The sequence below is a fragment of the Xyrauchen texanus genome, chromosome 22 (genome assembly GCF_025860055.1).
Source record: "Xyrauchen texanus isolate HMW12.3.18 chromosome 22, RBS_HiC_50CHRs, whole genome shotgun sequence".
NCBI lineage: Eukaryota > Metazoa > Chordata > Actinopteri > Cypriniformes > Catostomidae > Xyrauchen > Xyrauchen texanus.
Window position 1 is genome coordinate 10111063 of NC_068297.1, and position 288358 is coordinate 10399420.

At 38.8% G+C, this 288358-nt stretch overlaps 5 protein-coding genes and 1 non-coding gene across 12 annotated transcripts; 4 read left to right on the forward strand and 2 right to left on the reverse strand.

Annotated features, from left to right (window-relative positions):
- The first annotated feature begins 1714 nt into the window (after positions 1-1714).
- LOC127662882 (uncharacterized) lies at positions 1715-13055 on the forward strand. Of its 2 annotated transcripts, none has more exons than XM_052154271.1 (3): positions 1715-1817; positions 11088-11167; positions 11986-13055. In XM_052154271.1, exons 2-3 carry the CDS (start codon positions 11115-11117, stop codon positions 12524-12526), a joined length of 594 nt encoding a protein of 197 aa, XP_052010231.1. In that variant the 5' UTR covers positions 1715-1817; positions 11088-11114; the 3' UTR covers positions 12527-13055. The 2 variants fall into 2 exon arrangements, with proteins under 2 accessions (XP_052010231.1, XP_052010230.1); XM_052154270.1 differs by lacking the exon at positions 1715-1817 and adding an exon at positions 10803-11004.
- trnat-ugu (transfer RNA threonine (anticodon UGU)) lies at positions 9064-9136 on the reverse strand. The gene has a single exon. It is a non-coding gene; the product is annotated as a tRNA-Thr (tRNA).
- Positions 13056-19741: 6686 nt separating the features above from the next.
- Positions 19742-30172, reverse strand: LOC127662090 (HHIP-like protein 1). 2 transcript variants are annotated; one of them, XM_052153060.1, is made up of 9 exons: positions 29633-30172; positions 28442-29088; positions 27524-27667; positions 26886-27214; positions 25635-25761; positions 25240-25385; positions 24905-24986; positions 20799-20881; positions 19742-20562 (listed from the first exon to the last, which is right to left on the reverse strand). In XM_052153060.1, exons 1-9 carry the CDS (start codon positions 29912-29914, stop codon positions 20021-20023), a joined length of 2382 nt encoding a protein of 793 aa, XP_052009020.1. In that variant the 5' UTR covers positions 29915-30172; the 3' UTR covers positions 19742-20020. The 2 variants fall into 2 exon arrangements, with proteins under 2 accessions (XP_052009020.1, XP_052009021.1); XM_052153061.1 differs by lacking the exon at positions 20799-20881 and having other exon boundaries at positions 20406-20562.
- Positions 30173-33526: 3354 nt separating this feature from the next.
- Positions 33527-88717, forward strand: LOC127662573 (coiled-coil domain-containing protein 85C-A-like). 3 transcript variants are annotated; one of them, XM_052153818.1, is made up of 6 exons: positions 33527-34559; positions 63688-63767; positions 77208-77312; positions 84090-84188; positions 85004-85102; positions 85633-88717. In XM_052153818.1, the coding sequence occupies exons 1-6, from the start codon at positions 33860-33862 to the stop codon at positions 85720-85722; spliced, it is 1173 nt and encodes a 390-aa protein (XP_052009778.1). In that variant the 5' UTR covers positions 33527-33859; the 3' UTR covers positions 85723-88717. The 3 variants fall into 3 exon arrangements, with proteins under 3 accessions (XP_052009778.1, XP_052009779.1, XP_052009780.1); XM_052153819.1 differs by having other exon boundaries at positions 84093-84188; XM_052153820.1 differs by lacking the exon at positions 77208-77312.
- A 3060-nt stretch (positions 88718-91777) lies between these two features.
- On the forward strand, positions 91778-131789 carry LOC127662674 (actin-histidine N-methyltransferase). Its single transcript, XM_052153972.1, has 13 exons — positions 91778-91845; positions 96407-96532; positions 98677-98769; positions 101859-102007; positions 102808-102880; positions 104632-104888; positions 110617-110675; positions 113621-113735; positions 114736-114810; positions 115937-116103; positions 118397-118482; positions 120806-120966; positions 122705-131789. Exons 2-13 carry the CDS (start codon positions 96430-96432, stop codon positions 123188-123190), a joined length of 1824 nt encoding a protein of 607 aa, XP_052009932.1. The 5' UTR covers positions 91778-91845; positions 96407-96429; the 3' UTR covers positions 123191-131789.
- Positions 131790-178070: 46281 nt separating this feature from the next.
- LOC127662829 (B-cell lymphoma/leukemia 11B-like) lies at positions 178071-237973 on the forward strand. 3 transcript variants are annotated; one of them, XM_052154191.1, is made up of 4 exons: positions 178071-179075; positions 192879-193262; positions 232863-234722; positions 236799-237973. In XM_052154191.1, exons 1-4 carry the CDS (start codon positions 179018-179020, stop codon positions 236819-236821), a joined length of 2325 nt encoding a protein of 774 aa, XP_052010151.1. In that variant the 5' UTR covers positions 178071-179017; the 3' UTR covers positions 236822-237973. The 3 variants fall into 3 exon arrangements, with proteins under 3 accessions (XP_052010151.1, XP_052010150.1, XP_052010149.1); XM_052154190.1 differs by lacking the exon at positions 236799-237973 and having other exon boundaries at positions 178071-178504; positions 178586-179075; positions 232863-235054; XM_052154189.1 differs by lacking the exon at positions 236799-237973 and having other exon boundaries at positions 232863-235054.
- Positions 237974-288358: the final 50385 nt, after the last annotated feature.

Consider the following 288358-nt stretch of genomic DNA (forward strand, 5'->3'; position numbering starts at 1 on the left):
GTTTTGTTTGTGATGTATGCACAGTAAAATGATGGTTGTGGTTTTGGTTTTATGATGACGTTCATTCTCCTAAAAACTGAAGTTAATCATGCTGAATGGCAGGGCAAAAGTAAGCATCACTCCATCACTGAGTGCATTGGTGAAGGAGAACAACATTTGAGAGGGACTTGTTTTACAACCTCTCTTGGGGCTATAAATAAGGGAGAGAGAGATCCAGAACAGACCTGAGAAAAGTGAATCCATATGGGCGCTGGTGGAACGACCCATGATGAGCCAAGATCAAAGCCTACAGGCTCTGATGGGGTAAAGCTCCCAGCACAAACACTGTGTGTTCTGCACTATTCTCCTTTTACAATGAGTCTTCATAACACTAGATTCTAGCAAACAGCAGTTTCTGTGTTCTGGTGTTACTTGATTCTCTCTCGTTTCATTTTAAGGAATCAGTTTTCTGAATATTTCCAGCAGGTTATGAGACAAGATTTCTGCACAGGTGAACAGAAATTGGAAAAAACTTGACATATATTTTCATTATTGCACAAGAATGAGTATTTTTATGTTACATCAATTTGTATACCTAAGTAATCATTACTATTTATATTGCTCAAACTTATGCTTTCCAAAACCCCTAAACTTAAATGTAAACTTTGGAGTATTACTCTTTTGTCAATGATACCTCAATTCATGCAGCTTTTAAAAATATCCTGGACGAGCCCCCATTAATGTTACGACAATCCACTGTTTATCGTTGTCTAGGGAGTAGGGAGAGCGACATTGTCCCATCCAAAGCACAAAACACACCATTTATACACTGGGAGAGGGTGAATGAGGCAGATGGAAACAGTGTAGTAAAGTATATACACAGATTTATTTACAATACCAACCGTGTACCGTTTACAATACGAAACAATCAAAAAGGTATTTTACTAATATTTACACTATGGACATCAAATACTGCAGACGGGGAGGAAAAGGAACTGGACAATGCCAAATCAAAGAAATGAAAAAAAAACAAAAACGTCCAATCTTCCTATTCTTTTGATTTAGTAAGCCTACCTAAAGCAAAAAATAAAATGTATTTTGTAGTAAGGCATTAATCTTGTGTCAATGATACATGCAGCTTGTAGGAGCAAATTTTATGATGATATTAGCATAATAAGGAACATCCTTATAATGTTACTACTATTAGTATATTCAAATTTAGTTTTCAAGAATTAAACTGTATGACAAACTTTAACAAACATTCAACTGATGTTAAGAAAACTGGACATTTTCAAGTTCCCACAAAAACAATGTAATATTTGCAACCAACCAGAACACCCCTAACAACTCCATAGCAACACCACTGCAACCACCCCCAACAACACCCTATATCATAGTAGCAGAGTGATTACACAGACAAATAGCTCTCACATTTTCTCCAGAGAATGTAAAAAATTTGTTCAAATATATAATCTGATACAAAACACACATACACATCTGTCTGGCAGAAAATTACCAGCCACTGTTAATCAAGGCTCACGCAGTCTTGTTCACTAGACCGGTTTGCTGGGTGTGAAATGTTCCAGCCATTAGCACATTGCTGTTTGTTTGTATTACAGTCATTTCCCAGAACTGATATAATTTATTCCTTGCCATGCTGGGAAGCTTCCAGATGCAGTCAAACTGCAGATAAATGACTGACATGTGCACATTACTAATTTAGAGGGGACTAGGGCTAAATGGACAAGGAAACAGGCCTAAACATAGACAGACCACATTGAAGTCCTTGGAAAATATGAGGAATCATCATCAACAGATGTGAAGACCATCCAGAGAAAGTGAGTAAAGGGAAATCATCTGCTAAACAGTAGGGTTAATTACATCAAGTTCCTGTGTGTCTCATAGTATGTACAGATGAACATCCAATGCAAGCTGGAAACCCATAATGTTTATTGATGAACCAGTTCTGAGATTAGTGGTTCTCATCAGATTTTGCATTAGAAATCAAGTGGCAACTTAACACAGTACCAAAATTGTTCTTTGTGCAAAAGTTAACAAAAATGTAGTAATATTACAATTAACTGGACAGGCTCAACAATATGCAGAATTATTAACTTGACATGAAATGAATAGGAAAATTGACATTTTTTTAATTTTTTAACAACAGGGGTGTGACTCAGCAGTCAAACGAGTGAAACTGTATTTAATGTAGTCTAGGTTGTGTTGTATTTTACTTTACTTTTACTTTACTTTAAGAAGTTTTGTTTATGGTTTTTGAGAATGAGGGTATATCGTGCAACCTGTCCATGTTGGCAAGTTCCAACCAAGTGACATATGATTTTACATGAACACCGTTAACAACGTATAGACAGCACAGGCACAGGTCCATTGCCAGTGCCTGGGGATTAAATCCATGACCACTTCTAGACCAACAGGAATCCCAGATTTCCTTAGGGCTTCCTGCAGGGTAGCCACAAATGCCTGGGAGTGCTATCTATGAGTGGTCTGTACTGCCCACCAGGTCTCTGTCCCTTACAAAAAGAGCAGTGTGAGTTTGTATCAGTGCACATGTGTCCAAAAATCTGCACACAACCAGGCTTAATTGGCCAGTATGTGCATATGTAAAACTCACACGTTCCCAAAGAAACATTGGTTGATTAATACAAGACCGGAAACTAAGTGTAAAATAAGGTTCAGGTATATGGAGAAGTTTTAGCACAAGTAAAGATGCAGAAAAAAGCCAGCAGTTATGAAAAAATATAAGTTGGTCTAGTTGGTTTCCTAATTTGGTCAAACTGGTTTTCAGCTGGTTTAGCTGGTCGGTCAGCTGGTCTCCCAGCCTGAAACGCCTCTAAAACCAGCTAAACAAACTGGCTAAGAACAACAAATCAGCTTTGGCTGGTTTAAGCCTTTTTTTCAGCAAGAAAGTTTGAGAGAGTGAGAGACACGGGGCCGTTGTGTGTATGCGCTGTATGTGTTTTATGTTATGTTGCAGTTCTTTTATGTCATTAAAGTTATGTTGATTGTTCCCACCTATTCCTTGCCCATTCTGAACCTGTTACAAACTTGTATTCAAAGTCCCTTTCAAGGCCAATCAGTCCACTTGGTGGCCATCTTTGGAACTTCCCGGGCAGCTATTTTCTCTAGATAAGAGCAGCATAAATGTACAGCTCCTATTTACTTGAATGGGGAAAGACTGAAATCTCCAAAGCAGTTGGTCAAACTTGCAATCAAAGGACATTTGTATATTAATAAAATCTGACAACGATGGTATAAAAAATGTTGCTTCTTTCATGCTAAAAATATAAAATTTTTAAGAATGGTTCAGCTAATGCGCGTTCTGGAGTAAACTGACAGGTGCTGTCTGTATCTGACAGGCTCTTTTAATTGTAAGGCGGGACTTCCTTGTCTACTCTGCCATATTGGGCGTTTTAATTTCTCCCATTAATTTTAATAGAGTTGCTCTGTCTTGGGCTAAATAGTCTTTGAATTAATTAACTCATACAAAAATGACTACGTATTGGGTATGAAACTCTATGTGGCACAAGCTGATTGGCTCTCTCAACTTGTTATCTGTTTGCCAATTAGCTAGTTCATATGTGATACGTATGTCAAGCCAGTCGGCTCACATGGTGTAAGCTGATCGTCTCTTTGATATTTAATTGTGTGGCTAATAAAATGCATACTCTCTCTTTGCCTAAATTTTAAATATGCACAGTTTGCAAGTACGCCAGTTTCACTGCGGTGTGCTGCAATAGTTTTCTCTGAAACCCTCCTCCGCCCTGGCTTTACTTGTTTAAATCTGCTACATGGGGGTTGTATTTATGTCTAATTGTGCAGCAGCATGTCATACATGCTTGATGCAGCATGCTTTGTGTATGTCTAATTATCTCAACATGCTTAACTCAGTATGTCTGTGTCTGTTCTAGCAGTAGCATATCTCCGTACTTTCTGTGCAGAAGCAGCAGCAGCATAGCAGGTCTAGTCTGTCATGCCCACAATAATATGCTAAATCCTCCCAAGAGTTGTCATGACTGAAATGTGGGTTATTTGAGTTGTAGTTGTCTAAATTGTCTTTTTAGCTGTGGTTCTACTACTGTTCTATGCAGATGAACTTCTAGTTAATGCACAACCAAAATAATTCCCGTAGGTGGTTTTAATGTGAACAGTAGCTTACTATTTGGATAAATACATCATGGTATGTCACATATGCTGTCAATAGAGTTTAGGTTATATTAAACATGGAAAATTCCTTTAAAAGATCTAATCATCAGGGATTAGAGTCAGAAGATGTTCTTTTGAAAAATGTATTTTGACCCAGAGATTTCACCACTCAACAACTAACCTCAATTACAGATACATTTCTACATTCAGAAAACAACCGTAAATTACAGGGCTTTCTATTCTAAACCCATAATAACTGCTGGCCACCCAGACTTTTGTAAGAACCTGTCATTTTCAGCTCAGAGTCTGCGGTTTTAGAGAGAATGCTCAAAAAACCTGGAGTGACTGTCAGATTGCCTGAAACTCAACCTCTTTGGGTCAGTCCATTGTCTGCTGCAGATTTCGGCCTTAATAAAACCTATACTCAAGAGATGTTATCACCAACCTGGGGAGGGGATCTCAGCAATTCCCATTCAAAGAGCACAATAGCAGAATATTCTCACCTGGCCATGTAAACAAAGGTATAGTACGATTTATGTGGAAAGCTGTAAAGCCAGATCTTTCATTGTTCCATTAGAGAGTTATCTAAATGTTTGCTACGAGCTTTCTACGCCACCACATCTGCTGTGCTCCAGGGTCCAGTGGAGTGTTTATTTTCTTTATGGATAGTTTCTATTCTTGTGTTTAGAGAGCTTTTACAGCCTCCAAAGGGCGACCCTTCATCCATGTCACTTCAGAAATTTAGCTGGCCACTCAAGTTAATGTGTGAGGTCCTTGAAAACTGGCAAGAGGGCTTTTTCAGTCAACCAGAATGGATTACATTGCATTTTCCAAAGAAATATGCATGGCGTTCGCCTATGTGAAATATGCTGCCACAATGCCAGTGCGTCGATATGAAGGTGTTTTGAATGGTTTGTAGCACATTGCTACAGTATGCAGTTGCTAGGGTGTTCTAGATGGTTTCTAAGGAGTTGCCAGGTTGCTGCTAGGGTGTTGTGGTGGTTGCTAGGTGGTTGCTTACTGGCCCAAGTCAAAAGAGCCGATCCCCATGTTTCTAGATATACTGATCTCTAAATATGGCTCTAGTCCCTCCTTTAATGTAAGTCTAATGAATTTTCTCCATAGAACTATAAATCTGACTACTTAGAAAATTTACAGCATACCTATCTTCATTTAACCACATTAATTAAGGTATAATTTATGTCTGTAGCACAAACAGTGTGGGACAAGTTACATGCCAAATTGTAATACTTAAGGTTAGGGGTTTGTTCATACCCCTTACCCTAAGTATGAGTTATAATTATGCTTGCTTTCATGTTTGAACACAACATCACAGGATATGCCAGACATATTATTAAATGCCCAGACAATAAAAAAGAGCTGCAAGCATTTATCCAACAAATTGATATATGAGCAGCATGATTCTTTTGCCAATATGCAACATTGACCTTCTGTTAACTCTAAAGGGGGGAAGGGAATAAGGCTGAGCCCCAGATTGTATGTGTGAGTGTGAGTGGGGGTGGAGCTGCATTGCGCTCGGGACCTCTGGAGGGGTGCAGGTCCACAGGAAGGCCCCAAGCTGTGAGTAAACAGCTGTATGTAGTCTGGAGCCACTCGCTGAACCTTTTGTGTCTGTCACCCCACTCCTATTAATAGACAACACTTGCAGACATACACACACTTCTGAATGCAATAATGGCATGGCAACAATGGACCTGCATCTGATCTGTGTTTCATGGTCTGCTAAACCACTGATTGCATGTAGATAATGAGAACAGCAACTATGACAAAAAACTGAAGATAACTTTAGTTAAGAGCATACAGTGGCCCCGAAAAATGTAACTGGACAGTTAAGCCACACTTAAAGGTATAGTTCACCCAAAAATGAAAATTGTCTCATTATTTACTCACCCTTATGCCATCCCAGATGTGTATGACTTTCTTTCATCTGCTGAACTCAAATAAAGATTTTTAGAAGAATGTCTCAGCTCAAAAATCTGTGGGATCTGTAATCAAATAATACAGTACTAGACCTTTTCCCACAAGTTTTTTTTTTTTTTTATGCAATTCTTGCAATTACATTTAACCAACTGATCATAGTTCACACACAATAAAAAAATAATAATAATAATACTATATATATATATATATATATATATATATATATATATATATATATATATATATATATATATATATATATATATATATATATATATATATATACATTTCAATTTCATAACACATTTCAATCAAATTGAGTAATCCTCAATCCCATGAATTAATAAGGACCACTGTAAGCCTATATCTTGGAAAACAGTAGGCTATTTCTTGTGAGTGGCCACAAATCCTTTTAGGTTTTCATAAATGTAATAACCTTTTTGTTTCTTAATTTTATAAGTTCATGCAGTGCAAAATATGATTTTTAAAAATAAAAATGCTCCATGCAGTCACTCAATTAATATGAAATTATAAAAACAGAATACATAATTCTAAACGAATCAGCAAAATGCAGTTTAAAATATATTTAGATGTGTTTTATGTCAACTACCCAAATATTAACTTTTTGGTTTTATAATTTTAAACCTAACAAACTAGTTTTTGTGAAATGTTTCAATTGAAAGTTGGGTTTGCACTTACTTTCTTTTAAATAAATGTAATTTAGTTTGATATTTGTATCTAATGCAGTGACATTATTAATTTTTTAACTGTCCAAATACATTTAAGGGCTTCTGCACAATCTATATTGTGTATAATATACCTATATTTTCAATGTCAGCCTGCATATGTATGGCATTTAAGATTTTATAGTGAGCATTACATCCTGCATTGCCATTATCTTTAAAACAAATCTCATGGTACTCATCTCCATACTGTTCAGACACAACTAGAATGTTTTTATTTTTTATTTTTTTTACATATTATTTTTATGTTGCCTGGTAAATGTACATATATTGTGATGATGTGTCTGTCCACTGTGATGAGCTGTGGCATATGAAAATGAAAAATGCTCCAACATCTCTCCGCAGGACATTGGTCTGTGGGGATACAAACGCTTTTGATAGGAGGAGCGGGAGACATGACAGGAAAAGGGATTTGTTCAGGTTCAGTGCTCCACTTAAAGCTTGCTAGAGAAGAGTGATCACTAGTTTCCCATTAATTGACCATAATTACCAGGAAAACAGAGGGAATTATTTGAGATATAAAATGGGTTCATGTTGAGGTGACATGGCTGTTCTGATTGGAAATAGCTTGAAAGAACCCACATCCTCCATCCAAGCTAGCTGTAAAACTTTTCAACATTTGCTGATTTGCAGTCATATGCAATAACCATTGTGTTTGGAAGCTTATCCTCTGGAAAATGTATTTCACACACAAGGTGACTCAGTTTTCACTCATAGAGTTTTCCATTGCAGATCCGATGTGATTCAGAAAGAAAAATACCCTTTTAAAATGTGATGGTATGATAAGTGAAACGCACACTCTTAATACTCTTGACAATGGCAAGGGCAGAATCACCATATGGGTGGCAGACATTTATACATATTTTATTCCCATGACCATTAATGGCAGATTCCTGTAATATACATTTGCCAATAAAGATGCCCAAACTGCTTCTTTAGAGTTTAATATTAATATAAAGTATAAATCACAATAAAAGTTCATTATTGGACTGTTCATATTCATTTATTAAAACAACAGCAGTTCATTAATGCTTCTTCCAGTTTCCTGATTGTTTAACGTGATCAATGTAGTGCAGCACTGCCCTCTGATGGCAAGAAAAAGCCATCCACTCACTAGACAAATGTTATTGCAAGTTCATTTCACTAGGTGTCTCTCTAACCCCACTTTTAATTCATTTTCAAACAAGCACATTCCTCTCAGCCCACTAGTTGTAATTAAATACTTTTGGTATATTTATTACTATCGGCTAAACTGCAAGATATTTCATTGAAAAACATCCAGCATACCTAATGATCACCAAAAAAAATATTATATGAATAATTATTTGAAATATGTGCTGACTTTGAACTATATACACTCAAAATAAGGTATCATTTTCTGTGCATTTTTGGTTTTGTCCTATGACAAAAGCTTAATTTCTATTTAAAAAGCGTGAAATCCCCCACAACTTTTAAGTCCCACACTTGCACTCAAACTTCACTATGTGACATGAATACCAATTCCGGACAGGTAATGGCTGTTGCTGGAAGCTGAAGTGTAATGAATACAAAATAAAAGAATTGTGATTGTGACATTAAAGCTACAGGGGGAAAACGTTCAGAGCTATCTGCTTAAAATGATATTCATCTCTCCATTGCTTCTCTTTTCTTACAGGGGGACCTTCATTGCTTGATAAATTATGAGCTGCTGTAGGCATAGAGCTAAATTGCTATTCAGAGGGATGCCAACATTTGAAGTGAAGCTGGCAGAGTCAGTCTGGCACTCAAGGGCGTAGATTTGGCTTGAACATTGAATTTATATGTTTCCATTGATCGTGGTACAAATATTGGGGGGTTGTAATAGCTTGTTTTGAGTTACCCGTAATCTACGTGATTGAATGTTCAGCGTATCAATGACCTTGTTCAAAGCAGAGCTGGAATTCAGCACACAGAGACATCATTATTGAAATGAGAACAATGGCAACTGAGATAGCTTTAGGTGAATGTACACACACTAATGCAAAACCTGTGCAAGACACACACACACAAAAGACTTAAATAACAAAACTGAATGAAGAAACACATTTTACACGTTTATAATGTATAAAATAGCTTTAGAGTACAACTTTATAATGCTCTCAAATACGCTGCTGCTGCCATTCCGATAAATACAATTTCATCATTTGTTAACATAAAAGGGTGAAATACAGGCATCGCAAAACATTGAAATGTGACGTTGAAAACAAAACAAAACCTGAGGCCCCAGCGAGGATCGAACTCGCGACCCCTGGTTTACAAGACCAGTGCTCTAACCACTGAGCTATGGAGCCGGGTTACAACGCATCGACAGGTTAATGACTAATAAAGTGAATGTATTTAATAATATATTATTTTACTTCGTAAAAACAAATAAGTTCGTATGGTAAACGTGAATCTGTCCGATATGAAGTTTCTAGCAACAACCAGTGAGCGTTAGCATTAACTATTAAAGATGACATAGATGTAAAACAATAGACACTTAGTTATTGCCTACAGTTGTTGCTCTTCAAACAGACACAGCGCCCACACAAAGATGAGCTACTGTACCTAGATCGATCACAAAGTATCGAAACTTTCGACTACTGATGTTGTATCAAAAATATCGATCCTCACACAAAAATATAAATTCTAAAAATAGGGATATTATTATTTGTTTACCGTGAACAATAATCATAAGCTTAACTGTGAAATAACAAGGATTAGGCTATGTTAGCAAATACTGGTGCAGGATGGGAACTATTTCTTCTTCCACTTATCTGAACATGCATGCTGAAAGACACAATCTCAATATGTGGATTTGTGAAACGTCGTCAGTCGCAGACCAAGTAGCCTTCTGTTCCAATTCAAAGGCAGTCTCATTTCGAAGACTGCGTGCTAGGTTAGACACGTCCTTTTGAAGGCTGCTGTATACCGATTGTCCTCCTTTAAACAAGCCTCGTTTAAACGAGACAGCTTTTGAAGGACATGGTTGTTATGACAGCACGCCACTCTAACAAGCGGGAGCGCTTTAAGTGAGAAGGGAACAAAGTCCCTCTTGAAGGGAATGTATGAGATACATTTTGGAAGAGTGATGTTACAGAAATTATTTTAGTCTAATAATTTATTTCAATTATATATTATTATATCATACAAATTGTGTTAAATACATTCTATTATTAATCCCTCATAACATCTACAATTAAAAATATTTTCATTTTTAAACCTAATAGCAGTTACAATTGCAGGACGTGTTTTGTCCCAAGTCTCAGTGATTAATCAATCCAAGGATGAGCGCTTCCATTTTCCCTAATGAATTGGCAGTTTCTGAATGGGCTGTAAAATCTTGATGCACGGAAACCTCGTCCTCTCGGCCAGCCTCCACGCAAGAACCGGTGCGTAGTCCTGAAACCTGGAATATTCGTCCTTTTTGGCAATACCTTAATGACACGGCCTCTCTAAAGTGTTTCATCTAAAGTCATTGCGGTCCATTACATACTCTGCACCCACCCAGCCGGCACACGACCGACCTTCAACGTTGAAATATGGTTGAAATAATGTTTAATGCTAAATGGTTGAAAAAGGGTAAAAAAAAAAACCCACTTATAAATCAACTTTGATTTTTTTTTACAAGATCTATATGTTGAATCAATGAATGTATGTACAGAATAAATCATTTCTGCCTTTTAAATTATTATTAAGATCATTATTATTATTTTATTATCATTTTACATAAAGTTAAAAGTTACTTTTATAGATGTCGATTGAGGCCTAACGTTACTCGTGCCGATTCAGTGTCGTTTTGTGCTTTTGCGGTTGCTACGTCGATTTTCAGGGAGAAGACATTATACGTGTGCACACAGGTAAAACATTTCAGGAAACAAAAGTGTAACGTTCGATAAGCTAATTTTTCCGTTCAACAGTCGTCGTCATTACTGTCCATTCACGGTAATATCGCGAGATTCGAAGCGAGACTGGCCAAGGGAAAGAGCATGAAAGAGATGGGCGATATGGAAAACAATATCCAATCGAGTTTATTTTATTTTTTAAATATGATTCACAATATTATCACGATTCTCTACTGTACTAGACGGCGCACTACTCCCAGCTGAGGCTTATATCAGTTCCCCCAGTGTTCAGCTGCACAGAAACTGAACAAAAGTGGCACAAACCAAGGACCATGGTAGCAAGCCTTTTAATGACTCTGTCATTTTATGTATGGATATCTCTTGGATGTTTCTCAAACATGTTTTTATTTCGTTGCAGGGTATTAAACCTGGTCCAGTTAATGACATGGTCATTATATCAGCCAGACCAAAAGAAAGGAGACTTGCAGAAGGAATCAGGTATGTTGTTATCTATACTAAACACACACAACAAATCCATTTGCACACATACATTTACGCACCCTCAGAAGTACTTACTTGCTCAACCCTTGTGCATCAATTAAAAAAGTTACACATAGGTCCATGGTGGACAAAAATGTCTGTCAAAAAAATAAAATAAAGCTTGAGACTTAAGTGTGGTCTCATTTAAAAGTAGAAAAAAAAAGTTTAAAAAGTGAAACCAAAAAAAGGTTAGAGGTTTAAGTTTAGGAAATTGATTTATGAACATTATTTTATATAAACTATATATTTATACATCGATATTCGATATGTGATACGATAATGCTTAAAGTGTGTAAAATAAACGTAACTTATCTTAAAAATATATTAAAAATTAATTATATAACCTACATACTTGTTTCACGTTATTTTTGTGACAAGAAAACATCCCTACAACTACTGAAAGTGAACATCAGTGTTTTACAGTAGCATAAGAAGTGTTATTTTAACATCAGTGTAAACCACAGGGTTTAGGTTATCCTACGTTAAGTTTATTTAACAACAGAAACTAAATAATCAAATGAAAAAATAAAACACTGCTTAGTTTTCACTGTATGAATTAAATATATACTGATTCTTATTAAAGCTACAAAAATTATTCAGCCCAGAGCAGTGAGTGATTTTCTCTTTGTCTTTTGTTCATGACTGCAGTTATTGCAAGCCGTTGCCATATGCATATTGCAATATATATACATTTGCGATCTGTCACACGCACAAAACTCATTGCTTTGCACATGTACTTCTTAATTCTAACACATTTGTTTGTCTTTTTTCCACAGAAGCAACTTGTATAAAGGAGTTAGCTGCCCTCTGCCAGACATCTCCACTCTGAAAGTTCAGGAGGCGTACCATGGACTTAGTGCAGACGAAGCTCCCATGATCACAGCAATGGCTATCTCGAGTGATGTACCTCTGATTGAGTCCATGTTCGGTCCGGTGCAGGAGGGAAGTGTGCTTTCCTATCAGCTACCAGTAATGGCAGTCCCCAGTACCCGTCCACACACAGATGCCCCTTCTCCCCCACAGCTGCCACTTTCGGATTACAGACTGGGACCCCCTACCTGTGCATTTGTGTTTTCTGAACATCAGCACCATCATCTGGCATCCCTTGCGACATCTTTTGAGACGGCACACAAAGTTGAAAAAAGCACGCGAGAGCAGAGTACCTGCGCTGAGTGGCACCAACTAAGGAGGTGCCGCATCACCTCTACTAAATTTAGAGAAGTTTGCCACACCAGGGGGGAAAGCTGGCAAAAAGTCTTCTGGGATCTTGCCATCAGACTGCTGACATGCGGCAGGGTCTTGCCCTGGAGCCTGTAGCAGTAGAGGAGTACTGCAAGGTGAGGGAAGTCAACCACTACCCATGTGGGTTCCTGATCCACCCTGACTCACCATGGATGGGGGTCAACACCTGATGGGCTTGTGTACGATCCTGAGGGGCAGCCAGTGTTTGGCCTGTTAGAAATTAAATGCCCAAATGTAACTAGCTATGTGGACTGCCCTTATGTTATGATAAAGGAGGGTACACATACACTGAGGCGAACCCATCCTTATTACTGGCAAGTCCAGGGACAAATGTTGATTTCTGGCTGTGACTGGTGTGACTTTGTCATTTACACAGAAGATGACATGTTCATTCAGAGAATTCCCCGTGACATGCAAGTCATACAAACCATTAAAGAAAAAGTTGACTATTTCTTTTTTTATTTCTACCTCAATGCCTTCTTGGCCAATTAATGACTTGATTGCAGTGTAAATATATTTGACAGTGAAATGTTTTTGATTGTGATGTAATGTTTTTAATTGTGATGTAATGTTTTTGATTGTGATGTAATGCTTAGGGTAAGTAATAAATGACTTGATAAATCTGAGAATTTTGGTGTTTTGTACGGCTTAAATTTAGTTTTAAAAGGTAAGAGACAGGAATTAAAAATGAGAGACCAAACAAAAGCAGATTACTAACAATTATTTTTAATATCACAAAGCTTTCATAAATCTTTCATAAAGGCACTGCATAATCAAGCTTTTACTCAGACGTCCCTTATCAGTGCACTGCACGTATAATACATAGTTTTTATGTATGTTATGTGCAATGGCTTGTTGAAGGTCGTCTGGCTGAAAGCCTGATATGCAGTGCCTTTATGAAAGTGTATAAATATACAGTGTGGTTGCACATTGGAAATCCTCAGGTCTCAGGCTTCTTTGCCCAGGCCTTTACCAGTGGCCCATTTTCATAGTTTGTAAGGAGACAAGCCACCGTGTACAGTTGGTTGATGCTCCCAAAAACCCTTAGGGGAATCACAGAATCGAAAAACTTGTGCTCATTGACCCAGCGAATGAAGCGCTCCACATGCACCCTTAGACGTGCTATGGCCTGGGTCTCCCTAACCTCAGATGCAGACATTTGAGGCCTGCCAGAGAGGAAGGCTGGCCTGTAAACCTTGCAGGGCACAATGTCATTAATGAGGAAACCTCTGTCTACCATGACAGCCATCCCAGGTTTGAGCAGACTGAGGAGACCAGATTCACGGGTAATCTGTTTGTCACTGATAGACCCAGCAAACAGCGCAGACACAAATGTCACTGGCCCATGTGGCGCGATCCCAATGAGCCCCTTCAGAGTGCAGTGGGACTTGTAGGAGGAAAATACCTCACATTGGAGGAGAGGGGAAGATGGGCATTGACACCTCAGCTCAGTGCAGTCAAGGATGACTGTGGTGTCGGGGTAGTGCTTGAAGTCTGCAGGCAGTTTTCTCTGTATCTCCTCTTCAGGTATCCAGATCCTCACTGAGCCGAGTACAGTGAACAGGAAGTTGCTCCATGTTGTAATGATTCTGCTGACCGTGGACTGATGAATACCATACCGGTCAGCAAGGTCCCGTTGCTTAGACCCGAGGGCAAGGTAATTCAAAAATAGGAAAAACTCGTCAATGGGCTGCAGGGAATGGGTTGTAGCATTTGACTCTGTGAGAGCTTCTCTTTGTGCTTGTCGAACACTGACCATGGATGGTAGTGAGTTCGCAATCAAGCCCCAGAAACGCATCAGTAGATCATATGATGCAAACCTAAAGAAATGGAATACAGATACACTATTAATAACGGTTCATAATTAACACAAAATGTACACACATAACTTTAAATGTATTTGTGCAAATTGAAAACACTAAGGCACATTGTTTATCAGGCATTTTGGGAGACAGAACTATAAATAGGAAAATAAGTTACATATCAACATTCCTAATAATTATTTAATATTATTATGAAAATGTTGCCAATCAATACTCCCATTTTTACACTTTTTTGGGATGGAAAATCATATATCAATCAATTCCATTATGTCTTTCATAACATAGTTGAGAATTATCTTTAAACAAAGTTTGGTTAAAAAAAAATCCTGAAACTTAGAAATTGATTGGTGAATAAACAAAAAAAACATTGTTTTTACCTATGCATGTAATTTCATGTAATTTTATTTTTAAAACAACCTGGTGTTTTCTACAGAGGACATAGCATAAAATATGAATAAAATATATTTTTTTATTTGTTTCTTATGCTCTAAACGGTGTAATGCCGTAAAAAAAAATACTAAATTAAAAAAAATAATCTGGGATATGCTCCTGACTCGATGCTTAAATAAAAAAAAATAAATAAATAAATAAATTCTCTCTCTTTCACACACACACACACGTTAGCCTAAGCCTACCTGTCTAGACGTAAGTTACCTTGTAAAGAACCTGATATCCTTGTCCGAGGCAGCGAAACGATGAATGCTGAACCGCTGCCTCAGTGTAAGCCCCTCGATCTGTTGGCGTAACAGGCGATTTTCCTCCCGGAGAGACTCATTTTCCTCCAACACCAAATCGACGACTGCAGCTTCAGGTTTCGTCGCGTAGTCGTGTTGCATGGGGACGCCGAATGTTCTGTGGTCCGGTGTATCCTCCCAGTCATCCTCTGGCGGCGGTGGTCTTTCCCTTCTCTCCCAAACCCCCGGTCTTGTAAGTGGAAGGGAGAAGTTGTTCCACTCAAATAAAACCAGAACAACACCCTTTTTTAACAGCCGACGCCCTGTTTCTGATGCTGGTTCACGGATGTCTTCCGTTCTGAAGTGCCGGCTACACACCCGGGTGTGAGGCGTCACGGTGAATTTGTCCCTGCGAATATTGACGATCCACTTACGCCTCAGCTCCTCATCAGCAGGAAAAGTAAAAAATCTAAGTACAGATTTGTACTTTCCGGATGCCTGGCACTGTGGCACACAGCAGTGTTCGGCAGTAGTACCAGACACTCTCTGGTATTTAAACTTTGATGACTTCATATCAACTCATAGACTGTAAAAAAACTAGAAGCAGCTACTAAAACAAGTCGACGCTTAGGCTAACCGGAAGTATTCGTGGTGGCTGACATTTCAGCGGAAGTACGTCACAACAGCCGTTGGCATTTAGCCTATTTGCAAAATCGAAAGGTGATTCAACGTCGACAGAAGACCATAACCCGAAAGGTAAGAGTGAAACGATGTCGCGATTTCAACGGTGAATCAACGTTGTTTCTTCCGCGGTGAAACGACGTCACAATATCAACGTTGATCCGTTTTGCAAAATCGAAAGGTAATTCACCGTTGATTCAACCATGGTACCTGACGTTGTTTCAACGGTGAATCAACGTTGAAATGCTGGCTGGGAATCTACAGAGGTACTTCAACTTGGGAATTAACATAACATTTCGTTTGTACATCATATTTATGGTCAAATTGCCGTAATTTCTTTTAGACATTTCCATTGAAGCAAAGAATTGTGGGTTGTGAGTGCCCACTAAGGATATGCATGTGCATCCTCCAAATTCCTTTTTGAAAAATGGTCACATTCTGAGGCTGCATTCAAAGTGTCCTACTCGCTTTTCTGAAATGATACAGAAAACCTATGCGGTCGACAAATGCGACCTCCGGAGGACCCAGCATTCCAAACGAGACACAAGTTGTATAGCCAAGTACAAATGCACGGATGTGTTCTTGCTCCACACGTTTTATAGAGGATGCATCGGGAGGTGACTTGTAGGGGAGTAAATGGGATGTTTCATCACGATACGTTCTTGAATCGATTCTCTTGGCCAGCAATCCGTTATACACGTGCGCACCCCACATGGGTAGCTGAGCAAATTTGGCTTCAAAGTGCACATCCATATTCCACATGAAAAGAATATTTAGCGCTTATAAAGTCAAACTAATGTAATATGGTTGCTTCATCGCCTGACGGAAATGTGTATGGACTTGGCTGACATGAGAGTATTAAAATAAAGTTACATCTTAAAATAATGTCTATATCGATATTTACGCTTTGTATCGATAACATTGGATCGATGCATTGATCCAGATCGATGTATCGTTACACGCATAGTGACTTGTGGGTTAGACAAGGTAGTTGACGGAAGTTGAAAGAGAGCGGCATCCAGCGGGAGCGATAAACAAATAAAGAGCACGTTTATTGATCTAAACCCAAGATACATAGGATGATGGCAATGATATGGACATGGATTATAAGGAAGTGAGACACAATAAAAGGAAAAAAGGAGCTAATATGGCTGATGAGTCTGAATATGAACAAACATATTTATGTTTTAAATGTCAGTGTATGGGGCATACAGCAGCTGTGTGCAAATGAAATATGCATTGTGTGGGGGCGAGCATGAGTATGGTAAGTGTGAGGACGGAGCAAGAATTAAATGCTGTAATTGCGGGGGAGGGCATAGTGCTGCATGCAGGATGTCCAGTAATGCAGCAAGTATGAGTAGTCCAAAAAGTTAAAACATCTCAGAATCTAACATAAGCAGAAGCAGCTCATAGGGTCAGGGGTACCCCTGAAATGATGACAATGAGTTAACGGATGTGGCACAAACACATGGAAATTGAGAAGTTCAATCAAGAGTAGAACCAGCAGAAATTCGGACAGTGAAGATAATTTATTTTGTTGCCTTTATCTGTGCAGTGATAAATGGAACAGCGCAAGTTGAAAGGAAGTCAGATTAGCTGTGAAAAGTAGTTGGTTGTGCAAATAAGTTCCAAATAAGTTCCAGAACAGGTTCATGAAATCTTGATATCTAAAGAGAATGATGCCAAAATATAAAATGGAATTATAAGAAGGGGATGTTGGAGGAAACTATAGTAAAGTAATAAGTGGGATAACTTTGGCAGCAAAGGAATTTATAGAGATGAAAAAAGGAATGAGGAATTGGATTATGGTTGTATCAGCTCGGCATCTGAAAAATTAATTGGATGTAATACAGACCAAAGCTCTACAAATCTGCTGTGGAGCAATTAAAACCTCTACAGTGAACGAGATTAAGAGTGTTAATGGATGAAATGCCATTGGATTTAAGAAGGGAAAATTTGGCTATGACATATTGGGCCAGCCTACAAGGAGCAGGGGATAAACAACAGTTTGATCCCTCGAGGACTATGAACAGAACTATGCTGGAAGTATAAATGTAATGGAAGAAGTAGTTTTGGGTGGAATTGTGGGCAGTGGGACAGAAAGCTAGGACGAGAGAATATACCAATTTGTTCTGCAATGCTCTTTTAAATGTTAATCCACCTTGGAGGACCCCAGAACCAATGGTTGGTATGAGTCTATTAGAAGATTTAGGGGAAATGAAAGGGAGAAGTAATTATGGAAATTTGGTAAGTGCATTCTTGACCGAGAGCTATCAGTCATGCTTGCAGATCTTTACAGATGGATATAAAGATCTGATAAGTCAAGAGGTAAGGATGGGAGTATTTGTTCCAAAACATAAGATAAAGATGAGTCAGAAATTAAGCAAAACATATCAGTATATACTGCTGAGCTGACTGCTATAATAGTAGGACTGCAATGGATAGAGGAAAATAGAACAGACCAAGTGGTAATATGCTCTGATTCTTCTTCGGTGCAAAATTGTATTTTATCTGCAAGGTCAGAAAGAGAAGACTTGCTAACAGAAGTGTATTCATTGTTGCACAGGGTGAAAATAACTGGAGTGATAATATACATTTGTTGGGTTCCTGCACATGTTGGGGTGGTAAGGAATGAGGGAGCAGATAAATTAGCCAAAAAAGCACTCGATAAAAGAGAAACTAATGTTCAGGTACCGTCAGGGAAAAATGAGGTTAAAGATATAATTCATAATAATTTAAACAATGAGTGGCAAGAAAGGTGGGACAGTGGCACAGAACTTTTACTCATTTATCGAAATTACTTAAAAAAAGTGAAAGTTTATCAATTACTTGTGCCGACGTGCTTGTGTGATGTCACGCACCTGCATCTCGGAGAAATCACAGTTGAAAATTTCCCTACGAGTTACCCAGTTGGAATTCTGTCTTCAAGCGGATTTCCATTACACTTTTCCTACTAGGAAGTTGGACAATCAGACTTTAAGAGTTGAATGTAATGCAGCATGAAGTCGCCCAGCTCTGGAGCCACCCATGGGCAAAAATGTTCCTGATCCATGAGGTCATCTTGTGCAATGACCAAAGGTTGATTTTGTGGACATTTGATCTTACATTTCATAGCTATTTTTGTTTATCCCCTTTTCTCCCAATTTGGAATGCCCAATTCCCACTACTTAGTAGGTCCTTGTGGTGGCACAGTTACTCACCTCAATCCAGGTGGTGGAGGACAAGTCTTAATTACCTCCACTTCTGAGACTTCAATCCTTGCATCTTATTACATGGCTCGTTGTGCATGACACAGCAAAGACTTTGCATGTGGAGGCTCATGCTTCTCTCCGTAGAGGTTTACCCCATGTGACTCTACACTCCCTAGCAACTGGGACAATTTGTTTGCTTAGGAGACTTGGCTGGAGATTAGAACCCGTGACTCCAGGGGTGGTGGTCAGCGACAATATTGCTGAGCTACCTAGGCCCCCTACATTTCATAACTTTTTACATGTTGTAAATGTATGGTGCTAATTAGAATCCCTGAAATAATTTATTTTGACCCAAAACACATACGTTTCAGTTTTGTTCAAGGCGATTTTTTTATTTTATTTTTTAGTTAATGGGGGACCTGTGCCACAGTACTGATAAAAGGCTACAAACACCCCTGCCCATGACTGAATTAATTTCTTATGATCTTAAAAACCTGATGAGTTGGACCTGAAAGGGAAAAGCAGTCAAAAATAGAATATAAGAAGCATCCTGTCATAAGAATACATGCCCAGACAGACTGAGAGAATAAGTCCCAGACCCCAGAGTTTGCAGAGTTGTAATCTATGCAAAGGGTGGCTTTGATTTGTTCACACTATCATCTTTTGAGCACTACATAATTTCTATACCTCTATTTGTGTCATTTCATAGTTTTGATAACCATTATTCCACAATGTGAAAATGGTAATGATAAAGAATGAGAAGGCTTGTCCAAAGCTTGACTGTTAAGAGTGCACGTGTGGATACAATTCAACTTAATGTACTGATTGTTTCACTCACTACAGTGTATCAAAAATATTCCTCTTTGTTTCTGACGCATTGTTTCGTGTCTGTGGGAAATAATCACAAACTCACTATCTTTTCAAATTTATTTGTGATTGTTGCTATAAATGAACTGTTACAAAAGTGGCATTTTATGGGCAAATGTAATGTTTTAGACAAAAGTAAAACATCCACATAGGTCTATGAATTTCAGCAACAAACCAGGATGAACATGAATGTTTAGCCACACTTTAGTTCAATTGAACTAAGAGATCACTTATTATTATTGTCCCTATGTCTTCTGCATTTCAGATTGGAAAAGATGAGGTAGACCTATGTGTTAAAACTTACAACAAAAAGCTTGTTTCAAAATGTTCTGATTATTTCATGCCTGAAACTGAATTTCCACATATTACACCTGCATCTTCATAATGTGCACAGTTGTGGATGCCAACTCCAGCATGCTGACAGTCCAGAAGGGTTTCCTCTGTCCCCTCACACTGCACATCATCCAAAATAATATTCAGGTCCTTCCCCTCCCCAAACTCGGCATGCTTGGCAGCCTTAAGTGCATGGCGGAACCCGAGCTGCTGGCAGACCACCACGGCGTTCTTTGTGTTCCAGAGATCATCACAAACAGTCCCCCATTTCCCATTAGCATATATCTCCACCCTTCCCCGATCCTTCTGACCCTCTTTATCCCCAACCAGCCTCACAGCTCCATTCTTTTGCTTGCCCTTTCTGCGTCTACCCTTCCTTTGCCTGGATGTTAGAAGAGGCTTGGCTGTAGTTGGGGTGACTGGAGTGGGGGTGAGTTGTCCATCCTGCTCCCTTAAGATGTGCAACAGCTCTTGAAGCCAGTTTTCTGAGGCAGCATCAGGAGGCTGCTCTGCATTTGTTGGAATATCAACTCCTATTAAAGCTGTGAAAAGAACATTCAAACAAAAATTATTTACTAAATCATCCTGTTATTTTATTTTTAATTATATAAAAATTTGATTCTTGTAACTACACATGACTTGGATGTTTTTTATATAACTTTAAGAATCCTTTTAATGGTCAAGATGAGGTGGAGCTTACATAGTACAGTACATTAGCCAAAAACACCTTTTTTGACCTACAGATTTGCTAAAGCCTTTAGAGAGGATACAAACTTACTTTCCTTTGGCTTGAATGGTATAAGGTTGCTCTTAACACGGACTGAAAGTGGGTCATAATGACATTTTCCTGGAGGTGCACGTCTGTAATAATGTAAAGAAAACATTTAAAATATTTTCTTTGAAAGAGGTGACTTTAAGGGATACAGAAAGCCTTTAAAAAGTGGAATATTTTGTGCAGGGCCATTTCTAGCAATATGCAATATAAGTGGCCGCTTAATGCCCCCGAGCCACCAGGGGTCCCCACAAAGCAAGGTGTTTCTCTTTCCTACATACTAAAAGCTGTGACTATAATGGCTCAATTAGACAGGTATGGGGGCCCCCTTGTGGCCTGAGAGGGAAGGGAAAATTTAATGATGGGGGCCCTCAGAAACGGTCTATTCTGAAAAGGAAAATCTAAGGCGTTGCTTTCACAAGCACAAACTGTAAGAGAGAGAAGCAATCAGGGGCGGATCTATGGGGGGGCAAGGGGGGGCAGGTGCCCCCACTCTAGAGCCTTGCCCCCCCAGCTGCCCCCCTAACTTTGATGATCCAAAATCTGTACTTGTAAAAACAACCCGCTATTATGTCCACAAGCTTCTCAAAACAGTGAACTAAACAATACATTTACCAAAAGTGAACAATTAAATTTTTAATTTTAAATGTATCGTCAGCCCCTCCCCCTGCCTCTCACTGATTCAAACGTACAGAGCGCGACAAGCGCATTCGCTCGCAGTCTGGCTCACTCACACAGCGAGTCTGCTCTGCTGCGGTGTCCCTGCAACCCGACTGGACTGGAGAGACTGAGCTGCTGCCCCACTCAGAGCCTCTGAACAGGTGAAGTGAGTTTCCAAAGGCGTAGTTTAAACACACGTTTAACTTGAACTTGAAGTTACATTTGTAATGAATGTATTCTGTATTGTAAATAGGATACATCATCATCAAAACAGCGAGTCTATTACGTTAGCCATTATCAGCGGTCAAATCGCTCCCTCGTGATTTATAAGCACACTCTTCCCTTTGATTAGCCTAATTTTGATTTTAGTAAAGACAATAACAGCTTAATAAAGAATATAAATTGTTTGTATTCATAACGTTTACTGATGGTCGCCAGTTACGTCCACACAACAGCACACAATACAGTTAGGAGATCGATCAGTTGATTAGCTAAGCAGTCCTATAGTATAAATCATATAAATCCAATTCCTTCTCAGATATCACAGCAATGAAACCAGGTTACAACTGGGTTGGGAAATAACAAATATACAAGTAATCTAAACATAACGTGTGTGCATCATAGACTGTAAAAAATAGGTGTGCATGTGATAAATCTTTCTGATTTTATATTTGTGATAGGCTAATGTTACTTATTAATAGCTAACATGGCCCAACAGTGTAATGTAATACAAGGATAAACAGAGGTTTTCACATATTGACTTTTGCAGGTAAGAGTAGTTGAAGAAAGGAGCTAGAGCCATGAAAAGGAAGGCAAAAAGCGGGGATATTGCCAGCTTTTTTGCAAAACAAATTCAAGGTAGGCCTACACAGGAGGAAGAGCGTGAGGGAAGTGAAGAAGGCAGTAAACTGGAGAGACGAGGGTCAGAGCAGGAGAAGACAGAAGAAGGAGACGTGGAAATAAGTGAAGGAGACGAGGAAATAAGTGAAGGAGACGAGGAAATAAGTGAAGGAGACGAGGAAAAAGAAGAATCAGTGAGGGATGAAGAGGAAGCTCCAGATTCAGAGAGAGGGACAGAGGCAGGGAGTGATCAGGAGAAGGAAGATGACAGAGAGGAAGAGGGTAGAACTGCAATTCCCCTGGACCACATGGTATGTTTTTTTCTTCTTCGATATAAATTGCCGTACAGTAGGAGGATAACATATAATGCCACTTCCCTTACGAAAAGAAGTATACTTAAAGTTAATTTTATTAAGTATACTTAAGTAATGTTCAAGTGTATTTTTAAGTTTACTCTATGTAGTAAGTATACTAATATAAATGTGTACTTGTAGTAAACTTGTAAGTGTACTATTTCAATACTGCTTGAGAGTAAATTGGCCCACTTTTAGTATATAAAAGTAGGCTATACATTTAAGTGTACTATAAAGTGTAACAGTATACACAACTACTAGGTTTCTCATTTGTTATGCTGCAACTTTACTACAAATAAACTTAAGTAAACTAGTAGTTATTTTAAAGAATAAAAAAGTAACTATTTTTATACAAGTAGTACATTTTTTAGGTAATGAAAGTATACACTGAAGTGTACTCTGAGTAAACTACTAGAGTACACAGGTGCTCTGGGGTCCAAACAAGGGTCAAGGAAGTTGCCAAATATGCATTTTATGTTCACTGCAGGGCACACTGTTTGAATCTTGTCATTGTGGACAGTGTAAAAAATGTCCCAGAAGCTGCATGTTTTTTCACTTTGCTGGAAAGACTGTACACATTCATGTCAGGCTCATATGTCCACATTAAGTGGATGGATGTTCAAAAAGAAATGTTCAGTGGTGGGGCACCACGAGAACTTCCAAGGCTAAGTGACACTAGATGGGCCTGTCGCTATGCTGCATGTAGAAACCTTATGGACAGCCTGCCTGCAGTAATAAGAGTGCTGGATGAAATTTCAGATGAGGCCAATCCACAGAGAGCTGTAGACGCAAGAGGACTACGTTCTCAAATTGATTTTAATTTCATAGGGCTCCTTGCAGTCTTCAGAAAAGTGCTAGGTGAAACCAAGTTTTTATCTGAGATGCTCCAGTCAACTAATGTGGACCTTACCAAAGCAGTTGACCTTACTGAAACCCTCAGACAGACACTGGAAGATTATCGCAAAGAGGAGAGCTTTAATGACCTGTGGAGTCTAGCAATTGACACATGCAATGGTTGCAACATTTCTACCATTGTCAAATCAAAAAGAACCAAACACACTTCTAGGAGACTACATGATACTCTTGTAACATCTACACTTGGACAGCAAACACATGTTGACAGCAAAGATGCCTTTAGAATAGGTATATTCATTCCCATTATAGACTCAATGATCAGTGAAGTGGACAGGCGCTTTTCAAACTCTAGCAGCAAGATAATGAGGGGTATACAAGCTTTAAACCCATCAAACAATGACTTCTTAAAGGAAGAATTGGTTTTGTTAGTGGCTGAGGAATATGGCTCTGACTTGCAAGACTTGAAAACTGAGATACACCAGGCAAAAAGACTTCTTGAAAGAAACAGAGCAAATGGCAAAGTAAACCCGTCCAGTTTGACTGAGTTTGTGACGTTCTTGGTGCCTTTTAAAGAGGTTTTCTTTGAGCTTTTTCGCCTGTGCAAGATCGCTATTGTTTTGCCAGTGAGTACTGCTGGGTGTGAGCGAAGCTTTTCAGCTTTAAAGCTTGTAAAACTCACCTGCGCTCAACCATGGCAGATGACCGTCTGAGAAATCTGGCTGTTCTCAGTATCGAGAAACAGCGTGCAAAAGCACTAGATTTAGATTTGTTTGTGAAACGTTTTGCTGCAAAGCACAACAACCGTCGCCTTAAGCTTTACTAAAAAAGATAGGTGATCATGGGTCATTTGTGGACTATAATTATACGTTTTTAATTATAATTATAACTTTAGTATTGCCCACTGTTCTTTACTTGTAGTCCACTGCATCTTGTACTTTTCTTTTTATATTTTAATTTTTCTTGTTATACTTTTAATTTTTAAAAGATGCATTGTTGTTGTGTTTGAACACTGCACTGGGCTTATTCATGTTGTGTTAAAAACCTTTGTAGTGTGTACGGTCATGATTAAACTATAACTACTGTGTTTTTGTGTTTGTTTTGCTAAAGCAATTCACACATAGTGATTCCCATGTACCGTCTTTGCCACCCTGCCAAGACCTCATGCCACCCCTTTGCCCCCCCCATGTAAAATTTTCTAGATCCGCCATTGGAAGCAATGCAATGATCACTTTAAAACTACTGGAGTACTTCGCAAGTATTGATTTAAATTTCCTCAGAGAGAAAGAGTCTACATAAGAATGTACTTATGCCAACACAACCATTTCATAACTATTCCTAAAGGCAACGCAAGCTGATCTTTGCATGCCATTAGACTACTTTATGAGTGATAAAAAAAAGTCATACCTCGAGGGATCAACAATCTTGTACACAACACCTGTAGGGGATGTTGCACTGGGTATTTTGGTAGACATGAAATAGAGTTCACCTGGTCATTCAGAGAACATATTAAGTGACATGAAATTATAATACCCTTAATTGAGTTGTCCACAAAGTGGTGCTAGTTAGCAATTTATACAGCAGCATAAAGGACATAAAAAGGAGGTTAAGCTCACTGATATAAGGAAAGTTGGCATTATTTTTTTGATTTACCTGTTGCTATTTTTCTTATGTCTAAACAAGGCTAGGTATTTATAAAATGTTTAAAAGGAACTTTTCCACCTGCATTTTTGAGTACATACCTGCTACATCCTCTGCGAATGAAATTATGTATGGGTAGTAATTGTTGATGAGCCCTGGAAATGAACATGTCAGACCCATGCCCATGCAAATCTCATTGTACTCCCAACTGCCAGTGTTTCTGTTTTCTTTTAAACTCATCATGCGTCTGTGAAAATTCATAAGTTCACATTTAAAAGCATGTTTGCACGACCACAACAAATACCTACACGTACAATGCACATTCCTTTAATGTCTTTATTAACCTATTTGATTGTTTAATGTTCAAAATACCTGTGAATTTCACTATATTTTGGTCATGTAGAGTATAGCTCTATTGATGCATTTTATAATTTGCTTTAACCCTTTATCAACTTTAAGTTAATATAGAAACATTAAGACTATTCTCATTACTTACCCACTCATAAAGTCTCCGAATATGTACATGCCATTTAAATTAGGATTTTCACAGCCTCTGTAAACATATCCACCTGTGACAGATTTGCCCATTTTGTGTGGATATGCATAAATGGGAAGGTCATCATCTATAAATCAAAAGAGAAATATACAGACTCTGTGGGTTCATTGAGAAAAAAGACAGCAATAATTTACTTGTCAATGATTTCTTATATACCAACTGTCTCATTGCAACATTTTAAAGGGATAGTTCTGCCCAAAATGTAAATGCAATTCCAGATGTGATTGACTCTGCAGAACACAAATTACGATTTTTAGAAGAATTTCTCAGCTTTGTAGGTCCATACGAGTGCCAAAATCTCCAAAATCCACATAAAGGGAGCTTAAAAGTAATCCATAGGTCTCCAGTGGTAAAGTCTATGTGTTCAGACACAATATGATAGGTGTGGGGGAGAAACGTCATTTTGAGTCATACATTTTCTTCCCAGCTCAATAGAGGGCAATATGCATGAAGAATATGAATCACCAAAAAAAAGAAGGAGATAGTGAAGGAAAAATTACTTAAATATTGATCTTTTTCTCACCCACACCTATCATATCACTTCAGAAGATATGGATTTAACCATCAGAATTGTCTGGAGTACATTTATGTTGCCCTTATTTGGATTGTGGAGCTTCAAAATGTTGGCATTGTATGGACCAATAGAGCTGAAATATTCTTCTGGAAATCTTCTTGTGTTCAGCAGAAGAAAGTCATACACATCTGGGATGGCATGAGGGTGAGTAAATGATGAGAGAATTTGTATTTTTGGGTGAACTATCACTTTAAGAAAGGAATATCTGTGAACAAATTTGGTTTCTCATTCCATTTTTATCTATGCAACACAAATGACTGATGTGTCAATAACCTGAAATATGCTTCCCTCGTCTAATTCCAAACCCCAATGTTTTCATTATTCCGTGGTACACAAAAGTTATTTTGCTATTAAAACATGCTTATGTTTATGGTTCGGTAAAGGGTAATACTTTGTGTTTAGGTTTAGGTTTGGGTTAGGAGCTAAACTTAAGAAAAATCCTAAAAACATTGTTCATTGGTTCATTTTGTTTTCTCTCAAAGTCTAGGTATAAGTTTCTTTCCTATTTTTCTCTATTTGTAATCTCTGTTTTTCCCCCACATAAAAATGCATCTAAATTTTACTTCTAAAGTTTGGGAGCTGCATTTATTTTTTTATTGTATACACAGCAAACCCACCTAAGGAGCTGTTGGCACAGAGTTTCTTGTCATAACAAGAGAAACCTTCTTTTGCTCTCCAGCCATAATTCCGGCCCTTCTCCACAATGTCTATTTCCTCAAACTTATTCTGGCCCACATCCCCACAGAAGATTCGTCCTTTTCCTTCCTTTGTGTATGGATCTCCTCTGTCCACTGAGCATCTCCACATATTTCGGACCCCATAGGCATACACCTCTGGCCGAGCGTTGGGTTCATGCACAAATGGATTGTCTGGTGGAATTCTATACAGTGGCCCCTTTTCATTGGCATCTACGTCAATGCGAAGAACCTTTCCCAAAAGGGCAGATCTAGAAGTAATGTCCAAGAGAGAAGATAAGAAAAATGAATCTGTCAAAAATGATAAAGATGGGAAAGACATGTAATTCTGTTTAACACTCTTTTACATTCTTGTCCAAATGTATTAAAATAATAATATGTTGAGACCTCCCAGCTTGCATTTATGCATTTGGCATATACTTTTATACAAAGTTACTTACAGTGCATTCAAGGTAAACATTTATCAATATGTTTTCCCTAGGAATCAAAATGGTGACCATGACATTGTTAGCATCATGTCCTACTAGTTGAGCAACAAGAACTTAGCCTACTCAACTTACTTGTTCTGTGCATTTCCAAATTTCCCAAATGGATCTCCTGCCATTCCACCATCCCCAGTAAAGATGTATAAGTATCCATCATTGGCAAACAGCAGCTGACCGCCATTGTGATTAGAGGCAGGTTCATCAATCTCTAAAATGATTCTGAGAAGACATGAAGGCACATTTTGGAGTCACCTGTGTACCATATAGTACGCCAGATCTAAAATATATGAAGTCTACATTTTTCCTTCAGTGTATCCCCACCAAATAATTAGCTCAGTCCAAATTATTTTAATATTCAGGGTTCAATACAAGTTAAGCTCAATCAATAGCATTTATGGCATAATGTGGATTACCACAAATAATTATTAAAAAAAAAAATTAAAAAAGAGGTTACACTCAGGAAGTAAAAGGGTCTAATCCAAAAACACTAAAATACTTTCAGTTTCAAAAGTAGATAATAGCCATAACAAGCTGCAAACAATAAGTGTATGGCATAATGCCAATTTAAACAGCTTTACAGCTTCTGTTACAAAGTTTTAACATAAGAATGAATATAAGTGCAGTAGTGCAGTAGTGCATTTTGAAAGGTTTAAAGGCAGAAATGTGAAGCTAGTGGTTTTATAAAAGCACTTTTCTAATTCTTCTGTTAATACTTTCCGGTATGTTTTATTTGAGCTGGAAAGTTGTTTTAATCACCATTTTCATTGTCATTTTATAGGGTTTATATTGGCCCTATTCACCTTCATTGTAAGTGCCTCACTCTAATCCAGATTTTCTTCTTTTTTTAAATAAATGAGGAACATAACATTAAATAGTAATCAACATTATGCCACGAATGCTGTCGATTGAGCTAAACTTGTATTGCACCTGGAATATCCCTTTAAAGCCTATGATCAGTGCAACACATCTGAAGTGGATTACACAGTTGCTCACCTCTCTGAGCCGTGGTCAACCACATTCATATCCGCAGAGGAGATCCGGAATTCACTGATTCTGATTCTCTCATCAAATCCCACTTCCACAGAGTAGTACACAAACAGCTTCCCATTGTATTTAAAGTTGGGGTGAAAGGTGAGTCCCAGAAAGCCTCTTTCATCACCTTCCCATGGAGAAGTCAACACAGCCTTGGTGATGTTTAGAAATGGTTTCTCAAGCTTTGAGCGGTCTGGAAGGTATACCCAGACTACGCCGACTTGTTCGGCAATGAAAAACCTGTGCGTGCCATCATTGACGTAAACCATGGCAAGAGGGTTTCTGAGACCATTGGCAACCTCCTCCAAGCACAGCTGCAAGCAGCCTTCAGAGTCAGCTGAAGTGCGGCCCAGGTTTTTGGTTAACCGTTCATTGCTTAGGAGATGAGGATAACAGTAGTCTGGGTCATCCAACTCCAGGTACTGACAAAGCTTGCGCTGATCATGTTTAAGTTCTTCAAGATGTGGATCATCTGACAACAAGGTCAGAAAAGGACTGCACTTGGAATGGAATTGAGAACAGTAGTCTGGGCACAGTCCAGGTATGGTGCGTATGGCTGTGATGGGGTCCTCGGCATCAAAAAGGTGAGCAGCATATGGAGAGCATTCCTGAAGAAGAGAAACAAGAAAAGAGGGGCTGTAACTGGATCTTGCTAAACTTGTGCAATATATTTGCTAGTCCTTTCTGCTCATCCACATTCAACAGTTAATTGTATTATTTCCCTTGATAATATGTTGGATGATGCATCATCATCCTGTATATGCTAAAAGTTTATCTATATATGCTGCAATTTAAAAGTCAATGAACATTGATCTTATGGGGGGCTTCTAATCCCATTTTACCCTACTACTTCATATGGACACTTACCAAGCATCCTGCGTTGTAAGGGGCCGTTCACACTAAACACGCATGGGTCTCTCGAGACACGTTTAACACAGTTGAACGTCAGTTTAACGCCTCATTGCATAAGAAAACATTCGAAAAAGGGCGCGGACGGACCCAAAAACGCGTTCGGTGTGAATGGCCCCGGTACGTGTCCAGAGGCTCAAATCTAATGGTTCTAGTAGGCCTACATTCAAGCAACACAAAGCTGAACAAAATATAAATTATCTCAACATATTGTTTGTAATTTCTGCACTCAGGCAAGCTTACCTGACAGAGCAGATCTTGCACGTACGCGGCACAGTTCGAATATACGTAATAATCGAAGTTATCCGTTATTCGATAATATTTTGCCATCAGCTCTTGGTCCCTGGCATAACCGCAGCAGCCGAGGTATTTATACATTTGACAGAACTGAAGCTCTTGTTCAGGCTGAAAAGGAGGCTTAAAATCCAAGCATTGTGGATGCAAGAACACAGGTGCTATCCAAAACTCTAACAAATAAAACAAAATAAACAGCGATTGACCGAGAACACCGCAAAAGCACCACATAGCGCTCAAATCCTGGTGCCCAACATAAGTTACATGAAGTTATGCAATGGCGAGGATACTCGTCCTCATTGACTTGCGCTGTAATGCACTTTGTCCTTGTTTTAACTATCAAACATTCCCAAACAAATGTACGTATTATTTGCTATATAACATTACAGAAAAATCGCAAATCGGTTGCTGGATCTGTGACACATATCCCATCTCCAACACGTTTGAGTTATGGGACGTGTCTTATATCCAGATGTGAGACACACAGGTCCAAACCGCAACTCTCTCTGACTGTAATTCATGTCTACCAGCAGACGAAAGTTATTCCGTTACCCAGGTTACCCAAAGAAACACCGAAACAAGACTCAAGTTTTTACAGGTTGTTTGGTTGGGTTAACCCTTAGATTCTGTTTGGGAGCGGAGAGATCAGAAGAATCACTTTCATCGCTACACTAATAATAATAATAATAATAATAATAATAATAATAATAATAAATATTTGCATATTTTTAAGATTTACGCATTTCAATTTCTTGACAAAATTCCATCAAATTCAAAAAAAGTCTTTAACTAAATTAAATTAATAAATATATTCAAGTTTTAGCCTATTATGTTGATTTTTATTTTACTTTTGTTAAAGATTATGCTATTTAATTTAATGGATTTTTTTTTTTTTTTATTAAATTGAAAATCTTAAATAGGCCTATATGCTAAAATATTTTTTAGTGTGTCTGGGTAGCTATATCTGTTTAATAATCTTTATAGCTAAACAGTATCTGGGTGACTGATCATTAATGACTTTCCATAAATACAACTGTGTTTTTAAACAAAATTTCATCTTAACAGCAGTAGTCCTTCATGATGAACATGAGTAAATAGTCTCACAATATACAATATATTATATTATAATATATAATATTTTATAAAAATATACAATATATTTATTTGATAATAATATGCATAACTATATACCATTTAAATTGTACAACAACTGTTTTCAACGTTGATAATAATCAGAAATGTTTCTTGAGCATCAAATCAGATTTCTGAAGGATCATGTGACACTGAAACTGGAGTAACGATGCTGAAAATTCAGCTTTGATCACAGGAATAAATTACATTTTACTATTGCATTATTATTATTTTAAATTTTAATAATATTTCACAATATTACAGTTTTTACTGTATTTTGTATCAAATCAATGCAGGCTTGGTGAGCAGAAGAGACTTTTGAACAGTATAATTCTAGCATTATTTACCAATTTATCACTTTGTGATAATAATGGTTGTTCCAAAAGACTTGTTTAAATGCATGAAACTAGTTTATTATATTTAAAATATAAATTGTGACAAGACAGTCTGTCAGTTAGTGTGTTAGTGTTGGTGGGGATTTTTCATCGATTTCAGTGCAATTACATTTTTACGTCAGTAGGTGGCGACAATGTACTAACAATAAGTTAGTCAGCAGACTATTCAACAATTTCAGTCAAAAGGGCTGTTTTATTCAGGAACAAACAATGCTATGGGTATCAATATGTCAGTCGTTACTATTTCAAGAGTGAATCCCGGATTTATGTGCGGATTTAATTCTCGAAACTTTGCAGCGTATACGTGGCCATTGGTCCTCCTCTTAGCAGCATGAAAAACAAGTTTTATACACATTTTGAATGCATTATATCAAAGAAAGCGCACAACGAGCGCTCCCTTTATAATCAATATAATATAATATTCATCGCGATCTCTAGCACCCCCATAGAACCAGGCCTATTCATAATGAAAAATTTGTAGGCCTAAATGTTTCTAATTATGCAAAGAATACAAAAGCCCCTATATGGAGTGGATAGATATAGTAGATAGATGAGAGAGAGAGAGAGAGAGAGAGAGAGAGAGAGAGAGAGAGAGAGAGAGAGAGAGAGAGAGAGAGAGAGAGAATTAGGCCTACTCCTCAAAAAAGTCAGTATGAAGCTTTCTCTTCCTGCCAGTGGAGGTTTATTATTCTCCGTTTTTTAAAGACTTATCAGTTTTAGATGTGGGGCGGGGCGTTTATTTTAAAGGGACATGGCAACAAGCCTATAAACAAACATAATATCAATTATTTAAAATAATTAATTCACGAAATTTACTTTCAACTGCATTAATTTTATCATATGTGTCTATTATTTTTACTAAAATATAAATATATTGGGGACACCCCAAAGTGTATTTTTTTTGGGGGGCTAATGCCTTATAGGTGCATTTATTATAGGATTACTTTGTCAATGGACAATACTAATTTAGCAAAGAGTAAAGCTTTTCAATGCCAACCCGCTGCCAGTCTTGCCCTGACCTCATGGGCGTCTCAGTAAAACTATTGTGTAAACAGATTAAGGGGGTCATCTTTAAAATCTGCCGAGATCATCTGACAGATTAGCACATTAACCCCGTTAAATTGGTTTATATATTCTAATCACAGCATTTACGTATTAACATATGAACGAGCAATTCACTAGTGTGTTTCTAGTCTCTTTTCTAAAGGAATGTTTCTGAAACAATGCTTCATAGGTCAAAAACTTCAGCAGAGCACTAATATTAGCCTAACGCTCATTAAACCTCATCTGAATTATCACAGACACGTTATGGCTATTATTAGAGCCACACTGACTTAAAAATTATAGACTGCTGTTCCTGTAAGGGGGAAGAAACTCTCAAAATTTGCCTAAATGCTTGTCCACCCCATCACTTTTCTTTTGCACAAAATCCTCTGGGACATCAAGGGATACAACTGAGCACTTGGTAACGTTATACATATCGCTGCTTGATTTTGCTTTCGCCATACTTCGTCGTAGACATCGGCAGTTAATATTTGTGTTTGTTTCTTTAAACTTTTCAAATAAGTTTTTTTTTTTTTTGTCTCATCTAAACGATTTGATTTAACTAAATAGACGGATAATGAAGTGAATTTAGATTAGATTTACATCACTGCAACTGCAAGTGCAACCTGCTGTGGATCCTGTCCCCTTCGTGTGCATTAGAAATCAGATATAATGTAGAATGAAAAATGGCATGAACTAGCAAGTTCCTAATGGACGGGGAACAGCTGCCCGTACGTTGTCTCTGATAGGTCAGCCTTGTACACTGGGATAAAAGCAATACAACTGAACTCGTAATAATTTACCTATTTACATTTTTAATTTAAAGGATTTTAATATGTCTCAGTCTCGTTGTTCGAGTATGCATTATTGTCCAGATTAGTGCTGAACCGGTACGAAAGGCGTTATCACATGGTACGTGTTACTTTTATCAGCGCTGACAGTGATGGACCAATCATAGTCGTTTTTGTGAACGCTGGCTTGTGCCCTGTGGAAATTATTATATTGAGATTAATTATGAAGGTTTACCATTTTATGTGAGTGAAAATGTATTTTAAACAATATAATTAAGAATATTTCTTTAAAGTGTGAACATTTCTCCAATAGGATGTCTTGACAGTTGAATTATTTCAAATGTGGATTCGGCATTCTGAGCCGCCACGCGCCCTCTGGGGGAAAAAAAGAGAACTACAATTGGTAACCCAATGCTGTGAACGTGTTCTGCTCTTCTTCGGACGTCACTGACATCACCAAACGCTACGATGAAGCGCAACTACTGACTTCACGGCGCATTTTTCTTAACATTCATCTGCCTTTGCGTTTGAATGCGCTGCCAGATCTTCTCATCACTAAGCACTGGGTTAAAAAAAGGATGCTCCCGGACAGAAAATGAATTGTGGACGATCAGAAACGGCTTCGTATTTTCTTATCTGGGTCATTTGCGAGAGTTTTTCATAAACCTTATTGCGGATTTTTACTTTTACCCTTCCGAACAACTGGGTTAATTGTTAATGATGATCTTGATATTATTTTAATAACGTTTTCACCAGGAACGAATAGAAAGTCGTGAACAGATATTTCCCGTCAGACTACGTTTAACGAAAGGAATATGGCAAAACATATTATAGATGTCCCAAGGGATGATTTAAGTAAGATTTCGGAGGAAGAACTCCTTAGATGCAGCAAAGAGGAGCTGCTTTGGAGACTCCGAAAAGTGGATAACGAAAAGATTAACTTAATGGTGGAACATGGGAACATGATGAAGGACGTCAACCGGAGATTACAAGTGCATCTCCACGAGATACGGAGCTTGAAGGAGGTGAACCAGAAACTGCAAGAAGACAACCAGGAGCTTAGAGAACTGTGCTGTTTCTTGGATGATGATCGGCAGAAAGGGAAGAAACTGTCTCGGGAATGGCAGAGATTTGGCAGGTACACTGCCAATGTTGTTTGGAAGGAGGTTGGAATATTTCAGCAAAAACTGAAAGATCTAGAGGCCACACAAGAGATTGTGCTGAGAGAGAATGTGGAGTTAAAGGAAATCATTGTGATGTTGGATGAGGAGAGGAATGGAGCTGGATCCAGGAGCTCCATAGACAGTCAGTCCAGCCTGACCAATATGAACGGTGGTTCTAATAATGTTAGAGATGTTGGAGATGGAAGTAGTACCTCCAGTACAGGTAGTGCTGCGAGCCCAGATCACCATCGCAGCCATACGCACAAACCTTCAGAGGGCAAAATAGGGCCCGCCAGAAGGTCTATGGATGATCTGTCCTCCAACCATCTGCACAGAAGCAATGGCCTCAATGGTAAGTTTGGACATTCAGGAGGAAGTCAGTTTGGGAGTTTAGTGGAGCAAATCCCATATGTATCCCATATTTTGGTGGTTTACATGCCCATGTACATGAGGTCCATGCAGAGGGTCCTCTAATGTGTATCCAATGATTTCTGTGCTGATGCAACACCTCAAGTCCAGTAACAAGGACAGAATATTAATATTATGAGTCGTAAAGGGTCTCTTTGATATTATGGAAGTTATAAACATGTATTTGGAAGTGCTATTGTAAAAAAAAAAATGTGTGTGCACTGGCATCCAAGTATAGCATAGGATGCCCACCATATTATGCAGGTGAGTAACATGCAGTCATTGAGACTTTCATAGGTTTCCAGGAAACACAGATTACATAAGGCTTGTGGACTCAGGTTTACTTGGTATACGAGATGGCATTTGCACATGGCCAACATAGACACTACTTATCCATACAGTCTGGCTCCACAGATGCTATTGCATTAATTGCCTCAGCCCTCTGCCTGTGAAGTCAGGTATAATGGGGATTTAATTCTCGCTTAGCCTTGTGACTTTGGTACACATGGTGAAATCTGTCAACAGGCCATCAATCACTTAATTTTTAGAACAGACATTTCATTTTCACACATATACAATGAGACACTTTGTATGTATAAATCAGATATTAGTTAAGAAAGCATCCTCAAGGATTGTTAATGAATTATGCAGCGTTGAGTACAACTCCAGACATAATGCTGTTAGGGATTACAGTAGACATACATTGTTTATTTTGTTGATGACCTTCATTTTACTGTAAATAAGCATATGAGAAATAATTTGCAGCATCGCTTTTCATCGCAGCTGTCATGTTATAATACAATTACATAATTATAATGAACAACAGCTACTTAATGTGTGATAATTTTTGGTGGAAATGCTTAAAATTAGACATGTTTGTTTTGAATATTTCAATGAATTATATAAAGATGCATTACTGTCTGTGAGACTTAATAAGTTTTATGTGTTACTGTATTGGATTTGTGAGCAAAAATGTTTTCAAATGTACTTAATTACATTGAAGTATATGATTGTTGTTTTAGTCATAGGGAATTACAGAGGCATGTTCTCTATTTGTGTTTTTAGTAGCTCTAACCTGTGATCCTAGTGTGGGCATATGACTGCCACTAATGCCTAAAGGTGCTTTTCTGATGTGTACTTTATGTGTGTTTACTTAAAGTCAGCACACACAGATACCAAATTTTATCATGCCATTTAAATATAGCTATCAATTGTGGCTGTTATAAAATACAGCAGCTTATAATAGTGATAGCATAGTGATGCTGTGTATTCATATCTGTAGATGCACATGTTCCATTGCAACTTTAATTCACAGTAATGTTTTAGTTTATTGGCTCCCCATTGAGTGAGATATTAGCTCAAGAATCTCAGAAGTGGTACACTGGTGCAATGTGAATTTTTGTATAACTTGCCTGTAGACTCTTGCTGTAGAACAGTGCAACAGTGCACACTCTTGGAAGTACATCTAGGAAAAAGCATCTTTCAAGAACTCATGCGTTGTCATAAAATATCCATAACTCAGATTCTCTCATTCAGGTAGTCTTGCCTATTAGCCTACATCTGCGGTATTCACTCAAGATTAACAGTTGTATTCCCACCACATGGGAGGTGATTGATGACAACAGGTCCTCACCTCTAGAGCAGCACAGCTCCTGTGGCAGAACAAAATTGTTATTTACTGCTAATGGTTGCAGCTGGAAGCTCCAGTCATCATTGAGAATTTTGCTTTTGTGCTAATTGGTGTGTTAAAAATAGAGCTGTTGGCAAAAATCGTTCAGCGATGCATTGCGATTCATACTCAAACGATTCTGAATTGATTCTCAAAAGAATCAGAATTGATTCTGAGTTTAGTTTAAATTTAATCAGTTGAAGTTCAGTTTGCTTTTGATGGAGAACCAATATTTTTTTTGTGCTTTTAAGAGATGTTTTATAAGGTTCTAAAGAAAGAAACTGAAAACTGAGATACTCTTTTAAACTATAGAAACATTTATTTAATCTTGTGGATGTTCCATATTTGTTCATGGTTCTTACTGAATGTAAAAGGCCAGTGTATGTAATGTGACTCGTTCTGATTTTTAAAACAGCTGTTAAATAATAAGCTGAAAGGGAAGAAATCGAGTAAAAAATGAATTTTGAAGAAACTGAAAAAGAACGATATTGAAGGACAAGATGCATTGTGATGCATCGAGAAGTGTTTTATAATCTAATCATTATTCTTTGAATCGTAATCGAATCGTGAGGCCAGTGAAGATTCGCACCTCTAGTTAAAAAACTAATTTTCAAAGGATGGTGCTTTTGATCTTGACTAGATGTTCATTTTGGATCCAAGATATGATTCTCTCACTTTTGCCAAGATTTTAGTTACCTTTTTGGACTGGACCTACACATGTCTACATGCTACTGAACAGGAAGCATCACTTGCCCTAGCAATCTAGTGGAATTTGACCAATAACTGCCTGGTACCTTTCGTCTGATTGTTGTTCAGTGATCCTTAGTTTGTCTGCCCAACCACAATTTCACCCATAACCTTCCTCCTATCATGACATGCTGTTTGTTTGTGATGGAAGAAAATGCTGTTCCAGTGTGGATGAGAGGCGTTAAGGAAGCAAAATCAATGCATTTTCAAACGAAAACAGATTAGTGTGAACGTGGCCAATGGTAGGTTGCATGAAACTGGATAGAAGGATCTATTGTTTCTTTTTTTTTTAAACAATACTATTTTAGACATCCTGCCCTGTGTCTCATGATGAGTATTCATAATATCGCTTAATTACAGTATATTGCCAGTGGGAAACTGCAATGAATTCTCAGAAACTTTGTTTGACACCCCAATTAGTTAATATAAGCCACAGGTTGCATCTCTTCTTGTTTACAATACTCAAAACAACCAACTTGGACTGCCAACCAATCAAGAGAAAATTTCTGCTCCCTACCACATTGACTGAACATGAATAGATTTTTGAATAGAAAATATTCTACCCATAGGGCCTACAAAAAAGCCAAACAGTAGAATAGTTTTTACTGTGTATTATGAAGTCAGCAGCTGATTGCAGTTTAGGGCAGAATACATTTTATCAAAATGCCCTGAACTTGGAATTGTGTATGCAGTTTTTCCCCTTTTCAATGCAATATCTTTCTTATTCGTCATATTAATTCACCATATTACTTTTTCTTTATTTAAATTCAGCCATCTCGGAACCTGAATTTGATGTCATGTATCTGTCCCTTTGAAGGGTAAAAGTGTTTCTGTCCTACATTGAAAAGCCTCTGGCCCCCATCAAACCACCAATGGACTGAAGGTTTAGTGTCTGGGGTCGAGATTCTGTCACAGAGTTCAGATAGTGCTTCTCCTTGCCCCTTCCCATTGCTGGAGTGATAAGGGCTTCAGTTGTCCCCCATTTAAGACCCTCCGTTGGGTCTTTAGAGCCCTTCTGCTCCAGTCAAAGGTAGAGAAACAAGTCATAAAATAGATCTCAATTTATAAGCACAGCTTTCACCGCTCTGAAAGAGATTTCCTCGAAAACATGGCTCTGTTGTTAAATCATCCGGACCAGCCTTACACAGCAGGGCGAGACTAGTCTGTTTGTTTAGCCAATGGCAGATGGGGAGAAGAGTTCGGGAAACTTTGTGTTTATGCCAATATGCGAATAACTGCCAAAAACATTGTATTAAAAAACAAAACAATACAAGAAACATGCATTAACTTGCTTTTGATGTCAAAGCCACTCAGAACGGCGGTAAAGGTGTTCACAAGCAACATGAAATCAGGATAATAGGCAAAAATCTATTTGTGTTGGTCAGTTTATGTCAGGGGTCGGCAACCTTTTTGACATGGAGTACCATTTTTTATTTTCCTGGTCAATGTCTGTGCCGAACCATTCTCTGTTGACCTCTCTCATCAACAAGGCATTTCCATCTGCAGAACTGCCGCTTACTGGATGTTTTTTTGTTTTTGGCACCATTCTGAGTAAATTCTAGAGACTGTTGTTCGTGAAAATCCCTGAGATCAGCAGTTACAGAAATACTTAAACTAGCCCACATGGCACCAACAATCATGCCATGGTCCATATAATTGAGATTACATCTTTCCCCATTCTGATGATTAAACTGAAGCTCCTGAACCTATCTGCGTGATTTTATGCACTGCACTGCTGCCACACGATTGGCTGATTAGATAATCGCATGGATGATTGTTGGTGCCAGGCAGGCTGGTTTGGGGATTTCTGTAACTTCTGATCTCCTGGGATTTTCACGCACAACAGTCTCTTGAATTTACCAGACTGGTTTGAACTGACAAAGTCTACGATAACTCAGATAACCGCTGTGTACAATTGTGGTGAGAAGAATAGGATCTCAGAATGCTATACTACACAATATTAGGCAGTTGGTTTTAATATTGTAGCTGATCGGTGTATATAAATAAAATAGTCTACTCCTCTCTCGCCATTGCTGGTGTGCCAGTAATTACCCCTCTGCGTGCCAGCATTACCATGGTTTGCCGACCCCTTTAACCTGTATATTACCTTAACATAATAAAGGAAAACCATTTAAGTTGTTAACATGACCACACATGTTTCCGGCTTATTAAGCCTTGTGTAAAATTGTGCATGCAAATTAGGGATGGGCATTCATCAATAATTTGTTATTTCAATATTTAAGCTCATAAAAAACTAATATTCTGTTATTTAAATGAAGGTAATTAATGAGAACTCTCTCATTAATTACCTTCATTTAAATAATAGAATATTCGAATATTCGTTTTTTGTAAAAGCATTTTTTTAATCATAAAGTTTGCGTCACCATTAAAAAAACAAGCTTCTATTTATAATCAAAACAAGCATATTTCATGACGACATACATCAATCACTGTCAGTGTGTGTTACTGCATTATAATACACTTTTTGTGGTCTCGTGACATTATAATAATCTCCTCATAGTCTCTTTGCTGAATCTGAAGTTTACTATGTGTTTGCTTGGCCCCTGCTGCTTGTCTTTGCCTCATAAAAAATTATAATCTCACAAAGCATGTGAGTCACAGTGAAGCAGTTTTGCCAGAACAAGCTTTAAATGGCCCTTTAATTGGGCTGTCCTACTTCAATCATCTGACATTAACAAAAAAGTCTCCTGGGACTGGCAACTCAGAAGTGCTAGTGAAGATTATGGCTGAGAGAAAAATTAGTTACACTTTACAATAAGGTTCCATTTGTTAACAAATAACAACATTAGTTCACTTGAACTAACAATTCAAAGAATTTATTAATTTTGGTTAAATTCAATGTATGCTAATTCATTTTTAAAATCAAAAGTTGTGTTTGTTAACATTAGTTAATGTGATATGAACATGAACTAACAATGAACAATTGTATATGTATTAACTAACACTAACTAAGATTAATAACTGCTGTATAAAATACCTTCATTTTTTGTTCATGATATGCATTTGCTAATGTTTACTATGGAACCTTATTTTGGAATGTTATCGAAAAATCTTTAGTGGTTAGAGAATGAGGTTTAGTGGTGTGTTCTGAAGAACATTATGGGGAATTTCTTACATTACCTTGGATGATTTTTTTTTGTTCTACGGAGCTAGCTCACACAAAAATTATAATTCTGGAATAACCTACTCACAGTCATGTTGTTCTAAATACATTTTTAGCAGCATTTCACCCTGTAGCTCAAGACTGGTTGCCTACTGAAGCTAAGGAGGGCTGATCGTGGTCAGTTCCTGGATGGGAGAGGTATTAGGGAGTCCAGCATGTGGCGCTCACCCTGCGGACTGTGTAGGTCCTAATGCCCATTATAGTGATGGGGCTGTAAAAAGGCACCGTCTTTCAGATGTGGTGTTAAACCAAGGTCCTGACTCTCTGTGGTCATTAAAAATCCCATGACACTTCTCGAAAAGTGTTGGGGTGTAACCCCGGTGTCCTGGCCAAATTACCCAATCCCCATCCATTAATTGGCTCTATCACTCCACTCTCTCCTCTCCACTAATAGCTGGTGTGTGGTGAGTGTATTGGCGCACTATGGCTGCCGTCACATCATCCAGATGGATGCTGCACACTGGTGATGGTTGAGGAGAGTCCCCTGTTCACTGTGTAAAGTGCTTTGAGTTTAGTGGCAGAAAACGCTAAATAAACGTAACGTTCATTTGATTTTCTTTCTTCCGTGGAACAATAAAAGAGATGTTTTGAAGAAGATTCACTCTACTGCTTTTCATGCAATGGAAGCATAGAGTGTCAGAGGCTGTAAAGCTACAAAAAGGACCAGAAAGTATGTAAAACATTTTGTGGTTTTGTGGTCTCTGCTCTGGTGTGATTTGTAGTCAGCATTTCTTGATGGGCTTTATAGCTCGAGGTGAGCACAAAATAGTTTTTGTTATGATAATGCTTAGAAAGCATTGACAACATCCAAGTTTGGGTCTGGAGAAAAAAAGATGGAAAAGAGCCTTCTGAGGTGATGTGGTGTACTTGTGGAGAACCATTTCAATCAATTCTTTAATCAGATTCTCAAGTTAATGAATGTAATCATCACACCTATCTTCCTGTGCCACACTCCAGTTATTAAAACAATGTTATTCAATGATTAAAGTGTCTTTAAACAGCGTATTTGAATGTACACAAATGTATTCCACTACAATGGACGATTATCAGTGAATATATATTGTCTGTTCCTCACAAAAAGCAGCAGTAATGCAACAAAAAACTAAATATATGGACATTGAACAATTACAGTACAAAAGCCATATGAACCACTTTTATTAGTCTTTTATGGTGTTTTTTTTTCTTCAAATTTTTGGTGCATTACAGTAAAAGTCCCCACACTGTAAAATCGAATTAGTAGATTGTGTTGTGAAAGGCGCTATACATATAAAATTGACTTGACTTGACTTAATTAGTTAACCTTAGATTTTTCTAGGCAATTGGTTTGCATGCTTTTTTAGTAAATAAAGTTACTTATTTGTCTTAAGTAAACTGAACGTAATTTTTTAAGTAACGTAACTAGTTACAAGTAAGCTTAACTCAACTATGAATAAAGATCGTTGTTTTGATTTAATTATTTAAAATGGGTTATGACATTTCTTATACAGTATATGAGAAATTATGACTAGACTCTAATTTAGCCATATGGCACACTGGACTGTGCTCAGTAATTCTTAGTGCGCATAAATCTGCCCTTGTAAAGTACAATTGAGTAATGAAGAATGGCTTAAACTTAACAGGCTCCAAGTTCACCAGAGTGAACACTAATCACCCTCATGGTGACTTAACAAAAATCGCAATTATCAACCAGCTACAACAAAACAACAACAATAGTCATAAATATTCAAACTAAATACATTTTTAAATAAAAAAAACTATTATTTTACTACATAAGTTCCGTTGTTTTGACCAAAAAAACATAATTTATTCAAGCACAAGTGTTTATGGGTATTCCACACAGCCGCAGTTTTGTACTTGGTAATTTTAAGTTAGTAGTACTCGAAGCCATGTTTAAAGAACTTAGGCCTATGTATTTGAGGTATGATTCCAAAATGTGACATTTCAAGTAATGTTTAATTAGGACCACTTAAATGTTTGTATTAATAACAACTTTAGGATTTAGAGAGTAATGATAATTTAATTAAAACTAGTAAGAATAGTAAAAACGTAAGATTAAATTGAGTAAACTATTTTTATATTTTGAGATTAATGTGGTCTCTGCTCTGGTGTGATTTGTGGTCAGCATTTCTTGATGGGCTTTATAGCTCGAGGTGAGCACAAAAGAGTTTTTGTTATGATAATTTTTGTTTGATTATTGATATTTACAGTGCAATCATATTCATTGAATGAAAAAGAGCAGCCAGGACATTCTACAAAATAATGCCTTTTGTTTTCTATAAAGGAAAGACAGCCAATCATGTTTGGAATGACATGTACATAATGAAAGAATTTCCATTTTTGGGGGGAGAACTAATTCTTTTACATTGAGCCTTGTTTGATTCTCATAATGCTTTGCTTTTGATCTGACAAGGTGTGTCTATATTGTTACATTGTATTTGTCAAAATGAAAGATCCCTGGTTAGTTTACCTTTCTGAGATCCCCCCACCTGTGTATTTAAAATAAGTTGGCTGTCAGGAGTTTCTACATTCCGTAACAACAATAGCAGAAGTTTCACATTGTTACTGAATGAATACAGCTAAAGGGGGTTAGGACTTTAACTGTTGAGTTCTGACATACTCTGGATGTGCAGAAACAAGCAATTTCCTCAGCTGTGGTCAGTAAACTTGTCAACCCTGTCAGAGGGCTGAACAGATGTACTGTAGAGTGCAATAAAGTCACCAATGAATTAATGAAGTTTACACATGCCTACGCAAGCTTTGTCTCAATTTCACTGACACTGACTTTTTTTTCTTCTTCTTTTTAAATATTTTACCAACATCATGATTTTAAGTTAAAATGTTTATGACTGTATAATGGAAAGTGTATATTTAAGGTTCTTTGACAGATTTTTCACAGTTGTAATCAACTTTTCGTTTGTAAATAGTCAGTGTCAGATTAATTTTTCTACAATAAATATTCCATGTTGTCTCAATTAATATGCGGTAGTATAAGCTGCATGCATAATCATTTTAAAAGAATTAGCAAAATGCTGTTTAAAAAAGTTTTAGATCGAGTTACGCATGTCACACCACAGGATATCAACTTCCCAAAAGTATTTAATGTCATCTACTAATCTGTATCATTTCTTGTTATCATTTACTTCTTTCTCTTTCTTTCACCCTATTGTTTGTGTTTTCTCTCTCTCTCTCTCTTTCCTCTTCCCTCCTCTCTTTTACCTTATGAAATATATGAAAGCAGTGGATGGAAAGGGGGTCATGGGATGGTTGGCCGCATTAGCTGTATTCAGAGCTTTAGGGTGAGTGTAGAGTGCCAGCAACAGTAATTATTAGATGGTTGATTGATCCTACAGAGCTGGAGGGGGCTGGCATTGTTTTTATTCAGAGATAATGGGTCAGGAAATCAGAGGGGACCTGGGGTGAAATAGCTGTGAGGAACCAGGTTTCTGGACCATAGATAGGGAATGCAGACAGCATGTGGCATTTGCAGAGATTTTGTGAAATATTTTCATGTATAGGATTTAAAGGGCAAGTTTATCCCAAAATGAAAATCATTTACTAACCCTTGTGTCACTCGAAACATGTATGATGTTATTTTTTCCATGGAACACAAAAGGGCCCTGCTGAAAAAACAATGTAGTATGTTGTGTTTTGGATGCTGGTCTCCATTATGGGATGCAGTTGTCTTCTGCAGGCTTCTTAGCTATAGCTAAACCAACAAGACTTCATTGGTCAGTCAGCTTCACCAGCTAAGTTTGTTTGTAAACAGCATGGCTGTGCTGGTCCACCAGGTAGACCAGTACCAAACCAGCATAGACCAGTCTGGATGATTTGGTCTTTTCAGCAGGGGAGTTAGGGGCTGATAACACAGTATGTTTTTTTTTTGTAAACATGCACTAGGCGGACATCTTTGACCATTGCATCACATCTTGCTGTTTTTTCAGTGTCTCAAGCAGTATGACCATGTTTTTGATGCTGTCAAGTTAAAAAGAATTTAAATTTGGAGAAAGTGTTTTGAAACACCATTCTGCATTCTGCTATACGTTGCGCTGCATTTAGCTTTTTTTATCGCAGGAATGTGTTTTTTTTTTTTGACAGCCCCTTAGCTAGCAGAATATCCAGGCTACTCTTTTTTCGATTCAACAAAAGTGGATGGTGACTGGTGGCTGTCACCCAAAGTGCCAAAAAGTAAACCTTACAACACTTGCGTTGTGGGAGGAAAAGACTGAAACGGTCAAACCTGGTAAATTTGTGATCATGCAGCCATACTTCAAAGAAGGATGTGGAAAAGAAATGCCACACAAACATCTTTGGTTCCTTGGTTGGGTAAACTATTCCTTTAAGGAATCAGTAGTTGTCATCAGGGAATGTCCCTCTTATTAATAGCATTGAAGGCATATGTGAATTGATGTTGCTCTAATGGTGCCACTTTGCCATGAAAGCCCTGACATTGGTTCTCCGTTCTGTCCAGAGAGCAGCCTAGGCTCTAAATTACTCATTGATATCAATGGAAAAGTCATATTTTAGCTCTGTTGCACTGATGACGTTCTTTGTATTTGCACACTACCTCTGGAAGAAACTAGCCAAGCATGAACGATTCCGCTCTGATTAGTCGTTTATCACTGAATTATTTTTCATAGGATAATCGTCTGTCAACTACAATACACGGTGGTTGTGGCGTTTTCTTCCAGCACAAACATATATTGTATGTCTCATATGAAGGCCAATTAAGATAAGTTGTTTTATTGTAGCGAATTCAGACATACCATAGTGCATACCAAGAGAAGTTATGCGCACTATAATCATATGTATACTGTATACAGTATATCATATGCATTTTATATAATACTAATTGAGCTGCTTAATAATGGGATTTTAGTGCAAGTCACCAGTTTAAAACTGCTCCGGTGGGGTCTGGGATATTTCTTAGCCTTATCCCTCTGTGCTGTCCCTCTATTCAAGACGTGTGGGGGAGTGGGGCTAACGGATCCCTGCCACTGTCTGGAGGGGGTGTGAGCTTGTGTGTCATGGGTTCGCCTGAGCCATCTGTCTGACAGTATTGTTCATAGCACAAAGGGTAAAGAGTCCTTCAAAGACCACTGATTGAATAGAGCCATAACGTCACTCTGCTCAGGCCAGAGAGCTTCTTAAGGTCACAAAACATAGAGCATCTCTATTTCCTGTCCTCTATTTACTGTCCCATCAATTGATTTTTTGTTCCATTGGTGTACTTGTTTTCCACTATCTGAACTGTTTCTCAGCTTGGTCTGATGGAAAACTTAGAGGTAGTTTATCTGCATCAACTTTAAGTATCTGTGTTTGTCTTCCATATCTAAGAGAATCTCTTATCATGCCTTCCGTTCTTCTGTAAAGATGAGCTTGTGGGAACATGAAATTGGGTGACGTTACTGGTATCAGTGTATTTAGTTACAATAAGAGCATTGATGGAGTTCAGTGATATGTTAATGAGTTAACTAATGGGTTCAAACAAAGAGTTTGGACTGATACTGATAAAATGCATAATTTCATCATAGAAACAATTTCTCTGGTATTCTGTCATGTACTGTATTTCCTTTTACTAGACCTGCATTCCCAGTTTGCCACATAAAAACTCTCAGTAATCACTTTTTGGTCAACAGCCTAGAAACAGCCCTGAGTCTACTAAACCCACTGCCACAGTTGCTTAGGGTAAGCCTTATACTTTGTGAAATACTAGGTATTTTTGGTGCCTTTAAACGGTCAGGTTTGTTTTAAGAGATATCTTTGTAATTTGCCAGGTTTACTGTTATTGGCAAGCACTCTGTCAATTGGCATCGGCACACCTTTCTCTGAGGAACATTTTGATTCCCTGATTGAACACAATTCAGCACAATGAGTTAAAACAGCGTGAGTTTTGAAGTATTAATCCAGTGGTGTATCAATTGAAATTTTTCACATGCCAGTTTGAATTACAGATCATAACCTTAGTGCACATATTCTAAACACAGCATTCTTTGACAGATGTTTCCCTTTAGTGCCTCAATACGTCATGGTTAACTTTGAAAACAAATGTCAATGACGCAGAAGCTGTCATTGGCATCCTGTCTCATATGTACCAATCAGATTACTCTTAAAAGACAATTTGAGCTCCATTTCAAGGTGCATCACACTAATGGGGCTTTTCCACTGCACGGTACAACTCGACTCAACTTGACTCTGCTCACTTTTTGGGGGTTTTCCACTGTGGATAGTACCTGGTACTTGTTTTTAGAACCACCTCGATCGAGGTTCAAAACAAGCCGAGCTGATACTAAATGTGAGGTCAAAATCCTGCAGATCACTGATTGGTCAGGGAGAATCGTCACTACCAGCGTCACTGGATTTCCGACACGCGACATCAACCTGCTAGTTTCAAAGTTAGCAACAGCGATCATTTGTTCACGCGACTTTCGAATTGTGAAAAAAGAAATGGCTGTGCGCAAAACCACGCCATGGTCAATAAACGAGGTGTAGATGGTCCACTTGTTAGTGATGAGCGAAACGAAAAAGTCTCTCAGGAAGTGTCTCAGCTGTTGGCTGCACACGGCTACCATCGGACCTACCAACAGTGTAGGGAAAAGTAAAAAAAAATTTAACTGACTACAGAACCATCAAGGAAAAGTGGAAGTGGTTCGACCAAATGGACGCTATCTAAACCAGCAAGCAATGGGAGGGAGAGTGTCCTGGACTCAGCCACAATGGAGGATGGTACATTTTGTTACGTTAACTCTATACTCTGCTTGAAAGCTTCACTCTATTTAGTTGACCAGCTACTGGAAGCTTGCTTCTAAAACAACCAGGCCAATTTAACTGTTACACTTGTGTAAAATCACCATGCAACAACTGCTTTATGCAGCACAATGAGCTAGTAGCTAACAGCTAGCGGTTGTGTTATTGTTCTGGTCAGTTTGTGACGTGTTTAAGATGATGTCACGGCAGGAGAGGTGGCGCAACTATGATGATCAGCCTGTAATCACACCAATGTTGAGATGGCACTAAACTGCAGTGGAAATGCAAGCTCAGAAACTTAAAGCGAGTAGAGTTGAGGCGAGTCAAACCATAATTTGCAGTGGAAAAGTGCCATAAGCTTCCGTTGGAGTTAAAGGAACTAAACGTCACAGATTGACCTCTGTTACCAATACAAAGAAAATAAACTTCAAAGCTTCATGGTATGCATTGTTGTGTGTCCAGAGTAATTTTGAATGCTCAAAGCTTAGTGTGACCTCAGCTTTGTTCTTACATCTGTGCATGTGAAAATGTACTTGTACTTGTTAAAAATTGGTACAGAGGTTCATTGAAAAGCAAATGCCCTCAGCTATGACATTAAGTTACACCTTTGGAGATGCATTCGACATCTTCTCTCAGAGTATGGAGGGGAAAATGCATAAATGTTCTTTCTGGAAGAGGAATAAAATCATATTTTTCTGATTGTGTTATCTGTAATATTGTTTTATGCCATATCACCTTCCATATAGGTGTGTGACATGTTTGCACAATAATCATGTGATTATTCTGGATAACATGGAGTGTAATCAAACCGTGACTCATGTATACTGTATATAGCCTAGATCATGCACAAAGTTGCATACTATAATTTTGGCTGTTAAAGAATATCAGAATAAGCATATATTGTTGTTTTTTCTTGTAGTACAAGTTGGACTTCAGTCTTTGCCTGCTAAACTATGTGTGTGTACGCCTCCTAGGCATGTGTGTAAGAGACTTTGAAAGAAAAACAGAAAGAGAGTGAGTGAAAGAGAAAGCTCATTTGGCAGAGACTGGTTGTGTAATAACTAAAGCTCTGGCAGGCCCTTTAGTCAAACACTGGGGCTTGTTGCTAAGATACATTCTTATCAATACCCTGGTATGCAGTCTGTCTAACCCACACGTTTTTCGGAGCTGCGCTGTGTCACCCGTTTATTCACTGCTCTATTTTTGAATCAAGCCAAGTTTCATCTGAATCAAGCTGGGAGACCCTGAAATCTTTGCGTTGACTTATAATTTTGAAGAGATGCATTATGTTTTGCAAATAAATAGAAGCATATCTGTTTGAAAGACGGAATTGTGGCCTTGTCCTTGAGTAGCTATTTAGGGGTGTCCAGTTAAGTCTAACATGTTGTATTTTGTAGCACTTTTTTAAATCACAAAGTAGATCTCTTCATTATCTCAATTGTTTCTCCTAGACAACAGTCAGATTAAATAAGGAGCAAATGCAGACGTTTGCTTAAGGCTCTTGATTCTCAGATATTAAGAGATATCAGCAATGCCTCAAAGTGCATGTGCTCAAGTTTGCCAGGACACCAACGTCTGCAATCACAAGTCAGAGATTTCAGTATGACACAAGCATTTCTCATTAGATTCCTCCTATAGACTAGATCTGAGTTTTGCTATATTCACATTTATTTTATAGCTGTATACTCTAACTGTCTGGTTTGTGTGAATGCATTTATCCCTATAAAAAAGGGATTTTAGGAGAAACATCTGAGACGGTTGATGCTTCAATGAACTGGATAAAACCAGTGAAATGACCAATGAAATAGCAAACTTTGAACAATACAATTTTCTGTAGGGTTGTTTACAAGATTTTGTGTTTCTTCCTATTTGTTTTTCTTTTATACTTTGCAATGCAAAACAGAATGAGAACAGAGATACTCAGAAATTGAAACATCTAACTTTGCTCATGTCTGCCTAATCCTCTGAAGGATGTGTTCAGTTCGTGATTGCACTTTGTGTACAGACAGTTAATTTATCACATGTAGTATGTCCAGACACAGTTTTATATGTAGTGGAACACGAATGAGGGATTTTAGTCATTAAGGAAACATAACAACTGCATAGTAGCTCAAAAGCCAAGATTCCATATTAAATTGTACACATAATCTACGGCACATTCCTTTGCATTTAGTTTCTTCCTCTGTTTGATGATAGAATAGACAAAGGAGTACAATACTTTAGTTAATGTCTGCAGTTAATGTAGCAGAAAGAATGTAGTATGCAGTATATTCTGTATATGCACTATGGGTTTAAAAAGTATCGTATTGTGTCATACAAGAATGCAGCTCGAAGATCGATGGCAAACGCAACGTAGATTGTAGCGTTACAGCTTGTCAAATTTAGCAAACAATGGTGTCACATCCCGGTGCTACCATACATCAAAGACATCAACAGATATCACAGCACAAATCAGCGGATTTGCGATGCCGAAACAGCAGCAGCAAGTTGTAATTACGAGCCAGTCTCTCCCAGCCAACGCAACTATCAATTTTGATAACTATCAAAAACCAGCTTATTAAAAAAACGTACAATGTAAGAAACCCACAATTACATGAGACTTATTTTTCTCTGCTTTTGACTTAGAAATGTAAACACGTGAGCACAAAACTTGCATACTTTGCATAAGCCAATAAGATTGCCAGTACAGTATATGCAAAGTGAAACTGGGGAAGAGGGCTAAACAATTATTTGTGCTGATATTTTTTTTTTTTGTTCCAACCACTAAATAATATTGGATTAAGTTTGAAAGGAGTTTTTGTTTTCTTTGTAACAGTCACCTTTAGATTATTCATTGGATGCTTTAAGAATTTAAGACTCGGTTTTATCTAAAGCTGCTTTGAAACAGCATGTATTGTGAAAAGTGCTATTCAAAAGAAAATGTCTTGATTGTAGACAAACAAATTTTTCAAAAATAAAAAAAACTAAGAAAATTGTGAGATCAATTGGGTTTTTCTCATAACAATACAATAACAAAATAAATGCAGTGCTATTTTGTTTATTATAGAGCTCTGCTTTCAGGCACAGCTTTGTCATTTAATATTTCAAATACATTTTGTCGAATTCTTCAGTAAGTTTAAGTGAAACAATTTTGTGGGTGCCATGTTTTCATATTGTGAGGCTTCAGCTTCATATCATATTGTGAAATTTGTGTATTGCTACATGCCTAATATGCACAGTAAGCAAATTTTCTATATGCAGAATACTTGGATGACTTATTATGTTTGATAAATTGTGCATTATAAAACAAGTGCACACTGCTTGTGCTTGACTTGACCTTTCCATTTTGAGAGTTACAAATAAAAAGCATTACTATTATACATAATATAAATATAAATAATACATACAGTACATTCTATTATATACAAAATATACTAATGCAAAATGACATATATATTAAATACATTCTATTATATAGTACATAATTTTAAGTATAAAAATAACAAATTCTATTTTAATTAGATATTTTATACAGTTATGTACATTTCATGAATTTTATAAAATTATATAATAAAAAAAAAAAAAAATTTAAACATATTTATATCCGAGATGATAACTGAATGTCACTGATGTAAAAATGCAATATAGCATGCTATTTGTTAAAACATTTTGCATACTGCATAATTTTCTACATACTGTTTGTTTGTTTTTTGTTTAGTTTTTTTAATCAAAAGTAGCAGGCAATATATAGAATAGTAAATACTGTGCAGTGGGTAGTGCGTGAGTATCCCATTCTGAAGCAGTTGTGATCTCCTCCATTCACAGTCATTGGAAGTGTCAGCAGCCCCTCCCCACAGTGCTGTCTGGAGACTTGGTCTGCTTTCCTTCATCTGCCTTAAGTGATTTACTCCCATGTGTCACTTTAAAGCCTGTAGATAAGAGATAAAGTGACCACAGGACTAGATAAGCCCATACTATGCCAAAACCATAGGCACATTTACTGTTTTGTATTTTCAGTCACAAAACTCGTGGTGACAATTAACAGGCAGTAAACACACACTGTGCAATCAGTATTCAATGAGAAAGCACACAGCATGATTCACTCTTATGAGTTAAGTAAACCAAACAGATGACCCCTGGGCAATTTACACCTCTTTACAAAGACAAACATAGAGCTTGAGATGGAGAGAGGGCAATAGAGCAAGACGGGTGAGGAATAGAGACTGACAGCAAGATATTTAGCAGGAGAGAAAGAACGTATGCCCTTCTGATAATCTACAGATTTCAGTAGTAAAATGATTACAGCTTTCAGAGCTTTCCAGAAAAAACACAGTGGGGAAAATGGCTGTAGTCTGTCTAAAATCTGTAGTCTGTATGAAATAGCTGCTCCAGTGGTTATGTATTGTTTCTGGCTTTAATTGTGTTGCTTGCTGTTTTATAGCTGCTTTCTAATGATTTTTTTCATTTGGATTTTAGAGTTTTACCAGTGGGGCTTTTCATAAGAGAAAGAGATAATGATATTCTTAAGAAGAATCTCTTTATGAAGTCATTCTACATTATGAAGACACTAAAAATAGGGCCACTGTCTTTAAAACTGGGGAATTAGTGTGTGTGTGCTTGAAGATGTGATACTGTGGGTCGTATATAAAGGCCTTAATACTGTATCATTTTGATAAAAAAAAAAATCATATACACAATATGAAAACTAGACTTTTATATGTGAGTGTTGCTTGTCCATGTAAAATTTGCCGCCACAATGTTAGGGTGTTGTGGGTTGTTTCCGTGGTTACTAAGGTGTTCAGGGATGTTGCTAGGGCATTGCTGCATTGTTTCTAGGGTGTTCTGGGTGGTTGCTAGCAGAGGTGGGTAGTAACACGCTACATTTACTCCATTACATTTACTTGAGGACATTTTTGGGAAAATGTACTTTTAAGAGTAGGTTTAATAGTGATTACTTTTTACTCTAACTAAAGAATAGTACATTTCTAATATTTATTTTTACTTTTACTTTGTTACAACGAGCAACAGTCCTTTTGTTACATTACTGGTTTTAATTAAATTATTTTGTAATAAATGCACAATTTATTGAGAGATGTTTGAATGGGACTTTTATGACAGCCGAACTTTACAGTTGAGCTTTGTCACTCTAGTCCAGTCCACCACTGCAGCAGTAGCAAACTTTCGTCAAGCAATGCCTTCATTTTACACCAAGACAAGCTTATTTTTCAAGATTAGAATTGCAGCTCCAACTTAAGAAAACTTGTTGCGGTGAGTTTTGGCGATTGTGATATCGTGAGCTTGTCTGTGTTGTGGTGATGGTCATTTTCAGGGTGATTCTGTAATTATGGACTCTTATGACTTCAGTTTCTATATATACATTTTTATATCAGTGCTGAAATATATCAGTGCCTACTGTATAAATCCATGTAAACATCCGCTTTTAGTGTAAATGCCTTTTGCTCTGCCTATTGTGTGCATGCATGTTTACTGGAGCATGTCTCGGTGCTAGCACACTGCACAGAATATTTGTGTTTGACACATGCAACATGTTTTTCTCATATACAACAGAGAACAAGCTCTGAACTAAAATAAGCCTAACACACTTCCAAATACAGAGATAAGATGCAATTTACACTTTCTGTACAGAATACATTTTCTAAATTATTTCTACACTGAAATACTGTAACTGAACTAAGAATCCTTCCAGGATTTTAAAACATTGTGAAATAGAGTAGCCATTGATAAAAGCGTGATCTTGCTTCTTTTTATTCAGCATTATATGATTAGACTTGTGGAACATTGTTCACATTTTTCCTCGTAATAATTACTAGATACTGGTTTCCAAAGTTCTCTTCTAATTGACAGATTCGTCCAAATCTGACAAGCATCCTTTAAGTGATAGTTCAGCCATAAATTAATGTTTTGTCATCATTTCCTCGTCCTCATGTTATTATTATTATTATTATTATTATTATTATTATTATTATTCTGTAACACATGTTAAATGTGTAATATGTAATGGAATATTTGGGATTAAACATCCATTATGTTACATATGAACGTAACTAGTTATTCTCTACTAGTGTTGTCATGGTACCAACATTTCAGTAGTCGGTACCGATACCAGTGAAATTTCACGATTCTCGATATCAATTTTGATACCACAGCAAAAATATGCTAATTTTATAATGTGCTATTGACACCAGTTTGGTTATTTTTAATTATTTAATGCTTAATTTAGTAATAATATTTGAACATTTATTACTATTTTCCAGAATTTTTATTTTTATTTAATTTAATTTCATCATCAAAATAGTGTCTAATCAATAAATTTAAACTTTTAACAAGTGAACGTAGAACTTTTCATCATGTCAATGCATTTTATTTGATTTTTTTGCCAAACTTATATTCAACAGCTGTCCTGCTTGTGATATTTTGATTAATTATTATTATTATTATTATTATTATTATTATTATTATGACATTTATGAGCGCCTGCAGGATTTCATCTGAGGTATGCACAGAAAAATACTCCCCCCGGAGATTTTGTTTTGTAAAAACAAAACCAAAGCATTCAATTCTGGTGACTTTGAGAAAGCATTTTTTTTCTCAAGTATAAGTAGCGTTCATGTAACTATTGGCTTCCAGAAACCGTTCAGAACAGGCGTGTTCATGTGCTAAAAAAGCTAAACGCAACACAACGAATACAGGTGTCTCGAGACGCGTTTTTATTAGTTGAAGTTCTTTTTTAACTTAAAGCAGCTTAAAATGCAGCACTCCATGAGTTATCCTAAAAACACATGCAGTTGCAGTTACAGATGCAGTTGTCAAAAGACATCCATCTAGCGAATGTTTACATAGAGAATGATTGAAAAACAGCATGAGGACGCAAAAACACGTTCAGTCCCTTGTTCACATGACACAGAACTAACTAAAGTTATACCTCTCATAGTTTGTTCTCTGTATTCGTAAATATCCCAATGCTGTTTTACTGTGCGAGAAACTGCTCCAAATGATTCCGTGAGAGTGGTCCGAACAAATTGTACTGAATCACGAATCAATTCAGACAGTTTTGTAAGCCCGTTTGGCCAATTCACTGAAAAAAATTACTCAAAATAATTATTCATTCGCAAATTGTCATCGCTAGATCTTTTCAAATAGCCATGGGACACACTTCATGATTAATGAAACATTCTGAAAGTAAATATTTCTCATGTCAGTCGGAGCGCTCATGGTACGCACAGTGCGTACGGCCGTACAGCTGCAGGCACCACTGATTATGTTGAATATTACTTTTTATTATACAGTTGTAATATATTTGTATTCAGTTTCTTCAATTTCAGGCATCTAGCTTTTATTTTGAATCATGCTTTTATTAGGACATGTTTAATCTTCACTTTTCCAGATAAACAATTGGTGCTCGGTACTACCGGTACTGCAGAAACACTGGTATTGTTACTTTTTTATTTTAGTACCGACTTGGAACTGAAGTACCGGTACTTTTCGCTACTTGAGTATTCTTTTAATTGGATTTTTTTTCCTCTTACTCGAGTAATTATTATCATCATTACTATTACTTCTACTTGAGTAATAATTTTTTTCAAGTAATTGTACTTTTACAATTTACATTGTACACATTTTGGCTACTCTACCTGCCTCTGGTTGCTAGGTGGTTGCTTACTAGGCCAAATCAAAATAGCTCTTTAAGTCTCTAAAATATTCTGGTCCCTTGATTTTCCTCAGTTCCTTTTTTCAAAGTAAGTCTATTGGATTTTGATCATCCACTAATCGTAACTCTTATAATTAAAAAATGTAATAGTACACCTCTCCTCAACAAGCTGCACCATTTTAGTTAATATTCAATTCCGTAACACAAATTGTCCAGGATAAGTTACATGGCAAAGTATAATTCTTTGAAGTACAGGTTTGTTCAACTCTCTAACCATTAAGTATGATCAATAGTGAATTTTTATTAAAAAAGACATCTAAATGCACGCCATGGGGAAACATTCTACCACTTACATATCTTCCATGTAAAGAACATTTTCGATTACCTCTGTGATCATTAAGACTGCGTGGGTCATCATGTAGAATTGCTGCATTCTGGGTCTCAACCGAGCATCCGTGGAGGTGTCTTGTTCACGAGGGTCGTGGTGTGGTTGCCAAGGCAGTTGCGGGGGGCACGGTTGACTCAAGTCCTTTCTGCGTTATTACACCCCTGCTCTTAGTGCCGCAAACCGAGATTGATAGTGAAAGTCACATTTCTGCACGAGGCTTCATGTACAAGGACACATGCCTGTTTCCTCTTTCTCCCTCCCTGTTCATCTGTATTAGTATTCCTCTAATTTCTTAGTGTTTTTCTTACTCTTTTCCTTTTACCACTCTCATACCCCATTTTCTGGCTGTTTAGGCTGTAGACCTCATTGAGGATACAGGAAAAGCATTTGTTGAAATTCAAATGCACCCATGAGCCATAGATGTATGCGACCACATCACATGAAACTTTCTGGTGTTTCCTCGAACACGATCTTAGCTAGAATGATATGTCATATTTCAGGATCAACGTGTTGCAGAGCTATTGTTTTGAGGACCTGTTTGTGTGAATGAAGAAAATGTGAATGAATTATGAGGGTTTTAAATAGAGATGCACCTGGATTGTATTTCCTCCAATACTGAAGCTTTTAGATGGATCAGGTATCAGTCAGACGAGCCTGATCCAAATCCAATATTGTGTGTTAGTCATGTTCGTTACTGTCAAGCTCCAAAAATGACATAAAAGAACCATAAAAACACCATTAAAGCAGTTCATATGACTCGTGCATTTTACTCAAAGCCACTTGAAGACGTGCGATAGCTCTGTGAATCACAAAAAGCTGTGTTTAATAAGTAAATATATAGCGCCTCAGCGTGTTAGTAAATGGTGCTGCTCTGTTGTCACAAACTTACACAGGCTAGTGATGAACTCGTGGCTATTTTTAGCATTTACAGCGGTGCGCAATATTTGAACGCTACTCAAGAACATCTCAGATGTAGATGCTCAATAGTTCAGTTCACTTATAATATGCATTTAGAATGGCAGCTGACGTGCATTTTTCCAGAATTTGAATAAGCGAATTAAACTACTGGGAACTTGCCTACAAACAGACACATAGAGGACTTCCTGGAGAGTTTAGGATGTCAAAATAAAAGTGTGAGGGTTTAAAAAGTGCACGATTTAAATATATTACTGTTGTATTTAAAATTGCAATTATAAGTCAATAATAATAATATTAATAACAATTTATTATTATTATTATTATTGTCATCATTAGAATTTGTTTACAATTTATAAAAGTTGAATGGGTGTTGAATGGGTGCCACTGTGTGAATGAAAAGTGGACTGATGTCTTACAACTAAATTTAACAAAAAAGAGATCTAAATCCTTTAAAGTCCAGATAACAAAAATAAAACACTGTTTTCTTTTCTATTGAAGACATGAAGACTGGAGTTACTGTTAATTATCCAGTAATTATCCATTATCAGTATACTAGTTCATAATAAATTGTTTCTTAATAAGCTATACATTTACATTGAAATAATGTGTAGTTAGAGGTTTGTATTTCTTTACATATTAAAGAGTACTCCCAATTAGTTCCACATAAAATAATGTAAAGATATTCTAAACTGATTATGTAAAAAACAACACTGCTATCGGCTTGGGATTGGTATCGGTAAATACTGAAATCTCCAATATCGGAATTGGATCTGAAGAGAAAAAGTGGAATGAAGTATTTAGGTATATCTCTCAAAAGACAGGTTCAGGTCACAGTTCACCCCAAAATCAAAAAAAGAAATGAGAAAATTGATTTTTAAATATGAAGTCTATTATTTTGACAAATAGGCAAATTTTTTCCACCAGTTCCCATTAATGTAAAGCAAAAAAATTATAAATAATTAAAATCAAATAATAATAATAACAAACTTAGAAGAAGAATATTTTATTTTTATTTTTAACATACTTATTATTATTAATTATAATTAGATTAGATCAGATGTACCCAATCATTTAAAGAGAAAGTCTAATCTTTCCCTTCCCTCTTCCAAGAATGGTCTCTGCCATGTCATTTTTAGTGACATGGCAAGTTTAATATTCAAATTCTCCTCTTTGGGAATTTACTCTACAAGAAAGAACAACAAACAGTACACCATATATCACTCCCCTGCATGAAAACTTGTCGGCGAGTGAGTGAGTGACACAATGTACTTTGACAGGCCCCACTGTTCATTTAATGCCCTTAAGTTTTATTACTGTCATTATAGCTCACATCGGGAGGATTCATGTGATATGCCCTGACAGCAAGGCTGCAGATGTATACCCGCTGGCCCAGGACAGGAACCTGTTTCGTAAAACTGTTAATGAGTGAAATCAGCACATCTCATAATGGTTAATGTGTGAGCTCCACTCCCTGCTGAGCTTTGCAATCTGAATTTGATACCTGCTCCAAAGCTTCCTGCCTCTGGTTCTCAGTGCAAAGGTTGTTTTACAGGAAGCAGACATTTTAATGCTATACTTGTTATTATTGATCTCTCTGTAGAGGAGCCTACCTTGACTTTGCTGTAATTTGGTCGGCCTCATTGACAAGAGGAAGTCTATGTTTTTTATTCAAAGCACTTTGACCAGAGATGGGCAGTATTTTCTTATCTTGTCTCATTTATGGTTGGAAAGCTGACAGTCGTGCCATTTGTTGTTTATTCGATCTACAAAACACTGTATTGCTGAGTTATGATGAGGAAAAAAGTAATATAGAGGTTAGGTTGTCATTGATTCTCAGATGTCTACAAATGGCTAGATTGTCCAATTTTGGGAACACTTGTAGAGGCCTCAAAAAAGATTTGGGGACTGAAGCCACACTTAAAAATGTACGAATGTCATTGCATTAGATAACTAAATATCAATCCAAGTGTCATTTATTTTAAACATAGCACAAGCACACCATTTTACAAAAAGATGTTAGTTTGTTTTTATGAAAATTGATAATAAAACAATAAATATTGTGTACAAAATGAAGACAAAAATTGTTTGTTCACTTTCCAGATGTCAAAGTTAGTGGAACATGTCTGTAGTTACTGTAATGAACTACACCTGTGGTTAATCTGCTAGGACACCTGTGTGAACTTAATGGGAACTGATTTCATACATCCACTAAAGAATGACCTCAGGATCATTTGGTTAGAAATAATTGCAAAAATCACATAGAAAAGTTCGTTCTGAGAAAAAATTATATGTTTGCAGTTTGCACATGGTTTAAAATTATGCGATTTAATATAAAAGAAAAGTATAATATGTTTAAGAGTAGTTTATTGGTCAGTTTTGTGTGAACTATCCTGTCAACATTATAATGGCTGAACTTACCCATTAACTATAACCAACATACCTGAGTAAAATATTCGGTTTCTGATAACTCTTGCTAGAGGGGATCATTGTTCTAGTTTTAGTGATGACTGTATCCAGGCCCCTTATATCAACCTACCTCAGGTTTCACAGGGAAATGCTTAATACCAGCGAGACAGATCACAGCATTGTGGAACAATGCTGCACTGTTTGGCTAGCCCTGCTTCCACATATTGCAGTAATTGAAATCATTCCTGGGCCCCTGTCCTACCAAAGCTTATTTCCCTGTGCTGCTCAGGGACTTGTACACCCATAGAAGGTGGAAGGGTGTGGATTTGTTTTTGTTGAGCATTACTTTATGTATGAATCTAATTTAGGGTCAACTGGAAAAGCTAATGAGCTTTTTATTGATTCCAGAAGTCTGGCTATGTTAAAATAAAGGATTGCAATTGCAAAGCTGGAACTGAAAATACCTCATCCGCACCCATTGGAGTTACTGTAATATCTTTACTGTTACTAGCATCACAAGACTAAGATTTATGTAACTTATGTACCAGTGTTCACCAGAGATCATAGTCCAAGAGCAGAGTTTCTACTCTCTGCGTTGTCTCGGTCATTGTACGCTAATGTTTGTACAACTTTAGAAAAAGTTCCTATGCTAGTCTTGCTTCTTTTTGTTGCTTTCTTTGTTTGGCCTTTTTTTTTTTTATCACTGCTGTATCTCAAACTTAAGTTGGTTTGCTGGTCTTAGCTGGTTTAAGCTGTTCTAGCCAGTCTCAGAGCCTGTACAAACTGGTCTTCAACTGATTTAGCTGGTCTCCCTGCTATATCACCTGACAAGTGCCCAAAGACCCACTAAAACCAGCAAACAAATAAGCCTGACAAGGCTGAGAGTTAATACCAGAAAACCAGCTTTGCCTGACTTAAGCTGTTTTATTCAGCAGGGATAACTATTTAGTAACCCATGATTTGTAGTTACCAAGGGGCAGGGTTAGCATTAATCTCATTAGCATTTTGAAGAACAAGGTTTACTAGCTAACCACAATGCCTTTTGTCATTAAAGCTATGATTAAAGTTATATTCTTGTCTTGTGCATGTTTGAACGCTCTAGCACTTAAAAGAATGCTTGTTTGATCATGAGTCCATACAGACACGTTGTATACATGCACACTACTACTATTTTGAGATACACTTACCAGTCAACTCAAGGTGCAGACTGTCCATGTGTTTAGAAAAACTGGGCTGCATTCTGTACTGATGGCAAAATGTGCATCACTCGGACTATGTGAAAAACAGAAGTATACTGTACCTTTATACTGATATAGATAGTTGAGTAAGGGCAGTAAATGATGAGGAGAATAGAGGGGAACAGGAAATGTTGCAAGCTGTATTCAGACTCGCATCCCCCACAGTTGCACCACTGCTCAACGTGTCAGAGCACATGCACTATCCACTACACCTCAGCTTAGAGTGTTGTTACTTTCATTTGAGAAGAGCATAAGCCCACATACCAAATAACAACCAAACGGCACATCAAAAAAGTAAACACATTGCACTGCAAGTGGGTCACCACCATGACAGGATCAGATAAGACACAGGAAGACTTTCTCTAAGGCTATCCGACATCACAGTGTCTCTCCAATTAAGTCAAGCACACCCTGTGATGCGAACATCGGTGCCAGCAGGATAGTGCATAAATCTGGCATTAGCACAAACACGTGTTTCACTGTTTCTAAAAAGACGCAATAGGGCAGCTTGTTAGAGTTGAATGTTAAGTTGTGCACTCCACTGTGGAGCCTATGGCACACTGTGCAGCTGATGATGTCTAATTGATATAAACATTAACCAGTGTTGGGGATGTTACTTTGAATCTGTTGCTTCCCAAGCTACAAGCTACTCATAAGTTAAAGTAGTTAAACTACAGTAAAGCTACTCTTAAAAAAGGAGTTGGTTACACTACAAACTACTAACAAAAAGTAGCTAACTACATTGAAAAAATAAAAAAATAAATCACCTGATAGTTATTTAATTTAAAGGGACTTTTTAACCATAGAGTAACCATAGTTTCATTGTGGTATTTGTAGTAAAACCAAAGTAACCTCTAAATTAACCAAAGTTACTTTAGTCATGGTTACTACAATATTACTATATTTAAACCTATAGTTAATTGCTTCTATATGGATACCAAAGTATGACTGAATTAAAATCATCAATTGTATTAAAACCACAGTTTTAAAAAAAAAAACACACAAAAAAACACTACTACAGTCATGATCACTACAATGTTACTAAAGTAAAACCAGGATTTCAATCAAAACCAATAGCCTAGCCCCTGTGTTCACGAAAGTAGTGTTTGTGCTACTTCTATTTAACTACTCCTCTAAACTGATGTTAACATACACCTCAACAGATGGACGGAGCTCCCACAACCACCTCTGCGCTGCTAACTTTGACTGGGTTATCTCATGTAGATTGTCAAATATTGTCTGATAATGTAGATGAGTGTATTTTTATCCCATTTATACTTTGCTTAATGTCTGAATACATGTACTCATGTGTTTAAAAGAGTCTAGCTCCCTTTATAATCGTCTCAGTTTCACACAATGGAAAACGCTTGTACAATTCATGGCTAATCCTCGATACTGATAATAGATGTATTCATATCTGGGGGTATACCTCATTCCTTTGGGTTACCCAACAAAAACCTTATAGAGGGGTGTAAAATGTATTCATTCCTGCATGTTCAAAGTGTTCCTGCTACATTGCAGCACATAGAGATAAAAGACTATCGGGCTGTGAAGGGGCAGGAGGGAGTGTAACCACTCTGTCTTTTCCCAGGTCAGCCATTGGGAATGCAAGAGGTAGGTCGAGGGAGGCAGCTACGGAGGGGGATACGTGGCAGAACTGGTCAAGCTTTTGTAGACAGCCTCGCTAATCAGCTTGGCTGTGCGTCAGGTGATCAAATGTACTGTAGATAGATTAAAGGGTCACCAGGAAGCCGAAGAGGATTAGCTAAGCAGGACCTGTTCCTACCACTTTCGACCATTACAATTCTGATAGGTCCACAGAAATGTGTCCGTCCCGTTGGAGTTATTTCAGTTAGATTAGTTTTCAAGTTGCTATCTGCATTTACTATTTTCAGAATATAGTTATGAATGAAAACAAACACTGTGATTTGTCTGTTGTCTTAAGGAGCTCCTCAGACTCCAAGCAAGTCAGAGGCAGTAGTGACACCTGGTGGTGATGAAAGACTTGATTGTCGATTTCAAAGTGATGAAAGTCACAAAATGGTATGGAAAGGCCTAAACTTGTTTTTTGGATGAGAATAAGGTTTGGGGGACCCTACATGGTTCCACAGGACCATTAAAAAGGGACGGGTAGCCCATCCTTGACTGATGCTCTAGCTGGACTCCACTCATTCTTATATGTTCCAGTAAGTCAACTGGTTCTAGCAATAGCAATGTTTGTTGGTTTGTTTCCCAGGGAACACACATACTAAGATGCATACCTTGAATGCACTGTAAATTGCTTTGGATAAAAGTGTCTGCTAAATACATTAATGTAACTTTAGTTGAGAAGAAAGATTAACCTAAATGTTGAAATAATTGTAGAAAGAGAAATTAATTAAGTGTAAAAATCCAGATAATGACTCCTTCTGATGTCATTGAAGGTCCAATAGAGCCTTTATCTTTCTAATCACACATTCTTTACTCAGTTCTTCTGCCACCCATACTCTATGTGTGTACATGAATGGATGCGTGCTCTCAAACAGCTAATTTTCTCTTAAATGTTGTCAATGTATGACACTTAAATCACTATCATGATACATCTCTTTTGGAATTTGTATTACTAAGTAAAAAAAAAAGGATAAAAAATAGTTTTTTGATGTTAACAAAATCATAACTGCTGTTGCCCCAGGCAATAGATTTCCTACATATCCACTCCACATATCACTCCACACCTCCAATGAAAAATTAACTTTAACTCAAAATAATGTTTATATACTGTATTCATTTACTCAGTGAGGAAAAGTGCAATAAGTGTTCAGTGAGATATTAGCCTGTCGTTATTACAAAATAACCCCCTTCAGGGTGATACAATACTGATCACCCTGTTGGGGTTTATCTAGTCAAGCCATTATTTTATTTGAAGAATTGATTCACTTCAAAGCAGAAAATTAGGCTTTGCAGAAAATTAGGCTGTAATCATTGAAACGTCATTGAAAATCATGCCTTAAAAATGAGTAAAGGCAACTGCAGCAGGGAACCCAAAACTCCATAAGATTTTAGATAATGAAGAAAAGGAAAAAAAAAAAACATGGGAGAAACTATGCTCATCTGGGGGAACCATAGCATGAATATAATGCTAATATCACTTAGCTATGTGTAATAAAAGTCATATATTAATTGACGAAACTGAGTAGAATTGTGATGGTTTATTTTGTGACAATGATCAGCTGACTGAATACTATCCCTTACTTAGTTATTGGATTTAGATATCATGTTTAGGGAGGTGTGCACCTCCTGGCCTCTGTACAGGAGGGTTTTGTGTACGTTTGCAAGGGATATTTACTGGCCTCTTTACAGGAGGGGTTTGTGTACGTATATAAGGGATATTTAAGGTTTAGCAATGTAAAATTAGGAGCCAGAGACATTCTGGCATCTCTTCAGGACAGCAGACCCTCCATAACCTATAGGTCAAGACAGGCATGCTGGAAATGCTGTTTACCTCAGTACCAGACACTTCAAGATCTCCCTCAACCATCATGCCAAAACCAGAGTAAAAATAATGATGGGCTTTTACTTCACAGGCATGAAATCAGTTTGTTTAGTTGTACTGTCTACTTTCAATGACATCAGATGTTTTAAATGAAAGCAGCTTGCCTGTGTCAAAGGCAATACAGATGTCCTTTGGAAGAGATTTCTTTGTTGTCTACAAGAGCTCTTTAAAGTATAACATCAGTCTTTGCATGATTGTGTAGGATGTGAACTGTGTTAAATGTGAGGAAATCTCTTGCTTTGACAGATGTCTTTTATTTAGCTGAATGTAGTTGCAGTGCATTCTGGGATATGGTATTGTATGTCAATGCTTAATAGAAACCAGCACGATTTGGAAATGACTTCGATTCCAGGATTACCAAATAACTTTGGAGAACTTTCACAAAACATTGGTTTTAGTAAGATGAAATTACATTTAGAGAAATTAGAGCCAAAAAAATCACACAGACTGCAGGGAAAAATCAGGAGCCATACTGAACTTTAGAATCTTTACATTACAAATACCTGTAAATTAAATGAATATGTGAATATATTTAATTGTTTCTAAACTGCTTTCCAAATTTCTAATCCTTTTCTCATTTTGTTATTCATTTACACAGATTCTTCTTCAAACTACATCCATCAACTAGAGACTAAAATCCGGATTTTAGAAGATGGCAACAAACAGTTATTATCCCAGGTAAGTGTCTAGAATGTAAACTCTTAATCCACAGGTAATGTGACAGTTTAAAGGAGGCATATCCTGGAAAAGAGTTTTTCCTTCCTTTTGAAATAAAAGAGTTTGCTTCCCCAATTCATCTTAAACATAATGGAATATTAACACATCAACGCTTGCTTTGTATTCAGCAATTCATGCATTGTTGCTCATTTCACATGTAAAGAAGTTAGCCAATCATAACGGTGTCATATACATATATAATTCTCAATGGTAGAGTATTTTCTCTCTTCATTTCTTCCATTAAGATTTCATTAAATGCTTCATAAAAGAGTTCTAGGCCATAAATTAAACCAACCAGCTCCTGGGTGAACTGCACATTACAAGCTTTGATTCAAATAATAAAAGTATTTGAAAATCAGACTAACAGGCATAGGTTTAAGACTGTGTACTTAATGTCTTTCATTAGGGCAGGAACTACAATCCCAAGCATTGTGAATTATGTAATCAAGTTAAATATGATGGAAAAGTATAAAAAAAAAATAATAAAATGTGTTGATTATAAGTGTAGAAACAGCATTTTTATATAAATTTTTTTGCACAATATTTAGATATTTGCTAATAGTATTTAGTGTACGGAGACTGACGTAATTGCGTCATCAAGGGACTGGGCAGTCACTATTCAAAAGAGGGTCAAACACCAGAAACGTTTGGTGGATGACATGGCACGTTCTAAAATTAGAAACAAAGTTGTTTTCTATGAATGTTCACATACAACTCCGGAGGCTACTCACATTTCTGCTGCACCACGGAGCGCAACTTGAATATTTCCCATTAAATTCCAAATTATTATCAATGGACATATATTATTTACTCTAGCCTTTTTCATTCACTAAGAAGGGAAAAACCTTGGTAACTTTTGTGTGTACTGTCTGCCATGTGAACCACATCAACGTGCCCTGTGTTTGATACCTGTGCAGTGTCCTAGCTGTGACATGGCACCTCTCATCCGGTGTGCGACCGCCTTAAGGGTCATAGAAAGGATGGAAAATGTTCACGTAAAACTAAATTACAGCTTTGCTGGAATTTTTGACTAATGACTAATGCTAAGTGTATAGTTTTATTTGTAAATGTGTTTGTGCCTATTGTCAGAGTGCTTCATGTGGTCTGCAACCAAAGATAGTATTTGTCTTCGCTTTGTTTGGTGCAATGCAACAATTGAATAGTGTGCTAAAAATTTTAATCAAGTGCTGATCTTCAAAGCACTTTGCCCCAGTGTACCTTATGTGGATGTGCATATGTAGGCCATATGGAAGTAATTTCTTTCAACTCTCTTCTCCTCAACCTAGTCTGTACATTGGCGTGTACAAATTTGTGTGTGTAATTCTATATGTGCTATTAATTAACACTCTATCCCATAAGAAAATAATCACATAAAACACTCATTTATCAAATTATAAATCTAGTTTAAAAGTCGGTAAGGATTAACACTTGAACACATCTCATTGCTTCAAGACATTATACTGTATATGTATATACAGTATACTGTAAATATATATGTAGCCTATATATATATATCAGCCACGGTTACTTTTCAAAACTTGATCTGACACTGAATGCTCAAGCAGCCTAATATACACTTAGAAAACTCCTGATGTTGATGTAACAATGCAAAAAGCACCTACCAATTTACTTGAAGTGAAAATCAGTCAACGATCATGCAGAACATCTCAGGTTTTTAAATAACAGCAGTGATGACAGCCGAGTCATTCGCAAAATCTTGCGCTTTTCACTTTCAAATTATGTACATCACTTAAAGCGTGATTGCGTCACTCAAGGCCAGCTAGAAGGCCTGCACTGGGACATATCCTAAAGACTACACCCACCAAGAACAAATAAATCAATCTGATTGGCTGATGAATCTGACAATCTGACTTTAGATGCCTATTCACTGATTGTTTGATTCACCTGTTGAGGGATTCTGTGTTGAGGGATTCTATATATGTATGTGTGTGTGTGTGTGTGTGTGTGTGTGTAGTATATGTTTAACTGCTTATATGCCTATATGCCTATATGTTTATCTTTGATACTGAAATGAGTCTGAGTGATTTTTGTATTGTGACACTGTCAGAGCTTTGAACAAAAGTCCCTGGGGCTCAGACAGTTATTTGAGACAAATATACAGATCTGTCACTAACAATTTTACATCTGATGTGGTCCGCTGCAAAAACTATATCCATCTCAATATATTTAGACAGCACAGGCGACTAACAATTTCACATATGAGACGGTCTCCATCTCTCATTTTCAGAGCCCAGACATATAAACAGAGATAACATATCCATCTCAATATATTTAGACAGCACAGGCGACAAACCACTGTCAGTTTAATTGCATATGCTCATCTCATAAAATTCTACTTCTATCTCTCTCTCTCTCTCTCTCTCTCTCTCTCTCTCTCTCTCTCTGATGATGATGTATGGATTCTTGCTTTGCTTTTATTGCCTTGAAAGATGAGCATGCCTCATTTACATGTGTGTAAATGAGCATTTAAGCGATAGATTTTATCAGTACAAGTATTCCCTGGGAATCAAACCTATGACCTTGGCATTGCTAGTGCTATAGAATTCTTTGAGGAAAGATATCTCAAAATATGCAAGCAACACCCAGATTGTATTTTGGTATTTTGGCTAATGGGAATGCAAGGTATTTTGACTGATGGGTCGTTTTTATGAAAACGCGATGCAGTAATTTGGCATAACAATGTCAATGGGTTTCTCAAGCATGCAGGTAGAAAACGACATAGTAAAAACTTTAGCTGTGTAATGCAGGTTTCTAGAAGAAAGGAATGTTGTTACCTGCAGGAACATTAGAGCATGCCAAAGTTATAAGTAATGTGGTCAATCTGTGTTCAATTATGTATGCTTAGTAAAACACTGTGAGCAGAAGGGCCTTAATTCCACTTGAGTTGTTTCATTCCAAAAAGCAACATCGAGATACCTTGTGTAAGTGCTTCTTGTCAAGGCAAGCATCACTATTACTATTTTTCTTACTTAGGGTTTGGGGATTTCAACAAACCTTTACCCTTAAACATTACATTTTGCCATGTAACTTGCTCTGCACAATTTGTGCTATGGACATGAATGATACCTTTGTATACCTTGTTGAGGAGACAGGGTTCCCGTGGAGCCTTAAAAAGTCTTAGAATGTCTTAAAATTCAGTTTTCCAAAATGTAAGGTCATAAAAAGTCTTAAATACCTTAAATGATGCAACAATATTCTTTATTATCATTTAAGCAGGTCTTAAATTTGGGATGGAAATTAAATGGAGTTATTGATTCCCAAAAGAAAGAACTGATTCTGAACACCTGAAATGAGTCATTAGTAATTCCAGACTTATTTCCTGTACTAACCTACGTAATTTGGTAACAAACAACCCACCTCTGGTCTTCATTGGCTGCTCGCGAACAGCTTTGACCCACCCTCAAACACTACACTAAGTGGTAGACCAATAACAACAGACTGGGACATCTGACCAATCAGAAAAGAGTAGGCTCTCTGAAAGGAGGAGTTTAGAATGAATGCTTTAGAACGGATCATTGAACGAGTCATTTTTGACTCTGGGGAAAAAAAAAGTAATGCTGCAATTTAAATTACGAGCAAATTAAAGTGTTTTTTGACCTTGGATGCATGTAAATCTATTGTATGAGATATTTGGAACAAAATTAGGCATGTTTAAAAAGCATAATAGGTGCTCTTTATGGTTTGAAGTGTTTCCCGACTGAGCCGATACCTTTTTGTGGCAAACTTTACAGACTGGGTAACCATCAATATTGATGGTGCCTTGTGGGTCTTTTACATAGCCAAGTTATCCCAGGCAGTGGACTTCAGCTTCTGTGGCGGTGGAAATGAGAAGATTTCAATATTAGCCTGGTATGATAACTGTCCGTTTTAAAACTGAGGTATATTTTGAAACCTTGAAACCGTTACATCCCTAGTGGGCACTTTTGGTTTAGGCTAGTAAGCAACCACCCAGAACACACTAGCAACCGCATAGCATCATGCTACAAACACTTGTACTTTAAACAACTGGGCAATCACCAGTCACATTTTCTTAAAATGTAAAAACCTAGTTTTTAATACAAGGTAATTCCAATTAGTCTTAGTGTAGAGTCATGTCTTTTCAGATCAGTTCCGTGAAATTGAGATTCCTTGAGATGGACTGGAGCATGTGTTTAAAATGTGTGGAAGAGAATCCTGTCTAAGAACAACAGTAAGCTATGGGTGTAAATTCAGGTGTGGCTGTACTGATTTTTCAATGCAACTTACTTATTGACACAGCAACACACTTTTGTAACAATCAATGTTTCCCATAAAAAGTTAATAAACTCAACCTTAAGCTCTAGTAATACACAATTAGCACACAACAGCATTCAACCCTTACAAGAAAAGATAAGATAATCACATACACATGCTATTACCAAGGCTATTACTGAATTCATTAATCTTCCATTGTGTGGATAGACTTTCATTTATAGATGCTTTTGTTTGTTTGAGAATGGAATGAAAATAAGGAAGACCATGACCTTTGGCAAGGTTTCGAAGGTATTTCATGGCCTCTGACACTGAAATATGCAGTGGTTAGAGTTCTGCAGACAGGTGCCTTTTGGTTGAATGTCTTGTGTCAGTCACACTTCATAAATAATGATCTTAGCTCTCAGGTCAAGAATGCTTTGCTTTCTTTTACCTTTGTTGTCTTCTCAGATCACCAGTCAGGATATGATCTCATGTTCCATCCAAGATCCATTTGCATTCGCGAACATTTTTTAGTGCTGTTTTTTATTTTATTTTGAACCTGAAGTCAGATATTTTGGCCGCATGGTGGCTCAGTGGTTTGCACTGTCGCCTCACAGCAAGCCAGGTTTGAATCCCGGCTCAACTGGGCCTTTCTGTGTCCTCTAATGAGAGCAGCTGAAAGATGAAGAAGAAGAATCCTGAAGTCAGATATGTTGAATACAGCACATTCTTCTCCATCAAGAATTGTATAATAGTTGTTTTTCCAGTTGTTTGCCTATATTCATATAAGTTGATGTATCCCTGTGGTGTCTTTTTGCTAGGACTGCTTGGTTTTTATCAGTACATCATTACTATCTGCAGTGTTTTTGGTTTATGTTCTTATGCTAAAAGGACCTGTCACAGGATCTCTCTTGCAATATTTTTAATAGCTGGTGTTGATAAGGCATGCATTACTATTGCTATTGCTCATGGGTTACGCATTTGAACAAACCCTTCACCCAAAAATTATAATTCTCTCATCATTTACGCACCTTTATGTTGTCTAAAACTGGTTTGACTTTTTTTCTTCCGTGGAACATAAACAGATATTTTAAAAGAGATATGATGACCATTTGTCCATACAATGGAAGTGAATGGTGACCAAGTTTTCAAGCTCCAAAAAGCACATAAAGGCAGCATAAAGGTAATCCAGATGACTCCAGTGTTTTTTATCTATCTCTTCTGAAGTGGTCCAGTCAATTTTGGGTGAGAACAGGCCAAGAAATTACTCCTTTTTCACTATAAATTTAGATATTAGCAGTCTCCTAGGCGCGATCATGATATCAAGCTCGATTACACTTCCTAGCACTATCTAGTGCTCTGCTTATGCGTCAAGTACTAGGAAGTGAAATTGAGCTTGAAATCATGATCGTGGCTAGAGACTGAAATGACAAGATGTACAGTGAAAAAGGACTTATATTTTGGTCTGTTCTCACCCAAAACTGTTTGGATCGCTTCAGAAGACATGGATCAAAGCACTGGAGTCTTATGGATTACCTTTATGCTGTCTTGACGTCCTTTTTAGAGCTTGGAAATTTGGTCACCATTCACATGCATTTTTTGAACAAACAGACATCATATCTTCATTAAAATATCTGCATTTGTGATCAGTGGAAGAAAGTCAGACGAGTTTGAGACAACATAAGGGTGATAAATGATGAGAGAATGATCCTTTTTGGATAAACTGTTCCTTCAAGAATCAAATTTCAACTTTGACCGTTACTCTTCCTGTACCATTACAGACATGAATGATACCTAAAATTGTTCGGCTTATTGAGGAGAGGTGTTCTGTCACTTTTAATAAGCAATAAGGCTTTTAGACAGAATTGGATTTGGGCTCTTTGAGGCCAGTAAGCTATCACATATCAACATCCCAGACCTTTTAACACACTAGCACCAATAAGTTGTTATTATATATATATATATATATATTTATTTTTATATATATCATAAAAATTTAGTTATCACTACTAAATGAAACTTATAATGCTTGACCAGGACAAAAAACCTGAAAACATTATTTCATCTTATTCTCATTTTATCTTAGCCTTCAGATATTTCAGAACATGATATTCATGTGCTCTGAGACCAGAACTTGCCCATTAGGAATACCAGTAGGCCAATCACAGCATGAGGTGTTCTGTTTAGAGAGATTTACAGTACTGCCACTTTTTGGATATTATACATTCTCTGAATCCACACTGAAGACCAGAGGTAATTAGAAGATGAGGTCAGGCAGCTGTTGTTTGTACAAATATTGTGGCTGCTTTTGCTCTGTGTGTCCCTCGGCATCCATCCTGCCCATGCCAAAAGTCTAGTAAAGCAAGTGGAAATTAAAGTTTGTCTTGGCACATAATTTCTGTGTTGACAATACACTCTGATGGCCGCTCATTGCTAGTACAAATGCAGTTCCCCTTCTGTCGCTCTCTTACGTTGTGTCAGAGAACGACACTAGGGGTCTCTCTTGAGCGCCGATATTCACCTCTGTACTATGAAAAAAGGCCAATGAGAGTTGGCAGCCAGTATTTGCATGTCCCGCCCCCGGACATACGGGTATTTAAGCGGCGCAAATACGGGAGTTCATTCAGAAAATTTCTTCGGAGCCGATGGTCGTGTTTGCAGTCTGCTGCGTTACTACACACCGAGTACCTGCTATCCTCTGCTGCATGCTGTTGGATTCTGCGGCGCACAACAGTGGCTTTCTCCTGGTTGCACGGCTGTGCACTTCCTGCCCCTGAGCGCATCGACAGTTGCAGATAGAAAGATCTCTCACGCAGTCTTTCATTCATAAAAGAGTGATTTTATTTAAAAGAGTAATTTCCTCTAAAAGAGCAAAAACACAGCGGCGTTGAACGTCCTTTTCAGGACGCGTCTTTTTAAAGATGCCTTTCCGCCCCTGTGTTGTTTCTGGATGCGGTAGAGTACTCTCCGCTTCCGACGGCCACAGGCGTTGTCTCGTGTGTCTGGGCAGCGATCACACCGAGGCTGCGTTTGTGGATGGTTCATGTTCTCATTGCGAGAACATGACCATGACAACGTTGCGGTCACGGCTTGCTTACAACCGTAAGCGGCGCAAATACGGGAGCCGCCCCCCGCGTCGCTCCTTCCCACGGGATTGAGGACGATGCGACTGGCGATGGAGGTGATTTGGGGATGGCAGCGGGTGCAGCTCGCCGGGTACGCCCCCCTCGGACCACCCGCGCCCCAGCACGCCGTTGACTCCGTCCCCGCCGAGGTGGCGGCGACTCGCCTCAAAGCCAGTCTGCCTACCCTCTTGCGATGGAAGCAGATGAGTTCGCCGCGACATCGGAGGGCGTGGGCTCTGACGCTGAGGGCTCCTCTGGGCTGCCGCCGGGCTTGCACGCCCAGCAGGAGGCCGACGCTCAGATGTCCGATATGCTTTCCGGGCAGCCAATAGCGTGGGCCTGGATTGGAACCCTCCATCCTCCCCGCAGCCATCACGGCTAGACGATTGGTTTTGGGCGTGGCGCCGCCACAGCCTCGCCCCCAGTACCTTTCTTCCCGGAGGTGCATGATTAGCTGACGCCTTCGTGGAGAGCATCCCTCTCCACTCGCCGTGCCACCTGCTCATCCGCCCTCGCCACCCTCGACGGGCGAGCGCCACGGGTACACGGAGATCCCCAGGTGGATAGAGCTGTTGCGATCCATCTATGCCCCGAAGCACTACCACCTGGCGGGCCGCCCTGTACTCCCTTCCCGGTCCTGTAGAGCAACATCCTCGCCACCGCGAAGGCCTACAGCGCTACCGGACGCGCCGCTTCGCCCTGCATGCCATGGCTCTCCTGCAGGTCCACCAAGCCAAGGCACTCTGCAACATGCACGGGGTGGCCCTGATCCCGACACGCTGCAGGAACTGCGCTCAGCGACCGACCTCGCCCTGAGAGCGACGAAGGTCACAGCACGGGCACTCGGGCAGGCGATGGCCACTCTGGTGGTCCAGGAACGTCAGCAATGGCTGGACTTGGTTGAGATGCGTGAAGCCGACAAGACTCGCTTCCTCAACGCCCCTGTCTCCCAGTTCGGCCTCTTCGGCGACACCGTGGAGGACTTTGCCCAGCAGTTCTCCCTGGTGAAGAAGCAGACGGAGGCCATTTCTCACATCATGCCGCGCACGCAAGCCTGCCGCCACGGCCCAGGCCCCATCTGCTCGCCGAGGGTGTCCTCCTGCGGCCAGAAGACCTTCTGCTCCGCCCCAACCTGGGCCCAGCTCTCAGCCCCAGCTGCCGAGCAAACCGCAGGAAGCGTACGCCCCTGCCTCACGGACTCCGCCGAGGACCCGGAAGGCTCCCAAACGTCCCTGAGACAGCGGACCCAGAGGACGAGAAGTTAGCTCCGGAGATGGTGAGACCGCTCCGTCCCCCGGTGGAGGGCCGGGAGGAGAATCTTGTGTTTTTTCATTTGCTGGTACCCAAATTCTCAATAAAAGAGCTATTTCCTTTACCTCTGGGTCACATGGCCCGCAAATGCCGTTCTCACGGCACTTGTGTTTCAGGCCTCAACAGTCCCGGCGCCCAGGATGCGGTGCTCCCGCCCTCAGCCCCACGACTGTTCCCCGGCCGGCCGGTTCAGACGAGTCCAGAGGACGCCGACATCAGACCTCCTCCTCTGTCACGAACCCGCCCCCTGCCGGGTGCGCGGAACAAGGTAAGTGCTTTGAGCTTATTCTCAGCACCAGAGCCTCGGACGCCACAGAGCCTCCCGATGCTGCGTTACCTGTTCCGCGACCGCTGCGAAGCCCCGCCGGGTACGTCCAAAATACTTGTCCCCTTGGTGCCCTTAGCACAGAGCGCAGAGGCATGGCTTTCTCTGCCCAGCTCGTCACGCTGGCTGCACCGGACCATTCAACTCGGTTACGCAATTCAGTTTGCCAGGTCTCCGCCCCTTCCTGGGCGTTCGTTCCTCCAGCAGTGCACGGCGAACATGCCCTCTCCCTGCGCGAGGAAATCGCCTCCCTTCTAATCAAGGACGCGATAGAGCCTGTCCCTCCAACCTAAACGAAGAAGGGTTTCTACAGCCCTTACTGTTGTACCCAAGAAAGGCGGTGGCATACGACCGATCTTGGACCTGCGAAGTTTTCAATCGGACCCTGTCCAAACTCCCGCTCAAAATGCTCACCCAGAAACAAATTCTATCTGGCGTTCGGCATCTAGATTGGTTCGCAGCGGTAGACCTGAAGGACGCCGTACTTTCACGCCTCAATTCGCCCTCGACACCGACCCTTTCTACGGTTCGCATTCGACGGCCAGGCGTATCAGTACAAGGTCCTCCCTTCGGCCTGTCTCTGTCCCTCGCATCTTCACGAAGGTCGCAGAGGCGGCTCTTGCCCCGCTACGAGGAGCGGGCATACGCATACTCAATTACCTCGACGATTGGCTCATTCTGGCCTCCTCGCAGGAATTACTATGCGCACACAGAGACCAGGTGCTCGAGCACCTCCGCGCTTGGGGCTTCAGGTCAACTGGGAGAAGAGCAAGCTCACCCCAGTCCAGAGCATCTCTTTTCTCGGTTTGGAGTTAGACTCAGTCTCAATGACAGCACGTCTCTCCAACGAACGTGCTCAGTCAGTGCTGGAATGCCTCGCTTCCTTCAAGCCAGGCACCGTGGTCCCGTTGAAACGTTTCCAACAGCTCCTGGGGCATATGGCATCCTCCGCGCGGTCGTGCCACTGGGGTTGATGCATATGAGACCACTTCAGCACTGGCTCCAGACTCGAGTCCCGAGACGAGCATGGCGCCACGGCACGCACGGCGTGGAAATTACCACTGCCTGCCTCCAAACCTTCAAACCCTGGACAGACCTCTGCTTTCTTCGGCAGGGGTACCCTTGCAGCAGGTGTCCCGTCGCGTTCTGGTTACAACCGACGCCTCAAATTGGGTTGGGCGCCGTGTGCAACGTGGCCACGAGCCGCAGGCCGGTGGAACCAAGGCCCGCTGCGCTGGCACATCAACTGCCTAGAGCTGCTGGCCGTTCGTCTTGCCCTGAAGAAATTTATTCCGACGATTCGTGGCAAACATGTCCTGGTCAGGACAGACAGCACCACGGTGGTGGCTTACATAAACCGCCAAGGCGGAGTACACTCCCCCCACATGTCACAGCTCGCCCGTCGTCTCCTCCTTTGGAGTCAGCAGCGACTGGAGTCGCTGCGCGCCACTCACATCCCCGGCAACCTCAATGTGATAGCGGACGTGCTGTCAAGACAAACCTTGCCTGGCGGAGAGTGGAGGCTCCACCCACAATCGGTCCAGCTGATTTGGGACAGGTTCGGCAAGGCCCAGGTAGACCTGTTTGCCTCCCAGGAAACCTCCCACTGTCCGGCTCTGGTATGCCTTCACAGAGGCTCCCCTGGGGACAGATGCTCTGGCTCACAGCTGGCCCGTGGGGCTGCGCAAGTACGCTTTTCCCCAGTGAGCCTTCTTGCACAGGTGCTATGCAAGGTCAGGGAGGACAAGGAGCAAGTCACTCTGGTGGCCCCCTACTGGCCCAACCGACGTGGTTTTCGGATCTCACGCTCCTTATGACAGCCCCTCCCTGGCGAATTCCCCTGAGGAAGGACCTTCTTTCTCAGGGACGGGCACGCTCTGGCACCCGCGCCCAGACCTCTGGAAACTCCACGCCTGGTCCCTGGACGGACGCTGAGGGTCTAGCCGGCCTACCTTTAGCCGCCATAGACACTATTAACCAAGCCAGAGCCCCTTCGACCAGGCATCTTTACGCCCTGAAGTGGCATCTGTTCGCGAACTGGTGTTCTTCCCGAGCCGAAGACCCGCAGAAGTGCGCAGTTAGGTCAGTGCTCGTGTTTCTTCAGGAGAGGCTGGAGAGGAGGCTGTCCCCTCCACCCTCAAGGTGTATGTTGCTGCTATCGCGGCCCACCATGACACGGTAGACGGCAAGTCTCTTGGCAAGCACGCACTTAATCGCCAGGTTCCTAAAAGGTGCCCGGAGGATGATTCCTCCCGGCCTAACCTATTTCCCTCCTGGGATCTCTCGGTCGCCCTGAGGGGACTCCGGAGACCCCCTTCGAGCCGCTTGACTCAGTTGGACTCAGGGCCCTCTCTCTCAAGACTGCCCTGCTGATTGCGCCGCCTCCATCAAGAGGGTCGGGGACCTGCATGCGTTCTCTGTTAGCGACGCCTGCCTGGAGTTCGGTCCGGCAGACACTTTCGTGATCCTAAGACCGCGACCGGCTACGTGCTCAAGGTTCCTACCACACCCTTCAGGGATCAGGTGGTGAACCTGCAAGCTGCCCCGGAGGAGGCAGACCCAGCCCTCTCACTGCTGTGTCCGGCACGTGCCTTACGTATTTACCTGGACCGCACACAGAGCACCAGACGCTCTGAGCAGCTCTTCGCCTGCTTTGGGGACAGCAGAAAGGGAATGCTGTCTCCAAGCAGAGACTCGCCCACTGGGTTGTCGATGCCATTTCCCTGGCTTATCACACCCAGGCCGTGCCCCCCTTTGCGGGTCTGAGCCCACTCCACCAGGAGTGTTAGCGTCCTCATGGGCACTGGCTAGGGGCACTGCCCTAGCAGACATTTGTAGAGCTGCGGGCTGGGCAACACCTAACACTTTTGCGAGATTCTACAATCTCCGAGTTGAGTCAGTTTCGGCCCGTGTTCTCTCAGGTACCGAGCCCGTGAGAACTCGGTGACACGCCGACGATCTGACCGGGTGGATCGCTTGCACCCAGCCCTTCCCCTAACCAGGGAAACAGTGCGCTTCTTCCCAGGAGATCCCAGGCTTGGGACACTGGTTGGCTCCTCCCTAGCCCTTGCGGGTCGCAGTTCTCGCGGAGGGACTCGCCGACCCAAACCACTGCGGGTACCGCTAGCTACCCTGTACTGGTATAGGGGCCCCACAGGTAAGGCCTCCTGCTCGGACTCCCCTGTGTGTAAAACCACGGTTCTGTCCCCTCACGTGAGTTGACGCCGTGTTTCCCTTAGGCAGTCACAGCTGCCTCAGGTGCCGTGGCTGTATGCTCCCCTCTCTGAGGCTGGTGCTACCACCGCGACTACTGTTCCAGCATAAGGCCTAGGTATAGGCCATGCGATGTATGTGCCACTCAAATTTGTCTCCCCTCCGGGTAGGTGTGGCCTCCAGCAGGGTCTTCCCCGCCCTACCAAGGGCTAAGACCCCCTTCCCTCAATGCGTGTAAGGGCCCCGGCCGTAGTTGCTCTATGCGAGAAACATAGAGAGAAAGAGGCCCAGCCAGGCTGGCCCGCTCCCATGTTGGCGTCGTCACCTTGTTCCCTCCTCCGGGTAACGATAAGGAATCCTGATGGCTTAAATGGGGCATTGGGGAAGGGTACGTGCGGCTGATACAGTTGGTCATTCTGCACGTAGGAATACCTGCTCGCTCCTGTATCAGCGGATCACGTACACGGCTCAGCGCATGGCGCTTTTAAGTGGACCCCTAGTGTCGTTCTCTGACACAACGTAAGAGAGCGACAGAAGGGGAACGTCTAGGTTACATATGTAACCTCAGTTCCCCGATGGAGGGAACGAGACGTTGTGTCCCCCTTGCCACGTCGCTGAGCCGAGCCCCTGTTGTGGCCGGACCATTTTCGGCTCCTCAGAAAAATCCTGAATGAAGTCCCGTATTTGCGCCGCTTAAATACCCGTATGTCCTGGGGCGGGACATGCAAATACTGGCTGCCAACTCTCATTGGCCTTTTTTCATAGTACAGAGGTGAATATCGGCGCTCAAGAGAGACCCCTAGTGTCGTTCTCTGACACAACGTCTCGTTCCCTCCATCGGGGAACTGAGGTTACATACGTAACCTAGACGTTAAAGGGGTAGTTCAGACAAAAGGGAAATTGTTGTCATCTTTTACTCACCCTCATGTTGTTCTAAACCTGTACCACTTATTTTGAATATAAAAGGAGATGCCGTGGTGAATGTTAGCCTCAGTCACCATTCACTCTCATTGCATATAAAACAAGGTGCAAAAGAAGTATTCTTTATCACTTGTTTCATCAGCGTTAAAAATGCATTCTATGTGTTGATGTATCTTGAGGAACAATGGACATTTCTCCCTGTAATAGTTTCTTAATTCACACAATGATCAAAAGGAATATATGTTTGACTGATTTATATGCTTTCATCCACAGCAGGGCAACATCGGAGATTTGAAGACACTTCAGAAAGGGTTGTCCCTGTATCACTCAGAATCCCAGCTGTCCTCGCTATCTCAGTACCAAGACACATTACAGAACGTACGTACTTCAGAGACATTCCCTGACATGACCCCATTATTCGCAGCCCAAAACCTAAATCATAGCTGAGCTTAAAAAGATTTGTCGGGTTGAGCGGATTTTACAACAATTAGCTGTTTAAAGCCATTTTTAAGAAAGATGCTGCATTGCTCTTTATTCAAGCAGCTACCAAATGGAAATTGACCCTGCTGAAGCCAAGTAGCATAAAGGGATAGTTAAAAAAAATAATTTACTCACTCTCATGTTTTTCCAAACCCGTATGCATTTCTTTCTTGCGTGGAACATAAAATATGTAAGGTAGAACGTTAGGGACAGCCTAAGTCACCATTCAATTTCATTATATGCAAAAAAGAGCACTGTCAACATTCTTCAAAATTTCTCCTTGTGTTATACACACACAAAAAAGAGAGAGCCATATGGGTTTGGAACAACATGATAATAATAATAACAGAATTTTTTGTTTTTGGGTTAACTATCGCTCTAAATCATGAAATGTACTCATTGTAGCGTGAAGAGAACTGCTCTTCGAAAATATTTTAATTTTGTTGGAGAGACAAGAAACAAAATAGGCTATGTTTTACTCGGAGGGCTTTTCCTGTGTCCTTGCAGGGGGTCTGTCATGCTATTATCTCTGCTTGAGACTGGTTGTCTCAGTGCTGACCCAGCATTTGTTTTAGAGACCCTTTTTAACCTAAAAATGACCTTAGAGCAAAATTGTATTCAACCAGCTCACATTTGCAATGCATGTAGATAGCTTTATATATTTCATTTTTAATACACATTATTACTCATTTATAAACTGTATGTTTGTGACTTTGTGCTCTTTCTGTCCAAATAAGGCTTGTTAATTAATCCTATTACACATACCTTTTTTGACTGTCCAAGTGCACAAATAAAAATTCTGTCATAATTTACTTTATAATGTTGTTCCAAACCCATATGATTTCAGTTCATTTGTCGAACATAAAAGGTGATTTTAAACAGAATGTTAGCCTAAGTCACCATTAAATTTAATTACACCTTTTTTTCATGCAATAAAAACAAATGGTGACTGAGGATAAACATTCTGCCTGTTGACTGCTTTTGTGTTCCATTGAAAGAAAGTCATAAAGGATTGGAGAAACATGAGAGTGAGTAAATGATGACAGAATTTTCAATTGTGGGTGAACTATCCCTGTAAGCTGGGATTAAAAACCATATTTTAACATAGAAAAATGCCCTTTAAAAACACATTTCCATGTTATTGCCTTTCTACTTCATTAGAGGATATCACACTGATAAAATAAATCTATTCATAGAGTGCATCACCTCCTCTGGCCTTCCTCTCTTCTATCTTAATTTCTCCCTCTCTTTCTCTCCCTTTTCTCCTCCTGAGATATCATCATCATTCTCCTCAGAAAAGGTCATGGGCAAACCTGGCAGTTGGCAGCGTTGTGCTTCAACTAATCAGTGTGCTCATCAGCAATGGCAGGCAAAAACAGCACGGCTGCTCCACTTTAATATGAGGGCCAGCCTCCACAGGAAGAAGGAATCAATTAGGTAGTGCCATGGGTCTCTTCCTCAGAGGCTGTGAGACTTATTTTAACCCAGCTCATCTCTGAAACTGGCAGGCTAGTAAGAGAAAGACTGTCTACAGGCTCATTGCTTCATTAGCATGGCTTTGAACTTTCACTTTAATCACCGGAGGGAGAGAAGATACTAAATAATGCAGCGGCGAACTGCTGAAACAATAATCATGTTCGTCAAGGTGCTGCAACACATTGGTTGGTGGTTGTTAGGGGTTCTTGAGGAGAAAGAAGAGGAAAGGAACCTGGTGATATAGCAGTTTTAGTGATGCTAAGACACAAAAATGTACAATGATTTTCCATTTTTTTGGACATGACCATATGAATGGTGCATGAATAAATACATATAGAGTAGTATAAGAATATGGTAATCATACAGTACCATGGTCTATTTTAAAGTAACATGGTCCACCACAGTATTATTTGAATCACATTTTTTCATCACTTTATACAGGTATGAACATCTGCATGAAGTCTGGTCAAATTTGCTGCTTATTCTGGCCTAGACCTGCCCACTTAAACAGAAAAAGACAACCTGACTAACATGTAAAGTAGTCAACCAACTACTCTTTCTCCGGAAGTTGTGTGCAACCAGCCAATTAGATAGGAACTGGTGATTTCACCAACTCTGTATGGTCTGCGGAGGATTTGTTTGATCCCAGGCTGTGACACCTTGTCTGGTTCATTTTTAATCAGACTTTATAATCAAAGAGGGCAGAGGTGAGTTGAAGTCAATCTCAGTTGGTTAGCGAGCGGCCAACACATTTTGGAAACATCAGGTGGGTGAACATCCCACTCCTCGAGCTTGCACAGCTCAGCTAGTAAAAGCAGTATCATTGTTTTCCATATTAACGCTAAAAAAATGGAGTGTACTATTTAAAACATATGTTAATAAAATAATAAAATATCATGTACACTCACATGAGATCATCAGTAGATTAATTAAAGATGATTTATTCTACATGGAGCTGGGCTACCTCAGCCTAATTTATACAAAGGCAGAAGCCTGACTTCCCCCTACGGCATCAAGGTTATACAACAAGTTGTATTGCTCCTATGGTAGGAACATTTCTTATTTGTGAATTTCTGTACAGGTCAGGGGCATGACCATTTGCAACATAGTCTCATTAAATGAGATATAACTACATTTTTGCTAACTGACTTTTGCGTGCCGAATTCTACGTTTTGTTGTATTTGAAATGAACACTAGATGCACTACAACAATTGAGCGCTTTATACACTTTCACACAAATCATGGCTACAATGGCTGATTATGACTTTATAAATACTTAATTACTCACACACTGCTATGTTATGATATTGAAACACTTTAACTATAACGAAAAACTATTTTAATACTTGTATTACAGACTCACCTACAGTACATTTACACTTCAATTCTCATTTTGTTTTTGGACACTATCGGTTAGGTTTAGGCATTGGTAAACGGTAAGGATTTTTTGTGTCTACCTCTAATTATTGGTTAGATAAAGTCACAGTTGAATAGTGCTAATTTTATCTTAACCTAGTGCGAACCCGCGTCCACATGTGTGAACATTGTATTTTGGCATTGTATTTTGGCTATATATCATTGCTATACGCAATGCATCGTTTAAATGAATTAAACCTGATTGAATACTGTTCACAAGAATCTACACTGTCATTTAAGGGTTAAACTTCTGGCACACTACTTTTTTTTTATAGAAACCTGTTTGGTTGTAAAGAGTAGCGTCTCTAGTTTCATTTGATATGCCGCATTAAAAATCCATTAATTTATCGTTTGTCAGCGTGCTGATAAATATGAGGTCCACATGTGTGAAAATTAGGACCACATTCCCTCGAAAGTTGAAAAAAAAATATTTTGAATAATTTTCAACTTTAACACATCTGTGGGTCATTTAGCTTATTTTTTATATAATTATGTTATATTTTGTTATCACTGTATAATACAGTTCTATTCATTAACATTAGTAAATGTATTCCTATATATTTACTATGCACTTTCACATTGAGAATAAATGTATAAAAAAACAAAAACAAAAATGTGCTTTGTATTAACTAAACTAAATTATATGGAGTTAGGGTGAAAATAAGGTGCATTTCGAACTGTTCTGAGACAGTGCAAACAGAGAGCACACTTGAGGTTAAGTCATTCACTGAAGAGGGATCAAGGGTGCATCCTATGCACCACTCATGGACACATAATAAACTATTTGCTGAAAAAAAGGTGTTTGATGTATTATATTTACACAGATGTTCCCTGTGGCAGAGCTCCAAAAATTGGCTTCAAACAAATGGGATAATCGCTCATTATTTCTGTTAATGCCTTGAGATGCCTTTGGCATTTTAATGGTTTAGTCGCAATAATTGATAATCAGATTAAATTGTGTCTTTTTAGCTCTTAAGTAGCATCCTGTGCCTATTTTCAGAGTACATGTTGTTAGGCAGAGATGTTTGTCAATGACAGTCTTAAGGCCCCGATATATGTCCAGAGAAATTCTTATTCTTTCTTCATTCAGGATTAAAAAGAAGTTCTAAGTGGCAGATCAATGGTATACTGTTTCCGAACATTCAGAACCCACCTCACCGCTGTGGGAGGCGTTTAGAAGTACATTTAAATATGATGATGCTCCGTAAAACCTAAATAATGTGACATTAACATGTGTTATCAATGACTTTATGCCTCATTCTATGAGTAGAATTCACATTATGACAGTAAAGAAGTTGTTTTAACCACTCGATGATGATTTAAAGTAAAATGTGTGATAATTCTCTTGCTCAATCCGAAAGAAAGAAGCGGGGGCCATGTAACAATCCACTTGAATCTTTTATTAGTATTAACAATCTCTATTTTCACACACAATCTGCTTTTCAGCATAACATTGAACACACACATATGAACACGGCTGCGTGCGTCGCTTTCTCTCCCCTCCGGCCATCTGGACTGCCCTTATATCCCTTCTCCAGCTCTCTCTGCAACACAAAACAGCTGTTAGAGATAATTTCCCACAGGTGTCAATCCTTACTGCTCTCCACAGAATGTCGCTCGACCACTCCCCCATCTCCACAATATGTATGCAGAAGAAAATGTTTAATTTGTCTTGGTTACATTATGAATTCATGGCGCTAATTCGCTAAAGCTGTACGCGGCCATAATATGCGCTGGTTAAACTCCGTTATTGTGATTTATGATGACACTGATACTACTACAAATATGATTGTAAAAAAGTATAATGTGCAGAATAAAGACAAAAGAATGATGATAGAGGCATATCTTACTTTAGCCAGATGTGTGAATGGCTTTTGATTCAGATGGCACATGAGTGAATGTGCACTTGAGTGTATCTGAGAAGATTTGATTCCTTTAGTAGACAAATTAAATAAATAAAAAAAATTGCGATGTAGGTAAATTTGCACCAGCTCGCTAATAAATTTACACACCTATGTGTTCCTGTTGACTGATTTTGACTGACTGAACAACATAAACAGAATGAGCTGTTGACCCCAATGATGTTGACCAATAACAGTAAGAAGGTGCTATATAGCCGGTAAGAATTTTTCCTAAAAGTTTGCCCCAGCGAGCTGTTATGAATCACCGAATGCAAAAACACAATTTTGGCCAGATTTTGTTCTAAATGACATCACACCCATTCATTCTTCGATTTTGTAGGAAGTATATCAAGGCCTTTAGTCACCATTCACTTTAATTGTATGGAAAAAAGATGCTGTAGGAGTGAAAAGGAACTGAGGCTACAATAACATACTGCCTAACATCTCCTTTTAGTTTTCATGCAAGAAAGAATGTCTTTGGAGGTTATGGGTGGACTATCCCTTTAAAGGAATAGTTCACCCAAAAATGAAAATTCTCATTATTCACTTCCATCATTGGCCTTCAAAAAGGCCTTTGAAACCATCCCAAATGTGTATGCCAGCAGAACACAAATGAAGATTTTTAGAAGAAGATAGAGCTCTGTCAGGTCCTTATAATGCAAGTAAATGGGTGCTAGCACTTTGATGGTCCAAAAATCATATTTAGGCAGCATAAAAGTATTCCACACGACTCCAGTTGATCAATGAATGTCTTCTAAACCAAATCAATATGTTAATGTTAAACATAAATCAATAATTAAAACGTTATAAACTTTTAAAAAGTGCTTCCTGCCAGCAGTTGACGCATTACGTAGCTGTCGCGTGACATAAGCGCGTCGGCAAGTTCATGCGAGAATTAAGAAGCAGCACTTATTTACAACAGATGAACAAACGTCATGCGAGAGTTTCTACCATTTCAAAGAGCATCAGAGCCCTGGACGATTTAAAGTTAAAAATATTTAAATTATTGACTTGTTTTGTACATAAACCTATAAATTCTCTTCAGAAGACATCATTGACCAAGTGGAGACGTGTGGATTACTTTTATGCTGCCTAAATGTGACTTTTGGACCGTCAAAGTGCTAGCACCCATGTACATGCATTATAAGGATCTGACAGAGCGCTATCTTCTAAAAATCTTAATTTGTGTTCTTCTGAAGAAAGACAGTCATACACATCTGGGATGGCATCAGGGTAAGTAAATAATGAGAGAATTTTCAGTTTTGGGTAAACTATTCCTTTAATACTCCAGTGTACACTTATTCACCCCAAGGGAATTGTGGGCATCTCCTGAGTTTCTCTAATCAGATTGCAGGGTAATGCATGACAGTGGCCAGTGGGTTTGAATGAACTCAGGTCAGTCCTGGGTAAAGTCCCTACAGCTTAAGCCCTCAATAACCCCGCTGGCAACTGCAAGTGAACATCACAGCCCTGTTCTCACAGGCCAAAAGTGAGTAGCAGCTTCAATCCAGGGGTCCTTTCCCAACCCCAGTGTTGAAATGCCAGCACAATTTTTGTGGATTTAACGGTAGAATGGGACTCAAAGGGCTGTGTCTAAACAGGGGTCTGCAAGACCCATGCACTGAAAGAGCTCTTTGTTTATATGTACCCATGAAGGGGTTACTAACAGAGATGAGATATAATGAGTTGTTTTAACCCATTTTAAGCATGGGTTGACCCAGAGAAACTCTCAAGTTCTCTTTTGGTAATCTGAGGGAAGAGTATGTGTGGTGGGTATCTTTGACAGTGATGAATGCCTGCACTTCTGTATGTGTGTCTTGTGTTTGTGTTGTGGGGTGAATCGGATGCATTTCGTTAATATTGTATGTTTCCCATTATCCAGCAGGGGTCTACACGGATGCCCGGAGGTGATCTGCCATCCCCTGTCACAGGCTATCTGCCAGCAGAACAGAAACCTGAGGCTGTAGTACATGCCATGAAAGTAAGACTCCGATGCACATTTGTTATATATTTGGCACTCAAACAATAATATCAAAGCCATGCAAAAGCTTAGTGTGAGTATAGATCAACATTTAGGCCATTATTTGCTAAATATCTTGCCCTTCACCACAGCTCTCAAATCACATTTGTGATTGTGTTTATTCAAATATGGCACGCAAAGACACGACGCACTAAGATTGATGATGCCAAACACTATTTGTTGTCTTAACCAATAGCAAAGTGCCGATTTGAATATGCACAGGTTCTAATGAGCAATGGTGCAGTGGACGATCAGTGAACCACTAAATTTCATTCCATTCATCACTCAAAGCAATCATATGACTTCAGAAAACTTTTGTGCTTTTATGATACTTTTTTAGTAATTTTGAAGCAGGACAGTGTCCATCCCCATACACTTTCTTTGTATGGAAAAGAACAGTGGAAACATTCTACCTAACAACTCCTTTTGTGTTTCAGAAAAAGAAACATATTTGGAATAACATGAGATTGAATAAATGACAAAATGTTCATATTTTTTAATTATATATATATATATATATATATATATATATATATATATATATATATATATATATATATATATTTTTTTTTTTTTTTTTATTTTTTGAAAGTTACTGCTAAAAGTTACAGTTAAACCATTTAAAATCAATCATACTTAAATACATTTAGATGGTATAAAACATGTTCTCAATCGACTCTGGCAAGTAGGTTGACCTGCATTCGTCCTTTAAGTCTCTTTGGGCATACCACTATTAAAATAAATATTACTTAGACCTCTGATCATTTGTTTTGGAGGTTTTGGAGGTCCATGAGAACCTGGAAAGGAAGATCCCAGAGGACTATGAGGAGGATCTCAGTGAGAAAGAAAAAGCCATCGTCAGAGAGATGTGTAATGTGAGTCTACCTAGTAACATCTCCCTATCCTATCCTGTTTTGCCTCCATTTGGCCCCCTGATCCCCATCTTTGTTTCCCTATAGGCCATTAATAAAGCTCTGATAAACAGAAGGGGGTGTTAAGTTTATGCTCCCTCTCCATGTTTTTGTTTGCCTGTCACATAGTATATTTACCACTGCTTAAATGGAGAACAGTGTTTCAAAGTTTCACAACAGAGCCTCACTTGTAGCCCACATTAATTAGAGTGCTTGTCAAAAGGCCTCAGACTGTTTACCACACAGTTGTCCATGCAATTAAAATAACTATCAGTGAAAACAATGCAGGTTGATCAGCTCCCTGAATCTGAGGCCGGTGTTCCAGATGATTCGGCTTGGGATATTCCAGCTTGTCAAAAGCATTATCTCAGATAACACAAGGGCTTCTTTCTTCTCTGATCAAAATGAGTATTCCCACCCTGCCTCCTTTCTGGAACCTCTGTGTATGATGAGTCATTGTGTAACTGTGTTCGCTCTGTGTTGTGTGTGTTCAGGTGGTGTGGCGTAAGCTCGGTGATGCAGCAGGATCCAAACCCTCCATCCGCCAACATCTCTCTGGGAACCAGTTCAAAGGCCCTATGTAGCGCCAATGTCAGTGACCAGTGGGGCCCTGAACGAACAAACAAACAAACAAACCTGTGAATATAATGAGAGGAACAGACAGTCTTGAAACTTTGTGGAAGAGCCACAAAGAACTGTCCTCCTACTGCCAGCTCTTCTTAGCTTATGGCATTAATTTTAAACATTTAAAACCTATTACTTACAATACCAGATGGTTGTATAGATAATATGATGATCTCACAATTAGCACAGGCTAAAACATAGATCTATTTATGAGCATACCATTCAAGTATTTATAAAAGGCAGCTTAATGGATTAATCTTCAATCCAGTTATGGTAATGAAAGCACACAGCTCTTAGATCAAGGCCCCATGGAACCACTCCTACATGAAATAGCCATTTCACTCCAAAAATGTTTTTTTATTTTGGCAAAAGACCATTCCATCTTGTCCATACCCTCTATAGAAGTGCTCCTTCAGTGAGAGATGTATATGTAAGCAGGATCATAGCAGGATAGGTAAACTTCAGACTGGTTTCAGGTAGTTCCTGGATTCAAATGACGTATTTGCTGCTCAGGTTCCCTGAAATACAGGTACATGATCTGAGATAATTCTACACTTTTATATCAGTAAATTCTGCAGTCTGCAAAAAGTCAGAGAACATATGCTGGGCAGCTCATTATAAGTTTAGTATAATGTAAGTAAGCTTAAAGTTCACTTACCATTTAAAGGAACAGTTCACCCAGCAATCATCCAAAGTCTTCACAGGGTTTCATTTCATGTTATGCAAGTGAATAGTGACTTCAGTCTGTCAAGCTCAAAAAGGACCAACAAAACATCATAAAACCACAGTAAAAGTAATCAAGGTGAAAAATATTGAATAAAGTACAAAGTGATTGTATTGCTTCAGAAGACTTGGAATATAGTGCATACATTGTATTGATTACTTTTTCTTTGGTTTTACGGTGTTATGTGTCTTTTTCCGAGTTTGACTGGAGTCTCTATTCATTTGTTTTAATGCAAATATACCATGTGAAGACTTTTAAAAGTTTCTCCTGTTATGTTCTACTGAAGAAATAGTAATTCAATGACAGAATTTTAATTTTTGAGTGAGCTGTACCTTTTTAGTCCAGTTTTGTCCAAACAATCCCCATAAATGTAATTTACTGTAGCTCAAATTTGCAGGTCACAAAGTTACATGGCATACTGTATTACTAAAAATTATTTAAATTCCAAATTGACAATCATAATTAATTGAAGGCTTTCAATGCCTTTATTTGTCTTTGTTTGTCCTTTATATAAAAGAGAATGGATTGCCAGTTAAAAGTATTTATGTCGTTAAGCCCTTTTCCTTTGAAGATGGCACAATATAGTGTACTTTATCACAAATGAGACCTGCAGTTATAGTCATAACTGTATGAAGCCCTTAATTTAAAGTACTGTTAAATCTGTATGAGGTGTAAAGATAAAGTCATGTATTAAAACAACTGGAACTGTAGTATTTTGCGTATAGTTGAGCTTCCAGATACTGCATTGATTAGGTGCAATAGAGCAGTATGTTCAGTGCTAAATTAAGTTGCTACACTGAGCAAAGTCTTGAAAGTATGGCAGTTTTGCATATTTTTAATTCAGCCTGGAATAGCAATACTAATTCCAGTTTGCAGTGTAAGGTCATATCAGAACAGTATTTCTGAAAGCATTTAGAAGGTGATGAAACTTTAACACATGCAATTTGAATGATGTAGTCTGCAATTGGACCTCAGCCAATCACATTCTTTTCTACCCTTGTTCCCAGATTGTCATTTCTGCACTTACTAAATTATTTATTAAATAAAGCCATATGTGATGATACATACTGGATAAATTGTGAGAAGTTTGGTATGAGATTTGTATTATTAATCATAGGGATTGTTTGGCTGTGAAATGTCTAATTCTGCTCCATAGGCCTAGTACATGAAACTTTCTTTTGGACAACATCTTTTTGTATATATATAAGATATATAAAAGTCTTGCTTGTATCAGGGCTATATACGAGTAGAGGAATGGAAAGCTTGTAGTGAAGAACGCAGTATATGATGTATCTTTGAGTTTTGTGTGATATAATTCAGATCCATTATCTGAGTATGCAAGAACTGCCTCAAAAGATTATTGTTGCATTCACACAAAAGCTCTGTTTTGAAATTCAGTGACCCGATAAGCCATAATTTTGTATTATTGTGTTGAAATCAAAGCTATTTTGAGCATTTTAGAAATCCCTCGACCGAACATGTTATTTTTGTATTAAACTTTTATGTGTAAAAATTGCATATTTATGAGAGCACTTGCTGAAATCACATTTGTATTGGATTAATTTGTTCACCTTGGATGCAGCAGGCAGCTTTAGCAGTGTGTTAACTTTTTTGTTTTACAAGGAAGTGAACAAAATGAGCAGCAAACATTTGAAAAAGGAAAAAATAATTACAACGTTATTATGAAATGGGTACTTTGTGAATTTGGGTCAGTATACCTTGCGTGTTCTGTTATCAAGACAATACACTGTATATATTGCCTCAGTTTTGCTGTAAATGTGAACACAAAAGAATACACTCTTAAAGCTATTTTTTGAAAAAGTGTCCTTTATAAGCAGATTTAGACTACACAACTACTGACTTTTTTGTATTTGTTCATTTTAAAGCACAAAGGAATCAGAAATGCTGGTATAGTTTCCACTTTTTCTTTTCTTTTTTGAGCATTTGATGTTTGAATCTTTCATGAAATTCAACGTGTAGCCTGTCTGTATGTGAAACACACATAAAGTCGTATTCTAGGGCATACAAGTCAGCGCTATGTAAATAACTATAACTGTAGAAATCCTGTAACTAGCATGCGTTTATATATTTTTAATAAGCTGTATGTAGCTGAGAATAGACCTGTATTTTAGCAAATAAATAAAAATTAAATGCAAATAACCCTCTAGCAGAGTTGAAATAAAAATTAATCCTCTCTTTTTAAAATGTTCCCTCTTTTATATATATATATATATATAAACTTTACAATAAGGTTCAATTTGTTAACATTATTTAATGTTTTAAGTGATAAAAAATAAAATTGTTCAGTGTTAATTCACAGCGCATTAACTAATTTACTAATTGAAATTAAGATTACCCAAGATTAATAAATGCTGTAAAATTGGTGTTCTCTATTTGTTCATGTTAACTATACAAATGGAACCTCATTGTAAAGTGGTTCCTATAATTGTGTGTGCATCTGGAATAAAAACCAGAAAAAAGTGAAAGTCTTCCATCTACTGGATTTTTGCTGCAACTGATTGGACCCTCCTAGTAGATGGTGGCAGATTCAAGATTTGATTGTGTACAGTCCTTTACATTATAATGCTTAGTTATGATTACTTCATCACAAGTGCATCAACCACCAGCATGAAACATACCTAAAATGTTCTTTCTCATTTATTTCAAACTCAATCTCTCTGTCTGTTCAAACAATGTATACTCACAGGTTTGGGGAGTAACGGAATACATGTAATGGGATTATGTATATAAAATACAAAATATAAGTAACTGTATTCCACTACAGTTACAATTTAAATAATTGGTAATTAGAATACAGTTACATTCAAAAAGTATTTTGATTACTTTGCATTTTATTGTCATTTGTTTAATTTAATATTTAGTCCTTTCAGATGGAAAACATTTATACGTATAAATGATGTGATCCAATGTGCATTTGAACAGCGGTGAAACATTTTCATATGAACTTTTACATTCATACGAGCAGACAGAGAAGTAAGTTTGAAGTACGTTTGAAGCAGAAGAAATAGAAATAAACCTTGTTTAAATTGTCATCTTTACGCTAAGCTAAATTGCTATTTCTAACCATTTTACATACACATGGTACCAGACACGATCATATTTTTTTATCAAGAAAATTTACGTTGGATCATAATTACTATTTTTTTAGTAAGAACTTTGATATTAGGGCAAAAATCGTATTCTCGATAATAATATTTGTATTGTTTTCCTGTAAAAATTATCTAAAAATCATTAAAACAAATCAATTTGATTTATCTTTGTTTTAGAAACAACACTGCATAAAATATTCATGTTTTTCAGAGAATGTATTTTTAACACGTGTATTGTGTCTTACTGTACTGGGAGAATTTTTATAGTCAAAACAAGTGAAAAAAATGTTGAAGAAGTAATCCAAAGTATTTAGAATATGTTACATACTGACCATGAGTAATCTAATGAAACATGTTAGAAATGAAATTTTACAGCATGTATTCTGTAATCTGTAGTGGAATACATTAAAAAGTAACCCTCACAACCCTGCACATGCATAACCAATAGACAAGTTCTCTCAACTTGAAATTATGAATAGGAAGGACCTGTGACAATAATTCTGATAAACTTAAGGATGTAAACGCAGCTAAGGGAATAATCAGATTTGTTTGAAAGGTCATACTCTGCAGGACACAGCTATCAAACAGTGCATGCTCCTATCCAGTTGCCTTGATTCTATTAATTAATCATCTTTACATTGTTACTATATTACATTCAAGTAAAAGTTTAATTTGTGAAATGTACATGTTGCCAATGACATTATCCAATATTGAACAAATACTGTAACTACATGGGCTAAGTTATGTAAAAACAAATGAAAAGACAAAGTGAATGAAAATAAAACATTAAGTGGCAATACAAAGTATAAAGTGCATGTGCACAATGGAGAAGTGAATGAAAAAAATATATATTAAATTACAACCCCAATTCTGTAAAAATTGGGACTTTTTGGAAAAAGCTAATAAAAACAATAAGGTTTGTGATTTGTGAATCCTATTCACCCTGTGCTATTATGAAAGCACTACAACAACACATGATTCCATTAATCTATTATTCAGGTGTTCAGCTGCGCAATTGTATGAGGCCTTCATTGCCATATTTTGCACTTCATAAATGCCACACCTTCTCAATTGGAGACAGTTCAGGACTGTAGGAAGGCCAGTCTAGCACCTGCACTCTCTGCGTACACTGTGAAAGAAGTGTTTTTAGAAGCAATTGTGATGTTACTCAGTGGTAAACATACGACTTACTTTTTTTGTGCATGTTGTAATCATCTGATTTTAAATTAGTGCATATATATATATATATATATATATATATACAGGGTTTGGAGGGTTACTTTTCAAATGTATTCCACTACATATTACAGAATACATGTTGTAAAATGTAATTTGCAATGTATTCTGTTTGATTTCTCAAGGTCAGCAATGTATTATAAATATTCTTTTTTTACTTCTTCAGCACTGGTAGATTTTTATTTTTTTTTTTCACTTATTTTGACTATAAAAATCAGTACAGTAAAACAAAATACACATGTTAAAAATACATTCTCTGAAAAACATAAATATCTTATGCACTGTTATTTCTAAAACAAGATCAATCAAACTGACCTTGGTTTAAGGATTTTTAGATGTTTTTACAGGAAAAGAATACAAATATTAATCTCTTCAATAATCAAATATATTGAATATAACTGTATTCTAATTACCAATTATTTAAATTTAAATAGTTCATTATTATCACACATCCCAATTCTCTCAAAGTTTCCTTTATAAACAATATTGCATAAATGCTAATGGTAAAACAAAAGAAAATCATTTTATCACAGCAACATGTGGTGTTTTGTGGCTGATAGACGTTTCTCTCAGCGAATCACGTCGCGCAAACTTTCTCTTTTTATGGTCTCTTCATGAACCTAAAGTAAACTTCCAATCACAAGACAGAGCAGCCTTCTGTGTTTGTGTAGTCAAACCAACCTTGTAAATATGATTGCGCGGATCGACTCAGTTCACGACCAATCAAACCATTGCAAACGGGTACCGCCTTAGATTAAACCAATCAATTCTTACAATTTGGCGAGATGACATATATTTTCGATTTCAACCAATTGTGTAACACCAATGCAAGACTATGGTACACGTTTAGGGCGGGATGAAAACACTCATAGTCCAATCAACTGCTTGGAAATCTTATGTAGGCGTGGCTTTTCCCTTTGAGGAGAATGTTAGGTTTCACCCACAGAGAACCGAGCAGAAGAGGATTGAAATATTCCAGGTTGACAGAAGGAGCCGTTGCAGTCAATTGGAAGGTAGTTTTAGTGTCTAAACTCGTTATACAATGTTTAAAAATGTGCACGGGTGTTTTATGTCAATAAACAAAAGTGTATTAGGTCACATGTCTGTAATTGCTTTGCAAATGTTCGCTGTACAGGATGTCTAATTGCAAAAATTGCGAAACGCAAGCATGCTGGTTATGAACACATTGGTTGTATCTCAAAAGTTAGTGAGATGCTTATCTAGACAGCGTATTTGGGCATCGTAGGCGCGTTTGAAACGCTCAATTTGATGCCTAGTATGTTGTTGAATGTTTCAAAAGCCTTTCAAACGTTTCAGACGCGCATAAACAACAGATTGCTGTCTAGGTGGGCAGTTGACGAGTTTTGTGACAGCCATAGGGTGATATGGAGCATTGGTCTTTATTAAAGTTTTAATGATAATTTCTGTTGTGTTGAGGTTTTAATGCATTTGATCAATAGACGCTGAATTACATTGCACTTGAGTGTTAATATGTAATATGAAGCAAGTGGTCATCTGCTATTAGGTTTGAATCAGTGGATCCACTGGGCCATGCTGAGTTATTTTAAACCATAAGAGTGTTGAGATAATTATCTAATATACTGATCTTGTGTCATAAATGTTGACCTGATACATGCATTAAATAACGAATGTCCAAGTCTTATAGTCTGTGTACATATATACAGTGAGGAAAATAAGTATTTGAACACCCTGCTATTTTGCAAGTTCTCCCACTTGGAAATCATGGAGGGGTTTGAAATTGTCATCGTAGGTGCAGGTCCACTGTGAGAGACGTAATCTAAAAAAAAAAAAATCCAGAAATCACAATATATGATATGATACAGCTGCAAATAAGTATTTGAACACCTGTCTATCAGCTAGAATTCTGACCCTCAAAGACCTGTTAGTCTGCCTTTAAAATGTCCACCTCCACTCCATTTATTATCCTAAATTAGATGCACCTGTTTGAGGTCATTAGCTGCATAAAGACACCTGTCCACCCCATACAATCAGTAAGAATCCAACTACTAACATGGCCAAAACCAAAGAGCTGTCCAAAGACACTAGAGACAAAATTGTACACCTCCACAAGGCTGGAAAGGGCTACGGGGAAATTGCCAAGCAGCTTGGTGAAAAAAGGTCCACTGTTGGAGCAATCATTAGAAAATGGAAGAAGCTAAACATGACTGTCAATCTCCCTTGGACTGGGGCTCCATGCAAGATCTCACCTCGTGGGGTCTTAATGATCCTAAGAAAGGTGAGAAATCAACCCAGAACTACATGGGAGGAGCTGGTCAATGACCTGAAAAGAGCTGGGACCACCGTTTCCAAGGTTACTGTTGGTAATACACTAAGACGTCATGGTTTGAAATCATGCATGGCACGGAAGGTTCCCCTGCTTAAACCAGCACATGTCAAGGCCCGTCTTAAGTTTGCCAATGACCATTTGGATGATCCAGAGGAGTCATGGGAGAAAGGCATGTGGTCAGATGAGACCAAAATAGAACTTTTTGGTCATAATTCCACTAAACGTGTTTGGAGGAAGAAGAATGATGAGTACCATCCCAAGAACACCATCCCTACTGTGAAGCATGGGGATGGTAGCATCATGCTTTGGGGGTGTTTTTCTGCACATGGGACAGGGCTGACTGCACTGTATTAAGGAGAGGATGACCGGGGCCATGTATTGCGAGATTTTGGGGAACAACCTCCTTCCCTCAGTTAGAGCACTGAAGATGGGTCGAGGCTGGGTCTTCCAACATGACAATGACCGAAGCACACAGCCAGGATAACCAAGGAGTGGCTCTGTAAGAAGCATATCAAGGTTCTGGCGTGGCCTAGCCAGTCTCCAGACCTAAACCCAATAGAGAATCTTTGGAGGGAGCTCAAACTCCGTGTTTCTCAGCGACAGCCCAGAAACCTGACTGATCTAGAGAAGATCTGTGTGGAGGAGTGGGCCAAAATCCCTCCTGCAGTTTGTGCAAACCTGGTGAAAAACTACAGGAAACGTTTGACCTCTGTAATTGCAAACAAAGGCTACTGTACCAAATATTAACATTGATTTTCTCAGGTGTTCAAATACTTATTTGCAGCTGTATCATACAAATAAATAGTTAAAAAATCATACATTGTGATTTCTGGATTTTTTTAGATTATGTCTCACAGTGGACATGCACCTACGATGACAATTTCAGACCCTTCCATGATTTCTAAGTGGGAGAACTTGCAAAATAACAGGGTGTTCAAATACTTATTTTCCTCACTGTGTGTATGTGTGTGTATATATATATATATATACACACACACACAGTGACTTAATGTGCCTGAATGTTGATGTTTAGTGTATTGTTTTCTAATGCCCTGATGTAGTCTGAATAATGAGCTCTTAACTGAATGTTGATCTGAGTTTATCTAATATTGTTCTAATCTCTTATAGAGTGAATGTTTCATGCCTCTTCTGTCTAGACTAGTGAAGTGCCGCTGGGTCCCTGATGGTTTCAGGCTTAAGTATCTTAATTTTAAATGTTTCAATCAAATTTTCTCTTTGGTAATATAAATGGGTCTGTCTTTATTTTTTGAATAATGGACTTGGGTTTAGTAGTATTTGGTGTTAAAGCCCATATTTGAAATTTCCTAGGTGTTGCCCACAGTTGCACAGATGAAGCTGGTAACCAGTTCACGTCTAAATGAAAATAAACCACTATAGGGCTCATTTACTTAATTTCAGTGTAATAATTCACTTAAAAATGAAAGTTCCGTCACAATTACCTCACCCTTATGTCGTCCCAAACCCGTACAACTGTCTTCTGTAGAACACAAAATAAATTTAAATTCAAATGTTGGTCCATCTTTTCAGTACAATGGCAGTGAATTAGAGCTGTGTTCAAAATATCGATTCAGTGATATATTGTCATGTGCTCCTTGCCGATGCCTGTATCAATTCAGCTGTGCCCATATCGATACTGCAGCAAACTGCAAGTTTGAGTGCAGCCTATCACATGGCGAAATGGCTTTCAATCATCTGAGCAATAGTAGACCACCAAATTTAAAGTAGATTAGACTCTTGCTACCACAGCCAAAACTTGAACCTGAAATATATGTGCATTTTTGATTTTTCCCTGTACCCGGCAGTTGGGAGGAACACAACATTTGCGCAATATCCAAATACTTCAAAAAGAAAGTACAGCGTAGTGCGTAAAACAAGGGACTTCTATCTACCAGTACATAAAGCCAACCATATGTGCTTCTTTTACTCTCAAACAGGGTATGAAATTAACCAGAAGATGGGTAATTTTTACAAGGTAATTAAGCTCAACTTCATGTGATGGATGTTAATACCAAGTCTGAACAAGGTAATAGTGACATTTGACAAGAGATGCCGTTGTTTAGACACAAAGACGAGTTTGAAGGAAAACAGTTGATTTCATTTGGATTAAAATGGGCGTGCCTGATTCACTTTTTGTAGAGGCACGCTCCCGCTCAAGCACAGCACAAGTGCTCAACACAACTTGCAAAATAATTGTTTTCTTTCTTCTTTATGTCAGTGGTCTGCAAACAGTTGATTTTTGGTAATCTTAAAAGGTTCAGAGTTGTGAATAGCCTATACTGTACAGTAAATTAATGGGTGTAGAAAAATATATGCAGTGGATATACACTTTGAAAGAAGAAAGGGCCAATGAAAGTAATTTACTTTTCTGTAACATAATTCTTTATTTAGATTTTCTTACATTTATGGACCCTTTGTGTTTCGGTTGGAGCAAAATGAAAGTTTACTATAAACAAATGTTTTAACACAGAAGTACGCTCAGGAGAAATTCAGTTCAAAAACAACATGTATCGCGATGCGTATCGTATCATGGCCTCTATTGTGATGTGTATTGTGTCGTGACTTGGTTGGTGATACAGAGCTCTAGTGAGTAGTGATTTAAAAAAAAGGACAAAAAAGTAGTCAATGCAACAAATGCATCATAATCCATATCTTGTGGAGGCATATGATAGGTTTTGTTAATTTTCCTGTAAAAATCTTGACTTCTGTTGTGTGTTTATGGGTGCAGGAAAGAAGCCAGTTCACTGTGCTTAGCTAGCGTGTTCACACAAGAAATTGGGTTGTTTTTAGCACTCAGTGACTAAGTTAGTTTGGGTTGTTTCTCAATTTACAACTGCATGAAAGGCTTGTGCAGAATATTTTAGTTTGGTTTTAGTTGGATGGTTTAATTTTCCAGGGTACATGCTGAATGTTTACAGTGTGTTTCTTGTAAAGGTATAGCCTCTTCAGCTGGCTGGTGCAGAGCATTTAATCCCTCGTAGAGTGACCATTAAACTTTCTTGGTAATTCCAAGTTCTGAGATTGATTTGGAAGTAAAACATTAACATGTTTTTACCATTCACTTATAGCTGTACTGTGCCTAGTCCACTGAATCTAAATATTTACCATAAGGAGTATGGAGTCTGCTTTTCAGACTGTTCACTCTGGAGTACATAAAGGAGTTATGAAACCTTGTAAAATGTTTCCATTATTGTAAGATTTCATTTAGAACTTATTTGGGTGATGCTCTCTTTTGTATCTTTCCCCAGCCTTCCTTTTTCAGAGCAGCAAAATGGGCAAAAAGAGTCGAGTGAAGACCCAGAAATCGGGGATTGGGGCCACAGCTGCGGTCTCCCCCAAAGAGATGATGAATTTAATATCTGAATTGCTTCTGAGTGAGTATAAACCATTCTTTACAGCTACATTCCTGCTTTAAACGCATTGTGTGGTATACATAACTGCAACACAGTCATCTTTTCTCTTTTGTGTTTATGCCATAATCACATTACATGGTTGTTATACAGTTGAAGTCAGAAGTTTACATGCATCTTAGCCAAATACAATTATACTCAGTATTTCACAATTCCTGACATTTAATTGTAGAGAACATTCCCTGTCTTAGGTCAGTTAGGATCACTACTTTAAGAATGTGAAATGTCAGAATAATAGTAGAGAGAATTATTTATTTCAGCTTTTATTTCTTTCTTCACATTCTCAGTGCATCACAAGTTTACATACAATTTGTTAGTACAGTTGATGTCAGAAGTTTATATACACTTCGCTTGAAGTCATTAAAATACATTTTTTAACCACTCCACAGATTTCATATTAGCAAACTATAGTTTTGGAAAGTCGTTTAGGAGTTTGTGCATGACACAATTAATTGTTTACAGACCGAATGTTTCCCTTTTAATTGAGGACAAGGTAATATTGATATTTGACAATTTAATTGACTATATCACAATTCCATTGGGTCATAAGTGTAAATTCACTAAGTTAACTGTGCATTTAAGCAGCTTACAAAATTCCAGAAAATGTTGTCAAGCCTTTTGGCAATTAGCCAATTAGCTTCTGATAGGCAAATTGGAGTCTATTGGAGGTGTACCTGTGGATTTATTTTAAGGCCTACCTTCAAACTCCGTGCCTCTGTGCTTGACATCATGGGAAAATCAAAAGAAATCAGTCAAGACCTCAGAACAATTCTGGACCTCCACATCCTTGGGAGCCATTTCCAAATGCCTAAAGGTACTGCGTTCACACTATTGTTTGTACAGATGAACGTGGTGCCTTCAGGCTTTTGGAAATGGCTCCCAAGGATGAAGCAGACTTGTAGAGGTCTTGGCTGATTTCTTTTGATTTTCCCATTATGTCAAGCAAAAAGGCACTGTGTTTGAAGGTAGGCCTTAAAATACATCCACAGGTACAGCTCCAATCAGAAGCTAATTGTCTAAAGGCTTGACATAATTTTCTGGAATTTTCTGGGTTGCTCAAAGGCACAGTTAACTTAATGGATGTAAACCTGTCTTAAGCGATTAGCCAAAACTATAGTTTTCTAATATGAAATCTGTGGAGTGGTTAAAAAATTATTTTGAATGACTTCAGCCTTAGTGTATGTAAACTTCTGACTTCAACTATAATGTTTCTTGTAGTGGCAAACAAGATGCAACTGAAAATTGAGCCCCTCAGGTTGCTACTTGCAGTCTGCCGGCACTAATAAATAGTCAATGTATACAGAGATTTGGGTTTGTTATGTGTGTTTTCTTTAATATTTGTTACATGTTGTTTATTGCCTCATTTTGTTTTAATGCATTACAGCTGTTTGAAGTAAATTTTTCTCTCACTTTGAGCGAGTCATCAGGATTACCATAAACACTTATGTAAATAGGCACCATAATTTAGGCAAGTTTAGTGGTATTTCTCATTTAAATCAGCTTACATCTGTAATATAGGCACATTCATGGTTCATGTTATCTGTCAAACCTTAAATAACACTCCAAATTCCAAGCTTTTAAATGACACCTATTTTAAAACGAGAAGCTTTAAATGACTTCTCTTGCAGTTCCAGGTTGAATGATTGAAAATTAAAACTTGGGTTTCTAAATATCGGTATCGGCCACAATGTGCTGGGAATTATCAGTTATCGTAATGGCCCTGAAATTCCATATCGGTGCATCCCTATTTTTAACCTACCACCTTTTGGTTACCAGGGCTTTAACCATTGCACCAAACACCTCCCCATATTGGCTTGTCTTATTTTAGGTAGGTCATGTATGTATTTATTTACATTTAGGACAGTTGACAGTCTATCAGGCCAAGGTTGAGAACTCAGGGATGCTGCAACATTGAGCAATTTTTTGGGTGAATAATGTCACAATAACTGCAGACTGAGGCGAGTATATGAATCGGGCAGCCTTTGGTTACTCCAGGAACCCGTCTTACTGCATTAATGCTTCATGCTTACCCTTTGGGGTATGTTGATCTTTGCATAACTGATAATTAAATATAAACAAATCTGAATATTTTCTTTTGCCCTGTTCAGAGTGCAGCAGCACTGCTCCTTCTCCTGGGAAAGAGTGGGAGGAATATGTTCAGATCCGAACCTTGGTGGAGAAGATCCGCAAGAAACAGAAAGGTACACAGATCACTTTACATAAATATGATTTTCATTAATGGAACTGTTACATTGGGCTCTTCATAATTCACCAGAGGCCAGTGTGATGCAAGTTCAGTGCCAATGTATTTAACCATCCTGGTTGCAAGAATAAAGAGGCCAGACAAAACAGATGGCGTGGAAATTAAAGGGATAGTTCACCCAAAAATGAAAATTCTATCGACTACTCTCTCGTTATCCAAAAGCTACATGACTGGAAGTATATTAATGCCTTTAAAACAAAAAGTATGTTCAATTGAACAAATAAAAAAAACAAACAAACAAATGCAAAAGTTATTGTGTTTTGGGGGCTGCAATTAACATTGTATATTTACTGTAAGCTTTGAATATTTCAAATGAAAAAATTTCAACAAATACAATTTTTGTTTTCAATTATTTCTTTAATAAATATAAAATATTCACCTTTTTTATTATATCTTTATTGTTTGATAGGTAATATTCAGTCTATTATATTTGGCTTTACAACCACTGAAACTACATTTGATCTACTGAAATTTTAGAGGTGAATTTGTAAAGCACAATATATTGCCCACAAATTACCTGACAAAAAATAACAATGGAATTTTAAAAACAGAATATTTTTATGGACAATTTAACGTAATATATTTTTCAGTGTTATCAGTTAACATCGTGCGACCCTGCATCCTCCTGCGTGGACATTTTGTTTTCTCTTTGCTATATGCTATTCATAATTTAATTTAAACTGCCTGATTTGAGTTTAGAACATTCTGGGCTGTCAGTAAAAGGTAAGATTTCATGTGCCAAACAATACGTTTTTACATTGCAACCTATTTGAGTCAAAAGACTAGTTTCTTGAATCTCTAGTTTCATCCGATATGCCATGTTGAAAATTGTAACGATTTATCTCGAAATGACACGCTGATACACAATGACAACTGATGTGGACTATAGGCCTTTTTTTCTCTCCTGCATTTTCATATTTGAGATTTTGTGTTTATTTTTTTGCTCTCAGAGGCTTTATATGGTATTAGGGTGAAAATAAATGCATAATAATGAATTTCAAACTGTTCTGAGACCAGTGCAGACAGACAGCAGACTGGAGGTTAAGTCTTTCACTAAATTGGGAGAAAGGCAGCATCCTACAAAAGTGACAAAAAGTTCAGTTTCAGACTGAAGATGATGTTTGCACCACTCAACAGTTGGCAGACATGGAACAATGGTAATCAGTACAATACTAGTTACAAATAAAAAAGGGAAATTTAAAATGCACACAGCTGTCACATTTGGGTCGCAGGAGGCTATTGTTTGTTTTTATGTTGAAATTTGTGTGAATTTTTTTAATTAAAATATTCAAAGCTTAATTATACTGCCATGTAAATGCAAGCAATTCAATTCAATTAGTGCAATTCGGATGGCAAGTTGGGATGCAAAGTGTTTCTATGGCTTCAGACGATGTGAAAGGAAATGAAAACTGACTGAGCATGAACATTCTGCAAACCAATTCTTTTGTGTTTCATGGAAGAATGTCATATAGGTTTGGAAAAATACAATTTCAACTAGTGGGCGTCCGATGGCGATATACAGAGAGCAGGGTGGCCGATACAATGCCAATATTTCACACTATTTAATATAGTAAATAACAAACATAAAATTGCTAACAACATTAACTCTTCGCACTATATTTACTCAAAATCACACAAAACTTTAACCTTGTAAAAATAGTCTAAATAAAATTGTATTTTAAATGGTAGATAGCAGTTTCTTCTGATTTCTGTTTAGTCATCCAATTGTAGTAATTTATTTGCACATGAAGAAATTGTTAATATATTAGTAAGAAGCAAATAACAATACACACAGTAGTCCAGCATGTCCATGTCAGTAATCGCATTTACTCAAAAAATACAGAATCAAAACAGTTGTACATGCAGTGCATAGAGAATAAGACATTTACTTATAGCACTTGTGAAGTGCTTTTACCTTGAAGTTGCACCAGAAGCTATTTAGCAGAGAAGGGCCACTTCTATTAAATTGAATGGGAGAAATTAGAACGCCCAACTGCAGTCAATGGATGTAGTTAGAATGTCCCGCCTTACATGTAAAATATCCAATCACTTTTAGATACAGACATCGCCTGTCAATCAACTCGAGAACATGCATGCGCATTTTTTTTTGTGAGATATGTGGTAAAGAAGAACCATTTATGATACCTGTGTTGTTAGATTTTTTTTGCTGATTTCAAATATGTTCTTTGATCATAATCTTGACCAACTGTTTTGGAGATTTCTGTGGATTTTCATGAGGTTTGTGATTTACATCTGTTTAAACGAGATACCTGTATATTTGCAAACGGTATATAATAGAAGTTTTATTGATATTTGCCTTTTATCATTAGAATATAAAGTTAAAAGTTACATGGAACTGTTGAGGAGAGAGAGGGAGAATGAAACAGGCAAGCACTTTAACATTATGAGCTCAAATGCCTCTGCCGCGGCTCTGAAATGCGGACTGTTTAAATGGTACTGTGTTGCACACAGATCTATGTCTCAGTCATTTCACATGTAAGCAGGCGATTTTCGGCCCCCTCAAAAAAAAAATCTGCCAGACAGTGAAGATTTATCGGCCGATGCTGATAATTAAAAAGAGGTCAGAATATCGTCTGATTTATCGGCCTCGGTGATATGTCGGTTGACCACTAATTTGGGGGTAATTATTCCTTTAATAGCAACTCAAGAGATTACACAAAGTCTCACTGACAAAAATTGGTTTGTTGTTATACATCTTTGTATTTGATACAAGAATTTTAATAACAATATGCACATATGCAGTAAATTGATGTAACTCAATTCACCTGTAGTTCTGATGCCAGCTTAAAAGACTTGAAGATCCTATTGCATTATTCAATAGAAAGCCTAGTGGGAATCTCAAAGAGATACACATTAGAACACATAAAAATCCATTTGAATGAATAATATATTACAGTATAGTAGAATAAGGAAAATAGTTACAAATGGGATTTTTTTCATGTAGTTCAATATACAGTACATCCAATTGTTAATTGAGCTTGTGATGTGATTGTATTATTTCATCAGGGATGTCGGTGGAGTTCGAGGGCAGCAGAGAGGACTTTTTCTCTGAACTGATGGCCTGGGCCGCAGAGTGTGGAGCTTCTTGTGATGGGTTTGAGATTTCCAACTTTGCTGATGAAGGATATGGCCTGAAGGCAAACAGAGATATCAAGGTTTGTAAAACAAAAATGGCTAATACTAGTACAAAATTTAGCCTAGTGTTTGTTCAATGTGTTAGGCTGATGCTGTTGTTTATGCATTTACAAAATTGTTTATTCAAGTCCTAAATCTGGGTCCTCAAGTAAAACCTCTGGTTTAAAAGTTAGCAGCCTGCTACAATGAGTACTTCTAAGAAAGAACTAGCCGCCGTTGTTGCAGATGAAAATAAACTCTATTTGGTTGATTTTCAGGTTGGTCAATAAGCCTCTTTCTGTGTAGGTGTGTGTTCTTGGATAGAGTAAGCTATAATATGGACCAGACACTATGCCGATAATGAAAAGTCTAGTTGCGACTAGTGTCGTCTTGACATCATGTGTCAGGCGCTCACACATACTTCAAATAATTAGGGAAACAAGATTCAATCCATTGCAGATGTAAATTAAATGTGCATTATGCTGGCAGGCCACCTTCTACAGAGCATGCTTTCATATATTGAGTGCATTTTAAGTTCTTATTGATTATAGAGGTTATTGATCAAGGCAGGTCATATTTTTCTCTCCGACTTGATTGGGGTCAATCTTTAAATGGTCTTCATTGATGATATATATATTTGCACCAATAGATTGGCCTACACAATCCAGTTTTACACGCCATTTTTATTTATAATAACACAATCTGAATGTGTTAGGATAGGGCTATTGATCCTGATGTCAAACTCAATTTTTATTCAGCTGCATAATGGAATAATTAGTGCTTTTGAACACTTGTCTCTTACAATCAGATTAAATTGTTCTGTTGGCTCTGTCCATTTCAGGCAGAGGAGCTGTACCTGTGGATCCCTAGAAAAATGCTGATGACAGTGGAATCCGCCAAGAACTCTGTCCTTGGTAAATTTACCTTGTGTACCAAAGTCAGTCTTTGACCCTACACATTTCTCCTACTCCCATGAAAGATAGATACTACAGCCATATAAATGTTGTTTTTCAGTCTCAGTGTCTGCTAAGGCTGAACGATTAAGCGGAATAAAATCGAAACCGCTGCCTGCTGTGCTGCGCTTATGTGCACAGCTTTTTTGTCTGTGATGTGTAGTGCTTTCTTAAGTGGTCTGCACTTATATTGCTCTTTTTTTTTTTTTTTTTTTAACCTTAACGGTTTTCAAAACGCTTTACACTGTGATACACACACACACACACACACACACACACACACACACACACACACACACACACACACACACTCACACACCAAGACAGCAGAGGTGCCATGCAAGGCACTAGCCTGTCATTGCAAGCAACTTGGGGTTCAGTGTCCAGTGTCTTTCCCAAGGACACTTCAGCATGTGTAGTCATGTGGGTCGGGAATTGAACTGCCAACCCTGTGATTTGTGGCCAACCTGCTCTACCACCTGAGCCACAGCCACCCCATTTCTTAAATGCATGTAAATGGGGTCAGTACATTACTTTCAGTGGTTCCAGAGTGCTTCTTTGCTTGATAAACATACATCTGGTGCCCTGAGTGACAGATGTGCTCAGTTCGGTTTGGTGTGCTAACGTGCACTGAGCGCATGAAATTTAAAGTGCCTCAGATTTACTTGACACATTTGCGTAGTATCACATACCTCTATGTTTGACTGCTACAATTTACTATACAAATTTAATATAACCCCATAACAGTGGGTTTTTGTGGACAGCAAGGCAGATGAAAGCATTTCACTGGATTATAAGGCTATTGTCAACCCTTATGCCTTTATTTAGGCTATTGTCGCCAAAATAAAGGCATAAGGGTTCAAACAGACTGCATAACAAGTTACAAAATTATTAATTAAATAAATAACTATTGAATAATATTGATTAATAATAATTATTATTATAAAGTTATATATTTCTATAATAATTTCTTAAAATGGTATTATATTGTAATAATATGATATTCAAGTTGACTGGGTTTAAAAAAAAAAAAAAAAAAATGATTTGTTTTTTTCCCCTCTGTTTTACTGATTTATTTCAGGACTCAAGTGTGAAAACCCTTTCTAGAACAGTATTTCTGGTCAGCAGTAAAGCATGGGTAAAACATGGTTTAATTCTGGTCAAAAGGATTCACACTTTTTTTCTTTTGTTTATCATGTCACAGTTCAAATCGCAATATTTTTCAAAATAATCGCAATTAGATTTTTTGGTCAATCGTTCAGCCCTACTGTGTGTTTTTGGACTAGTTCATTAATGACATTTTCACTTGGTATATTTGCTTGATATTACCTTTACAAAATGCTTTCGGCATCAATGAAAATAACACAAGAAGCTGTATTTCACTGCAAAATATAAGCAATCAATAGCAGTTCACTTCTGGATTGCATTCTAATCAACAATCATCCATACTGTGGACTCGCATGAACCGAATATTTAGACCGTCCTTTTACAGTCTTGAATGTGGTTCCTTGGAGCATACATGTATTCAAAAGACTGCTGTCAAGCTGATCAAACAAACCAAGTTTATGGTCTGTTTAGCCTTGGGTCTAAATCAATACCTACTGTAAAAGTGGCATAAATGTTACTGAACTACATTTGTTGGTTCCAGTGAAAGAACCTTCATTGTGTTGTATTGTCTGGAAAACAGACCCTAACTTCACCATTATTCACAGGACCTCTGTACGGTCAGGACCGCATCCTCCAGGCCATGGGAAACGTGACTCTGGCTCTTCACTTGCTGTGTGAACGGGCCAATCCCAGCTCACCCTGGCTTCCCTATATCAAGACCCTGCCCGGTGACTATGACACACCCTTGTACTTTGAGGAGGAGGAAGTGCACCACCTGCTGGCCACACAAGCCATACCAGATGTGCTCAGTCAGTACAAAAACACAGCGCGGCAGTATGCTTACTTCTATAAAGTCATCCATGTAAGTCAGAAAGTCCCCCTCTGAGTTTGAATACATATATGCTGTTTTTGATTCAATTTTTTTATTATTTTATTTTATTGCAGTGGTTAATACAGGCCTAGCTCACTATACTGTCACAAATTTCATGGGTGTTATGGGTCATTTAATACACCACAAAAAAATTAATTTTTCAACTTTCTTTGGAAAGCCCATAGAGTTGCTCTTATATGTATGGCAGTTTTGACGTGTTGGGTGAATGATAGCCCTATCTGTGTCTCATACGTGGACTACCAGCCGTTTCATTCCTGGGCTTTTGCCATAAGTTATTCAGACTCCGTAGCCACATGAATAGCTGTCCTTTACTCTGCTGTCTGCTGAGGTGAGGGAATCCAGTTTTAAAAGGATCCCTGCCATTGAAGGCACATTGGAGATGGGTAAAATGAGCTTTATAATGCCCTCTTGCACCCAATTTCAGTGCGCCTGATAAGCTGCCATTGACATGGCTCAGAGACAGTGCTGCAGTGGCAGCCCTTGGCCAGCAGGTAGAGATGTTTATCCCTCAAAGGACTCTTCAAAGCAAAGAATGAATGAACAGATGTGCTTTAGGAAGGAATAATGTTCATAAAAATGAAATAAATTATTTGATTTTCCAAACCTGTATGACTTTCTGTTTCCCTTGAAACATAAAAGGAGATGTTAGGTAGAATTACAGCCTCAGTCACTATTTTCTTTCATTGCACCTACAGTATTTTCAATGAAAGTGAATGGCGACTGAGCATCTCCTTTTTTTATTCCACAGAGCAATAGAAAAAAGCAAGTCATACGGGAAGTGATTTTTTTTTTTTTTTTGTACATAAATATTAATGTTAGTGTGTGTTCATTTGAGTTTTAGATCTCTGGATCTAAAAATGTATGCTTCTTGTAAAACATTTGTTTCAAGCTGTTTAAATAAGGAACTAAAAACTTGTTAAACCATTTAAATGTGTTTTCACTTCAAAAGTGAAAACATCTGGTTGCTTTCTCCATGCGTCATAAACAATATAGAATTTTAAATTTCTGTTATGGCAAAAGTGCAGGCATTTGTCTGCTTATCTTTAGTTGTTATCCTAACATGTTCAGATGAACCTCTGTGACATTTGTGCTCCTTGGTTACTAAAGTGCATGATGTTACTATAAAATATACTTTCAGTGTTATGATGCAAATCTTGAATATGCAGATTTTCAATTATTAATTGACACATTGAGCTGGCAATTCAAATGATGTAATTCACTGTGATCAGTCCAGTAAGTTTTATATCCTGGTTCCTGGACCTCTTCCTCGCTATTAAGAAAGCATTAATATGCTCTGTTCCCCCTATTTTCATTCAAAATCTCCAATCTCCGTTTCTTTCATTAGATGACTGTCAATTAGAGCAAACAAACTAATATTTCACATTACTGTCAAGATAAGGCATCAAATATTCATGCAAATAGTTAATGTATTTGTAATTTTGTCTGCTAGTCTGTTTACATTTTCTTTATTAAATGTTCTCTACTGTGTAAAAGGGGGTGGGCGTGTAATTGGGAACAATACTATGGTTTCTCATCCCTGGGTTAATAATTTTAGTCAAGTGTATTTATGCTGTTTTCTGTACAGTAACTCTGACAAATAATAGGAAACAGAATAAACTTAAATATATGCATATGCTACTTTAGGCCTTTGCCATCACTCATCAAAAAATTTATACATTCTTATAAATATTTTTTGCCATCCTTTGCTTATCCATTAGATGGCAGAAGTGAGTTAAGCTTCCATGGAAGTTGGTCTAAAATGAAACGTTACCTCCACTGAGAGAACTTTTTATGGTGGCACTTATATGGGCTAGCATGTTGGTTTAACTTTGTTGTGGTAAAACAAAACTGAAAGACCCAGACCCGATAATCTCAGGGCGTAATCACTGATGTCAGTGTGTAAACCTTTTGATCAACAGAAGGACTCATTCTTTGCATTCAAGCAGGAGTGAAATGAACATATAACAAATGAACTATAACACATATATTCTCTGCTTGTCTGGAGCTCTTGTGTTTTTTCAGAGGGGTTGAGTTGAGGGGGATGGTTGTCTTGCCGGCCCTTCTGTGAGTGTCCTCACTGCTCGCCACTCTTGGCTCTTCAGGTTGGGAGCCAGTGTCACTGTAATGACTACTGTCAATGTCAGCCTCTCTTTTTGAAGCGGCCGCAGATGACCGGGCTGGAAAATTAGCTTGTCGCATTGGCTTTGAATTGAATTGACCTGATTGTACCTTCCACACATGACTGACAACCCCCAGCACCCCTCTCCCTCCTCTACTTTCTGCTCCTGCTTGCTCTGTCTGATCCCTGTCTCTCCTCCCCACTCCCTCGACTTTCCCCGGGAAGAAAAGGCAAAGCATGCTCCTTCACCTGCCGGAATTGAGTAGCTTTTTATATATTTTTGACTGTGTGAAGAGGGATAGGCTGTTGTCAATGCCGGGTGCCCTCTGAGGAGTATCCAAGTGCCTCCCGTGTCCGCGGGGGACCAATGATGGCTGCGCCTTCCTTGCTGGGCCTGGTGCGTGTGTGTGTGTGGGGGAGGTGAACCTCATAAGGTGACCCCGGTATGCAGCGAATGTAAAGTAACCTTGGTCTGCTGCATCTGCCGCAGTTGATGAGAAATGAACTGGATCCCAGTGGTATACTCGCAACAACCCCCGATCCTGTGAAGATATCTGTCTGACCTTCCTCATGTGGCTCGAAAAATGAGGGACAGTTTTGCAACATTAAATGACTATGTTTGCATGCTTTCATTGAGTTGTTTATCAAAACATTGCATGTTATTTGGTGTAGAAGATCAAATCTCATCCGAAGTCGAGAGACAACTCTTTAAATGGCCCATGTAACAGAATAAAATCAATTCTCAACATGCACTGGGGCCACAAGCTCTCAAATGCTGGCCAGTGTGGGAGAAGATACACTTGGTGCTTGGTGCCAGAAAGAACTCCTGGAGGCCACCGGCCAATTAGCCGTGTTTCCTGCCATCCTCGTTAAGGAGAGCAGGCGCTCGTGGTGGGAGCTTTTGTTTTCTAATTGATTTACAGAGCCGTTCCCCCCTCGTCTCTCTCTCAAAACCGTGGTGCTGTTGTGGCACATGATAAATTACCTCTCTCTGGTGATGCTAATGCATCACAAGCTCAACCTGCAGCAGTGCAGCTGCCCTTTATCTCCGAAAACTACACCTCATCAAATGTGCCATCTTAAACTACCTTGGTTTCGCTTTACCCAAGGTTTTTAAACTAACTCTATGCGTACTTGTGCCCTACTGCACATTTTTCCAGACAAGTGGCCTATCCAAACACCCAGTACTTTAATGGATCCAGGCAGACCTCTCAGTTGCCTCTCTAAAGCCAGGTTTGCTCTTCCCCCCTGAGGTGTATTACTCTGTTCAACTAATTATTGCCTTAATTGAATCTATTATGGTACTCGGGCACTCTGAGTATTCTAATCTCAGAGGGCCGAAAATATAATTACCGGCAATTTAACCCTTTTCAGATGGCCTATAATGGCTTCCTATGCTCATCTAGATTTTTCTTTATTCTTTAGATGGCTTCAGCACATCAAACCTCGTAATATACTTTTTCGTTTTTACATGAACCACTTCCCTTCATTTGAAGCATGATGCTCAAACCCAGGATACTGAATTCTGACTTGCTGGCTTTGCAGAGGGCTTATCTTTTAATGGTTGTCCGTCAACGTACGTGAGCGCCGCTTCCGCGCTGGCTCCGAGTCAGACCCGTTCACCCAATTCTGTCTTTACTGAGAGGAAGTGGTCCGGTTTAGCTGTTATTATATGCTGCTTTGAGAATTTACAGCCACCCTTTCGACCATTGTGTACCTGAGCTTGGTACCCCTTTGCGGAGCTCGCAGCAGGGGCTAGGTCAGGTGTTGCAGAGAACAAGTTTTCTCATTCTACTGTAGGGCTAAAAAGGTATAGCTGGATTATTTTTTTTCTTCCAACTCACAGGCAAAGATATGATGTGACCACACACTCGCCTTTTGTTATCACTATCTTAGCTGTGTGTGTGGGTTCCAGAGAAGCAAAGGGGGAATACAAGGCTCAATTAGTGTCAGGGAAATTGATTAATGGCAGAGACGTGGAAGGTAAAAGTTAGGTACTACTACTGAGCTCTTCCATTTCATGCTTATATTACTCTGTTTGAAAGCCAAATGATACAGCATGATTCTTGAATGAATGATTTTGCACCCCCTTTCCAGTAAGCACATTTATATCTGCTAGACTTCAATGAAGGGGTGCATCATTTGGAAAGAATAGCATTCTATTTTAAAGGAATTGTTTGCCCATAAGCTGAAAATTGTCATACTGCTGTTCTAAAATATGACTTTCTTCCACCAATTCGAACACAAAAGAAAATGTTTTGCAGTGCTTGTTTGCTAACAATGAAACCATAGACTGTCCAAGGACTCTCAAGCTCCAAAAAGGACAAAGTACTCCATTTGACTCATGTGATACATATAAAGTTTCATCTGAAGCCTTTCAGTAGCTTTCAGTGAAAGAAAAAAAAAAAAGACATGGCTTTCAAATCTCATTCACACTTCCACTTTTTCGAAACTTGGTGCATTCCGTTTGGTAACTAGACAGGTGAGAACCAATGCTGTTTGGGATTGTTGAAGTCAATTCTTGAAGTAAAAAAAACCTTGATCAGGTGATTGTCTTTTTTTTTTTTTTTTACAAACATCTAATAAACATATTAAAGCAAATTTACATTCATTCTTAATTGCAAATGACACAATCAGCAAAACATCTGCTGAATGTTGTTCTAACATCTGATGGAACGTTCTATCGATGTTGCGGATGAGCAAATGCACCAAAAAAATACATCTTCAAGTTGAAAACTTGCACATCAAATAGACAATCTTGTCATTGCACGTGTTCAATTTTGTGTATCTGTAAATTCTTTCACAATCCCAAGTTCACTTTTTGTTTTACTGTCTGTTAGGCAGTTTTATCACTTCCTCCTGTGATGGACTGATCACCCGAGTCGTGATTATGATTTTCGTCCACACACTTTTTGATGCATTGCATTATATACATATCAATGCCAATACCATTTGCACGGCACCTCAGTGTGGAGTAGAGTGTTTGTTTCACTGGACAAGCACCACACACACAGCCGTGAGGGTACCTGTGGGGGAAAGAGGAATGTCCTTCACTCTCAGCTTCATACCCATGTCTATTTTTATGGCTCATTTTGCATGTTCAGGACTGTGCTATGGGCTGGCTGAGTTAGACCCTGGTATTCTTTGCTCCTTCTGTTTTTTTGTTTTTTTTCTTTCTACGGGATTGTAGCTTTTTTCCCCCCTCCATGACACCCGCTGCAAATGAGCCCTTGGAGGGAGTGAGACTGTGGCTTTACATGTAGATTTCTGTGGCACCAGTGGCTCTCTGTCACCAAAACTGATGAAGCAGATTTATGACGGCTGCTGGGCACAACAAATTAAGTTGACAGTGATGTATGGAGGGCTAATGCCACCATGATCCTTGCATAGCACCACTGGACGCTCTCTGCCTGGCTACACTCTTGTTAGGATCTGTTAGGCAGCCACATAATGAAATTCCACTGACTGAATAGTTTTCTTTTTTGTTTTTTTTGTTCCTCCTTTTCCCTCTCTTCTTCCATATCCTCTCTGTCCTATTCTCCCTTTTTTCTCCTTTCTCCTTCCATCTTCAATTCCCAGACTCATCCGAACGCCAGCAAACTGCCCTTGAAGGATGCCTTTACCTTTGATGACTACAGGTTGGTTGAAATGTTCTACTGTGTTAAAAAAAGTGGAACTTGTCTTCCTGGCTGAGGTAAAAAAAAATAAAAAATAATTATATAAAAGAAATAAGTACTGTAGGTTGGGTGTAGGGTTACACGATGGCCTCTAAAAATGAGCGTTTGTTCTCATTGTTCTTTCATTAGCACCAAATTATCTGTGAAGGAATAATTTATCATTGGTCCCCTTTCATCTTCAGATTGTTGAATATGATGCAAGTCTGTGCTCCCGTTGGGCAATGTGTGAAGAGAATGCAAAATTATCTTGTCAGAGCTAATGTTGTCTTCGGTGGTCTCTGAATTTGTGAAGTTCTTCTTAATAAAGTACATAAAGGTTATTGGTGGTGATTGCACATTATTGCCATGCCTGGTCATTGAGTGATAAGAATATATTAAAGTGGGCCATATTCTCCACTTTTGTAATCCACTTTTAATATTACTCAAGCTTTCTGGTACTAAAAACTTAAATTAATTTTATATGAATCTTGTGGTCCACTCTTGCTGAGCACTTACTGGCGTAATTCCATGACTATATACATTAGATACAACATAGTTTGCTATTTTTTTTAAATACGTGTCTCCATTTAGAGTTCCCTGCAGTTTCCAGGTGAAGTGAACTCTAGAGGCACTACAACAACTGTGTTTTATTCTCTTTCACTCAAATTGTGACTTTAATGGCTGATAATGACTTCATAAATACGTATTTTCTCTCTATTTATTATACCCTGATATTATATGATATCGACACACTTCTACTCTAAAGCATCTTTTGAAAACCTATACATTTAAATTTTTGTATTATAGACCCACCACTGGTGGCCAAAAAGTTTGGAATAACAGATTTCGCTGTTTGTACTTTAATTCGCCAAAGTGACATTCAACCGATCACAACGTATAGTCAAGACATAACTGATGTAAAAAAACAGCACCATCACTATTTAAAAAAAGTAATTTTTTTAATCAAATCTAGACAGGCCCCATTACCAGCAGTCATCACTCCAACACCTTATCCTTGAGTAATCATGATAAATTGCTAATTTGATAATAGTAAATCACTTGCCATTATATCAAACACGGTTGAAAGCTGTTCGTTAAATGAAGCTTAACATTGTCTTTGTGTTTGTTTTTGAGTTGCCTCAGTATGCAATAGACTGGTTTGTCTTAAAATCAATATTAGGTCAAAAATGGCACAAAAGAAACTGCTTTCTATAGAAACTTACCAGTCAATCATTGTTTTGAGGAATGAAGGCTATACAATGATTTGAAGATTTCATACAAAGATGTACACTACAGTCTTCAAAGGACAACTGGCTCTAACAGGGACAGAATGAGATGTGGAAGGCCAAATGTACAACTAAACAAGACTATAAGTACATCAGAGACTCTAGAGTCTCTAGTTTGAGAAATAGACGTCTCACATGTCCTCAACTGACAGCTTCATTGAATTCTACCCGCTCAACACCAGTTTCATTTACAACGGTAAAGAGAAGACTCAGGGGTGCAGGCCTTATGGGAAGAATTACAAAGAAAAACCCACTTTTGAAACAAAAAAAAAGAAAAGGTTTGAGTGGGCAAGGAAACACAGACATTGGTCAACAGGTAATTGGAAAAGAGTGTTATGGGTCTTAACCCATTGAGCTTTTGTGGGATCAGCTAGACTTTAAGGTGCATGAGAAGTGCTCTGCAAGACAGCCACATCTATGGCAAGTTCTACAGGAAGTGTGGGGTGAAATGTTACCTGTGTATCTGGAAAAACTGACAGCTATAATGCCAAGGGTATGCAAAGCTGTCATTGCTGCATGTGGAGGAATTTTTTATGAGAACCTAGTTTAAGAAGTTCTGAACATTTATTTTCAAATTGTGCTTTCCATTTAAAGCCAGAGTTGAATTGGGTTCGAAGAGTGACTCGTGTCAATAAAGCAAATATTCTCTTCCTTACTCTTTGTTTGTCTTTTATTTGTAGAAAGGAACAGTTTACAAAGTATCTCACCAGTAGTTTGATGTCATCATTTGTTAGTTCCACAATTCCAATATGTTCAAGCCAACCCTGAACTTCACATCATTGAATACATTCAAGTAGAATACAATCCAAATCAAACACTGTGAAGTACATACGCGCTTAAGTTCGCGTTCGTGGTCACATACTTGGTGAAAGCACATGTTTCGGTCCTGGTCACACCTGTTCACATTTACAAGTTCGGTCATTGTCAAAAACTGAGTGCTTCCTCCGTTCCCAGAAACACCTGATCTTCTGTCCCTTGTGTATCTATTTATACATTTCGATATACTGTCAACCAAAGGTTAACCACAATATTACAGCAAAATGGCTCCTTCAAATTGTGATAGTAATTTTTCACCTTATTAATGTCCTGACTATACATTGTGATCAGTCGATTGCCACTTTGGTTAATACAAGAACCAATTTCTTTCCATAAGAGCAAAATCTGTACATTATTCCAATCTTTTGGCCGCCAGTGTACATATATACTCTTATTCCAACATGGATAGGTTGTGTGGTAGCTCACCTGATAGAGCTTTGGACACACAGTCGTAGGACCGTGGTTCAAGTCCAGCCATGATCTGAATCTGACATGTGACTTGAGTCATAGAAACGGCATGAAATTATGTGGTTTGCAGCTTGGTTTCCATTCAAAGTCATGGTGGACTACAGAGGAAGCTTTTTAATTAAATGCATTAATTATAAAGTAGGACTTCTTTGTACATTTTGAAGTCTTTTATTCCAAAAAAAAATAATAATAATAATAATATTTTTATCATGAACCTTAATGTTATTAGCATTAAGTACAGGCAAAATAATATGAAATGGTACAGAAATGTCACATTATATACAAAATGCACAAGTTACAGGAGATACCATATAAACCTACTTTATATTTGATTAAGGAAAGTCATTTGTTTATCAGGTGGGCTGTGTCCTCTGTGATGACCCGTCAAAACCAGATTCCCACAGCAGACGGAAGTCGGGTCACACTGGCCCTCATCCCACTCTGGGACATGTGCAACCACACCAACGGCCTGGTGAGTCGAGAGCAGTACTTCATTACACACATAGAGTAGAATATATAGTCAGCAGAAGGCTAAATGTTTGTTTTTGATCCAAGCCATTTTATTACACTGTCTCTTGCCTAAATAAGAAATTCAGTTAAACCATTTCAATATATTCCTGCATGTCACTTTTAAGGGATGGCGGTACAAAATCTAATGTGGTTTTCGGTAGATAATGCCTTGATCCCAAGGGCTTTTTTTATATTTATTTGGATAATTTGTCTTTGATTGCTCTCACTGGCTCTTGCCACAGAGCAATAAATCGCCTGTGTGTGTATATGACTGTGTAATGCACTTATATCTTAAAATGAAGTTTTGTTTCAAATTATCATATGCATAGAAAATCAGAGTCATTAAAATATGTAATGAAATGGTTTTCTGAAAATCCCCTGGTTAAGGTTTAATAAAAACATATTATTTGTAGTGTATTGGGGGTTTTCATATAATTTGCTCTGTTTATTTGATTTCTGAACATTTTCAGAGATTTAATAATGATATATTTTATTTATTAAGGTGCGCTTTATTTTAATGTCTTTGCTCTGTAACTATTAAGCATCACTTATTTGCTTGTTTTGTCCTGCTGTTTTGTTTCATTTCATCTTTCTGACACACACATTTACTAATTAAGTATATCACAAAATAGCCTTGCAATTTGGGTTCCAAAGTTATTAAATTAAACATTTTAAAGCTGTTATACATATTATTGGAGAAATATTCAGAAAGTTATGGAAGTGTGAGAATTGTGTAGTGACCAAAAAACTTGTTTGTAGAGGAATTTATATGTAGAGATGATTTATATTTGTCATTTAAAACTAATTTCAATCATTGAAGCATAAGCCTTTAGATCAAAATGTTGTTAAGATAATGAAAATCAAATTTAGTCAAGCACGTCCAAACATTTGTCTGGTAGTGTCTTTCAACATATAACATTCCTCTTATGGGAATCGACAAGCTTTTTTGTTTTTCTGTTTAGATTACGACTGGCTACAACCTAGAAGATGACCGATGTGAATGCGTAGCTCTCAAAGATTACAAAGAGGGCGAACAGGTGAGTACCACGGCACCTTACAACAGTTCTTTGTCACAATTTAGGGTTGGCCACTGATCTTTCCAGCAGAAATTTCTTAAAGTATCATAGAACATTTTGTGTAAAGGACAGAATTGAGAGACTGATGAATTTTGCGCAACGCCCTAACGCTCTTGTAAATGTTTCGATTTCCATTTGCGCACTGTCACCCGGCACTATTGTTCTGTGCTTGTGACTCTGTGATGCATTTATCAGCCAGCGGCCATTGCAGAGGCCCGGGGGTAATATCAGAGAAGAGGCATTCAGATCAAGCCATGGGGAGAGTGGATGCGCTGGGCACACAGTGACAGGCCAGGTATACACCTCCGCTGCCCCCCTCTCTCTCTCCAGAATGTGAATTATTTGATAAGATTCAGAGAGACAGCCTGTGAAAGGAGTGCGGGGGCCGGCGTATGGGACTCTGACTCGGGTTGGGGGGATAGGAGAGGCTGTTTTGGGAGCGATGCTCGGTACAGAGCTGCTTGATCACTGATTCCTGCTGCTGATATCGCACTGGGCCGGAACTCAACGTGGAGAGGCTGAGGACAGGATTGAACTGTGATTCTCTCTCACCTGCTCTCTCCCTATGCTTTATCTCTCTCTCCCTCACACTCACTCTGCACAGCACTATCTGGAAATGTTGAGGATGTTTTGTTGACAGGAAAATGTGAGTGGTGTTTGAAAAGGTGGTTGTGTAGCATTGTGTTGTTGGTGCTGATTTGCCAGTGGGTAATATTACAGGTTGCTTATGATCCTGTCGACCTTTTGTGTTCATGTAAAGTTAGTCCTGAGCTTAAAGAACGCATGAAATGGCTTGATGAACCCAGTTTTCTTTCCTTCCAGTGTAGATGTATTTCTGTATTGCAAATGCTTTACAACACAGCCATGAACCATGATTTGCTAGGTTGCATGTGGTATCGGGGTGATTTTATTGGACAAAAATCTCTTTAGGGCAGTATGAGACATTACTATTTTTGGTCTTTTCCCAGAACAGTCTGTCTGCCAGTCTGTTTTGCCTATACACTTGCTTATGATTTACTCTAGTATTGTGTTATATTATGCCCAAATTAGCCCCCTTACAACCTGCCTTCCTTGCTCTTTCTCTTAGATCTACATATTCTACGGTACAAGATCCAATGCTGAGTTTGTGATCCACAACGGTTTCTTCTTTGAAGACAATGCACATGACCGTGTGAAGATCAAGTTGGGTGTGAGCAAGAGTGAGCGTTTGTACGCCATGAAGGCAGAGGTTCTGGCACGTGCAGGCATTCCTGTGTGAGTACCCTTGACTGCATTGACATCACTTTCTTTTTGCCTTTTTTTTGCGTTCTGCAGATTTGATGGAATTTTTTTGTATTTTACGTTTTTATTTGCTGAATTGCGCACTTCATAATTCTGCTGCCGATGAAGCAGAACTGAATTGCCCTGCAGAATTTTTGGCAATGATAAAGTTTGACCACTTAAGGGGCTGTTCACACCGAACATGTTTTGCTTCAGTCTGTTTTTCAATAATTATTTCAGTGTAAATGTGCGCTAGAAGGATGTCTTCAAATGTTACCCTGCATCTCGCTGTTATTCAGTGTCTCCCTCTGGAGCGGCATGTTTTTTAGATGCTGTTTTAAGTCTTGAAGAACTTCAACTTTTAAAGGGATAGTTCACCCCAAAATGAAAATGCCATCTCAGATGTATTTGACTTTAAAAAGTGGCGATATGCACTAATAATGTAAATCGACAAAAAACAGAAGAAGTATGTGAAGGTGAAAGTGGCGATTTGTAGTGAAAAGGACTTAAATATTGATCTGTATCTCATCCACACCTATCATGTTGCTTCTGAAGACAGATCTAACTACTGGAGTCTTATGGATTACTTTTATGCAGACATTGTGATTTTTGGAGATTCAAAGTTCTGGCCACCATTCACTTGCATTGTATGGAGCTGAGATATTCTCCTAAAGGTCTGTGTTCTGCCGAAGAAAGAGTCACACACCTGGGATGGCATAAGGGAGAGAAAATGATGAGATTGCATCTAGCTTTTTATTTTAGCCGCAAGATTTGGTTTGTTTGGTGAGAATGGCCCTGAAGCCGCCTTTTTACTGCATCTGGTAAACAACAGACGATAGACCAGAAGCTTTTGATTTCCAATGGAGAGTCGCACGAGGGCTTTTTGAGGTTCCGACTGTCTCCGGATGCGACATTTCGGATCCGATTTGAGCATTGGCTGCGTTACAATATTTCAACTCGTGCGACTAGAACATATGCGACCGCCCGACCGGAAGTGACGAATTCATGCAAAACTATCAGTGCGAAGTGACAAATATCAATATCTTTTGTCCTAAACATTTTGCTAAATGCCTGCTACATCTGTATTTTGGACAATATAGAAGTCAGCAGTGATTGTTTATGTTGCAAATATCACTAAAAGCTTTGGAATTATAGTAAATGTGTGATTAAACGTGTACATGTGTCATTTATTTCTGCACACGCAAAACCTACATATTTAAAATCACATCTATGAATTTCTGATTCATATTTGCTGAATTAGGGCTGTTGTTGCTGTTAATTATCATAATACTTACTATAAAAACAGGAATAATGATAAATAATACTGTTAATAATAAATACTGAGTGAATACTAACCCTGAATTTTATTTAATTCATTCGTCTGCTCAACAAAATCACACATAGTAATGCCATTCTGAGGTAAACCTTTGGTAGCTTCTTCTTTTGGTAGCCACTAGGGGGAGAAATACAACAGTCCTATGCGAATGCCGGAGACAGTGAAAAGGTGATTTAAGACTTCATAAAAACTCACACATTTTCATAAGACCAGGACTCTTAAATATTTTAATCATATCTTTTAAGCTAAAGAACTGCAAGACAACATCTTTTTTTTAATTTAAATTTTTCCTTTCCTTTTATTTAAATTTAGTTTGATCAGTAATAAACGTATTTTATGTTTTTTATTATTATTATTTTGCATTCATTTTAGAGGGCTTTCAGGTACTCTTTTATAACTTAATACTTTTAGTTTTAAATTCACCCTTGGTAAAACATAAAACAATTAAAATTAATATTGATTCAATTAATATTCCAGCTGTAAGAATAATCTACCTGGTGCAGTTGATTTTCAGTGCTACCAAAGCTCTTAAGTTCTTTTATTGTAGTGGCATATGTTACAACAGTGAAGTTTTTGCCACACTGTTCAATATCCTTTAGGCCTACAAAATCCACACAAGCCACATTACCTTTTGATTCAGGTCAGAGCCTAGATGCTCCTTTTCATCCCAGCATAAGTCAGATAGGAAGAGGCCATAGATATGCTTCAGTAATTAAATGGTAAATTATAAATGATTGAGCGTGTTTTTAAAAATGCATCAAGTTCAGTGGCCTCTCATCGCTGCGGATCAATCAGTTGTCATGCGACGGGGAGCAACGCTGTGGTCTCTTGCAGGCAGGAGACTTCCATTAGCACCTGCCCATTCCGCTAGAGTTAATTGGGGTTTAATTTTAGGTAGGTGGTGGGAGTCAGCTGGTGCTTTGAACCCTCTATGGTTGTTTGCTTCTCCAGATCCAGTATCTTTGCCCTGCATTGCAGCGATCCGCCCATATCCGCTCAGCTCCTGGCCTTTCTGCGTGTCTTCTGCATGACTGAAGGTAAGTGGCTCTGCTTGTCCTGGCACCCCCAGGTTCTGCACTTGGGCCTGGCACTGTCCACCTCAGGGCTTCCAGGGCCATGTAACAGGAAGCGAGATGCCTCTACCCAGAAACTAAGAAAAATGTCTTCAAAGTTTTTGGAATGTCCAGTCAAATGTGTATTATAAACTGTAGTCCCACTGTATATTAGGTGTCTTTAACTACTATGCACTAACATTAAAATACATACAAAACTACATGATTTTCTGCAAAATTCTCAAAAGATTCACATTTGCTGCCACTGAGGTTAAGGTACGGGTAGGTTTATGAATAAGGTTTGGGTTTAGGGTGAGGGTTTGGGTAGGGTTAGGATTAGGGATGCACGGATATCACTTTCTCTTCCGATCTGATTCGGATATCAGAAATCTCAGTATCAGCCAATACCGATCCCAAGCCAATACCAGTGGTGTTTTTTTTTTTACATAATTAGTTTACAATATCTTTACATTATTGTGTGGACCTAATTGGGAATACTCTTTAATATGTAAAGAAACAAAACTCTAACTACACATTATTTCTACGTAAATGTATAGCTTATTAAGAAACTATTTATCATTAACTAGTATACTGAATAATGTAGCAACAAAATTAACAGTAATTCTAGTCGTCGCATCTTTAGAAAAGAAACCAGTGTTTTATTTTTGCCTTTTTTTTTTTGCAACTTGCATCTGGACTTCAGATCTATTTTTTTGTTAAATTTAGTTGTAAGACATCAGTCCACTTTTCATTCACACAGTTATTTTTTAGAACCCATTCAACTTAAATTTTGTTATAAATTGTAAACAAATATTAATGATGACAACAATAATTCTAAATTATTGTTAATATTATTATTGACTTAACTTTAAATACAACACTAATATATTTAAATCGGGCACTTTTTAAACCCCTGTGCTTTTATTTTGACATCCTAAACTCTCCAGGAATTCCTGATGTGTCTGTTTGTATGCAAGTTCACAGTAGTTTAATTCGCTTATTCAAATTCTGGTCAAATACACCTCCAGCACTGTTCTACATGCATATTATAAGTGAACTGAACAATTGGGCATCTACATCTGAGATGTTGTTTGTGAGTAGCGTTCAAATATTACCTACTGCGTGAAGGCTAAAAATAGCCGAGAGTGAATCACCCAGGGCTGTGTGTGCTTATGCGTGACAACGGAGCAGCACCACTCACTAACATGCTAGCACTGCGTGTGCATACTACTTTACTATAAAATACTATTTACTTAATAAACACAGCCTATTGCGATTCACAGAGCCATCTCACTGGCTTTGAATAAAATGAACGAGTCATATGAAACTTTGTGTTTTTATGGTTCTTTTATGTAATTTTTGGAGCTTGACAGTAACGAACATGACTAACACACAGTATTGGATTTGGATCGAGCTTGTCGGACCAATACCCGATCCATTTAAAAACCTCAGTATCTGAAACAATATTGATCCAGGTACCTAGTTAGATTTATGGAGAAGGTTAACAGTTTAACATCAGATCTTATTAAATGTAGGTACTTCAAATATAAATGCAATGCAACAACATGTATGTACATTGGTAAATTGTATCCAAATACTTAAGTTCATAGTAGTTAAAGACATCTAATATAAAGTGGGTCTTAAAATTTCAACACAATGTGTAGTTACTGCATTTTGCCTTTGAAGGGCAGCATACATTTCCTGCCATACTGCATTCACAATGCCACATTGTCCTTTGACCCATGAGATCTTTTTCATATGTTGTACTGACAACAATCATAAGAACAATTTACCCTGATTTTGTTAGACAAGTTCAATTTACCTCAAGGAACAACTTTCTTGGTTACTTGAGAAATTAGACTTAAAAAGAGACAAAAAGTACGCATTGTCAGATGCAGGGAGTGATACAAAGCCTTAACAAGTGTCCTGCAGGTGTTTTATTTATTAAGACAGTCCAGCAGATGTGTTGAAGGACTGATCCAGAGCCACTGAAATATTTTTAAGCATCTATGTATAAGTTTTTTTCATAAATCCCATAAAGCAAGGCCATGTTCTTTGGCCTCTTAAGTCTAAGCTGATACATTATTCAGAAATGTTTTGTAAATTAAGTGAAGCCCCTGTGCTGTGGGCTTCTATGTTACTGCTGTGACAGGATTTGGCTGCGTGCACATATGAAGCACTCATTCGCAAAGCCCTTTCAGCTCATTAGCACCCGTGTAATTGTACTTTACATAATCTGCGCTGATCAGAACTGCCAGCGCACTAGCATGGCTCCCTTAACCAGAGAGGTGTGCTTTTCTGATTACAGAGGAACTCGGGGACTACCTGGTGGGCGACCACGCCATCAATAAGATCTTCACCCTGGGCAACACCGAATTCCCTGTCAGCTGGGAGAATGAGATCAAGCTGTGGACGTTCCTGGAAACACGCGCTGCACTGCTGCTCAAAACCTATAAGACGACTTCAGAGGTGCTGGAGCTCAAACTATATCAAACAATCTCTGAACATATTTTTTCAAATTGGATAAAAAAATCATGTAGTTCAAAAGTTCAATGCCATCAATTGCCTGGAAACATTTTGGGTTAAAGTTTTATTAAAGGAATTGGTCACTCAAAATAATTAATTGTAAATTTACTCAACCTGTTGTTGTTTAAAATCCAAGTTACTTTATTTATTATACAAAACACAAAAATAAAAATATGAATGCATATCCAAGTTTGACTTTTGAAAACAGTGGCAGTGGATTGGGACTCACATTAAAGCTCAAAGGGATAGTTCACCTCAGACATTTGAAACTCCAAAAAGAACAGATAGTTAGCATAAATGTCATCAATATGACTCCAGCAGTTAAATAAAGGTCTTCTAAAATTACACGATCACATTTGGTGTGAAAAATATCAATATTTAAGTACTTTTGAACTATAATCAACGGTTCACAGCAACGGTATCTGCCTGTGACGTAATCACGTTGGCATGTGAGAAACACGAGAACTGCCGCATGTGCGACATACCCGGAAGAGCAGCCCTGTTTACAATGGAGTAGGAGGAACGCTCTACAGAAGCTTTGTTGGTTTTGATTTGCATCTGTTTCTTTACTCAATGATGCGTTTATGTGCTTATCTTGGATGTCTCGACCGAGAGAAGAAAGGGTGATTACGTCCATAACATGGCATCGCGAATATGACACAGGAGAGGCTGCGTGAACTCTGGGGTCTCGTGAAGATTACAGAAGCGATGGATAGTAGTTAAATATGGACCTTTTTTGCATCACATTAGAAGAAATTTATTTATCAGTTGGTGTCGTGTGGATGATATTTATGCTGACTCTCTGAAAAAAACTGATCTCCATCCACTTGCATTTTAAGGATCTACTGAGCTGAGGTATTTTTTAATTTGTCTACAAATGTGTTCAACAGAAGAAAGTCAGTCAAACACACCTAGGATATCATGAGGATGAGTAAATGATGGGGAATTATCAATTTTGGGTGAACTATCCCTTTAAGTAGGACTCAATGTTATTGAAAAGGTTGAGTAAATTATGACAATTTTCATTTTTGGATGTACTTACAACTGGTATTGTCACTTAAAAATGAAAACAGTGCTTTCATTGAATTATTTCTGAAAATTTATTTTTAAAAGAATTAGGTGGGTAAAAAAAAACCTTAAGCATGTAACAAAGTTCACATGCTAAGAAATCCCCCCCGTTTTTGTTTTTTTTATATTTGAATTTCCTCCATTATTACATTTTGAAAGCATTATATAATTATTTTTTTTTTTACTTATTTGATTAGGTTTTTATGCTGCCAATTGTGTTGTACTCGCAGCTCAGTTCAACTCCTCTTACCATACTTAAATTCAGTGTTCCTGGACATCAGGGCTGAGGAATGTCAACGATAAATAATAATAGAAAAAAATGGCCTTGATTCAGTAATCTGTAAAAATATATTTTTTTTAATAATGATTACAAATATTTTTAAATAATAACAATGCAAAATATTGTATAATAGAAAGACATGTAATGGAATGAGTACGATAATTTCAACCCACAATCAATTTGGCCCGCAAATAATTTTGTAAATAGGAAAAAGGTTCTCCGCCCCTGCTGTACGTCATAGAAAACAATAATAAAGTATGTATATTCCGGATGGGTCTGCTAATTTGCAAGCAGTCATAATGTATTCAAAATCTTTGTTATTGTCTTGGTCAGGAGGACCGCTCCATGCTAGAGAAGCCCGACTTGACCCTACACTCCCGCATAGCTATAAAACTGCGCCTGGCGGAGAAAGAGATTCTCGAGCGAACAGCATCCAGTGGACGCACCAAACGCCTGCACTTCCAAAAGCAACTGGATGAGGGGGCACCGCTGCCTCTGTACGAAGAAAGCGACATCGCCCTCCTGGAGAACGCAGACGCCAAACTTCCCATCATCCTACGCAAACTTGAAGAAGAGGATGTGCGGGTTGAGGACGAGATGAGCCTGGCCGAAATCAATCCCGAACCAGCCGGTCTAGACTCCTCAAAGACTCCGGTTCTTAACGGGGAGTGTAAAGATCTCAATGGTACACAAGAAGACGAACCAGGAAATGATGCAGTGCCAAAAGACATCGGAGAGAGGGTAAAAGAGACCCCTGCACACCAAGACGACCTGAGTGGCAAACGAACTGAAGATGAACCGGAAGAAGCTGGCGAATAGTCGTAACCATAGCACGGTAGCAATCGCAGTTCCTGCTATTTATTTATTTCATTAAAAAGACTCACAAATAGGAGCAAAAAGCTTTCTAAACAAAAATGGCAGAGGATTTCAGTTTAATTTACATGTTTTTTTTTTATTATTAAATGCAGCTTAAGCAAGGAGTATGAGCTAGCTCAAGCTAAGAAGTCTGTTGTTTTATTTTGTGTTTTGAGTTTTTAATCAGAGCCACATTGGTTTCTTCTGTAGAAGCGTTACTCGTGCTGCCAGAAAGGGTTCCAAGTAACAAGGTAAGAATGAATACAAAACGTAATGTATGGACTCCTGTCTAGATGAAGGCTCGCTTGGACCTCACAGAATTAAAGAAAAAATATAGATTGAAGACTTTAACATGGTAACTTTGCCAAGGATGTTTCTGTTTAGTTGTCTAAATTGCTGACAAAGGGAATTTTCTTCTCTCTAACAAGCCATTACTGTTAGATCACTCCAGAAACATGCTTGTGTCAGTGTGTTGCTTGACAATCATTATTCCTTTATGTTTTGACACTGGTCTGTGAGGATACATCACTGACAGTGCTGCTTGCTAATTGTTACCTGAGTGAAAAGGTTAAGACTTCAGGCCGCAAAAAAAAAAGAAAAACATTTATATATATATTTTTGTGCAATTCAGAGAATAGTAGGTGCATTCCAGTCAATATTTTTAGTTTTGGATTTGAACATGGACATTTTAACCTGAAACAGAAGATGAGAGGTTTTTGGTAACCATGAGGTTACTAGCTGTGAATGTAGTTTAAAGTTTGTGTTAAAGAAAAACTATTCACTTTTGAGTATGTTATATACACTAGTTTTAATACTTCTTTACCTGTGAGACAACTTAAAGGGTTAGTTCACCCAAAAATGAAAATTCTGTCATAATTTACTAACCCTCATGCTTTTCTAAACCAGTATGATTTTCTTTTCTGCTTAGAACAAAAAAATGGAGATGTTAGGAAGAATGTAGTCTGTCACCATTCACTTTCATTTGTATCTTTTTTTTTTTTTTTCTCTTCCAAGCATTTATAGTGAATGGTGACTAAGGCTGTCATATAGGTTTGGAACAACATGTAGGTGAGTAAATAATAGCAGAATTTTCATTTTTGTATGAAATGAGAATGATATTTAAGTGGTTTCATATGTGGAAACATTGATCAAGTATAAAGTCCTTTTGCACATAAAATGCTCACCACAACATAGACCCAACATTTAAATACCGAAACATGGAGGAGCTTGTCTCTAAATAAATTTTAGCCTTTACCCAGTCACGTGATTCAACAGGAGTGACTTGTATTGGGCCGTGAGATTTTTCTAAAAATTGTCCCAACATAATGTTGTTCTTTTGGACTTGAATATACTCGAAACTGACGTTCATGAATGGTATTTTGCCCAATTTAACAGTACAGCTTCACTAGGCTTTTCCAAAAAAGATTTTTTGATTCTCAAAAGATGTTCAAGTGTATGGGACATTGTCAACTGTTCTTGCTGCTTTGTATATAGATTTATAGCTTTGGAAAGCTTACAGCTTTAATAAACTTGTTCTCAATTCTTGAATAAGTGATCTAGACATTAAGGAGATACACTGTGGATTGCACTGGCACGTAGTACTGTACGTCAGCAGACTGTATAGAGCCATTAGAATCTGTCTACATTGACAAGTCTGAGATTATAGTTCTGTGCAATTTTCACTAGAATCAAATTAGGTGGAGTACTTCCTTTTAAATCTTTGACCTGTCTAACTGTCATTTAGGAGAGTCTTTTTTTTTAAACTCCCATCAGAAGACATAAGGGCACTTGTCCATTTTCCTTTTATTCTTTGTTTCATTTGGTGGGAACAAAAGGTTTTATTGAAAGTATTTTTTCATTCTTTGCCCCCCAAGCCCCATTACAAATTTATAAAAGAAACATTATCTTGAATCATTTAATTCGTGGCAATTAAATGTTGAAATTCCACATTCATTATTCATGGGCTTCGAGATAAAACCCCTTTAATCCTTGAATAGATTATTATAATGGGCGATAGTGTGGGCAGTGGTAAACTCGGGCAGCCTTGCACATGTCCGGTATTGTTAGTATTCTTCTTGTCATGGCTGAGAGCAGGAGTGCATGGAACTCCCTTTGGCCTGGGACCATTGCACCAAAGTAATTCTGCCTATGAATAATACACACCACTTCTATTAATATAGAATTCCGTCAAGCCGCGGGCAGAGGGCCCATTGTCATGCAATTATTTATCAATACATGTCACTGGTACCATCCTTTAGATGGCAGGAGGGGTGTTTCTTAGAAGGTTGGAAGGTCATATTTATACTTTGTTAAATATTTTACAGTTGAAGTCAGAAGTTTACATACACCTTACCCAAATACATTTAAACTCTTCACAATTCCTGACATTTAATTGTAGAAAACATTCCCCGCCTATATCAGTTAGGATCACTACTTTATTTAAATAAATTGAAATGGCAGAATAATAGTAGAGAGAATGATTTATTTCAGCTTTTATGTCTTTCATCATATTCCCAGTGGGTCAGAAGTTTAACACTAACAACACTTTGTTAGTATTTGGTAGCATTGCCTTTAAATTGTTTAACTTGGGTCAAATGTTTTTGGTAGCCTTCCATAAGCTTCTCACAATAAGTTGCTGGAATGCTGGCCCTTTCCTCCAGACAGAACTGGTGTAACTGTGTCAGTTTTTTATGCCTCCTTGCTCGCACAAGATTTTTCAGGTGTGCCCACAAAGCCATTTTGCCACAACTTTGGATGTATGCTTGGGGTCATTGTCAATTTAGAAGTCCCATTTGCGACCAAGCTTTAACTTCATGGCTGATGTCTTGAGATGTTGCTTAAATATATCCACATCATTTTCCTTCCTTATGAGGCCATCTATTTTGTGAAGTGCACCAGTCCCTCATGCAGCAAAGTACCCCCACAACATGATGCTGCCACCCCTATGCTTCATGGTTGAGATGGTGTTCTTCAGCTTGCAAGCCTCACCCTTTATCCTCCAAACATAATGATGGTCATTATGGCCAAAAGTCTAAATTTTTGTTTCATCAAACCAGAGGAAATTTCTCCAAAATGTAAGTTCTTTGTCCCCACGTGCACTTGCACTTGTCTGGCTTTTTATGGTGGTTTTGGACCAGTGGCTTCTTCCTTGCTGAGCAGCCTTTCAGTTTTTGTCGATATAGGACTCGTTTTACTGTGGATATAGATACTTGTCTACCTGTTTCCTCCAGCATCTTCACAAGGTCCTTTGCTGTTGTTCTGGGATTGATTTGCACTTTCCGCACCAAACTACATTCATCTCTAGGAGACTTCCTGACTTCTCCTTCCTGAGCGGTATGATGGCTGCGTGGTCACATGGTGTTTATACTTGCGTACGATTGTTTGTACAGATGAACGTGGTACCTTCAGGGGTTTGTAATTTGCTCCCAAGGATAAACCAGACTTGTGGAGGTCCACAATTTCTTTTCTGAGGTCTTGGCTGATTTCTTTTGATTTTCCCATGATGTCAAGAAAAGAGGCACTGAATTTGAAGGTTGGCCTTAAAATACATCTACAGGTACACCTCCAATTCAGTACACCTCCTATCAGAAGCTAATTGTCTAAAGGCTTGACATCATTTTCTGGAATTTTACAAGCTGCTCAAAAGCACAGTTAACTTAGTGTATGTAAACTTGTGACCCACTGGAATTGTGATTACAATAAAAGTAAAACAATCTGGTGTAAACTATTGTTGGAAAAATTACTCATGTCATGCACAAAGTAGATGTCCTAAACGACTTGCCAATATTATAGTTTGCTAAAATGAAATCTGTGGAGTTGTTAAAAAAATTAGTTTTAATGACTTCAACTTAAGTGCATGTAAACTTTTGACTTCAGCTCTATGTAGACATGTATAAATTACTTGGTGAGTTGGTAGCTACACTTTTAAAGTCAACATGAAATCAAATTCCATGCACGTCAACCTACTTATTTAATGTTCCTAGTCTCGTGATTGCATGATTGATCAGTGTGTGTTCCAAAGAAAACTGAAAATATTTTCATAATCTTTCATCACAATATATAAACTTGTTATCCCTCCGAAACAACTTTCTTTATATTTTAGGCCACTGTTCCGCTTTACTTAAATATTACAAAGAAGTAATGTAATAAACGTTTTACTTCACTGAATATCCTGTTTCACTCTGAAATATCACCTCACAGAAGACAAATTGGTTGTGAATGCCACTTTACAAAATAAAGGTTCCTAAAGGAATGGTTCACCACAAAATATAAATGATCTCATCCTCATGCTATCCCAAACACTATGACTTACTTTTTTCTGTGGAACACAAACCAAGATTTTTTTTAAGGGATATTTATATGATGTGTTTTTGTCCGTACAATGAAAGTCAAAGACTTCCAAAACTTCCAAGTTCCAAAAAGGACATAAAGGCAGAACATATGACTCCAGTGGTTTAATCCATGTCTTCTGTAGCGTTGTAATAGCTTTGGGTGTAAAAAAGATCAAAATGCATTATTCACTATTAACCTTTCCTAGCAAGTATTTTGTTGAGCTATTTTGCTATGGTAGGCAGCACGGTGCTTTGAAATAAGTGAAATAATTTGTCGACGTGATATGGAACTGTATTGCAGTCAAGACCTGATTAAGATAAAGACCTGATTAAAAATAATTCAACAATACACCTTATAGCTTCAACCATTCAGAATCAAGCAATGCTGTGGTATGATTAATGGTAACAGGCCGAAAAACTAAAGTAAAAGCGTAATACAACCAGCACAACTTTTCTCCCAAATAAAATGAATGGAGTACCTGTACTTTATAAATGCATGTTTATATCAGACTAGTGAATAAGTTCTGTGAAGTTCTTATGCATTTGTCCAAGTTCGATTGTGCGACTGGATGATTATTCTTATAGCAATATGAAAACTGTGGGTAAGTTACGGGCACGTCCTGATTCTGCCGAGTTAGACGCGTTAAGTCCTTTTTTACTATCAATCTTCACCTTTGAACAGCCCCAACCAGGTGGCTAAATGTGAAGGTGAAGTCAATTCCATGTCAAAATGTGGTTGTGAAAATTAAAGCGTAGATTTTGGGTAAAATATATATATTTTTGTATTTAAATTTTTGACCTGTCACTCACCCACACCTATCGTATTGCTTCAGAAGATTTAACCACTGGAGTGTCATGGATTATTTTTATACTGCCTTTGTTCCTTTTGGGCCTTTAAAATTCTGGTCACCATTGTGAGGGCCAACAGAGCTTAGATATACTTCTAAAAATCTTTATTTGTTTTCTATAGAAGAAAGTAATATACATCTGGGATGGCATGAGGGTGAGTAAACGATAAGATGATTTTCATTTTTAGTTGAACTATCACTTTAATACCAGGTGTAAAAGGGGGTCTGATACACTTTTCTTGTAAAATCAAAAACTTTTTAGATCTGTAAACAGTCATAGATATTGTTAACTTAATAACCCTTATAGATGGTTCTTAATGAATAGCATGTTCAGCAATGAACCATTGAGAAACTTAATTTTAATAGTGTGAATTATAGGTGCCCTACTTAAAATGTTGTTAAATTTCCCAGCACTTAACAATGCAAATGGAACAAATTGTCTCATGAAAGCTTTATACATTCAGTGATATCACTTCCTCTTAACCTATTCGAGTTTTCTAATGCTGAACTGTGTCTGGTCATCTTGCTTTGTCAACTACCATGTTGCTCTTCCAAAGAGCAGCTCTACAGTTTTTACAGCTGGTCTGCTTTGAATTGAGTATTATTGGTATATTCTACAGCTTATACCCGTGGGAAGAGTCCCTTATTTGTATTTTAAGCATTAAGATACCTCTCAGAACAGTTTGTTACATAAGAAACTTGGTGGTCAGAAACTGTCTCCAGTTGGGGCTGTTTTCATACTTTGCTGGTGAGAAAGACCAGGGTCGTTTTGTTTTTGTATTAGAATGCTTCAGTCTGCGTGGCTTCCGGGCTGTGGTTTCTCAGCTCTGATTTAGTTAATGCGACCATTTCAGACCACACATGGCTGGAAAGTGTTAACGGTCATATTTATTAAGTGCTCTTGAACAATCACAGAGAAACTGTCTCATGTTGTCATAGTCTTTAATGTGGGCGCTGTTAGGTTTTTTTTTTTCTTTGTCCTCAAGTAAAGTGTGACTTTATCATGTAATAGCTGTGGCTTATCCTGACCATGGGCACCCTTGCATGTTAAACCAGTATATACAGTAAGATGGTTTTATGAGTGCAGTTTACATTTAGAAGAAAGTTAAAAATATTTCTGATGTTAAAATTATTTCTCATATCCCAATTTAAAAATGCACGCAGTAACTTTTTTGTTTGTCTTTTTGGATTTGCAGTGACACCTAGCAGCATGGATGCAGCATCATTCAAAATCAAATAGTTTTCAGTCACAGATGCCATTGTAGAAATTCACAATTAACACTCCGATTAATTTTGTGGAATCTGTTTTGAAAACCATGATTATTTTTGCAATTCCATTTGGGGACTTATGGGAAATTACACACCGAGGCTTTCATATATGCAGTTATATATGTCTATAAAATGTCTTTTGACTGTAGCTTCTACTTCTGAAAATCTGGCCCCTTGTCCACAGCTGATAAAGTCAATTTAGACTGTATTTGCAACCCATTTTACTTCTGTTCTGTGGTGTAATTCAGAGTGAAAGAGGATTTTCAATAAGAAAAATATGTTGAGCCAGACTTGATTTTATCCATCATTAGTTAATTAGGTTGTGAAAAGTGGTCTCTGTATGACATGTGGTTGAAATGTAGGACGTCCCGTTGATGTCAGCCCAAAAGGATAGTCGTTTAGAGGATGATCAAGTTGTTATATTTTGAAGGAAAATTACTAGGACAACCTTTTTTCAGTGGAATATCATTCACAATAAGACTTGGGAAATGTATTAAAGATGCTCTAAGCTTCTTTGAACTTCCACGAGACTAAGCCTTTGAATTAGACACGCCCCCTATTCCCAAAAAAACGCTTTCCAGAGATAGTGCTGAGATGACCACCGAACAGTACAGTAGAGCAGCAGTGCATCTTCTCATGGTTTACACACAGCAGAAGCAAAATAGCATCCATAGTTAACAACTTTTATGAATCTGAATATGACAAAGTCGACATGAAATCAAAACTGACCCTATTTATTTTATGAATCCATGTTACTGGTCTTATTGTTTCCCTAACAAAACCCTGTTCCCTACATCAGACTAGCTTGGTTACAGGCCTGCTAGCTTGAATTCACATTTTGAAGGAGTAAAAATGACGAAATTGCAGTTGTGTTCGAGTCATTTAATGCGTGAATGCTTCCAGAGGTGATTGCTTCGGAGTGGAGAAAGTGGCTGGAGTTTATTCATATTTTTTAACGCAGGCATCTTTTGGAGGTATCTTTGGATGTTCAGCATGAGTAAGTGCTCTCAACCCCCCAATTATAAATTTTGTGTATTGTGTACTTTATTCGCTCATTTCTCAATGGCTACAGCCTTGACGTAAGCAAAAACTGTGATGTCCTGTGTGCATTTATGGGCAGGTTATGTATTATTGTTGTCGGTTACATCATTAGTTTGTTTAGATCTCTCCAAAATTTTCCCGGTAACTGCTCCGGCATTAGTACCATGGTGTTAGTCTGTGTGTCAACTGCAAACTCGCATTCAGATCTGCCGCCTCCATTCCAGTATGCAACAGCCACTTTTGACAATACAATCAACAACTGATGGATAAACTCAAGTCCCCGGCCTACATTTTTTTTCTTGTTTCACATTAAGGAAGTAAAGTCGGTCGCAATGTCCGTTTCATGCCAACTTTAAACCTGAGTGATCCATTTCTAAATGATTGACAGGCATAAACCACATCAAAGTCTTCTAATTGGCTGATCAAAGAATGTGTCCGCAGTCACATTTTTGTTTGCTGTTTACACAGTCAAGTGCTGTCACAGAGACCGGTGAGATATCTCAACTTTTATTTTAGGGATATCTTTCAGGGAGAATTTTCTGCAAACCATTCCTTAAAAAAAAAACGCTTACAGCACCATTAATTAAATTTGGTAAAGGATTTTTATTTTTTTAAACACTTTATGGAGTTTGGGGTTTCTTGCCACAGTCACCTTTGGCTTGCAAACTGTGGGCCTATAGACAAATAATTTTTAAGACACGGTTTTCAATAACCTTATACATTTAAAATGCATAATGAGGACTTGAAGGCATTACAGACAGTATAATTTTCTGTTACAGCATAATTTTCTGTAAAGCTCTTTTGAAATGATGCGTGTTGTGAAAATTGCTATACAAATAAAAATGACTTGACATTTAACTTTAAAGCTGAAGTTTGTACTTTCTGAGCCACCAGCACCAAATGGAATTTCAAAAGTAATTACTGTTTTCAAACAGGTTTCCCAAACACACTACAGCCTTTCTACAATTTATTGAAAAATCAGGTAGTCTTGCTCTAAACTCATCCAATTGTTGCTCTGTCCTGCCACTCAAACAGATCAATGTTGAAAGCACTACAGTGTTTACAGTTTTTGGGCAAAACAAGCATGTGTATACGAATTTCTTAAATGTGTACTCTACACATTGAATTGGGAAAATAGAACGTATTTTAACATAGAAAAAAATGACAGTCATCACCTTTAAAAGAATAGTTTACCCAAAAATGACTTTTGGACAACACCAAATTCAAGTCATTTTTGACATATTTTGTGCATTCGTGAGCGCTTTGAGATGAGCAACAATAATGAGCCTCTCAACACTAAAATCATCACAAGTTATAAATATGGCTAGAGATATTCATCAAAATATCTTATTTTTATTTCCATGAAAAAGTCATGCAGGTTTGGAATGACATGAAGGTGAGTAAATTATGACAGAATTTTCATTCTCAGTTTATTGATTCCTAGTATCTGTGTCAGGAAAAAAGAAAAACATAAAAACACGAATTCCTGAGGTGTCTGCCAAAGCGCTCTTTCCTTTGAGCAAGTATGTCCTTATACAGTGGCGCTCATAATGGAAGTAGCTATGCATAATTGACGAAGCAGGACTGAATGTCTGGGGATGAGCCATCAGGCCTGGCCTAGCATGACCGTCCCACACTACTCTCGACCTCTGTGCTTTATGGAACTGACATGTGGAACGAGTGTCAAGCAAGTCCATGATTTCAAGGAAAAAGTGTGAAGAACATTGGATGGTGGCTGCACTTTTTTTTCTTAAATGGAGAAAGGTTTTGAAGAAGCTTTCTGAGATGGCAGCTCAGAATATGATGTTTAAGTGGGTTTAAATGGGTGAACTGATGCCACTTTATATATCTCTTGAGTTAACATATGCAGTGGTATGCTGTAGTCAGACAGAAGTCAATCTGAAACTTGAGGATAATTTGAGTTATACAGTTAGTCAGTGCCTTAAATCTAACTTTTAACGCACTTGTTTGTGAGCTGTTTGGTTAAGTCTTTGCTAGACTTACACTAAAAACATCTTGTGAAAAAAAAAAAACACTACACTGGCCCCCAAAGTCCTTCACGAAAGCAGCAGAAATTCGAGCTGATTTCATATTCCTTTTCAGCAAGCAATATTTAATTTTTAATCCTGTTTAAGCCAACTGGAAATAGTATTTTGCAACAGTGAAACCACGGCATGTATAATTGATGTCTTGTCTTAGCTAATGCAGTGGGAATGTTTAGCAGCCTAGGGGAGAGAGTAATGCATTGAGGCGCCCCTGGGCACCGACGGAGGCCAGCCCTATATCGAGAGAAAATGGGCCTGTGCTGCAGATCGCCATGCAAATTGGATCCTGATAAGAACTCATAAATCCATGGTGTGTGACATTCCCTGTGCCGGTGCATTTCAGGAGCACTCGTCTGTGACAGATGTATGTAGACTGACCTCTCTTTGCTGGAACACACAGGAGCTGAGTAGGAGCCACTCCAGAGATGACCAGTACTCAGATAAACTTTCCCAGAGAGATGGTCAGATATATAGACTACACATACACTACATGGACAGGAGCATGTACTTAAGAAAATTGTATTACGTGGTTACTTGTACGTATCGTGGCAGTTCCGAGGTGAAATGTTCACTGTGTGGTGCTAAAAGTGGATCAAATTTTCTCCCAAACAGATGAGCCACCATTATTAATGTAACAATCATTCTTATCCAGATTAATATTTTTGAACAACTGGGCCCTGGTTTCAGAGAATTACATTACTATACCAACATTTCTGCAAAATAATTTTACATGACATATGGATTGCAGCAGCTTCCTGGTGAAATAAACACTAGAGGCACTTAAATGATGACTTATTCCCTTTCTAACAAATACTGAGTAAATGCAGATTACCAGTTCATAAACACTTTTCACCATGTTTCTCACACAATGCAATCTTATTATATCCAAGTACTTACTATAGAAAGGGGTGTTCGCATATTTTAATGCCATGTATTGTATGTATATTTAAACTAGATTTCCAGCTCGTGGCCTTTGGAAGGTCTCTACCCATCTTTTCTTGGTCTTGTCTTCATGCAGCTAGTGAATCTTTGCCTGCCTCCAGTAATAGGGTAGGACTGTGCCCCAGAAACACAGAAGGGGGGAGAGGCGAGAGCCTGACCGACCGTACTGTCGCTCGGCCATCCCCACAGAGTTATTAATTCTCCTCGCCCTGCTCCGGCACGAATGAGAGAAACATCATTCTCTATTCTCCCAGGTCAGAGTGGGAACAATTAAGTGTAGAGGGCGCGGGGAGTGCGCGGCAACCCGACTGACAGTTGATGAATGTGTGGGCAGGCTGCAAGTGACAATATGCAGACAAGCGAGATCATTTGCAAATGGATGCAGAGAGAGTGGGAGACGCAGCCGCACAGGGCAGAACTGGGGGGATGGTTTAACCCTTTGCGGGTGTTTCAAGGAGAAAGGAGGCAAAACAGGAGCAGACCAGAAAACATCAATACAGTCGCCCAGCAATTTATTGGGGGTGTAAAATTCAATATGCAAGCGTAGATTTATGATGCATCTCTTAAGGTGTTGAGAGCAAGTAAAAAAAAATGAGATGGCCATGGACTGTTCAGGTTATCGTTTGTATAAACCACAACACGGGTCATGTTAATTTTGTACCTGTCTTGGACTCTAGCATTCATGATTCACATTAAAAAGACTTTTGTGGTCCACCCTTACTAAAATTCACCAAGGTAACCGTTGTTTCAACCAAAATACAAGAATAAAACATGGTAAAATTGGTATTAATTACTTTAATTATGAGATGCCAATTCTGAGATTCGACTCAAAATTGTTGTTCTCGTCCTCGGACTGAAAGCCAAAAACATTGCATCATAATGCCAAAATGATTCCTTGTGTTTGTTGTTGTTGACAGCAAAATATTAAATCACTTCATTGATTCACCTCAATATGTTCTTGCAAAATGTTTTAAGAATAAAGAAAGCACTACAGGTAGCACTATTAGCTATAATAAAATGGCATATGACACAGAGTTTAACTACCTTGACTTGATGTCACAACTTTCTGAGCTTTCATAGAATTCTGGAGTTTACAACTTGTAATTGTGAGTTCTAAAAAGACGTGAAAGTTTTTTACAAGTCGGAATCTCATAATTTTTGTAATTCCAACATGACGTGAACACACCATTAGCCTCCAATATTAATGACAAACATTTCAAAATCTTCTTGAGGGCTGTTTACACAAAACACAAATTTGCACTGTAAAGGGATTAAGGGAAAGGAGGTGACGAGAACCAACGTGACAATATAAATAATATTTTTAATAAAGAACTAATACTAAAAGACACACACACACACACACAAACACATGACAGACAGCTGCCTGTAAATGCTCTCTCTCTGTTGCACCACTGCCCGCAGTCGGCCTTTATCTCTCTTGGAGGCTTGACTAGCCTGATAAGGGGCCGGGTGTGTAAAATCACACTGGAGTCACTCAGCACGCCCTGGGTTTGAATTTGTATTACATGTGCTGCGGTCAAAGCAGGCAAGTGATATCCTTAAGTGCTGTTGCTTATGTTTATGGGTAAAGGATGATTTGAATCAAATCAAAGCCCATTACTCTAACAGTGATGGAAAAAGCAGCAGCGCTATCCAGTGTAATCTCACATTAATCATGCTCTCTCCTGATATGTTAATCCGACTGCATCTATATTTAATGCCAGGAAGACGTTGCCCTTGATACATCACTGAGAAGCAGTGGTAAATAGAGTGCTGTAGGGGTGTCAGAATATACACACAGTTGACTCATGTGCTCAGAGCTCAGCTAATGAAAAAGAAAAGCCACGCGGGTTAGAGGAAAATTAGGCAGTACTGAATGACTAACGACAGTCCTAAACCCAGTCATAGATGAAGCTCTATTTTCTCTTTGTCTGTAAGCATAGATGTGGGAGGAGGGTTAATTTTGGGAAGTTAGTACATTTAAAATTTTTCACTGTCTCCATTTAGTTTTCTTTTTATTATTATAATGTATTTTTCTTCTCCCACCACCTCCTCCTTTTTTGTTGTTTTCTCTCTCTACCTTTATACAAAAGAGTCTAGCTGAGCAGTCTGTTTTTCATGACCAAACCCTCACCCATGCATAATCACTGACATGGGCAATCAAATGAGGCTGCTAGATTTGTGTATGTATATGCATGCTGGGATATCTATTTTTTAGGGTCTATGCACTTTATGCCACTCATCCTAGTGGCTTCCTCACCTCACCATGTCTTAATTGACCTCCAGGTGGAAAATGAGCTGTGGACAGCTGACTCCACGCCTTCACTTATGGATCTGACATGTAGATCAATCACTGTGTTGATCCTAATACCCTTAACAAGGTGTGTCTGGGACTCAAAGGACATGTCAGCCTGCTCTGTCTCAAATGTACTCTTTTGTCCTTTTGCTGCAGTGTAGGAGCATATTCACCTGGTTATCTGCTTTGGAATAAACAATATATATATATAATCAACTTTTCCCCATTTTTTTTCTCCTGCACCTCCACAACCCCAACCTGTACCTCAACAAACATCCCTGTGGTCAAAGCCTAAATGACACAATGTACACACATAAACAGATAAAAAAGAAAAGAAGAATTCCACAATGACAGAATCCACAATTACTTCCACAATTTTGTCTCTCTCTACATGGTCCTCACTAAGAGCCTCCCAGAAAGGACAAATACCTGTCCTATTTCTTACCATACACATCAAATCTGCCAAGCTGCTTATATGACATCTTTTCAAATGCCGCCAACCTGCCCTATTCGGTGAACCATTCTTGAAATGAGGGAGTGCCGATTTACTTCCATCCCCTAAGAATTATCTGTCTGCCAATCATTACATTAGTTTGGACCTAACTTTGTGTATATTTGTCGCCTACTTTAATAACCACCCCATCACCCAATATACATAGTCTGGGGCAGAATGAAATTTGAGAATCTAAAACCTCACAGATAAAATTCTTGACTATTACCCAGAATTCTTGAATCTTAGTGCAAAACCACAAAGCATATGCTATGACTCCAGCCTCCATCACCAGCAAGTGGAGTACATTTCAAATCAAGCCTAAACAATCTAGAGAGAGTCCAGTAGAAACAATGCAAAATCTTAAACAGAATGATGCGTTCCCTTGCAACCCAAGACATGGTTTACATTTTTTTCATTCTTTCCCATCCTCCAATACCAGGTACAAATATCTTTTCCATAACCTATTAAGAGCTGTTAAGGCTCTGTTACGACCCCAGTGTGGGTCATGTTGTGTGGGTTCGGTTGTCTTTGTCATTTGTTTGGTAGGTTGGAGTTGGAGTGAGTGACGTCATGATGGCTGATGGTTTACACCTGTGCTAGAGCTGATGCTGGCAAACTAAAGCAGCTCCCTTCGGTCGTGACGGGCGCTCTTCCCTGGTGCCATTGTCTTGTTTCCGTTTTTGGTCTATTCTCTTACTTTATTACTTTTACTTTAATAAATGTTATTCCTTTTTGCACACAACTTTAATGTGTCATCTCCTTCTTTGTCGCGGCTTGTGAGCCGGCCGTGACAAATGGGGGCTCGTCCGCTCGTTTGCTAACCTTTGAAAATTCCTGTTATTTGTCGACGTGATTTGGGAAGCGTTTTTGTTGCGTTCGGTTATTTTGTAATGAACTTGGCACGTTCATTAACTGAACGTAAAACCGGAAGAATGTTGTTTGGTTAACACTATTGTTTGAGATGTCTTATTCGTCATTTGGAAGGAAATGCGCGTTGAATTTATTTGTTTTGAGGACATGTTGCTGTATCCTTAGTTAGCTGTTCTATGCTGTTTCTAAGAGGTAAGTGACTTTGCAAATCTTATCGTGGGGAGAATATTGTTGATGTTCCCTTGTTAGGTGTAGCTGCTTGGTCCCTTTTGAAACAAGTAGGTAATGTTCTTTTTTCCTACAGATAGGGAAAGGGAACCTTTTATTCCTACCGCGTGAGGTTTGTGAATCACAATATTTATTGTAACGTATATTTTAGAGGAAGTATGTCTAATCTCGTAGAAGTTTTTATTATTTTTCCCTCTGAAGCATTACTTGAGGCGTTTACAAAAGATCAGTTGTTTAACATTGCGGATCATTATGAAATCGAACTTGAAGATAAGAGATTAAAAGAGAGTACAATTAGAGAAACAATTAAAACAAAACTGATAGAACAAGCTATATTGATTGAAATGTCTGATACAGCTACTGCTAGTCAAATTAAACCACCTGTTGGCTTGTTAACTTTTGAACAACAAGAGAGGTTATTGCTGTTACAGCTTGAACAGGAGCGTGTAAAATTAGAAATGGAGCGTGAGAGAAATAAAACTAAACAGACAGATATAGAGCTGCAGAATTACCGCTGGGATATGATAAGAGAAGGCAGAATAGATGATGGTTCAGAAGATGCTTTTCAGGGTGCTTCTAAAATGTTTGACACTGCGGGAAACTTGCGTTTGATGCCTAAGTTTAGTGAACGAGATCCGGATAAATTTTTTACCTTGTTTGAACGGATTGCGGAAGCGAGAGGTTGGCCCAGTAAGGAACGTACACTACTTTTACAGTGCGTGCTTACTGGTAGGGATCAGGACGTCTATTCTTCTCTTCCAGTCTCGGACTGTAACGATTATGACCTCGTAAAAGCAGCAGTTTTGAAATCGTACCAGAGTTAGTACCAGAAGCGTACAGACAAAAATTTAGAACGTTGTCCAGAGGTGTCAATGTTGCTCATGTTGAGTTTGCTAGAGAGCTAAGTACAGCATTTAGTTGCTGGTGTATGGCATCTGAGGTAACCACATTTGAGGAGTTGACCGACTTAATAGTCCTGGAACAGTTTAAGAATTCTATACCCGCTCGTATTGCAACATATATAAATGAGCAGAAAGCGGACACAGCTGCTAAAGCTGCTGAATTAGCCGATGATTATGTGTTAACACACAAGAATTTTGAGTTTCAGAGAAGGGACGAATTTTTCGAAGATAAAGGAGATCGTATGTCTAGAAATTCGTCTCTTGTCTGTAATTACTGTCATGGTAAAGGCCACTGGAAAAGTGAGTGCCCTGTGCTTAAAACCAAGAGTAAAGGGGGAAAGTTTCCTCGCGTTAAACCAGCTGCTCTTGTGGCACCCGTGTTAAGTCCTGTTAAATCACTGTGTGAAGGATTTCCTAAACTGGGTAACCTTTTAGGAAATGGTGATTATGCGCCTTTTATCACCCACGGACATGTGTCGATGATTGGTACAGAGATAAAAATTCCAGTAACAATATTAAGGGATACGGTAGCTTCGGAATCTTTTATATTGGAGGATGTGTTGCCATTTTCATTTTTGAGTGACACTGGTACTAGTGTTCTTGTTAGAGGAATTGGGTTGGATGTGGTGTCTGTTCCTTTACATAGAGTAACGTTGTCATCTGAGCTTGTGAGTGGTGATTGGAGTACGTCCGTCACTGCCCGTGGATGGGGTGGATATAATCATGGGGAATAATTTGGCAGGGGGTAGGGTGTGGCCTGATACCTTTTCACCTCCTGTGGTTTTATCTGTTCCTCTTCCAGGTGCTGACGAGAGTCACAAGAATTATCCGGAAGTGTTTACTGCATGTGCCGTAACTCGTTCCATGTCCTCTGCACAGCCAAGGGTAACTCCTGATTCTGCTGTAGTAAAACCATTTTATTTGCCTGATGACTTTTCTGTTTCTCCTTCTGAGTGGCTCCAGGAGCAGCAACTTTATTCTTCTCTCCATCAATTGCTTGAGAATGTGATGTATTCTGATGAAATTAGAAATGTTGCTCATGGGTATTTTTTGCAGGATGGCATATTGGTGAGAAAATGGATTCCTCATGGTAGTAATTTTGCTGGAGATCCTATCATGCAGGTGGTAGTTCCAGAGAAGTATCGCTCACTGGTGTTGCAGATTTCCCATGATAAACTTGCAGGTCATTTAGGGGTAAAAAAGACCTATCACAGAATCCTTCGTAATTTTTTTTGGCCAAAATTGAAGAAGGCTGTGTCACAGTATATAAAGACATGTCATACTTGTCAACTAACAGGCAAACCAAATCAGAAGATCAAACCTGCTCCATTGTTTCCTATACCTGCTGTCAGTCCGCCATTTGAGCACCTAATTATTGATTGTGTAGGCCCGCTGCCTAGATCAAAGTCAGGTTGCATTTATTTGCTCATGGTGATGTTTGCCTCTACTCGGTACCCTGCAGCATATCCTCTCCGTACTATCACTGCCAAATCAGTGGTGAAGGCTTTGACTCAGTTCATTTCCATTTTTGGCATTCCGAAGATTGTGCAAAGTGATCAAGGTTCTAATTTCACTTCTCATTTATTTTCTCAGGTCTTGAAAATGCTGCACATTAAGCACAATAAAGCTAGTGCTTATCATGCTCAAAGCCAGGGGGCTTTGGAGCGTTTCCATCAGACGCTGAAGTCTTTATTGCGTTCTTATTGTACAGAGATGGAAGGTGATTGGGAACAAGGATTGCCTTGGTTGATGTTATCAGCACGTGAGGTATGTCAGGAGAGTACTGGGTTTACTCCCAATGATTTGGTGTTTGGGCACACAGTTCGGGGGCCACTGGCAGTACCCAGAGACCAGTGGGTTGAAAGTGCACCACCAAAAAACTTGATAAGTTATGTGAATGATTTTAAGCATAGGTTATATGAAGCAGGTAAGGTGGCAAAGGAACTATTGCATTCTTCACAAAAGCGTATGAAGACGATTTTCGATCGACGAACTGATGAACTGAAATTCATGCCTGGCGATCAGGTGGTGGCTCTGTTACCTGTTGAGGGCTCCCCATTTCAAGCTCAGTTTACAGGTCCGTATGTGGTAGAAAAACAAGTTACTGACTTAAACTATCTGATTGCCACTCCAGAGAGAAGAAAATCCACCCAGTGGTGTCATGTTAATTTGTTGAAGCCCTATTATTGGCGTTCTCACAAGATGTCAGACGATGAGGTGAAACCTGCATTAGTAGTTGAGAGAATTTTGCTTGTGGGGGAGGAAATAGATGAGGGAGTTTCTTTTCCAGATGATACTGTACTATTGGGACGTCTAAAAAATTCAGAGACTCTTAAAAATTTGTATAAAATGCTGGCCCATTTGCCTGAGGATAAATGTGGTGATTTGATTGATATTATTAATCATCATGTTTCCTTATTTGGTGATATACCTTCACGTACACATTGGTTGGAGCACGATATAGATGTTGGGGATTCGAAGCCCATTCGCCAGAATTTTTATCGGGTGTCCCCAAATAAACTCCTGCATTTTAACGCTGAAGTTCAGTATATGCTGGATCATGATATTGCACGACCTTCATTTTCTAGTTGGGCATCTCCCTGCTTGCTTGTGAATAAACCTGATGGTACTTATCGGTTTTGTACCGACTATCGTAAAATAAATAGAGTAACAAAACCAGACTCGTTTCCACTGCCTCGTATTGAGGATTGTGTTGACCGGGTTGGGTCGGCGAAATTTGTAAGCAAGTTCGATCTGCTTAAAGGCTATTGGCAAGTTCCATTGACAAAAAGAGCTCAAGAGATTTCCACTTATTACATCGGAGGGGTTATTCTCTTATAACGTTATGAGTTTTGGCCTTAGAAATGCGCCTGCAACCTTTCAGCGGCTTATGAATAGGGTTGTTTCTGGGTTAGAGGGAGTGGCCGTCTATCTAGACGATGTAGTAGTTTTCAGTGATTCATGGGAGCAGCACTTGAAGCAGATCGCAGCCCTGTTCTCTCATCTTGAAGAGGCTGGCCTGACCATCAATCTGGCTAAATGCGAGTTTGCCAAGGGCACTGTGACTTACTTAGGTAAGGAAGTTGGACAAGGTTGTGTGCGACCAGTTCGGGCCAAGGTTGAGGCCATTGATCACACTCCTTGTCCTACTACTAAGAAGGAGTTGATGCGGTTTTTGGGGTTAGTAGGTTACTATCGGGGATTTTGCAGGAATTTTTCTACCGTGGTAGCCCCCCTCACTGATCTGTTGAGAGTAAAAGCAGCTTTTGTTTGGACATCTACCTGTCAGGATGCCTTTGAGGCAGCTAAATCACTGCTTACATCCACTCCTGTGTTGGCAGCGCCTCGTTTTGATCGTTCTTTTCAGGTATGTGTGGATGCTAGCAATGTGGGTGCTGGAGCAGTGTTGTTACAGGCCGGTGAGGAAGGAATTTATTGTCCAGTTAGCTACTTCTCAAAAAAGTTTAATTCTTATCAGTTGAATTATTCGGTGGTTGAAAAGGAGGCATTAGCTTTGATTTCGGCTTTGCAACACTTTGAAGTGTATGTGGGATCCGTGTCAGACCCATTGGTTGTGTATACGGACCACAATCTGCTTGTCTATTTACATTCTTTGCGGTGCCCAAACCAACGGTTGACTCGTTGGTGCCTTTTCTTGCAATCGTATGCACTTGACATCCGACACATCAAGGGGACTGACAATGTGGTAGCTGACGCATTGTCTAGAGCTCCTTATTCCTTTTAACTGATTGACTAACTATGTTTTGCTCTACTTGTCTGTCTTAAATTGCTTCCACAGGGCCCGTGGTTGCTGAGGATATTGGAGAGTTTTACAGAGTGGTGGGTCTTTCCAGTTTTGGGAGTTATCGGGTGACGGGTTTTCATAAATGTCCACCCTTTTTTTTTATTGGGGGGGGGGGGGTGTTACGATCCCAGTGTGGGTCATGTTGTGTGGGTTCGGTTGTCTTTGTCATTTGTTTTGTAGGTTGGAGTTGGAGTGAGTGACGTCATGATGGCTGATGGTTTACACCTGTGCTAGAGCTGATGCCGGGAAACTAAAGCAGCTCCCTTCGGTCGTGACGGGCGCTCTCCCCTGGTGCAATTGTCTTGTTTCCGTTTTTGGTCTATTCTCTTACTTTATTACTTTTACTTTAATAAATGTTATTCCTTTTTGCACACAACTTTAACGTGTCATCTCCTTTGTCGCGGCTTGTGAGCCGGCCGTGACAGCCCTGTCACCAAGACTCTGAATCAACATGGAATATTACACTGAGACGAATAAGACCGTGAGCACGATACAGAGGGTGTCTGCAGCTTTAGGGGTCTGTGTACTACCCACCAAACATAGTACAAAGTAGATAGCGCAATTGTAAATACCTAAAAAATTGAGACATAGAAATCCCAAATTGCTGTGTTAATGTATATTTTCAAATGATTTCAAAGCTCCATTTTCATAAAGGTCACTAAGTGTAGCAACACCCCTCTCATTCCGTTCTTTCCAGCAAAAGGGGGGCTTGTTAATACAAAATTTGTTCAAAATTTAACACAGAGGAAACCTTTATCCATACTGAATGTAAGTGTGAAATAATTGGAAGCATTTTATATCTCTAGGCATTTTGATAGAAAGACTTTGCAATGGTGAGATTGGGGCAGGACCACTTGTTCAATGCAGTACCAGGGAGGGGCACACTCTGGTGAAAGAGACCAAATGGCCAGGTGTCTAAGATTAAAAGCATATTAATATATTTTATTTAGGGAAGCCTAAACCTCTTTTGTCAATTGTTAATTGTTAAACTTATTAAAATGCATCCAAGGTTGTTAACCAGTCCAAATAAAAGACTTGGATATTCTATCAAATTGTTTGAAATAAAAAAGAGGAACCTCGAGAGGGAGAGACTGTAGTAGATAATTGAATTTGGAGAGAGAATGAGTGTGATCATTGTACCATGGTGCAGGGCTTTTTTTCTTGAATTTTCTTAAATCGAAGGGGGGAGACACTATCAAGAGTGCTAGAGAAGACTGTATTTATATTTTCTGTAATTACATAAAGTTCTTCTAGACTTTTTGGCTTACTGAGTATGTTAGACATTCTGGAAGTTTATTAGTGAAGCTATCTTTAGTGGTCGAAAGAATAGTTCAACCTGAACGATAGTGTGGTGTAGATTGAGTCCCTCCCAGATGGATTCAGAAGTCTCCAAATGTCTGGAAGACCAAGATTTTTACACATCCTCAGTAGTGTCAACGTTGCTCTAAAGGGTATACACACCTATGCTTCACTATATTCAAGGACCAGATCCATTAAATGATTGAAGCCTCCACCCAAAACAATACACCTCAAGATCTGCAAAAAAGTTCTGATCATCAGCGTTAGGTGCACAAATATTAGCCAAAATAAGATTTTTTAAATGGTGAATGCTTACTTATCAATGTGATGACTCCCTTTCTTACTCATACCAGCACTACAAAACACATACCCACCCCATGCTCTGCCCAGTTTTTCAGCCTCCTGTAGAGAAAGGTGCATTTCTTGAAGGAACACTATATAAAAAATTCAACTCTTAAGAAAGATACCACCTTTCTTCTTTTTATAAGGTGCCACAGCCCATTAACATTCCACGTGGAGAAATTTGTTTTTGTGGAATTTTACCTATGTTAAAGTGTGTCATATTGACATGTAAAAAATAAAACTGTACATGAGGCCAAGTTATACAGACCTCTATCCAACATTGATGTAACCATAAAATCCTTAACCCACAGAACCCAATTGAAAAGCAAATCAACAAAGGGAACAAAAAAAAAAAAAAAAAGAATCAGGCAGGAGCCAGTGGGCAGAAAACAGAACAAAGTTAAATGCACCATGTGTAGTCTGTATTGTTGATTGAATGCAGGCACAATTACCCCACTCACACCATTGATTTAATGAAGGCCATAGCTTGTTGTGGGCATGTAAAAGTCTTGCGTCCATCCTTGGCATCAATTCTCAGCTTAGCAGGATAAAACAGTGCAAAGCTTACCTTCTGTGGGGCAGTAATGTTTTTAAAGTCTTTTGAATCTGTCCGCTTTGTGTTGCTCTTACAAATTCCGGAAAAATCATGATGTTGTGGTCCTCACAGTACAACTTGCTTTTATTCCTCACCGCTCGAAGAACAAAGTCTCTGTTTGCAGTGCGTATTTTTTTCCGTACCCATGTTAACATGTTAGAGCTTTTACACTGCACGCAGATGCAGTCCGCACCAAGTCTATTTTTGCTGTGCTGCACCGCACTGAATTAAAGTGGCAGCGCATTGTTCACATTAAAATAGACATAGATTGACTAGAAACTGTAATAATTTCATCATATACGCATAATTACAGTTAATGTGTTCTACAGTTACTAAATTACAGGGACAAGAAAAACTAAAAAGTATGATTATAGTCCCAAAAGTTGCAAAATGCCATCATATATGATTTTTTTACCCTAAAAAAAGACAGTTAACCCAAATGCATCTCATTCTTCTCCTCCTTAGCAACAGATATAGCGCGATAGCTTTTCTTCTGTCAACAACTCGAATTACATGTAAAACAAAGAATCACAATGATTAAAATAAATTTTCATACTGTTTCAATGTCTTAAACAATGTCAAAGTTAACGTTTGGATTTAAAATCAAAATTACTTACACATTTTTGATTTTGTGGCACACAGAAACTGCGGATCAGTAGCGCACTGCAAACGCAGCATATGTGAAAGCACTGTAGCGCGTGCTGCTCCTGTACCGTATACGCACCACATACGCACTGCAAACGGAGTATGTGTGAAATGGGCATTAGCCTGTAGCTCTCTTTTGGCGAACTCCAGAAACTCGACACGCTTTTTAACATCATCCATTCTTGTGATCAAGGTGGAAAGTTTGCCTCCATAATCTGGTAATCAGAAGGACGCTGGTTCAAGCCCCACAGCCACCACCATTGTGTCCTTGAGCAAGGCACTTAACTCCAGGTTGCTCCAGGGGGATTGTCCCTGTAATAAGGGCTCTGTAAGTCGCTTTGGATAAAAGCGTCTGCCAAATGCATAAATGTAAATGTAAATGTAAATGTGACCACTCGACGTGAATCTGCGAGGCCATCCATGTCAGTCAAGATTTTTGTTAGTGCTGCATATATGTTTGAGATATCCCAACCTACTTCACGAAACTTGCTGCTTTCACTATCAACAGGACCTCTGCCATCTTGATCATGCGAGGCATCAGATGTGTGAGAAGATGCGAAAGTGCTTTAAAAGGACTTTAAAAGTGATCAACCCTCACATAGCATCACGTGATTTTCCCCCCTTTTTTTATTTTTTAAATGCTTTCTAGTATCCCAGCGATCAACTGTATAAATAATCATCTATAAATAACCCCTTTGTAGGTTCATTTAAACTAAAATTGTTTCACTTTGGTGCTGTCAAATCATTTCTCTGTTCCAGCAGCCTGTCCTGTATGACAAGGCAGCATTGGCTCAACCAATGGCGTGAGTTTGGGGCAGAGGACTATCTGTTTGTACAACCAGTGGAAGACTACGGGAGTTTTTCAGAATCAGTTACAAAACAGCAGCTGAGTTCCAAATGGCATACTACACATACTACTCTTACTACATCTGCCATATCGGTCTATAGCAGAAATAGTAAGAGTAGTATGGTGTGAATCCGAACTCGGCCAGCAATTATTTTTGCAAGTCTGATAATTATGCTAGTGGTGCAGAAATTACACTTGTTAAGGAGAAATAAAAAAAGTTCAACAAGTAAACATACAAAATAATAACATCTTAAAGTTTGGAATATATTTATATTGATTTACAGTATGTATTCTATTTGTATTATATTTACTTGAGTAAACAGGATTCTAACATTAATGGCAGAATGTGTATTCTCACACCTATTGACCTGTTTCATGTGATGTCACTGTATGACTGCGCCACCATGTTTGTGACCAATATTCTATATATCTTCAATGTTCTGTGCTCTAGAATGTGACAAAAACCTTCCTCAGGGGTTAAAAGCAGCTCATACGAGCAGCATCATCACAGACGTTTTTTAATACTGCAACTATATCAGACCAGAAAACAACAATTATAACATCTCTTATTTAAAAATGAGAGATGTTTACAGTGATGTACCGGTGGGCATGTGTAGTTGCCGGTCACACATCAGACTCGCAGGTGTAAGGAGATAAATCATGGATAAAATATAAATATCTGCAAAAGTTACATTTGGCAATATTTGTGCTGTCTTCAGACCTGTATGCACTTTTCCTGGGACTTGGCATAGATCAAAAGCAATTTTGGATATTTTTCTTGATATGATTTTCGGGTGTACCGCCATTGTTTACTTCCGCTGATGGTCACAAATATGGCTGCTGCAGGGAAAAGTGACATCACTGAAACATGTAAAAATGATAAGTTCAATGAAAATCAACACTGAAAGCAGGTAAGGACAGCACTGAATGTAGCATAAATAGCATAACAGCCAACCACCAAGCATAACTTATCCTAAGCAAGTAGCCTATGGTTGTTTATTGACCCACTGATGCAAATCTGATGTAAAATGTATTTTTTGTTTGTTTGCAGCAGTCTAATAACACAATAAAATTGGGTTAATAAATGAAGGAAAAACGAATCGGTTACCTAACGTAACCTCGGTTCTCTCTAGATGAGGGAACGAGTATTGCGTAAGCTAGCTTACGCTACAGGAAAGATTAATCTTTTCTGAGATATTGAAGCCAAAAAATTATCCTTAATTTTGTATCATTTGTCAACGCAGTGCAGCAACTGCAGACCTTGAGCGGGCTAGCTAGCGAGCTCATTGGTTGCTCTGCGGCAACTGCTGCAGCCTATAGACGAACTTGGGCGAACTCGCATCCAATGAGAGGCGTCCGCGCGCTTACTGCATCAAAGCCCGCCAAAATGGGCGTGGCTAGAGTGCATATTAGCATAGTTCGTAGGCTGGAACCCTGGTTTTCATTGAATGAAGCGGAAGTCGCTCGTGGCGCGAGCACGGCCGGCTACGCAATACTCATTCCCTCATCTAGAGAGAACCGAGGTTACGTTAGGTAACCGATTCGTTCTCTTACGAGAGGTTCTCTCGTGTTGCGTAAGCTAGCTTACGCTACGGGAACCCATTGTCAACGCCGTGCGCGCCAAGCATCCACTGCATGAGCCCCGGGGTGGGGGACCTGGGGGAGCCCTTGTGAGTGGGGAAATAATATTTGGCCGGCAAGAGTGCGGGCCAGTGTGTGTGTAATACATAAGCACATAGTGGGAAGGGAACGACAGAGCAGCGGTGCCGGTCTGTGTGGAATGAGTCCCATCAGTGCAGCTCACCAGGGGAGCTAGTAAACCGCTAGTAGTTTTGCCTGCAGGGCGGGCACTTCCAGATTGTAAAATCTGACAAAGGTGGAGGGGGAAGCCCAGCCCGCTGCCACACATATGTCGTGAATGGAAATCCCGCTGGACCATGCCCACGATGAGGCCATGCCTCTAGTGGAGTGAGCCCTAATGCCCAACGGGCATGGCAGGTCTTTTGACGCGTATGCAGCAGCAATAGCATCCACTATCCATCTAGACAGTGTCTGTTTTGAGGCGGCGAGACCTTTGGTGCGCCCTCCGAACGAAACGAAAAGCTGCTCAGAGCATCTGAAAGAGGCGGAGCGCGCAGTATACAATCTCAGTGCTCTGACTGGGCAAAGGAGATTGGCGTCGCGTTCGCTATCGGATGCTGGCAGCTCCGATAGGGAAATGACCTGTGCTCTGAAAGGAGTACCGATCACCTTGGGAACATAGCCGTGTCTAGGCTTTAAAATGACCTTGGAGTCACTTGGTCCGAACTCAAGACACGCAGTGCTGACAGACAGCGCGTGAAGGTCTCCCACACGTTTGGCTGATGACAGGGCAGTCGGAAAAACGGTTTTGAGTGAAAGGTATTTCAAATCCACGGATTGAAGTGGTTCGAAAGGGGGGGGCTTTCATAGTTTCGAGAACTATAGAAAGATCCCAGATAGGAACCGATGGGGGCGCGGGGGGTTCATCCTTCTAGCTCCCTTGAGGAAGCGGATGACCAGCTCATTTTTTCCCAGTGACTGGCCGTGCAGGGGTTCGGCGAACGCCGCGACGGCCGCCACATACACTTTGAGCGTGGATGGGGATCTGCCCTTATCCAGCAGCTCTTGTAAAAACACGAGCAGCGACGACACCCCACATGTCCGTGGGTCCAGGTCTCTGTCGGTGCACCATTTTGAAAACACAGACCATTTTGACGCATAGAGTCTTCTCGTGGAAGGGGCTCTAGCGTGTATGATGGTGTTTATTACCCCTTCTGGCAGAGCGACGGGTAGTCGTTGATCACCCAGCGTGCAGCGCCCAGCGCTCTGGGTGGGGATGCCAGATCGTGCCGCGAGCTTGAGAGAGGAGATCTGCTCTCACTGGGATGGGCCACGCGCTGTCAGTGACAGCTGCGTAAGCTCCGGGAACCATGTCTGATTCTCCCAACGCGGGGCTATGAGGAGCACCGAGTGACGCGTTTCCCTAATCCTCTGCATTACCTGTGGCAATAGCGAGACGGGAGGGAAGGCGTAAAGCGGGCGGTTGGGCCAGTCCTGGGCCAGCGCGTCCTCGCTTTTCGAGAAAAATATTGGGCAGTGAGAGTTCTCTTCTGATGCAAAGAGGTCTATCTTTGCTCTGCTGAATATGTGCCATAACTTCTGGACTGTTTGAGCGTGCAGGGACCATTCCCCTGGAGGAATATTGTCTCTGGACAGTCTGTCTGGGCCGTCGTTCAGGTGGCCTGGCACGTGCGTCGCCCTCAGTGAGCGCAGGTGGCACTGGGATCAACTCAGTATGCGTTTCGTCAGATGGACGAGGTTCCTGGATCTGACACCGCCCTGGCGGTTTAGGTAGGATACCACAGATCTGTTGTCCGAGCGGACCAGGGCGTGGTGACCCTGAATGACCGGAGAAAGCGCACAAGCATGTACTCGACCACTATCATTTCCAGACAATTTATGTGAAGGAGCTTTTCCTGAACTGACCATAGGCCAAAAACCAGAGAGCCCTCGCGAGACCGCGCCCCAACCCGTGTTGGGCGCATCTGTCGAGATGACTTTTCGGCGAGATACAGCTCCCATCGTCACTCCCGCTGATACCATTCGGCCACTGCCCAGGGCTGCAGAGCTGAAATACAGGTCTGAGTCACCTTGATCGGCTGGCGGCCTGTGGCCCAAGCCCGGCGAGCGCTGGGTGTTTAGCCAATGCTGAAGCGGGCGTATGCGCAGTAAACCCAGCTGAAGTACTGCTGCGGCTGAGGCCATGTAACCTAGCACTCTCTGAAATTTTTTCAGAGGCGTGAGGCTGTTCATCTGAAAGGACACGGCTAGTCAGCTGAACACGCGCTGCGCTGTGTAGATAAGCGAGCCGTCATTGCCACGGAGTCTAGTTCTATTCCAAGGAAGGAAATTGCCTGACTGGGCTGTAGTGAGCTCTTGGTCCAATTGACTGCAAGACCCAAACTGTTCAGATGGCTGAGGAGAACTGTTCTGTGAGACAGCAGCTCCGTATGTGACTGTGCCATAATCAGCCAGTCGTCCAAATAGTTCAGAATTCGCAAGCCCTGACTCCGCGGGGAGTGCGAGTGCCGCATCCATGCACTTCGTGAAAGTACGAGGTGCTAAAGACAGGCCGAGCGGAAGGACGGTGTATTGATAAACCTGGCCGTCGGCGAATCTCAAGAATGGCCTGTGACGGGGATTTATCTGAATCTGAAAGTAGGCATCTTTCAGATCGAGAGAGATAAACCAGTCCCCTGGCGCGTATCGCGAGGAGTTTCCTGATTGTAAGCATTTTGAGCGGTCTTTTTGCAAGCACCTTGTTCAAACCCTTGAGATCTAATATTGGTCTGAGGCCGCCGTCTTTCTTGGGAACAAGAAAATAACGGCTGTAAAACCCCGACTCAGCTCAGCGAAGGCGGCACTTTCTCTATGGCCCTTTTGCACAGAAGGTTTGCTATTTCTGAGCGAAGCATGCTGCTTCCGTGTTCACAATAGTTTCGAGCAGCTCTGAAGCGGGGAGGCGGCGATCGAACTGTAGCAAATAGACCTGTTTTATTGTGCTTAACACCCATTTGGATATCCCTGGGATAGCTTCCCACGCTTTGAAGCGTAGCAGCTAGAGGGTGAATGGCCAAATCGCCCTGATTGCTGCACACAGCCGCTGAACAGAATTTGTGAGCGGCTTACTGCGCTTATGCATGACTGCTCGCAGACAGCAGGGACAGGCTGTTCTGTGAGTGACTTCCCGATTGAGGTGAATGGGGAAAGAGTCACATCTGTTAAGTGATGCTTGTGAGCATAGTCACGAGTACGGGACTTACATACAGAGAAGTGTTTGCTGGCCATGTGACAGAGCCGGCAGAGAATGGGCACGCGCACGTATTCGTGAGCACGTTTATTGACTCTAACACTCGAGCGGGCTGTGTCCGCTTTATGTGAGTGGGCTCTGATCGGGACACGGGAAGTGTAATGCTTGTGTGTAGAGGTGAACACTGGATTGTGGGCACATTTTCTACACATAAGGCTGGTCGTGTGACAGAGCGGCCAGAGAAGGGGTGCGCACACGGATTTGTGGGCGCGTTTATTGACTCTAACACTCGAGCGGGCTGTGTCCGCTTTATGTGAGTGGGCTCTGATAGGAACACGGGAAGTGTAATGCTTGTGTGTAGGGGTGAACACTGGATTGTGGGCACATTTTCTACACATAAGGCATGTTTTTACAAGATTTCTTTGGGTCGCCGTGAAAACAGCGTTTGAGTGCAGGCAAGCGGGCAGTATCACCGGCTTGTTGGCTGCTGAATCCACCACTGTAGTAGCCTGAGAGAGGGGGACTGACAGGGGGCGAAGCTTTGACAGTGGTCCGGCCGCGGCGGGACTGAGCCATCGTTTTTTCAACAAGGCTAGGAGGACTTCGGTTGCTCAGGTTTCAGCGCAACCTTAGACCAAGGCCCGTGGGGGGGGGCGGCGGTCTGCGGCGGCTGTCTGAGTGCGATCGAGGGTGGCCGCCCTGTCGACGCTGAGAAGTCTGACTTTGTTGAGCTGGGCGCTGTGAAGAGGCTCGTGCAGGAGGCTGGTCACGTGGGCGGCCTGCAGAGGAGCTAGCGCGACGCGGCAGGAAGAGGTTCATGGCTTGGGTGGCTTTCTGGACTTCTGAAAAGCGGTCAACAATGCCACTCACCGCGGAGCCGAAGAGACCGGTCAGATAGAGCGGTGCGTTGAGGAACATGGAGTGCTCTGCTTCTCCCATGTCGGCTAGCGTTAGCCACAGGTGTCTCTCGGTCACAGTCAGCGAGGCCATGCACTTCCCTAGAGCTTGGGCTGCAGCTTTGGTGGCACGAAGGGCGAGGTCCGTCGCGCTTCTTAGATCTGTAACAGCCTCTGGGTGCCTGCCTTTCTCATCCCACTCCCGAAGAAGGTCCGCTTGGAGGATCTGTAAGACGGCCATGGAGTGCAGAGCAGATGCGGCTTGGCCGGCAGCGGAATAGGCGCGGCCAACATAGGCAGAAGTCACTCTGCAGGCCTTAGACGGGAGCACTGGCTTAGACCGCCATCTCGCGGAGGGCTGGCAAAGGTGTGCTGCTACCGAATCCTCGTCCGGGGGGATGGAGGAGTAGCCCTTCTCGGTGGCGCCGTCCACCGACGCGAGAGGGGTGGAGACGTGGGAACGGATCCTGGCCGAGAAAGGCGCGTTCCACGACTTTGCAAGCTCAGTGTGGAGTTCCCGGCAGGAAGGGAGCGGCCCGGGCCGCGGGTGTTGCGCGCCGACGGCTCTGAAGAAAGCAGCCGTCGAGTCTGTTGGGAGCCTGCTCAGGGGGCGCAGCAGCTTCGGCGCGGCAGCTTCGGTTCTGAGTGCTTCGAGTCGAGCCCGCAGGGTCGACATCGGAAGCTCCTCGCAGAGGTCGCATCCGCCTTCAGCGAGGGCGAGCTCTGCATGCCCCAGTCCCAGGCAGAGAGCACAGATGATGTGGCAGTCTCCGGCGCTGAGAGGGGCGCGGCATGAAGCGCAAGTGGTGCGAGGCATCTTAAAAAAGACGCTCGTTACTCTTTTGTGAAGTTCGTTAAGAACTAGCTTGCTCTAAAAAAGGATACGTCACCGGATGGCGTAGCTCGCAGGATGGCTGAGGGTGGCGGAGACGGCCGGCTTCTTCGAGCGCTGTCCAAGCTTGCTAGATGCCCCTCGAACGGCGACGAGGCTTCCAGTTCAGAGATGCGAAGAGCTTCGCTGAAGAGATGAAAATCAGGGTTGCAGCCTACGAACTACGCTTATATGCACTCTGGCCATGCCCATTTTGGCGGGCTTTGATGCAGTAAGCGCGCGGACGCCTCTCATTGGACGCGAGTTCGTCTATAGGCTGCAGCAGTTGCTGCAGAGCAACCAATGAGCTCGCTAGCTAGCCCGCTCAAGGTCTGCAGTTGCTGCACTGCGTTGACAAATGATACAAAATTAAGGATAATTTTTTGGCTTCAATATCTCAGAAAAGATTAATCTTTCCCGTAGCGTAAGCTAGCTTACGCAATACGAGAGAACCTCTCGTAAGAGAACACAAGCTAACATTAGCAAGGCTGCTAGTTATCGACTGAGGTAAGAGACTGAGTGATATCCAAGGTAATTTTGAGGGTCAGGCAAAACAAACCAAATGTTAGTTTTAATAATAATTTTTATCTGTCACAAAGATATAACACAACACTGTACAAGACTTGTTTTAAAATAGTACAATCAAAAGACTATGAGGATGTTCTAAGAAGCAAACTGGTTATGCGTCACATGCTAACATGCAAAGTTTGGCTATTACAGATAGAAAGTCTTTTAGACTAACCTGTAGCACATTAAAGTTTCATAAATGTAAATGAGGCTAGAGAAGGAATTGTGGAACTCCACAATTTAATATGTCCAGTTGTGTTTGTTAATTATATTATTAGGCCTACTAGCATAATTTAATTCACACTTATTTAATTTATGTTATGTGACACATTATTGAACTCTAAAAGGATAGCAATCAGAAAAGTTAAACAGATAACTTTATTTCCACCTAGCAACCCATTTTGTCAACCCAGTTTAAGTGGCAACAGTTCTAACAGTTAGATCCAAGGAACCATTGAAGTGTGTATCAATCCTATTAACAACATGTAGTTAATAATTTCTGAAATAACTTTGATCAGATTTAATAACAGGCTTAATCTTTAAAGATAAGCGATTGGCTCCACATAGTTTTAATTACTGTCAATATATGGAACTCTTTGTCTGTACACTCAAACAAATGTGTCTTTATTAGAGAAAATAATGTGAGGAAAGCACCACATTTGTCCAAATGGATCCTTTCGAAGCGGAAAAAATTCATCAACGTGAAATCAAATTAGACCGGAACAAACTAATATGACATTTCATTTTTATGAATAATTACTGCTTCAAAAAGTCCCGGCGGCCTCCCCTGAAGGAGATCAAACTTTTAATGCTCTTAAAATTGCCTCCCATAATTTATTTATGGCATTTTATATACTTTGTTGCCTCAAGATCCCTTGAAAATGCTTCATTGTATCTGGCGCAGCTCTCCAATAATAGAATTTTGACTTGTCGTGCTGAAAGTGATAGAGAGCATCTTGTGTTGTTTTTACCCAGTACGTTTTTGTAATAAAAGAATTGCAATTTCTTCACTTGTACTGTGCTGGGGAAAACAGATTTTGTCTACTGAGATCAATATATGGTTGCAGAAAATATCATAAGGAGCAGAGAAATAGAGAATGGGTGTCTTTGTTCCGGTACGTGGCTTTGAGGAGCTTGAATTGTCTCACAAATTCAGGTTCTCAGAGGGCCTTTGGAGACTATGTGTACATAAAAAGCCATGCTCTCTTTCCAATGGACACTATAAAAGCCAGAGCAGCATTCCTTTTGAGACTTAAATGCTTGCAACCTGGTGGAGGAACTCCCAAAGAGACTGATGTTCCAATCATGGGTCTCTGTGGGAATTGTATACAGACAGGTGAGATGTTGTGTTGCACCTTTTAGTGCTGCTTGTTTCCTGTTGACAGGGGTCAGCCATTCACACTGTAAAACAGTGAGTCCTGACAGCCTCGTTTCTCACTTCCACAACTTTCTTTGGCTGTTTCTTCAAGCACTTAACCCTAAAGAATGTGTTATACTGCAAAATGTGTAGATATGTTGCTGGTGGGCTGCAAATAACCACACTGGACACAAAAATATATTTCCGTTTATTATTTAGAAAAATAATAATAAAGAAAATACAAAACCTGTGTCTTTGTTCTTATGAAATATGGAAATGAAACAAGGTATAACGAAATACAGTAATGAAATAAGGTTTAACGAAATACAACAATTGAAATACGGTAGAGGCTAATGTCAAAAGAAAATGTAAAATTAGCCTACACATATACACCATTCCGCCCCATTTCACAGGGGCCCACCAGGAAAAGTCCCAGATCTCCCTATGGCCTGTCTGCCCCTACTCAACTCTGCCCACAACAAACACTCAATTTTAACATACACCTCTTCTGAACACATATTTAATGCAATTTATAAGCATCTTGTGTAAAATTTGATGTTTACCCAAAGAATTCTTTATTGATGAACAAAACTGGGAGCTTTTGCCTAATGCATACTCTGAACATGAAATTTCTATACATGACTACATATCAGCAAATGCCATTTTTTGGCATCTGCACAATTTTTTGGCTGTAGGGGTGTAAACAATTGAATCCACCATTTACAAGGTACCAGGCAGCTGTAATGAGTGCTTCAGCTGAATATTAAATTTTAAGAAGTTTAATAGCGTAGAACCTTTAAAAGTCTTTTTTTTATTTGAGATATTTAGTAGAAAGTAAATAAGATTTCCTTTAGCACACCTGCATTCCCTTTGGTCTCAGAGATATATGACATTTTGTATTTAGCTACCTTTTAAATAAATAGTACACCCAAAGATGAAAATTATGTCATAATTTACAAACCCTCATGTCATTCCAAACCCGTATAACTTTATCTCTTGTTCAGAACATGTCTAAACATTTTTTTTTAATGATTATCTTTTCAAAACAATGGCAGTTGATAGTGACTCACTTTTTAAAAGCTTAAAATAGGACCGAAAAATATAATTTAAGTAGTCCATGCAACTTGTGCATCATATTTCAAATTCTTTATGCAGGGATTCAATTAAATTTGTTGGGAAACAACTTGAAATTTTAGTAATTTTTCTGTGAAACTCTTGACATTCATTGCTCATTCACAAATATGTACCTTCAACTAAACGCATATACACTCACCTAAAGGATTATTAGGAACACCATACTAATACTGTGTTTGACCCCCTTTTGCCTTCAGAACTGCCTTAATTCTACGTGGCATTGATTCAACAAGGTGCTGAAAGCATTCTTTAGAAATGTTGGCCCATATTGATTGGATAGCATCTTGCAGTTGATGGAGATTTGTGGGATGCACATCCAGGGCACGAAGCTCCCGTTCCACCACATCCCAAAGATGCTCTATTGGGTTGAGATCTGGTGACTGTGGGGGCCATTTTAGTACAGTGAACTCATTGTCATGTTCAAGAAACCAATTTGAAATGATTTGAGCTTTGTGACATGTTGAATTATCCTGCTGGAAGTAGCCTTCAGAGGATGGTACAGGGTGGCCATAAAGGGATGGACATGGTCAGAAACAATGCTCAGGTAGGCCGTGGCATTTAAACGATGCCCAATTGGCACTAAGGGGCCTAAAGTGTGCCAAGAAAACATCCCCCACACCATTACACCACCACCACCAGCCTGCACAGTGGTAACAAGGCATGATGGATCCATGTCCTCATTCTGTTTACGCCAAATTCTGACTCTACCATCTGAATGTCTCAACAGAAATCGAGACTCATCAGACCAGGCAACATTTTTCCAGTCTTCAACTGTCCAATTTTGGTGAGCTCTTGCAAATTGTAGCCTCTTTTTTCTATTTGTATTGGAGATGAGTGGTACCCGGTGGGGTCTTCTGCTGTTGTAGCCCATCCGCCTCAAGGTTGTGCGTGTTGTGGCTTCACAAATGCTTTGCTGCATACCTCGTAACGAGTGGTTATTTCAGGCAAAGTTGCTCTTCTATCACCTTGAGTCAGTCGGCCCATTCTCCTCTGACCTCTAGCATCAACAAGGCATTTTCGCCCACAGGACTGCCTCATACTTGATGTTTTTCCCTTTTCACACCATTCTTTGTAAACCCTAGAAATGGTTGTGCATGAAGATCCCAGTAACTGAGCAGATTGTGAAATACTCAGACCGGCACGTCTGGCACCAACAACCATGCCACGCTCAAAATTGCTTAAATCACCTTTCTTTCCCATTCTGACATTCAGTTTGGAGTTCAGGAGATTGTCTTGACCAGGACCACACCCCTAAATGCATTGAAGCAACTGCCATGTGATTGGTTGATTAGATAATTGCATTAATGAGAAATTGAACAGGTGTTCCTAATAATAATCCTTTAGGTGAGTGTAAAAAGCAGTTTGCAGTAATACATTTTGTGATTCAATTTCATAATGTGGAACTTTATGTTATGGGCATTTTTAAAGCAATATGCATGGTATTTTGAGGTGCAATTTAATTCTTGTCAAGTGAAGTTATAAACAATGCATTCTGCATTAACAGCATGCAACTGTGGCCTGCCACAGTGGACTGAATTGCCATTAGCTGGACAGTGGTCTGCTGACTGAGGCCCAACCGTGACATGCCACTGGTGACGTGCCGCCCAAAAAATGCTAGTTGTCTCATGAGTGCTTGCCGACGGTCAGCTTGCCACCCAAAAAACGCCAGTGGACCAAAGAGTACTTGGCAAGCCTCTGGCGCCCAAAAAAAACTTGAATGGACTCTGCAAGGACTTGTGAGACTGGTGAAGGTTCAGATAGGCCTGCATAACTGCTAATACCTATCTTATACCCCTGCTGATTTGGTGTTGCGGAAGGATGTCTAGAGGCTTTGGCAAGTCGATGTTCTGCCCTACTACTGCGATAAACAAGTTACCAGATTTAAGGGGGATCAAGAAGCTATTAATTTCCTGGAAGCAGCGATTACCCGAGTGGAGGTGGATTGAGTACTTTGTTATGCTACTCCCTTACTATACAGGAAAGACTTCCGTTTCTTCCATGCCCCTAAGGATGCAGTGATGCCTAATCTTAGAGGAATGGAGTGACAGCTCGCCCAGATCCCTGCCAAGGCAGAAGTGTACAAGGTGTGGCCTTAGGTGAGAACTGGTACATCCTGCAAAACATGGCTCACCACAGTGATGAGGACCACCTAGTATTTAACTGTTCCTTTCAATATGAGGGTGTGAACCTTAATGACTCTCTCTTATCTGTCCCCATGTTGAGTTCTTCACTCCTAGTGGTCCACCTGCTGTTACGAGAGCATGCTGTTGCCGTAAGCGGGGACATCCATGGGATGTTTCACCAGGTTCTACTCCTACCTGAGGACCGTGTCCTCCTAGGCTTCATATGGAGCAAAATGCGTGGAGACGACCTTCCTGATGTTTACGAATGGCGAGTCCAGCCATTCGGGACTACCTGATCATTAAGCACTTACCCCAGGAAACCCGGTCCACCGAGCTGGAGCTGTGGCTCTCCCATGACAGGACCGACCAAAGAGAGCCTACCTTAGGCCTGAGCTGGTACTGCAACCGCCCTGGAATGAACTGGCTCTGGACCACCTGGGATTCAAGGCCTGGACAGCCTGGAAGGATGAGATACAAAACCTACCACATATAACACTCCCTAGATGTTATAGTCCTATCTCAATGGATTGTCCAGATACCCGCCATGAGATTCACATCTTTAGTGATGCCTCGGAGAAGATGCCTTGTAGAAGGCCCAGGATTCCTTCTACAACCTCCAGCAGAGTGGCCCTCTCCTCCAGCCCTGCACCTTTCCGAAACTGAGGACAACACTGAGCTGAAAGGGAGCTCATTCTGTGGAATTATTACTGAGACCATAGCTTCTTCTGATGAGACGAAGTACAACAGGTGGGAGGACATTGTAGAGGCTGTCGCTTGAGAGCTACACAGAATGGCTGCACAGGATGACCCTCCCCCACACTAACTTCAAGGGCGGGGAGACCGAACTCAGGGAAGCCTTTGACCAGATCAGTCAAGACCTGCGTAGACTTTTAGCCAAGAGACAGGTCAGTTTCCACTTCAGTCCTCCGGCAGCTCCACACTTCGGAGAGGCGTGGGAAAGAGAGACTTGGTTCATCAAGGCTGCCCTTCACATGACCCTAGGAGCAGAATCTGTGAATGAGGAGGTGCTCCTTACTGAGGTTGAGGCTATTCTGAACTCAAAGCCGCTAGGCTACATATCGGCTGTCCTGGCTGACTTAGATGTCTCCTGATGGGGCGGCCTGATGGAGCTTTGACACAAGTAGTGTATCCTGATTCTGAGGCCCTACCAAGTGCTAGCAGACTGCTGGATTTCCTTTGTAAGGCACTACATACCAAGTATGCATACGAGAGAGAAAAGGCAGCAACTATCCCCTGACATCGTACCCGGCAAAGTAGTCATGTTAGTTGACCCTTAACTTCCCTGTTACCTGTGGCACATTGGAAAAGTTAAGAGAGTCTTCCTGGGTACAGATGGTCATGCCCAAATAGTTGAGATAGAGATAAAGGACAAAGTGTACACTGTGCCCATAGCATGCCTAATAGTTCTCCCTGAAATTTCAGCCAATAGCAGGGGGTGTCTACTTTCCAAAGGGAAATATTTGCACACAAATCTGGGGGTGGCAATGTTGGAAAGGCAGAGCTTAGAGCACCTGTCAATCACCGCCATGGCACAGCGAAGCAATGCAGAGGAGATACATGCCGTGAAATGTGCTAAGATAACTTGTTGTGGGTGCCAAAGTGTGCGTCCATGAGTGACTGAGTAATTATTTCCTTGATATATGTTCTGATTAAGCCACATATGGTTTACATATTAATGCCATTTCAGCTAATTGTATTGAGCATCATTGCATTACAAACTGATATTCCTATGTTATGTTACGCATATTGCTATTGATTATTACATAATCTCCTGTGATTTGTTAGAGGTATAACAGTACAGAGAAGGTATGTCAATCTATGTCTTTCTTTCTGGTTCTGTTGTAGAACCACATATACACACACACACACAAAGCATGAACACACCCATTCAAATACTCTCCTATAACCCTCATATCAATCTGACTACCTTAATATTCAACCTGTCATGTGCCTGTGCTGTGTGGCTTCTTCAATGTAAACAAACCCCCTTTAAATTAAACCTGGCTGTTTGGATCCTGTCATGTGTTTTGACCACCAAATATTGGCCTCAATTAATATTTGTGATGTTAATACATGTTTGGTCACTTTACATGTCCATCAGACATTACCTTTCCTGTCTAACTGTAATACATGGCAGAGAATATTTAGCAGACACAGGCCACTTCTATTAAAATTAATGGGAGAAATTGGAATGCCCAACCACCAAGGTGCTCGTGCCCAAGTTTCAATGGATGTAGAGAGGAAGTCCCGTCTTACAGGTAAAAGAGGCAATCACCTTTTAGATACTGACATTGCCTGTCAATCAACTTGAGAATGTGCATAAACTATACAAGATGGGGAAATTGTGTTTTTCAGCGTAATCTGAGGTACAGAAGAACAATTTATAATACCAGTGTTGTTTGATTTTACTGCTGATTTGAAATATGTCATTTAAACATAAGCTTGGAAAACAGTTTTTTTTCAGTGTTCCCCCATTCAAGTCGATAGGAGCTGCACTGTCATGACTGGAAATAGCTGCACGGGAGCATTCCAAAGATGGCCACCAATGGAATGACTTGCTAGAAAGACTTTTTTCATTGCCAGAAAATGCTGCAATGTGAACCACACTTTTATTCTGATAAGTCTGGTTATACAAAAATGTAACTATAGCTGGAGTATCAAATTCTCCTTCACCTTCTCCTGACTCCCTGTTGAGCTCTTTGAGACTGTAGAGAAGCACCAGTCCACCAACTCCACTGCCCTCTCTCATTCTCTATTTCTCTCCTTTCCTCCTCCACAGACAATCATCCTGACAGTGGGACGAGTTGTCCAGCTGGAAAACCAGCGTGCCCCAAACCATCTCGTCTTCTCTTTGGTGCATCCACCTGAGCGGCCAGCTCCTGTCAGCTGGGGCCCCTCGCCCACTTCACCGATCAGCTGGCTCACCGGGCCCTCAGTTTGTAGGTCAGGGTGTGGGGAAAGTAGCTGTGATACAGATATGGTTAGACACTGAAGCATCTCCCGTTTTCCATGGGCAGACTGTGAAAAGTGCAGTTTACCAATGCGGTGTGAAAACTCATACTTGATCAAAGGTGAATGTGCCACCACCTTATCTCTCTTCCGCTGTCTCTATCTGCCTCTTTTGCTCAAGGAGTAGAAGTGAGGCAGGACACAAGAGCTCACTTAATGGAATTTCATAGTAAGACTAATGCCTGATCAGACAGCATAGTGTTTCACTTACAGGCCATACTAGCCTGTGGAAAAGCTCTCAATTGACTACATTATTTTTCATTTAAATGTATTCTAAAGGAATTACCAATTTACTCACTCTTATGTTGTTGCAAACCCACAATCATTTATTTTGCATAATGATCAAGCTTTGCTTTTCTATACAATGAAATTAGATGGTTAATTATTCTGTCAAGTATGTTTTGTGCTATATTCCAAGTATTCTAACGCTATATGATTTGTGCTAGGTTTCTGTTAAGAAAATATAAAAATTGAAAGGAATAATTACACAAAAAAGTTACCCTCACGCTGTTCCAAACCTATATGACTTTGTCTTTCTTCTGTGAAGCAAAAAATTAGGTATTTTAAATGGTCAAATTCAATGATTTTAATACATTGGCAGTTGATAACTCAGTTTTTCATGTTTAAAAAGGACCTAAAAGTGTCAAAAGCTGACCATGCGACCTACAATTCATATTCCACATCTTCTGAAGGCAAACCAAAGGTTTTGGAGAGACTCAAGGAGAAATGTTAATTATTTTACTGTGAAAAACCCACAGTTTTTACTTATGAATATGCAAAGGATAGCAATGGAGAAAATCTAGATTTGCACTGTAAAATAACTTAAATTTTTTGTTTATCAACAAAATCTATTGTATGTTGTCAGAAGATTTGGAATATTGCTGTCCTGCTTACTGATTTCAGTACAATGGCAGTTTGTGAGGGACTCGACAGAGAGGCGGAGTTTAAATCCTTATGCAGGAAGTTTAATAAACAAAAATTCAAAAGACATGACAGAGACATAGTCGATGAAGCAGGCAAAGTAGAAGTGACAAGTAATCAGTCCAACCAGGCAAACAAAGCAAAAAAATCTGAAAATCAGTAATACAAAATGGTCATAACAAGAAGGTAATGGAAAAACACTTGGTAAGGCAATGAAATAACTGGAAATACTTTGCAAAGTAACAATGGAAACGTCTCGGGTTACATGTGTAACCCTTGTTCCCTGAAAAAAGCGAAACAAGATGCTGCGCTTTGCTAAGCGCTTTTGGGAACAATCCTGCATTGTGACCAGCTGTGAATATGTGTGTAACACGTCAATGAACATTGACCGGAATTTATAGCCTCGCCTGGTGATGATCATTAGATGCACCTGTGGCCAGGCTATAAATAGACGCGTCACCAGCGTGTCGTCAGATATCTTTTTCTGAAGAGTAGTCCTGGGACATCCCAGTGCGGCAAAGAAGCGCAGCATCTCGTTCCGCTTTTTTCAGGGAAAAAGGTTACACATGTAACACGAGACGTTCCCTTTAAAAAAGCTTCACTATGATGCTGCGCTTTGCTAAGCGCTTTTGGGAACAAAATACCCACGCCGCCGCACTGGGGCTGTCCGGACCCCTACGGTTGTGAAGTGTGCTCACAAGAACGCGAGAGGTCTCAGACATGAGCTTGAGATGTCGACTCAAGGATGTAAGAGCCTGGAGTAGCATAAACATCTAAACCATAAAATTTGACGAATGTGTGCAGAGAGGACCAGCCTGCCGCATCACAAACTTGTTCAGACGTGAGCTTGAGATGTCGACTCAAGGATGTAAGTCCGGAGTAGTAACAAACCTGCTGCAGAGGGACCCCTCTGGTGGAGTGAGCCCTGACACCTACTGGCGAAGCTTGACCGCGCGCCTCATAGGCCAGGGCAATAGCATCCTTCACCCAATGTGACATAGTCTGCTTGGTAGCGGCCGCCTCCCCTGTTGCGGCCCCCATAGCAGACAAATAATTGCAAATAAAAAAGACAAAAAAACTGACTTACACCACTGGCTAGTGCGGTGGACATAAGTCTGAAGGGCACGGACTGGGCAGAGTCCGTGAAGTCCTTCCTGCTCCGGCGTTAAAAATGGCGGGGAGCAGAAGGCTTCCAGAGTGACAGGACGTAGTGTCGAAAAAGGCACCTTAGGAAGGTAGTCAGGATGAGGATGCAGAATAGCTTTGGCCATACCTGGGGCAAATTCTAAACAGGCCGGCAAAACAGACAGAGCCTGTAGATCCCCAGTCCTCTTAAGAGAGGTAATCGCCATAAGAAATACCATTTTGAGAGTCAGAAGTCTGTCAGACGCTGACCCTAGAGGTTCAAAAGGGGGTCTCAACCAGACCCTCCAGGACTATTGCTAAGTCCCATGAAGGAGTTCTGGTCCTAACAGGAGGCCTCAATTGCATGGCTCCACGAATGAAGCGAGCGAGTAGAGGATGCCTCCCCAAAGGCACCCCGTCCATCAAGGCGAAATGGCGGCCACATAAACCCTGAGAGTAGTGGGGCATATGCCTGCTGACAGTTTTTCCTACAGAAAGTCCAGAACTGAGACAATTTGGCAGTTAACTGGATCTGCATCATGTGCACTGTACCACTTTTTGAAGATAACCCATTTACTGGTGTAGATTCTTCTGGTAGAGGGAGCCCTAGTACTAAGAATGTTCTCGATAACCTCAGATGACAGCCCTGTGTCCCTCAGTTGGTACCCTTCAGGGGCCAAACATGAAGTTTCCACAATTCGGGCCGGGGATGAAATATCGAGTCAGAAGGTCCCTCCTGTCTGGAATCGCCCAAGGCGAGCCGTCGAGGAGAGATATTAGCTCAGAGTACCATACCCTGTTCGGCCAGCACGGCGCTATCAATAAGAGGCAAGACCCTTGCTGGCGAACTCTGGCCAAGACTCCCGGGAGCAGATAAACCGGGGAAAAAACACATACAGACGCATTCAGGGTCATGTATGCGCCATCACGTCCAGACCCAGGGGGGGCTGGGTGACTCAGGGAGAAGTAGAGGAGACATTGCGCTGTTCATAGAGGCGAAGAGGTCCTCTTCTACCCTGTAAAATCTCACCCAGATTTGTTCCACTACCTAGGGGTGGAGTTTTCACTCACCCGTCGTTATTTTCTGTCTGGACAGTAAATCTGCTCCCACATATGGGCATCCAGGGATATAAACTGCCCTGAGTAACAGGGGCTTGCCCTGGGCCCCAAGGAGAATCCGATGTGCCAGAAATTTAGCTGACGTGAAGGTAATCCTCCTTGATGGGTTATGTAAGAGACTACCCCTGTATTGCCCACCCGCACCAAGACATGGTAGCCTCTGGAGGAAGTATTTTCATTAAATACCGCCATCAACTCGAGACAGTTACTGTGACAACTGAGCTGACAACCCTCCCATCCCCTTGAGCTGGACGACCACTTAAGACCGCTACCCAGCCCGTCAGGGAGGCGTCTGTCGTTAGACCAAGAGATTTTGCAGCTCTTTCCACAGTAGACGTGTCTGCTCCGGTTTCACGGTAGTGGGAACCACGCCGTTGAAACGCGGAGGGCGGCGAGCGAATTAAATTCTGTAGCCTCTTTCTGCTGTGTTCAGAACCCACATAGAAATGCCTGCCAGAAGTTTCCACGCTGCCAGGTTCTCTGAGATGGGTATCACTTTCGGCACTTCCTGTTGAGGGGATGTCGAGTGTTCCGCGTCCTGGATAAAGGCAGGAAGCAACGGTATACCCAACTCTTTGTTGGAAGCCTCTGTCACCCGAAACACCAAAGGTGGCGGGAGTGAAGAGGTTTCGTGAGGGTATCGGGAGGGCCGAAGTAGATGGTACATGCGCCCCGTCCCGAGAGGAACCACCCCCACAAGGCTGGGTACAAGACCATCAGGGTTTCTTTCTTTTAGAAATCACGACCCTGAGGCCCTGCTTCGGGGGCTGCTGAAGGCGACGAGCCTGTCCCCAGTCTTTACGAGGGGGAGCACGACTCGCCACGCTCTGCCTAGCAAAGTCGGTGCGGGACTAGGTGGCCGACGGTCCCGCCCCCCTGAGTGCGGCGAGGAAAAAACTGCCCGAAGGCTTCCTCGTGGCTTTTTGCCTGCTGGAATCTGGAGATAACCATATTCATGGCGTCTCCGAAGAGACCGGAAGGTGAAACCAGGGCATCGAGTGGGAAAACTCGACCAATGGCACGGTCTGTCTGCTTGGTCGCACGGAGAGATAAATCTGTGGCCCGACGAAGTTCAGAAAAGGCATCTTCGCCAAGTGTTGCACCTGTACTCAGGTCTTTCAGTAGGTCAGCCTGGTACGCCTGTAACATGGCCATGGTGTGCAGCACAGCACCAGCCTGACCTGCCGCTTGATAAGCCCTCCCCACTAGCATGGAGGTAGTCCTGTATGGCTTAGTGGGGAGAGCTGGTTTCTTGAGTGATGATGCCGAACCCGGTGAGAGATGGAGAGGGTGTCTCAGCACCCACGATAGTCGAGTATAAAGACGTCGAGGGTACGTGAACACGGGAAGTATATGGGTTCCTCCAGGAGTGAGAAAGCTCTTCATGGAGGTCATCAAAGAAAGGGAGTAATATAGCGTTCCCTTTTTCTTTTCTTTTTAATATATATATATATATATATATATATATATATATATATATATATATATATATATATATATATATATTTGGGTAATTTTTTTGGCCACCAGACAGAAATCTGTCTTATAGTTTGGAGCGTTTGGGGGTCTCTTGTTCGCGTGGCCAGTCTAGCTGTAGTCTGGCCACAGCCCGAGTAACCACCTTGAGTAATTTCTCAGCCGCTTTATTATTATGCGTGAAATGTATAGAGGTTCAGCGCCCCCCTCGTGAAAGGAAGAGGCGCCGAGGCGCGCTTCAGATTATGAGAAGGATCAGCTGGATCTGGGGAAAGAGCGAGCGATAGGGATGGACCTGTCTCTCGCTCCTCAGCCACATATATGCGAGAGCCCCATGATGAAAGAGTGGGCACTGACTCCCGGAAGGAAGCGAGGCGAGCGCGAAGCATTTCGCCCGAAAGTAGGTCGCAATGCGCGCACTCGCCCAGCCCCAACGCGAGAGCAGCATGCTCTTCCCCCAAACAAACAAAACAAAATTGATGCGTTTCCCTGACAGTCATAGAACGTTGACAGGGAAACACGCATCGTTTGCTTTGCTTCTCCAACATTTTTCCACCTTTTTCTTTTCTATTTTATATATATATATATATAGAAAGAGGGAAAGGAGAAAAGGTTCACTGCGCACTGCCTAGCAAATTCTAAATCCTAGCAGAGGAAAGAAAGTTTCTGACAGGCTTGTGAGACACATAGCACAGTTTGCTCTGAAATAAACGGATCTGACGACACGCTGGTGACGCGTCTATTTATAGCCTGGCCACAGGTGCATCTAATGATCATCACCAGCCGAGGCTATAAATTCCGGTCAATGTTCATTGACGTGTTACACACATACTCACAGCTGGTCACAATACAGGATTGTTTCCAAAAGCGCTTAGCAAAGCACAGCATCCTAGTGAAGCTTTTTGTAAAGGGAACATGGCTATTTATACAATGCATGCAGTAAGTAAACTTAGAAGAAACGGTTCATGGCTAGTATTCGGGAGAGGGCTCCCTCTGGGCGGTTGGCTGAATAGATACCAGCCTCATTCGTTACACGGTTGATTGTCTCACATTAAAGCTTAAAAAAGGACCCAAAAGTGTATGCTACAAAAAGATATATTAACCTATTTTTAAGATTTATGCATTTCAATTTCATAACAAAATTCTATTTAATTGAATTGTGTAATCTTTAACAAAAATGACTGAAAAACATTTTTTTTATTAACAAAATTTATTTAAAGATGAATTGAATGCATTTTTGTTTTAAAATTGAAATGCATAAATGTTATAAATAGGCTAAAGTATATATGATTTTATGTTCAATACAGGAGTTCATGACACTTGTGCATCATATTCCTAGTCTTCTGAAGGTAAAATTTATTTTGGCTTGTTTCTCATTAAAATCTATTCTATATCTTCAGAAGACTTGGAATATCAACTGCCATTATACTGTAATCAAAACAGGACAGCGAAATTCCTCCTTTTGTGTTCCACATTAGAAAGACTAGTTTGAAATGATACAAGGGTGAGTAAAGGATGACAGAATTTTCATTTTTGGGTGAAATACTCCCTTAATTGTGTAAATCTTAAAATGGTATCCGACTGGTCAGTCATAGCTCAACAAACTGCAAAACCGATGCGTTGGAGAAAGCCATGTTTGTGTTGTCACTGAACTTGCTCATAATATAACTCTCACGGTGAAGTACTACATAGCAGGAACAAACCTCTAGAGAGTAATTGCGATAGAATTGTGCGTGTCTGCTGTTTACAGAATCAATTTCTGTAAATGCAAAAAGCACATGTTATAATGAGTTGAATTGTTATAAGTAAAGCATAATTACATTACAATTTATACAGGCTCTCCACGGCATGAACCTACAATGGTAATTCTCTCTATTCTTTGCTGATAGGGCACATTGCCTGTTGACATACCACTGCTCATTACTGCTTGATTAAAGACTTGTACTTAAACAGGAATTAGGCTCCTGAACTGTACACAGATACTCTTCATCTATTATTCAACAGGCAGTTAATATTTAATTGTGCTTTCATATTGGTGGAATGGCAACCTTTTAAGTGTCACTGTGGTACCTCAACTGTTGTTAATTAAAGTGAGTGGTGCTAAGCACATTCACCAGCAGGAGTTATGAACAAGAATGGCATTAGACGGGCTGGACAAATCATACAATAGGATTGTTAAACCTACAGATAGATCAAATCTTTCAGTGTTTTTAGTTTTTGGCAGGACAATCACTTTATAATGTCTAAATTACATGTATATGTATGGGTTTGCATATGTGGAGTGCATATTTGTGTTTAAAGATTTTTTAACCAACAGCACACAATGGCTTTTAAATTTGACCGCTATAAAGCATTCAACCAGAGGAGGGCAGTAGTGGGTAGTTAATTAATCCAGTAATTAATGAAGGTGTTGAGTTCAACTCTGATCAAAAGTCAGAAAATGCTTATTTGTGTCCTTTTTCATAGTAATGGATACATTCTTTTACATGGAACCAGGACTGTAAGCACCAGTGACATCGAAGGGCATTTTCACAAAAGTGGTTGATCAAAATGGGTTTTTATATTACCAATTCTTCAACATTTCCATTTGGTCCCTCCCAATCTTGAATAATACTGTGTATAGAATGTCAAAGCACTTCCACTGTGATATAATTGGATAATTTTAGAACAATTGTTTAATCCTTTTTTGGGCCTCCAAAAACTGTCACAGCTGTGGATATTCATCTTATTTATGCTTTTGGTTAACTGATGATATAAATAATCACAGGGAAAATCTAAGTGTGTGAACAGAGGTGTGAATAGATATTACACAGTTCCTGCGAACATTTCACACTGTATTTTGTGTTTCCTTCCACCTTTTGGACTCGTGTAGCGTGCTGATGTGCCATCGATTTTAATTCCAGATAGAGGCAGATTGAACAGATAATCACAATTCTGTCTTAACTCATTTATCAGTCACCTCTGCATAATTAAGGGCAAGCACTGTATTGATAAGGGATTAAAGCGCACTTGAATACAAGGCAGTACATTTCCTTTAACAAATGCTTCAGACGATATGTACGCTCTGGGACTCCATTAAACATAATTAGGCTAAAAAGGTTGATTTATGCAAAATCAAATGTACGTAATTCTGTAACAATGCAGTGTCACGTGTTTTGAGTTGCATGTTAAATAAATGCTCACGATTTTTAACATCTTTCATTTTTAACACACTTTAAACAATAGGGTAAAATAGGCATTGCTATTGTGGATGTACTGTAAAAAATGTATATATATATCTATCTATCTATATATATATATATATATATATATATATATATATATATATATATATATTTTTATTATTTATTTATTTATTTATTTATTTATTTTTTTAAGCAGGATGAGAAAACAGGAAAAACTGAATGAAGGAGGGACCTGAGCCATATCTAAGGACCAGAACATAGAGATTTTGGATTGCTATCTGTTTCGAATGCATCTTGGATGCCATGTACACTTAGTCTTTTCATGACCAGATAGCTATACGATTCATAAAAAACGCATGAAGTGACCAAGTGTAAATATTGTCCACCAAGTATTGTTGATTTTAGCACAACTGGAATGCTATATAATCCAATCAGCATTCCAGAATTGTAAATATCCATTTTACAACATCTTAGATTTCAGATCTAGCACAAGAGATCCTAAGCAGGCTTGTACATCTATCTCATTTTCTACCTCTCTCTCTTTCTGTTCAGTGTGGCACAGTCTGGCTGTTGGCTGAAGGGGCTGACATTGAGATGGTAGATAACGCTCAATGACAGAGAGGCAGTTTGCTGCTGATCCCGGGGTGATGAATCGCAAGGCCAGAGAAAGAGATGGGCTCAGGAGCGTGGTGGAGAAAAATGTGAAACAAAAAGATAGACGGCGGAGATGCCAAAATTAAGGCCCTGTCGAAATGGTGGCGTGGGGCTGGCAGAGAGGGAGACGTGGGCTGGCCTGCAAAGACCCCATGTTGAGGCTGCAGTGGGAAGCATAGTCTGATAAGGGAAGGTAGGACTTAATCTTCTAAAGTGCTGATGGTGTTGGATGGAGAAGACTGCAGCTCGAACTGCCGCTTTCAAAAAAGAATGCCATTATTCACCTTCAGAGTGTATTATATTATATTATATTATATTATATTATATTATATTATTCTGGTCCTTAGATATGCTTGGGTCTCTTTTTAATTGTAAATCTATGGGATTTTATTAATAGTTTTTCGTCAACCAGGCGAATATTGCAATCCAGTCTTTTTTGCTGTTGCAATAATTTTATACAAGAAATAAACCATTAAAGCTGTGCATTACATTGATTCTACCACTTTTGGGAATATTAAATCTGATGGCTTATTGCTTTAATAATTCACCTTGCACATAAAATAACATATACATTTATGCATATGTCAAATCCATTTCAGTCATTATTGAAGAGGTTAAGCCAAGGCAACTGGTTTGCCATTCTGTCTTCCATCTTCAAAAATGGCAGCATGAGCATTGCTTATAATTGCATCATTGCAACATGCCCACATGAAAACAATGGGAACTAATTTGTGTCATTTTTGTATTATACAGCATTAGCGCCCGGTCGTCTTTTGAAAGAGTGTCAGGCCTTTTGATTTGGTACTGCCTCTAACCATCCCGCAAGCGCTCTGTGGGGGGACTCATATGCAGCACACCCACTCACACATTTGTCATCACTTGATGTAAATGAGCCCTGTATTTATGGCTAGAGCGGTGTTATCAATGTGAACTGGGAGTGACTTCTGTGTAAGGAAGGCAGGGGATGGTGACCATACTATTCATCACTGTATAGATGTACACTATACAGTAACCTCAGAACAATGTGTAGTGGACTTCTGAAATGAGGAGGTAAATTTCCTTCTCTGGGTTTGGCAGATTTTTGTCCAATTTAAAGTCATGCTCTAATTCTGTTACTTAATTTACTATCAAACATACTATTTATTACAACTCAAAAACCAAGAAATTAAGTTTGAGTGGATAAGTTGTTTACAAAGTAATTAGTCCTCCATCAATTTCCATTTTTGCTGACCAGTTGCAAACATGATACATACTTGGCAGACATTACAGAATGATCTCACAGTGAATTATAAACTGCTGTTAAATTCGGTCTGTACTTTCCCCCAGTGGCAGAGATCGGAAGAGTTTTGAGGTGAAATATCCATTGAGTGGCGCTAAAAGTGAGTTGCAGTCTACATATTTTATCAACTCTACCCCTTAATCCAAACCCCAAACCTAACCTAATCATCAGTGGAGTAAAACTGTCATTTTATATTGAAAATGCAACCTCAGAATCACACTCACCATTATTGATGTAACGCAATTCACATTGAACCACAAGATCCTCCTGTCCACCCTCTCTGACCTGTTCATCACAGGAATTGAACTCGGATGGATTGAGTCATATCTCACTGGCAGATTGTTCAAAGAGGTGTCCAAGACACACCAGCTGACCACTGTGTTTCCTCAAGGATTTGGTCTGGATGAAGGAACGACACCTTCAGCTCAACCTTGCCAAGACAGAACTCCGCGTGATCCAAGCAAACCCATCTGTTGACCACATCCTCACTATTCATCTTGGTTCAACTACAATAACACCAACCAGAACAGCCCGGAAACTGGAATGGTGGTAGATGACAAGCTTAATTTCACTGCCCACATCTCATTGACCGCCCGTTCTTGCAGATTCATGCTTTACAACATCAAGAAAATCAGCCCTTTCCTTCCTGAATATGCTTGTAAGGGGGTTAGGATGGGCAGAACCGACTTGTCAGTATAAATAATAATTTAATGGAAACTTAAACCAAAAGACAAACACACACATGACGGACATGCCCGTAATTCTCTCTCTCTCGAACCATCGTCACCGGCCGCCTTTATCCCTCACGCGCCCCATCAGGCCGATTGGGGACCAGGCGTGCAATATTCTAGCCCGGCCCGGCCCCGCCCCGCCCCCCCTCTGCTCCACAATGCTACACAGCTCCTGGTCCAAGCTCTGATCATTTCAAGACTGGACTACTGCAATGCTTTGTTGGCTGGCCTTCCAGCTTACACACTTAAGCCATTGCAGATGGTCCAGAATGCAGCAACGTGTCTGGTCTTAAATCAGCCAAAAAGTGCTCATGTCACCCCACTTTTGAGTTAACTCCACTGGCTACCCATAGCTTTGACTCTCGCTTTCAGGACAGCCAATGGAACCGCACCCTCTTACTTCAATTAACTCCTTCAGGTCTATACTCCAACTCACTCTCTGCAGTCTATGAATGAGTTATGCCTGGTGGTCCTATCACAAAGAGGCTCAAAATCTATTTCACTATAGTTCAGTTCTCTGCTCTTCTGTGGTGGTATGAACTTCCAATCTCCACATGATCTCCTGTTACCTTCTCAACATTTAAGAACCAGCTGAAAACACATCTGTTCCGTGAGCACTTAACCAACCCACACTAATTTGACTTACAACTGCACTTAATATAATTTTTTTTTAAAAAGAACACAGACACTTTGTATGACAAATTGCTAAAATGTGTCTCACTTGTAAGTCGCTAAGAAGACATTTAAGACTAAATGTAAATGTAAATTAGCCTACTTCCTGATTTCTGCAGCATGGAGTTTATTTCAGAGTACAAGATCATTCGGAAGCAGCATGTCAATTTACTGTGTGATCATTTTGGGCATTTTACTATTTGACTAGGTTATCAGCCAATCAAAATGCTACAGAGGCGCTCCCTCTTCTGATTTTGTTTGTATTTCGCTGGTACCCCTCTCACATTCACTGTTTAATGAGAATGCAATGAGCTCAAGAAAGGCAAAAGAGACTTTGCCTCCCTCTGAAACAATACCCTCAGTGTTGGAGAGTGTTGGAGTGTGAAGTGTACAAAAAATTGTGCTTTACATTCTGTTTAATCTCACATTTCATTATACTTGTTTGTTTCAGTACTGCCAATTAGGCCTATTACCTCCCTTGTCTCCTTTGATATGACGTTCTTGATATCGGCCATGAGAACATACTAGAATTAATGATGGAAAACTGCATAAATTCTGTGGTGATGAAATATGTAAGAAAGCTACAGCTGAGTAAAATCTTTAACAAAAACTCAACACCACCTCTGCAGTCGCAGTCCTCTGCTTGACACCAGCCATAAAGCTGAAGGATAAATTTGAGATCTCCATATTTCTTCTGTTTAATCCCTGTGGCTTTCTCAAATGCCAGCTCTCTCCCCCGTGACGGTTTTAAAGTTGACAGGCCGGCACTCTGCCGCCTACTCTGAAAGTTTTTACGCCAAGCTAATATCACAGCTTGCGTTTGCATGCTGGAAACCGGACCAGAAATTGCCCCATTTGTGGAGCTCTTTGTGCACTAGAGGCTTACAAAGTTGCTTTAAGAGGTTGAGTATATCCCTGTTTATCTACTTAGTCTCCTTGATGGGCCACCACTACTGCGCTCCTTTAGAGATTTAGAGAAGCACCAGCCGGCAGCTGTGAATGATGTCAGCCTAGAGTGAATGAGAGACGTTCGTCTAAACAAAAGTAGGCGATTAGATAACTACCTAGGGGATGTATAACCAGAGGGCTGGGACTGAAAAGGTAGCTAATTGTTGTGAATGTGCGCCTTTGGCAACGTGCATCTTTCCGATCTGATGCCAGGATTTGTGGGCCCCGCATTCTCTCTTGGGAGCGGCGGAATCAAGCCTTTGTCCGACTGCCAAGCAAACCGATTTAGTCACACTCTTTGCCATTTTTCTTTTCAAACTATTGCTTTTTCCCCTCTGGACTCACTCGCTAGGTCCCCGAAAGTGGATGGATGTGGTGTCCCAACAGAGATCAGTGATAGGAGCATCCCGGAAACATTCTGGCACCCTGTGTGCAGAGACAACCCTGTTAAGGTCTAGTTTGCAGGCCTCTGGCTGAGAGCCGCCCACTAGATGGCCACCAGGCCTTCTGTTGAATGATGACAGGAGACTGAGATATGATTTATCAGAAGGTCTTATCGCTCACATCTTTTCTTGCTTGACAAAGCCATGTCTTTCCATTTTATTTCTTTTCCCCATTGAACAGCAATTAAGGATGGCATTTCTTCAGATTCACTAGATTAATGTATCTCTCTTACTGGCGATATAGGAACAGAGAGAAAGAGAGGGAGGTTGGGGACAGATGAATCTTCTTAGACAGGACTTAATAAACTATGATGGTTGTGTGATCTTTGTATGCATGTTCTTTCTGGTTTTTAGGGCTTGATTTTTTATTTAATTTAAGAGTTTCGAAAAAAGATTTGTTTAGCAACAGTGAGCACAGTTAGAAAGGGAAATATACAGTAATTTACAATACATATACGCATAGTATAAATATACATATTTTGTTCTTGTCTATCTTTTGTGTGTGAGTTTCCAGATTGTGTTACACTAGTTAGGTCCATATTTTTTAAAATGCCCTTACAATTTGAAAAGCTCATAAATTGGTCAAATTATGTTTGAAAATATTCTGCTATCAGCATGTTTTAACACATTTTAAGGTTGAGGTTTGCAAATACCACAACCGTATAAACCATTGTATCTATGAGATGTCCCACTAATATAGTGCATCCAATGTGTCAATGTGTGTGTGTGTGTGTATGTGTACAAGAGAAATTGTGAGAAAAATTTCCTGACAGTCGTTTCCACAAACTGACATCTTAACTCTTTTTTTCTTCTTCCTTTTTCATATAGGCTTATAGTACACATCAGGGCCAGGTTATTTTGACAATACAATCATGATTAATGTGATGCATGACAACACATAGCTTTGTAAATCTGTCACTTTTCATCATCATGTTTGTTTTTACATCCTTTCAATTTACTGCATTACTGTCTGCAATCGCTGTATGTCTCATTGGCTTATGCATTGTGAAAAGTTGTCAAAGTAGATAGAAAGAACAAAAAAAGGTCAAGTAAAACCATGAAAGTGTCAAAAAACCCATTAAACTTCTTTGATATACAAAATAGACTACATCCTTTATCAACATACACAAACCTGTTCTTGATTACAAAATGGTCAAGATACCATTTTTTTTCTCATTATAATTAAATGTAGTAATTAAAGCAATTTTTTAGACCACCCAGGAAAAAAGTGAGACAATTTATTTGTATTGTTAAACTTCTCGTTATTTTCTTTATTTAAATCAAAACACAAATAAAGGGCACATCAGAAACACTATTAGGTTTACCTCTACATTATATTCAGAATATGTAGATACACCTTAACCTATTACAAAACAAAATAGAAATTCTAAATTAGGTTGGTTAATTTATGTTCTCATGAATAAAAAAAAAAAAAAAAAAGAATTCTGAAGAGTAACATTTAAGTAGAGAGGTGTTGAAAATCATTGTGGTGCAGCCACCAGCCAACAGAGGGTACTGTTGCATTTCGAGTTCAGCACATCCGAGTAATTTAATAAATCTTGTCCAAATGTGATGTTCACACTTCTGCCCATAGAGCGGAGACACTTTTCTCAAAAACCTAAGTATGTAATCGCCTGGATTAAATTGGACTTAATATATGAAGATAATAATTACTGCAGGGGTGCTGCAGTATAAAATATGGAGTACTGTAAAAGTTGCAGCTGCATTTTGATATAGTAGAGCATTTGTGTTCAATTTAAGTTCAAATTAGTTTTAATTGAGCCATTTTGTTGATTTCTTCTTCCATATGCAAATACATGCAGTCACCATGTTAGCTCTGAAAGTGATGGCGTGTATGTTCAAATTTTCCATAAGCACCCAAGACCCATAACATCTTTAAATACAGGTAACACTAATAAACACAAATGTGTAAGAATGCAATGAACAGAATGTGTCTAGATTTCTGAGGATATATGTTTAATTTGCAAATGCTCATTTTAGATTATCTGAATTCAGAATCAATATCTCAAGAGTGTGTCAAGTGCAGACCACAGCACTTGTCTTTCTCATAACAATGATGTAGACTATATGAGTTTTCATTTACTGAGGTTAACAAGAACGAACGAGACATTCTATACACTCCCACTGGTATGGAGGAGAAAGTTGGCTTTCAGAGTCTTCTTGCCAGTCAATGTTTGAGCCAAAACTATCGTTATAGAGAATCATTTATTGGCATTAGGGAAAGAACTCAATACAACGCAGAGAACTGAGTAAAGTACAAGATGTGTCCAATGAATTCATGCAATAAAGTGGGATTCTCAGCTGTGGGCAACCACTGATTTTCAGAAAACATTTCACGCTTTTTATAGGGAGAATAATCCAAAGCCTCTGTCAGCAACAACCTCCTCTAAACTTGATTTTGAGGAAGATTATGTCTCTAGATTTAAATATGCTTGTAAATCATAAAATCTAAGGTTTTGGTAACAAAAACCCGCCTGGAATTGCAAATGTAAATAGCTCAGACCCAATTTCCTTTAAATGTGACAAGAATGCATGCAGTACAAACACATGGCAGGGTCATGTGTGGTATGGAGAATGTGAAAGAACTGATCAGACGATTAACTGGGATTTGTTTGATTTTTATTTCATGCCTCTGCCTGGCCTGCCCGTTTGTCTTTCTGTCTGTCTGTCTCTGTCTGTCTGTCTGCCTGTCTGTCTATCTATCTTTTTTTTATTCTATTCTCCGAACTGAAGGAATATGAAAAACACTTTAGTTGCTCATCAAACACACTGATGACACGACGAGGCCCAAATGGACAAAAATTAAAGCATCTCATTGCGCAACCGTTTTTATTATTTTTATTTATTTATTTATTTTTTTAATAATTTATACTGTTAGAAACGCAAACGTAATACAGTAATGTATATGTGAAGCATATGTTTTTTAATGACGCAAAAGTTGCGGCGTCGTTTGACTTGGAGCTCAGGGGCAGCGCTCAGGGGCGCTTAATATATCAGGGACAGCCGTAGAATATATGGCATCCTTGGCGAGGCTGTGCCACCCAGCGTCATATCCCATGATGGATCATGAGCAGATGGATCGACGCAGACACTCTCTCATCCGGCGCTCCGCCTGAAAATGATATACCTGCCACTGAACTGGCACAAGCCGGAGCCTCTGTGCGCCTTTGGGTGCGCTGGGTTAGTCAAAACTCGGAGGTGGAGACTCTCCCCCACGTGAATAGAGATGGTAAATGAAAAAAGTCCTATTTCTCCCAATCCTAACACATTCACTAACTTTTCCATGGCGTGCTTACAAATGTCTAATTGGCTACAATGTACACTATCCATGTTCACACAGGCCTACATGTTGCTATAATTAAGTAGAGCAATATAAATAAGAATTTGTAATTACTAACAGCTCCAAAAAGAATTACATATTTAGTAGCCTACATGTAGTTCATTAGCATTACTGATTACTTATGTAAATACGCATGAACACTAAAGTGCGGCTGCTTGCATTTTTAATCGAAACGCTGTTTTGAACAAACTAACAAACACAATCTCTGAGAACCCTTTCATTTAAGCCTTAACTCTGAAACAAGGGCCTCTGTAACACCTCACCGGCTGAACTCAGCATATAAGATATTAGCCTAAAGGTCACGTCCTGCCCTCTGCGCATTTACAAATAGACTTAGACATAGAAATGCATTTAGAATTACATATGACCAACTTTCAGATCAAGAGTGTAAAAGAGGTGCTGTTGAAAAATAAGCAACGCTGCCGATATTTCAACAGTGAACTCGAATAATGTAGTATTTGCTCACACACCTCCCTATTTTCAAAATGACAGTTGCTTTATTTCCTGCTGTAGCCTATTAAGTCGCGGAGCTGCACACATGCAACAGCTCAGTGTGCATTCATTTGTTCAAATAGATGTGATCAACTAATCAAATTAGAGCCATGTGGTCATATGTTAATTTAATGGATAGAATGTAGATTAGATTGCCTACCAAACGGGAAAGGACGGACATTTTGATAAAAAAAAGTGCCTTGACTACTCCACAATGTATTTTTGTTTGTCCAAATGTGGGTTTAATGTAATAATATATTTTCTTTAGGACATAAAACACATAAAAAAAGAAATGTAATGTGTGAGTATATCAACCCCTGTCTCATCTCATTTAATTTATTACACATGAGATAAACACCACAATAATATCTCTAACTAAAGCGTATTTTGTGTGCATCCGTCCATGACTTAATGTTTTCCATCAAATAATTTGAGTTTTTTATTTGAATATTTACTGTTAATGCACACATGTCAATTTAACAATGAATTGATACATGCATTACTTAAATTATTTGCATACATAGAAAACAAATTTTGATTGCAATTCACATATGCCTGAGCTACATCTTTTTTAAAAGCTATATACATACATACAATAAAAATAAAACACAACAACAATGACATCTTCATTGTAAATATTGTAGTGTATGCGATCTTGCCTTGTTTGATTTGCGCTGCTGCGCATACAGTTAAGCAGTGCGCCGGTCTACCCGGTGATGTGTGTTTGTGTGCGTGTGTGTGTATGTCTTTCTCTCTGTCTGTGTGTGTGTGTGTGTGTGTGTGTGTGTGTGTAAGACAGTGGCTCGAGATGTCCACGCTCTCCACCGCTGTTCTGGTGATCCGATAGTAGTGAAAAGCCACCACTAGTCGCCCCCAGTGCTCTTGCAGTCTCCAATTTTTCTTTCCCATTGTAGACTTAACGTCACGTCCGCACTTGAACTTGAATTTTATCCCATTGTACGGAGGCAGCCCTCGCCACAGAGAGACAGATAGCTCCAGGAGAAGCAGGACTCCGCCATCTTCATACAGGCAGAAAAGGAAAAAAAAGTCTTCGTTCATCTGGAAAGGAGGTGGCCAGTCCATGTCCATGGTCTCCCGTCCGCAAAGCCGAATAGGGGGAGCAAGCGCAAAGAGTTGGAGAGAGTGCAAAGAAACCAGGCATCGCATGCAATAGTGCCCTGGAGAGGCGAAGAATTGTCCAGCGCTTTGCACACTCCAGTGCCTACTCAAGGAAAAATTGGATTCCTTTTATCAAATTAAAAAAAGTAATGATTATTTCCCTTTTCTTTAAAATTATTATTGTTTTTACTCAGAAACATTTTAACTGCCTTTGACAAATCCGTAAGGCGCAGAGTGGACGAAGAAAGAAAGAGGCACTTGAGAGTCCAAGCTGTCCAAACGCACCGGGCATCACATTTCTGATCTCCCTCAGAAGGCACAAGAGACTTTTCCAGTGATTTCTTCACAACTGTCACTTATCAAGGATAATTTTTACACTGCTGAAGTGCATGTGTCTGTCAGCGAGATACTGACCGTCTGCGCGTCTCTGGTCATCTGGAGAGCCGGAGTGCGCAAAGACACTTTCGTTTCTTTCACATCCAAGAGACCTCTATCTGTATCCACGGCCAGGAGCCGTGGCAGTTCTTTGGAAGTCCCGGGAAAAGTTAGTTAGTGAGGGGGGCGGAAAAAGCCCACACCACGGACACAGAAGACAGAAGAAGCGAGCCGATTATTCCTTGTGCGGGTCTCTGGGCGATGCCAGTGTAAATGCCAGGGCAATGTCCCGTCGCAAGCAGGGAAACCCTCAGCATTTGTCGCAAAGAGAAATTTTAACACGTAAGTCCCTTGTTTGTTTTACTTATTTGTGTTGAAGAGGTCATTTTGGATTTTAAAGCTTTATGTTTTCCTTGCAGTTTATGAGAGAATGGTGTGTGAGTCTATTTGTTGTTTGTGACGGACTGATCCTAATAAAAACCATTAGGCTACTCTATTTAATATCTCTTAAAATACAATAAATTACAATAGTCAAATTGATTATAGTAATCGTTAAGGTATTTATGAGTTTAAATTTAAGCAAACACCCATGCAATAAATGTTAAGGCATGTGTTACTTAAAAGGAATCAAAAGATTACAATTATTATTATTTTATTTGTAAATAATTTTTCAATAGATGCAATTTCAGGACTCTATACATCTTTCATTTAATCTGCATTGTGAAGTAGTCTTGTTGAATTTTAATGTCCAATCATTTTAATTAAGGTAAAAATTATTAGTAGGCCATGAGATCAGCTTAAAAACTTTATATTGATAACTGATGATTTGAACTTGTGTAAAGTGTATTTCAAGTTAAGTTGTAAAGCATATATGTGTGTTATGGCAGATAATAAGTCATCATTTCAGAAATATGTGCTAATTTTCAGGTCCAAATCAATTTTAGTCATTATGGTGTCTTTTTTTATTTCCTCCAATATAATCCAGATATATGAAATTGGACATTATATTAGGTTATGGGTGGTGTATTATAATAATTTACTGTAGGATAAAATAAAATTGTAGTCCTATTTTCTCCTTTAAAGTAACATGCTTGAGCTGTAGGCCTGTCTTCTCAAACACTGATGCAATGTGACATTATCTATCATGTTTTGTTTAAATGCAAAGCCCTCACCACTTTTTACAAGAACATGTCTATTGTAGTTTCCAAGGTGAGCTGCTACCTGTAACCACCGAATACAAGAACGGTTAGGCTTTATTTTGCAGTGCAACACAATGCACGGCTGCATCCAAATGAGCTTGTGTCAGTGTGTGTTTTTTAACTAGGTAAAACTGATTACTAATCTGCAAAATGTTTATTTTTATTTATTTTTTTAAGTGCACTGGGGGTAAAATTAAAAGAATCAAGAAAAGTTAAAAAAAAAGTTTAATTATTTGAAAAAAGTTCCTTATGGGAAGAGTGCTTACTTTTACTTCAGCCATATTGAAAATACTAAATAATAAGAATACTTTACAATTGGGTGCTAACCTCACCTTGATAATACAATGTTTTTACCTTTGTGTAGAAAATAGAATTTTGTAGAGGCAATATATTTGGATAAATAGACAAAGCAGACATAGAGCTTTAATAATGTTTCTCTCACTTAAGTTTGCCCCCGAGTCAAGGTGTGGAGTGTGTGGAGGTGTTTCAAGACCCTTCATGACAAAGTATTATAAACAAAAGACAGCGACTAATAGACTACTCTATTATTTCATGAATTTATTTTTAGATTTTCAAAGAACTCCATGAAAATGAAATCTGTCCTGATTTAAAGAAATCTGTTTCATATTTTCCTGTGAATAAGTGTAGTCTACAGAGTCAATCTAGATAGTTCTTAACAGAGCCCTGTAATGTAATGCCACCCAAATCTGTTTTGTATTGCAGGGTTAGGGCCATGCAGTGGATATATACTCTAATACACACCATTCTTTTATTCTATGCACACATATGCTCACAGTTGCAGTGAAAACATTTTGCATGCTGGTGTGTGTTGTTTGTTTGAATGTACAGTTGAGTTTACAACGAGTTTTATGAATATGACTATGACTTATTTCCGAATGAGAGTGGAGATGCTATAGCTTGATGTGCATCTGTTTTGCAATATGCAGCTAGGCTTGCCATAGGGTATGCATGTCCCTCTTAGTATGTTGCCCTCATGTGCAATTGTGACCAACAGTAATATTTATTTATATTTAATCATGCAAACTTTAACAGTATGTGCATGAATTGTTTGCAAACTGATTGTGTCGATTTACTGCTCAAATGCCATTTGTTCTATGTGCATGTAAAACAATCATGCTGATTTGGTATAAATTGGCCCTTTTTTCACTAAGTGTCTTTTGAATTTGTGTCCCTATAGTTATCACATGTCCTATCAGTCATGGCATGTACAATGGCTGTGGTTATTAATTTGGACTTTACATTTCAGAATACTCCAGTTACACTAAGGAACTTTCCCTAAGTGCTTTCTCTCTTACACACATGCACTCTTTCTCTCTCTCTCTCTCTCTCTCTCTCTCTCTCTCTCTCTCTCTCTATATCTATCTCTATCTCTCTGACTCTCTCACACACACACACACACACACACACACACACACACACACACACACACACACACACACACACACACACACATACACACACACACACACACACACACACACACACACACACACACACACACACACAAATGCAGACACAAATGCAGACACAAATGCAGACATGAACAGAGGAAAGCATACGACAGTATAGACATAAACATCAAGGTTCTGTGTATTTGTTTTTACACACCCACAGAGAGAAAGGGAAAGGAGGGTGGTCGACTTTCTCCTTCTTAGAAACAAGAGATTGAGGGGCGTTTATTGCATCACCAATGAATGACTATAAAAGCTTCATAGAAGTTCCTGAAACAAATCTTGCCTTAGTGGTTTTTATGCAGGGGACATGTAGGCCAGGTGTTAGTAGATTGTCATCGGGGCTCAAGGGTGCGTTCTTCCTTGTAGTTCATAATTCTCACATGCTGATATGTTAGAGTTTGTGGCAGCGTTTTTGATGTAACTAGTGTTTGTGTTAATAGTTGGCACTGTATGAAAATGTTTTCCACTCTTATTTGCACACAGTCATGCAAATTTACAAGCTAAAATTCACTGTGCCAGCTTGTACATTCTTATTGTGTTTGAAATGTCATTGATTATTTGAAATGGCTATTTGTAGAGCAGGAAAATAAGTATGGAAATGCAGATGATAACTAGTTTGGAGAGAGCTGATATATCTGGTTATCTCTCTAATATTCACCCTTCTAAATTTGTCCAATTTTGCTTCAAATGTCAAGGTCAAAAAGTGTGATCCTAACCAAAGTTTAATTTTTAGGACACATTCATTGCTGTAAATATGTGTCTGTGTGTGTGTGTGTGTGTGTGTGTGCATGTCTGCTCATCAGCATGTCCTCTGAGGTATTTAGCTTTTGTTAACAACGGTGTCTTAACTGGATTAGCCATGAGTTAGTGAGAGGCAATTTTTGTCTGCTCAAGCGTTCAAGTGTGTGTGTGTGTGTGTGTGTGTGCATGTGCAGTTTGTGTCCACATGTTAATTTATGTGTTCTCCGCATGAACGACCTGCAAACTTTGCAGTGCTGTACGTCAGTAGTTTTAGTGGTTTAGCAGCCTGTGGTTGCGTGCTACATTATGCCACTCAAACACATATTTTACTGTAAAAACCAAGTGGTATATTAATTCTGTGTGAAATGCAACCATTTGCAGTGTTTTGATTATTTGTGTTGGAATTGTTCACAAGATCTGTTATTGAAAACTGCACAATTTTGACTAGGAAAAAACTGGATAAAATAAAAACTTTGCCTGCAAACCTCCAACGTTCACAATTGTTTATTGTTTACCATAATTTTCGAGCAATTTCTAAATATGCGTAATGTGAGTGTAATCATCACACTGAATCTGACAAATTTAAATTGGATTTTGAAACCTGTTCAATTGATGCACTGTGTATTTTAATGATGTTTAGTGCTGTACAAATAAACCTAAAGTTGACTTAAATGATGCCATCCTCAAATGAAGGAAATCAGATGAGAGCAAGAGAGTCATTTTTCCCTTGGTGAGCTACAGAATAACAAAGTTGTAACGTAAATTTTTAGCTCTCAGTCGAGATGCATGTTTCACATTAGACCTGCCAGTGCAGGAAATTGTGTCTTTATCGTAACCTTTCTTTGAATGCGTTTAGAACATAAATTTGAGGTATGACTTCATATGGCCATATCTTGGATGGAAATATGTAATGAAAATGGTTTGTTTTAAAGTACTATACCTGTTTGGATATAGACAGTAGCATCTTTGATTATAGATTAGCATAGTATAGTATAGTTTAGCAGTGATTATATTCTCTTTGATTACTTATAAATTAAGTTCAGATTGTTTTTGTATTTAGATATAGACAGAGGCATTAATACAAGAAAGGCATATATTGCAGCCACAGGAATCCAAGAGTTTGAAAGGCAATACATGGTCATCTCCATTATTATTTTATTGTACAAATTTTTTTTAACCCTTGAAAGCATGCCTTTTTAGTGTAATTTACAAAAGTATAAGTGAAATAAGTAACTCTGAGCTATTGAGCCTTTTTTTTTTATAAGTTGTCTTAACAGGTCATAAAATATGTCCTTTCTTCCCCTGTTAGAGTTCAGGAAATCAAGTTTTTCTTTCTTTTTTTTTTTTGTGCTTTGCAGTGAGTTTGATGGGTATGACCTGCTAGGGGGAGCTCTTAGTCTGCCAGAGGGGGTGGTATAGGCAGTACTGAAAAAGTGTAAAAGCATACAGTATTTCCTAATGTGCTTAAATGGGTAAGTCGAGTGAACTACAGGGCTGCGGCTTCCGACGAGTCGGCATAGATGTTTCAAATGATATTGCCATTAACACACGTGCTCAGATTCAAACTGTCAATGCCTCACAGCAGCAGCAGCTGTTCTTGTAACAAGCAGGCTCTTTCATTTTCTCTCCCATTTTATTTTACCTTTTTTTTTAGCACTCAAGTACTTGTTTAATTATTTAAATTGAGAGTTGGATTGCTTTTCGGTGCTCAATTAGATATGTAATAACTATTTGATAGTTAAACACACATACACACATCTTTAAACATATATATATATATATATACGTAATCAAGCGTAGCATCAAAATAAACAAATATAGGTTGAACGCCACCTTGTTCGTTTTGCCAGCATGCTTAAAAAGTGAACGATGAAGTGGCTGTGGAACTTGCGAGCCCCTCTGACTGAGGACCTATTGTTCTTTCCATCTAAATAAATAAATTGAGTCTGTGATATAAAAAATGGTAGCCTCTACATAGCTTACACTCTCCCCATAACAATAGGCAAAATGTCTGCTTGGCACGTTTGATTAATACGCTTGCATATTCTCCTTTCTTTCAGTTTCAGGTGCCTTTTGTTTGCACAGTCAGAGAGAGAGAAAGACAGAGAGCATGCAGCCTCTCTCTGATGAAATGTACAGAAGTGTATGCCTGACTGTCAGTATAAATTCATCAAGGCTACAGAATCCTTTGGATGGCATCAAATGTGAGCATATCCACGCAAGCATTTCGTGGCTTGATTTATGAGGCACAGGGGGTCTTAATGGTCGCTTGTATGTTTGGCGTCCCACAGCTGGCTAAGTTCTGACCTGCTCCGAGCATGGAAACGCTCCGGTTCTCGAGTTCCTCCACAGATTCAACCTTAAGAATGAGTTTTAGTGTGAGAGAATGCAGTATTGGCTCTGTGATTGTGATACACACTTCTTCTTTGTGTTTAATATCATATATTTCATTAGCAACAAAAGCCTGGTAGAGTAATAAAATGAGATACTAAGCATGAGGTAATGTTTAGTCATCCCAGCTACACATAATTCCTTTAGTCTTCCTTCCTTGTGAAAATATTAGGTAGCCTAATATCTCCCTGATGAAATTTGCCGATAAAGGGTTAGCGATGCTTAGACAGGCTCCCAGTGGACATCATCATGTTAATCTCTTTTTACCTGCTAGATGACTCATTTTCCTTTTTCTTCCCCTTTTTAATTAAACAATGGGCTGCAGCCGCCACAGTGGCCGAGGATTACGCTTTTAAAATTCCGCCGCTGCCATGTGCCACGATGATCCCTGTTCTCCTCTTGTTAACAGCTTCATTTGCACATGCACGGCACTCACACATGCATGCCGCCTGCCACCACGCATGCATTTACTACTGTTTTCTAAACCCTTTGCATCCGCTCTGCAAGACTGTGCTCATCCAGCAGCTAAATATCCCCAACAAGAGTGAGTCTTCGTCTTTTGTTTCACATCATTTTAGAAGGCCTTCAGATTAAAGCATGGCTAAAACATCCCTGTAAATGCGTGTTTGATGTAAGAAATTTGGACTAGTTAAAGAAATACAGAGAGGTACGGTCGAAAAACAGGAAAAAATATAGGCCTAGCGCATTAGGTGGTGGTTTGTGGTGCGCCGTTGAGTGTTGATGTGCTTGACTGTATGTTACAGATTAACGTTTTCATGAGTAGGGTCTAAATTCCCCTGCAGTGGCCCCTGGAGTGAGTTATTTTTGCACACAGCGAGTAGAGGTGGGCATAGTGTAGAGGACTATTTTTTATTTGTTTTATTTACATTTTTTATTTCTTGTCATAAAAATAAAATAACTGTATATAATATAGTAAACATGTGAACAAATTGGTTATGTCTGCTGTACTGTATATTTTTTATTTATTTCATTTGTATAGCTGTAAAAACAACTGAACATATTATATTAGCAGTCTATAGGCGGTTTGCCTATATACACTGTTTGACTGTGTGTGTGTGTGACAAGTGCTAATGTAAGCTGACTTGGCTGTATGCATTGGATAATCACACTCTATCAGCATGTTTTCACTTTGAGTGTACAAGTTTTAAACTGTTATCGTGGTGCTTTTGTGATAGTTTGACTGTCTGTTTCAGAAAACAAATGTATTATATGCCTGAAAAGACTGTTTGAGTTGGTGTTTGTGTGAATGAAATCCGCATCTGCACCTAATAAGTAGACGTGGCTGCGTGCATGGAAGATCACGTTTCGATATGATGGCAGAGCATATACAAGCTGTGAACTGTTATCTTGATACTTTGGTGACAATTAGGCTGTTTGTTACATAAAATAAACATATTATGTGCTAGAAAAGACTCTTTGAGTAGCTGTTTGTTTTTGACGAATGACAACCGCTACTAATGTAAACAAAAGGCAGCACGCATCGTAGGAAGATTTCGTTTGACGTATTGACTGTGCGTATAAGGCAGCTTGTAATGTACTGGCTGCTGCAGAAACACATTTGTGTGACGCTACTCTGCATGGCATATGTGACGGTACATATGAAAGGGTTAATGACAGCCTGATTAATTCCTGATAAATTCCTGCAAGCCCTGGTGAGGTGTGTGCATGTGTTACACAGCACTTTTGCACGCATGATGAACGTGAAACGATTTAAAAGACGGCTGCCTTCAACTTGCTACCTCTTTGCCGACCTGTCTGTTTGTTTGTTTGTTTGTTTACGTGCCATCTGAGTGGAAGGCTCAACCCAAATCCAATTCGTCCTACTCTATGCCACTGTTTCCTCACCGTTCATTCACAAACATTGAGGCCAGGCCTACATGTCTGTTATGTGCTCAGTCTTGGGTAGCAGGCTGCTCTGGGTGGGTTGTGTTACACATAGAGGGTATTTCAGAATTGAAGTTTGTGGGCTGGTGTGGTCACGTTTGTGTATGTAGCAGCGCAAATAGTGCAGCCCCCACCTACTGCCTGTGATCTTGTGCAGCTTGGGTTGATGGGAACCATAGGAAAATAATGCACAAACAGTAAAGCGGAGCTTTTATTGTTTGATTAGGCCCGTTTTCTGGCTTTCATTTGAAGCACACCCTCCTCTCTGCACACAGTTCTGTGAATGACTTTAATTGGTGCAGGGTAAATCTTTATATCTGGACAGCATTATAAATTCTTTCAAGATTTAAATAGAAAAGTTATGTACCCAATAAAAAAAACAATATGAAATCCATTAAATGGTGTGTGCATTGTTTAATTAGGCCTTAGCAATGGCAACCCCCCTGTTTTTCACCCCCTGAGTGATATCACATTGCGACATTTTGAAACTCACAACAGTCTGACATGAGCCAAACAACGCTTACTTTATCAGTGGATTTGCGATGTGATAGTCCGAGCGCATGTGCAGGATGAAAGATTTGCTTTACGCTGGGCTGCTAAAGCAATGTTATGTAACACACAGACCTATGTGTGTTTTTTGGAGGGACAGCCAGACTGTATCGTGATCCGCCAAATACCTGTCAACAGTAATTTTGCTACTCTCCCACAAACAAAAAGACTCCTTAAGTATGAGTCAGAGGGGCCCCTAACAATGCTAAATAAATCCAGAATGGTGCTTAAAAGTGCATTGTGATGCGTTCATTTTTAGAAGGCATGTCTTTTATTTTTTGTTTTACATTTGACAGAAATCCTATTAGTGTGCATTCTGACTCATGCAGCCTTTTTATGTAAATGAGAGCATCATCAGGAGCTTATCGTATAGACAAATAAACAGAAATAGCCTCATTTTTTTTTTTTAAACATTATTGTATTTTATATGATTATAGGATGTCAATACACTAGACTGTTTCCTCTTAATTGCAAAGTTTGGCATTCAAATATGGAATAGTGGTAGAATAATGAGTGGAAACTTTATATATAGTGTATATACATATATATAGCCTATATTTTGTCTTTATTTCTCTCTGGCAGCTAGAGAGTGCTTGATAAAGACAACTAACATTTTACATTTCGGTGGCCCTGATAGAATTATATGGAGTATTTGTTGAGGGATCAGAGAAAATCATGAGCTGTAATGTTACCTTGGTGACAGCATTGTTATCGCTGGTGGATGAGAATGTGTGTGAGAGTTGGTGTGTGAATGTGAGGAATTGGACAGTCTCACCTGTTTGCCTAGAGCAGGAAACACACACTGGTGGATCGGGACTGCGCAGTTCATTTTCTTACCTAGATATGGTACAGTATATAAAGAGAGATAAAGGTCAGGAAGTGCTCTTATTTGGGATTTTTAATAACCAAGTCGGGGAGTAAATTACAAAAAGTAGCAACGCTACTAACTGAGCTTAATCTTTTCAGTAGTGAGACTGTACTTTAGCTGTTTTCAAACAGTGTAGCAGTATAACATATTGTCTTGCATGCTCTGCTTTAAAGCCAAGCAAATTGAGAAAATAGTCAAATACACTTGGCTAAAATATCCACATACTCTCGTGTTTAACATTTGGATGTCTGATTTATTTTAATGAATCAATTTGTTCAGAGAGTTCATTTAAATTATACTTTTCAAAAAACGATTCACTGAGTCATGTGTGTAATTTTATGCCTTTATTTAGGTAAATAGAAAATAACAAAAACGTTTCATGCTGCTCTATATCACTGTTTTCATCCATCCATCCATCCATCCATCCATCCATCCATCCATCCATCCATCCATCCATCCATCCATCCATCCATCCATCCATCCATCCATCCATCCATCCACTAGCTTCATTGTTTTCAGGTACTTAGTTTAGTAGTTTGAAGTGTAGCTGTTTCTTCGAAAGTGTAACTTGACTGTAGTTTAACTACTTTTTAATTATGACTAGATTGTAATTACTGTTTCAAAGTACTGTAGCTTCCCCAATCATGTTTTTAACCTAGTATTTATTCCAGACGCTTTAGTTGAGTCCATTAATGTGTGTTCACGTGATTACAACATCTGATGTGTGTGTGTATGCGTGTGTGTTTGAGTATATGGGTGTCCCTTCCTTTGAAGTGCGTACTAGCGACGTTGCTTGCGAGTAGCGTGTTTCCTGTGGTTGGCATAGACAGAGCAAAAGAAGGGGACAGGGAGGAGAGAGAGAGAGAGTGAAAATTTCAGCTGCACTCTTTCTTTACCACTCTGGCTTTTTTTCTCCTGCTGTCACTTTGATTCAGGTTTGCGCTAGACCTATGACACATTAAACTAACGCTTTCCACCAGTGTACCTCAAATTCTCACCCACAGTACAGAGAGGCTACAGTCTCACTTTCACCTCACGTTACACAGACTGAGAGCCTATAACGGCTTTTAACTTTTTTTTATTGTGCAACAGGTGACATGCTTGGAGCGTATGAATTATAGCTGTTTATATGAGTCTATTACAAATGTCAGAAAATAGTGCACTGTGGCTCTTGTTGACTTTAATAATAGCAAATTACCTCTTCCTGTAGTGGTGTGTGTGTGTGTTCGCGCGCACACGTGTGCGCATCTCTGCCCAGGATGCACAAATGCGTGACACACATACTGTACAAACAAACACATGCATGCATTATGCTCATGTACATATATGCCTGCAAGCAATCTCAATTTATTGGTTCAAATGCATATGCTTTTGTGCATGTGCTCACAGGTGCAGATACAGTTGATAAATGTAAAACAGTTACACATGTACACACAATGAATTTCTCCTAACACATAGTTCTTGTTGTTAACCGATAATAATATTTATGTAATAATTTTATTTACATTTTACATTTTAATTTATATTTTTAATGCCAACTATATATCAAACAAAAACATTTGTGATTTAAAATGACTAAACATCAAAATGATAATTTATTTGACGTGTAGATAAGTGACTACTATAATAAGTGTTCACAGTCATTAAGCCTGCAGGCCTTTTTCTCTGTTTATTGACGTAGATGAACTTCAGACTAATTTAATGCACAGATGGCCTGATATTGCCTGGAGGGGGTCTGGGTGCTACTCTATATGTCTGGGAGGGGGGCAGGATTTCAGGGGGAATGGAAGTCCCTTAGTCATCCTCAGTTAATTAATGTACAAAATTGGTGCCTAAAACATATTTGTGCTTAAACAATGGAAGACAGTTGCAGTTTGATAAAGTAAAATGGATTATTATTGCTAATAATTTTGCAAAATGTATGCATACTGATTCCAAGCTGTTGTGTAACAGGATGCACATCTATAGTCGCTCTAATACAATATGCATCTTCTGAAATAGAGATAACAGGGGTTTGTTGGTTTCATTTTCAAAGCAGCATTCCGAGCTTGACATTGCAAATCTGTCCACATTCATAATTTGGACCGTGGACAAATTGCAGATGGATGCGCAGCCTGCTCGTAATTTATCATGGAAAATTAGTGGTTAGGCCGTTCCTCTGGGAGATGTAAACAGGGCTACCTGTGTTGTATGAGCAGAGTGGTCCATTCCTCTATCTTTGTCTAACTTGCCACCTGTCTACATACCATTCCAGTAAACGCAGCAGTTTCACTCGTTTCTTTGGCTTTTGGGTGATTTTTAGGCCTTTTGTTACTTCTTACATTCTCCATACACAAATGAGCAAACATACAAGTTAATCTCATTTGACAGCAATCGTGGCACTACAACAAAAATGTATTTTATAGAAAAAAATAATCTAGGTTATATTGAGGCACTTACAATAGCGTGAATGGCCTGATCTCACATAAAAATCGGCAAGTGTGTGTCGATTTTTCTTTAGCCGAAATCGGTATATGTTGGCCAAATTTGAAAACACTGCTTTCAGAGGCTAAAGCGGTAAGTATATCAGAGCATATAAACAAGTTTGAAATCCATTTATATCTAGGAGAGGTCGCCAGAAGCCAGTCCATCCATCCATCCATCGTCAACCGCTTATCCTGTATACAGGGTCGCGGGGGGCTGGAGCCTATCCCAGCTAACATTGGGCGAAAGGCGGGGGACACCCTGGACAGGTCGCCAGTCCATCGCAGGGCGCCAGAAGCCAGTAGTAAAAATAATTGTTTTCAGCTGAACAGGGTGTAAAACAGTGAAGAGAAATGCTTATTTAATCTACCCCCCCAACCAAAACCCAAATCTAACCTTAAACATTAGTAGAGACTAAATGCAATGTCAGGGACAAAAACACAACCACCTCATCATGCTCGTGATTGTTTATGTAAACGTAATTTCTTCCTCGTTTGATTGGGAATTGAACTGTGGTGTCCCATACAGCTGATGCAATGTGCTACAAGTCGTGCCACGAGGTAAAGTAATTGTTGTTGAGCTGTTCAAAATATGTTAAATGGGTGATAAGGCATGTAAGTGAGTAACCTAGGGTAAAGGAACTTTCGGTAACAGCATGCCGACTTCCTGTATGATTATGATGCAGTGACCATGTCATGAATGGGGCCAATTTTTTTAAACATTTATATTAATTCTTCTGTTAAAACTTGTGTATTATTCGAACTGTAACATTTAAATCATTAATTTTACAGGAATACATTATTTACGGCATTGTAACAAAGTTTTAAAATGTAATTTAACTTAAAAAAAAAAAAAGGTTAGTAAGTGATTTTTTCCCCATACACTAAAGTCATATTGTTTATGTGTTGTGGCTATACTTTTAAAACAGTCAGTATTTTAACTTTTACTTATTGGCCCCTTTCACTTCCATTGCAAGTGCCACACTGTAACACAGATTTCAATTTTTGTGAAGGAGGGACAAGTCGAAATGAAATTTTGTGGTCATCAACATTATGCCACAAATGCTGTTGATTGAGCTGAACATATTGAACCCAGAATATTCTTTTTTATGCTAATAGTTTTTTTTGTTTAAAAAGAAATTACTAAGTGCACCTTAAAAAATGTATTCTGTTTTTCACATTTGTACTTTGTAAAGATAATTCTGCCCTTCATTCTCCACTCAGATTTACGTGCACTTAAAATATCTGCACCTGCTTGCTGTGTGGCTTTAAGTGTTGCTATGGTAGTGTTTTTCTTCTATTTTCTTTGTTTTTTTCTGCTTTCGTCCAAATCATGCAACGTGTTGAGTATGGAGAGCATGAAAGCGGTGACAGAAAGCTGAAAAGTGTAAAGTGGCAGTCAGTGAGGTGTTTGTCTAGATCTTATGATTAGTATGGCACAAGGATAAGCTGTCAAATATAACATCAACAGAGCTGTCTGTCAGGGGGTCCCGGGAGGGCTTTGTCAAGGCCCTCTACAGTCTTTTGCTAAAACTGCTCTTGCGCTCAGCGTTGGACTACAAAGGGCCAATTGTGGTGGCTGAATGCTTAAAGGTGAGGCTGAAATTTCAAAATGGAGGCAGAGGGACCGAGGGTGTCCGAGGTACTTTGTGGTTTCAGTGCCTGCCGCTCCTTGCTGTATATCTAGGTGACAGAATCAACCAGAGGATCTACTGGGCCTCTTGCTCTTATGGCTGTGCAAATATCTCTTACAGCCAAAACTAGACCCCCCATCCCCTCCCGCTTATTTCTTTTTTCTTCTCTCTTCACACTCACTCTCTTCTCTTTCAGGTCTGGCTGTCTCATTCTCAGCCTCACAACTACTATATTGTATATTAATAACAGTACCCTGCTGTTGGGTCTTGGCCCTCACATATGGATGTTTATCAAGAGCTGGCTTGGTACAGGACAGAACATGTGGCCACTGGGATGATTAAATTGAAGTCCGCCTTTATGCTTTCAAAGTTTTGTGGGACTGTCATGGGACGTTGAACGGTTAAACGGATCCCAACATTAATTTCCTTTATTTTAACAAGCTGTCAAATAACTAAATACTAAACAACCTGACCCTGAACTCACAGAAAATGTGTGATTACATCCTGAGTTCCACTCCAGTTATATTTCATTTCAATTTTCCACACAGTTGTATTTTAATCTTTAAAAAAAAATGTATTTAGAGTAAGAACGTCCAAAGTATCTGGTTGAGGTAAAATGGATGGGAAATTGTTAAGCATGTTAGGCTGTGATATACAGTAAGTGAATAATATTGTTTTGTCCCACCCATACAGCCTTCATTACATCAGCAGAAAAGAAAAATTGTTTCAGATGCGAAGAAAGTTGTTATATTGTGATTACATTCTGGTTAATGAAAAAACTTCATGACAAAATGTTTCTTTAAAATAGTGTGCCCTGATGAATGGATATTAAGACCCGGGATGTTTATTGAGTAAGTAAAAAGGACAAATTTTGATTTCATGTTACTCAAAACTCTTCTTTCTTTTTCTCTTACCCTACAGCGGAAGCTGAGCATGTGGATGCGGGACTGGCCGTGGCTGATCTCCACTCTCACCCGCTGCTGGATCCCAGAATGCCTGGGCATCTACCTCCAGGCCTGGGTGACCACGACCTCCTCACCTGCGGCCAGTGCCAACTAAGGTTCCCTTTAGGGGACATCCTGCTCTTCATCGAGCACAAGAAAAAGCAATGCCAGGGTCTGACTACCGGCCACGGCTGCTACGACAAGATGGCAGACCGCCACAGCCCCTCGCCGCCCCGCACCGAGCTGAGAAAAGTGGTGGAACCGGTCGAAATAGGAATCCAGGTGACACCCGAGGAGGAAGATTACAGACTGTTGACGCCCCTAAAAGGAATTTGTCCGAAGCAAGAAAGTGGCTTGGCAGGTAGGTCAAATTTTCTCTAGTGTATCAGGAAGAAAGATTTAGGTAGGAACTCAGATCAGGCATTAAAGATGACCCCATGAAATCAAAATTAGTGTTTTGTGGCATTTAGTCCATGTCTATTAGCTTTGAAGCCATCAATATGTCAGTGCACTCCTGGAAGTTGACAAAAAGCAGATTTACTGATTTAAAATTCCATCTTCCTTTTCCATTAAATAGGGACAACAAATATTGATGACTCTTCTTGCACCTCACTTGGGTACTTTATAGTAGATTAATGTTGCTTTGGTTTTTAAAGGGGTTCATTACTGACTAATAATTAAGTTACAAATGCATTGTAAATAATTGATATGCATTTACAACGTTCATGCAATGCCTACCAAATAGTAAACCGTTTTACATCACATGTCATAAATGCTTAATAACACATACAGTATTCAACATTAGTAACCCATGGCTATATATAAAGTGGACATTGAGTAGTTATTAAGGTAATATTCCAGGTTCAATACAAGTTTAGCTCAATCAACAGCATTTGTGGCATAATGTTGATTACCACACACATATAAATATATATATATATTTCCACTCGTTCGTCCTTTTCTTAAAAAAAAAGCAGAAATAAGACACTTACAACTGAAGTGAATTTGGCCAATTTTAGGAGGGATTAAGGCAGAAATTTGAAGCTTATACCTTTATAAAAGCACTTGCATTATTTCTTATGTTAAAACTCATGCATTATTTGAGCTGTAAAGTTGTTTAAATCTTCATTTTAGGGTTTGTTGACATTACATCATCATGGCAACAAAGTTGCAAAATTGGCTATAATTTCACACTCTAAAATCATGTTAACAAAAATTATGTTTATGTCTTGTGGCTGTACATTTGAAAAAATGAGTATTTTAACATTAAAAAATTGGCCAACATTCACATCCATTGTAAGTGCCTCACTGTAACCCAGATTCTAGCTTTTATTTGAAGAAAAGGCAAGTCAAAATTGATTTTTGCTGTAATCAATTTTATTCCACAAGTGCTGTTGATTGTGCTTAACTTGTATTGAACCCAGAACATTCTTTAAGAGTGTAGGAACTTTAAGGAGTTCCCTCTGTTGAATCTCACTATAATATTAGATTTTTGCTGCATTGTGACATTAATCCATAATTATAGAATTTGATGTGTTTGATTAATATAACATACACATTTACATTTAGTCATATAGCAGATGCTTTTATCCAAAGTGACATTTCATATTCAATTCATACACATTAGTATGGGTAAGCATGTTTATGAAGCATTGATAACATGTAAGTTAAAATGTTTACTATTTAGCAAATATTGCATGAAACTTTTATTCATGTTGTTATAATTACATATCAGTAATTTCTAAATTAACCCCTTTATAAACCTTTACAAGGCGAACATACATGTAAAGTGTTACCTATTTTTTGTCCAATCAACTGATCTGTACAATGAGAATGTCCCCTATACCACCTGGCACCTGACTAGCAAGTTGTAAATAATGTTTTATGTCATGTGACATACACAAAAACCTTCTGTGACAAACAAAAACCTATTGCTGTTTGAAAAACCGCCACTTGAGAAGTCCTGCCAAAACTTCCTGTTTCAACAGGAAATACATCAACACAGGAAGTAAACATGAGTTTGTATTTTCATAGGGCCTTTTAAAGCTGTGTGAGCCCTGACACTAATGAAGACAAACACACTTTCTTGCACCCGTAAAGAGATGCACACCAGAAACACTTATTCTAATTCACGCAAATGCAAAAAACACACACACAGCCTGCAGAGTTTCAGACAAAGAGAGACATGCACTCATTTACCACGGTAGGACTCTGGGCGTCCTGTAGTGATTGTGATACCGCTCATCTCCGAGCCTCAAGACAGATTGTTTTTCTTTCAGCTGATTTCATTAGGGGAACCTACGCCGTGCCGAGTGAAACATCACATTACTGACTCAAAGCCCTAAAACCCCCTGAAGGACTCGGGTAGTTGAAACAAACTGTGCAAGACATGACAGAGAACTCACCCTACTTTCATGGAGAAATCCAGACTGAGCCATCTGCTTAAAAGGTGAAAAGCTCATTAAAATTCAAATACTCACAAAAAAAGCAGAGAAGAGAGAGGGAGAGAGAGAGAGAGAGAGAGAGTAAGAAATAGAGTAGGATTAAAAGAGTGAGTTTCCTATTGAATAAAGAGGTAAAGAGGCAGTTTAGTTTAGTCCAGCTGTAGGGAAAAAAAAAAACCTCTCACAGTTATCTTGCAAAACAGCACTAGTCCTTCGCAACGAAGCCGGAGGGAGCTTGGGAAATGGGTCTCATAAAATAATATTCTAGGTTGGACAAAGTTACCGGAGGAAACGCAGGGGGAGCGGCTTATGACACTGGCTCGGTTTTTAATAACGTCGTTTTTTTAATGCCTCGCAATCCTTATTTGTGAAAGTTACCCGCGGCATCATAGACAATTTATTCCGTGCTACCACAATGCCTCACATATTTAAATGTCGCTAATAATGAGGCCGCTGCTAAATTACTCAGTACCTCACATGATGCAGGGCAGACTTCACTCACAGACTCACTGACTGGCTGTCTGTTCGCACTCGTAGTGTTGGTGGTAGTTAAATATGATGCAAGCATCCACACAGTGTTACGTGCAAAACTGTTCCGCTACACTTCGTCACTGATGATAAAAAAAGAGGCACAGGCGTCCGCTTTGGAAACCATGCAATTTCTTTAAAAAGAAATATGCAGTGCAGTATAAGGATTGTTGTTCATTTATTGTGATAATACACCTTTAATTATAAAGAATTTTCATGCTTTACTGTAAGACAAAGTTTTCATCATTATGTTAAAGCAACAGTAACTTGTTTCAATGTGGCTTTCATCATCAGTAATTAATTCAATGCTGCTAAATTTAGGACCATTTTATTTTATACTTAAACATTTCAGGCAACAGTTAAAATTAAGTGTTCAATATTAGTGAGTTGACGTTCTATTTACCATTATTTCTAAATGTAATTCTTTTATTTTTTTTTATTTTTAAGGACAAAAATAACATCATGCATGCCAACAAAATGCCAACAAAATGACATGATCTCACTCTATTTCGATCCACCTTCTTCATGAGCTCCACATCAAGAAAGGAGAGTTTTAATCTCATTTAAATTTCACAATTTGAATAATGGGTTACAAAAATTAACATTGCCTTTGTAAATCACATTGCAGTTAGCAAGAGTAAATTTTACACCTTTCATTAACTCGGGGTTAGAGAGGGAGGCAGTTTGGAGGGAAGAATATAACGGGAGATGAAACGTCCTCTGAAAGAGATTAAGACACTTGAATGTCAGCTTGTGCGTGCGGCTAAACACTCACAGACTGCCTTGTATTCATAATTGCCTCCCAGCAGGTTAAAGTATTCTTTTATGCTAAACCTTTCTCTGTTCCATTTGTTCTCGGCTTGAAACAGAAAATGACAAGCAAAAAAACACTCAGCCACTCCGTCTTGAAAATAGCAGTGGTACTCTTGCTCGGCAAAGCACGGATAATTTTTCATATATATTTTTTTCCCATATAATATATCCATCTGCCAGCTTCAAGTGGAGAAATGAAAGAGAGAGTGACAATGAGAGAGAGAGAGAGAGAGAGAGAGAGAGACTGAAATGTTGATGAGGAAGATCACTTTTGGTCCACCAATAAGATTCCAAAAATCACATTTACATCACATTTATTGATGTGCCAGATGCTTATATCCAAAGCGACTTACAGAGCATTCAAGGTATATGTTTATGAGTTTGTGTGTTTCCTGGGAATCAAACCTATGACCTTGGTGCTGCTAGTACTACCAGTTACCAGTTACTTTTCATTTAAGCCTCAGTCTAACTCTGACACATCAGCACTGTTGTGACAGGTCTTAAACCCTACCACTTTATTTTCACATGTCAGTGCCCATCACATTAGCTAGTTTCTCTCTGCCTCTCAAGTACGATTCACTGATCATCCAACGGAAAGCGAATCATCTTAGACCTTACTTTTAGGTACAGCATGAGCAATGCCATTTATATCCTTTACTATCCAAAAGTACTATTAAAGCCAAAATGTTCCTTTTTTTACAATTTAATCTTGAAATAACACAAAAACATAAAATATTAGCCTATAATAAATGTCAACTTTTAGCTTGGTTGTTATTTAGAGAAGTAAAATATCTCAAAGCAGCATTTAGTTTTAATCTTACAGTCTTAATATTAATAATCTTAGTCTTATTAATCTTAATATGACAGTAAAAATTAGGAGTAGAGAGTAAAGTATTTGCTAACAGTACATTTTTGTTTTTAAAATGAATTGAAGCAGATACATTTTCTTGCTAAATTTGAATTAATTCAATCATTATTATATAAAACAAACATATATACTGTATATATGCATACAACGTCAATATCGGAAGTAGTGAGGTTTCAAGATCTATTCAACCATGCCTACTCGCTTCCTCAAGTTAACGTCCCAATATCACGGCTCATATCTCGCGGTATATTATGGGCCTTTAGGAAAAAAAAATCATCCACTTGATTCTTTGTTTTTAGCTGAGTGTAGGTACTAACACACTACGCATGAACGGCAACTTCATTAAGCCATATACATTCCCATTCTCTAGGGAATGCATAATGATAACTAAACATTGTGACTTTGATATGAAAAACCCATAATCAGTCAAAAAGATCCCATGATAAAGTATTCTACTGAAATTGCTTTCAGCGATAATTTTCCCAGTGGCTTTCTCTTTATTAGTGTGGATGAAAAAGTCAACGTTATCTATGACAATACGGGGCAGCCATTGAAGAGGAACCACTTGAGGGTTGAATTCAATATTTTGCGCATAAATATCAGCAGGACACAGACTCGCTCGGCACAGTATTGTATTGCCACTTAGCCGTCTTAAGTTTCAGCAGAATTTAATTATATTTAATAGCCCTAATTAAATAAAATATGACAGTCCGCTTACCCTCGGGCGATAGGAGCTGCTTCTGGGGGCTTGGTTTGTGTGCAAGATCCCCTCATGTCGCACAGCTAGGTTAAAACAGTTCATTGGCATCGAAAAATATGATGCTGAGATGGACACCATAGCCAGCTGTAGCCACTGTGCATCATTAAGCAATCTAAATGTAAAACACGTTAATAAATGCATAAATAAACAAATAAACAAGACATTTACTGCTCCTTAATGCATCTAGATGGTTTAGCCTGCTGAAGCTGGTCAGGCATTTAATGGTACTTGTTATATAATTATAGACTGGTCTTAGATAGAGGTGCTATGAACTACTGAGTGCTGTGTGGCTCGCTGTAAGGATTCCTTAAATGGAGGAATATTTTAATATGACCTCCTGAACCTGAAACAAGAGTATGCAGTATCCAAGCAGGTTATTAATGGATGTTTAATATGCTACTATAGTATACTACACAGCAAAGTTCATAAGCAAGCATCAAGTAACTTCATTGACCAATTTACAAATGAAAATTCTGTTGTCATGTACTCACCCTTATGTTGTTAAAAACATGTATGACTTTCTTTTTTCAGTGGAATAAAATGAGATAGGACATTCAGTCACCATTCTGTTTCACTGTTTGTGAAAAAAATAGAAATAAATTCAATGAATGACAGATCTGAGGGTAAGCATATGATGACACCATTTTCAGTTTAGGTAACCTATCCCTTTAAAAACAACTTTATCTAACAAATAAGGGCTCGAACAAAAATGCATGTATTTTAACTCCGTACAAAGTGTGGTGAAGATGCAAACGATAATTGAGTAACCCACTAATTGTGCTATACCTTTTAGGCATCTAAGAAAACCAAATTAGAGTGTAAATAGAAAGTCTAAATATATGTATATCATATTTCTCCAAGTGTTTGGTGTTCGCTGTAATCAAGCTCTTGTCAGTCTGCGTGTGTGGTGATGTGGCCATATTCCATTCCAAACCAACATTGCATTTTAGATCAGCTTAAATATGAGCAGGCAAATCAGAGTGACAAATTGGAAGGAAACATTTCCTAAAGAGTTGTTTTGATTTTCTCGTATCTATTTCAAGTACAGTAGAGTGTTGTTAACTTGGACAGTGTGATCGCGTTAGTATTCATAAGTATTTATACGTAAAGTGTGGTTTCATCATACTAATACATTTTCATACATTTGTACAGACATTGAAATGTATAAATCAACACGTTGACGGCATTTTAAACCTCTTTTATGTATGAACCGCTTTGAGGTTCATAGAAAATTGAATTAAAGGAATATTCTGGGTTCAAAACACGTTAAACTCAATTGACAGCATTTGGGGCATAATATTTAGTAACACAAAAATGTATTTGTATTTGACACTTAAAAAGTGAGACACTTACAATGGAAGTGACTGCGGGCCAATTTTTTTACTTTAAAATGCTCACTTTTTCATAGCCACAAGATAATAACAATATGAGTGATGACATACTTTTAGTGTGAACAAATCACTTACAAACCTTTTCTGTGTAAAGTTATTGGCCATTTTATAGCATTGTTACCATGATGATGTAATCCTTGCAAAAATCGGGAGTTCACTGCAAATTTTACGCAAACTTGCCACAAGTTCACCACTGAAAATTTTCATAGGCAAATGAGCTTTGTGGCAAAACTGCGCCAATATGTCCATTGTTGCCAAAGTTTTGCTGCAGGTTCACCACTACCGGTGAAGAGCTGCAAACTTCTGGCAATCATTTGCGGCAAAACACAAGATCATTTGCATGCGAATATAACGAGTGGCAAATTTGCTCTGCGGCAAACCCAGAAACTATTTAAATAACTGTACAGCTCAAATAATACATGAGTTTAAACAGAAGAAATAATGTAAGGGCATTTTATAGAATTTTAAGTTTCACATTTCTGCATTTAAACCCTCCAAAAATTGGCCATATTCACTTCCACTGTTAATGGCTCACTGTAACTTCGATTTTTGCTTTTTTTAAAAGAAAACAAGGGATGAATCAAAATAAATGTTTGTGGTAATCAACATAATGACACGAATGCTGTCGACTGAACTGAACTTTTATTGAACCCGGAATATTCCTTTAATGGTATTCATAGATTTGTTTTAATGTATTTATAATATATGTGATTAATAAAATATGTTCAACGGCATTACATTTATTAAACGCAGTTAGCACATTTACCTAATTAGACATTTATAACAGTTTCATTCTGTTCTGTGTGATTTCCAAAGATCTGCAATTCCATTTCCGTTCAGTCTTCAGAAGATTCGTAAAGATTTGTACATCTCTAAATGTCAAACATATTGTATGCAAAAGAGTTTTAGATGCTGTCAACACATCGATTTGGAACGTTTCAGTGCCTCTCCAAATATATTGTAAATGTACACTTTATGTATAAAACACTATACATACTGTACAAATGAGATCACCCTGGCCTAGATGTGGTACTGTAAAAATCTGATGTGATAGTTTTAATGTGATGGTTTAATTGGTAAGTTTAGAGTGGTAAAAATATTAATTGCTCAAAACAACTGCTGCACTTGCCATTTTTGAAAATATTTTAATTGTTTTTTGTTTTTTGTTTACTCATATTAATGTTAACTGATATACAAGAATGATAGAACATTGTAATATGTATTCTGTAATCAAAACAGTGACTATATAATAGACAAATAGTTGCAATTATGCTGAATCTAAAACCTTACAGCAGGCTGCATCAGTTAACTCACATTCTATCACCATAAGAACGCCATCTGGCCACGTGGTGGGATGATGGGCATGTCATTTGTCTAGATGGGCTTCTGTTCCTGTCAGCACTTTAGACCCCTCTCTCTCTCTCTCTCTCTCACTCTCTCTTTCTCTCCATCTCTCTTGACTTACACCAATCAAGCACACTCACGCAGCTTTACACGTCTAACAAGTGCTACGACAGGGGAGTTATATCTGACCCTTGGCTTACCAGATCATCGTGGTGAAAATTTCATGAGACATACTATATTTATAAAGAAATTGACCTCAAACGCGCTTCTCTCGTCTTGAGAGTGTTCACACCGCCTTTGTCACTTCGGAGCCAACACCTGCCATTAATGCAATCTCAAGTCTCTATTGCAAGAACTGCTAGTAGGTGTTATGCAAATCGATTTATCAGAAGCCAAAAAATTTGATTTGTGGGGCCTGATTCCTTTAGTATCAGCATATTTGATGGCCACACACTCATTTTAGAATCATATTTTGTAATCAAGTATCCGGACCAATCATAATGTAAACTATCAGTCAAAAGTTTGATCATACCTACTCATTCTTTATTGGTAGTATCTTACATATTGTAAAATAATAATAGTCTCAAAAACATGCAATAACACAAATGGAAGTTTAATGTAATGACCAAAAAGTTTTGAATGTATCTTATATTTTTGCTACTTCATTGTCTAGATTACAGCACAATCTGGGTATTCTCTCAAGTAATTTCATGTATGATGGGCACTTGTTGGCATCTTTTCTGCCATTATCAGATCCAACTCATCAATTTTATTTGTTAAAACGTTAGTTTTGTAAAGATATTAAGTTGGCACAATGTCTATCTGTCTATAAAACCAATTTCCAGCATTTAAGCATACGTCTTTATATGAATTTGAGATGTTTTTAAGATTATGTGTACAAACGTGTGACTGGTAATGTACATTTAATTTTAGGACATAAAATATTAGTGGTGTACTTCACGTTTTATTTCTGAAAGATGTGTTTATGTGGTATGCAGTATCTCTTTACTGAGGGGGAATTTTGTGGAGCTTCTAATGCTCTGGAGAAAGAAACCATTCCTGGCTTCAGTGATACTGTGGCTGGCCAGCCTGTTTCTGTTAAGTGACCTCACTTCCTACCTATTTTTGAGGTTTTTCCCAGAAATATTTGTTTCGGCAGAGTTTCCCTTGCAGTTGTGCGGTGCCAGCACAGTTTGCCAGCAATGTATTTCAATTGTTCTATGGTACATGATGTACTTCGTTTTAAATTTCAGCTTTTATAGTCTTTATCTTGTTTTTGTTACATGGAATTAAACATACAGGTTGTTGTTTCATAAATGTCCTTATAGCAACTAGCATGATCTAGTCTACCTTGCATATACGGTTCATTATATCTCTGGGGTTAAAGGAATATTCCGGGTTCATTACAATTTAGCTCAGTTGAAAGCATTTGTGGCATAATACTGATAACCACAAAACTCAACTCATGCCTCATTTATTTCAAAATAAAAAAAGCAAAAATCACGCGTTCAATAAGGCATTTACAATGGACCCATTCACTTCCATTGTAAGTGCCTTATTGTAACAAGAATTATGAAATTAACAAGGCACAAGTTGAAAATACTTTTTGCACTAATCAATATTATGCAACACATGCTGTCGATTGAGCTTAACTTGTATTTAGCCTGGAATATTCATTTAAAAAAGATGGCATAGCTTGTGGTGTGCCTGCCATACCTGCAGCATACTCCATCTAGGACTATTTAAACTGCATTTTTCTTATTATGTTCAGCTAATTATCATTATGAATGTGACTTTTATTTTCTCACATAATTGAGTGACTACATGACATATTTCTACTTTTAAAATAGAAAAGTTGTTATACTGCAGGACAATCATAAAAAGTGGTGAGAAATGTGGACAAGTCACAGCGCCTAAAATATTACCCTTATACGTTCATACACAATTTAACCTAAAATATTGACGTTAATTAAAAAAATTCAGTGGACAGCTTACAGAGCACATTTTCAGGGAGCATGCACTGCCCATTAGTTGGTTTACACTGTCTTCAAGCTACCTGAATTTTGATTACATCAACAGATCATATATTTTCTTCTTTCTGCCCAGCAGAGTTGTACATGTATAGTCCAGAATAAACAGATATCAGATTCTGATCCTCCCATGCTGCAGAGAACATCTCAATTGAGAGTACATGTCCCTCTCTCAGAATCAACATATACACTGGGAGGGCTCTTCAATAAATAATGACACAACACAGGCTCAGAGATATCGAAAACATGTTTCCATAATATGACCCACATGTCATTCTTTTCAATTAAGATTCACAAAGACTTGGCAGGGGAAAAGGCCTGGTGCAGGGGGCTATGCCTGAATCACTGTGCACAAAAATGGTATCACGGTAGATGTGTGTTTGATTTAATGTGCTGGTTGAGTCATATTACACTTGTTTGGTCTACTACTTCTTTTTTATTTTTTTTGCAGTTGTTTCAATAAAGCCTGAAGTGCCGAACCATGCAGCCGTTTTGAAGTGTTAATTGCAAATTTTTACTATTAATTTACATGTTTCTATTAGCCTGTTGTTTCTCCCTTGAGCTGTTGACTAAGTTCTGACTTAAAATGCAGCATTTCTTTCTTTTTTCCATGCATCATTTCAACTAAAATACCAGCATGTGTGATGCAGCTCTGATGCATATTTAATGATGCTATGAGTGTGCCATTTATGTTGGTCTGGGATGGCCAAACAAACATGCGAGGAGTGTTTATAAGGCTTTCCTCTGGTAGCGCTCTAAACAACATTTACTTATGACTTTTAAGTTCTACATTCTAAAACGAATCACCTTTCAGAAGACTTCTCTTTATTTCTAAGCACCATCATGTGTGTTTATTGGAATATCCACTGAGAAGTTTAAATATGCATTATTAGTATGCTTGTTTGTGTGTGTCAAAAACTGCGGATAAGTTGCTTTAACGGGAGCCGAGTCTATACTAACTCATGTATTTGTAAAATGTTCAAGACTGCAATTTTACACTACAACAATGAAATAAAGTTCACAAAATCAATTTCTCTATATAATGGGGCCCAAAAGTCTGACAGCACTGGAGCAAATGCTTATATTTTACATTATTTTATTAATTATAAACAAAGTACAAATTATATTATCAGAATTGTTTAGTATTTGGTATGTCAATTACTTTAATTAAAGCATGCACTTGAGCTGACATGGACTTCACAGTTTTGTGCAAAACCTGATGATACACGTTATCGCTATACACATATAGGATGATTTGAGATTGTTTAAAAAGCAGCTTGTATCCATCAATTGAAGCAAGAAAATGTTTTGAATAGAAATCTTAAACATTTGTTCTTCATTATACATGAAAATCCTAAATCTTTCTTTTTATTTCCACTTAAATTAGATTTTCAATGTGGTCTCAGACTTTTGGACCCCACTGCATACTAAGAGCAAAATCTCTTTGTCGTTTGATGACAAGGCAGTTGTCTGGCGCCCATTGTGAGCGAGCACATAAAGTAAACAAAGTAGAGTTTCTGGTTTTTAGCAACATCTCTGTTAATCGGTGCTTGATTTCGCAGCCTTTGTAATGCAGCACATGTCAAACCATCCTCCCTTAGTTATGACATGGACTTACATGTTGCTGAAGACATCCCATTCGTTGAACCAGACTTTAAATTCATCCCTCCTGTATGTTTAATCCACTGCCTCAAAATCCAGGAAAGTGCTACCTTTTACTTGGCTTTTAAAATGCTTTCCAAATCCTCATATTTGGGCTATGTCCAAAAAACGGCAAGAACAGGAAAAGCCAGGAGGAGAGAGAGAGAGAGAGAGAGAGAGAGAGAGAGAGAGAGAAAACAGTTTTAGTCATTAATAGACCATAAAAAGCGAAAGCTGCAACCATGTTCTTCTTAGCATCTTGAAATCCTTTTCAGATTTTTGCCTCGTTGCTTTTTTCAGTTAATCACTTTGCATGCACACATTTAAATATTAAAATTTTCTTTAATCATCAAAGGCAGTGAGCCTCATGCATATTCATACCCCCCACCCCCACCCCCCAGAATTACAGGTTCATTACCTCGCTCCAAAGCCAAACAGTCATTACCAAGAGCCAGCTTTTTAATTGCGGATGCCTGGCCATCATTGCCTTACTGCTAAGATTTAAACTTCCATAAGAGTATGAAAAAAAGATTTCCCCAAGTTCTAAATAACTTCACACACATTTTATACATTCTCTTGCCTGGGAAAAAAGTACAGAGTAGAATAGAAAGATAGAGAGAGAGAGAGAGAGAGAGAGAGAGAGAGAAAGAGAGAGAAAGGGTGAGAGAAAAACCTGTTCTCTGGCTAGAGCTCTGAATATTTGTCAAGAGGCTTGACGAAAGTTGAATTTGCATAATGACTTTGTAGTTCTGCATTAATAAAATTTGCATATGAAGCCGTGTTAATTACTCCTGATCAGGCTTTTTTGCATTCATGCATGGTAATTTTCTGCGACTTGTGAGAATTGATGTCCTGGCGTCAGGGCTGTGATTGGTGGCGCTTGTGGATGTGGGGATTTTTGTGTGTGAGTGTGTGTTTGTGTATTTGGGGGGGGGGGGTCATGATGAGAAAAAGGAAGAGGAGATAGTGTCGGATGTACCAGGGAGAAAGAGAGGATGGCATATTTGTGTGTTTGTGCGTGCTCTTTATTGCATCGCTCGTGCTGTTTTCTCAGATATCTCCTGTAATTGGTCTAAGAAAAAGAGCAGTCATTTAAACGGCTTTCTATGTAATGAAACATCATAAAGCAAGCCGAATAAAACATCCCTTCAACTGCAGACAGGCATTTCAAATCTATTGTTTAGCCCATTTATTTCTAAACAAGACAACTATTCTTGGCAACGAGAGATTCTGAGTCTTTACCATTTGAATGGGGGGTGTTGTCAGAATAGACGGTTTTTAGAACCAAAAAGGGATTGTTTACCTTCTTAATTTTCATTTTCTTTCAGGTTTTCCAGTCCATTTTACTCTTTTTCTCATCCTTTTCTACCCCTCATGTTTAGTCTCACACCTGATTGGTTCAGTCTGTCTTTTTGCTGGTATTTAGAACCAAAAACGGTTGATTACCTTCTTAACATTTCCTTCATGATCTTGTTTCTCTTCCATTTCCACTTCCTCTGCTACCTCTTGCACCTTATTGGCTGAATCTGTCTTTTTGCTAGTACACAATTAAAGAGTGTCTTTACAATTAGGTTTCTTTTCTCAGTTTACTTAGTGTCGGCTTGTGTGATCTTTTAATCCTTGCAATCCAGATCATATTTCTAGATGTTTCACTTGCGGTCTCTTTAAATAACTCAGTACTTTACCTTTGAAAAGAGCTTCAATCATTCAGCCCAGAAGGATTTGTCTTAATTTAACTTAACTTTTTACTAACATTACCTTTCCACTGATTTTTCTTTTCCCTTTGTCAGAGCCCTGTATGGTTCAAGAAGTTGCCTATGGAATTTTGGCCCCTCTCTTGTGGTTTGGCAAAGGCATTACATTGCAGTGTGTGTGTGTGTGTGTGTGTGTGTGTGAGAGTCAGTGGACCTTCTAGCAGCACAAGAGAGTCTCAGAAATGTGTGTGTGTGTGTGTATGTTTGTGCATGTTCATTCTCTTCTTTTCTTTTTCAGAAACTGGCTGTCTCCTTGTCATTTTGATATAGCGACAGAATTAAACACAACTTTTACCAGCATGAGGATTCTGGGGCTGGATCCAAAACAAAGAGATGTGTTTTGCAGCAACAGACGCTCAGCATATGAGCAGTATGCTGTGATGCACAGAGTGTGTGACGGCTCTGGCATACCTGCAGCCTTGGTGCTTTCTAAACGCTGCCATGTGTGCCATCAGTGTTGTGATAATGGATGTGAAAAAAACTACAGCACCTTTGAACCCTCAAGGGCAGTGTACTAATATCCAATCAGTCAGTACAGGAGTATGTGATACATTAATCATATGAGACCTTAGAAGTCAGAGCAAGCGATTTATTTGAGATTTGAAATGTAGAATCAAACTGTACGCTTGGACTTTAAACTTTTTCGTAAATCTATTGAAAATCTTAAAGGTGATGCTTGTAATTTTTCTATGTTAAAATATTCACTCCTATCCCAAAAGAATATGTAAGGACAATTAGAATTAAACCATTCGTAGGCTGAGTCCTCCAAAAAGCATTAACACACTGGCTCTGTGTCGCATTCAAACATTACTCAGATTGAGCATCGCTATATTAGCTCAACCAGTGTCATGAGTCTGAGGCGGGACTATCTGTTTGTCCCACCAATAAAAGACAGGAGAAGTGTTTGGGAACCCTGTTTGAAATCTGACTTGTCATTATATTGGCAATTGCGAAATTAAACACTTAAAAATTTGCTTTTAAAACAATAGCTCCTTTTAGTTTGCAATCAGGAAAGCGGAGTATGTAGGTTTTCGGTGTTAATGGAAAATTCTGCGTTCAATACAAGTTGAGCTTTATTGACAGCATAATGTTGATTATCGCGATAGTTTTGTTTCTTTTCTTTAAAAAAGCAAAATTCTGGGTTTCAGTGAGACACCTACAGTGGAAGAGAATGAGCCCAATCTGTAAACTATAATACTAGCTGATTTGAAAGTATCGCAGCAAGACAAACCATATGCTTGTTAACATGATTTTAGTGTGAAAAATTGCTTACACCATTTTTGTTTAAAATTGCATCCAATTATACAACTTTGTTGCCATGACATCGTAACATAGGTGACAAATAACAAGCATCCACCTAGAACATTATTCCACTGCAAAAATGCAATATACAGTTCAAATAATACACAAATTTAAAAGAAGAATTAATGTGTGCTTTTATGAAATTATTAGCTTTACATTTCTGCCTTTAAACTCTGCAAATATTGGCCCCATTCACTTCCACTGTATCAAAGAGTCACAACATGTTTGTGGTAGCCTAATTAGCATTAACTTGGAATATTCCTTTAATGAAAAGTGCTGCAAAACTGTTGCAGAATGCTAGTACAGATTTTGGTGTCCAAAGATTCACTTTTAAAATGGACATGCGTCTTGTCAACAATTTTTACCAGATACAAAGTTAGTATTTTTACATCTTCAGTGTTATGTTTACATCTGTTCCTTGAAGAAATCTTTGTCTACTCTGATTTTCAAAAAGCGCAATATATAGTTTTTTATCACAGACAAGTGAGTGCCCAATTTTTCAGCAATCTGTGAAGAAGTAAACAATGCCCTCTTACTGTAATTTTTTGAATGTAATCGTGTGCGCTCTGGACTGCGTACAAGCTTTAAGAAGTTACTATAACCCACACGAAGACATCAAACGGTCCCTGTGCCACTTTGTGGCAGTCGTATGGCAGGATTTTAGTCTCTCGACCACAGGCAGGGAATAAACTTGTCACTAACTGGGATAGCGAGCGCTGGCAAGACTCTTTGCACACTCCGGTGGCTTTTGCCCTCATGCTGGTCTTTGTTTTATTTTATTTTTTTCTTTTCTTTTTATTGTCAGCGGAGATGTACTGCGAAACACAGACTTGCATTGCTTGTGTGGAATTATTCAAGATAACCAACAGCTTTTAAATCCTCTTAAGATTTTAGAGATGAAGCACCTCTCAGATGTATATATTTTTATAAGGCTATATTTAATATTTAGCTTTATTTTTTTAGCCCTGTCCTCCTGCAGGTTTGAAAGCTTGTTGTTTCTCTGGCGCTATTCAGAAAACCTGAGCACCTTCCCCGCTTCATTTTGCATATCGTTACAGAGGCTCCATCACACTGACAGTGTTTGTTTTGTGAACTAGTCTCCATGAAGATTTGAATTTGTAAAGCGGGGGAGATGCCTGGGACGAGAGCACATTGTAAGCCCCTCAGGCTGGGTCTAAGCAGGCCTAGATGACAGTCCCTGTATACCTCCCTCTAAAGCTGCTTTGGCAAAAGTGGATTGGCGTCGCAAACAATGGGGTGGGTGTAGAAAGCAGTGGACAGGATGGGATTACCAGGTTAGCACAGGTTCCTCTCAGCATTTGCACGTTCTCCCTGGCCACAATGTGTTTTGACACAGGAAATTAGTCCATCTTGCCAGTTTGAATCTGAAATCGTCTAATGAAGGCTCTCAAACATGGAATATTTCCCACAAAAGGGTGTTGCTATTTAGTGGGAGAAATCACCACTTAACAAAAGCTAATTTTTCCCTCTGTTGGCTTGGGAGGATTAGGGTCCCTTGTTTGAAAATTACAAAAGTTTTTGGATCATGTGGAGAGGTGGGGGAGAAGCTGTTAGAAGTGAAATTAAAGCCTAGTGACAATTTATGAAGGGGCTGCTTGTCACTGTTGAAGGTAGGAAGTGTGGCGGAGTGCGTCGACAAGGACCCAAGCACCCTATGGAGACAGCATTTGCTGGCGTGTGCTGGGGGGTGGCACAGCTTGACGAATGCATGTTGATCCCCTTGTTTAGGCGGTTTTAAGTCTACCCAATTTCACATGCTAACGGTCGCAGAGCAGGCCCTAGACGTTCAGCCCTGCCAGAGTGATGGCTCTAGCCACTTTAAGCTGAAATGCATCCTGCAATATTGATATATGTTCCCTAGGGTCTCTCTGTGTCTCTTCCCCCTGCCTTTCTTTTCCTTGCTTTATAGTGCCCACTGTCTTTCTTCTTTTGAAACCCCTGGCATGTAAAGCAGCAAAATGCCAGGCTTGTGTGGATATGGCAGACCTATAATCATGCTCCTTTTACAGTAATTGCTCTCGGCTTTTGAGTTTGGAGAAAGCGCTTTATCAAAGAGCTGGCTGGAGCAGGGGATCACGCGCTGGCATCGTTCAATCGTCCCATGAAACATTATCAGGTTAACCCTTTCTCGTCCCGCTCACCATGACAAACTGATTGGCTTTTGGTTTGTATTTGAGTCTACAACAGTTTCCAAATGTTCCATTCCATCGCTGTTTCGGTTTGGCACATGTAGCTTCACAAGGTTTATTTTGTTCCTCTATGGGTGAATTTGCCCCCGAATCTGGTGTTATTTTTCTATTTTCTTTACACACAAGACTGTCTGGGTGGCAGCACGGTAAAACAAGTGAGTGTCTGCTTTCACTAAGCCCTGCATTTTGCCCAATTACTCATCAGAGTGAATTTAATCTAAACTCTGTCTTTATCAAAACACAATGAGCCTGAAGAAACATCAAATTATTCCCTCAGAAAAGACACGGTGGCCCCTTTAATCCATTAAAACAACATGGCTGCCTGAGTTAGCATAAGTTGTCTTGCAAGAATCAGTTGGATTTTTATGATTACTTTATGGACTCCCACAACAAAAAAACACAGCATATAGCTTTGTGCGTCTGATAATTTAACTTTAGCAACAAAAGCCGCTGTTGTTGTGACCTGTTGTAAAGCCAAAACCACCCATTGGCAAGCTAATTCATTTGCTAGCTCAAGGACCTTTTAGCTGTAAACAATGCTGGACCTCAGCCAACGGCAGTCACTTATTGTGTTTTAATAAATGTCCTTCTGATTAGAAGAAGGAAAATAAATCACTTTCTTTGCTGCGGTACTCAAAGCCGCCAGAGAAACCCGCCGGTTAATCCAACAAAATTGCTCATGGCGTTTGAGTGGGGTAAAGGAGCGAGTCTTGTTATTTTAAGATGGCACCCCTGTTGTCTGTATTGAGAGGTGTTAATGCACCTGACATGCCTTGAAGGAAAAATTGAAGATGAAAGGCATATCTTGTAGGTAATTGAGACACTTTTAGTCAGCCTCTCTAGCCCCTTAATTAGGCTAGAGTTTTCTTAGGAAAGAATTATTTGCACATGAGCAGCACAAGTTGTTATGTTAGGCCACTCTGTACATGATTTACCTCCATGTTAAGTCTTTCGCCACCTCTAATGGTGTCAAATGTGCATGCTATGTGCAGCATTTTCTCGTGTCCCAGGTGGTTACGTCTTGGTCTGGAGAGATCTGTAGACCCCCGGCTGGGTGCTTAGCTCCGTCCGCAGTCTGTGGCCCCTGTTGTTGGAAGAGGATGCCATGTGGAATTTCGCCTCTGGCAGAACTTTGGCCATCTGCCTAATTTGAAAGTGAGAGGTTGCATATGAAATTAAATTAAACAGAGGCCAGTGCATCAGCCCAGTCTAATTGGTGCTGGAGTGTCAACTTCCTCTCTCGTTCACTATTACAAAACACATTGCTTTTCTCAGCAACCCTCTCTCTCTCTCTCTCTCTCTCTCTCTCTCTCTCTCTCTCTCTCTCTCTCTCTCTGCTGTCTTTTATGTGAAATGTTTTGCTTAAAGTGTATTTGTGATGTATCTCTTTCAAATAAATATAGTTGGATTAATATTTTGTTACATAATGCAAAGAGATTCCTATTTTTAAGTATGCTTAAGAACCAATAATGAACATTTCTGTTAATTTACTCAACCTGATTTTGTTCCAACTCCATATAACTTACTTTCTTCTGAACACAAAAGTAGATGTTTGACAATATGTTTGTCTTGGTCACCTTCAGTATTCCTCTCTGCCTTTTTATACAATGAAAGTGAATGGTGACTCAGACTATCATTCTGCCTATTAAAATTCTCCTTTTGTGTTCCACAGAAGAAAGAATGTGAAATCACTTTGGAACAAAAGGGGAGTGAGTAATTTTAGTCAATTTTATATGAACTATTCCTTTAAGTGTCTAAATACTTTTTGCAGCTACAGTAATCTCACATTAAATTTCCTTGGTCATCATTTGAATACTGATTAAGAAATAAACAAACAAGCTGGCATTTGATTCATAGAAAACAGTCACCTTTTCCCAAGTCATCTGACTTATGGGATGGTTCCGAACACCCTCATCAAGCCGGTGTCGTCCATGTAATAACAACCCTCAACATCTAAAATGTGCGCCTGGCCGCCCCAGCTGGCACAGCTCCCTGACTGCCCCCTGCACATTTCTGCACACACATCACAGGGACCTTTTATAGCACCCTGCTCTCTTTGTGAAAGGATTGCTGAATGCCCAGCTTTTTATAGTTACATTTAAAGGGAGTTAGATGCCTGGCCCAGCTGGGGCTCATTATGGTATACGCTATCCAAAAATGCACGTGTAATTAATTCACTCACACAGGCCTCCTTCTTCTCCCAGCTCCCAAGACCCGTCTGGCCCCGCTCTGTGCTCCTTCTGCACCTCGGAGGGACTCGTTTTTGGACCGCACAAGGCTCCGTTCAAGATCAATAACCCGCCAGAGCAATAATGATCACCACATGATCTGCACAGGATTTATTAGTAAAGAAATAGTCCACACAAAATGACACATTGTTCCAAACCTGAATGACATTCAAAGGAGAAGTTTGGCTGTATGGGGGTCTCAGCCACCATTCACTTTCATTAAATTTCTTTTTTCCATACAATAAAAGTGAATGGTGACCACAGCAATTGTTCTGCCTAACATCTCTTTTCGTGTTCAGCCGAAGAAAGTAAGTCGTAGATGTTTGTTACAACATAAGCGTGAGTAAATAATTATCTCTTTAACTAGTTGCCATAACTGCCAATAGTGAGTGATTCGAGAATTTACAGATCATAAAGTATTTATTACCACCTTGAAATGGTATTTTAAATTAATTTAATTAAAATAATTGTCACAGATGTCATTAGTCGACGATTTGTATGTCTTTGGTCTGGATCGCAGGTCATGTACTTCAGCGAGAGTCAGAAGTGACTCTTTTTTTTTAAGCCGTTTATTATTTTGAAGTTTCTAATAAAGCTAGCCCACTTTTTATTTACTCGACAAAGCACATTTTTACTCGCTTTTTGTGTTTGGCAATTGTTCATGTAAGACCCTGCTTACATATGTAAGTTGCCCCCTAAAATCTGAGGGCTGCACTGGCAGAAAGCATTTGGCATTTAGTAATTTCCGGTTGATGTGGACTAAAAGAGAATGAATCATTATCCTTTTACATTACACAATACCTCCTTCTCTGTTTCTCCTCTCTTGGTTTTGTTCCTATGGTCCTCTTTGGGTGTTCGAGACACTTTGACATTTTTTTTGTTGGCCCACTTTACCATAGCCGAGCTGGAATCAAGGGTAGACGATCCTTTTTTAGCTCTTCTTGTGACATTGTTCCCAGGCAGTGATGTAAATTCTCTCGAAACGAAATGAATAGCTCAGCTAATGCAATTTTTTGAAGTCCATTTTTTTTCACGACAAGGCACTGCCAGGAACCATTGCTCTCTCTCTTTCTCTGACAGTGAGCTTTTTCCAGTTTGCGTCGGATTGTCTCTCTTCCAGCTCTGCTTGATTGCATGGACTGGGGCAACCTAGTTAAACGTTTTAGTGGGTTTACCTTCTCATTTGCTAAATCCACACTGCACTTTATATCCACTAATTTGACCAGCACATAAAATGAGACAGCTTAGCTGGAGAACAAGTGTCATGCTGGCACATTTCCTTTATATTGTTTGTTGTCTTGTTAATGTAATAGTTCACCCAAAAATGAAAATTCTTTGATAATTTACTCACCCAAACACATATGCTGTTATTTAGTTTTATTTTTTTATGTGGAACACAAAAGGAGATTTATTTTTTTTGAATATTCACTCTGTTCTTTTCCATACAACAATGTTCATAGTGACCATGTCTGTTAGGTTCCAAAAAGGACAAAAAAAAACACCATAAAAGTATCATATCAAAGAAAGAGTTTCAGTAAATAATAACAATACTGTAAAAAACTGAGGTTTTGCGTGGCTTCAGAAGAGTTGGGCTATAGGACACAGTTGTATGGACTACTTTTATGATCCTTTTTGGAGCTTGACATTCATGTGGAAATTAGCTGCCTGAATATTCTTCAAAAATTCTCCTTTTGTCTTCCACAGAAAAAAAAATTGTTCCACTGTTTATAATGTGTGAGGGTGTCAATGGTCTACCAGCGAAGAGTTGATATTTGGAGTCCTCTGTTGAGGACAGGGCTCTGGGAGGAAAGAAGGGGGTGTTTGAAGAGCTCTGTTTCTGGCAAATAAAAACAGATTGGACTGGTTATGGGAGAGGGCCTGGTTTCAGTTAGACTGGAGACAGGCATACTGTGTGAATGCCATACCCCCCACTACCACCACCCTTTCCTCCGTTTACAGTCTCTGACATGCTTTTTCCAGCATTACTTTCTGCTGTGCTCTTTTCTTAAGCTTCCCTCTTTTTTTCAAGGCATTTTTTTCTTTCCCAGTTTGGGAATTAAACAGAAGGAGAGCAACTCACCGCTCCTGTAATCACACTCACAAAGAGCATTTTCAAGCAAGTAGTTTGACAAGCTGAACACTTCAAGTTAATGCCGCGGAGAGTCATGTGATTATCGTCTTCTCTTTAAAATCGAGTGCATTTTACAACTTATAATCACCAATGAGAAAATGTTTTCTTCTGCACTTCTTCTGCACTTAAAGTCAGTGGGTGACTTTGTTTATACTGACAGGAGCACCCGCTTCCTCTTATTATTTTGTCTAGCTCAATGTTACCCAAACGGGATACCAAACATCGCTGCCTGTGTCAGGTAGACTTGGCTTCTTTAGCTAAAGGCACCCATTCTGTTGGAACACAAACAGCTGTGTTTTGTTTGCTAATTGCATCTATATCCTCCTCCGTGTCTGGTCTGCCTCAGTGATTTAAACTTTTCAGTCATTTTTAAGGGATTAGTTTTGTGTGTGTGTGTGTGTGTTGCTCAAAAATAGCATTTACTTTCGGAAATCAAGTGGTTGTGCAATTTGTGCGCTATTGTGAGTCATTCCTCTCTAAAGTACAGAATGGGCCAGGATACAATGGCTGGGCGCAATTATTGGGTGCATTTGGTACGCCTGATTACTTTTTACAGGTGCTTGTTAAAACGAGCCATTCACACTACCGACTGGCTGATGATAGAAAGCACCTCTCGCACAGGTTGTGCGTGTGTGTGTTTTCACCACTCCCGTGGTCCAACAGCCTTGGCTGCCCTCTGTCTCTGTGCAGTCCATCAGGTGCCTCTCGCCTGTGATCAGGCCCTTATAAGGGCCGTTTATGATAGAGGACATATCTACCCCCCTCTCTCCAGCCCCTTCTAACCCATGTCTGGACTGAATCTGCTCTCCCAGGACACAGCCCGCCGGTTCTCACTGTCTCTGCAGTGTAAACATAGAGACCTCGACCAGAGCACATAGACTGCCTCCTAAATCAAATATATACATGTATACAAGTTAGTTGGCAAATACTTGTGAGGACCTCCAATGGATGTCTAATTGTCTTTCATTTTGATAATTACAGTATAATTATTACAGACTGACCTTAACCTCTTACTTTACTCCTATCCCTAAACGTTTGGCATTTTAAGGTCTGAAATAAGATTATTTAGTTAGGGGTCTTCAACAGGGGATTGGGGAACACTTAGGGGTTAATAATTGTTTGAAGAAAAGATGTTAAAAAAAGATGTTAAATTAACTTCAACCAAAGCATAAATTAAGTTCAGCTTAATGTTTTATCGTCCCTTTTTACTTTTTTTTTATACAAATACAAAAACCTTCAGAATTATGTAATAATGCCACCAGGAGCCTGAATGAGGTATCCTGCTTATTTATAGCATGCAGACATCCCCAGGCTTCCTGCACCCCTCCAAAAGCAGTTCTCTCGAATTTCCCATGCTGGGTAAAGAAGGGTGCCCAACCTCATTCCAAAACTTAATTTTTGTTCTACCATGGGAGCCATTTTCAACACCCACTACTGAGGTGGAGAGTAAATGTGTTTAGGAGTCCACAGAGCAATCTGTCAGGCTGTGACTGTGAAGGAATAGGCAGATTTTCAAGCTACAGTACTCATACACGAGCCTGCCAGGTCAGAGAAGTAGCAACTCAACTGGAGTTTTAAAAATGTATCCTTGCACAGAACAAGACACTTTCGCTATAAGTTCTTTTTTTAGAACATAGCTTAGGGGATTTAGTGGAGATCTCATTTACTGTGTGTTTAATTGAAGTTTATGTTTTTGTTTCTGATATTTCCCCTCAAATTCCAATAGGTAAAATAAAATAAGAACAAGATACAGTACATGATACAGTTTTTTTTTAATCATACAGTAGAAGTAGTGAGCTATAAAATTAATTTGGGCACATTATTTGGTCTTGGAAAAATTTAATGAGAATTGTTTGTGTTCATATTAAAATCTCTGACTTTTGCTTGCAGATGTTGGTATCTTGGCAAAGCTGAGCTTGTGTGTGTGTGTGTGTGTGTGTCATTTTCTACAGGAAACTTCATGTAAAACACAATAAAAATATTTTAGATATTCTAATCATTTATTTCCAGTGGCGGGCCATGCATTTTAAGTCTATGCTTTCAGTGTGATTCATGCCATTAAGAAAACACAGTTTCACAATGAATATGACACCGTATGCCTTTGGGCATAATACATTATGTCGCAGCTAACTAGTAATGCCAACTGACATTTTTAAAACACATCCATGTACGAAAGCCAAAACTTGAAATGACACTTAATGCTCAAGCAAGCCTAATTTTAACTGCAGCTTGACTGTTTTGTGAAATGAACGTCTCCTGAACTGACACTCAAAAATAATAATTTTTCATACAAATCTACCAAGGAGGTCTATAATCACTGAAAAAATCTATCTAATAATATTTGCCATTTAAATGTTGCTTGCAACATATTTTTTTTTGTCAGGGTACATGGTTATGCTGCGTTCCATTCAAGTTGGATGTGGGATATTCCTAATTGATATATCCGACCATAAATGCATTCCATTCCCCGATATTCGGAACTACAACGCTCCTGTTAGATTAGCAGGGGTTTGACTCTCATTAGAGATGTCTCTTAGCAACCCAACTGATAAACAATGCTGCAGTCCTAGCAGCATTGATCCTAGTGCTTCAGGTGTACAATTATCAAAAGAGATTATAATGTTTTATACACCTGTTTCTGCAGGCATTTGTTATACAAGCTTTAATATCATGTAATATGGAAACAAACTCATTTATAGGTATTACTTAATAAAGTGAATATTTTTCACTTACTTTGTATCTCTCCCTGAGTGTCAACATGTTTGTGTGACATCATGCACCTGCATCTCGGCGAAATCAGAGTTGAGAGTTTCTGCACGAGTCTACAAGTTGTAATTCTGACTTAAAGATGCATTCCATTGCACTTTTCCTAGTAGGACGCTTTAAAATCCGACTTTCCGAGTTGAATGGAACACAGCACCACTTTTCAAAACTTGATCTGACACTGAATTCTCCAGCAGCCTAATTTACACTTAGAAAACTCCTGATGTTGCTATAGCAATGCAAAAAGCACTTACGAAGCGTGATTGTGTCACTCAAGGCCAGCTAGAAGGCCCCGACTGGGACATATCCTAAAGATCACTTGCACCAAGAACAAATAAATCAATCTTATTGGCTGATGAATCTGACATTCTGACTTTAGTTACCCATTAATTTGCACTGTTGAGGGATTCTGAAGAAATTCTGAAGGCCTGACGGGGTGGGGCTCAAACTCACACGCTGCTTCGGGTATGTGTTTTGTAAAACAGTTGTCACACTTTGCTTGTAAGCATCAAGGAATACATTCTGACTGGATACACTTGTTGTTTTTCCTCAATTTGTTTGTAGATTAATTAAGAGTGGAAAGCGATTAAAAATACATTGGCAAAAAGCTGATTGAGAATGAAAGGATGCAAAATATATATTTCTTTAGCATGTTAGGCTAGCAGAGAAAGCTTTGGTGGCCCTGAGAATTCATTGAGATTGAGATTGTCAGTACTGACAAAGTGGATGAGATTAGCCGTATTTACATTAAGGGACATTGTGACGCTTTTGTCTGTTTGAGTGCCACTGCTTTTTTTGCCACTGTAAAAAAAAAAAAGAGAACATACAAAAAAAAATACATTTCAAAATCAATTATGTAGGTATAGTAGGTCTACAATTTTTTGATTAAATAAGCTATGGTGTATTACACTTTATTTCAAATTCAAAGGGATAGTTCACCCTAAAATGAATTATGTAATTGTTTTCTCACTCTGATGTTGTTCCATACCCAAATGGCATTCTTTTATTAGTCTTTCTGGTAGCCTTAGTACCCATTCATTTGATTGTACACAAAAAAGATGCAATGAAAGTGTATGGTGACTGAGGCTACATTTTTCACACCTTATATACTGGTTTGGAACAACATAAGGGTGAGTAAATGATGACAGATTTTTTTTTATTTTTGGTTCTGCTATCCCATTAAGGTTTGATTTCTAGAACTGGAAAAAAAAAAAGATAGCAAAGCAGGGGTATTAGACTGACAATTTCAGCCCAATGTTTAAACTCACAGCATTTTTCAGTTCTGAGAAGCTGTCTCTCGCCTTTTGAGGCAGGTACATGCATGCAGGTGAGGCTGGGGCTACTTAAGACCTGTATAGCAGGATTAGGGGCTTTGATTGCCCCCCTTCTCTCCAATCTCATCTAAACGCTGCCCACTCCCCCCTTCACGGTGCTGACCAGCCTCATGCCGATGTTAAGCTGTGTCTGTCCCATTCACCTCTAATCCTTTTAATTTGTTAACATGACACAGGCTTTCATACACAGAGCTGCTGACATCGGCCTTCTGTATTAGCTTGGGTTCCTCTACCAGAAAACCTCTGAAAGCACCTTTTTCATGTCACACACACACACGCACATACTTGCACATGGACACACTTATGATAATTTTAAAACCTTATTTAAAAGCTGATGTTCTCCAGAGGCAGTAAATCCAGTGGACTGGTAATGACAATTTGACTCCCAGCTTTCCCCCATCCACTGAGAAGATGAAGGGTGATGAAACCCTCTCTTCACATTTAGCCCCTGTTCCTGACAGTGTCCTGGTGAGCCAAGCTTTCTTGACATGATCGTCAAAGTTCTGACCCACACACATTCAGTCACACATGCTCTCTGCCTATCTATGTTGGCCTGTTTTGGAATGACATGACCTCATAGGAGAGAAATTGTTATTCTTCTCTCCGCCTTGCCACTTTGCTGTCACTGAGCGAGTTAATGAATTTAATTCATTCTGATTTTGCTAAGCTGCTCAGCGTTCGTTTAAATTCATAAGAAATAGTGCCAGTAACCCTTCAGTTCTGTACCCCCTCCCGAACTGCCTAATCCCTGCCTCCCCTAATCTCACGTGAGGAGACGGTTCGCATGAACCCGGATTTTGCTCCAAGCATTGGAGAAGAAGACTCGGAGAAGGCCTCTATGTCAGTCAGGGGGAAAACACAGACAGTCATATAAATGTCAGTTCTCATGGTCACATACTTTTGCTGTCAAAGATGAATATAAATAATGTCCTTTGTGTGAAATTATGTCAGGATGATGGGGATTTGTGTTGGTTTATGGGAGTAAAAGTTTTGGCTGTGTATTTCTTTGTTAGGGCACTCCACCTTCCAAGATCAAGTTCAAATGGCTGATCGCTGGTAGTGAGCATTTTTGTAGCACTCTGCATCTTACATTTTCCTTTTGCTTTTAAAGATTTAATGCATTCAGATAATCTGTATAGGATTAGGGTTGGGGTTAGGACTGTTTACAGGATGAATCAATTCAATAAATGCAAACACACACACACACACACACACACACACACACACACTGTTAGGAATTCCTTGTCTTGTTTCACTGTTGCCCTTGTTTGCCTTTTTTGTCACCTTTGCTTTCCTTAGTTTTCTCTTCATTCCCCTGTTGTCTGCCCTGTGTTCACTTGTCATTGTTTAGAACTACACTTCCCAGAATCCACCTGCCATCATCACTGCCATTTTGTTCATTGTTTTCACCTGTGTCTCATTCAGTCATCACTCACTGTGTATTTAAGCCCTGCTTTTTGTTCACTCCTTGTCGTTCGTTGAATGTTGTTAGCCTGGTGTGTGTTCCCTGCCTGTGTTTTCTAGTTTTATGTTTATTTCCCCTTTGAGGGTTTTCCTTTGTGTTTTTTCTTGCTTGTTTATTTAATAAAGTGTAACTGCATTTAGATCCGCATCTCCTCGTCTGCCTTGCTGCTCAATCGTGCACACACACACACACACACACACACACACACACACACACACACACACACACACACACACACACACACACACACACACTATTCTTATGAGGACTCTCCATAGACAACATTTTTTTTTTTTTTATATATATATTTTACGATTTATAGATTCTATCCCCTAACCCTACCCCTAAACTGAAACCTCACGAAAAACATAAAAAAAAAACATCGTTTGGTATATTTTTTAAGTGATGATTATGGGGACACTAGAAATGTCATCATAAACCTTATTTATAGCATAATACCCTTGCAATTACCAGCTTGTCACCAAAAAAGTTCTCGTAAACCACATAAATATGCCCACACACACACACACACACACACTCACACACACAGTATTTATCGATAGATAATTAGAATATCTATACAATTTAAATTAATCTTCTTTCTATGTTTAAAATCTGTTTATATTTGACCCTTTATCATTTTTATTTATTTTATTACAAGGTAGATAGATAGATGGATGGATGGATGGATCCTCTATAAACATTTCTTTTTATTTATTTATTATTATTTATTATTTGTTTGGTTGGAGTGAAATGTACACTTAAATTTGGCTTGCAACATTTCCAGATACTATTCTCAACAATATTTCCTGTCCTATATCTCAATGTTCCTACAAATGTGGCAAAACCTAAATAAAGACAAGATATAATATACAGTATTTCTGTATGTAAATGACAGAGAGACGACAGAGAGAAGATGGAAAAAGAGTAGTTGAAAAGGGGGAGCAGTATTGTCCAAACTGCTGAAGTTTGTTTATCCTCCTGAACTGAACCTGTCCAGTTGGGGATTTGGCAGATCGGAGGCAGAGAATGTAAAGCAGATGTTAGCTGTGGGAAATGACTCTGCTCTGTCCAGTCCAGGTCTGCACTAGTATGTCAAGTGGACTGTAAAAACAGCTGCTTCCAGATTCCTTCGCCTCATTTACACTTAGTAAATCACCCATGATTCCCTGCTCCCCTGCTGAATGCCATCTCTCCCCCTCAGATTAACCCACTGTCTTTGTGGCAGACAGTTCTGTCCCTGAATCTGAGATGTGTAACTTTGCGGCCATAGAGACCACTACTCTTTACGGCACATGTCAGTTAGAGGCATTCGTAGCAGGTGTAGCTCTGCCTGCGAGCATACGTCAAGTGTTGTGCATAAAAGCATGAAGTGTTCTTTCGTACGAGGAAACCAGAGGCAGCTCTGGCTCTCAACAGCTTTGTTCGCAGAAGCACAATGCGCCTGGACTGATTTGCATGTAATTGTTGCCTCCGATTTGCCATGATAGTCAAAAACAAGACATTAGCAATTCAAGGTGAGGAATTAGAGGCCTGGGAGACTCCCAGATCACACACATGGTAATGAAGCCCCTGGCTTAATAATGCAAGAAATGTCAGGAAACTTTCCACAAGCTGGGCGGATGGGAGGGAGGAACCCTGTGCCTAGGGCTCATGTCATCTTTGTTCTAAATGCAAATCAGGTTGTCGTGACATTGACTCTATCAAATGTGGAGCACTCCGGCACCCTGGGCCCAGAAGCATCCTGTCAGTTCTGGCTTAACCTCAAATGTTCACTCTAGTTCAAACGCTGGACCCTCTCGTTCAGTGTTACCTGCTTCATGGCATTTCGAGTTATCGATCCACAATGTGAAGTACTGTTTCTGAGTTTTTCTCATCTCTTTCTCATTCTCTAGTTTTTCTTGGAGAACTTTAAAGTATATCTAAAAATGATAATTAAGCCACCATTTACCTAACCCTCATACTGTTCCAAACATAAAATGTTCCAAAAACTATGATGGAATTTTCAATTTTGGATGAACGGAGAGATAGAGTTTCTCTCCTTTTGTCTCAACTCAATCCGCATAGTCTGCAGGTACCATGAAATACAAGGAATATAATCTTGACCTTAATAATTTAAGAACTCAGTTCAAAGAGAGATGGCTCCAGCTCAGAACAGGAGACTTCTAAAGCTCTGGAAATTCCAAGGTTATCTGAGTAAGTCCTGGTTAACAGGATGTCCAGTTTTGAAGTGGGATTTGCAGTCCCATGTGACCAATTTTTTCACATCTCGCTCGCCCTCTTTTGCTCAACTCCAGCATGAAAAGAGGAGTCTCCCAAAATAACTCAAAAGGTTAAGATATTAATTAAACGTTAAGGGGCGCGAGGACAGATAATGAGGGGACTCTTCACATACAGACTGCCTGGTGTTCCAGTCAGAATATCCAGGATGAATGAAGGTACCAAATCAGATGCTCTCTCTCCTCTCTCGGTCTCTGCAGTCATTACACAAATTACCTCCCAGCCTCAATATCTGCCTGCACCTCTCACATTTTTTATAAGTAGCCCTGGTCATTAGAGTATGCTGGGTAATCAGATGGAACAAAATTCATCCTGAGCAATTAAAAAACACCTCCAAGACCCGATGCCTGGCAATTAAACCTTTCACCATGCATCTCGACCATCTCTTTTTGGTGCTAATCTAATAACTCCAAGCAAAGTACTTAAAACTTGACCTTAATAGAAGACTCCTCAAAAAACATCAGATCTTTTACTCGTTTCCATTTTTTGGGGGTCTTTATCCCCAAGTCACCTTGCATCTAGTTTGTTTAAAAGCCTAATTTGTTACAGTGTGTGACAAATACCCTTTTGATTTTTCCGTAATAAGGCATTTGCATGCATTTCTCTTATTTCACAGCACTGAGGGCACTGAGCAGGGAATGAATGCTGTAATTTGATGGCCTTGACACAGTTGACATTAATTGTAAACTGTCTAGTGATTGGCACTTCCCCAGCAATTGTAGATCTAGAGGTAAACATGTTTCCCTCTCCGACTGGTGCAGGCTTCCATAATAGCCATGATTTAATTTAGCTATTTAACCTGTAATTCTAGCAAAATTTATTGAAGAGCAAGGGTAGAAAATTGAGCCATTAGGCAGCGAGGATGAATACATTGAGATGAAAATGAACACGCCTAACTGGTAGTTGACCTTCGCGTTTTTTAGCAGTTTTTATTAGCACAGGCCACAGTAATTACTGCAAATTGAATCATAGAGAAAACTGAAATCATTCGGTAATGAGCATTTTTATTCGTTATTGCACTCTCCGACTGAGCTGTGAGCTATGAAGTCTGCACTTGGGGCCCGGTGTAGACTCCTGAGAGGATTCCAGCACATGGAAAGCCAGCTAAATTTACAATGGTGAAAATTTATTTTCAGATCAGTGCCATGAATGGTGTTAACCAGCTTTTTTTCACCTACACCTCATGTGGATATATAGACAGTCATTATAATTTTTTTTATTTTTAACCAGATCTCTTCGTACTGAGGTGATTTTCTGTTGTTTAGTTTGTTGCAGACGGTGACTGGATGTTGTTGTTGTGTGCCATCTTTAAACAACATCCTCTCGCCTCAGATGTTGTTTTTCTGAGTGGGGCGCGGAGGGGGGGGGTGGTTGCCAGTTTATTTGTGAGCATTGTCTTTTTTGGACGGCATATGGCACGTCCTGTAAGATGTTGCAAGATGCAAATTCAGGGTAGTCTGACTTTAAATGAAGCAGTGACGGTGACAGGAGCCCTTTTGAAGAGCACACATCACAGTACTCCAGGGAGGAACAGCAGGGGAGACACACAATGCAGTACGGCCCTCTCATTCTCTCTCTCACTCGCTGTCTGCGCCACCCGCCTCTTCCTTACAGTACAATAGCATTCATCATTCCAGAGAGCGGTGTGACTGTATGCATGCAGCCCTCATTTGCTGACTTACCCTGCACTCTGCCTCCTCCAAAATTAGCCTAGCCGTAGTGTTGAAATCCAAGCCATAACATCATCTTAGTTCTACCAATGTTTACAGACTGTTTTTTTTAATCTTACAAGCCTTCAGTGGCCCTAGCTTTGCAAATCGTGTTTATTGTTGTGAGTGTAAAATGACCTGCTGTGTCGTCCATGGATTATTTCCCTGTTCTTACCCTTTTCAGTCGTTCCGTACAGTCGGCTCACAGTTTAAACCATTGAACCATGAGAGACTGCAATTTGACTCAGCTTCTCCCCCCTTTTCCTCTCTTTTAATCCCATAGATTCAGATAGACAAGTATTTTGCCTCACAATTGTGTCTCTGTTTGGTGCGTTTGTCTGGTTGAATAGAGACGTGTGGCGACTCTTTAAAATCCTTTGCAGCTAGACGTCGTTGCTGAATAAGGCTGCGGCCATGTTTCACCAGACTCGTCTCTCCTCCGCAAAACAGCAGCTTGAGTCCTAATTAATGAGACATGCGTCACTCTGCATATCTATCTGAGAAGAAACTAACTTAATTTTCGAGTGGGGTGTCCAAACTAATAATCATTCTGCGGAATAGCCATCTAGAGGCCTGTGAAGTTTAGTCCCTCTAAATTATCATTAAGGACCAGACAACACTTAATCAATATAAAAAATGACTGGGAGAAGCCTTGGTTGGGATGAAGGTGGGGCTTATTAAAGACATCTCAGAAGACGTTCACATGAAGCAGGGACTCCACACAAGTCTGGCACCTTACTCTAAACAACTGTAATAAGACAAGGGTGATTTGCTTTAGACCATCCACAAAGTTCGGCATTTAAATCTGATGTGCACGCAACGCAGGGATTGGACTAAGTTATGTGTGTGTGTGTGTTCATATTTCCAGTATTACTCTCTAAACCCTCATGCCATTTTAATAGCTCAAAGTATAAGGTTGTTACTTTATTAATTTTTCTAATCTTATAAGAATGTATAAGAAATATGCTTCAAGCATCTTCAATGAAAAATGTAACATTAGTTGTGTTTGGGATCTTAAATATAAAAATAAATAAATGCAATGAAGAAATATATATATATATATATATATATATACATATACACAGTATATATAAAGCATTCGGGTCTTGGTTACGCCAAACATAAAGATGGGTCCATTAGGGGTCCTTCTCTGTTGGATCCTTCTCAGATTTTAATACGTCAAACTTCACAATATTAGCACATCATGGTGTTCTTAAGTGTATTTTCAATGCAAGTACCCTTAACCTGTTCTTATTAAGTTATAGTAATTTTTCTCTTTTCAACAGCTTCTTTACAGCCGTTTAACAGACATTTTTTTCCAGACTGCCATGATGAAGCACTTATGTCTGAAACGCATCTCGGTCAGCCCCGTGGCTCTCCCTGGATCTGTCTTTACTGTACTATGACAGTAGTTTCTGTAGGAAATTTGGATGGCGTAACTGTAAATGCTGAAAATGGAACACCGGTCTCCCTCGTGAATCCAGAAAAGCTACCGTGCACGAGCGAGAACTAGTTTCTCGCTCTCTCTCTCTTTCTCTCACTCACCCTTTCTTTCTTGCATGCACTTTTCCCTATTTCCTCTGTAAGCCATCCAAGAAGCCCCCTGCCAAAGCTGTGTGTGAACGACAGCCAAACAAAACACAGGCAGTTGTCCAGGCCAGCGCGGCACGCTTCCATTAATAGAGAGAGAAAAGCTTCCAGACCCAACACGCTACTTACAGTATGGCAAAATTCTTTAAGCTAGATAATAACTTAATGACAGCCTAAATTAAGTCCCTATAGTGAAAACCACTGTCAGCAAATGAGCACCTCATTAAAAGATGCTATATCCCATTTCTCTCCCCCTTTCCTCTCCCTCCCCCTCAATTTATAACCAGCTTTTATTGTGTCAAAAATCAAAAATTCCAGAAGAGTTTTGCTCCTTTGTCCTCACGAAACAATCTGATTTGCCTGCTCAGTCTCTCCCTTTCTTTCTGACTCATTCACACACACACACATGCACACACACACACACACACACACACACACACACACACACATGTTGTGTTTCCATGTTTTATGGGGACTTTCCATAGACATAATGGTTTTTATACTGTACAAACTTTATATTCTATCCCCTAAACCTAACCCTATCCCTAAACCTAACCCTCACAGAAAACATTCTGCATTTTTACATTTTCAAAAAACATAATTTAGTATGATTTATAAGCTGTTTTCCTCATGGGGACCGACAAAATGTCCCCACAAGGTCAAAAATTTCGGGTTTTACTATACTTATGGGGACATTTGGTCCCCACAAAGTGATAAATACACGCTCACACACACACACACACACACACACACACACACACACCACATCTGTGCTCGTCAACTCTCTTTTCTTTATCCATTTGATGATACAATATTTCTGGGTTTAATTTTTAATGTCATTAATGATTCGGACAACAAAAGACAATCAATTCGCAATGGATTTCCTTAGGTGCAATTTACGATCAAACTTTGGGCACTTCGCTTTTAACAACAACCACAAAATAATGTGGTATGTCATTGGAATTTGTGACACTGACTGTGATCTCTAGAATACGACAGCAGAAAAGCAAAAAATGCATGTCCTCTCATTTCTCTGTCTCTTTTTTTAAATTTTCAGGATGAAAGCTAAAGTGGCTCATTGTACCCCTCAGTGAGATATTGAAACCTATTAACTGTCATCATTGTATTTTTCGCTTAATGTGTCTTAAAGCCCGACATTTGCATGCCGTTTACGTCTGTGTGTGCAGAGAGCTACGATTGTTATTAGTGATAATTTCTCTTTAATTGAATTGGGGTCTGCATGCTCGACTGATACCACCAATGACACACACTTTTACACAATACCATCCTCATTCTCATCTCCTCTCCCGCCCTGCAGCTATGCCTGGTTGGGAATATCTAATTTAAAATAGACTAATCACTCCAAACTTATCAGGAGAACGTGCATGCTGCTATTTGACCCTTTCATTTAAGAATCAGAGAAATCGGAGAGGTCTTCTGTCAGAATTCTTTGCACCAATGCAAAATTGTTTTTTGCTATTTTGCATTGATTTAGGACTGTGCTTTTGGGTGTTAAATGATTAAAGATACATTACATTAAAAGTCATACTTTTTATTTCCTTAAGTGTCCCTGGCCTTTTATTTTTTTGTGTGCATATTTTGAAAATATACTGTACTATATATGTATATATAAGTCAGAAGTTTACATACACTTAGGTTGAAGTCATTTAAACACATTTTTTAACCACTCCACAGATTTAACATGAGCAAACTATAATTTTGGCAAGTCGTTTAGGACATCTACTTTGTGCATGACACAAGTACTTTTTCCAACAATTGTTTAAAGACAGATTGTTTCACTTTTAATTGACCATATCATAATTCCAGTGGGTCAGAAGTTTACATACACAAAGTTATATGTCTTTAAGCAGCTTGGAAAATTCCAGAAAATGATGTCAAGCCTTTAGAAAAATAGCCAATTAGCTTCTGATAGGAGGTGTACTGAATTTGAGGTGTAACTGTGGATGTATTTTAAGGCCAACCTTCAAACTCAGGGGACACTTTGATTGACATCATGGAAAAATCAAAAGAAATCAGCCAAGACCTCAGAAAAAATTGTTTGGACCTCCACAATTCTGGTTCATCCTTGGGAGCAATTTCCAAATGCTTCATGTACCACATTCATCTTTACAAACAATAGTACACAAGTATAAACACCATGGGACCACACAGCCATCCTACCACTCAGGAAGGGGACTCATTCTGTCTCCTAGAGATGAATGTAGTTTGGTGAAAAAGTGCAAATCAATCCCAGAACAACAGCAAAGGACCTTGTGAAAATGCTGGAGGAAACAGATAGACAAGTATCTATATCCACACTAAAATTAGTCCTATATCAACATAACCTGAAAGGCTGCTCAGCAAGGAAGAAGTCACTGCTCCAAACCCAGTTTGCAAGTGCACGTGGGATAACGATCTTACTTTTTGAGAAATGTCCTCTGGTCTAAAGAAAAAAAATATCCATTTGTCCATTATGACCATCGTTATGTTTCAAGGAAAAAGGGTGAGGCTTGCAAGCCGAAGAACACCATCCCGACCGTGAAGCATGGGGGTGGCAGCATCATGTTGTGGGGGTGCTTTGTTGCAGAAGGGACTGGTGCACTTCACAAAATAGATGGCATCATGTGGAAGGAAAATTTGTGGATATATTGAAGCAACATCTCAAGACATCAGCCAGTTGATGACAACAAAGTCAAGGTATTGGAGTGGCCATCACAAAGCCCTGACCTTAATCCGATAGAACATTTGTGGGCAGAACTGAAAAAGCATGTTCAAGCAATTTATTGAGAGAAGCTTGTGGAAGGCTACCCAAAACGTTTGACCTAAGTTAAACAGTTTAAAGGCAATGCTAACAAATATTAACAAAGTATATGTAAACTTCTGACCCACTGGGAATGTGATTTAAGAAATGAGAGCTATTATTCTGACATTTCACATTCTTAAAATAAAGTAGTGATCCTAACTGACCTAAGACAGGGAAAGTTTTCTACAATTAAATGTCAGGAATTGTGAAAAATGTAAAAAGGCTAAGGTGTATGTAAAATTCTGACTTCAACTATTTACAGGATACACACACACACACACATATATGTGTGTATATATATATATATATATATATATATTTACATTTATGCATTTGGCAGACACTTTTATCCAAAGCGACTTACAGAGCCCTTATTACAGGGACAATCCCCCCGGAGCAACCTGGAGTTAAGTGCCTTGCTCAAGGACACAATGGTGGTGGCTGTGGGGATCAAACCAGCAACCTTCTGATTAATTTACCAATTATGTGGTTTAGACCACTACACCACCACCACTCCAGAATCACTAATTCGCCATTATTTCATATCATATTAGTTGAGGTATTATATGTGTGCCTGTATATGATTCAATATGGTTTATTTTAGGTATAAATGTGTGTGTAAATGCGTGTTGACACAAGTCCCCATTAGTGAATAGCTACAGAGCCCCATGCCGACAGAAAAACCAGGGACTCATCCACCTAAACCTGAGCACAATCATAGTGTTAGTAGCAAGAGAAGTGCTGCTGGTTTTCTCTATTTTTCTCCCTCTCTCCCCCTCTCGCTTCCTTTTTTCATATGGAAATGTGAAATAATAGGGTGATTAAATAGAGCTGTATATTAAAGTACAGCTGACATTAGAATTAGCATAATGTGCTCTCGCCTCGGGCTGCATACTTTATTTGCCATCTGCGTCGGACTCCGATCCCCCCGGGAGTGCAGGCGCTGAACACTTCTCAATAAACTCATGCCTGAGTCCTTTCAGCTTGGCCACATATACCATTTCAGGCAGTGGCCATTGATTCTTCTTAATTGTGGGGCAGAAATGAACATTTGCCCCCTTGACGAATTCTGTTGGTTGGCGAGAGAATCCGCTCGTACAATAGCCTATGTTTTATGCACCGGTAGTTAGTGTAGAGAAAGACTCTCTTTCTCACACACACATAGAGGAAAAGGACAGTGCCTGGTAAACACAGACGCTGCTTGTTTTCCAGGCTTCCTTGACATTGAGCATTAGTCTTTGAAAGCATCTGTCATAAAACAACAAGAGGAGGTTGGAGGATTGTCTATATGTGTGTGTGTGTGTGTGTGTGTGTGTGTGTGTGTGTGTGTGTGTGTGTGTGTGTGTGTGTGTGCATATATGTAGGCCTTGTGAGACTGGGGAAAAAATCATGGTCATTGTGCTACAGCTATGCTCTGTCCACTATAATTAAGTCAAAGGCTTTACAGGACAAGGGGAGACGGCAGAGGTAAACAGCTGTTATTCTGAGCGCACACATCAGCCACATACTGTAATAGCGTCCATTGGGAATGCTTTTCCCAGCAAACCTTTCAAATGCATTTGTTAAGTGCTTGAAAGTTCTTTATCTTTTGATGGTCTTTATACCTTGTAAAGGGCAATAATTGGGCATTCATTCTCTGGATAGTTTGAATGACTGAAATGGACATAACACATAGCATCTGAAAAAGTCACTTTGTTTAAACTGATCATGACAATTCTTCTATTTGCAAAAGGATGCTGTTTTCAGGGGGTAAAATCACTGCAGGTTTCAGGGGGTACTTGTAAAGGTTTCAATTTTGCTTCTTTAAACCTAAAATACAGAAATATAATATATTTAACATATATAAATAATATATTAATAAAATACAAATTGGAGGTGGGGGAGGGCTGTTCAATCAAAGTCTTTCGGTCACAAATGTGATTGCTTTTTGTTTAAAATAACATTAATTTTAATAATATTAACATTAATATTAATTTTAAACTAAAAGATATCCGCTATACTATGAGTGCAAAGGAACACATATATGTTTCTGTGTTTTGGTGTCAATAAAGGGGTGCTTGAGCCTTACTGAGGCACCTATGGTGGTACCTAATTCAAAAAAGGTTGCAAACCAATGTGCTATAAAAAGTGTCTCATTTCATAGGTTACAGTTTTTTTATGTTGTTGTTAATGCAGCAATTGTGAAATTTACAATTTCATATGTGCCTATCCTGGAATGGCACAACACATTTTTTACTAATTTACATTTGAATGTACTTACTATTCAAATTCTTTGATGAAATATTGCATCTTGGTATACCAATAAGATGAAGCTTTAGGCTATTGCTGTATGTAATTCCTTGTCTCTGTTTCTTTCAAATGAAAACACACTCCCCTGTTTAGATTTGCACTTCGGCAGCATGTAAAGGAATGCTAGAACAGATACTAACCATTCATTCTCCCTGCTCTTTTTGATACTTCACAATGGCCATGATTGAAATAGACACCCATGAGGGCTTCATAGTCCCAGCTCCTTGGAGCCCTGTGTGTGACTGCCGCCCTATTGTTCTCTTGGCACTCTGTCTCTTTCGCACACATACATATACATGAAAACACTCATAAAGGTACACAAAGCACAGCCAGAAATCAAATACCCGGGCAATTACCGCAGCATATGTTTTCCTGCATATCCTAAATTGCTGCATTAGGCCAGAACAGCAAGCTTTCATTTAATAAATAAATGAAACTCATTTACGAGTACACAATTACCATTTCGACTTTGTAGATCTGTTTTTTGCTACACCAATGCCTCAGGAGTAAGGCATGAGAGATGGTTTAGCATCTTTTTTCTTTCATACACATGGCTTGTTTGTGCTGCCATGGTAATGAGTCCCCTTTGCATAGCAGAACCTGTGTAACGTTGAAGTTGTATCATCAATTAGTCATGTATAGTTAAAGCTCCAAAGCCACACCAAGCACATCAGCCTCTTTAGTTTTTAGCACATCCTCTAATCAAAATAACTAATACTGTTCACACTATTTCACACCTATAGTGTACTTCACTTCACTTCGATATACAGCAGGGTTAAAATGTCTTAGTCCGCATTGAAAATCTGGCTTTCAAATTCTAATTTAAAACTGTAAATTAAAAGAATTTCTTAGGATTTTGAACGTCATGATGTAAAATTAATCATTTAAGTTGATGATTCTGCACTGTTTAATAGGTCACTAATCAAATGTAGGCAAATTTGGGATATACCATCGTAACTCATTTGTGTAAAAGGTCAGATTTTGTTGTTCCATTGAAGATGGTCTTTGGATCTTTCTCAAATCATTTATATTTTAAATCATGCTGGGATAACAAGGATCATCAGATTTTGTGCAAACCTGTGGAGTCCATGTCAGCTTGAGTGCTTAAAACAAAAGGAGGACATACCAAAATACTAAGAAATTCTGAAATTAATGATATTTCAAGTTACACTTGTTACATTGTTATGCCAAATATTTATTAGAATTTGTAATGAAAAAAAAAAAAAACTGTATTAAATTAGAAAATGCATAATCAAAGTATTTTTTAGAACTGTACTCAGACATTTGAACCCCATTATATATTAACTTAAGTTTATGTTTAAGCATATGTTAAGCATATGTTAAATTACATGATCAGAACTGTGGAAGACTGAATGTGTGTTTGTGTGTGTGTGTGTGTTTGTGTGTGTATATATATATACACAGGATGTATACAGGATGTATAACAATGGGATAAGACAAAAATGTAAGAGGAAGTAAGAAAAAAACAATCTTGAGTAATTCTTAATGGAACAGTAAATAATACCCTTAAGCTGTTTTAAATGCCACCGACTTTAACACTCAGACCGGTGCTCTTATTCCTTTCCCCCCACAGCCTCTCAAATCACAAGCAGTGTTTTTACTCTTTATTTGAAACCATTTATCTTGATGTGTGTTCCCCTCCCCCCAACCCCCTCTCTAATTTTTTATCCGTTTCTTTGAAGGGACAAGTTTATTTGTTTGATAGTGATGAGAGCTCACTAAATCACAGTTTAAGTTGTATTTTCCAATTTGGTGGCATATTACTCTGGCATCCTAGGACAGTCTCAGTGCTTGGAGGCTTTCCCAGTTTAGAGTATCGCCTTGGCATTATGCTTTTAAAATGAGTCAGCCATTTGTAAAAGCAAAGATTAAAGACAAACTGAAATAAGGAATGTAGTGTTCCCACAGCACCAACCCTTAACAGCGTAGCATGGAATTGCACTTGTCACAGGTCTATTAAGGATGAGCTGTCCTGTTCATTGACAGCATGAAAAGAGAGACATTGCCTATTGCCCAAATTGTGAGGAAACTTTCAAGATAAGAATGTCAAATGAAAAAGAAAAAAAGTTTATAATTTGAAACATGTAATCATTCCTTGACCCATGCCATATTTTCCATCAGATTTTCTTTTAGAACAGATACACCATGTGGGTTAGTTCACTAAACTGAAATATCTAGGAAGATTTCTCACAGGGGTTTTTACCTGACACCTAAATAATGACTTTTCAATAAAGATTGTTGTTGTTTTTTGCTTAATTTGCAGGTAGAGACGAACCTTCAAGTTACATCTGTACAACATGCAAACAGCCCTTTACCAGCGCCTGGTTCCTTCTACAGCATGCTCAGAACACACACGGGATCCGCATCTATTTGGAGACCAACTCCTTGAATACCTCCCTGACTCCACGGATCTCCATTCCTCCCCCCATCAGTGCTGAATCCATAACTCAGTCCCCACTGACCAACTTCTTGGGAGACAATAACCCCTTCCACCTCCTACGGATGACTGGGCCACTACTACGGGAGCCCCCACCAGGCTTCATGGAAAACCGTCTCCCTAATACACCACCCTTTGTCAGCCCCCCTCCACGCCATCACCTAGACCCCCATCGCCTGGAACGCCTTAGTGCAGAGGAAATGGGTTTAATCTCCCAGCATCCCAGTGCCTTTGAGAGAGTGATGCGCATGACACCCATGACCATCGAGTCCCAATCCATGGATTTCTCCCGACGGCTGAGAGCGCTTGCTGGAAACAACAACTCCACTCCACCACTGTCACCAAGCCGTGCCAACCCTATGCATCGCATTCTCAATCCCAACCCCTTCCATCCCAGCCCCAAGTCGCCCTTTCTGAGCACCCCTCCGTTGCCGCCTATGCCCCCTAGTAGCACCACCCCTCCGCAGACACAGGCCAAGACAAAGTCCTGTGAGTTCTGCGGTAAGACTTTCAAGTTTCAGAGTAATTTGGTTGTACATCGGCGAAGCCACACAGGTGAGAAACCCTACAAGTGTCAGTTGTGTGACCATGCCTGTTCTCAAGCTAGCAAACTGAAACGCCACATGAAGACCCACATGCATAAGTCTGGCTCCATGACTGGGCGCTCTGACGATGGTCTGTCCACTACCAGCTCACCCGAGCCGGGCACAAGTGATGTCACTGGGGAAGGTATGAAGAACAGGGATGGGGACTTCAGAGGTGAGGGCATGGGGCCTGATAACGAGGAGGAGGAGGAAGAGGAAGAAGAAGAGGAGCTCGAAAATGAGAGCAGGCCTGAGTCAAACTTCAGCATGGACTCTGAGTTCAGTCGAAACAGGGAAAATGGTTCAAAATCACATTCGGACGAGACGAACCTCTCCTTGGGTAAGATGGTGGAAAATGTGGGGCTCAATTCAATCCAGCAGTACAATAACTTGATAGCTGACAATCGTAAACGGCTTATGTTCTCCAAAAGGATCTCGGAAGGACAGAGGATAGCAGGCGATGACGATTCAGTAGTGGGGGAAATGGACCAAGTGGAGCGGGCGACAGTGAATGGAAGGAATTGTGGCTCTGGTGACTCTTTCTCAGGCCTGTTTCCCCGCAAGCCCACTCCCATCACCAGCCCCAGCCTCTCTAACTCCTCGAACAAGAGGATTAAAATAGAGAAGGACATGGACATACCCCCAGCTCCCCTAATCCCATCTGAAAACGTCTACTCCCAGTGGCTGGTTGGATACGCGGCATCACGTCACTTCATCAAAGATCCCTTTCTTGGCTTCACCGATTCCAGACAATCTCCATTTGCCACTTCCTCGGAACACTCCTCCGAAAACGGCAGCCTGCGATTCTCCACACCACCAGGGGACCTGCTGGACGGGGGCCTCTCCGGCCGTAGTGGTACTGCTAGCGGAGGCAGCACCCCGCACCTGGGTGGGGGCGCCGGACCCGGCCGGCCCAGCTCAAAAGAGAGCCGGAGGAGCGACACCTGCGAGTACTGTGGAAAGGTGTTCAAGAACTGTAGCAATCTGACAGTGCACAGACGCAGCCACACAGGCGAGAGGCCCTACAAGTGTGAGCTTTGCAACTACGCCTGTGCCCAGAGCAGCAAGCTCACTCGCCACATGAAGACGCACGGCCAGCTCGGTAAGGAAGTGTACCGCTGTGACATTTGCCAAATGCCCTTCAGCGTCTACAGCACACTCGAGAAACACATGAAAAAGTGGCATGGGGAACATTTGATGACGAATGAGGTCAAAATTGAACAAGCAGAGAGAAGCTAAGCCAGATTTCCTATTTTGCCTCACAATTCCTTGATTATAAAAGGGGTAGCTGGATACTCTGTTTTTTTTTTTTTTTTGTTTGGTTGGTTGCCTGTTTGTTTTTTTTCCAAGTTAATGGTTTGAGTTTGATTTGTCCATAGAAACTGCCAACTGAGAAAGTTAAAGACTTTAAACAAGAAGAGGAAAAATGCACAAAAAAAGAGGATGGGGCAGGAGGGGGATTGGGGGGGTGGGGTTCATTCGGAGCTGGTTATTTCTTGCATTCTATTAGTGGATACATTTAGAAATTAAACAATATTTAAAATGGAGCATTCAACTGTGCAATAATTTCTGTATTTATTGGATTTGTAAAAATATTTTGGCATGTGCAGTTTCATTTTTATTCATTTAATTCCATATTCTTCTTTTTTTCCGATGCTGAGATTGGATGAGATTTTTATTTAATTTTTTTTTACCAAAAAAGACGTCCTGAGATTTTATGAATTATTTTTTTTGCCAAACAGAGTATCGTTTCAGAAATCCATAGGCCACTGCTTACAATGTAGATTATTTAAGATACACATGTAATTTCTTGAAGAGAAGCCGCACTCAGTTTCTTAAATTTCAAAAGCTGAACTGAGAAAGCTATATGTTCCTTTTGTTTTTTGTTCATTATTCATGCTTTATTCATTCAAAATGAGCGGACAACAATCCTTAGATCTTGTAGCATGAACTGATTGTAAACATGTCAATCTAATTGGGTATGTAGCACTGAATATCAGTTTTACAGTAGATCTAAAGAAATCTGTGTGGCTGAAATCCTCGTCTACTCTTAAGGACCTGAAATCAGGGAGGGAAGACTATAAAAACATTTGAAAGCAAAGGCAGCTGCTTATCGGTACCTAGTACCATCCCAGACAACGCTAGTCACATGCTCTCACTCAAATTGTCCATAGTGAATTTTTATCCCAGCTCCCTCTCCATTGCACTTAATCAAAGCAGTTTTATTTAGCTGAACAGCACAATAGTGAGTAGAAGGATGATGGCTTTTTAGCTCTCTTTGTGAGCTTTAAAACAACTCAGGGTGAGCTGTATAGCTACTTCTGCCAAGTCTGCTATCTGATCTCAGCCATCCTCTGGTTCAGCTTATTCACAGCCCTCCCCTTGTCTGCGCACTTACACATATTACACTGCCAAGCACCCTTAAAAGTCATGAATCGACACCATCCTTCACATAAAAGTGGCTCATTAGACTACATTGCTGTAAAGTTAAAAGGAAAGACATCTAGGCCAGAGAATGAAACAGTTTTCATACACTAGGAAAGCACACACACACAGAGAGAGAGAGAGAGAGAGAGAGAGAGAGAGAGAGAGAGAGAGAGAGAGAGAGAGAGAACGGTCTGCAGTCCAATTGGGGTTAGTAAAGCTAATAGCACATTAGTCAAAAGCAAGGAAGAGCTGTTTTCCATTGACTGACATTTAAATCTAAACTTTGTTCTTTTGTGTTCAGTTCTGTTGTTTCATTTATGGGTATTAGGGTCTGCAGTTCTAAAGGGAGTTACCACTTTAACCAGATTAGATAGCAGGAGCAAATTCGATTATACATTCTATAATATTGTAATTTTATTAAAATGTTTGTTAAAACACTTGAAACAGCCCTATGCATTTTTGTACATACATACATACATACATACATACATACATACATACATATATATATATATTTATCAATCATTTTGAGAAACAAATTTATACTGATAGTAAATCTGATTATAGACTTTCTGATAGTTAAAACATGTATGATATTGACTATGATATCTGGTTAATCTGGTTATATCCCGTGTGTTAGAACCATCGGCAAGTATTCAGATTAGTCAATTGCACAGTGAGTGTATGTCATAACCTGTTGAGCGTGTACTAAAACAGTAAGACATTTTTTTCTTTCTTTCCTCTCATTCAGGGCTTCCTGTGATGTGTAGTTGAACGCTATCTCAGAAGTAGCAACACGCTTACAGAATGCACAGCTGATTTTTCTCTTTTTTTGTTTTCTCTTCTATATATATAAATATATATATATAATTTGTTTTTTTTTTTTACAAAAAGGGCTGCCTCTGTCAGCCTAAATCACAGCCTTGATTTATTAGCAGTTAAACAGACATTCAACATGAGACCCTAACCACCACAAATGATTGAGCTGAGGAAATATTGTGGTTTTAAATAAACAAATAAAAAAAATAATAGAGAGAGAGAGAGAGAGAGAGAGAGAGAGCGTAAGCATACACAGCTCTTTGCAGTTGACCCGCACTTTATTTTGATTTACACATTTGAAAACAAGGGAGAAAACGGCTTCTGAGCAAGAAATTATGTTCAAAAACTGATTTATTGGGCCTTGCTAGAGGGAGCATCTGAGATTGAAGTGCCAGTGTTGATAGGCTTGGCTTTCACAATGCTGGCACTATAAAAATGAAATTAATTTATTTGGACAGTTTTTGTACTGCCATTCAATTTGACATGAGTGTGCCTTGAATACTGATCTTCCTATTTATTGTCTTATAAGACAAATGCAACACTTTTTGTGAAGCAAAGAATTAAAAAAAATATATAGATATTCCATGTGGTTTTAATCTGCTTCTAAAATAATGATCGATAAAAATAGATATCACATCATTTAAATTAATAAAAATGAAAAGTAGCCAGCACAATACTAATGTGTGTCTATGTGTGTATATATGTATGCATATGTACATATAACTGCACAAACTTCAGGACAAGACTGCGTCCCTTGAAAATAATATATGATTCTTTTGCTACAAATAGTCAAGGAGGAGACTGGACAAAAATCAGGAACTACAGAAACTTAAAAAAGAAGAAGAAGAAAAAAAAGTCAAACTTTTAGTGCACTCTGTCTTAAAATATGTTTACAGTATTGAAACAAGTACAAGGGTAAAATTATATTTCTGTGTATGTGTGTTTTAAACAAACAAGATCCCCCCAAGTTTGCTTATAAAGTTTTTCTTGATGCCACAGTGGCATGTGTATATTGTTTCTTTGTTTTTTTTTTTGGTGATGGGATTTTAAGTATACACACACACACACACACACACACACACACACACACACACACACACACACACACACACACATATGTATATGACATTTCTCTTGTTTACTGTAAAACTATACCAGTATTTGTAATATTGGATAATGCCAGGGCATTTTACAAAAAAAAATAGAATGGAAAAAAATACTGTTTTTTTATAATTATAATTTCAAATGATATGTTCTTTTCCTTTTTCTTTTCAAAAGTTTCCTTTTGCAGTCCAATTTAAATTGTGTCTCTAAAATGTTTTGTCACTGTAACTGTAAAAGTCTTGAGTTTTAGTAATTTTATTTTCTGCATTGGGTGTACAAAAATAAAGATGAAATTGAATGAAAGAGAACTGCTAACAGAATATTTAGGCAAAGGGGCACGCAACATTATGTATGGAAATTTCCCTTAAGCAGGAAGATGATTACAGAAAACATGTTTATCTCTCTGATTTTTTCATCAGTAATGGATTTTTTTCTTTTTTTGTTTTTCAATGGCTGGAATGAAATATGTGTGTAGGCACTATGATGTGTGTGTGTGTGTGTGTGTGTGTGTGTGTATGTATGATGTATATGTACACACATTTGGCAGGATACAATTGTGAAAACTAAAATTAAAAATGTACAGATGAGTTTAAGAGGTTGTCTGACCTTTTACTGTAGCTACATATACAACAGTTCATGTTTTGTTCACTCTTATCTTGGTTGTAAATAATTTTATATGCTTGCCCAGACTTTGTTTTGTTTTCTCTCTCTTTCTTGATCTTTGTGTGTGTGTGTGTGTGTGTGTGTGTGTATTCTGACTAGCAGAGGTGGTCTTTTTTTTTTATACAAATGCCCTTCAGTCCTCTGATTTTGGGCATAATACCTGATTTTGGAGCTATAAGTATGAGAAAGATAGAGCACAAGTATAAACATGTTTTACTTTTTAGTCTCATAATGTTTTGACCTGGAAGTAAAGAAAAAGGTCTGGAAAGTGTAAAAAGTCTTTCTCTCTCTTGTTCTCCCTCTCGCGCACACGTACACGTTCACACGTACACGTTCACACAGGAAATAGACTCACTCATACTATACCTAAAATAATCAACATTAAGGGGACACAAATGTGAAGGTATTAATAGCCAAGCCAAACCTCACTGTATATGGTCTTCTCTTCAAATGTGTGCATTTCAGATCAAAGCGTTTTGCCTCCAACCAAAGGCTACAATTAGAGTAATCATGAACTACTAAAACTGACCACATTCATACAGACACAAATCAATCAATTTGACCCCATGTATAGTTTCAAACCCTTCCCGGAATGTATTAGACTATGATATCTGCATCTTAAAAAAGACGTAGCACTTTGTAGAGGCCGGAGAGCTTTGTATGATCAACCACACTCTTGGTCCACTCATTTATACAGTAGGTTAATTGCAAATGGCCGATTATATTCACTTGTGTTATAAAAATTGTTTTTGAAAGTCGCCCTTCTGTGTGTATTATTAGTCTTTCATTCTCCCTTATTTCTTCCAAGCATTTGGAACTGATGCCCCTTGTTTGGACTAAGTCAACTTGGGGATGCAGGTCTTGAATAATAAAAAAAGAAGAATCTTTACTGCTGTTTACTATTTATTTTACATTACACAATTTCCAAGTATTCAAACACATTGAGATCAAATAAAACCTGTCTTTATAAATGTAAAATGTTCAGTAACTGAAGTAAAACGGGAGGGGAGGGGAGGGGAGGGGCCAGACGAGAAAATTATTTTACAGTAAGTGTGCTCGTTAATTAACCAATACCAAACCAAGATTAAAAACAAACAAAAAGAGAATTTTTTAGCTGATGAAGTATTTACATTAGTATTACTAGAAATGACTGTAATTCATAATTTTCAAAATCCCCAGTATTTCTTGTTTTTTCATGGCAATGGTATCCCTGAATACATTACTGCAATCCAAATATAATTGGCTCCCGGGCATGTTCTTTTCATGATCAAAATCTTGAGGGAATACAAGATTTTTAGCACAAATAAACATTCAACATTTGTTTGTGGTTAAAGCTTAATGATAAGTGTTTTCTAGATGCAGATCACATTTAAAACCTAAACAGCTTGCTACATTTAGTCACAGACTGAAAAGAAAAAGAACATTAATTTGCTTAAGTAGTAGTTTGAAATCCTCATTCAATTGCAAACATTAGTACTTTACATGTATCTGTCATTATGAGGCCATTTTGTGAAGAGTGCCAAAGCTACATGTGTCAGAGCTCAGTGCTTGGTAAATGTGAGTTGGAGGGATATGGATCCCCTCGTGGGACCTGTCAGGGGTGGGCAAGCTGACTGATGGCTGGCTCTGCAGGTGCCTCATCCGTCCTGGGCCCTGGGCGGTGAATTAGCACTCATCTCGGCTGCTACGCCATGAGTAAGCCCTCGTACCCAACTCTCCACGGTGTTAAATACCCTGACGTAATGCTCTGCCTCGGCCAGCCATCGAAACCTCCCTGCACATCACAGAGGGGTTTAAAACTTCACTCACTTAAAAATGAGGTTAGATTACCCAATACCCCATCCAAGATTAAAAACATGGAGAGAGAAAGTTTGGAAGAACTCAATATTCAGTGGCCTCAATTGCCCCTTATGTTTTATCAAAGTTTACAATTGAATATCTACAAAGCTTTTGTCTGTTGTAAAATTATTGTTTTATTGTAGTTATCATTTAAAACATTTTGTTTTAAATAGCATTGACATTAATGCAGTTTCTAAAGACAGTCCTTTTAGGGGCCACTATAACATGCATAGTTGCTTTACCTTAGGACTGAAAATGAAGCAGCACACTACAAATATTACTCTACAAGATGATATTAGGCTCATATTACAGTCGTTGCCTGCAATAGCTCCAAAAAATATCTTCACATCAATCAGGCAGGTGCCTCCAGAACTATACAAACATATCCCACATATTTCTTGTTTTTATTTAATTGTGACTTTTTCTTTTTCAAAAACAAAAAAATGAATCCAAGGCCACAATTAGCCCTGCCAATGCAGGACAGAGATGGACTAGAGCAATTGGATGGACTTTGCATGGACTTGGCAGCAATTTTAAGGCAGGCAGGTAAAAAAGAAGTCTCCTGAAGGGGGGATTATTCCCTGTGAAACAAAAGTGTGTGTGTGTGTGTGTGTGTGTGTGTGTGTGTGTGTGTGTGTGTGTGAGAGAGAGAGAGAGAGAGAGAGAGAGAGAGAGAGGTGTAAGAAAGGAAAAGCAGGCAAGAAAATAATCAGTCAATGAGAGATTGAAGGGAAATATATAGTGAAGAAGTAGGATGCTCTTGTTCTCCTTGCACTATGGAGTGTGCAAGGGAGTGTCGAACCAGCTATTATTGTGTTCAAAGTCGTTTTTAAATGCTGGTTTAAAACCTCTGGATCTCCAATTTACATTCATCACACATAACATTCCTTAAATTCATAACTATTAGACAACTTTTATTATTTTGGGGGAGAATAATCCATTTTAATGTTCACCATTAATTTGAGGATAGTTTACAAAATAGGTTAAAGTAAATCTTTAATTACTGTCTATAGTTTAGATAAAATTAATATATACGATATCATATAAATTAATATTGTATAATATAATATTATATATAATAAAATAATATTTATTTGTATTTTAAAGTGACCTTAATAGATAAAATAAATATGTTGTAAGGATTTTTTTTAATATTATAATTTATTTTATATATTATATATTTAAAATTAAATACAAATAATATTTTTTTATTAAAATTAAGTGACCATAAGGTTTTACAAATATATGCTTTAATGAATTTTTTTTTTTTATTATTTTGCTTTATTTTTTAATTATGTTTATTGTAGTATTCAAATAAAGTAAAATACAATACAATTAAAGAAAATTAAATTAAATTTAATAATAAACAATCTTTAAAGTCTGTTTCTGTGAGCACATATTAAGATCACTTCTGCCTTTAAAAAATCAATATAAATGTAGAATTGCTTAAGAGTTTAATAACATATTGCACATTAAAATGCATGAAATTGTTTATGTGGGTTAGGGGGTCAAGGAAATTACATCATGTATTTGACTGAAAATGTGACATTTATATACATCTTGTCAAAACAGTCAAAGAAAATGTGTTATGGGAAGATGAGCATTGATTCTGTCTTACACACACACCTCAACTCCATTTTCAGTGTAGCAGTCTTATCCTGTGTATATGTGTGTGTGTGTGTGTGTGTGTGTTTTGTGTGCAGTCCCGAGCTCACCCTCTCATTAACCTGTTCCTGCTTATGTCCATTATATAAACAGCACCAGGATTAAAAGACATGCTTGGGTTATTCAGGAATTATTTTGGCTCAGTCTGACAGCGTGTGCAGACCTCCCCTCTTATTAAAGGCAACTACAAGTGACTTAAGCCACAGTCCTCGCTGCTGAGCCCAAGTGTTGACAGGTATGCTGAGGCTTAAGACTTCAATATCAACATGACCATTCTTTCTCACAAAATCCCCCACCGTGCTTGAAGTGACGGCTCGGGATTTTACTGTCGGATAGTGAGGGACCGAATTCAAACTGCTAAATAGAACTCAGAGAGAGGTGGGGAATCTTTGTACTTTTGTTACTTGAACCTGGTCCAGATGGAATAGCAGAAAATGAGGGGATAAAGTGCTGCTCTTAATTATTGGAACTGAGTCTCTGTGGAAGATAGCTCAGTGAGTGATTCATGGCAAATCAGGGGATTCCCTAGATTGTGTTGTAATTATTAACATTATTATTCAACTAACTTGTGCTTGTCCAATTGATTGGCATGGCTGTTTCATGGCTGTTTCCAAAAGCAGTCTTTCTCTCCTCCTCTTCTCTCTCTCTTACAGACAGATCGGCATGACAAATGACAAGAAAACTAATCAAATATGTTTAAATCAATTTGAGGCTTAACAAATGCAGCATTTCAAGTCAGAGTCGCACAGAATTGCAGTTGATGCGTAAATATTGTCACTTACAGTTGCAAGAAAACACATCACACAAACACAAGTTTTGGGGAGGCAGCCGCTAGTCACAGTCAGCAAATCTCAGGGTAGGTTTAGTTTTGAAAGTCAGTTTCTATAGAGGTGCAGGTGCATTTACTGTACAAATGTCGACAAATGCTGATTTTTTTAAAGCAAAAAAGTTGTTATATGTTTTCTGCTAAACATCCTTTTCAGTAAACTTATTAGGCCTGTTAAACACAAAACAAATCATGAAATAGCAAAGTGTAGAATAATAATAATAAAATTGTATTTAAATTAAATAATCATATAATTGTTCTGGCAAACAGAAATTTTATTAAATTGTATAAAATGTATGAATGTTACACATACAGTACAACACATGTGACAACTTGCCCCTTTACAAATGTGACAACTGGTCCCAGTCTGACATATATTAAAAACACTCTCGTCCTAATAACGTTTGATAACCGAGATACAGCCTTTGTGACAACTTCCTCACGTGACATCTAGCCCCGGTCTCCCCTATGTAATTATAATAAATAACTATGAAGGCATAAGGCATAAAAATATATATATATATATATATATATATATATATATATATATATATATATATATATATATATATTAGGGCTGTCAATCGATTAGAATTTTTAATCAAATTAATTTATCAGTGTCCCGATTAAATAATTACGATTAATCACATTTAATCGCATATGCAAATATTTGCTGAGAAAGCCCCTCATATAGCAATCATTAAATATATAATGATGAAATAATTATACATAGTTATATTTAAATATATATATATATATATATATATATATATATATATATATATATATATATATATATATATATATATATATATATATATATATATATACACATTTATAAAATAGAAAATGTTCAGATAATTAAAATGCATTACATTCTTGTGGCAGAAGTGTTCATCATTGATAAGACAATAAGAAAAGCGGCTTTAGAATACAATGTATTGTTTACTACCATATTATTGATCATAAGTCAATCATTGACATGAAGTTCACAGCAAGTGAATTTGTCAATCAGTTTGAGATTTATTATGAGTGCTTGATTAAGGACCCACCAATGCACAGACATGCTTGTGTAGTGTCTCGGATGCGTAAACATAAATGTTTAGTTCACTGTGTCAAGTTAAATATAGTTTAATACTTAGAACACGTCTTGAGATCCCTTAGTTCGAATTTGTGCTCCATCAAGTGTTTTGATCGCAAGAACGTAATGAATGTCTGTGTTGTCCTGTCTGCTGGATGGTTGTTTTCTTCACTGTATAAACGGCGCATTGCTACACAGCTGAAGTTTCACTTACTGCTCTCTGGAGTAAACAGGTGGTACTACATGCTTATATTTCTCAGGAATATTCCTTATTACAGTCCGGGGGCATGCGATTAATTGCGTAATTTTTTTTAACGGGTTATATTTTATTAAATTAATCGCACTGAATTAACACGTTAAATCGACATCCTATATATATATCTATATATAAATATATACACTGGCGGCAAAAGTTTGGAATCATTTACAGATTTTGCTGTTATGGAAAGATTTGGCAGTTTTATTCACCAAAGTGGCATTTAACTGATTACAATGTATAGTCAGAACATTTATAATGTGAAACATTACTATTACAATTTTCAAAACTTCTTCAAAGAGTTCTCATCAAAAATCCTCCACTTGCAGCAATGACAGCTTTGCAGATCTTCTGCATTCTAGCTGTCAGTTTGTCCAGATACTGAGTTGACATTTCACCCCACACTTCCTGTAGAACTTGCCATAGATGTGACTGTCTTGTTGTGCACTTTTCATGCACCTTAGCTGATCCTACAAAAGCTCAATGGTTTAAGACCCATAACATTCTTTTCCAATTACCTGTTGTCCAATGTCTGTGTTTCATTGCCCACTCAAACATTTTCGTTCTGTTTTTCTGTTTCAAAAGTGGATTTTTCTTTTCAATTCTTCCCATAAGGCCTGCACCCCTGAGTCTTCTCTTTACTGTTGTACATAAAGCTGGTGTTGAGCGGGTAGAATTCAATGAAGCTGTCAGCTGAGGACATGTGAGGTGTCTATTTCTCAAACTAGAGACTCTGATGTACTTATCCTCTTGTTTAGTTGTACATCTGGCCTTCCACATCTCTTTCTGTTCTTGTTAGAGCCAGTTGTCCTTTGTATTTGAAGACTAATGCGTACACCTTTGTATGAAATGCATTTCATGTATTGTATAGCCTTCATTCCTTAAAACAATGATTGATAGACGAATTTCTGGGGAAAGCTGTTTCTGTCACATATTCCCTGTTTTTGTGCTTAGACTTTTATTTTGAAATTCTTATTTAGTTCCCCATTCCTGTTTCCTGTTATTTTTGAAGTCCTTTTTAGTTTCTTTTCATGATTGGTTTCCCCTGATTGTTTCCCCAGCTGCTCTTCATTCCCTTGTTTTCCTTGTTTTCTTCGTCAGTCTTCAGATGTGTTGTCATGTTCTGTGCCTGGTTCCAGTGTTTTCTTTTCTTTTATTCGGAGTTACCTTGTTTATCTTTTGTTTAATTAAAAGCTGCATTTAGATCCTCATTCGTTGTCTGCCGCGATAGTTTCTTTTTGCCATTTTTGACCTAATATTGACCTTAAGACCTGCTAGTCTATTGCATACTGTGGCAACTCAAAAAGACAATGTTAAGCTTAATTTAATGAACCAAATAACTTTCAATTGTGTTTGAAATAATGGCAAGTGATTTTTCTAGTACCAAATTAGCAATGTAGCATGATCACTCAAGGATAAGGTGTTGGAGTGATGGCTGCTGGTAATGGGGCCTGTCTAGATTTGATAAAAAATTAGTTTTTTTTTTCAAATAGTGATGGTGCTGTTTTTTTACATCACTAATGTCCTGACTATACTTTGTTATCAGTTGAATGCCGCTTTGGTGAATCAAAATATGTACATTATTCCAAACGTTTTGGCGCCAATGTATGTGTGTGTGTATGTATATACACACAGTATAAACTGTATTATTGTATTGGGGCTGTAAATTCACATGAAAAATGATCTAGTAATGTACCGATAGCAATATAGGACAAATAGGGTACACACACTTGTGCTCTATATCACGATCAATTAATCTGTCAGTTATCAAACTTTTTCTAATCTAAATAATAAAAAAAACACATTGTCTAGATTTGAAATGAGAAGGTCATGCTTGAAAACAAAAAAGCAAAAAAAGGACTTAGACATTGAAACAAAGAAAGAAAATTATTTTAACAGCACACTGAGGTAGTCACTCAAATGTCACATTTCTGTTTTTTATATTTTATTCCTTTTCCTTAAGTGACAACGGGGTGAGTTCTTTAAAAAAGCAGTTCTGAAGAACTGAAGGCTCTGTTGAGGTGCGTGGTGTCTTTTTGATATTCAGATTTGCCTGCCTACACAGAGCATTATGACACATTTGGATGATCGCTTTGTGGGATTAGGAGGCTGCCTTGTCATTTTCAACAACAATACTGCGATTTAGGGATGCTATTTCTCACACTGCGGCTCGCATTAACGCCGGGCCCAAAGATTTACATAAATCTTTGTCTTAAGATGAAAGAAAGGGCTTGAGACAATGAAGTTAAGCTGTAGAAATGGAAAGGAAGGTGTGTGAATGTGTGTAGAGGGAGGGGGGAGGTGGTGGCGACCAGGGAAAAAGAAGATTTTTTTTTTGTCTAATTCATCCACTGTACTGTTGATACAGAGGTAAATAATGCCTCTTTCTTGTGTCCTCATCATAAAAAAATATGCAGGAAAAATAAAACATTAGCTACACATGAGACACAGAACACAAGCAGAGTGTAACTCATTCAGAGCTGAATTACTGATTCGTATTTCAACAAATCTGTGCGCGCCTGAAACACATTGCCTGTAGCAGTCATTTTGAAAACTGACCTAGATTGTTCCACCACCTCTCTGTGATTGGATTCATTCTCTGTGATTGTGATTCAGTTTATATCACAAGCAAGAAATTGGAATCACAATTTGACCACTGAAGGCGTTTTTACTCCAAGGTTACTGTCGATTGCAGGTTTTTAAGAGTGGATTAAATCTTGCAAACATTACGCGCCATATTTTTCTTGCCAAAATTAGTTTTCCACACATGCCTTGTTCCACATCCCTTTTATGATACAAAAGTTGATAAGCTGAAGATAGTTTTCATCAGTCTTACTCTGTACACAAAATTGTGCTGCTATTTTTAAATGAAAGCTGAGAATATTTTCTATGAAACAGGATTGCATGAAATATATGATTTTGCTGATTGCTTTATTTCTTATGCAACTACATTGGGATCTAGAGTCTGAAACCACAAGTGAAAATTCTTTGATTTTGCATTTTTCTAATTTACATTGAAAACTTTCATTCAAAATTAAATTGTCATCATAACAAATTGATTTAAATGTTAAACTGAAATATGAAAATTAATATCAGATTTAGTTTGTATTTGTTATAACCCCTTTTGATTTAATGACAGCATACACTCCTGCTGGCACAGACTTCACAAGTTTGTGCAGAACCGGATTCATTTTCAACTAGTTTGATTAAATTATAAAAATCTGACCTTTTGTAAATACAAGTTAACATGGTCATAGATTTGCATCCAATTTGATTTACATTTGATTAATGACCTAGAAATAGTGCAGAATCATAAATATATCTTATTCATTTTGACATCATAACTTTTATTTGTTTTAACATTTTTGTATATTTCCAGGATAAAATTGGATTTTAAATCTAAAATTTTCAATGTGGTCTCAGACTTTTGGACCCCATTGATTAATAACACATTTAAGTTTATGTAATTTGTCATGTCAAGCAATTTCGGTTAAATGTAAAATTGATACAGTAACATGACTTGAACTGACTATTTTCTATACATTTTCCTCCCCTTAAAAGGACAGTTCAGACAAAAATGAAAATTCTCTCATAATTTACTCATCCTCCTAGCATCCCAGATATGTAAGACATTCTTTCTTCTGCAGAACACAAATGAAGATTTTTAGAACAGTATTTCAGCCAGTGGTTAAACCCATTTGTTCATACATGATATAATAGGTGCTGGTGAGAAAAAGATCAATATTTAAGTCATTTTTGTCATTAATTCTCCTTTTTCCCCAGTAGAGGGAATGTGAATCACCAAAAACAGAAAGAGTCAGTGAAAGTGAAGGAATATGGAATTAAATATAGATCTGTTTTCCACCCACACCTATAATATCACTTCTGAAGATATGGATTTAACCACCAGAGACTTTTGTTTCCATTATGTGGATTTTGGAGCTTCAAAATGTTGTCACCCATTCACCTGCATTGTATGGTCCTACAGAGCTGAGATATTCTTCTTAAAATCTTTGTTTGTGTTCAGTAGATGAAAGAAAATCATGCACGTCTGGGATGGCATGAGGGTGAGTAAATTATGAGAGAATTTTCATTTTTGGGTGAACTATCCTTTTAAAGGATCATATTCTTTTGAACACCAAAATGTACAAATCTCTGAACTGACACTTTACAATGCTCATATACGTACTTACTGTACTTGTGCAAGGTGTATTTATTGGAATCTTTTTCCATTAGGAACAATTTCCAAGACTTGTGCTGGGCAGGATCCATATGTCCAGCATATGATTGGATGGTTCCCTGCTGCTATGAGCTAGTGCCACAGATCTGTGCCATGGCAACACTTTGATGATTATAATTCAGACAGAAAGGTCATTATTTATTGCTTTTCCTGCCTGCAGCAGACAGTGGTGTTGTCCCTTGGTTCATAGTAATAAACTAAACAAATGACAGTGGACAGATGGCCCACCTTGAACTAGTGAAAAACGTATTTTACATCTGTGAATACTCACAATCAGATCGTCCTAGATCACTCATCGTTGACAGTCTCGACAAGTTGACATCAGATAACAACACACAGATCATCTCTTTCTTTGCGTGTCTGTGGATGTGTGTGTGTGTCTGTGTGTGTGAATGTTTAAAGCTCAGGGATTTTTTATTCTTGTTGTTATGATCGGTTTTCAGATTTTGGAGTCCTAAGGAACATGACATTGTAATCTGGGATACATTTTATTTATGGACCTCACTGAAGCAGATAACTGCCTGTTTTTAAAAACAAAGATGACTGCCTTAGATACCAATCACTCATCCTAATATAAATAAGACAAAGTAGCGTCCTCGGCCAAGAGGCGGAAACAGTGGTGTAGTAGTGTCTGAAGAGGTGGGCATACAGTACATATGTAATGTAAAAAATAAATAAACAATAATAATAATATTGGCTGTTTTAATTATTGTCCCAAAGGAGCATGAAAATGTATATCAGGGTAAGTTTCTTGCTGGTATGGTGTACAGTATACCACTAAGAACCATGGTATGCAGGGCTGGACTGGTAATCTGGTATACCGGACATGTTCTGATTGGGCTGATGCACTTTGGGGCTGGACTGGCCATCGGGAGAACCAGTGGACAGGTGGGTCTGCCGCGAAATGGGCCGAATGGGTCGCGATAAGCTAAAATGAGCCGCCCCGTTATGCAGAATGGACCATAAAATGGTGCAGCATTATGCAGAAAATATCCCCCCGCCCCTGCTCAAAAACTTTTGGGCTGGTTGCTATGAAAAATCTCAGGCCGATTTCTCTTCCCAGTCCAGCCCTGATGGTATAGTAACTTAATGTTAAATATGTCCATCCATCCATCCATCTTCAACCGCTTATCTGAAGTCGGGTCGCGGGGGCAGCTGCTCCAGCAGGGGGCCCCAAACTTCCCTATCCCGAGCCACATTAACCAGCTCTGACTGGGCGACCCCGAGGCGTTCCCAGGCCAGTGTGGAGATGTAATCTCTCCACCTAGTCCTGGGTCTTCCCCGAGGCCTCCTCCCAGCTGGACGTGCCTGAAACACCTCCCTAGGGAGGCGGCCAGGGGGCATCCTTACCAGATGCCCAAACCACCTCAACTGACTCCTTTCAACGCAAAGGAGCAGCGGCTCTATTCCGAGCTCCTCACGGATGACTGAGCTCCTCACCCTATCTCTAAGGGAGAAGCCCGCCACCCTTCTGAGGAAGCCCATTTCGGCCGCTTGTACTCGCGACCTAGTTCTTTCGGTCATGACCCAATCTTCATGACCATAGGTGAGGGTAGGAATAAAAATTGACCGGTAGATCGAGAGCTTTGCCTTTCGGCTCAGTTCTCTTTTCGTGACAACGGTGCGATAGAGCGAGTGCAATACCGCCCCTGCTGCCCCGACTCTCCGGCCAACCTCCCGCTCCGTTGTCCCCTCACTCGTGAGGTACTTGAACTCCTTCACTTGGGGCAAAACCTCATTCCCTACCTGGAGTACGCACTCCATAGGTTTGTTAAATATGTATTTAAATGAATAGGTGTCTGTAGTAGGGACAGTTCTTTTGGGCAATGGAGGAGTCAGGAGACAACGAAGAAGTACAGGAAAGACTTTTATTTTCTGACTTCTGGTCTCTTGGGTTTCTTTAATACACTCATCACAGCACTCAAGGTAACAAAAATTTTTTTTTTAAACACTCTGCAGCGTCGAGCTTGTGTTCTCAGGTCACTCTCTCTCTCTTGAACTGGTGCTCTCCCTCTGCCATCACTATAACAAGAGACAGGTGTTAGAGATAATTACAACCCAGGTGACAAGTCAAACCGCTCTCTCTCTCCCGCAGACAGACACTCAACCACGCCCTCATCACCACATATCCCCACCGCACGACTCAGGGCAGGGCAACATTTCGTCCATGAGATGCTGAAACGTGACCGAGGCCCCGAACAAACCGAATAGAAGGGTCACAAATTGGTGTAAGCCAAACGTTGTGGCAAAAGCAGTTTCTTTCTTGGGAGACTGGAGTTAAAGGGATCTGCCAATTTCCCAATGAGTCCAGTGTCAAATAAAATTGAGCTGCGCCCAACCGATCGAGCAATTCGTCAATCCAATGCAGGCTTTACAGTATTTTTAGAAAAACCTGTTGACATGACTCCATTCGCTGGACCGGACCGGGGGCCCCCTTTCTAGTAAGATCAGTCAGCGGGCTGGTAACTAGGCGCAAACCTTCGATAGTAGCCAGCCAGCCACAGAAACAGTCTCACCACCTTTTTGGTCTTGGGCCTCGAACAGGCTGTGATCACTGCTGTTTTGTCAACCTGGGGACAGTCCCCCCGGAGCAACCTGGAGTTAAGTGCCTTACTCAAGGACACAATGGTGGTGGCTGTGGGGATCGAACCAGCGACCTTCTGATTAACAGTTATGTGCTTTAGACCACTACGCCACCACCACTTCACTATCATCTAATTATGCAGCGGCATATGCTGCATGGGGTCTGAGAATTTCGTCCATGAGATGCTGAAACGTGACCGAGGCCCCGAACAAACCGAATAGAAGGGTCACAAATTGGTGTAAGCCAAACGTTGTGGCAAAAGCAGTTTCTTTCTCGGGAGACTGGAGTTAAAGGTATCTGCCAATTTCCCAATGAGTCCAGTGTCGAATAAAATTGAGCTGCGCCCAACCGATCGAGCAATTCGTCAATCTAAGGCATTGGGAATGCGTAAAATTTTTTGCTCGAAGATCAAGAACGTACTGAATTTCATTTTTACTGTTTGAAGGTCCCTCCTCCCAAGCTTCCCGTAATCACTGAGCACGCTGCGCGGCTGATGCCCATACAGTAGCACGAATGGGAAAAACCCTCTTGTACTGAAAATAACAGGGGATCGAGCCGCTTATCCCAATTTCTAGCGTCCTCGTGTACCAAGGCGTCCTCGTGTTATATCGCATATATAGCCTACATAAGAATTAATGGTTATTTGTTTACTATAATGTGCTTTTCTGTGTATAGTGAAATTGTTTACCATCTTTGAAATCTAAATTGAAATAATTTGATATTAAAAGAAAAAGGCACCACCGACAGCAGTAAAAGGCAAAAAAAAATTATTACAAAAAATTAAATACATTTTATATAATTAAGGGACACAGTTGACACAGATGCTGGAAATGTCCTGCCCCTTACTGAAATGGAAAATTTGATTGGTTAGCAAATATCTAATGATGTTTGAAATTAATGTTCTGATTGGTTGATCCGCTTAGTCAAACTGTCTGTCTTGCCAGTGACATCAGTTGCGCTTTATGTTCTTTACACTTTTAAAGTAAAATAAAAAACACAATTCTATCAATAGTGCTGTGGCATTCCTTGAACATTTTTTAATACATTTAAAATACGAGAGCGATAGAAGGTCTTTTTTCATGTTTAATCTTTGCTTAAACCTTCTATTTGCTTGGAGGCTAATGCAATACAAAGTACAAGCTCAACCATTTACAGTGGGATCCAAAAGTCTACATTGGAAATATGGTATTTGAAATATAATTAAATCTGGAAATCAACAGTTTTAGGATTACAAATAAATAAATAAAATGATTAAGAAAAAAGAGATTAAGATTCTACACTATTTCTAGGTCACTAATCGATTTTGTGAAATCTGACCTTTGTACAAAAGGTTAGATTTCATTGCTTCCATTGTAGCACACAAGATGGTCTTTAGAACATTCTCAATTCATGCTGGTGTAATGTGAGCCAGCTGGTACGTGATACCTGTGTGGTATTTGTAAACCTCACACCCCTGGCCTCAAGAGGCATACTAGTGACTGAAGCTAGTGGATGTAGCCTTTAGCCTCCTTGTTAATTCACCCACCTCCAATGCCAACTACACCGGTTTGAATCCCACCGGAGTGGATTGACCAAGACCGGTTACAATGGCATAACATGGACCATCAGGTTTGTTCAAACTTGTGGAGTCCGTGTCAGCTTGAGTGCACGTTGCCATTATGGCAAAGGGGGACATACCAAATACTTAGAAATTCTTAACGTATTTTTCATTTTTTTTCAATTAAACTTTTCCGTCAAAATGGTTCTGATAATATAAATTGTAACAAAAATTTTACTGCATTGGAAAACAATTTTTTTTTCACCAGTGATCTCTGATTTGGATCCCACCGTACAGTATATGAAACCAAACTTACACACCCTAGCCCAAGAAGAGAAATGGAGGGTGATGTACATTTTATGCACACCATATTATGTATACATACAAAGCTGCGAGGGGACATTTTTGTCTGAATGCACATTTAAATGGAGTGGTTTGTGGAAACAGGGGCCTGGGCTTTCCCCGCAGCTTGTCAGGCACAATGGATGGAGCTATCTGTTTGTTGTAGGCCTCATCCCTAGCCATGTTTATTTGTAAACTGAGCAGACAATATGAAAAGCTGAGCTGTACAAAGACCCGAGACTGCCAGCTGGCTGACTGAGGGTATTCATGCCTTCACTCAACCCCTTTCACAATGGCAAAACCCATGCAGACACACACACACACACACACACACACTTTCATAATAGCCCTGAGACAATCTTAAGGAAGTGTGGAATCCACCCTCTCCTGCATGTGTCCACACACACACACACACACACACACACACACACACACACACACACACACACACACACAACCTTTCATAATAGCCCTGAGACAATCTTAAGGAATCCACCCTCTCCTGCATGTGTCCATTCACTCACTGCGCACACACACACACACACACACACACACACACACACACACACACACACACACACACACACACACACACACACACACACACACACACACACAGAGTAGAGCCTTGGGCAACTCAACTGTAAAGCCGATTTCTTACAATGCCAAGAATGAGAGAGACTGTTTTCTCAGTATTACCAATCAGTGTTGATGAATAATCAACTAAAAGGTTCCACAAAAAAAGATTCCATAAACTTTCAGGAATATTTCACACAAAAATGTATATTCATTCAGTCATTATTTACTCCCACTCACTCAATGTTCCGGTAGTGTACGGGTTGCTCTTTTCCATGGATGCAAAAGCATCATTATAAAGTAATAACTGTACGTAAAGGCAGTCTAGTCTCTTGACATATACGTGACTGTGGTGACATTTTTGTAAATGTTTTAACTGGTTTCATTGAGCCGGCCGGACTTGCAGAATCAAAACAAATAAATTTTGGCTGAGGGTGTCACAAATGCAGACTGTTTTGCTGAGATCTCACTCTATTCATTCAGTGGTAGGACACACTTGCCAACTCACCGCAACTCTCTCTGATTCCCAGTCCCGTAGAGCTTTCCAAAATAACAACAGGGGTATCACGTGAACAGAAACAAAATCTCATTTAGGATGTGATTCATGGAATAATTTACCTTGTAAAGGTATGTGATTGTGTATTTATCCCCTCGACACACTGCAGAGCGCGTTTGTCCATATGCAGCATTAAGTGAGTAAAGAAATGACGTTCAATAAAACTGACTGTTTTGCCTTAGCTCTCTGATTTCATTTGAGATTTTTGTGTTTGAGGAAAATTCAGTAAAAATGCTTGGTGACAGAATCACTGTGGAATACAGTCAGCGTTTGTGATGACATGCAACTGAGCGCGATTGTGAATGAAAACATCCAGATCGGCTTGACGCCTTGTCAGTTCTGCAGTAAAAGAAGAAGCTCACTGGTCACTTGAAGAGAACACCACACCTCACCCTGGCGACAGAATTTTTTTTTTTTCTGTCATGTTGGATCCTTTTGGCTGTTGCTGGAACCATTAACTCAGCAAGGAGTTTTTACAGGAGTTTTTAATAGCTTAACAACCTCCTGCTGGAAAACAGTAATGCACGCACCATCTCCCTCCACCTGTCGTGATTATGTAAATAATAATGAAAAGCAAATGAGAGATTATTGCTTTATCAAGTTTTAAAACAACAAATCTTACCTCCCTGCCTTAAACCTTAAGTAAACCTAACCGATATTGTCAAAAAAGCAAATTAAATGTGAAAAATGAAATTGCTAAAGCAACCTCGTCATTTTGCTGTACTTCTATGACACTTTTGGCACATGTGTTGACTTGCATGCTCTTCAAGACTCTTCAGGTGTCGACTATTAAGTCATGGGCTATAGTAAAAGTGTTTTGATGTCATAACCTAAAGGGATAATTCACCTAAAGCTGAGCATTCTCTCATCATTTACTCAGCCTCATGCCATCCCTGATGTGTATGACATTCTTTTTTCACCAAGCACAAACTGAGATTTTTAGAAAAATATCTCAGCCCTGTAGGTTCATACAATCAAGTGAGTGGTGATCAGACCTTTGTAGCTCCAAAAATCCATATAACTCCAGTGTTTACATCAATAACTTCAGATGCAATAATAGGTGTAGGTGAGAAACAGAACAATATTTAAGTCCATTTTTACTCTAAATCTCCATTTTATCTTTCACTTTCAAATGTGAAAGTGAAACTAAACAGGCACCACATGTGACTCAGATGTAAAAGTGAAAGTGGAGATTTAGAGTAAAAAAGGACTTAAATAAAATTATACAAGGACACATATTATATCACTTCTGAAGATATGGATTTAACCACTGGATACTTCTATATTCTGATCACATTCACTTGCATTGTAAGGACCTACAGAGACGCTTGTGCTCTGCTGAAGGTAGAAAGTCATACAGGTCTGGCATGGCATGAGGGTGAGTAAATGAAGAGAGAATTTTCATTTTCAGGTGAACCACTTCTTTAAAATAGCATTGAGTGAGGAACAGATTAAAAAATTGTGTTTATAAACTGATAATTTGCCATTTTACTATAAATTTGTGTGAAAGTGAATAAATGTCACTGTTGTTTTAGCGCCTCTAGTGTTTATTTCAGCAAGAAATTGTCATGATACGTATAGCGAGGCACATAAAAATTATTTTGCAAACATTTATGTATTCTAACATGATTTTATGAAACCAGGTTGCATAAAGTATCGCAAACACAGCTACCGCCAAATAAGATCAGGCAATAATCAAACATGCTCTCCTAATGTCCACTCTCTCATTCTGTATGTAGGGTTGGAAAGTCTAATTCATTGTAGTAAGTTGGTTTCTTCAAGTGGTTCATTTAAATGAACTGATTCAAATGGTACAATGTGGTTTGCTACATTTTGTAAGTAATGTATTGTATATGAGTAGCCTGTAGCTTGGCAAGCTGCAGTTTCCAAGTAGCTTACCCCAACACTGTTTCTAAGTGTGTATGTGTGTGGACGAGAGATTTACAAACCAGCCCAAAACCCCCCGGTGAGAAAACAAATTGGTCTCTCTTCCTGTTCACATCAATTGATGTTCAATTAAGACCAGATGGCCCTAATGGGCTTCAACCCCAACTTGCAGATCATCCATACAAAAATGTTGATGCCTATTAATTTTCTGTCTCTTCCCGCCAGCTCTATGGATATAGCCATTGGCTTGAGGTATCCAGACAAAGGAGTTAAACTTTTTGACATCCACGAGGGATGTTCCAAACTCCCCCAACCTTCAATGAACAATCATATTTACTCTTATGGAGTGAAAGTTATCAGTAGACCTTATATTGACAAAGGAAAAGTCTGTCAATAGGAGATTTATGTGCTGGCATACTGAAAGACGGAGAAGTGCTTTCAAGCAATAACATACATCACACCGGCATCTCTTAGTGTGTAAGGGTGTGATTTCATGAAAGATACATGCACGGCTTGAGATGGATATTTCTGCATTATCTCCACTCCGAGCCTTGACATTTTTGCATCACATGATTGCTGTTTTGTTGAAGATGGTGTGAATGGAACTGCATAACTTTTCTACCATCACCCTGAACTACTAGGGGAAAAAAATCCCATTCAGTGCATTGCCATATGAAAGGTGTTTTCTAAGGCTGTTTTTCTGCAGGCACAGTATGATATATTGCCCATGGAGCACTGGACCTTTTTCACAGATTTTTCACCTCTTATAAACTCCAACCTTGAGGTTTTTAAGAAACCGAACAAAACCTCTGAGATCAGCTCACGGACACTATTCTTACCAGCAGCGTTCAACACATATCGGATTCCTTATAGATAGACGAGTGGTTTTTCATTCATCGCTTTGACCTCACACTCATCATTACAATCAGATTTTCTTACAGTGTGCCACAGTGATGTGCACGGAATTCGAGTGAGCCAATTCACGTCCCTGAGCGGCAATAACACTTTTATTGACTTTTGTTCTGAATAGTCGAGCGATGACTTCTTGACTGAAACAAAATATTGTTATGAATACTGTTCTCAATGCAATATAAACCTCTCTCTGAATCAGAGCGAACATACTCAGGTTAGTGGTTTGATGTTGTCCACACTTGGAACATGGAATTTCATGTTTTGTGGCCTCTGCTGCAGATATTTTCTCTATGGAACATGTTATTAAAACAATAAGCTTGGATTAATTTAGGTTTAATTTAAAGAGAAATGTAACTATAAATGAAAACTTTGATTGGAAGTAAATGTGCCCAGAGGAAAATGTTATTGCTCAGAGGGTGTTCAGTTTTGTTTATCATTAATGCTATAGACCTTTTTCACAGACTGTGATGACGCGTTTCCGCCTCATTTATCAGTGCAAATCTCGCAATATTTTTATATTATATATTTTTTTAATAATGAGTGTAAATTTATAATATAATGCTTATACAGCTGCTGAGAGAGTGAAAGTAAATTTGGCAATTTGGTAAATTTGTCTTCATCCATAGCTCTCTATTTTTTTCCTCTTCTGGAAAGTCATTGAAATGTAATAGTGGATTTTTTCTATTGCTCTTGGAGCAAATGGGTAAGTGAAAATAATATTTGCTGTGACCTCCCATTCACTCCATATACCCATATACTCCATATCCTTATGGGATCCACAGAACAAATACAATTAAATGGTTTGGAACAACATGACAGGAAGAAGACAGAAATTAAATTTGGGGTGTCCCTTTAAGATAAATTATCTTTGCTTTCCATGTAAATTCATTGCTGTCAGGTAAAAACAGATGAGAAAATAAGATTACAGTTACAAATATATAAATCACTGAATGAATTATTCTGAATTTTACTGTCTTTTGTTTAATTTCATATTTAATCTGTTAAATTGGGAAAATGTTTCCAGTGTTGAAATTTGATGCCCACTGGTGTCACGTGAAGAAAGAACATGCAATCTGTAATCACAAGCAACCTGATTTACAAGACACGAGAATGAAGGGGAATACAGAAAATAAATGTAATGTTATGGAAATAGTCACCTTAAAATTCGGCAAACGGTTGCAACATTTTGCAATGAATGCAATGCAGGCTGTGTTTGCTAACGATGCTGCCATCCACTTCAAACTATTTAAATACCAGGAAGCATCTTGAGATAAGTTTTGCTCAATATGTAATAGGCCACCCAAAAGTGAAAATGTTGTGATCATTTACTTCCCCATTATGTTGTTGTGGAGCGGAGGGGGTTTGGCCGGGTCGGAATATCGCGCGCCCGGTCCCCAACCGGCCTGATGAGGCGCGCGAGGGATAAAGGCGGCCGGTGACGTTGGTTCGAGAGAGAGAGAATTACGGACATGCCCGTAATTCTCTCTCTCCATCGTCACCGGCCGCCTCATCAGGCCGATTTGGGACCGGGCGCGCGATATTCCGACCCGGCCCCGCCCCCCTCCGCTCCACATTTGTTAAAAACAGATGACATTTAAGTCTTCATTTGGTGCGTAATGATGTCTGATTCGTGAACATCTGATTTGTGAATCATTCCTTTGAACTGAATCTTCTCCAGAAATCTGTTTATCCGATTCGAAAGCAGTCTGAATTGTTATTTTATTTACATTTGTTTCATGAATCAGACTGATCCGGTTCTGATCAAGTTAAATTAACTAACAGGTGTTTAGGAAAGTGCTGTGGTGGTTTTTGTTGCTTTTTAGTGTTTTGGGAGAAAATCAAATTAAATGCCTTTAACAACCCCCCTTTTATTGCGCTTTTACATTTTCTTTTTGATGCTTCTTTTGATAGAATACTCCAAAAGGACAACGGAAATCCTTAAACTCACATAATCTATTGTCTTATTAATTGAAGCTAACAGTCTGAACAAATAGATTCACTAATATGAATAAGACTTCTCAATACAAGTCTATGTCTGACAGATTTATATTACAGATACAGAATACTATGAAAAATGACCTATAAATGTGTAGTGGATTGAAACGGATCACTTTTTTTTCTCTCTCCCCATAGGGAATGGTAATATTCATAATTACACTGGAACACTTGACCATGTAGACCTTTTTATAAAGACATCATATTGGGGTCACCATGTTCAGCTTCTAAGCATAACATGGGCTTAAAAAGAGCTTTTGTTAGAGGCATATACACCTCAAAAATCCTGATGTGAAATACAAATTGCTTGTATGAAAATATTTAACTCTTAGTCTTTATCACCACTACATTAATTTTATTGTCATACACTGCAATTATCCTGACACGCCCTGAGGGCGAGAGGTGCTTAGACCTATCAATTGCCCTAATTTGAAACGACGATGAGCCAGAGAGCCTGAGAAAGTGTCTGCCACTGACTCAGCTTTGCTACAAAGAGGCTGGTCATACTGCTTTTAACAATGATTTCTCAGAAATATCTTGTTACAAATTAAGCCCTCCACACATAGGTGGAGTTTGACAGGTGCCGGGGCCAAAGCCGAAATAATTTTATTATTGTTCAACCGTGTGAATATTGCAAATAAAATGAATTATTAAAATGAAAAGCCTTTTTAATCATATGTACAGTATTTTGGTTTACAGCTTATATCAGCTTCTACCTTGTGCCCCCTCAAGCACAAAAGTGAAACTCCACCTTGGCACGCATATATAAGACCACAGTAATCCTGTACTACACTGTCCCAGCACATTGAAATGTCTCCTTCTGTTAGATGAAACACAGACAGTCTTAGTGAGCTGTGTAGTCATGGACAGGAAAAAGGAAATTTCTCTCAGTAGAGATTGTCAGTGGCTCACATGGACTGAGCTGACCTAAATGACAGGCCTCTATAAAACCAGGGCCCTGTTAAACAGGGTGTTCTTTCAGCTTGCGGCTCTAGACCCTAGATCTTCTGAAAGCCGTGTGTGAGCACGTCTGGGTTTTTTGCAAGTTTGTGTGTGTGTGTGTTTTTTTTCCTATTCACTCCACAGGACCTGGTTGGCTCTGCTCTCAATATTGAGCTACTAAACACTGTTTTTGTGGCCAAATTCTCTGACCACCCTATGATCAAAAGGCCACGAAATGAGAGATCTGGCAGCAGAAGCTACAGAGCTGTGATAACTCAGCACTCATCCAAAACAGAGAGGGAGGAGGGGAGCAGGAGAGAGAGAGAGAGAGAGAGAGAGAGAATGAGTGGCAGGCTGCAAGATGGGAGCACTCGCAGAAAAAGTGTTAAAATGTTATTTGCATTCTCAACATACTGTATATTGTTCCTTTATTTTGTGCTGTTTAATTTTGTTTTTTGTCTTATGAATGTCATTAAAACATGTCCGGTCACATTTTACCTCAAAATCAAAAGGAAAAAAAGGTATTGTGCATAAAGAAAATGTAAAATATTATTTGGATTTTTTTTGCAATTCATCACGACCTCCCTCTCCCTTTCTTATTATCTTATTTGCATTAAAGTAATGAGAGTGAGATTTATTTATTTATTTTGCTTTACAGTAATTACAACTGGGCTTTTGCTCTTTTTTTTTTTTTAATTCTCCCCAATTTTTTTCAATGTTTGATTGTCATGAAGAGTGTCACAATATAAACATTCTTAAAGAAGTATTCTAAGTTCAATACAAGTAAAGCTCATTCAACTGCATTTGTGGCATAATTTTGATTTCCACAAAAATTATTTCAACTTTTCACTCCGTTTGTACAGAGTTACAGTGAGGCACTTACAATGGAAGTAAATGGGACCAATCAATAAACATTCAAATACTCAGTTTCAGAAGTATAGCCCCAAGACTTAAACCGTATGCCTGTTAACATGATTTTAGTGTGATAAAATTGCTTACTAACCTTTTCTGCGTAAAGTTAAATTAGATTTTGTACTGTGATGATAGAATAGTGACCAATTGTATTTTTATTGCCGATGCTGATATCTTGAGCTCAGGGAGGCTGATAGGCCGAAGTAATTCTGATAAATATGATATCACACACTTTAATATAATAGTAAATTACATGTACAGAAATTTTTTTTAAATTCAGTTAACTTTTATTTATAATAATAATAATTTATATTTAAGATAGCAGCTTCTCCTGGTTGGTTCAGTCATATAGTGCTGTGTGATGTGGCTACAAAATTATATTACAATATATAAAAAATATATAATGTATGAGGTAAAAATCTAGTTAAAAATAATGAAGCCATGTTTTCCACAGTTTTTCACTATATGAATGATAATTAATCATTATTTACTGACTTACATTTTTATAAAAAATATTTATTTTATGAATGAAAAGGGTGTGCACAAATTACAACTTAAAAAATACGGTATAGATGTTTGGAATTACGTGAAGGAGTGAACCTGCAGCACTTTGTTTTCACAATGCATGGGAACCGCTGTTGTGTTCCCCGTCAGAATCAATTCCCCCCCAGCCCTGATAGGCCATGGGGTTATGGTTAGGGTAGGTAGGATAGTGTAGGTTAGGGTTAGGGTATGTAGGATACGGTAGGAAGGGGAAGGGGTAGGCTTAGGTTTGTGCATTGGGGAACGCATTCAGAGAGTGGAGAATGTTACCATCAGATACTGCCCCCCATTCAGATATATGCTGGGGGGGAAAAGATCCTGACAGGCTAAACAGTGTTCAACCCAACACCGGGATAGCCTTCTTTGAGTTTATGGACTGACAGTCATGCAACATTTGTGAGCCAGAGGGTTTTGATCCAGTTTTGATTCATACTGATATATTATGTGCTTCAGAGAAAGAAAAATTAGCACTCCACAGGAATCCATGCTTCACAGGAAGAACAGGAAAGAAGAACTTGCACATGTTTTGTGAGGTTAGTGAATTAAATCTTTGAAAGAAATTAATGACTGAATTTCTTTCAAAGATTTAATTCACTAACAGCCTTCTTTAAACAATGTATCTGCATATTTGCTGACGATATATCATATAAGTTGTATTGCTATCATTAGACAAGACAGTTAAATGTTGCAGGGAAGTGTTGAGCAGAATGAAATGTGAGCATTCTACACATCATGATCCCATGCACTCTGCTCAGGGAATGGGACTGCTTGAATGACACATTGTTGCACACCGGTCTATTATTGTTGTAACACGATGCCACATAACAGCAAAAGGAAAATTAATTCAGTTCAAATGTATAAATACGAATTATTAGCATCAGCGACATATTGGACGACAGTTAATACGATTTTTACTTTTTAAATATTTTTTAAAGAAAAAGAGTGACGAGTCAAAATGATTTTTTCTTGATAATCAACATTAATATTGAGCTTAACCTAACCTGCAAAATTCCTAAAATGGTGCTACAATAGGGTTAATTTCGTTTAAGCAAAATATATATTTTTTGTGAACTTTTGATTTTTACATGTTCTTGACTGGCTTTGTGAGATTCATCCTTATATATAGAAAAGAAAGGAAATGATAAGAAAAACATGGGAGACTGGGATAAGGAAATGACACAAGCCAGATTCAAACCCCAATTGCCCACATTAGCACCACAGCTTAACGTTCCTGTGAACATGTGCTCCATATTTTTTAACAGAAAATATAAATCCTTGATTTAATCAACACCAGTGGCAGATGAAGTGTGCCAGAGGCATTTTCTAGGGAATCATTAGGATAACCTTTTTTATATCTCTTCAAACGTGTAGTATCCATCAAACAATTATTACATTTTCCTCTCCTGTATCCTCAGGGTCAAATGTCAAGGGTGCAGTCTGTGCTTGACCTCCAGTTGTTCACCTTTTAGATCCGTCACGAACAGTTAGTGATTCTCAGATTGAGACAGTGAGGGGTTAAGAAACCAGTGTTTGTCTGAACTGCTCTGACCTGTTCCCGTGGTTTACATACCTCTCAATAGCTGCCTGCTAGCCCTCAAGCCAGAGAAGGAGTGAAACCCTAGATCCAGCCCCTCCTCCTGTTTGAACCTTTAATGGAAAGAAATTAAAGAATATTAAAAAAATATTTTTTTTCTTTTCTTTAAATGCTAGAGTGGTTTCTATGGAGCAGGGAATGATAGGAAAGAGACAGAGGACAGTGGTGTCCAAAAGTCTGAGAGTACAAGTAGCCTATATAAAGCAATATATAGAGGGCATCAACAGTCTTAATCCAGTTGCGGACATGCTTCAAATGGCATTTTCTGATTTAATACAGTTTATTATTACAAAATATATAATAAGCATAACAATTTGAGTTTTTGAAAAATCATGAATTTCAGAATTGTAGTATTTGTTTTGTCTCTATTTTGTCTTGAATAACAGCATACACTTGAGCTGGTATGGAAAACTGATGATCCACATTATCTACAGTAGTGTGAACGTGTGTATGTCAAAGAAGGCTCATCACTTCTGACTTGACCTAGGCTAAGTTCATATTAATAATGTGATTTCACCTCCTCTTTTGCACCCAAATAAAATGATAAGAGCATCCTGAACAGTGGGGGAAAGGGGGGACTGGCAATTATGTCTTTCAATCTTCCGATTCCTCTTGATAAGCAAAACACTTCCCCTTGCCCTGTCCAATCCAAAGCCTCTCCTTCCATGTATACATTTTATTTAATGATAAAATCTTTTTATTTGTCTGTGCAGTGAATTATCATTACACATGTTCACCCTCCATTGCATGCATATATGCGTCTTAGAGATAAGTTGACCTTTCAGAAATCGCTGTCCGGCATCAGATTGTGTGGTTATTGCAAAATTCCAATGTAACAGATTCAAAGAAAAAGGCCAGTTTTTGAATGCTTTGTGGTTGTACGTACTGCACATGCTATTATACAGAGAGTTCCCTGTAGCGCATTTGTGGCCCGCCCCCCAACATGCTGCATACCATTTTCTCTGGTTGCAACAGCATTCCTAGCAAACAAGACCAGGCAGTGGAGCTGTGATTTAACAGTCTTGTGTTTCTTAAGAAAGAAAAAATTTTGTTGACAGGCTCAAGAATTTTCACAGGACATTGCATATGGGTGTTGTTTGGGTGTGTACGAGGAAGAACCTCATAGACAGTGGTAAAAGAAACTTTACGCCAATGTAACTGTTAGACATGGTCGATCATACACACCCACAATAATTTGGGATTTATGTTTCTGCAGCTCAACTGGTAAAGCATGGCATGAGCAATGCCCAATTCATGGGTTTGATTCCCATTTTTAGCAAGTGATGAAATAATTGTATAATTTGACTAGGGCTGTTGATTTAATGCATTAATTCAGTGCGATTAATTATATAAAAATAACGTGTTAAAAAAATTTACGCAATTAATCGTGTCCCTGGACAGTAATAAGGAATATTCCAACCATCTGAGCAATTCAAGCTTGAAGTGCCACCTGTTTTCTCCAGAGGGCAGTAAGTGAAACTCCAGCTGTACAGGGAACACACATCTAACGCCCGTTTCACACATACTCCGTTTGCAGTGCGTATGCTGTTGCGTATTTTTTTCCGTACCCATGTTAACATGTTAGAGCTTTTACACTGCACGCGGATGCAGTCCGTCGATCCGTTCCAGTTGCGGTGCGTATACAGCAGTGCAGCGATGGTTTCCGCACCGAGTCTATTTTTGCTGTGCTGCACCGCACTGAATGAAAGTGGCAGCGCATTGTTCACATTAAAATAGTCATAGATTGACAAGAAACTGTGATAATTTCATCATATACGAATAATTACAGTTAATGTGTTCTACAGTTACTAAATTACAGGGTCAGGAAAAACAAAAAAGTATGATTATGTTGCAAAATGCCATCATATATGATTTTTTTACCCTAAAAAAAGACAGAGTGAACGCAAATGCGTCTCATTCTTATCCTTCTTAGCAACATATATAGTGCGATAGCTTTTCTACTGTCAACAACTCGAACTACATGTAAAACAAAGAATCACAATGATTAAAATAAAATTTCATACTGTTTCAATGTCTTAAACAATGTCAAAGTTAACGTTTGGGTTTAAAATCAAAATTACTTACACATTTTTGATTTTGTGGCACACAGAAACTGCGGATCAGTAGCGCACTGCAAACACAGCATATGTGAAAGCACTATAGCGCGTGCTGCTCCTGTACCGTATACGCACCGCATAGGCACTGCAAATGCACTGCACACGGAGTATGTGTGAAACGGGCGTTATACAGAGAACAAACCACACTCACCCACAGCAGACAGCACAAGATGGCTGCATCTGAAAATGTAGGCAGCTGACTTGCTGCCTTGCTTCCTAATCAGTTAATGGCTTATCTGACTGCTGTTTTGAATGAATGGAACTCATAAGGAAACTGGTCTCTGTACAGTTTGAAAAGCACCTTATTTTCATCCTGTCTCTGTATACAGCCTCTAAAGTCAGCATTTGACTGTTTTCATATGCAGCTGATTGGTCTCGTTTTTGCGTTGAAACACAGCTTGATTGGCCTTTTTCACACTTCCGCATTTCTCACTTTCTGGAATGGTCCTCGCAGGGTAAACTTACTTCCGGTATCAACAATGGCCATTGAAACATGAGCAAGATCTGTTGTAATCAAAGTCTTAACACAAATTAAATAGCATGTAAATGTTTGATCTGACTGTATGCTTTGTTGTCGACTCTACAGAGCTCTAATTTATATTCTGACAACTTTAAGGAAGGAATAATGTGACTGAATCCAGCATATTCACTGAGATATTCAAGCTGGTCATAGACTACTCCAGTAATAACTATAATAATGATATAAACAAGATAATAAATTCTAATTCGCTATTCTCCATGTCTGTTTGGGTCGGCTCTGCATTATTGCAAGTAAAACAGCACGTGTGCAGAGAATATCATCGGCAGCCAGCTCCGCTCTCTCACACACCCGTGCAGCTTCAGGATAAGAAGCAGGGCAGGGAAAATCACATCTGATCGCTCACACCATGGACACTTATAAACAGAGACACTGCTGTCATCTCTCTATCTGATATTTCATCTCATTCACATGCTCCTGACATCATCATAAAACTGAGTGTGAAACTTATTGCTATCTGTTGCTCTGTTACTGGGATGGTGGGGTTAATGTACATTGTGTTTATAATATATACAATTTATGATAATAGGTAAACAAATTTGACAGGATGACTTGGTTTCATTAGTTTGATTATTTATACATTTATACTGCATTTAAAAATTTTGGGAGTTTAATACGAGGTTCAATGAGACAGTCAATTTTATTTGCATTTTGTATCTGTGCTGAGAGTATATAATGCTTTAATGCTTAAATTAATTTATTGTGATACAGTGATGCAAGAATTCTCATTTATGCTAATGAGACAGGAGCTGGTGAAGAAACCACACCAGCACTGCATTTGAGCATATAAACTCAAAAGAGACGATGATGATGAAAAGATGATAAATAATTTCTGTGTACATTATATTGTATTGTATTGTATTGACTCATAGGAAAATAGACCATACAGAAGAGGTTAGAAGCATTAATCAAGGCAAAGGTTTAAAGTAAAAAAGGTATAAAGTAATAATACTTTATTAAGTAATCCATAGCAGAAGTAACTTTACCCTGCTGTATTTTCATATTTTGTGAAAAAGGCTAATGGAGTGCAGTTTGTAATGCAGGGATCTCAAGATATGTTTTTCTAAGCTTCAGACTATGTTAAACTTGTCTCAGCAACCTAAAAATAGTATGTTTATGACGTGATGCAACCAACGTGAGATGCTCCATAAGCATCATTCAACATGTGTACATTGACAGGTCCTTATAATAAATCTCGGACTGATTGACAAATTATATTGCAAAATATCATAATGTGTATCCTTAACTACACATTGTCATATCAACAACCATTGAGTAATTAAAATGACTTGCAATTCAGTAAGTTTCTGATTCACTAATAAGAATGGGCTGATAAAAGTCATAGTTCCTTAGGAAAAGGAACAATGTCTATTTGTTGTGTAGATTCAAAAGAACAGACTCCTAAGAGTCATTAGTTTGGGAATCAGACCACATTGCCTGCAATGTATGTTTCACACCATATATTCAAATGAACTGGCTCATAAGAATCATTTGTTCAGTAATTAGACTACACTGGTTGCACTGTAGATTTAAAAGAACTAGCTGATAAGAGTCATTAGTTCGGAAATCAGACCACACTGACTGTGCTGTATGTTTGGCACAGTATATTTATAAGAACCGGCTCATAAAAGTGAATTGTTTGTGGAGTCTATCTGCACTGGTCGTGCGTATGTTTCGCACCATAGATGAAAATTAACCAGGTCATATGAGTTATTCTTTCAGGAATCGGACTGCACTTGCCGTGCTGTAGATTCAAAATAACCAGCTTATGAGAGCCATTAGTTCAGAAATCAGACAACATTTGCTGCAATGTATGTTTTGCACAGTAGATTCAAATGAACTGGCTGTCTTTCCTTCACAAATCTAACATCACTGGTTGTGCTATATGTTTCACGCTGTAGATGCAAATTAACCGGGTCATATGAGTCATTAGTTCAGGAATCGAACTACAATGGTCATGCTGTAGATTCAAAAGAATCAGTTTATAAGAGTCATTAGTTCTGGAATTAGACTTCACTGGTAGCGCATATGGTAATCGATGTAGATACAAAAGAACCAGCTTATAAAGTCATTAGTTAATCAGACTACCCTTGCGCAGTATGTTTTACACTGTACATTCAAAAGAACCAGAGATTCATGAGATTCATACAATTGGGAATCGGACTACACTTGTCGCACTGTATGTTTCACAATGCTGATTTAATAGCAATGTTGCAATGTCGTTAAGTGGTAATTGGAAACACTGTCAGAGTATTTTAGTATGGTGTCCTGCCTGCATCTGTGGAACAATGCACTTTCAAGAGCTGTTAACAGAACCGATAGTCATGAAAATCATTCATTTCTGGTATTAAAAGACTGGTTGTGAATAAGAAATGGTTCTTGGTTCCCAACCCTACCAACCTATACCAGAGTGGGAATTGCATGCTGGTTTACCTGGTCTTTAATCAGGGAAATGAATAAATGTAAATGTGAAAGGGTGAAATGTAAAGCTGTTTAGCTGGAAACAAACTATGGCCTTTTATTCAAAAAGTGAATTGGGAATAGTGTCGTCTCCTTCTATAAAGGGTTTTTATGAAAGGACGTGACACATACAGGCGGGTACGGGGTTAACTCTGAAATTGCCTTGTGTGATATTGAGTTCTGAGAGGGTGACCTGACCAGATCGGTGCCTTTCTTGGTATTATATTCAAAAGAAGGCAACAAAGGGTCAAGCAAGCTGAGATATTGCAAGGAGGGTTTATTCAAGAGGACCATTAGTCTTTGTAATAAAAATCATCGTACGTATGCAAGTGCCAGCCCTATTAATATTCACTTTAGCTGTGCATTGCTGGTGAATTTTTCCTTAGTCAGACTGTCTCTGGGCAGCACAACCCCAGACCTGTCTCAGATAATTAGAATGATAAATCGAAATGGGCCTCTTTTACTTGGAGGTTGAAGCCTTCCTTTGGGTCAGTACCATGGCCGTGTTAAGACACATATTCATCCTTGTTCTGTGTTTCAGCAGTTATATCATAAAAAAGAAAAAACATACATTTAACACAGTTTCAAGCCAGGAAAATGCTTATGTTAAGTGTGGACACGTTTTCAAACATTCTTGGCTTTGGTTTCACTGACCCAGCTATGTCTTTGGCTGTTTATGAGTGTGTGCTGACAAAATAAGGGTCAATATAACAAATGCTGCTTCAAATAATCCACACATACAGATTTGACCACACTGTATAGCACACAGTGTCAAGAGTCACTACTAGGGAACAGAAAAATTTGCACTTCATGGAAGAACAGCCTTAATATAGATGCAGCACCACATGGGAGATGAGGCTTGTAAGACCACATGTAAAGTTGTAAAGCACTTATTAGAAAGTTTAACAGGGATGCACCAATGTGTCAGCTGCCAATATGTATCGGCCAATTATTGACCAGATTAAAACCATTGGCATATTGGTTATAACCATGAAAAAGCTGATTTGAAAAACCAATGGTTTGTTTATAAATAATTAATAACACACTTTATAAAAACTCTTTGAATTGAAAACACAATACAGAAATAATAATAGCCACAAGGGTTGGCACTCCTAAGAATATGTCATTTTAAATTTTTATTCTTTCTTGTTCTCACGTAATTGTGAAAATAAAAAGCCATAAATGGATGTGACAGTTATGAAAGTGGCACTTACCTATAGGCTACATGATGAGGGAAACCTTCCAAAATGCTTTGAAACCAGCAGATTTTGACTTCTGCAACATCAATATAATATCCATTAATGCTGCATGATTGATTGAATTAAAGGAAAAGTTTACCCAAAAATGACAATTTGCTGATCATTTACCCTTCGGCCATCCAAGATGTATCTGAGGATGTCATTTTTAGGATTTCATTTCAGGCCCCCTCCTTTATACAATTCAAATGAATGTACTCCATTTTTTTGACGGTCCAAAATGCATATTTAGGGTGCATGAAAATAACCCACCCGACTCAAGTTGACAAATAAAGTTCTTCTGCACCCAAACGATTGATTGCTTTTAAAAACAAAACAATACTTGTATACTTTTTGACTACAAATGGTCACTTCCATACAACTCTGTGATGCACGCTTATGAGAGGGATGACGGAAGCTCGTTGCTAAGGTCACACATGGAGGAGGATTCAGGAAGTGCATCATTGTTTACAAGAAAAACTTGCATAGACCAAAGATCAAGCACCTTTCACAAACAAAAACAGTCCAAAACAATTTCAAAACTATATAAAATAAAATAAAATAAAATATTTCCAAATAATAATAATGAAAAAAACATGCAGTAAATAACCATCCTTTATTTCGGAGCAATGCCATTGTGTTATCTACTTGTGCTTTTTCTTTAGCAGAAATATATAGGCTATATGACTTTCAGGAATTCAAGCCACTTAAGTTGTAATTAGTGAAACCATGTGCAAGAGCATTTACTGAGATTCACAGGATTTACACAGTGATATCTATGGTACAGATGATATCACACAGGAGAGAAGCTTCGCGCACTGAAGGAGAGGTAACAGGCGAAACAGCAGGGTAAGCACTAAACAGATATCGACTAAGGTACATTTTAATTGCTGTAACTGTACTTTTACTGTGCTATTTTCAACCTGCCTGTGTTCGCTACTTCCCTGATTGGCTACGGAGAGTCTTCTGACTCTCATCCAATCAAATCACACGTAAAAAACTTGAATTACAGCTGCAGATCTGGCGCCAACTGTGAAGAGCTGAACATAACAGGCTGCACCTGAGAGGGTTTTTCGCTGTGAATAATCCAATTGCATGATTGTGTCATGTGAGTTTAACTTGCTCAAGCCAGATATCATCATTAATCCTGCCTCTAATTTTAAGAAACATATCGAGGTACATTTAATATATCTGCTTATTAGATTCTGTGTCTATAATGTAACCTGTAATTGAACTAGCTATCACTGATATTATTGGGTTGATGTGAGAGATTAAGACAATGTTATCAACAGGGCTGTGCAATAAAATTATCTTGATGTTTATCTGAAAAAAGAGAGATGTCCTCGATCAAAATTTTGAGTAGTTTTCTATATTTAGCCTATGTTTTACATCTAGAACAAGGGTTTTCATTATATCAATCACGATAGCAATAACACCCCTGGTTGGTTGATCTAGATGAAATATAATAGATTGACTTGTGTGCTATTTCATTGACAGGCGGCTAATGTTAGAGTGCTAATGCGGATTTGTGCCTAAATGATCAAATACACTTAATAATTGTCTTTATATGTCTTGATGATTTACATCATCTTACATTTGATGATGTAAATGCAGTCATTTATGTCTAAAGTGAATTTAAACAGTTGGACAAGAAGCATATTTGCATCAAAATCATGGACTTGAAGTGTACATGTAACCGAATCGAGCCCTGTCTAGTAGGCTATGTCATATAAAGGCTATTAATCAAACAGCATTAATAAGGCAACTAGAAAATCACTCACTACTTTTGGCTGAATAACTTAAGTAGCTTTAAAAGTATTAATGTAATAGAATAAAACAGTGACATATTTAATAATAATATATTTTGTAATATTGTTCGTTTTTTAATAATACCAACCACTGATGTAGAGAGTGTGAATTGGTATAATAAATTACCAGGAAAGTAGAGATGATAAAATAATTCATAATTATACTCAGCCTTTATAAAGATCAACATTTGCAGAGCAATATTTCAGCAGAACATTCCACTAGTCACAAACTTCATAAAATTGTGCATCATGCATTAGAATGAGAACACAACTATTTATTGGCTTAAAATATACAAGAACTAAATCAATGTTGAACAATGAAAGTTATCTTATCATTTACTCATCCTTGTGCCATCTGTCTATGACTTTCTTCAGAACACAAATGTAGATTTTTAGAAGAACATTTCAACTCTGTAGGTCCATACAATGTAAGTGAAGGGGTGCCAAAATGTTGACGTTCCAAAAAGCTCATAAAAGAAGCATAAAAGTAATACATACATTAGTGGTTTAATCCATGACTTCAGAAATGATATGACAGGTGTGGGTGACAAACAGATCAACATTTAATTCAATTTTTGCAAGAAATTCTTCTTACTGCCCAGTAGGTGGCGATATGCATGATGATTTTGAATCACCAAAAACATAAGAAAAACAATATGAAATTCAAAATGGAGATTGACTGAGCAGGGAGGAGAATTAATAGTAAAAAAGGAATTAAATATTGATCTATTTCTCACCACATATATCATATCGCTTCTGAAGACATGGATTAAACAACTGGAGGCACATGGATTAGACTACTTTTATGATGATTTATGTGATTTGAGGTGCGGTGAATTAGAAAACGGGAGATGAGGTGCTGAGCCCAGAGTTGTGATAATGACAAAGTTTTCACACATACCTGAGTTCGCTTGAAAAACAGCATGGGCACAGCCGATGAATTCAGATATCGACCCTTTGTTTCTTTCGATGGTCTGAAATCATTAGGGGTAAAATTTTCACTGCACACCCAACATTATTTGAGAGAATGTAGGGGTGTACTGATATCCAGGTTCAGTGTGATAAGCCAGAGCTTTATTCGCTCATGATCATGTATATGCAATCGATGAAAAGTTTATATTTTTCACACCATGGGTTTCTGAAGGTCAAAGCATCCAGGATACCCACGTCAAACAACCATTTTGAGCAACAAACATATACAAATACAAATCTACAGCAAAGACAGTTAAACTTTTGTACAGTGCTCTTTCTCTTGTAAACTGCCTCCTCCTCCACGTGACGCGTGACCTTACCAAGAGCTTACATCATACCACTCATGAGCGCGCGTCACAGAGATGTATGAACATTTGTAGTTAAAAAGTATAAAAGTATTGCTTTGTTTCTAAAAACAATCAATTGCTTCGGTTCACAAGAACTGTTTTTGTCAACTGGAGTTGTGTGGATTATTTTGATGCACCCTAAATATGCATTTTGGACTGTCAAAAAATGGAGTGCATTAACTTGTAAAAGTGGAGGCCTGAAATGAAATCCTAAAAATCTTAAAATCTGTTTTGAAGAAAGAAATTCAGATACATCATGGCCTGAGGGTGAGTAAATGATCAGCAAATGTAAATTTTTGGGTGAACTATTCCTTTAAGACTGAAATCGCAATATGGCCTTGCATGATTATTATACCTTAAAAAGCTCTTTCAAAATATTGTCTGGATTCAGAACTTCATGCAGTGATGTGTGAGCATGCAGCGCCCTGTAGCAGTCTGGACGGCGTTATCCATTGTCCAACTATAATACAGAATTTAAAAGGCTGTTTTTTTATTTTTCCATGATGTGGTTGACCTTTCCGTGGAATATGCATAGTATGAATCTGTAATGTAAATATATATATATATATATATATATATATATATATATATATATATATATATATATACTGTACTGTACATGTGAGTTCTGTTGTTTTGAACTGCAACATTAGAAGTGCAATGTTTTAGAAGTACAAAATAATCTTTTTTCTAATCAATCATCATATTTAGCTATTTTTTGTTTCTTTTAAATATTTATATTTTATTGTGGCTCTCTTTAAATTATTGGCCTGTCAAGTGTTCAATATATCCTATCCTTGTTCACTGGAAATTAGTTATTGTTAGAACAGTAATAACAAAACAAAAACAAAGCTTTTGTACCTCTTTGTGCATTTTTAAAGCATAATTCTTAAGTAAAACAGTGATCTGGTGACAAAATAAGGTGAGTGGTAAAATACTGGTATCGGAAAATAGTATTTTATCTTTTTTGTTAAAATCGGTATTGGCCAACAATTTCAGTGCATCCCTATTTACCAGCACAAATTTCACACAAGTGGCCCAAAATATGTTTTAATATTGGAAGAACCAGTGAGCAAGTTTAGCCTTATTAGCAAATTGACCTGTCTTCTTTCAGCCTCTTTCATATTTGTTTGCTTTTATATTCATGATCTCTAAGAACAAACATAAAGGTTACTTTAAGTAGGTGAACACAAATATAAACAAATGTCAACCATGAGAAAACCTAGAACTTAAATCATTGAATCCTCTGCATCTAATGATAGTATCAAATTACATCTAATTGCTGAAGAGTTCTAGATAAATCATAATCTGCTAGAGCTGTTGCTGCTCACCAGGAAAATGTGAATTTGCATTTAGATCCCGTTTGATAAGTGTAATGGTTGTAGACATTTGAATGGGCACATAGCCAACTAAACATTCAGACAAAAGCAGGTCATCTGAATATCACTGGTTCTGCCTGACAGCATACTGTCATGGGTTTTAATGGCTTAAGTAAATATACTGTGGAGAAGTTGGATTTATTCAGTGCAACCAGATGTTCTGCAGCACTGTTTGTGGGCATTATTAACGATCATGTACGTTTAGCTTCAAATGAATAATCAGTTCACGATAGCAGGCCCCCGTCATGTTCACTATGTTTAAATACTGGTGGTATTAATTAAGAGGATGTTAATAATGTTGGTTTTGTTATAAAGGAGAATTATGTCTCACCTGTGTGCTAAGTAATGTCGCTCAGTGTAAAATTGTAATACATCTTTATAAAATAAAGGATACAAATCCGTAGCTTGCAATTAATATTGATCGTGTCACTTTTGTAAGACATTTAAAAGCAGAGAATGAAATACGATATGTAAATTGTGTTGTGTACATATGTTGTTTATTGTATATTGGTATATGTCTCGTCACTATCATGACTGCTATGTTGCTCGGAACTGCACACAAGACTTTCACCTACTGTTGCACTTGTGTATATGGTCGTGTGACAATAAAGTGATTTGATTTGATATGAACATTTGGAAAAGTAGCAATGATTGTAGTAACTATGGTATTGTTTTTAGGGCAATATCACAATGGTGTCTGGAATTACATTTCCCCATATCTGTATTATATGTTGGTGGATGATGACTGAATTGTTTCAAGCAGGATACTATTTACATATACACCATGTATCAAGGTACGCTGGCAGTCTGTTGACTATGCAGCTGTCCCTTTACATTCCCAGGCAGATCTTGATGCCAGTGCAAAATGATGAAAAAATAAAAATAATATAATACTATATTTCTTAAAGGAATGGCATTGAGAGAATTATCTTTGCCCATAAGGGTCTCCATATGGGCCTGTGAGGATGGACCTCCTTCATCATCCTTTCACCTGCGCTCTGACAGATGGACGGAGAAGGGACCACTCGGCCGTTAATTGCCGTTTTCCCTGCTTTTGTAGTGGTGTGGTCCTTAGGTTTGCTGGGCCCTCTCTAATTAAAGAGCTTTGAGAGCGGGAGCAAGGCATCTGGTCATTGCCATTTCCATTCCCACTCACCAAACATAGCCAGCCAGACAATGATAGCCAATTATCTCATTTATTAAAAAGGAGGAGGCCTTGGCGGGTAATGATTAGCGCAGATAGGGGTGCGTCAGCCCGGTCTCATGCACATCAAGGGCAGCTCGCTGGAATTCATAGGCTGAGACCCAGCCGGGGCTTTAAATGGGAAAAAAGCAGAGCTGAGTGGTTCATTATACATTCAAGTATGTCAATCAAGGCAGGGAGTGTTGACCTCTTAAAAGATGGTTAGTAATTTACAAAAATAAAGAGGAAAAGGGATCTTTTTACAGTGATCACTATGACAAGCTAACATAAACTCCCATGTGTAACTCATAAGTGGCTGAAATCAACATCTTTATGAATTCTGAAGACAGTAATATCAGCAAAACTGTTTTACATTGCTGATCAAATGCAAACTTAAATGGAACTCAATATAAATTGGCACCTAAGGCTTGGTTTGATCACTTGATCTGACCAATTTGCAATACCAACCTCCTCCTGCCCCCACATGTAATTTTTTCACATTGTACTTTTGGGTCTGAACCATTGTGCTTTTGCGTTATCAATGTTATCAACACCGTTTCAATGTGCTACTAAAGTATTTGTTCTTTTTGAGTTACCACCCTGATCCTATGCAATGTACAAGTAAATGTTAATCTCATTTAGAGATGCCCTCTCTGTCCTAGTTTTGATAACAGCATGGAAGTAGACACTGCTATGGATTTAGATACGGCACACACATTAACATGCAAGTACACACCCACACATGTATATGCATAAAAAAATGACACAGGCTTTGGAAATGTATAACAATGTGTGGGTCTGATTACTTTTGTGCTCTGTTGCAAGCGTAGACTAAGGCTTTGCTGGCATTAAGGAAAAAGCGGCATTTCATAAACAGTTTAAAGGCAATTATGCTTGAGGAGTTAAAAGTATGTGATTCCATCTTTCATAACTCTTCGTGAGTGGTTAAAGGAACAATCCAACCAGAAATTAAAAAAAGTTTACTTAAATGTGCAATATTTAAAAATGTGCATGTAATATTCGCCTATTTTTTGCCAATGTGTGAATGGCTTGTATCGCAACTTAAAAATATGAGCCCTTCCTGGATTTCCTAGTTTGCCTATTAAAGCCTGTATACTGATTTTCACGTGAAGGGAGTGGGTCACTTTTGCCGGGAAAATCCAAAGATTGTGACATTTATGCGCGCTTCCGAGAGCCTTGCCTCTGTGATTCTCTTCCACTATTCAACAGCGACAACTGTCTGCAACACTAGGTAACGTTATCTTAGAGATGGAATCCAGAAAACATCCAGCTTCCAGCACAAAACCGACTCCTACACAAACTCAGAGTAAGCCAAAAAAAAAAAAAAACATTTATCTACTGAATCCCGTCTGGCTAAGCGGGAACATGATCATGGTCGAACGAAAACTAGAGTGAGCATCAGCAGGGCATTTGATTCCTGGAGGGAACTTCGTTTGGTATTGGGGATCAAAACAGACCCTGAATTGGCATTCTTTTTATTGGACAGGTAAGCTTATATAACTGCAAAGCATGTGAAATATAGTGCCATAAGGATTGATCTGTGTAATTTTAGCTAACTTGATCTTGTCTGCACAGTAACTGTAATAAACTATGTTAATCTGTAATTATTCAGCAAGGTGAACTACAATAACACATGAAATGAATGCTAGACAATGTTCAAGATAATGCAAAAAGCTCCATTCATTAGTATAATGTAACTTGGTTATACTGAAAATATATACATTCTATTATTATAAAACAAAAGCGCATCAATATATCAAAATGACAGTTGTGATAGAATCACATCAATACTGAACTGTGTCAACATGTTTATAATGTACAGTCTATTTTATAAACAGCTACTATCATCATCCACCAAATTTAGCTAACAGCTAAATTTAAATTTAATAAAGCTGCCTAGCTAGCTAACGCCGACATAGGCTATTGTATAACTGCAGTCAATGTCTCATGCAAACAAAAAGTAATTTCCTCAAACTACGGTCTTGCATAGTCAGACTATATCCACACATTGTTTTAGCCCTGTTCCAGCACCGGAGAGTCAAATATAACATGCAGTCTCAAAGATTGTTGTAAAACAATCATAACTGTGTAACTTTAATTATGCTACCTCTAATCATCTGTCAGCATGATGTCGGTGAATCACGTTCAGTCTCTTTGTACATTACGCCATTGTTTTGGTCGATGCTTGCGTCCCTATAGAGTGTGTACGCGAGCACGAGCAACAGGTAGCTGATCTGCAGTTCACTTAACAGCCACAGGTGTCATTAATAACAAGGGATTCTGAATCTTACATATGGCACCTTTAACCTAACATCTCTCTAACAGAAAAGTAGACATTTTTGAAGATTCATTGCATAGCTCTGTCTATACCAAGGTTTTTCAAACTATTTGATGCCAAGGGCCAGCCATATTCACTTGCGAGGGACATCATGTGTGAGGAAAATAGTAAACATGATTTTATGAAGACTTCTTGTTTGCAAAATGAAATGGGCTTTTATACTGTCATTTAAATATTTATTATCTGGAAAAAATTTACATTTTATTAAGCTGACTATATATTTTTTGAGTGATATTAGATATATAAACCTGAAGATTTATTTTTAATTCAGTTAAAAAAAAATAGTATAATCAAAATATATTATTTTCAATATTTAGTTAAAAACGCCTATTTTATTTTAACAGTCATAGTGACCATGTTTGTTAACCTCTAAAAAGGACAAAAAAGCACCATGAACGTTTTGTGATTTTAGTCTATATGACTAGTGTGTGATATCCCAGGTCTTCTGCAGCTACACAATAGCTTTGTGTGAGAAACAGAGAACAATTTCAGTCATTATTCAGTGATAATCTCCCAGTGTCCAGTGATAAGATAACAATTTCAGTCATCATTCAGTGATAATCTCCCAGTGTCTAGTGATAAAATAACAATTTCAGTCATTATGCAGTGATAATCTCCCAGTGTCCAGTGATAAGATTCCAGTGTCCAGAATGAGTTAGAAAATCAAAAATGGTTCACTGACCACATTGACATCAAAGCAGAATTGTTCTCATGTGTGTATTACAAAACAAACAAAAAAACAAAGTGAGCTGGCATTTTCTGGGTTTTGGACATCAACATGGATAGACCAGATTATCAGTGAACAATGATATAATGAATAATTTTGGTTGTTTCTCACACCAAGCTATCATATGTCTTCAGAAGACTTGGAATATAGCATAAGTTAGTAGTATTTCATGGTGTGTTTTTTTTTGGTGTTTTTTTGTTTGTGTGTGTCCTTTTTGGAGCTTTTAATTGTATGGAAAGAGCTGCACAATTCTTCAAACATTTCTACTTTTATGATCTACATGAAAAAAAAAAAATATATATCCAAACCTTCTAAAACCATTTCCATGGGTACAATAACACCTACCTGGATTCTCATTATGTATTTCTATGACAGCATATGGCAAGACAAAAGGATAAAAGAGTATTATATTGCTGCTTTATGTCTATAGCCAGCATGTGGTCATAATCTGATTACATCCAACTCCAATTACATGGCGCTCTTTTCTTTAGCTACTGTAGATGTAGCACACAGCAGTACCTACCGAGCAATATAATTTACATGCTTTGAAAACACAAACAAATAGGAACTTAAATGATGATACTAGGAAATTATGCTTTAATTTCTTATAACGGCACATTTTTTACCATTCCAATTTCCTCCCTGCCGTCATTAATGACAACAGGAGCTGCAAGCACTTAATCAATGAATTAGCAGTTATTATGCAGAGTGGGCCTGGGTTCATAAGGAGATGAACAGGCCATTTGAGTTATGTGATGAACAGCACGCAGTTTGCAATAACTGACCAGGCGGTAATTTGCTTAATAGCCCGTCAAATCTGCAATGCACAGCTCTGGAATTGGCAGAAACGTTAAAGAGATGAGAGACAGTGACCTCTCTGTGATAAATTGATAACCTGTCTGGTGAGTTAGGGACAGAATGAGGCTTGCCTTTGAACATGCCACTTCGCTGGTAAGCAATAGGACTAATAGAGAGTGCAGCTAGACAGGTTTTGTGTTTTAACCCTGTGGCACAAGCCTTGCGAGAAAGCTATAGGCATAAGGCCAAGGTCATTGGAATGAGGTGGGGCATCAGCATTTCGGAGGCTGGCAACATGTCTGCTTCTCTTTTAATAACTTTTTATTATCTAGTTAATACGTTATGCATTGTCTTCTTGAATTTAAACATGGCAATATTTGATCAAGTCTGGGTTTCCTAACAATGTTACGTTCTTCATGATGATCCTAATGTATGTTAATGTTATTTTAAGATGAAGTAGTAAAAAAAAAAAAGAAAAGTATAGAGTGTGCATGCTTTAAAAACATAATAGTAGTTTGTGAAATTAATATTATTATTAAGAATGTTATACCTCTAGAGTGCAACAGTGCAACACTTTTTCAGGTGTTATCTGGAAGCATTTTTCCCATTCTTTTTAATTTTCTCATAGTGATTTTGTAAAGTACTTCACAAAGGAGTTGTAAGCCTTAAAACCATACCTAGCAGCTCCATAGGGAATCATATAATTACAAACTTTGATTTGAATCACTCAAGTATTTGAAAATCAAGAAAAAAAAGACAAAGTTACAAAACTGTTTACTTAACATCCTAATAAGGATGCAACACCATGAAGCACCAATAATCTAATAATCAATTTGTGTATATCTGATCTATGGAAGAAAATGAAATGACTTTTACTTCCGGAACCAGACTGTTGCGTTCTACTCTTGCAATTATTTAGTTATGCTTATTTCGGTAAGCCCACAATACATACATTTCATAAAGATAATAAAGCAAGTGGCAAGCTGATTTTTAAAAATGTTTATTACATGTAAAAACATTTTTACATGCTATGATGGCAATACTTTTGGGAAATGTGTTATAGGGATTAAGTACTACTTCTACGTGCTTCTAACATTCTACTTGGTGTATTCCTATAGCTCAACTGGTGGCGTATAGTGCTAATAATGGCAGGATCATGGGTTCAATCCCCAGAGAACACATTAAACTGGTAAAGTGTATGTCTTGAATGCAATGTAAGTAGCTTCAGATAAAAGTGTCTACAAAATGCATAAATGTAAATGTAGTGGTTTGGTAAACCAAGCCAATTACAAATACGACACATTGATTAGTATGGAATGATTTTCCGGACATTATTCAAAAGGAATTGCAAATTGTATTTGCAATTGCGTTTTCAATTTGTGGACGCATAAAATGTGACATAATCCAAACGCAATTGCAAATTGCGCATTACCGTTTGCATTTTCGTTTAAGCGACTGCCAGATTTCAAATGGAAAAGCAAAGTCCGTTTGCAACTGTGTTTCCCATATCTTACGAGTTTTGGCCCTGTCATATTTAAATAGCAATTTCAATTACCACGTCTGCTTTTTCACTTTCTCAGCGTCGCGTATGTAGCCAGCCAAAACTCAAGTGGAATACTAATTCCCTTAGTATTTCCATTGACGCCTTACACGGAAACCTGTCAATCAGGGTCAAGGGTGGGATTATGCTATGGGGCGTGTTTGTCTTGGGAAGTGACGTCACTCACAGTCGACAGTCAAGAGTCATTATATAAACAAGCATTAAAAGTAATGGACCAGAAATCTGTAAGATGGCATCACTGCATCATTCTAAGGAAGCATAATATCTTGAGTTTTGACAGCTTTGTAAATTTTTCTTTTTAAAACTAATTTTTAAGTGTGTGAACAACGTTGCACCAGAAATATTCTGTCAACTAGTACATAAACAAAAGAGCGGAATAAGAACTAGAGGCACAATAAGTGGAAACTATAGCCGCAAAACGTAGAACAACATTTGGTCAGACATCATTTTCAGTAAGAGGCATACATTTGTGGAATGCATCTGAAATTAAAACATTGACAGACTTCAAGGTTTTTAATACACATTTAAAGCAATGGCTGAAACTGAAACAACTTTGTGAACACTGACTGTACAGGACATAACACAATGCATACAAACATAATGTTGCATATGTGAGCACGCTACAGACATATGCACCCTTTTGTGTTCTTGTATTGTTAAATGTGTCTAGACTTTGTTTTATAGTGACTTCCACATCTACTTCAGCCCATATCTTATTTCATATATGGGATGTATTTGTTGTATGTATTTTATTAATTATAAATCTTAAACTCAATACTCTGTAATTTTTGTTTTAAATTTATAAGCCTAACCAGGGACAGGGGTTGCAAATTAGTCATGGCTAGAAACATATATGCGTGGCATCTACTTTGTATTCTTTATAAAGCAATGTTCTATGCATTTGTCCCTGTCAAATAAACATTAAAATAAATACAAAATAAATAAAGAGGTGATGCCCTGAACAGACGCCGGTTTATTTGATCTTGACCGTCGACTGTGAGTGACGTCTCTTCCCAAGACAAACACGCCCCATAGCATAATCCCACCCTTGACCCTGATTGACGGGTTTCCGTGTAAGGCGTCAATGGAAATACTAAGGGAATTAGTATTCCACTTGAGTTTTGGCTGGCTACATACGCGACGCTAAGAAAGTGAAAAAGCAGACATGGTAATTGAAATTGCTATTTAAATATGACAGGGCCAAAACTCGTAAGATATGGGAAACACAGTTGCAAACGGACTTTGCTTTTCCATTTGAAATCTGGCAGTCACTGTGTGTTCGCTTAAACGAAAATGCAAACGGTAATGCGCGATTTGCAATTGCAATACAATTTGCAATTCCTTTTGAATAATGTCCGGAAAATCATTCCATAGATTAGCACTATCCAGAAATATTTCCAGGCCCATACCCCAAATTTAAATAAGAGATTGCAAAAACAAAACTCACTTGTTGAAATAGAGATACTGATAATACAATGTTGATGAATGTCCAGAAAAGCCAGAGGTTTTTTGTTCAGCTAAAATTTCATGCAGGATCTATCTGTTTGCCAGTGACCCACTGGTTTCTTTATGCATGTTCTGTTACAGTGGATAAAAATAAATACGACTGGATTTAAAGTATGCAACATTCAAATAGGATTGCATGACATCTTAAATGAAGGCAAATTATTTCATGGTTGCTTAATTTGTGGTTAGAATACAAGATTTCCACAGTTGATCTTTACATATAAATTTTACATAAAATGTATGCAGGGGTTACTAGTCTATCAGAGGGCTTTGTCACATCAAAACATTCAAATTTGAAATGTACAATTAGAGGGTATACATTTCTGTTTATATTGAACATTATATTCAGCTTCTTGGATAAAATCTGCAACCTTTTACAGTAGAATGAATTAGCTTTCAAATTCTTATAAGAAAGTCTTTCACAGAGAGTCATTTTTAGAAATGCTAGTTTTTGAATAACTGTACTCCAAGTGAAAAAACTCCATTGTTGCAAAATGAAAACCTGTACACAAGTAATTTGTAGTGCTGGGATGTTTGATTAGGCAAGGGCAAAGTCAAAGTGCAGAATACAATTGTTTAGAATGAATAAATAGATAAATTATAAAATTATAAATAAATAAACAGCACAAAAAGCTGATTGATGTCCATACATACAGGACTCCCTAATGAAACGGAACTGACAGTGACTGCAAAGGCCCATTTGGCAGTTGATGTGTTATTATGATTGGACATGTCAGTCTTTCTCCACTGATTAAAAAGAAGCAAATACACCCAAAAATGTACCCAGTGTTCACGTTTCTTCTTTTTTTTGCATCTGCAAAGTGATGAGTGCATATTATTCTGTCAATCTTGAGGAACCAGTGACATTCAAAATGAAGCCAAAGATGACAATGAAAAGGCATTCTATGTAGAACTTAAGCCCACTCCCCCACGCCCAAAGAAATAAAAATAAAACAACAAAAAAGCTGAAATAATATTTAAAGAGATGACAGACAAAAAGTCAAAGAAGTGACCATCATTTTCTTTTTTTTCTTTTTCAGAAATGTGTACTTGAAGCATATTTATGTGACATTTTCAAGGGCAGACTGACAGTCGATCGACCCTGCCCATACCTACGGGTGTCTGCTTGTTTGTTAAAAAATACAGAAACATGTCTTTCCAGCAGACGTGCATTGTCTCGGAGCTGAGCTGACGGCAGGAGTCCACTTGTTCTTCTTATCTGGTGGTTTTCGCTGTGACTGCTGAAGTTAACACTGTTGTGTTAGTGTGTCTATGTATGTGTGTTTTGCGCTCGCATGGACAGACGTGGTTCTTAGACCTCTCACTGGCACTACGTTGATAGTCCTCCCTGTCACCGAAGAAGAAAGTACAGCGGAATCAAGACACGTCTCAACCTGGTCTCATAGAATCACATTACTATACCTACATTTTTGCTAAATGACTCGTTGTATGTATCACTGCCCTGTTGTGGTGAAATGAACACTAGAGACTCTACAACAATGACATTCATTTCCTTTCACATAAATCACGATTTAAACAGCAGATTATTACATTTCGTAAATACTTAATTTTCACCCAGTTCCTTACACAATGCTATGCTATGACATATTAAAACTTTTACTATAGTGCACGACTTACATTTAGACATTTCAAAATTTGTGTTATATAATCAAATTGTGAGGTTGCTCAAGTGATAGAACTTAAACAGATTGCACTTGCAATGCAAAGGACCAGGAAACAAATCCTGAACACCTGTGAACCTGAGTCAGCACGTGAGCCAAAAGTGTCATTCATAGAAGCACCACTGAAAGATGTAGTTGCTTCAGCTATAGTGTTTTTCATCACATTTTTGGTTAGGATTAGGTTTACATTGTAAAGAAGTTGACATAAAATCAACAGTAACTTACTGGCAACAAATAGCTATTCCATACCACAGAAAAGTTACTGTAAATCTATCAACAGTAGTTTACAGCATACTGTATAATGATTTACAGTATGTGCCGTACGGTAAAACTGATTACAGTAATTGTTTGAATCAAATTAAATTGCAGTGTTCATACCGTATAACTAACCACAGTAAACACATTTTTAGGGTAACAAACTTCCTTCTATTACAAGTAAAAAAAAACTGAATGAAACAATTGAGGCTTTTTTTGCGAACAGAACATTTATAACACAATGGCATTCAAATATCACATCAATGTTACTCATAAACGTAAATTATGACTATACACATTCAAAAGTGAAATCAAAAACTTCAATATTAAGTTCACCAGATGTCCAAATAACTAAGACAACACTCTCCAATTCTTTGCATGTCCAGACCTAGAGAACAAAATACAAAAATCAATTCATATCTTGTAACTTCAGTCTTGTTTTTATAACAGCATGAAATGTACTATAAGCTACAAGGGAGAAAATACACTCTCAACTACCAAGGTTGTGCATTATTCAGAAAGGACTGAGGTAGAAGATACTTACATATCAAATAAAATCCAGAGCAAAACATTTACACAAATAAAGTGGCCGGTATAACGCCGCAGATCAAAAATAAATAAATACATTTAAAAAATGGAGCGTCCTATGAGTTGCACACTTTCGACTGGTGTAAAAACAACATTTGTTTCATACAAGTAATTTGGTTACTTCAAAAATTGTAAGTGCTTACTTCAATACTAAATAGAATGGCCGTTTTAACTAATGCTAGTATCAGTTTGAGAGCGTAAACTTTATAGTTACAAAGCTAAAATTACGTACAGATCTTCATTGTTAAATGATGAATGTTTGAAAAATGATTGGAAACTGCTAAAAAGATGTTTTGTGCGATTTTTGTTGCTCACATGGTTCAGTAGAAAAGAGATCGCTTTGCTTTTGCTCCTCTCAAGGCTGAAGTGACGAGGAGTCGAGTGCAGGCTCAATATTCACAGGTTGCCAGGTGCATTCCCATACAGTTCTACTTTTATGCGATTGTATGAATAAAATCCAATGCAGAGTAGACATATCCTGAGTTTCGTCTTTTTGATAATAGATCACTGAATAATACCAAACATTTTCCCTCTAGATTGTGTATGTGCAGGTTTGAGTTTGGGCCAGTTCTCATGAGATTTAAAAGTAAATTACTGTAATTATTTTCCAGCTTGTTTGTCCCTAAAGAATACAGCTCAGTTTGACAATAACATACTGTAAAGAGTTTCTACATCAAGGTATGGTGAAAAATACAGCAATAATACTGTAAAAACAACAAAATCAACAGCTAAGATGCTGTTGGAAATACAGCAATAATACTGTCAAAACAATACAAACAATTTACAGTGTAGGGTAGGGAGTTTGGTTTTGTTGCTTTAAAACACCATACAGTATGAACCTTCAAAACCTCTTGCACTGTTTTTGGAGCATCTCACAGTGAGCTTTGTGGTTTTAAGGCAGCGAGTCAATTTAAACCTAGACAACTTTAAAAACGCGTCTCAAGGCCACTGCATTCTGTTTCGTATTGCTCTGTAGCTGTTTTTGAACACAAGCACATGTAATATGTAAACACCCCTTTAAGAAACTCATACAATGCAAAGGCAGGCAAACCCAAATCCAGCTTAATTATACAGGGCTACTTTAAGACAACAGGCTACACACTGACTAGTCGATTTTGAAAATAGCAGTTGTGCACATTCATATGTTATGCGCATACACTATTTTATTCATATTTCATTATCTCTGACACCTTGACACCATTGATTGAGTTGTACAGGCTTTGAACTGTCATGCTTCTGCCATTTAAGATATGATTGACAGCAAACATCATGACTCAGTAAGTGCAAAGTTATAAATTACTTTGAATATGTTCAGATTTATTTTAAGATTATATAAATCTCACACCTTCTCTATAAATGTGACCATGAATATGCCCAAATACACTTAGCTGTTGCACTTTGCAACTGAGATCATTTAAAGTGTCACGCTGCAGCAATCAGCATATATAAAGAAATGAAAATGGCTAATGTTACTCGGTCAATAAAGGCCACTGTAATAAATTACGCAGACTTTGGTTCAAGAGAATAGGGCAAGAATGAGTTTCCACCACCAATGTCATTTTAATATTGTGTTTTAATCATTGCAGGGGTTGTTAAAGGCTTTGGCTCACATACGCCATACATGCCATTTCTGGCCCAGTAAGCCCGCCACGGAAGAACGCTAAACCATCATCTATATTTTCATCATTCGCATCATGCCGAACTACCAAGGCACATTCTCGGCAGTCAACAAAGACTGCTTGTTATGTTCATTTTTTAAATTAAAAAGACAAATGCCACATGTCTGGCAATAAAAGGGCTTTGATGGGAAATGATTCCAGGGGCACCCATTTATCCTGTTACAAAAGCTTTTGTGCGGCGCCGGAGAGGGAGCGTGTGCAGGAAGGCTGGAACGGGGGCACGAAGACAATTCGAGCAGAAGTTGAGTGCTAATACGGAGATTGGCCGAAGATTATCACAGGTTCAGGCAGATTCAGTCACAAGGTTTAAGTCGCTGCTTTTCCCCACTGGTAACCATGCCAACCATGCCAGGAAACTATTAAATGTCTCTGCATCCAAAAACAGAGATCTTCAAAAGCCAAAATGCATGCCTATCGCACCCAAAACAGGATAAGCCTCTCATCAGTTAGGAAAGTTCTTCTGTGTACAGGACAAAACTTTTTTTTTTCCTCGGAGAAAGGGAGTCGGGTTTCAAAACTCATTTTCATACATATTGTCTCTCCTACATTCTGGTGGGTTTGACATGAAAATGTGCAAAATGGAGATATTCAAAATGACTAATTTGTTTAACATCTGAATATGCTGCATTGAATGCAAAAAAAAGACATTCAAATGCATCTAACAGTCAAAGTGTTTCAAAGTATTTTAATTTACTAAAATGTTTTCTTTGATCTCTTAAAGAGGGAAATGTTGTGGATTTGACAGAATGATCAACTGTGAAAATGCAAACATGGCCCTGAGGAAGTGCTTAAGGCCAGCGTGACAGAAGCCCTCCCTGCATAGGCTCTGTGGACACTATTGTCCCTTAAAACAAAGAGCCCCCACCTCTCCATCCCTTTCCCAGCCAAATCGAACCCATCCTACTTTCCCTTCTCTTTTCATTGACCAAAACAAAAGAAGACAAACAACAAAAAACCTTAATTATGGCCTAGGTGGCTTGCAGGGATATTTTTTCACAAAGGACAAGTGCTTCGCTGACAAACGGTCGGAGCTTTTCTTTCTCTTCGCAATCAAAAAGCCAGGCAACAGATGTCAAGCTTTTGAATTTCCACATGGAATATGACCTCAGGGGTAAGGGCCTATAGTCCCCAAGCTGTGTAAGGCAAGGGCTGAGAGTATAGAGTCTCCAAGGTCAGGTAGGCCTGGGTATTCCATTGTGCCAAAATTCCCTTGCACTGGATCATACCATAATGATGCCCCATTTATGCCCCCTTGTGCATCTCTATGGTTTGATGCAGGTTTGACAATGGGCTGTTTCTGGCAGGAAGCTGGGTTAGGATGTAGGGGTTAACCTGGCTCACTCCATGGGAAAGAAAACATCAATAGAACTGGGTATTAGCAAAACCGAGACATAGGTTACTCAGGAATTAATGAACTTTCAGGCAGACTCCTTATCCCTGTATTGACAAGATGAAGTTGAAAAGCAGCTCAGGTCTCAAGTGGAGAAACACATGGAGGAGGGGTTATGAGTGAATGCCTCCAGAGGAAAAAGAGCTTCCTGAATGGGGAAAAAGTGAAGAGAAAGAGAGTTGAAACACCATTTCATTCAGCCATCAAACATGTTTTTATTACTTTAACAAGTCTAGTCTAACGTTAAAACTTTATATGTTAAATCTTAATGTTAAAAGTATAGTTTTTGAATTTTGCAATCGTTTACTAATCCTCATGTTGTTCCAAACCCATTTGTCATATATCCATGGAATACAAAAGGAGATGTTATGCTGATAGTTCAGGCTCAGTCACCAATCTCTTTCATTGTTTGGGAAAAAGATGCAATGATAAAATGAATAGTTCACCCAAAAATGAAAATTCCCTCATCATTTACTCATTCTTACGCCATCCCAGATGTGAATGACTTTCTTTCATCTGTTGATCTCAAATTAAGATATTTAGAAGAATTTCTCAGCTCTTTTGGTCCATACAATTCAAGTGAATTGTAGCCAAAATTTTGAAACTCAAAAAATTACACAAATCAGCATAAAAGTAACCAATAAGACTCCAGTGGTCAAATCAATATCTTCAAAAGTGATACATTAGGTGTGGCTGAAAAACAAATCACCTTCACATTCTTCTTGTGTTTTTGGGAGAATGCATTTTCTAGCATACCACCCCCTACTGGGCAGGCAGTAGAATTACTAGCAAAAAAGGACTTAAATATTGATCTGTTTCTCACCTACACCTATCATATCACATTTGAAGATATG

Bases quoted from the DNA above. Each gene is read 5' to 3' on its own strand.
- LOC127662829 (XM_052154189.1), top strand. From the start codon at position 179,018: ATGTCCCGTCGCAAGCAGGGAAACCCTCAGCATTTGTCGCAAAGAGAA. The intron at 179,076-192,878 runs GTAAGTCCCTTG...CTTACCCTACAG, and splicing joins GCAAAGAGAAATTTTAACAC to CGGAAGCTGAGCATGTGGAT. The intron at 193,263-232,862 runs GTAGGTCAAATT...CTTAATTTGCAG, and splicing joins GCAAGAAAGTGGCTTGGCAG to GTAGAGACGAACCTTCAAGT.
- LOC127662674 (XM_052153972.1), top strand. From the start codon at position 96,430: ATGGGCAAAAAGAGTCGAGTGAAGACCCAGAAATCGGGGATTGGGGCC. The intron at 114,811-115,936 runs GTGAGTACCACG...TCTTTCTCTTAG, and splicing joins ATTACAAAGAGGGCGAACAG to ATCTACATATTCTACGGTAC. The intron at 118,483-120,805 runs GTAAGTGGCTCT...TTCTGATTACAG, and splicing joins TGTCTTCTGCATGACTGAAG to AGGAACTCGGGGACTACCTG.
- LOC127662882 (XM_052154270.1), top strand. The intron at 11,168-11,985 runs GTATGTTGTTAT...TTTTTTCCACAG, and splicing joins AGACTTGCAGAAGGAATCAG to AAGCAACTTGTATAAAGGAG.
- LOC127662090 (XM_052153060.1), bottom strand. From the start codon at position 29,914: ATGTGGTGCTTTTGCGGTGTTCTCGGTCAATCGCTGTTTATTTTGTTT. The intron at 27,215-27,523 runs GTAAGTTGAGTA...CATTACTTCTAG, and splicing joins TTTGGAAATGCACAGAACAA to ATCTGCCCTTTTGGGAAAGG. The intron at 25,762-26,885 runs GTGGGTTTGCTG...TTTGATTTATAG, and splicing joins CTGTGCCAACAGCTCCTTAG to ATGATGACCTTCCCATTTAT.
- LOC127662573 (XM_052153818.1), top strand. From the start codon at position 33,860: ATGGCAAAACATATTATAGATGTCCCAAGGGATGATTTAAGTAAGATT. The intron at 77,313-84,089 runs GTACGTACTTCA...CCCATTATCCAG, and splicing joins ACCAAGACACATTACAGAAC to CAGGGGTCTACACGGATGCC. The intron at 85,103-85,632 runs GTGAGTCTACCT...GTGTGTGTTCAG, and splicing joins TCGTCAGAGAGATGTGTAAT to GTGGTGTGGCGTAAGCTCGG.